This window comes from Canis lupus, chromosome X (genome assembly GCF_003254725.2).
Source record: "Canis lupus dingo isolate Sandy chromosome X, ASM325472v2, whole genome shotgun sequence".
Lineage (NCBI taxonomy): Eukaryota > Metazoa > Chordata > Mammalia > Carnivora > Canidae > Canis > Canis lupus.
The window spans coordinates 110,166,049-110,454,406 of NC_064281.1; the positions used below are offsets into that span (position 1 = coordinate 110,166,049).

Below are 288,358 nucleotides of genomic sequence, written 5' to 3' on the forward strand. Positions count from 1 at the left end.
ATCAAAAGAATAATATCCTTGGGGTGCCTGGCTGGCTTAGTCAGTAGAACATGCAACTCTTGATCTGGGGGTGGTGAGTTCCAGCCCCACACTGGGGATAGAGATTACTTTTAAAAAATAAAGAAGAGGGGCCCCTGGGTGGCTCAGTGGTTGAGCACCTGCCTTCAGCTCAGGCCGTGATCCCAGGGTCCTAGAATAGAGTCCCACAACCTGCTTGTCCCCCTGCCTATGTCTGCCTCTCTCTGTGTGTCTGTCATGAAAAATAAAATATCTTAGAAAGAAAGAAGACTATCCTCCAAGGGATCCGGAATAGCCAAAGCAATCTTGAAAAAAAAAAAAAAAAAACAAAGTTGGAGGACTCACACTTCCTGATTTCAAAACTTGCTACAAAGTTGCAATAATCAAAACAGTGTGAGACCAAAGTAAGAATATACTTTATAGATTAGTGTAATATAATTGAGAGTCCAGAAACAAACTTTTTCATCTAGAGTTAATTTTTTTTTTTTTTTTTTTTTACCAGAGTGCCAAGACAATTCAATGGAGAAAGAATTTTCTTTCCAACAAACAGTACTGGGACAACTGGATATCCAATATTCAAGAGAATGAAGTTGGACCCACAGCTTACATCATATACAAAAAGTATTCAAAGTAGGGGTGCCTGGGGTGGCTCAGCTGTTGAGCGGCTGCCTTCAGCTTGGGGCATGATCCCGGAGTCCCGGGATCGAGTCCCACAATGGGCTTCTGCCCACAAGGAGCCTGCCTCTTCTTCTGTCTATGTTTCTGCCTCCCCCTGTATGTCTCTCATGAATAAATAAATAAAATCTTTAAAAAAAAGTATTCAAAGTAGATCAATGACCTAAATGTAAGAATTAAAATGACAAAACTATTCATGACCTTGAATAAAGTATAAATCTTCATAACCTCGAATTAGGCAAATGGTATCTTAGCGATCACACCAAAAGCACAGGCAACAAAAGAAAAACTAGATAAACTGGATATCATAAAAAAATTTACATTGTGCTTTAAAGGACATTATTAAGAAAATGAAAACAAAACAAAAAAAAAAGAAAATGAAAACACAGCTCACAGAATGGGAGAGAATCTTTATTTTTTTTAGAGATTTAATTTATTTATTCACGAGAGAGAGAGAGAGAGGCAGAGACCGAGGCAGAGGGAGAAGCAAGGTCCATGGAGGGAGCCTGACGTGGGACTTGATCACGGAACCACGGGATCACGCCCCGGGCTGAAGGCAGGTGCTGAACTGCAGAGCCACCCAGGGATCCCCATGGGAGAAAATCTTTAGAGATCATATATCTGACAAGAGTCTAGTGTCCAGAATATATAAAGAACTCTTAGAACTCTAAGATAAAAAGACAAACCAATTTAAAAATGCGCAAAGGATTTCTTCAAAGATGTATAAATGGTCAAGAAATATATGGAAAGAGAGGCACCTGGGTGGTTCAGTTGGTTAAGTGTCAGACTCTTGATGTCAGCTCAGGTCTTGATCTCAGGGTCCTGAGTTTGAGCCTCATGTTGGACTCCATGCCCTGTGGAGCCTACTTGAAAAAAAAAAAAGTATATGGAAGATGCTCTATATCCTTAGCCATCAGGTAAATGCAAGTCAAAACTACAATGCAATACCAGGGGTGCCTGACTGGTTCAGTCGGTACAGCATGCAGCTTTTTTTTTTTTTTGTAAGATTTTTTTTTTTTTAGGCAATCTCCACATCCACCATGAAGCGGCAAACCTACAACCCCAAGATCAAGAGTTGCATGCCAGGTACCCTGAGCATGTGGCAATCAATCTCGGGATTGTGTGTTCAAGCCCTACATTGAGTGTAGAGATTACTTAAAAATAAAATCTTAAAAAAACTACAATGCAATACCACCTCACACCCACTAGAATGGTTATAATAAAAAAGACAGACAGTGGGACACCTGGGTGGCTCAGCAGTTGGGTGTCTGCCTTCATGTCAGGGCATGATCCTGGATCCCAGTATCAAGTACTGCATCAGGCTCTCCCTGAGGAGCCTGCTTCTCCCTCTTCCTATGTCTCTGCCTCTCTCTGTGTGTCTCTCATGAATAAATAAATAAATCTTTTAAAAAAAAGACAGTAACAAGCATTGGTAAGAATATAGAGAAAATGGAACCCTCGTTCATTGACAAGAATAAGATATTTCAGTCACTGTGGGAAACAGTCTGGCAGTTCCTCAAAAAGTTAAATATAGAGTTACCACATAACCCTGGCAATTCCACTCTCAGGTAGCTCCCCAAGAGGAATGAAAACCTGTCTACACCAAGACTTGTACACAAATGTTCACAGCAGCATTATTCATAAAAACCAAAAGGCTGAAACAACCTAAATGCCCATCAAGAGATGAATGGTTGAACAAAATGTAGCATATCCATACAATGGAATATTCTTTGGCTTTAAAAAAAGGATGAAATTCTGATGCATGCTACAATATGGATGAGCGTTGAAAACAATATGCTAAAGTGAAAGAAGTCAGTCACAAAAGACCACATATTTTATCATTCCCTTTATATGAAGTGTCCAGGATAAGCAAATATATAGAGACAAAAAGTAGAATAGTGGTTGCCAGGGAATGGAGAGGATGGAGGGAATGAGAGTAACAGCTAAGGGTATTAAGAGTTCCTTTTGGGCAGCCCCGGGTGGCTCAGTGGTTTAGCGCCGCCTTCAGCCCAGGGTGTGATCCTGTGGACCCAGGATCGAGTCCCACGTCGGGCTCCCTGCAGGGAACCTGCTTCTCCCTCTGCCTGTGTCTCTGCCTCTCTCTCTCGATCTGTGTCTCTCGTGAATAAACAAAATCTTAAAAAAAAAAGAGTTCATTTTTAGGGTAAAGAAATGTTTTAAAATTGATTGTGCTGATGAATGCTCAACTCTGTAAATATACTAAAAGTCATAAATTGTAGTTTAAATGGATAAAATGTATGGTATTTCAATTTTATCTTAAAAATGTCAAATAATATCCTTAACATGTAAAGAGTATTTATAAATTAATAAGAAAATGCAATGGAAATGGTAAAAGAAAAAATAGGAGCAGATAACTCTCAGGAGAAAGACGTTAAAGATCAAATATGTACATACATATGTATATATGTAAATGTTTGCCTTCAATGATAATAAAAATTAGAAATCCCAAGATATCAAAAAAAATCCCAAGATACCATTTTCCACTCATCAAATTGGCAAAGGCTTTTAATATTCAACACTGGTTAATGTGGCCAAGAACTTTGATGCATCACAGGAGTTGGTACGACTTCTGGAAAGCAATTTGGCAATCAGTATTGAGAACCTTAAAATGTATTGAGAACCTTAAAATGTACGTATCCTTTGACTCAGCAAATCTCCTTTGAGGAATTTCCCCTACAGAAATAATCAGCTCTCGCGGGCACCTGGGTGGCTCAGTGGTTGAGCATCTGCCTTTGGCTCCGGTCGTGATCCCAGGGTCCTGGGATCAAGTCCCACAACAGGACATCCCCTGCATGGAGCCTGCTTCTCCCTCTGCCTGTGTCTCTGCCTCTCTCTCTCTCTCTGTGTCTCTCATGAATAAATAAACAAAATCTTTTTTAAAAAAGAAAGGAAGATTCAGCTATTTTGGAAAAGATTTATATACAGGGATGTTTTCTACAACATTATTTATTATAGTCCCAAATTGGAAGCAACCTACATGTCAAAGAATAGCAGGATTAGTAAATGATACATTTATAAATTGAATTATTAAGCAGTTAATAAAAATGACATGCCCCTGTGGTGATGGAATTGTTCTATATCCTGACTGTCTCAATATCAATATACTGGTTGTAATATATAGGTTTGCAAGGCGGTGTCATTGGGGGAAACGGGGTAAAGAGTATATGATATCTCTCTGTATTCTTCCCTACAACTGCTTCTAAATCTGCTATTATCATTTTTTTAAGATTTTATTTATTTATTTGAGAGAGAGAAAGAGAATGAGCCGGGGGAGGAGCACAGGGAGAGAAAGAAGCAGACTTCCTGCTGAGCCGGAAGCCCAATGCAAGGCTTAATCCCAGGACCCAGAGATCATGACCTGAGCCTAAGGCAGACGCTTAACCATCTGAACCACCCAAGTGCCCTGGAATTATCTTAAAATAAAAAATCTAGGGGAATCTAGCTGGCTTAGTCAGGTGAGCATTCGACTCTTGGTTTCAGCTCATGGCATGATTTCAGGATCATGAGATCCAGCCCTGTGGCAGGCTCTGTGCTCAGCACAGTCTGCTTGGAATTCTCTCCCTCTCCCTCTGCCCCTCTCCTCCCCCCCTCACTCATCTGCTCTTTCAATAGATAATATATTTTTTAAGATTTTATTTATTCATGAGAGAGAGAGAGAGGTAGAGACACAGGCAGAGGGAGAAGCAGGCTCCATGCAGGGAGTTGGACGGGGACTTGATCCCCGGGTCTCCAGGATCAGGCCCTGGGCTGAAGGCAGCACTAAACCGCTGAGCCACCCGGGCTGTCCGATAATCTATTTTTAAATGACATTTTAAAAAAATATTTTATTTATTTATTTGTTTATTTATTTATTTATTTATTTATTTATTTATTTATTTATTTATGAGAGACTGAGAGAGAGAGAGAGCATGAATGGGGGAGCAGCAAAGGGAGAGGGAGCCCAATGCTGAGATCCTGACCCAGGACCCTGAGATCATGACCTGAGCCAAAGGCAGACCCTCAACCAACTGAGCTACCCAGGCACTCCTTAAATGACATTCTTGAAGAATTTTTAAGAACATGAGAAAGTGTTCATGAGATATCATTGATTGGATTCTCTGTATGCAGCATGAATAGGAAGTATAATCTCAACTACATGCCACTCTAAGCACTGAAAAAAATTTTGGAAGAAACATTGAGTGGATAGATAGACAGACAGGTGGTATATAGATAAATACATAGGCAAATTGATAAGAGTGAGAAGATTGGGCTAGCTCCTTCTGTGTCATGGATGGTTAATTATGCCATCATTAAAAATTATTATCCCAAGTCAATTGGAGAAGGACAAACATTATATGGTCTCATTCATTTGGGGAATATAAATAATAGTGAAAGGGAATAAAGGGGAAAGGAGAAAAAATAAGTGGGAAATATCAGAAAGGGAAACAGAACATGGAAGACTCCTAACTCTGGGAAGCGAACTAGGGGTGGTGGAAGGGGAAGAGGGCGGGGGGTGGGGGTGACTGGGTGGCGGGCACTGAGGGGGGCACTTGACGGGATGAGCACTGGGTGTTATTCTGTATGTTGGCAAATTGAACACCAATAAAAAAATAAATTTATTATTAAAAAAATTATTATCCCCTCTGTGAAGCTTTGTCACATTCTCTGAGCCGGATGCCTTCTCTCATGTCTCTTTGTCCTGTCTCCTTCACACTGATTCTCATCATGTGTTGTAAGTGCTTGCAGGTCAGTCATCTGGATAGGTTCTGGGGTTCCGAGGACAGAAGAAATGTTTTATTAAGCCCCGTCTTCCTGGGCCTGCCACAGAGTAGGCTCTCAAATGTGGGTTAATCAAGTGGGTAGCTAAAGCAGTAATGATGAACAGTCTTTTAATTTTACTGTGGACCCTTATTCGAAAGACCACTAACCTCAGGGCTCTCAGGGCCTAGAAGAAAATGCAGCGATGACTGACTCAGTATTGCCCAGTCTGCAGAGTATATCGCTTCTCCACACCGAGTTGTTCTACAGAGCAGTGCTGCGGCCCTTGCTACAGGCCTTACAGTAGAACTAACGTCTTTGGAAATAAGGTCCTTTGGGATTTCATTAATGTCCTTGGATAAAAGCTAAGCCTGAACTAGACTTATAACAAATTCCTTTCTCTAGTAACAGCGATTTGAAAAAATGTCATCCCATTTATCTGAATTCAGAAATCTCATCCCTCCTACGTAGAACAGAGGGAATTTGAGTAACAGGAAATATTCTTTTTTTTAATAATAAATTTATTTTTTATTGGGGTTCAATTTGTCAACATACAGAATAACACCCGGTGCTCATCCCATCAAGTGCCCCCCTCAGTGCCCGTCACCCATTCACCCCCACCCCCCGCCCTCCTCCCCTTCCACCACCCCTAGCTCGTTTCCCAGAGTTAGGAGTCTCTCATGTTCTGTCTCCCTCTCTGATATTTCCTACCCATTTCTTCTCCCTTCCCTTATATTCCCTTTCACTAATTTTTATATTCCCCAAATGAATGAGACCATATAATGTTTGTCCTTCTCCGACTGACTTACTTCATTCAGCATAATACCCTCCAGTTCCATCCACATCGAAGCAAATGGTGGGTATTCGTCGTTTCTAATGGCTGAGGAATATTCCATTGTAGACATAGACCACATCTTCTTTTATCCATTCATCTTTCGATGGACACCGAGGAAATATTCTTTTACTATAGCAAATTACACACAGGCTTTGAGAAACTCAGACTATGAGGATAAATTGGAAATGTAGATGTTAACTACTTGGGACAAAATTTGAGCCAGAAGTTAAAATTTGAAATCACTACTTCCCAATTCTTTACTTTCTAACTAGGACTGCCTCCTTATACGCCAGCCATGATGAGTTTCAGCCTGAAATTGAAATAGAAATAGATGTTTTCTGCTGAATTTCTATACCACACATTTATTAGTTTTCTGCTGAATTTCTATACTGCACATTTATTAATATTTATTTATTGAGGTGAATTGGAACTCAAAACTGGCATCTGAAAAGATGATCAAGTTGAATAGCCTGATTTTAAGAAAACCACTTTTTTTATTTAAAGATTTTATTTATTTATTCATGAGAGACACACAGAGAGAGGCAGAGACGCAGGCAGAGGGAGAAGCAGGCTCCATGCAGGGAGCCCGACATGGGATTCGATCCCGGGTTTCCAGGATCATGCCCTGGGCTGAAGGCAGGCGCTAAACTGCTGAGCCACCCGGGCTGCCCAGAAAACCACTTTCACCAGGGTGATTATATAGTTCAGATGAGGATAAGAGTAGTACAAGTAATAAACCCCAATTCAGGTCCATAATTATACATACTACCTTTTTTCTCAAAAATATATATTATTTAATAAACAATGACCAGTGAAAAATACAAGAATGTTATTTATTTCATATAATGCCAAATTTAAAGATCCAAATCTACAAGATTAGCAGGACATCATTTTTTTTTAAGATTTTATTTCTGGGGTGTGGCTCAGGTTGGGAATCTCAGGGTCATGAGATTGGGTCCTGCCTCAGGCTCACACTCAGCATAGAGTCTGCTTAAGAGTTTCTCTCCCTCTCTCTCTGCTCCTCCTCCCCCAAAATAAATGAATAAATCTTAACAAAAATTTTTTTAAGATTTTATTTCTTTTTTTTTAAGATTTTACTTATCCACTTGACAGAGAGAGAGACAGAGAGAGCACAAGCAGGGGGAGTAGGAAAAGCAGACTCCCCACCAACCAGGGAGCCCGACATAGGGTTTGATCCCAGGACCCTGGGATCAAGAGCTGAGCCGAAGGCAAAAGCTTAATGACTAAGCCACCCAGGTACCCCAAAGATTTTATTTCTAGATTCAACAACAGGGCAGCCCTGGTGGCTCAGCGGTTTAGCGCCACCTTCAGCCCAGGGCGTGATCTGGAGACCTGGGATCGAATCCCATGTTGGGCTCCCTGTGTGGAGCCTGCTTCTCCCTCTGCCTGTGTCTCTGCCTCTCGTTAATGAATAAATAAAATCTTTAAAAAAAAAAAAAAACGAATCCAACAACAGGGGCGCCTGGGTGGCTCAGTGGTTGAACATCTGCTTTTGGCTGGGGTCATGATCCTGGGGTCCTGGGATCAAGTCTCCTATCAGACTCCCCTCAGGGAACCTGCTTCTCCCTCTGCTTATGTGTCTGCATCTCTCTCTCTCTCTCTCTCTCTCTCTCTCTCTCTCTCATGAGTGAATAAATAAAATCTTAAAAATAAATAAATAAACCCAACAACACCCAACGTGGAGCTTGAACTCACAACCCCAAGATCAAGAATCACACCTCCTCTGACTGAGCCAGCCAGGCACCCCAGCAGGTCACCATTTTAATCTGAAATAAGTGGAGTTGCTGTTATTAATAATAATAAAATTTATAAATGTACCATCTTCATTTTCATACTTCATTCTTTTTTTTTTTGTAGGTTCCACACCCAATGGGGGGTTTGACCTCATGACCCTGAGGTTATGAGTCCCACGCTCTCCCAACTGAGCCAGCCAGGTGACCCCTCACACCTCACCCTTATTGGCACTTCCAAATACATCTTCATTTGTCATCTCACTTGGTCCTTCCAACAAACCTGTAAGGAAGATCCAATTTATTTACTCCCACTTTCTAGGTGAGGAAACAGGTTTTGAGAAACTGAGAATTGCCGAGGTTCATACAGTTAGTCTGTAGCATAATTAGAACTAGACTATACATCTGTCAACTAAGTTTTAGCATTTTTTAAAAAGACTTTTTATTTTATTTTTTAAAAGATTTTTTTTTTAATTTTAGAGAGTGAGCAAGTGAGTAGGGGGAGGAGCAGAGGGGGAGGAAGAGAGAGGAGGAAAGAATCTCAGGCTGCCTCCACACCCAATGTGGGGCTTGATCCCAACACCCTGAGATCCCAACACCCTGAGATCAAGATCTGAGCCGAAACCAAGAGTCAGACACTTAACTGACAGAGCCACCCAGGCACCCCTAGATTTTATGTTTTTTAACTAATCTCCACACCCAAGGTGGGACTTGAACTCTTGACCCCAAGATAAGAATCACATGTTCTAGGACTAAGCCAGCCAGGTACTACAAATATTAGCATTTCTTTTCTTTTCTTTTCTTTTTTAGATTTTACTTATTTATTCATGAGAGACATAGAGAGGCAGAGACATAGGCAGAGGGAGAAGCAGGATCCCTGCCGGGGGCCCCATGCAAGACTCGATCCCAGAACGGGGATCATGACCTGAGCTGAAGGCAGGCGCTCAACCACTGAGCCACCCAGGCATCCCAAATGTTAGCATTTCTTAAGTGAAAACCATCATGCAAATGAATTGTGGTTTTCAAATCTGGAGCTTGAAAATATTATTCCAGACCAAAATTCTATATTTCTCAGGCTTCCTCTCTCATAAAGGAATGTTAGTGTACTTACAAAGTCTCAAAAAAAAACCCAAAACAAAAAAACCAAAGTCTCATCTCCCAGAGCACCTGGCTGGCTCAGTTGGAGGAGGGCATGGTTCTTGATCTTGGGGTTGTGAGTTTGAGTCCCACTTGGGTATTGAGATTACTTAAAAATAAAATCTTAAAGAAAAGTCTTGTCTCCCAATCCATGAAGAAATTTACCTATTAGTGATTGCAATGACAGCATCAAATATTCTAGTATTCTAGTATACAATGCTTTTTTTTTTTTGGTAACCGCTTTATTGAGATACAATTAACTTACCATCCAAGCCTCCCACTTAAAGTATACCATGTTTTATTTTTGTTTTTTGCTGGCACATTTTATTTATTAAAAAAGCTCATGGGAGGGGCCTGACTGGCTCAGTCAGTAGAGCATGCAACTCTTGATCTCAGGGTTTTAAGTTCAAGCCCCATACTGGGTGTATACATCACTTAAAAAAAAATAAAATCTTTTATAAAGAAAAGAAGGGGACATCTGAGTGGCTCAGTCGGTTGGGCATCTCTCTGCCTTCAGCTCGGTCATGGTCCAGCAGCCTGCTCCTCCCCCTCCCTCTGCCTGCAGCTCCCCCTGCTTATGTTCTCTCTCTCTGTCAAATAAAATCCTTTAAGAAAATTTTTAATTAAACAATAAAAAATAAAAGCAAAAGAAGCCTCATGGAGTAGGATCAATGGTTTTAAGCATACTCACAGAGATGTTCAACTAGCAAAATATTTTCTTAATTTTTTATTTTATTTTTTATTTTTTTTAGTGAACTCTACTCCCAATATGGGGCTCCAACTCACGACCCAGAGATCAAGAGTCCCATAGCTCTATCCACTGAGCCAGCCAGGCACCCATAATAATTTGATTTTAGAACATTCATCACTCCAGGGGAGCCTGGGTGGCTCGTCGGTTAGGCATCTGACTCTTGGTTTCGGCTCAGGTTGTGGTCTTATGGGTTGTAGGATCAAGCCCCATGTCGGGCTCCTTGGTCAGTGGGGAGTATGCTTGAAAGATTCTCTCCCTCTGCTCCTTCCCACTCTCTCTTCTCTCAAAATAAATAAATCTCAAAGAACCCGAATATTTAATCACTCCAAAGAGACCCCCATAGCTATCACTTCCCAAGTCTCCCATCACCAGCAGCCCCAAGCAACTGCTCATCTACTTTCTCTCTTTATGGATTTCCTATTCTGGATATTTCCATGTAAGTGGAGTCATACAATATGTGGCCTTTATTTCACTTAGCATAATGTTTTCAAGGTTCATCAACATTATAGAATATGTCAGTACTTCATTCATTTTTCAAAACTATTTTTAAGTATTAATTTATTTAAATAATCTCTACAGCCAACATGGGGCTTGAACTCAGGACCCTGAAACCAAGAGTCTCATGCTCTACCAAATGGCCAGCCAGGCGCCCCAGGATTTCATTCCTTTTAGGATGAATAATATTCCATTGTATGGGTAGACCACATTTTGGTTATGCATTCATCAGTTGATGGATATTATACTTTTTTAATTTAATTTTGAAACCTTGATATTTTTGTCCTAACAAAATATTTTTCTGTTTAGAACACTCCCATTTAGGGATCCCTGGGTGGCGCAGCGGTTTGGCGCCTGCCTTTGGCCCAGGGCGCGATCCTGGAGACCCGGGATCGAATCCCACGTCGGGCTCCTGGTGCATGGAGCCTGCTTCTCCCTCTGCCTGTGTCTCTGCCTCTCTCTCTCTCTCTCTCTGACTATCATAAATAAATAAATAAATAATTTTAAAAAAAGAACACTCCCATTTAAAAAATCTAATCTTGAGATGTTCGCAGAGAAATATATCGTGCCTTAAAACTTCAAACCAGAGATACATTAATTTTCAAAGCATTTTGATAACCTCTCTCCTCTGTGTAAATCCTTCCAATGTCTCTCATCGTTAAAATGACGGAGTCTGGGTTACCTGTGAAGTTGAGCATCTTTTTCTGGTTCCTGATTATGTGTCTGCCCTCTCAGGATCTATTTGTACTCTTGTCCCTCTGTTTTCCTCCATGCTTTTCACCCAAATCAGTTCTCTTTTCTTAGTGTCCTATCCTTCCTCCTCTATGAGGATTCATCCTACTCAGGGGGCACCCGGGTGGCTCAGTTGGTTGAGCATATGACTCTTGGTTTCAGCTCTGGTCCTGATCTCAGGGTTGTGAGATCGAGCCCCAAGTCAGGCTCCATGCTCAGTGTCAGGTCTGCTCAAGATTCTCTCTCTCCCTCTGCCCCTCCTCACACGCGCGCATGCTCTCTCTCTCTCTTTCAAAATAAATAAATAAAATCTTTTAAAAACTATTCTACTCAGAACCTTCTTTCTCAGCCATCCTAGCTGGAGGCAGTCAACCCAGAAGGTCAGAACGGCCTCATCTGAGCCTCCCCCAGGAGGAACACAGGTTTTCATTCAGTGAAGAAGACAACCACATATCTCACTTTTTAATAAAATAGTGATATTTAAGGGAATCCCTGGGTGGCTCAGAGGTTTAGTGCCTGTCTTCACCCCAGGGTGTGATCCTAGAGTCCCGGGATCGAGTCCCACATCGGGCTCCCTGCATGGGGCCTGCTTCTCCCTCTGCCTGTGTCTCTGCCTTTCTGTCTCTGTGTCTTTCATGAATAAATAAATGAAATCTTTAAAAAAAATAGTGATATTTAGGTGTGACTTGCAATATCCTTGCAGCTGGAAGAGAATTTCACCGTTTCTAACAAGCCATGGAGCCAGAGTCCTGGGATGTCAATGAAAGCCTGGACAGTCCGTAGCATTGCTCTGGGTCTCAGCCACCTGGCCCATCTCTGTTTCTGGCTATTTCTATTGTAGATCCCTCCTAGGCCTCTTGTGGTTCTTAGGATGCTGGGGACAGTCCTTCCCTTACCTCCTTCCTAACGTGAGGCCAGGGCTATTTCATGCAAAAAGTAGCCTGGGTGGTGAAGCTGCAGATGAAACGTGCTATTTATTTCTCTTCTGTTCTGAGAGGCCACACTATTCTTGTTTAAGACTTTTTTAAAAATCCACAAAGGGCAGCCCGGGTGGCTCAGTGGTTTGGCACCTGCCTTCGGCCCAGGGCATGATCCTGGAGACCCGAGATCGAGTCCCACGTTGGGCTCCCTGCATGGAGCCTGCTTCTCCCTCTGCCTGTGTCTCTGGCTCTCTCTCTCTGTGTGTCTCTCATGAACAAATAAAATCTTAAAAAAATTAAAAAATTAAAAATCCACAAAGATGAAGACAATGGGCAAGGCTCTTTGAAAGGAGAAGAGATCTTAATGCAATTTGAAAAAGTCAAAAGTTGGTAAAGGCATGATTAAAAGCGAGAGAGCCACGGAAACAGGTGGAGATGGAAGGGAGCCAGCAAGCCCGGCAAGCCGTGGGGCTTGGCCATAGCAGGCCCGTCTAGGGTCAGAGTGAAAATCAGGCCGAAAATTCGGGAGCTCTGTTAAAAGACTCGGTGTGGGAAACACCTCTACTGTCTGCCCCCCTCCCCGCTGCACACCGCACCCCCGCATTCACACAGCGCTCCTCCCTATCCCCAGGCAGCACAGATCTTCTGTGGGCCAATCAATTGAAAGGACCTCAAAAAAAATTCCAAATTCTGCTTTGTAGTGGTCTAGAAGGATATGATTCTTTTTTCTTTTTTATTTTTTTAGATTTTATTTATTTGTCCATGAGAGACAGAGAGAGAGAGAGAGGCACAAACACAGGCAGAGAGAAGCAGGCTCCATGCAGGGAGCCCCACCCGGGACTCGATCCTGGGACCCCAGGATCAGGCCCTGGGCTGAAGGCCGCGCTAAACCGCTGAGCCACCCGGGCTGCCCCTGATTCTTTTTTATTTTTAAAGATTTTATTCATTATTTATGTATGTATGTATTCATTTATTTATTTATTTGAGTGAGAGCACGGCAAACACTAGCGGTGGGGAGGGGTAGAGGCACAGGAAGAAGGAGAGCCCTGCTGGGCAAGGAGCCGATGCAGGGCGACCAGCAGGGGGACATGCAGGGGGACATGCAGGGGAAGAAGGAGACCGCCCCCCCCCCCAACGGCTGAGCAGAGAGCCCAACGCGGGACTCGATCCCAGGACCCCGGGATCAGGACCTGGGCCAAAGTCGGACACTCAACCGAATGAGCCCCCCGGGCGCCCCCATATGACTCCACTCCTTTCTCCTCCTAAAGCAGAGGCTTCCCGTCTTCTGGCCCGTCCAGTAAGGCCCACGATCAGTTCGCAGCCCCTCCTGGGAACGCCCCTAAACCTGCGCCTCTGTTTTAAGTGTTGGGCAGGCTGGCAAGAACCCCTAACTGTGGAGGCGAATTACCGTGACGGGGGCTTTTCTATGTCGCTGTGGCTCAGGAGATTGTTCTCGATCAAACACGAATCTGGGCGTTGCCGCGGGGTGTTTCGCAGAAGGGGCTAACATCTGGGCAGCCCGGGTGGCCCAGCGGTGTAGCGCAGCCTGCAGCCCAGGGTGTGATCCTGGGGTCCTGGGTTTGAGTCCCACGTCGGGCTCCCTGCATGGAGCCTGCTTCTCCCTCTGCCTGTGTCTCTGCTTCTCTCTCTCTCTCTCTCATGAATAAATAAATAAAATATTTTTTAAAAAAAGAATAAAATCTTTAAAAAAAAAAAGAGAGAACTCTTGGAGCTGAAAATGACTGGCAAAACTTTAAAGATTCCATGAAAGGGCCAATTTTAAGCTGCCAACTCGATGTTACTGCTCGCTAGTTGGGAGGACAGGCCCAGGATGGGCTCTCCCAGGTGGTCTGGGCTGCTTCCAGGACACCACGGACAGGCGCAGGTAGGCTGACGTTCTGGAAGCTGTGATGTGCCAATCAGATCTCCCTTCAGGAACGAAGCATTTCTTCTCCCATCTGTTGAAAGTGCAGCAAGATAAAAGTGCTCAGCTGTCAGCCCCCTGTAGGGGTTGCCTCAGCTGAAAAGAGCCACCAAGAGCCACCAAGGTCCTGCCCAGGGCAACCCATATTCAATGTCCAAACAACACAGGGTACTAAGGTCTAGGGACCACACTGACAAATGATCTAGACTTCTGGTGGGGTTGGATGAGGAGACTTTACACTTTGACTTCCCCCTCTGGTCAATCATCTTCTCTTTTTTTAAGATTTTATGTATTTATTCATGAGACACACACACAGAGGCAGAGACCCAGGCAGAGGGAGAAGCAGGCTCCATGCAGGGAGCCCCATGTGGGACTCGATCCCAGGACCCCAGGATCATGACCTGAGCCAAAGGCAGGTGCTCAACTGCTGAGCCACCCAGGCACCCCCATCTTCCTCCTTTTAGCATACCTCCTGTATCGATTTAACGTCTGATGCTGTGAATTGTAGTCATCAAATGACAACAAAGAGGAGAATGAGGAGCAGGTGTAGGAATTCTGAGGCGAGAAGGGAAAGGTACGAAATGCTGATTTGAAGGTGGAAGACAGGGTTTCTAAGAGAGTAGTGGGATTGTGTGTCTTGAGAGAAAAGGGACTCAGAGAATCAATTCCGGAGTCCTGATATCACACAGGAGCCCAAGAAAGAAAAGACAGAAAATGAGGAGGAACGTCTCCAAAAAACAGAAGGAATAAAAATTTTCTAGAACTGAAGAACATGAATATTTGTATTAAAAGGGCTCATCAGGGGTGGATGCATGGGTGGCTCAGTGGTTGAGCGTCTGCCTTCAGCCCAGGGCCTGATCCTGGAGACCAGGGATCGAGTCCTGCATCGGGCTCCCTGCATGGGGCCTGCTTCTTCCTCTGCCTGTGTCTCTGCGCCTCTCTCTGTATCTCTCATGAATAAATAAATAAAATGTTTGAAAGAAAAAAGAAAAGAATATCTCTATTTGGACAGCTACCCTGTTATATTTTTCATGAACTTTAATTTTTTAGGTTTATAGAATAGTATAGAAAATACTGCTAGGAATGAATGGTGTGGTTCTGGTTTTAATATTCCAATAAATGAAAACAATGGTGTCATAAAAATGTGACAAATGCTCATCATATCCTCTTGGAAGACTGTCCTCAAACCTATTTTTCTTTGCTCTCCGGGGCTGTGCTTCCCAGCCACCTTTTAGGGACCAAAGTGGTGTCCAGGCATGTTGGTTCTGAACAAATGTGTTGAGAATGAACTGGACACAGTGAAAAGGTCTTTTCCCCACTGAAAACAAATAATTTGGTGTCCTAATTTACAAGCCAATCTTGTGTAGGTTCAAGCAGCATGAAGCCGTTTCTCACGTTCTACTCACTATAAGGCTCGGATCCAAGACCCTAGGACCCCACAGGGACCCCACCATGTGCAGCCGTCCCACAAAGCCCAACAGCAAAGAGCCAGCTGACCTGATCTGTTGCACCAGTAACCCCAGTGTTACTACTGGTGAAGCCCAAATCCAGAATTGGGAAATCCCTTCCTTCCTTTCCTTGAGGTCCCTAACTATTGTAGAAGACACCTGAAAGGCAGACAAAAAATCAGCAAAGAAAGTTGAAGCGGGTCCCACGGTCTGGATGTGTGGGGACACTTCACAACAGGTGTACTGAGTCCAACAAACCAGTGGCCCTAGAACTGTGGGATTCTGGGGAACAGGAGATGACTGTAAGACATGGAAGGGACCAGAATTATTTTTTTAAAGATTTTATTTATTTATTCATGAGAGACCCAGAGAGAGAGAGGCAGAGACACAGGCAGAGGGAGAGGCAGGCTCCACGCAGGGAGCCCGAAGTGGGACTCGATCCCGGGACCCCAGGATCAGGCCCTGGGCCGAAGGCAGGTGCTAAACCTCTGAGCCACCTGGGGATCCCCAGGGACCAGAATTCTATCCATGGTGGGTAGACTATTCCAGGACTGACCCACTCTTGCCTAAATCCATTTCTTATCCGAGTCGAAGGCAAAGAAACCCTTCCCACAAATGTTTGTCCTTAAGACAGTCGCTGCTCATTTTCTGTCTCCTCAGCCGAGAGGCACCAAGGTCCATGGCAACCTGCCTCTCCGCCTCCTCTGAGAGCAGACCTATGCTTGCTCTTACCTTCAGATGAAACACGAAGATAGATTTGGGGAAATGTTTCCAAAACCGACCTGCTGTCAGCAACTAAAGACTTGGAGAAGCCTTGACTTGAAGCAGAATCCAAAATAATTTTATGAACTATACACTGCATCGCAGTAAAGGAAGGGGCCTACGATTGTTTTATTTACAAGGACAACATTGGGGAAATGGAGCTTCCATTCAAAAGACTTAGCCTGCCAGGTTCAAAGTTAAATATTTTTGCTCAAAATGAATAAGGGGCTGGAACAGGAGATTTTTACTGTAGCTCCTAAACTTACTGTACATATATGGACACATACACACGGATATATACCCATATATATACACCCCTAAAGGCTTTTTTTAAAAAAAGATTTTATTTATTCATGAGAGAGAGAGAGAGAGGCAGAGACAGAGGCAGAGGGAGAAGCAGGCTCCGTGCAGGGAGCCCGAGGCAGGACTCGATCCCAGACCCCGGGGTCACGACCTGAGCGGAAGGCAGATGCTCAACCGCTGAGTCACCCAGGCGCCCTTATGACTGTCTTAACATTTGCTTTTGCCTCATTTTATTGTAAGAATACAGTACAAAATACATATAACACATAAAATATATGCTAATTGACTGCTTATGGTATCAGTAAGGCTTCCAGTCAACAGCAGGCGATTTGCAATTAAATTTTTGAGGAGAAGTCAAAAGTTACATGTGTATTTTCAACCGTGCAGGGCAGTGGGTGCCTCTAGCCTTTGCATTGTTTGATTCAACTGTATGTGAAATCAATAAAATACCACACAACGATTTCAAAGAGATGATATATATCTGAATTAATTGACATAGGAAAGTCTTCATGGCTTTTCTTGGTTAGAAAAATATATATAAAAAAAAAAGAAAAAAATATATATATACACACATAAAATTGCATATAAAACATGATTCAATTTATATAAAATTATACATATGTATGTAGATGTGTGTATCTAAGTTATGTGTACATATGCATGAGAGATATTTGTGAAGAATATAGTTAGCTGGGGAGGTGGGACATTAAGTGAGTCTCTTATACTATTAGGTATTGCGAGATTTTTTTGGAAGATTTTATTTATTCATGAGAGACACACAGAGAGAGGCAGAGACGGAGGCAGAGGGAGAAGCAGGCTCCCTGCGGGAAGTCCGATGGGGGACTCGATCCCAGGACCCTGGGATCACGCCCTGAGCCAAAGCCAGACATTCCACCACTGAGCCACCCGGGTGCCCTTGTATTTACATTTTTTTGATTATGAGACTAATATGTGCTCATTGTAAAAGATTTGCAAACTACGGAAGAGCATAAAAAAAAGGAAAGCAAAACCCAGCTTCAATCATGTTGTTCAGTGACCACCATGGTTAATATTACAGTGTTTTTTTCCCACTCATTTTGAAATCATACTGTTTATAATTTTGAATATTTTTTTTTTTACCAAGCATTAAAGCAGTCTCATTTCCCAGTGGCAATAGCATCTTAATAAGTGTGAAGAAAAACATGTCTGGGCTTTCGATATCAAACTAGTGATGAAATTAGGTTAACAGATTACATGTGTACAATCTGTTCTTTCCTATCTCTGTCATTAAAAATTTCACATGGACAAAATTATATTTTGCATCCCACGGGGATAATCAAGGTAAAAAAATGAGATTGAAATCCCAACATTGGATTATGCAGACCTTCTTTTATTTTTAGAGGGGGAAGGGGCAGAGGGAGAGAGAGAATCTTAAGCAGGCTCCACGCCCAGCACGGAGCCCAACACAGGGCTCAATCTCATGACCCTGAGATCATGACTTGAGCTGAAATCCCGAGTTGGACACTTAACGGACTGAGCCACCCAGGTGCCCCAGGCAGTACTTTCAATCAAATAGGAGATTTCATATAATCAAAAGGAAGGTCTTTGGGAGGGGAGTATAAAATATGCCATCAGTGAACAAAATGTTACACCTTTTGATGACATTTCAGTGATTGACAAGAAAGTTAAAATTACTATTTAAATTTTATATATAAGCCAGTTTTAAGGCATGAAAAGAAAACAAGATAAAAATCTGTCATCCCTTTCTAGTTGCAAAATCATTCAATAGAACAGATAATTTAAATGTCAGAAAAAGGTTTTTCAAAAGCTTCCAGAGATATTGACAAATTGTATAAATAACCTTTGCTTCACTAATATTTTTGCCATTTAAGACATATTCTTACTTTATTAAAAAAAAAAAACCTGAAGTCTTTACATCAGTTTTACCTGTTAAACAATAGTACTATTCAATTAAAATTCAAAGCAAATTTATATTTAGATTTTAATAGTACATGTTCATCCTTAAAGGTTATAATTTGTTTTAAATAGCACAGCCATCTGTCCTGTGATGGCTCACATGAGTTTAATTATTGGAGAATTCTAAGTGAAATTTCTCCCACAAATATGTACCCTGCTGAACTGTATTGAAAACACGAGCTTTGACTCTGATACTTCTTACAAGGAAATTACACTCTTTTTTAAAAGATTTTATTTATTTATTTATTTGTTTGTTTGTTTATTTATTTATAAGAGAGAGAGAGAAAAAGAGAGAGAGCACAAGCAGGGGGAGGGGCAGAGGGAGAAGCAGACTCTTCACTGAGCAGGGAGCCGGAGGTGGGGCTCGATCCTGGGACCCTGGGATCATGACCTGGGCTGAAGGCAGACACTTAACCCCCTGAGCCACCCAAGCGCCCCTGGAAATTACACTCTTGAGTTCACCATTTGTTAGTATTATAAATTATTAGTGCCTGTCACCTTATATACTCATACATTCTATCATATATTCATAAAGCAGTTAATACTTCTAGAATTTTCCCATTCATGATTGTTGACCTGTTATTGTAATGAATATATATCTGTACACAATTCTCAAAATGTAGAGTTGCTTAATGAATTGCAGCTAAGCCAAGTTACTTACTGTTTTTTTTTTTTTTTTACTTGCCGTTTTTTTAGTCATCTGTACACACAATGTGGGCCTCGAAGTCACGACGCCCCGAGATCAAGCGCTGCGGGCTTTACTGACTGAGCCAGCCCAGGGCCCCGCAAAGTTAGTTATTTTGAATCAGTAACTAGAGTCACATCTTAAAATGCGCCTATCAAATGTACAGACATCACAGAGCTTGGGGGTAATGTTACTACTAGAGATTCTAGAATTCAGCTTTGAGCGATCTCAGCCAGTTTATTTTTTTTAATAAATTTATTTTTTATTGGTGTTCAATTTGTCAACATACAGAATAACACCCAGTGCTCATCCCATCAAGTGCCCCCTCAGTGCCCGTCACCCAGTAACCCCCACCCCTGCCCCCCTCCCCTCCCACCACCCCTAGTTCGTTTCCCAGAGTTAGGAGTCTTTATGTTCTGTCTCCCTTTCTGATATTTCCCACTCATTTTTTATCCTTTCCCCTTTGTTCCCTTTCACTATTTTTTTATATTCCCCAAATGAATGAGACCATATAATGTTTGTCCTTCTCCGATCGACTTACTTCACTCAGCATAATACCCTCCAGTTCCATCCACGTTGAAGCAAATGGTGGGTATTTGTCATTTCTAATGGCTGAGGAATATTCCATTGTATACATAGACCACATCTTCTTTATCCATTCATCCTTCTATGGACACCGAGGCTCCCTCCACAGTTGGGCTACTGTGGACATTGCTGCTATAAACATCAGCCAGTTTAGATTAAAAACCAGTATAATTAATGTGGTAATTAATTAATTTTTAATGTTTTCTTAAAGTGTATTTATTTATTTTTAGGGCTTATTATTTTTTTTTAGTCAACTCTATACCCAACCAGGGGTTTGAACTCATGACCGCAAGCTCAGGAGACACATGGTCTTCGGACTGAACCAGCCAGGCTCCCCAGTGGTGTCAAATGTACAGTCATCACACTGTGATATGATTTTTATTTATTTATTTTAAAAGATTTATTTATTTGACAGAGAGAGAGAGGGAGAGCACAAGTAGGCAGAGGGGCAGGCAGAGGGAGTGGGAGAAGCAGACTCCCTGCAGGGAGCCCGGTGTGGGGCTCGATCCCAGGACCCCGGGATCATGACCTGAGCAGACAAGTCAACCACTGAGCCACCAGGTGCCTGCCCCCCTGTGATACAATTTTTAAATGAGCTGGTGTGACCCGGGAAAACCAACAAGACATAAAACCTGGGTAAATTAAAATGCCCTGAATTTATGCTCCAATAGCATTTGTACAATTATGGGATGGAGGGTGTGGTGGGTTGAATGGTGGCCTCCAAAATATACGTCCATGTCCTCATCCCTGGAATGGGTGAATGCGACCTTATTTGGTAAAAGAGGTTTTGCAGATGAAATCAAGGATCTCAAGATCATCCAGGGTTCTCCCTGTGGGCTCTAGATTCAATGACAAATCTTATAAGAGAGATAACAAAGAAACACAGGGAGAAGAGACCATGTGAAAGTGGAGGCAGAGATTGGAGGGCTGCAACCACAAACTTCTGGAACCACCGGAAACTGGGAGAGGTAAGATTTCTTTATTTCAGAGAGAGAGAGAGAGAGCACAGGCCCGCGAACGGGGGGACGGGCAGGGGGAGAGGCAGACGCGCCACTGAGCACAGAGCCAAACGTGGGGCTCGATCCCACCACCCTGAGATCATGACCTGAGCCGAAACCAAGAATCAGGTATCCAACTGACTGTGCCACCGGACGCCCCACTGCAAGGAAGAATTCTTATAGAGCCTTCCGAGCGAGTGTTGTTCGTCAACACCCTGGTTTCAGACCTGTAGCCTCCAGAACCATGAAAGAATACGTTTCTACTCTTGTGGTTTTGGGATTTTTTGAGTGGGCTCGATGCTCACCATGGAGCCCAATGCAGGGCTTGAACTCGTGACCCTGAGCTCCAGACCCGAGCTGAGATCAAGTGTGGTTGCTTGACCAACTGAGCCATCCAGGCACCCCACGTTTCTACTGTTTTGTTTTTTTTAAGATTTTATTTATTTGAGAGAGAGAGAGAGAGAGGAAGAGACACAGGCAGAGGGAAAAGCAGGCCCCATGCAGGGAGCCCGATGTGGGACTTGATCCTGGGTCTACAGGGTTACACCCTGGGCCGAAGGCAGGCACTAAACCGCTGAGCCACCTGGGCTGCCCCCCTTTTTTTTCTTTTTAAAGATTTTATTTATTTGAAAGAGAGAGAACACAAGCAGGGGCTGGAGGCAGAGGGAGAAGCAGATTCCAAGCTAAGCAGGGGGCCCAATGCAGGGCTCGATCCCAGGACCCTGGGATCATGACCCGAGCCGAAGGCAGATGCTTAACTGACTGAGCCACCCGAGTGCACCTGGACTTTGGTTTTCTTCTATGTGAAATTAAGGGGTTGAATTGGATGCTTCCCCAAAGTTTATTTTTGGTTACTTTCCATTCGAAGGTTGCATAAAAATATTGATGTTTTACAAGTTCTTAGTATGTGCTAAGGCTAGGAGCTGTGCTAGGTGTTTGAACATGCGGGGTCTCATACGATCCTCTCCACACTCGGCGTAGGTATGTTGACCCCATTTTACGGATTAGATCCCCGGGAGACCGTGACTTGCCCAAGGTCCTACGATCTGTACTTGGCCGAGCTGAAGCTTGAACTCAGATCGCCCTGCGTCCGGTACTCTTGCCACTATGTCACGCTGTGTCCGCTATATCGTACTGACCCTCGGCCACACCTGGACGTAGCAAATCATAAAATTCAGTGTCACATCACTGGTTGGAAATCACTTACCCGGGCAGCCCGGGTGGCCCAGCGGTTTAGCGCCACCTTCAGCCCAGGGCGTGATCCTGGAGACCCGGGATCGAGTCCACGTCGGGCTCCCTGCATGGAACCTGCTTCTCCCTCTGCCTGTGTCTCTGCCTCTCTCTCTCTCTCTCTGTGTGTGTGTGTGTGCCTCTCATTAATAAATAAATAAAAATCTTAAAAAAAAAAAGAATAAAATCTTAAAAAAAAAAAGGGAAATCACTTACTGGGCAACATGAACTGTCTCAAACGCACCGAGGAGCAGAACGTTTCCGAGCCATCCAAATGGTTGTGTCAAAGCCTATGTATTAAAGTCCATAAACTTCATTCAGAAAAATCCTCAGGAAGGAAAAAAAAAAGAGCCAAGATCCCTCAGGGCTTTCTCCCCGACAGCCTGTCCCTCATCACAGTCTATGCAGTGTCTAATCTCATCTCTGAAGAGGGGGGTAAGCCGGGGGCTGCTCAGCAGCGCCCGGGGAGCCTGGGACAGCCCGGCTTGTTGGGCGGTGGGGCTTGCAGCAGAGAAGCCAGAAAGAAGAGGGGCGCCCTGTGGAGCTGCCCCAGGAGGCCAAGGCAAGTGGCGACACCTTAGAATTCATGCAAGAGAGGCTGGGCACGGGCAGGGGTGGGAGAGGCCTGGAGACGGGCTTCCTGGGGCGTCGGGGTGGGAAGGGAGCTCAGCGCAGCCCGTTCTGATGCGCTCGCTCACTTGCAGGTTTGCTCAGTCACGTGCTCTGATTCAAAGAGCAAGCGGGGGCGGGGGAGGGGGGTTCAGGGAGGAAAGTGGGCGCAACCTCCACACGCAGCAGAAAGTAGTAAGAGGCGACAGCCGACAATGAGAGCAGGCGAGGTGTCAGGCGGATGATGGAAAGAAGGCCAGGATCCTCTTAAAGCCAAGCACTGTGGAGACGCACAAATGTGGGTACCATTGTGCCTTAAAAACTATTGGTTTTTTAAAAGATTTTATTTATCTGAGAGAGAGAGAGAGAGCGAGCATGATCGGGGGAGAGGCAGAGGGAGAGGGAGGAGCAGGCTCCCTGCTGAGGCTTGATCCCAGGACCCCGAGATCATGACCTGAGCCAAAGGCAGATGCTTAAGCGACTGAGCCACGCCGGCGCCCCCAGAAAGATGACTTAAAAAAAAAATTACACGAAAGGCAGCCTGTTAAGGAAATGCAGCAAATGCAGAGGGGAGGTGCTCAATAAATACACTTAAAAATAAATTTCTGGGGGATCCCTGGGTGGCTCAGCGGCTTAGCGCCTGCCTTTGGCCCGGGGCGCGATCCTGGAGTCCCGGGATCGAGTCCCGCGTCGGGCTCCCGGCGTGGAGCCTGCTTCTCTCTCTGCCTCTCTCTGTTTCTCTATCATAAATAAATTTTAAAAATCTTAAAAAAAAAAATTCTGATGGTGCCCAGCACCCATCCTCCTGGGCTGCCTGAATAAATGAGTGGCTGAATGAATGAATGAAAAGTGTCCCTCCTGGGGTCCCCCTGTGCTTAGGGGTACCCTACAGCTCCCGGAGCTAGGGCGGTGTCAAGGAGCTGCAGAGGGGAAAGGGCACCTCCCTGGTCCTCAATCATGGGCCCGGCTGCATGGCGTCCCCTACAGCCAGGGGGTCTCTGGGTCCTGCCAGGGTGAGGCTCAAGGTCTTCTCCAAGGCTCAGGAGTCCTCTCTGCCTGGACGCACCCCGCTGTCGTCCTCTGCTTCTGGCGTCTCCCCGAAAGCGCACAGGCGCCGCCTGCACCCTGCCCTCCAAGAGCCGGGCCCATTTCTCCTCCCGGCAGGGTGCGGACAGGCCTGGCACCAGGTCCCCTTCCAGGGCACCGTGCGCCCGCGATCCCCTTTCTCTCTCCCCTGCGACCCTTCCACCTTCTTAACCATCTGCCTTTGGGACACAAAAGCCAGACGTACGCGCAGGTCACTGTTTTTCTGGCGCTATACATTTTTAAGGTGATGAGCTGGGGCTGTCCTTTGCATAGGGGGGAAGGCGAAGAACATTCTCCCCAGGTATTAGCTTTCTCTCCCCTCTGAGGTCAGAGCCAGTTGGGAAACAGGCTCGGGCATCACTCAGAGATAAAATGTGTGCATTCAGCACAAATTCGTTAAATACCACTGACCAGGCCAGCACTGCTGTAGGGCACTAAGAATACAGCCGCACTGGGGCGCCTGGGTGGCTCAGTCCCAGGGTCCGGAGATCGAGGCCTGTGTCGGGCTCCCTGCTTCCCCCTCTGCCTCTGCCTGATGCTCCTCCTGCTTGTGTGCTCACTCTCTCTCCCTGTCAAATAGATAAATAAAATAAGATTTTATTTATTTATTCATGAGAGACACAGAAAGAGACACAGGCAAAGGGAGAAGCAGGCTCCATGCAGGGAGCCCGACACGGGACTCGATCCCCGGTCTCCAGGATCACACCCTGGGCCCAAGGCGGGCACCAAACCACTGAGCCACCCGGGCTGTCCGATAAACAAAATCTTAAAAAAAAAAAAATACAGCAGTGCCCAAAGTGGACAAAATAACCATTTACTATTTGCAGTTACATTTTATTTTCATTTATTATTATTTTTTATGAAGTTGTATTTTAAAACTTGGCCTAGACCGAAATCCAAATGACCTTCCCCCAGTTGAATTTATCCATTTAGTCAGAGACCTAGTGGCTGAGAGACTGAAGCCACCTCTTCCACCTGCCAGTCTGGTTCCCTACCCGCAATGGGCTTCCTGCGTGGAAGATCCAGGAATGGAGAAAAAAACACCTAGTAGCCTGCAAGCTGGAAGCTCTGAAAGAGAAAGGGCCATGGTGGGCTGAACACACACACACACACACACACACACACACACACACAGAGAGAGAGAGAGAGAGAGAGAATAAATATCCCCTCTCCGGGCTCACCAGTTGGCTAGAGTGGGTGGAAAGAGCAGCAGAAACTCTATTCCAGGGCAGCCCGGGTGGCTCAGCAGTTTAGTGCCACCTTCGGCCCGGGGCGTGATCCTGGAGTCCCGGGATCGAGTCCCACGTTGGGCTCCCTGTATGGAGCCTGCTTCTCCCTCTGCCTTTGTCTCTCATAAATAAATAAAAATCTTAAAAAAAAAAAAACCCTATTCCATGTACTTCATAGACAGTGAGTTCCTATTTTATGGCTGGAGGTCAGGAAACTTATTCCCTTTGCAATTAATAGTGCAGCTTTTTATGCAGACCCTTGTGAATTGTTTTGAGTTCTGAATAAGATGTGGGTGAATTTATCTAGATACACTTACTCTTTCATTTAGCTCTAGTTTATAAGCTCGTGGGTTTTAAGATTTTATTTATTTGAGAGAGAGAGAGATAGTGAGAGAGAGTATGAGTGGGGAGAGGAAGAAGCAGAGTCCCCACGGAGCAGGGAGCCCGACATGGGGCCTGATTCCAGGACCCTGGGATCGTGACCTGAGACGAAGGCAGACGCTTAACTCACTGAGCCACCCTGCGGCCCTAAGCTTGTTTTTTCAATGCCCATGAGTCTCTATGGTTACTAAATGGGAAGGCTGTACAAGGGCCTTCTACTTCCATTAATCTTGCGTCCCTAAAACAGTACCTGTATCACACTAAATATATTGTAGGAGTTCAGGTTAGTTTCTTCACATTCATTTTCTTCATAGGAGAGACATAAAAGGGGACATTTATCAAGTGGCTAAAATCTAGCTCCTTAAAGTTTTATCTTTTATGTTTATAGACAAGTATATGAAATTTGTTTTATTCTTTTTTTTTAGTGTATGAAATTTGAATGTGGCTCCTTAAATCCTTGATGTGCTAGTTCTTTTTTTTTTAAGGTTTTATTTATTTATTTGACAGAGAGAGCATAAGAGGCGAGGAAGGGCAGAGGGAGAGGGAGAAGCAGACTCCCTGCTAAGCAGGGAGCCCGGATGAGGGGCTTGATCCCAGGACTCTGAGATCATGACCTGAGCGGAACGAAGGCGGATACTCAATGGAGCCACCCGGGCACCCCGAGGTGCTAGTTCTGAGCCTATTTTCTCTCAGAAGCATTCCTCACCCTTCCCTGCTCTGCTCTGTACAGTTAGGGATAGGGATGACCCCCTCAAACTGTTTCCCAGGCTTCTATGTTAGCTGGCTTCCAGCTGGGTCCAGCCAACGGAAGGCCCTAGCTGGAGGCTTGGGGGCAGGTGGCCGGGGCCCGGGTGTCTCTACCTCAGGCTGCGTCTGAACCTGTGCTGTGGTTCCAGCTGCTGCAGACAGGCCCACCATGACTCCCATTTCTTTTTTTGTTTTAAGATTTTATTTATTTATTCATGAGGGGGGTGGGCAGAGGGAGAAGCAGGCTCCATGCAGGGAGCCTGATGTGGGACTCGATCCCGGGTCTCCAGGACCACACCCTGCGCTGCAGGCAGGTGCTAAACCGGCGAGCCACCGGGAATCCCCATGACTCTCTTTTCTGTCAAATGACCAGGCCATTGGCTCCAGGATCTTCACCTCCTCTGTGTCCCCTCAACCCTGAGTGGTTCTGGCCTTCTACTCTAATCTCTGGATTGCTTTGCATAGAGACCCAGTTGGCTTTTTAGCTCAGCGAAGATGTAATTCTCTGTATTAAGTTCCATTTATTTTTTTACTTTTAAAGATTTTTATTTATTTGAGAGAGAGACAGAGGGCAAGAGAGAGGGTAGCAGGGTCGGGGAGGGCAGAGGAGAGGAAGAAGTGGACTCCCCGCTGAGCAGGGAGCCCGGATGCAGGGCTTGATCCCAAGCCCCCAGGATCATGACCTGAGCTGAAGGCAGACCCTTAACCGACTGAGCCACCCAGGTGCCCTATTTTACTTCTTAAAGATTTTATTTATTGGAGATAGAGTGGGGAAGGTCAGAGGGAGAAGCCGACTTCCCGCTGTGCTGGGAGCCTGATGCAGGAGGACTCGATCCCAGGACCTTGGGATCAGGACCTGAGAGGCCAAGGCAGACGCCTAACCCAGGCGCCCAAGTTCCATTTATTTTAAATGCATGTAATGGTAGGTTTTCCAGTTTGGAAAACCAGTTTGGACCTGGACTGATGCTTTTGGCTCGGTAACTATCTTCAGATCACGAAGATCTGCATCGAGCGGGGAGAGTGTGACTCAATTACCAGCGTGAAGAACCTAGCGACTGCTTGATTTCTTAAAGGTGCTCCATGAAAGCCGTGTTCGGCGACCTGCCGTCAGATGGTCTACGCAAAAAGTGATCCTTGGTGTGGAACATAGTGGGTTCAACCAATTCATACGGGTTTCTTTAATACTAGATCTTTTGTAGACTTTACTGTTCTAGTATGCCTCGTAACCTGTCCGATCGGGTACAGCCACATGTGGAGCTTCCAGGGCTATTTAGCCAGGGAACCCACTTTCTCAAGGAACACCTAATAACATTTCCCAGGGCTCTAAGGTTTCCAAACCCAGTTTGGAAAATGCTGAGTAACAATAATCTCAGGCAGGCTTTGGATAGGAGTGGGGTAGAGTCATTTCAGATGGAGACTGCTGGCCATATTCTCATGTTCTTGTGTTAAGTGATGTATGTACTTTTTTAAAAAAGATTTTATCTATTTGAAAGAGGGTACGCAAATGGGGAGAAGGGTGGGGGCAGACGGAGAAAGGCAGACTCCCCACTGAGCAAGGAGCCAGATGTGGGGCTTGATCTCGCAACCCGGAGATCAGGACCTGAGCTGAAATCAGGAGCCGGTTGCTTAACCCACTGAGCCACCCAGGCACCCCAGGGATGCACATCCTGTAGAGTGGGTACAGGTGGCTCACCTGATGCCTCATTATTAACATTGTAGGAGCTGGCTTGTATTCTCACTCAGATGGCAGGAAGCAGGGGTAGGATAAACCTTACCTGGGAAACCCCGAATGACTATACTGGAGGGAAACCCAGTTCAACACCATCAGATTTGATGAAAGGGAAAACCCAGGCCTGGGGCATTCTTTTCTTTTTTAAAGACTCTATTCTTGGGCAGCCCGGATGGCTCAGTGGTTTAGTGCCGCTTTCAGCCCGGGTGTGATCCTGGAGACCCGGGATCGAGTCCCACGTCGGGCTCCCTGCTTGGAGCCTGCTTCTCTCTCTCTCTCTCTCTCTCATGAATAAATAAATAAACTCTTTAAAAAAAATAAAGACTCTATTCTTAAGTAATCTCTCCATCCCACGACGGGGGTCTCAAATCCACAATCTCGAGATCAAGAGCCACATGTTCCACCTTACGGAGCCAGCCAGGAGGCCCCCAGGCCTGGTGCATTTTGAGGCTGCCCTTTTCCAGACTAAGAGCAATGGCATGGCCCCTGTTCATGGTTTCATTTGGGGTACAATGGCATCCGGCCCACAGGAAGATTTGCTTTTGGGTCATTCTAGACTCTGCAGGACATGCTTTTGGGGTCCTGGACAAACCAGGACAATGCCAGAACTGCATTGGGTCAGACCTGGGTTCAGTCCTGATGGACCAGGGAAGATAATGAGCTCATCTGAGCCTCAGCTGTTTTTTAAAAAAGATTATTAGAGAGCGAGCGAGCATGTTGGGGGGGGGGGGGAGGGCAGAGGGCGAAGCAGGCTCCCCCCTGCGTAGGGAGCCCGATGTAGGGCTCTGATCCCAGGACCCTGGGATCATGACCTGAGCTGAAGGCAGGTGCTTAACCCACTGAACCACCCAGGTGCCCCTGAGCCTGTTTATGGGTAAGAATCTGGAGTTTAATGATCTCCACATAGGGCTGTGGAGATGAAGTGAGGTATGTAAAAGCATTCCACCAAGTGTCATACAGATAATAGCTAACAGTTTTAGTACTCTACAGTCAGCTCAATTTAATGTCCTGTCTCATTAATATTTTTATGTTTTATTGCATTCTTTCCTTTTTAATTAAGCTCTACACCCAACGTGGGGCTTGAACTCATGACCCCAAGATCAAGTTGCATGCTCTACCAACTGAGCCAGCCAAGGGCCCCCCCACCCCAATCCTTAGAATTTTAATTACTGGTTACTGTGTAAAATTACCCCAGTTCTGGCCATGCGTTCTTATGGTTAATATTAGTAATTAGCACTAATATTGTGATGGCTTGCTTATTCATGCCACCAGGGGTGGTATAATGATGGAGATAGCGTCCTGGTTAAGTGCACGGACTCCAGCAGAACGCCTAGGTTCAAAATCTGCCTCTATTGGGAATGCCTGGCTGGCTCGGCTGACGGAGCACGCAGTGACCTCGAGCCCACGTTGGGTGTAGAGATTACTTAAAACCACCGCCACCACCTGGAACACCTGGGTGGCTCGGTTGGTTAAGCATCTGGCTCTTGATTTCGGCTCGGGTCATGCTCTCAGGGCTGTGAGAGCCCCAGGTTGGAGCTTGAGACTCTTCCCCTCTCCCTCTCCCCCCACTCGTGTGCATTTGTGCATACTCTAAAATAAATCTTTAAAAAAATAAACTGGTTCTCAGCCCTGGTGGGACCGCTTAAAGGTTGCTTTTCTCCTAAATGCTGTTATTGGAAAAACAGTTTTGACAGTTCTCTTATTTGTATCCATCTTTTCTCTCCACTTCCCCAAGAGTCCATAGAAATGTCTTTCTGGAACAAGGGCCCCTTGCTAAGATCAACCAACCTTCCAGGCTTGCCCAGAACTTTCCTAGTGTCATGACCTGGAAGACCTTCCAGTCCCCGGCTGAGATGGTGTGGTATGCTGAATACCTGCCCTGCAAAGATGTGCATGTCCTTCCTAATTCCTATAAATGTCACCTTTCCATGGGAAAAGGGACACTGCAGATGTGACTTCACGATCACAAGATGGAGAGATTATCCTGGATTATCCACACAGATCCCATGTAATCACAGGGGGAATGCAGGAGGGTCAGATTCAGAAATGTGACCATGGAAGCAGAGAGCAGAGATTTGAAGATGGATCAGGAAGGGATCATGAGACAAGGAATCACATTACCTTGTTTTTTTATTTTATTTGAGAGTGTGTCAGTGTGTGTGTTTGGGGGGGGGGTCGCGGGAAGGGGGAAAGGGGGCAGAGAGGGAGAAACAGACTTCCCACCGAGCAGGGAGCCCAATGTGGGGCTCAATCCCAGGACCTTGAGATCATGACCTGAGCCGAAGGCAGATGCTCAACTTAGTCAGTCACCTGGGTGCCCCAGCACATTACCTTCTGAAAGCTGGAAGACAAGGGAGCAGAGCAGATCTCCTCTAGACCTTCCAGGAAAAACATACCTTGATCTTACGACTTCCAGAATTGTAAAAGAATACATTTGTGTTGCAAAAAAAAAAAAAAAAGAAAACTGGCTCTACCACTGTGACCTTGGTTTGTGACTCAGTTGTCTTACCTGTCAAATGGTGAAATGTTAGTACCTACTTCATAGGACTGCCTGAATTATTTTTTTCTAAAGATTTTATTTATTTATTCACGAGAGACACACAGAGAGAGGCAGAGACACAGGTAGAGGGAGAAGCAGGCTCCCTGTGGGGAGCCCAATGCGGGACCCGATCCCAGGACCCTGGGATCACAACCTGAGCCAAAGGCAGACAGAGCCACTGAGCCACCGAGGCACCCCAGGACTGTGTGAATTATTAAAGGCATACTTATATTCATAGGTAAGTCAGTGCCTGGCACACAGTAAGTGCTGTTTAAGTGTTAATATGAGTAGTTGTAACTTTAGCGGCTTTATTGGCAGGAAATACATCCTGGCAAATTGACGAAGAGACCACAGAAGCAGCAGGCAGTTTAACCATGAACATCCTTTGCTTCTTTCCACACGAAGAGCCAGGGCCAAAGACCTTGTGGTCCACCAAAAGCTGTACTATTCCTTTTAGCTCCTGGCACTTGCTCCTAACGCCCCTGAGACGAGGACCTGCTTGATTGATGAGCAACATTTCTGCAGCATGATAGATCCACATACTAGGAACCGAGCCCATGTTCCCTTGCCCCTAAATTGCTGGGGAAAATGTGTCAAATTAATTTTACAAAGTTGTGAAATGATTAGTCCCTGTTTTTTTCTGACTGTCCTCAGCACTGGGTCCTTCAAGCTTCATTAGTATGCAGCTAGCACTTGAGCGGGGACACAGGCACTGAATAACCATAGTGATAACCTCGGCCCCTAACCTTTCCATGTGCTGCTTGTTTGAAGGGGCCAAGCCACCCAGCTCCTCACAATGCTTACTTTATTGGCCAATCCTGGGTAGACTCAGCAGTGAGGCAGCTCCCACAAAGCTGGATGGGGGAAGGAGAGGAAGCTTGCACAGACTAATTAAATCCAAGACAGTGGAAAGAATCTACCATAGTGACATCTATAAAAATTTGGTAAATGACAATTATTCATTAAAAAGATCAAAGCCGGGGATCCCTGGGTGGCGTAGCGGTTTGGCGCCTGCCTTTGGCCCAGGGCGCGATCCTGGAGACCCAGGATCGAATCCCACGTCAGGCTCCCGGTGCATGGAGCCTGCTTCTCCCTCTGCCTGTGTCTCTGCCTCTCTCTCTCTCTCTCTCTCTGTGACTATCATAAATAAATAAAAATTAAAAAAAAAAAAGATCAAAGCCCTTAATATAAAAATAGCAATGATTTCTTCCGAATAATGATATTTTACAAGGCATTTTTTTACAAGGCATTTTGGATCTCTTTACCTCATTTGATCAGCCCTCACCCCCACGACACCATTTCAGGAGTGAGGAAGATGGCTCGAAGTGACAAAGCTGAAACTTTAACTCAGATCTCACCTCCAAATACTGCACATTTCCCACTTACCAAAAAATAACAAGGAGACACCTGAAACTAATATAACGTTGTACGTTAACTATGCTGGAATTAACATAAAAACCAAACCAAAAAATAAAAATACAAAGGAAATTCGCTAAATGTAGGTCAAAGGCTTAGTAAGATCAAAGGCTACAAAAACACAGAGACTAAAGTGTAAAAATGTAATGCAACCAGCTACTGTGGGGAAACTTTAACAGTCAAGGACAGCAGTGTTTTCACAAGGTCTTAGGCGCAGACTGAGCAACGTTGGGAGGTGGCGGGGAGGGGGGCAGGGAGAGGCAGGTGTACACACACACCTTTGGACCAAATTTCAAGCCACTGTAAAACTGCTGCATGTTTGGATTCTTTTTTTTTAATTTTTTATTTATTTATGATAGTCACACAGAGAGAGAGAGGCAGAGACATAGGCAGAGGGAGAAGCAGGCTCCATGCACCTGGAGCCCGATGTGGAATTCGATCCCGGGTCTCCAGGATCGCTTCCTGGGCCAAAGGCAGGTGCCAAACCGCTGCGCCACCCAGGGATCCCGTGTTTGGATTCTTAAGACTCAAATGATTTCAATGAGATGGAGACACTGACCACGTATCACACTACCTCCAATGTGTGGGCAGCCGAAAGCACACCACCAAGTACACACTAGGAGACTTTCAGTATGTATTTACTGTTTTGGCTGAACTTTAATCTATGCAGACAGGCTCATTCCAAACCTCCAGAAGAACTACAACCTCTCCAAATTAGGTTCTGCCCTAGAATGCCAGTTGAACACATATAGAAACAGGCAAACAGGAAATTAAAGACTATTTCCTGTCACCATACTGCTTCCGTATTTTTATGTCAAACTGAGACCTTTCCAAAAAAGAGGCTAAAATATCAATCATATCATACCAAAGTTTATTGATACATCAAACAAAAATTTCTGTAATGAAAAAGGCAAGTTGCATTCATAAAAGATGGCATTCACAGTCATTATAGAAAGCAACGACGTAGATGTAAAAAATTGCTTAAGTGAAAAATGTAATACTGCAGTCCCGTTTTGCAAGCTGAAAAATGATTTTGTTAACACTTGCATAAAATCTGCACATTTATATACTGCATGTTATTAAAAAATTCCATCACTAAATTATGAATTTTGCAAATTTAGGCCTACATTTATACTGTTGCTGGTGTAGATGTTGTAGATATGGAATTTATGTTTTACGTTTAGTAAGTTACACCTTCAAACAATGGACAACAGTTGTGAAAATCACAAGGACACCTTGATAGTTCAAAGTTGTTCAAATGATGGGTCTATATGATCCTGTTATTACATTTTTCCACTTTCTCGGTCACAAAATAAGGTGGTTAGATTGTAGTGCTAGGAATACTGTAGGACGGCTTACTTCGAGTTATTACATCTGCTAACCCATGCTAGCCATTTTTTAGCTCATTGATAAAATCTCCTTCATAAAGGAAGTCAGGTCCCTTTCAAGATCTAGGCCATGCTCATCACCATCATGAATCTGAGCTGCAGCATAATGTGTAGCTGAGACAGGACTCTAAATCCCCCTTAGTCACCTTTCTTCCTGGCTGTAAGGAATTTTATATGCCACTGGTTACATTTCCACTACCCTGGATATTCTGATTATGGCAGTCTCCAATGGTTTGCATTACATGAGCCTTTCTCTATATTGAGCATCTCTCATTTGTATTCACAGTCCTTAGAGTACTTACGTAAAACAGCAGTAACCACAGCAACAACTGTAACAAGAACAACTAAAGACACCAAAAGCTTTTCTGGGTCTGATTTTTTAGCTCTTTGGAGTAGGCAAAGAATATAGACGTTGCATTCAGTGGATCACCTCTAATACGGGCTACCGGAACACAGCACACTTGGGTAAGCTGTGAATGACACCTAACAAAATACTCGAAAAGTAACACTGATAGAGGAGAACAAATGAAATAATGAAAAAGGGTCAGAACGCTGGAATGGTTTCTGATGACTGAAATTATGTCCTTCCTTGAACTTAAGAAAAATTACGCCTAAACATTTACACAAAATAGATACAGAGGAATCAAATGTGCCACACGGACCATATAAATACACCGGTAGAGACTGAATTCAAGACTTTTCTAAATCAAGGTACAATATAAACACTAATAGTAGTATGGGCACGTCAGAAAGACAACCAAAAGTGGAAACCGCTAGGAAAACACTGAAAAAAAAAAAAAGTAATCTCTATGACCAGCATGGGACTTGAACTCACGACCCCAAGATCCAAGAGACGCATGCTCCACCGACTGAGCCAGCCAGGCGCCCCCTGAAAACATTCTTTAAGAGCCCATCTCAATCTAGTAGTCAAATGTAGCCATTTATATCCAAAAAAAAGTGTGTTTGATTTTAACATTTAATAAAGACATTTCACATTTATTTTTGTTTTAGGTGAACTCATCAGGAGGCTAAAGCCTCCTTCTAGTCCAGTAAGTTGAGGACTTTACTAAGGTGAATGTCATGGTTTAAAGTCAGATCACCACCTAACCATGTTTGATAAGAGAGAAAACATTCATGTTCAGTCATGGCTCTGCAGGCTGAATCACTGTCTTGGGATGGATCCCTCCTTCGCAAATTGGCAAGTTAAAAAAAAAAAAAAAGTGCTGCATATATATACCAATGCAGCCTCTTTCAAAAAATAACCATTAACAGTTTGAAATAAGCTATTTTTTACCCTCTCTACGAAAATTATAGAAGACTGATGTTCGGATGGCTTTATTTTTATTGTAACTATGGCTTTGCCTATCTCACCTCAGATCCCAGTAAAACTAATATTGGAAAAATCTGTTATATCTTAACTCTTTTGAGGGGCTACTTACACTTACTAAGTGATTGGAAATGTTTTATTTTCAAATCTAGTAGCCACATACCCATTAAGTGAGACTAAATTCAGAAGAACAAAACTAAAATAAGTAATTGTTTTGATTCTCACAAAAATATCTAGGATGAACATTCTTTCCACATAAGGGTTCAAGGTATTTTTTTGGCAAGGCAATTCTATGAAGACAAAATTAGCATGTGGGTGAACAGAAAGGATTAACTATTCTGATGCACTGATACCATTTAGTCTTCTTGTATTTTCAAGTATTCCTTTCACATGTTTGAAAAAAAATAATTTAAGATTATCATTCAGCAGGAACAAGAAATGTGATCCAAACAGCCTATTTCTTCTGCCAGGCAAAAAAAGTAATATTAGCAAAGTCTATTCATTCCCATTGTATGACTTCTACTTTATACTATTATATTTAGATCCATTCAGAGTTCATGGGTTAAAGGAGCACCCATTTGGTAGTTATATTATTCTATCTAAAGCCAGAAATTCTAATTATTCGTGCTTTCAACTTTCATATGATTCATAACTTAGAGCTTTGGCCATAACGGCTACTTAACAATAACTGTAAATGCTTAAGAGAGTCATTTGGTATTTTAATGGACATTGATCCTGAACCCCCAGACATCAGAGAGTGGTTTAACTTGTTGCATATTGAGTATCCTGAGATGATAACTTTTTGTAGTTGTTTCTTCCTGCTTTCTTTTTTAGCTGTAATCACTGTCAATATGCTTGTAGGACAATAACATAGGCAGTTCAAGATTCGGATTCTGAAAAATTTAAAATATACAGAGTTAAAAGGTTTATTTTAACAATGATGTGAAGCCATCTGTTTAGCATTTTCAAAAATAAATCAAGTAGTAAATTTTGGTATGAGAGTAAAGGAACTATCTTAGAGTGCCAAGTTTTATTCACATGCAGGGGAAAAAAAAAAGGGACACAATAACCAGATTTTAATCCCTTCTTCATTTGTTAACTGAATAGATTCAGACTTGCTTTGTGCTTTTGGATTGCTCCAGGGCTCTCCTGTCATTGTCCCCACAAGGACCCTCTAGTCTGTGTGCTCCTTGAAAATAGGGCCATCTTCGTTTCATCTCCAGCATCTAGTGTAGCATCTGGCGCATAGCAGGTACTTGGGACATGGTGCATGAATTAACTATTGTTTTTGAGGATGCGTAAATTTTGACAAGAGAAAAATCTCAAGATATCCTCAACTTTGAAAGACTGGTGTAAAAGTATTTTTCCTTTGTTGGAAGAAACATATTTCTTCCTCATAATGCTGGAATTCATTTTCTTTTTGGTAGATCATGTATCTATGAGTCAACTGACACTTCTGTTTTTCTTATTCATCATTTTTTTTTTTTTAAGAAAAGTGACCACAGAAACTTTCCTAAATCTGTAGATTCTTTGCTGTCCTCTGAACATTTTCAAATGCTATTAACAGGGACAGTGTGTGGTAGGCCAACTGATCACAGAATCTCAATCAGGGATGTTGAGAAGTGGACGCCTTCTGTCCTGGGAGGGAGCCTAACTTTAATTCTCTACTCTCAAATCCAACCTTTTAAGACACGAGTAGTGGAGGGTCCTGAAGGGGTATGCTATTTTCTTCCCCTATTGGTGCACTTTCCTTGCCATGATCGGACTAGAAGTCCTCTAGACTACATTCCATTTCTTTCATATTCCCTTATTTTCCTAAGAGTTCAGGTAGCAGGGTCACGGTGACTGACCCTAACCAAAATATAGTTGCCATTCACACTGAGAGCTTAGAAAAGGAGTCACACAGTGCTTCTATCAAGGGACAAACTCAGTGGCCGAACTACTCGCCAAATGTTTTCCCTGGGAGGAAAAACTAATGCTATGTGCAAAGATATTTCTGGAAGAAATATACATTAAAAATAAAACAACAAAGATAAAACTTTCTCAATTCTACGTTCCTAGTCCTATGTTATTGTAGGATTTAAGGCCCTGGAGAGGCCAAAAGCAGAAGCAGTGTCTGCTACCCAGCCTAGTCTCCCAAACCACAGCCCAAGCTAAAGAAAGCAATCCAGGGGGATACAGAATTAGCTGGAAACAGTATAGTTAAAATGCACCATACAACCTAGGACAGGGCCATCTGGGATAAAAGGGTCAAAGACTTTGAAGGCTACCAGGAAGCAGATCATTACAGAGGGAAGATAGAAACACGTGAGTCGCTCAAACACAAGATGCTGACTGGGGCAAACGGAGTCTGCTTCCAAAACAACAGCGCAAGTGCAGACTGTGATGAACTGTAGGAGATAGAAGAACCAAAGTATCCATTCTATTAGCTTAATTTTCATTCTTTGCTGAGAGGTTGGGGAGTGGACAGCTGATGAAAACGTGGGCCTATGAGGAGGACTCACACTTGTTAGCTCCAAAGAGAACTGAACTGCAATTTCATTCCTGATGATCATTAATTTTTATGTGTGCATGAAAGACGGCCCTGCCCTAAGCTGTACTGAGTTTTTTCCAAGCTGGTAAGCTCATCAACTTCATTCACGAATTACTCTAAATTTCTACAGGTGGATAAGAGACCTCTCAAGGTCTGAGATGACAGAGGCCCCTGTGGTGGGAAACAAAATACACACAGAGGAGTCATTCTGAGTTCAAGGATTCCTCCCAACTATTTTTTGGGGGTAAATGAAACAATATAAAACGAATTTGCTCATTTATGGGAAAATCAATTCTGAGGCATTCTACATAATTAGGCCAGTATCCCCCTGAATAGCTGGGAAAGATTTTACCTTTACCTCTGAAAGTTGAAACATTTAGCTTGAATAAAACTTGACATTAAAAAAGGTGATTAGATTTGTTCATGAATTTGGGGGATCAGACATTTACAAGTACATTAAGTGTATACCTGCAAACACACAGACACAGCACATGAAGGTACAAAGACACTGGATTATTCTCACATAATTCCCAAAAGAACATGCAACGCTAAATCAACTTGATGTTATACAGATGCAATTTTGGAATATTTATTTTCAATTTTCTCAATGATCTTTTTAAAATCAAAATTGTATTTCCTAATCAGTATTAACGAGCACTTTCACATGATGGCACTGCCATAGCAACTTGCCCCTTACAAATTCAATGTAATTTTGTTACCCTCTGAGCTCTGCAAAATGCCTGGAATTTTATTTGAGGGCTTACCAAATTTGAAATAGAGATTTTCCCATATTCCAAGGAATGCATCTTTATATTTTTGTAAAGAATCGTTATAAAGTTCACCACACCAACAGCAGAGAAAATTTAGAGAGTGGTATTTTCATTTTTTTCTTTATAATGCTGTTAATCTGTTTCTTTAAAAGCCAGCCCGCTCGTGTAACACTAGGTACCTGTTACAATATATTAGATTCGTCTGAGAATGTTCGTAAAAGAAGAGGTCTGACTGAAGGTCTGGCGGATAATGAGTCAGATGCCCTTTTACAGCTCAGATTTCTCTGTAATAGTGAGGTAAAGATACTTAAAGCATTTGAAGATTGCTTAACCTACCTGGTGATAAAAATGTAGAAGAAACAAATCATTTCCTATAAACTACTCTTGGCCCAAAGTACAAATGGTTACACTATAGCAAACGCATAACATTTCAATGAATACATTTAAAGACCTAAGAAAGTCTCCAACTCGAATTGAATCATTTTCATGGGAGAAGTATGCAGATATTAGTAGTATATGGCAAACAGGGGTTTTTGAGATGACACCGGTAGGTTATGCGGTAGATGAGTCAATGTGGTTTGATTAGTGAACCTTACCATCCTTTTGGTGAACACCTCTGAGAGTTGTGCTGGTGCTGTAAGTGTATTGAACAAAGAGAAATTTGTGCAAGACATTCCCATCTTGGTGAACAGACTAGCTCTGACACACTGTGGCTTCTACTGCGTGCCAGGGATCAAGGGGACTAGAGACTTATGGTCCGAGTGTTTGAAAATCACTTCCTCTCCAGTGTGACATTTGAGAAGGTGAACAAATGATCAAAGGAAAATGACAAAATACTCTTCAATATTAATAGAAGATATAAAAATGAATAATGAGAAGTAATTTTGCATAAGGAGTCAGAAAATGGTGTCAAGCAAATGAGAATGCAAGCAAGTTGGTACATTAAGAAAGGAAATCACCTTATTCACTCCAAGAGAAACTGTGATTGCTGGAAGTTTGAGAAAGCATGAAGATAGTAGATGTTCCTGAGGAAGGGAGGCGTTTCGTTACCTTGTTCACAATTGCACATAGGGTGGAAAATTGCAGTAGGAAAAAGAGAAATGCAGAAACCAAAAAAAAAAAAAAAGTAAATATTCTCTGAAATGTAAGACATTTAAAAAGAAACCTGGAGAATTCGAAGTCGAAATGACATGTTAGTTTTGAAGGCATTACTTTCTGAAGTAACAGTCGAGTTAAGAGTTAGGAATAGTCTATATTATATGTGCAAACTACTATTTCTCTGTTTAACAGTTTAAAATTATTTTGTTTATGGGAAGATTAACTATTTTGAATAAAATAATTTTAAAATAGGCTTCTCATTAAAATAAGGCTTATTTCTCATCATTAATTCACTAACCTACATTGTTCAAAATCCATCGGTCAGAGACCTGTGTCCAGGGTCCATCACCAATCTAATCTCGAAGGAACTCTCTCTTCTATCCAATCGCACAGGTACAGTATGAAGGGACTGATTATTCTTGGGCAGTTATAGGTTAAAAGCCTAACAAAACTAACACAGTGGGAAGACATCTGGCTAAGCCACAGTTCAGTCCCATGTACCACTTGGACCAATGCTTAACTTCCTTTATTCTAACATAATTTGGTTGGTTTCCCCCCTTTTTCTTACAGAGACCACTTTAAAAGGGTAGGCTAAAGAGCTATGCATTTCTCCTGTAACATGCCTAGAAAAAATAAAAATTGATAACTTAACAGCTTAATCAGAAAACCCAACAGGTTATTGTTTTTCCTTCTTACCCAGGCCTCATTTTGGTATTGCCCACATAAAACAGAAGATGAGTGGTCAACTATGGGGATGAGTTTAACAATTCTGCTAATTAAGATTACCCATATTATCTACTTAGTGACTAATGAAAATAGGTCTAAAAAAAGAAACCAGTTGAAGTATCATACGTATCTAGCAGAATCTAATAAACAATAAAACTTTTAAAGGCAAATACTTTATGACTTATTCATACAGGTTTAAACATAACAGTATTTTTTCCTATTCATATTTTATCTTAAATAAAGTTGGCGACATGCAAATAAATTACTGATTGAATAAAGCTAGAGAGACCTATAGTTTCTAAGGAAAAAATAATTTTAGATTGTTCTGTCTTTTATTTTGTGGGCAAAAATCTCACGACAAGATTAACATGGTACCGATTTCCCCAACCCCATGTTTAATATACGAGCCTAATTACTTAAGACTGTAACTATAAGCACATTTTTGGTGCACTCAAAACCTTATATCCAACCGTCAGAGATAAAAGCACCTCTACGAAGCAGAAATTTTAGGGGTTAATAGATTAATTTATAAAGGGAAAAGAAAGGGAATTGAAAGTACAGAAGGCAGTAGAGAGCATGGGAAGAGTATCTAAAGCAATCAAAAACGGATATAGCCAGCAATTGGTGGGTGGGGGGGAGGAAAGAAGGGAAATAATGAGCTAAAGAGTATGAAATTTCCACATTCCTTTGCAGTCATCTAGAGAACTTTGACACCAGCTCAGGCTCAATGAGCAGTATGTCAAAGAGGCCAATGCATAAAGGTCCATCTCAACAGCCACAAATGTTAGGATTCAACTTTTTGTCTAATCCAGTTAATGGGGCTATTACCCTTAGAACCCATGGTTGTGACACTGTCAGAATCGCAAGAGTAATAGTCATCCTTGGCAATACTGTAGCTACGAGGGTAAGTTGTATTCTCCAAAAATTCCAAAGTGCTCTCTCTGGGAATTTTGCTCAGATAGCTGACATTCTTCCTTTTCCTGTCAGTCACTCTGAAAGGGCTCCCTCCATATTGGCATGTTTCTTCTTGTCTGTGCAGACATCCCATGCTAGGCAAGGCCATGTTGCTAGGTCCACTCCCCTTAGATCATAGTGGTCCAGGGTCTAATCGGCAAAGTCAAGCCTCCCTCTTGTTAGTGAGAAAACCTACATAAATGTATGTGGACAAGTCCTCCATTGGAAATGGGAAGTGGTATTTACTACTTGGCCAGAAAGTTCAGGTGTTCCTTCACTGATTATGGGAGAGCCCAACAATGGTGCTTAGAGGAGATACAACTTTTTGAAAGATCAGAAATCCTAAATTTTAAATTTCTTTTGAAGTGGTATCGTGCTGTTCCATTGTTCATCGCTCAATGGCAGTTTCACCGTATCACATCAGCAGCGTGGTCATGTAGCTTTTGTCAATGTCTAAGCTAACGAAAAGCCATCTGATCCTTAATGATGGGATTTTAGGTAAAAACATTAACCACACTGCCCGAAAAGATAGCTGGGGAATAGGTAGCTTAGACTAACCTTTGAGTGAAATGACCAGGGAACCCAGTTTCGAAGAAAGCAGAATTCTTCACAACGCTAACATCAGGACAGAACTCAGCTGGGGTGGAGGCTGCCCTACCAGCCTTTCTACTGGTGGCTTCAGGAGGTAGTGGTGACTTGAAATAGCTCAGATGTGTTACAACACACCAGATCACTGAGTCTGCTATGCTGCTTTATACCTGCTTACAGAAGTGCTCCGTATAAATCCCCTTTATAACTTAACTGGAGTGAGAGCTTCCCGTGAGCTGGGTCACATCTGAGTCATCCCTGAACTACCGACACCTCGTATAGTAGATAACTTATAGTGGACCCTCAGGCCATGTGTGCAGCACTGAATGGAAACTAACAGAAGGCTGCTTCTATAATTGTTAAATGTAAATGGCTTAGCTTTTTTTTCAAATGCCAGAGACATTTTCACTACCCACTGCTGAGTTCCCTTCTGAAAGCAGCTGCCAAGACCTATATGAGGACAGCACAGGCAGGTATTTCTGGCTATGTGCACAAAGGATCCAAGATGCTTATTGGCTGAAGTCCAGGGGATTTTCTACCTTAAGGTAGGGACACACCCTGTACCCCATTAGGGAGCCTCTCAGGTATGAGGCTGACCCAGTGCAAAAGAATCTTTAGCCTCTCTTTAAAAGCGAGGCCAATGCCTTAGTGAAGGGTATTAAAACCAAGTAGGAAGTCACCCAGGATGTCAGATTGTTTGCTGGTGATGAAGATATTCTTTCTCCTTCATCTTAAAAGTGGCCTCTGCCTCTTTGATCCGGCCAACTAGGGCCTTATATAAACAGATGTGACATCAGAATAGCCATGGCTGCCTTGTTTCGGTTGGCCTTTATGCATTCATATGCACGACTTTGCTCTTGCATTTTCTCACAAGGGGAAAAAGGAGGAGGAGGTAGTGCCGCTGAGTGCCCACAACTCTTGTCTCATCTGCAACTCTCAAAAATCCCATAGAGTCTGAAAAACCATTTAGCTTTTCAGACATTGGATGTAAAGAGAGATGTTCATCAGTAGGCGGTTCAACACATGTTCTGGTTCAATGAGGGTAGGAATGATGAATGAATGATTGAATGAATGAAGATGATTATGGAAATTTTCCTGGTTGTTGTAGCACACCAGCATGCCAAGCTATAGCACAGACACTAGAATTCCTCCTATCATGGACATACCCAAGGCAAACAAATTTCATGCTGAACCTCATGCTTTCAACAGAAGTTCGGAATCTACTGTTTGCATGGAAAGAGAATGTTTTATGTCTTTATCTGTGAAAGCCTCCCTCCACTTAAGTAATGTAAAGGTCACCTCCAGCCCGTGTCTAATTCTTTTTTTTTTTTTTTTTTAAAGAAAGGGCCTAAGGAAGAGCTGGTATGTTTGAAGGTTTTGATTTCGGAGATTTTTGTATCATCTTTAGAGCATGAAGCTGGGTGTGAGCCATTACTTAGCTCCATTAACCCAAATAAGAAAAACATTTAGGAGCATCCCCAAAGTGTACTCCCAAATAAGGGGAATAGAAGAGCACCTCAGAGATCCTTCCCAAACAAATTCTCTATTATAACATGGCACCAAACCATTTCTTCCAGTGACATTTTTTTTACTTGGCTTGATACAAATTGCCACTTAAGGCATTCTGGGGAAAACCTGTTATATCAACTTGTTTTACCCTTGTTCAACTGATATTAAGACAAGTAAATGCCACTTTCCAAAGCATCCCAAGGCTAAACATCAGGCTGGAGGGAGTTAGTCAGGGATCTACTGGAAGGATTCAAGAATAGACAAAGGCAGTCTTAGCTAGGTTGTTATTGGGTCCAGTGCCACCCACAAGGCATGCAGAAGCAGTGAGTTAAGGCCAGTTCTGACCACCTTAACTGTACAGTGATTGGCTTTGGATACCAAGAAGCAATGTAGCTTATGCCATTGGTAATCTATTGCTTTTGACTGGGGCTGATAATGACTTATTGATCATGAAGGTCTTCCTTAATATATGTAGTCACTGAAGATTTTCTCATTATAATCATTTTAGTTTCCTACATCTACATGATACCAACCACTGGATCCTATCAAATCAATAGGCCAAAACCCCAAGTCAGACAAACCAGCTTTGTGGTAAAAGTGGTTGGCAAATTTGATCGAATAGGTCAGGTAGATTGTTTCCTGAAGATAATGCTTTGGGGTGGCCATAAGATCGAGCTGGTGTCAACAGGATAGAAATAGGGTTTTGTTAGGCAAAGCAAGGTTAAGTGTTGGCAGGAATATGACATATTTCATTAACCTGTTGGTCAAAATTTGTCAGAATTTTTCTTTTCCGAGCTAATCTACCCCTTTAACTTTAAAGGCTTTTTAGAAATGTTTACAAGATATTAGACAATGCAGGGCCAAGCAATTAGGCTGGCAGAGGGTAATAACTTCTCATTCCCACAGGAGATTTACAATTTAAGCAGCAAAAATAAGAACACACTCATAAAACAATCTTCGTCTTTACAAGTGTGTTCAGGAGGGTAAGGATGCAGAAATCACATCCAGGGAATTCTCTTTGGTTCAAATATACTGCTGGAAAGACAGGGCTAGAAGCAACACAGAGATTAAGCAGCACTATAATTAAAGGAAGGGGAAGGTTTGAAAGAAGCAAATTGGGATTATCAACTGAAAAAAAAATCTGCAAATAACCCACAGGGAAATTTCTAAGGTTAAAGCTGGAATGTTGGTGTGGAAATTCCTGGTGTGAAAATTCTAGGCTAAAAAAAAAAAAAACACCCCATTTTTTCCATTTAAAATTCCATATGGAGCATATGAGATACTCCATATGGATTGCTAAAGGTCACATAGAACACTATTAAGGAATCTACTTACCACCTGCATTGGATAACGAAGTTTTTACTATACTTTTTATGCAGAAGAAGAAATTAAGTGATGAACCTGTAAGGAGGGGTTTAACATGCTGTAACTAATGCAATTCTCTAAATAAGGTTCTTAGTTCATGGCAGATACTGAAGCCCCTTCCAAAAATCAACTTAAAATATAAACTTGGTTCTTACCCTGGCACTTCTTCTTCTTACATTCTTTAATACTATCAGGAGAATCTCAGGGAAAAGGCTGATAAATATTAGAAGAACTATGGCCAACCATGTAGATACAGAAGAGAGCATTTGAGCAAATACGAAATACATTCTCTGTTGTTTGAGAAAAGGCCTAGAGTGGAAAGAAAACACAGAATGGAAAAAAAAAATCAGTTGCTGTCATAGGAAACAGATGTGTAATTCAAACTATCTTTTGTATTGAAAAGGACTCTTCTAATTATACACATTAATAGAAATAATTTTAAGAATATCCCAAAAATACTGAGCAGATTTCATTTCCTAAATGTTTAGGGGAAAAAGGAATGATAATTAAAGGGGGAAAATGACAATAAAATGCATCTGACTTGAAAACAACCAAGCAATCAACTTTAAAACTGCCAACTGGAGAATATTTATTTGCGTTAGAAAATACTGGAGCTTCAAAGATATTCAAGAGATATGGTTAATTTTTCTGCTAATAAGCATTTTACTTTCTCAGCTGCTCTGTTAATATGAGAATGGACTGTGCTCCACATTCAGAAATTTATTCATTTTATTTTTTAAAAAAGATTTTATTTATTTATTTGACAGAGAGGGAGAGAGAGAGAGAGCATGAGCCGGGGGAGTGGGAGAAGCAGACTCCCCACTGGGCAAGGAGCCCGACGTGGGGCTCCATCTGGGATCAAGCCCTGAGCCAAAGGCAGATGCCCAACCACTGAGCTACTCAGGCGCCCCCACATTCAGAAATTTAAAAGACATTTTTAAAAAAAATTTTATTTATTTATGATAGAGAGAGAGAGAGAGAGAGAGGCAGAGACACAGGCAGAGGGAGAAGCAGGCTCCATGCACCAGGAGCCCGACGTGGGACTCGATCCCGGGTCTCCAGGATCGTGCCCTGGGCCAAAGGCAGGCGCCAAACCGCTGCGCCACCCAGGGATCCCTAAAAGACATTTTTATAGCCACCTCCTCCAATCTACGTAGGTAAAGCTAGAAAGGACTGTCGAGTGTCTCTATCATTCTTATTCACAAATATATACCAAGTATCCAGTGTGTGCCAGGTAAGTTGACAGAAGAACACTGCTAATAAGACATTAAGTCTTGGAGTCCAGGAATCTAGAACCCCTTGTTCTGATGCTGGGTTTCATTTCTAAGTCATCCACTGAACTGGTTTGGTGGCCATAGAAAAGCACATCCAGTTTCTCCGAGCTGAACCACAGAGAAGCTCACTAGGTTGGGATGCACAACAGACTTTCCTTGGATTAGGAGCTCTAGGCAGATAGCTGTTTTTCTCATTTATTAGATTACACACAGGGCTCACTGAAGATAAACTGGTTTCTCATTAAAAAAATTGATGTTTGTGCACTCTTATGTAACATAATAAAATCAAGCTTTTGGCTCTAGGTATATGGGGACTAGAGAGAGTGTGGATAGGAAGTAAGCAGAACAGTGAGGTGGAGAAATGGATGAGGTCTGGGCCACAAAAGGTTTTCTAGAGTCCCTACCATCCAAAAAGGAATTCTCCAGAACTCTATCTACCCTCACTCTAATTTTGAAGGGGACCCTGACTCATCTTCTGGGCAGTTAACTGACCATAATAAGGGTCCAGCAGACAACTAGTCATAGGGTATTCCACACAGTACCTACAATACTCTGTGATTAACAGCTCTAGATTTTTCTTCTCTTTTCTATTTTTTGTTTCCCCTGCCCTGCAGCTCTAGATTTTTCTTTATTTTGACACTTATGGAGCTTTACAGGGGAATGGTAAAAAACAAAAGATATTATTCTTGGATTGGGTTTGGAGCTCAGAAATCCTCATTCTCACTGCTAATCCCCAAAGAGGGGTATGTCACAATGCCTCAGGGTTGAATGTATCCAGAGATATTAGCTGAAACCAGCATTCAGCTGAAATATTCCAGTTTGTCATATTTTACTGATTGCTTTAAAATATAAATTGTATATTCATGTAGTAGCTCAACTCATCTCTACTTAAGGATAATAGCACTACAGGCAACAAAACAAAAAGATAGACTTCATTTTTAGTTAAGTAGCACTAATGAACAAAAACAGGTATGACAATGTCTCAATCATTGAAAGGATTTATTTTATCAATAAGGAATAGTCTGTGGCAAGAGAAACTAGTTTGCTAGAAACATTTTATTCTTGTGGAAATTTTGCATCAGTTCAGATGCTGATTACACGGATTCATAAACAGAACTATGGTCCTCGGGGCACCATATTTCAATGGTATATTACATTTGGTTAATCAACTTGATTAATTTGTATATTATTAAAGAAAACTGAGACTTCTGTCAGCTTCACTGCTTCAATGTAGGTGCCCAATAGATGCCGTGATGACACTTTTTGGAACTGCTACTTCCTTAAGTGAATAAGTGTTTCATATTCCTATTTCTTAAAGCTTTTATTATTTATTTGTTTGTTTGTTTATTTTTAAAGGTTTATTTATTCATTTGTTCACGACAGACATAGAGAGAGAGAGGCAGAGACACAGGCAGAGGGAGAAGCAGGCTCCATGCTGGGAGCCCGACACGGGACTCAATTCCGAGACTCCAGGACCGCACCCTGGGCCAAAGGCAGGCACTAAACTGCTGAGCCACCCAGGGATCCCCAAGCTTTTATTTTAAAAGCTTTTCAGAACAGTAAGGAATTTTTTTCTAATTAAATCTCAAGGGACAATAAACACAGCCTCACAGCTCTGTGATAACATGCAATGTTCTGTATGTATGATTTTGCTCAAACCAGCCAAAAAATGTACTCCTAGAATTTCATCCTATGGCTTCCCCTAGCCATGCCCTCTGCTGCTGGCATCCTTGTCAAGAGAAACTACTGATTGATGAATACAAGTACAGTATCTAAAAACAAAATATAGGGACACCTGGGTTGCTCAGCAGTTGAGCATCTCCCTTCGGCATGATCTTGGGGTCCTGGGATTGAGTCCTGCATCGGGCTCCCCGCAGGGAGCCTGCTTCTCCCTCTGCCTATGTCTCTGCCTCTCTCTCTCTGTGTCTCTCATGAATAGATAAATAAAATCTCAAAAAACAAAAAACAACAAAATATAGGCCTTTGGAAGTAAGGAACAGAGAAGACATTTTAGCTTATTCTCATGCCTTAGAACTCTCCCAATCACAGCTTATGTGTCCCTCTCACTAGAGTCTAATCTCCTTGAGGGAGGAGCAGTATTCATCTGTTTCCCAGAGTGTCTCAAGAAGAACAGATTCTGAATAAACATCTATCGAACCAAGGTGCAATCAATGACCTTTAAGGCCACTCTGTAGAGTCTGCCTTTACCTCACCCAAAACAACAAGATGGCGATTTTAAGATCTAACCTTCTGAATATGAAGTGGTATCTATTCTCTCCCTTGAGCACATGTATAGTGACAAGATTGGCAGTAATGCACCATAAGAAGAGATCAGACTCCAAATGAATAATAACCTAGCTCTTGGCCACTATATCATATAGAGTTCACAGGATGAGTATTTCCACTGGAAATCACATGGAAGGCCATGCTGGAACTTGCAGTTTCACTTCACAGACAGATGTTTATATACCTTCAAGTTGAAAGATATGGACAGGGGCTACTAGAAAGGAGGACTTTTGAATAACTCGTGTTAAGTTGATACACTTGCATTTGAAATCTTACCTGAAATTAGTAGCGTAATTACTAGCCTGGCAGTAACTTCCAGTCCATTAATATTGAAGACCTACCATCTTATAGAATCACACTTTAAAAATATAATTAATGCTTGCACAGACAGTGTACATATACATATATCTACTGTTATTTACATGTTACTCACACATGTGCAGCTGCTTACCAAATAATTCCTCCCCAGAAGAATGAGAAAAATACATAAAAGGCTAAAGAACCCCAAATCACAAAGTGATTTATCCATGTCCAGAAACGAGTATCCAAGGCGAGCTGAAAAGATACAACACAAAAGATTTAAGGATGGGTGCAAACTACACAAGCAGTTAAGTATACTATGCTCTCTGAGAACCTGCATACCATCTGATACCGATGGGAGGATCTAGCTTGGGTCAGGCAACAGAAGAACAGAATCCAGACTTTTCAAAGAGTTAAGTTCTGACCGAAGAGGACAGGCTTAGAGGGATGGTCAAGCAAGTAACTGCTGGGTATGGGGCTGCAGATGCCTCACTACGGAAGGAAGGGCAGGCATCGAGGGGATGGGTTAGCTAGGAAGAGTGGACAAACTATACAAAGGAGTCTTGATAGCTCAATTTCAACAAATGGGGATGATGAAATGCAAAGGCAACTACCTCTACATACCGCCACCACGTAGCAATGAATCATGGGCCTGACTATGTAGTGCGCCTTTCAATTACAAAACCTTTATCTAATCCATTAAATTAACAACATTTTCAATTGCCTTAGATTTTAATCCCTCCGTGTTTCTGCCAGGGCTGGTTGTTTCTTTCTTTAGATTATGGCACTTGGGATATTCAAATACAATCTAAAAATAAAAAGTATGGTCTGTTCTGCTTGTTTACAATTTGTGGGCCACATGGACTAATATCCACGGCATTTCATATTTGAAGAGGAGGTAGTGTCTCTGTGTTTTTGTTTTTTTTGTTTTTATTTCCTGCTGTGACACTCTGGTCCTTGATTCTCTGTTATAAGTTTCTCATTCATAAACAGGATGTTGAGAACATTGTTAAGGTAGACCAGTCTTGAATTCCCACCTCTGGGCTGCTAGGGTTTTCTCTAGCAATAATACCCATCCAAAGATGAGAGAGTGAATGTCTTTTGAGGGCCACATGAAAGAAGCTGCAGTAAGGCCAACTTTAACTATGGAGGCCATTGGAAGCCCTGGGGCCATATGCAAGACCAGGGAGAAAAAAGGTGGGGAGGCTTCACTTTCAAATCACAATCCTGTGAAACATAATAATAAATAGCAACAAGCAGTATCTATCATTCTGACCACATTCTATGTGCCAGACACCACTCTAAATGCTTGCTGTGTATCCACTAATTGACTTCCCACCAAAAATCCTAACAGAGGAAGGTACTACTTTTATCTCCATTTTATAGAAGAAATGAGGGCACTGAGAAAGGAACTCACTTGCCCAAAAATATCAACTAGTAAGTGACTAAATGGAGATGAATTGTAACATTCTCTTTTGCAGTCCTAAAATATTACTTAAATAGTAGATGAAAAATGCAAACATATGTTAGTTCTATTTGGCATGAGAAATGAATCAGGAAAAAAAACCTTAAAGGGGAAATGATCACAGGTTCCTTGTCAATCATACTTCTGGAATTCTAATTTTTTTTTTTTTTTTGTGGAATTCTAATTTTGACCACTGGGCATACTGGAATTCATTTACTCATTCTTGGATCCCATGTGAGATATTTATTACTGGAACAATCATCAAAAGAATTTGATTATGCTTTCAAATATAAGAGAGTCCCAAGTCATAAGTCTCAAGGGTGGAATTCGGCAAGGCTTCAGAGTATATCATTAATGCCAACGATTCTTGTATGTTACCTGCTGTATACTGTTACGTGTTTCATCACTAATATGGATAAATTTCAGTGATAAATGCATTAAATAAACCTTCATCACTACTAAGCTCTTTTGCACAAGTTATCTTGCTTATGGATACCTATTCAACTGTCTTTAGTACCCACATTCTTTGAAGCTTGGTGTTTGTAAACAGATACATAATCTTAAAAACTATTCAAGTATTTAACATGGAAACACATATACACACTCAGCCTATTTATATACTACTTACACTATCTTGAAAGAAGAAACAGATTTTCAACGTAACTATGGTGGAAGAATTTTTTTAAAAAGGAAACAAATTAAAAAGGAGACAATATTCTGGAAAAAACAGATCACAAATAGCATACAAATGTCTAAATATCTAATATCATACATATTTTAGTAACTATTCAGACTTGAATGACAACCCTCAATGAAAGACCAAAAAAAAAAAAAAAACCAACAAAAAAGAATAGTGTGAAACCAGAAAGTACTACAAAAATGGTGTTAAATATATTTGAATAAATAAAAATCTAACCTTCAGAGTTACAGTGAATACTAAGACTGTGAAAACAATGGTTCCAAAAGTCCAGTTTCCATACACCTGAAAAACATTGAACAATTACATGCACCATGAATACACAAGCCTGCTTAAGAAAATAAAAAGGCAAATTTAATCTTGGGTGTAACCTCTAAAGATTTTTGTATAAAATACTTAGGGAAGTATCTATCTGATCAAAGGATCAGGCCCCAATACTGGATTTTATTGTGACCCTAAATTTTCCTGGACAGCTACAACACACTTGTGGTTGGTAGGGTTTATTTCCATTACTCCATGTAGTACCAAACAGGGAGCACACTGGTGTAATAAACGCAAAACAAACCCCCCTATTCCGCTACCAGTAATGTTCATCAAAAAAAGTCCTTTGAATGATTCCTGTCTCTAAAGAGTCTGATATGGGCTTTCTCTGTAATAAAGAACTAAAGCTCTCAAATGAGGACTAATTTCTCGACAAATCAACTCACATTTTAAAAACAGAGTCTAATTTCTGGCTGTAAATATTAGAGCTGTCAGTATGTGCACATCAAAGAAAAGCAGATAGCATGTATAAATCCCTAAGTATGGCAATGAATGGCACATATGCTTACCAAATGCTGTCAAGATCTGAATGCATAACATTAAAACAGAAAATGAAATGTAAAACGTTTTAAAAAAATAATAAAAAAATTAAGATTCACAAAAGCAACAAAAGGATTTGGTCAAATTATACATGGTATTCTGTTTAATTGCTGATAGCAGTTTTTACACTTGCTATAATTTTAGCAAACATTTAGAAGGATGGTGACATATACAGTAAAGTCTAATTTGGTTTTCGTGAACTCAAAATGGGTGATGAATGAGACACAGGCTGGGCTGGAGCTCCCTACACACCCAGAGTTTGCTGAGCAAATGAATCACGTCAACAGGAATGCAGGAGAGTACCCACCTGCTCTGCAGCAAACTCTTTATTTTATTATTTGTTAAAAAGATTTTATTTATTTATTCATGGGAGACACACAAAGAGGCAGAGACATAGGCAGAGAGAGAAGCAGGCTCGTCACAGGGAGCCCGATGCCAGACTTGATCACTGGACCTCGGGATCACACCCTGAGCCAAAGGCAGACACTCAACCACTGAGCCACCCAGGTGTCCCATGCAGCAAACTCTTTTTAAGAAACAAACCATCAGCGTTTTATCATTTATGTGCTCAATAAAAATAAAATAAAAAGTGAAAGTCACAGAATCAAACCCCTTCTTACTGATGGGCAAAGTGGACTTGGAAAGTTTAAGTGACTGGCCTGCAGAGATGCAGTGGGTACTGTCCTTGACCAGTGCTACATGTGCCCACTCGAAGTACTACATCTGTATTTCCTCAACAGTTACTCAGTGATTAATAATTTTTTATAGGTAACCTCTATGCCCAAAGTGGGGCTCGAACTCATGACCCTGAGGTTGAGTCACAAGCTCTACCGACTGAGTCAACCAGATACCCCCAGTGTTTAATAATTTTAAGGGATTCATACTAAGCTGACTTTTGTTTTTTTGTGGTTTTTTTGGTATATTTTTTAATTGGAGTTTGATTTGCCTACATATAGTATAATACCCAGTGCTCATCCCATCAAGTGCCCCCCTCAGTGTAAGCTGACTTTTGTTAGTCCAAATTAGTATATGCGCTGCCAAAGCGAACACATTGTTAGTCCAAATTAGAAAGGTTTTGGACTGTAATACCTAATTTCAAAGTGTCATTCAAATTCACTGGGCCTATTCCTTCTGTAGCAGATATTGACTGTGTAGGTTCTGGACACAGTGTACTCAGTAAATTAATTTTTAACCTTAGGTTTGCCTCACGTTATAATTATAAAGAACGAGTAACCATTAAACAGGAAGCCCAGAAATAGCAAAGAATGAACGTAGTGAAGGCATAAGTGAAGTGGCGGGCTTAATTTTCACTGTATGGCTATGGGAAGACCTCACCCATCAGCAGTTCTCTCCTAGAACACAGCCAGGGGGAAATCATCCCAATGCACATGCTGACCTACATAGTCGCTTGCTAGGAAGGCACTGGTAGGATTCATGCAGTCTTTCTGGAAAACACTAGGCTCCCATGTGGAAGGAAAGGAGGAAGAGAAGGGAATTCCGTCGCTTTATCTATTGGGCAAATACTGCAAAGATGGTGGCGACCCCCTTCAACTCCAAGTATGAAAGGCCACTATACATAGGAACTGAGTGGGGCCGGATTTTACTTTTAAAACAAGAGAAGTCTTGGGGTGCCTGGCTGGCTCAGTCAGTAGACCATGCGACTCTTGATCTTGGGGTCCTGAGTATGAGCCCCACATTGGAGGGTAGAGTTTACTTAAAAAAAAAACAAAAAAAGAAAAGTATAGGGGTCTAAAATCTGAAGTCCTAAGAACTCTGTTCATCTATTCATCTATTAAAAATTACAGCTAAGTTAAGCCTCTAGAAGGCTTAACATAACTATGTACATAAGCTTTCTAGTTAGCCATGCACACACAAAGGAAGTGGTTTCTTACTTCAGTAATTCCATCATTCTAAAAAAGTTCTAAGAACTAAATACTGTACCTTAAGAAAAAGTTTACAAAATGATTACAGCTGGATGATGTGTATGATAAATCCAGTGCCTATAAAAAAAAGAGTAAGCCATGCTTATTCTTATTCTAAGAGATAATGAAATATTTTTTACCTTTGCATTTTCTTCTAGGGATGAAGTCTGAAAAAGAAAGTAAGTCCCAAAGAAGAACACTGTCCCTTCAAACGCTGCTAGAAACGTCCAATATAAGAAGGGTCCCAACTGTAACATGGCATTGCCAGAAATTTTCCTATTGAGAAGTGGGGGAAAAAACACCGGTTAATGAATCTCTGTAGGCTGTCTAGTTAAAGAGACGGTGAAATGTCAGAGGGCACACAGATATGACCAGGTTATAATGAGGAGAGGTAGCCCTGGGGCGTGGAGGGCTATACTGAGCCACAGTTTTATCTCCATGCAACCGCCTCAAGATGGATGCATTGGAGAAATAGTCAAAGCACTAAGTTTAAAATTCTGGCCACTGACGACGATAGCATCATCAATAATAATTAGCTCCCATTACTGAGTACTTCTTATATGTCAGTAAACTGGGTTAAGAGTTTTATATATATTGTCCGTATCTTAAAAAAATATTCTATTTATTTATTTGACAGACAGCACAAGCAGGAGGAGCAGCAGGCAGAGGGAGAGGGAGAAGCGCAGGGAGCCTGATGCAGGGCTTGATTCCAGGACCTCGGGATCATGACCTGAGGAGCTGAAGGCAGATGCTTAATTGAGTCACCTAGATGCCTCTATGTATTGTCCATTTTTATCCACATAAAATCCACGTGAGTTAAGTATTTTTGTCAGTCCCGTTTACAAATAATGGGCCTTGAAAAGATCTGTCATGATGGTTCCCAAGCTATGACGCACATTGGAATCACTTGGGGATCTTTAAAACCACTCATGCCTGACTCCCACCTTCCTCATGCTGATTTAACTGGCTTGAGATGTCACCTGGGCATGAGGATATTTTTGAAGCTCCCCAGGGGACTCTAATGTGCAGTAGATTTTAGAAACCACTAGTGTAGTAGCCTGCCAGAGTTCATTCAGTTAGTAAGGGGAACTGCTGGTATACAATCACAGATTGACTTGACTTCAAATCACAGCATATGCTCTCAACCTAGCTGCCATGGCTTTTCCGACTACAATTGTTAATATATTTCTTTTCATCAAGATTTCTTCTTAGAAATGAAACCTTTTTTAGGTGTTGGGTACCCTTTATATTTTTTCAATTGAGTCAAATAGTGTTTCAAGCTATATAGTCATGTTTTCATAAACGGTAGGTAGATCAAAACTTTAAAATCTGTTAAAATAACACAATCTTCTTGCTACAAGTTAGTGTGTTAAATATGGCTACTAATTCTAATGGAGCAGAGCCACAGAAAGATGGGTTTATGCATGGAAATCTTTTGGTCTATTTCAAATTGCCTTAAAAAAAAAAAAGAATCCGGGCAGCCCGGGTGGCTCAGCGGTTTAGCACCACCTTCAGCCCAGGGCGTGATCCTGGAGACCCTGGATAGAGTCCCACATCAGGCTCCCTGCATGGAGCCTGCTTCTCCCTCTGCCTGTGTCTCTGCCTCTCTCTCTCTCTCTCTCTCTCTCTATGAATAAATAAGTAAAATCTTAAAAAATATTAAAAAATGAAAGAGAATCTTAAGCAGACTCCATGCTTAGTGCAGAGCCTGACGAGGGGCTTGATCTCATAACCCTGAGATCATGACCTGAGCCAAAATCAAGAGTTGATCCCTTAACCGATTGAGCCACCCAGGTCCTTCTCAAGTTGCTCTTAACATTTATCGAAAGGTATCTAATCATTCATATAGCATGCTGTTGCCCATACTATACAGAATGTCACTTGGCTTTATCGAGTAACAAACACCTTTATAGGAATGCCTGGGTGGCTCAGCGGTTGAGTGTCTGCCTTCGGCTTGGGACGTGATCCCAGAGTTGCGGGATCAAGTCCCACATTGGGCTCCTGCATGGAGCCTGCTTCTCCTCCCTCTGCCTGTGTCTCTGCCTCTCTCTGTTTCTCATGAATAAATAAATAGAATCTTTAGGGGAAAAAAAACACCTTTATAATGTAAATGCAACTAATCTCTGTTCACCTGGTATTGAGTACTGTGGGGGTTTTCTGAAAACATGGCAATCATGCAACTTTTACCTGATTTCCAGTTGCATGAAAGAATTTGAAATTCGGGGGATGCATAATGCAATGTGTTGCTGTCTGCCCTAGAAAAACTGCAGGAGCAAAGAGGTGGCTGCTTCTCAGAAACAAGCTCTCCCCACAGACAGTAAGTCACATTCTCAAGGCAACTGGGAGCCACAGGGAAGGCACCTTCCTACAGATTCTTGCAATGAGTGCCCAGAAACCGCCCAGCCAATGAGGCTTTTGCAAGCCACTGAATTTGGGCTGAGGCAGGAGTGGATCCTGTCTTTCTAGACTGTCTCATAGCCAACATGAAGGAGAATGTGAGAGAAAATGAAGATTCAGGGAGCAGCTGCCTTGCAGCACAGGCCTGAGCACCTCCCTATGATGGGAAGCGGAAGGTGTACTGGAACCTTTCTTTTGCATTTTTTAAAAAAGATTTTATTTTTTATTTACTCATGAGAGATGCAAAGAGGCAGAGACATAGACAGGAAAAGCAGGCTCCCTGCAGGGAGCCTCATGCCGGATTCGATCCCAGGACTCCAGGATCACTACCTGAGTCAAAGGCAGACAGTCAGTCAACCACTGAGCCACCCAGGTGCCCCCTTTCTTTTGCCTTTAAAAGCTGAAGAAGAAACAAATGATGGCTCTTCCCTCTGTAGAAGAACTACAGTTTACTATTTAAATTTCTCTTAAAAGCAGGAAAATATCCAAATACATCGTTTCATGTCATAGTATTTGCAAAGTGCCCAGGTCACCACATCCCTGAAGGTGAAATCTGTAAATAGGCACAGGCTGTCATCAGTAATACTAGGTGGTATAGCTGCAGAGAGGGCCCCATAGATGACTAGGGCTTCATGCTTCCAAAGGAATAATTGGAGTAGCAGAGTGATCACCAATATAGGGACAGGCTGAGATCAGCGTCTCATCAGAGCAGGGAAGAAGAAAAGCTGCATTTCGAGCTGGTCAATAGGGGAATGCCATGGCTTTTTCACTTATGCAGGTGTAGCAAGTATACCTTTAGGGAAAATCATTCAATAATTTGTGACCTATACCTGTAGTTCCCTAACTAAAACATGGACACCCGTAAAATAATTTGTCCTCAACAGCTTTCTTGAGATTTTCAACATTCTTGATGTATGAAAGCGCTCAGCATAGCCCTGAAGTCATGCGCAGGAGGGTGTTAGAATAAGGTTAACAGATGCCATCTCATTGAAAACTATGTGCCAGGGACTGGTTTAAGTTGTTTTACATGTAGTCACTCATTTAATCCTCACAAAACCCCATTATTAGCTGCTACCATTACCCAGATTTTACTGATGGGCAGGCAGTTAGCCTGGACTTTTGGTGGGACTGAACGTGAGGGATCTGCTCCCTGCCCCCAAACCCTGCATCGACCAGAGCAGCTGCACTACTGGATTTCACTTTAGTTGTCTGGAGACAGAACACTGCTGCTCAGTGTTTGAAAACCACCAGCCAGCTGGAAAGAGCATGGGGCTAGTCATCAGGGGGCCTACATTCCGATCTTGGTGTGGCCTTTAGTTTCACCATGTGTCTTTAGGTAAGTCATTTCTGGGCCCTGGTTCCTCATTTTAAGAAAGAGAGCATGGGGGATCCCTGGGTGGCGCAGCGGTTTAGCGCCTGTCTTTGGCCCAGGGCGCGATCCTGGAGACCCGGGATCGAATCCCACTTCAGGCTCCCGGTGCATGGAGCCTGCTTCTCCCTCTGCCTGTGTCTCTGCCTCTCTCTCTCTCTCTCTCTGTGACTATCATAAATAAATAAAAATTAAAAAAAAAATTAAGAAAGAGAGCATGGGAGCGGATGCTCTGTAAGATTTCTCCCAGGGTTTCTAGGATTCCCCTCTAGATCTAACTATCCCCTTGCTACGAATACAGGGAAAAGCAGAACATGTTAATGCCACAAGAATGCAATCAGCAAACTCCAGATTGGGGTAAACTCTACAAGATGAATGACCCAGTTTTGTCAACAAATAAATTTCTGGGTTAACCTACAAGTTAAAACAGACTCAAGAAGCATATTAGCTAACTACAGTATATGGACCTCATCTGGATTCAAACAAGCATGCTATAAAAAGAAATGAGTCAACTAGAGAAATCTAAACCTTGATTGGATATATGAGAATATATATTATGGACTTGTTAAAGTTTTAGGTATGATAGGGTACTATTTGTTTAAGTCCTTATCTTTAAGAGATACTTAATAGTATCTCTTAATAACTTAATAGTAACTCTATAGTTACTGAAATAACTATTTTATATAATGTTTGGTATTTATTGCAAAGTAAGTCTGTAATAGAACAAACAGGGTTATTAATGAAATAGGATAGACCCAGAATTGATAATTACTGAAGCTGAGTGATGAGCATAGGGAAGTTCACTATATTAATAGTATTTTTGTTACTACTGTGTATGTTTGAAATTTTCCATTTTTCCATCTTTAAAATAATGACAAATTTTGTAAAGCTGGTTAAGTCTAACAATTGCTTAATGTAAGTTTTATGAGTCATACTGGTTAAAGAAATCCCTTAAATTTGTGCACCTTCACTTCATACAAATAAGCCACCTAAGTCGCTGTACTGCAGTTGCTACCCACTGTTTAGCAATGCTTGTCATCTGCTATAAATTAACATTTTCATCCTTAGGTGTATGCATAACTTAAAAAACACCAATTAAATCATACGTTAAACAACTGGCAAAGTTCCCCACCCATAGACAAAAGCATCCATTTCCAACTGACACAAAATGCATATAATGGCTCTGATGAGTTCATTATTTTCTTCAGCAATATAGTTTTAGAATGGAGCTAATAAAGTAGAGGCCATGCTTCTAGGGCAGTTTAAGAGAAAGTCTAGGAGCACCTGGGTGGCTCAGTCGGACAGGCAACCAACTTTTGGTTTCAGCTTAGGTTGTGATCTTGGGGTCGTGAGGTCGAGGACCGCATTGGGATTCAGGCTCACTGCGGAGTCTACTTCAGGTTCTCTCCCTTCCCCTTTGCCCCTGCTCTCACTCAAGTGTGTGTACACACTCTTTCTCTAAGATAAATAAAATCTTAAAAAAATAAGAAAGTTTACCATAATATCAGTCCAACCCATTATAGGTAGGAATCAATATTCTATAAACTACCAAAAAATCTTTGTGTATTGCCTTTTTCTTTCTTTCTTTCTTTTTTTTTTTTTTTTTTTTTTTTTTTTGGTAGTTAAAATAGTGTGTCTTCCTGTGAGGCTCCAGAATTCTATGACAATGGAGGTTCAAGTTTTAGGAATTAGTGATTTTGAACTAGATGATTCATACACATTCATGGACAGGACCTACATCTAAGACATCTATCATTTTCCTATTGAATAGTCTGGTTTAAGTACCTAAAATTCAGAACAGAACCATGTAATCGAATCAGGTTGGCAGTTGTGTCCTTCCTACCTGTGGATGAAAGAAACCCACAGTTTTGAAGGTCTGAAGTGGCTTTTAACTGTATGTTCTACTTACATATACAATCGGGGATCTGAGGTCAGAGTGTCAATATTGATATGCTGTTCCAGGAGACTGTAGGCCAGGATTGGCAAGGATGTGAAGCAGATGTTGTACATTGTCAGGTAAGCGGCATCATACAGTGGCTGAAATGACAGACAAAAGAAAAAGTGCACGTGTTTGGAAAAAAACACAAGCTAAAACAAGACCAAGACAGTTTCCTTTCATGTTCGTTGTGATAGCAAAAGAAGTTTATAAACAAGGTCACTCTGATAGCTGTAGAAAAGAAACTAACATATTGTGGTGCATATTAATAGAGCCTCCCTTTTTGTAGGATCTTATTCAGAATGTATACAAGCGGTAAGGTCTATTTCTAACAGGTATTTGCTAACAGATTTTGAAAAGATTTTTCAGTGAACAAAGAACAATTAAGTGTAAGCCTGGAACTGCATAGGCAGTGGTCAGCCTCTGTCATAGTGGGCTCTTTTGTTAATATTTTACATAGTTTTAAATATCACTATCACCTTCTCCAGGCTGTATTTATGATATTGAATGTGGCCACTTACTAAGGATTTAAAGGGATGTATTTGCAAGACCAAAGCTAAATATATGTACACAGGCATGACTTCCCTAGGTTCCAGACCATAATTTCCACCTTTCTGCTGGTTGTCCCACAGGCATCTGTTAACTCAAAATGTCTAAAGCCCAACTCATTAACGTTCCCCTTAAATCTTTCTCCCATGGTCCCTACCTCAGTGAACAGTGCCCACAATGTTGCAACCCTACTATCGTTCTTGGTGCCTGGTACCACCTAGGTGCTCGAGAAATATTTTGAAATTAGCAATTCTCCTATGTCACTAGCCATTTCTTCTTGGGTCTCCTATTCTGCCCAAGCCCTTAGTTGGGAGTGTTCCAGCACCCACTGTTTGGGATGTCATACTCACTCTCTAGGTGATCTCACCAGTCCTGTGTTTTAATACCATACATTCACTGAACATTCCCGAATATTTATCTTTGGCCCAGACCTGTCGCCATGGACCTAGTTGCCCACTTATTACCTCTTGGAAATAGATTTCAAACCTACATCTGGAACTGAACTCCTCCTCTGACCTGCCCTTAGCTCCAACCTGCTCCTCCTGAAGGGTTCCCCATCTCAGGAAAGGGCAACTAAATCTTGGTGATTAGCTAGAATCAAAATCTTGGATTCATCCTTGATTCTTCTCTTTTTCACACTTGCATCCAGTCAATTAAGAAGTGTTTACTGGCCCTGCCTTCAGATATATTCAGAATCAGATCACTTCTCGGCTCCTCCAGTTACCACCCTACAAGCTTCCTCAGTGGCTCCCTACTTCTCCCCTTCATCTACAGTCCATGCAATGGCCTGAGTAGTTCTGTGAGAAAATAAGTCAACTCAAGTCACTGTTTTGTTCAAACTGTGCAGTGGATTCCTTTTATCTCTGAAAGTTAAAAGGCTCCCACAGAGGAGTGGCTATATAGTCCCACTGGATCTGGCTTCTTCTACCTGTCTGGCCTTATCTCTTAGATCTGTACCTTCAACATGTCAGGCACACTCTTGACTTAGGACTTCCTTGGAACTGGCTGTTGCCCCTGCCCGGAACACTTTCCCTTTACTCCCTCACTCATAAATATCAGCTCAAATGTCACCTTTTCAGAGAGACCAACCTTGATCCCAACTGCCGCTCCCTTTCTCATGGGCACATTTCCCCTGTTATCTTGTTTCTTTATTTTTTTATTTTTTTAATTTAATTTTCTTACAGTACTAGTCATCTTTTTATTTTCTGTTTTACATTTATTACTTTTGCTAGTTCATTTCACATTAGAATTCAAGTTCTGGGTGGGTAGAGATTTTTCTTTATTGTATTGACAGGTATAGCCTGAGAAACGCAAGGCAGCCCCTGATATCCAGAAGCTGTCCTGGCACTTACAATTAGGCACTGGTATTCGCCTGTCGAGTAAAACTTCAATGAGTAACAACATCAAGCAAGGCTATTCTTTTTAAGATTTTATTTATTCATGAGATACACACACACACACAGAGCGAGCGAGCGAGCGAGAGAGAGGTGCAGAGACATAGGCAGAGGGAGAAGCAGGCTACCTGCGAGGAGCCTGCTGTGGGACTCAATCCCCAGGATCATGGCCTGAGCCAAAGGCAGATAGATGCTCAACCACTGAGCCACCCAGGTGCTCCTCAAGCAAGGCTATTCTATGACCATGACAGATCAAGATAAGAACAGGACTATTACACAGAACACGGAATATGAATATTGTTCAAATCACAAAACTAACAAATATCCCTGTCCTGGCGAATATGGGTGACTGTTGTTTCTTGACTAATGACAGTGGTAGCCTCCTAGTCTTCAATCCTCCTGGTGAGATATACTGAAATGCTTAGTCATAAAATTACTCCCACTTAATTGAGAGCACCCAATCTAGATAAAGCACCCTCATCCTAAACCTTTCCCCCAAATGATTCCATTTAAGCCAAAATCGTATTTTTTTAAAGGATTTTATTTTTAAGTAATCTCTACAGTCAACTTGGGGCTCGAATTCACAACCTCAAGATCAAGAGCTGTACTCAAGTCTACTGACTGAGGCAGTAAGGTGTCCCAAGCCTAAATCTACGATTTTTCTAATACTCTCTTCCTGAGAGGCTCCGCTGTTCCTTATGTTAGTTTTGTTAATCTGTTCTGTTTTTTTTTTCTATACCATTTATTTCTGCTGTAATCTTTATTATTTCCTTTCTCTTGCTGGCTCTAGGCTTTATTTGCAGTTCCTTCTCTAGTTCCTTTAGGTGTAAGGTTAGATTATGTATTTGAGACTTTTCTTGCTTCTCGACGTGGGCCTGTATGGCAATACACTTGCCTCTGAGGACAGCCTTTGTTCCATCCTAAAGGTTTTGGACTGTCATGTTTTAATTTTCATTTGCTTCCATGTATTTTTTTATTTTCTTCTCTAATTTCCTGGTTAACCCATTCATTCTTTAATAGGATGTTCTTTAACCTCCATGTATTTGTGGTCCTACCAAATATTTTCTTGTGGTTAACTTCAAGTTTCATAGCATTGTGGTCTGAAAATATGCCTGGTGTGATCTCAGTCTTTCTGTACTTTCTGAGGCCTGTTTTGTTACCCAGTATGTGATCTATTCTGGAGAATGTCCCATGTGCACTCTAAAACAATGTGTATTTTGCTGTTTTAGGATGAAATACTCTGAATATATCTGTGAGGTCTGTCTGGTCCAGTGTGTTATTCAAAGCCCTTGTTTCTTTAGGGATTCTTAGAGGATCTGTCCATGCTGTGAGTAGGGTGCTAAAGTCCCCTACTATTATTGTATTATTATCACTGAGTTTCTTTCTATTTATTATTGATTTATATATATGAGTGCTCCCAAGTTGGGAGCATATTTACAATTGTTAGATCTTCTTGATAAACCCCTTATTATGATATAATGCTCTTTTTTTTTTTTTTTGATATAATGCTCTTTCCCATCTTTTGCTACAGTTTTAAAATCTAGTTTGTGGGCAGCCCGGGTGGCTCAGCGGTTTAGCGCCGCCTTCAGTCCAAGGCATGATCCTGGAGACCCAGGATCTAGTCCCACGTCAGGCTCCCTGCATGGAGCCTGCTTCTCCTTCTGGCGGTGTCTCTGCCCCTCTCTCTCTGTCTCTATGAATAAATAAATAAATAAATCTAGTTTGTCTGGGTGGTACAGTCAGTTAAGTGTCCAACTCTGGTTTTGGCTTGGGTTGTGATCTCAGGGTCTTGAGATTGAGCCCTGTGTTGGGCTTGGTCATCAGTGCAGAATCTACTTGGGAGTCTCTCTCATTCTCTAAAATAAATAAATATTTTTAAAAACCTAGTTTATCTGATAGAAATATGGCTATTCTGGCCTTCTTCTTTTGATGTCCATTAACATGACAGATGGTTCTCCATCCCGTTTTTGTATTTTTAGAGAGAGAGAGAGAGAGAGAGAGAGAGAGAATGTGCACAAATAGGAGGAGAGAAGAAGAGGAGGAAAGAATCTTAAGCAGGCTCCATGCCCAGTCCAGAGCCCCAGTAGGGCTCAATCTCACAACACTGAGATCATGACCTGGATCTAAATGAAGAGTTAGTTGCTTAACGGACTGAGCCATCCAGATGTCCCATCCCCTCACTTTCAGTTTGCAGGTATCTTTAGGTCTAAAATGAGTCTCTTGGGGGATCCCTGGGTGGCTCAGCGGTTTAGTGCCTGCCTTTGGCCCAGGGCAGGATCCTGGAGTCTTGAGATCAAGTCCCACATCAGGCTCCCTGCATGGAGCCTGCTTCTCCCTCTGCCTCTGCCTCTCTCTCTCTCTTTCTCTGTGTGTCTCTCTCGTGAATAAATCTTTTAAAAAAATAAAAAATAAAAAAAGTAAAACGAGTCTCTTATAGGCAGCATATAAATAGATCTTGTTTTCTTTCTTTCTTTTTAAATCCATTCTGTTACCCTATGTCTTTTGATCGGAGCATTTAGTCCATTTACATTCAGAGTGATTATTCAAAAAGATGAATTTAGCGCCACTGTGTTGCCTGTAGAGTTGGTGTTTAAGGTGATGTTCTCTGGTCCTTTCTAGACTTTGTTGCTTTTGGTCTCTTTCTTTTTCTCCAATGAGTCCCTTTAACATTTCTCACAGGGCTGATTTAGTGGTCACCAACTCCTTTAGTTTCTTTTTGGGAAACTTTCTCCTTCTATTCTAAATGACAGCCTTGCTGGATAACAAATTCTTGGCTACGTATTTTTCCCATTCGGCACATTGACTATTTCCTGCCACTCCTTTCTGGCCTTCCAAGTTTCTGTGGACAGATCTGTTGTAAACCTGATCTGTCTTCCCTTGCAAGTGAAGGACTTTTATCCCTCTCTCATTTTCAGGATTCTTTCCTTGTCTGTATTTTGTGAATTTGACTATGATATGCCCTGGTGATGGTCAGCTTTTGCTGAATTTAATGGGAGTTCTCTGTGCTTTTTGGATTTTGAGGTCTGTGTCCTTCCCTAGATTAGGGAAGTTTTCAGCTATAATTTATGTGACTAAACCTTTTGTTCCTTTTCCCCTTGCTTTACCTTCTGGGACTCCTATGATACGAATGTTACTACGTTTTAATAAGTCATTGAGTTCCCTAAGTCTACCTTTGTGGTCTATTATCTCCCTTTCCCTCTTCTTTTCAGCTTCATTATTTTCAATAATTTTATATTCTATATCGCCGATTTGTTCCTCTGCTTCGTCCATTCTTCTTTTGATGGCCTCCACTTGGGATGCATCTCAGTTATAGCATTTTTAATTTCAGCCTGACTAGACTTAAGTTCTTTTATCTCTACAGTAAGGATTCTCTGGTGTTTTCTATGCTTCTTTCAAGCCCAACTTGTATCTGTATAATTGCTGTTTTAAATTCTAGTTCAGACTTCTTACTTTTATCTGTACTGATTAAATCCCTAGCTGTGAGTTCTACTTCCATTCTTTCTTTTGGAGTGAATTTCTCTGTTTCATCATTTTGTCCAGAAAAGAATGAAAACAAATGCCCACAAAAAACAAAACAAAACAAAACGAAAACAAAGGAAAACCACCAAAATAAAAAATCTCCCCCCAAAACCTAGATCCTGGGTGTGTTTTGGTGTGCTTATTAAAAGAATCTAGATCCCAAAACAAAAAACTAAATAAATAAAAACCAAAAGAATACAAAAAGATAAAGTATATATAATTTTTAAATTAATAAAAAAATTGAAAAAGGGAATTAAAAAAATAAGACAATATATGAAAAAATAATAATAAAAAAAGAATAAAAGTAAAAAGGAAGCTAGATTCTATTTTCCCCAAGAAGCGATGCTTTGCAGCCCTCTATGATCAGTAAACTTGGTGCAAGCAAATTGTTTGTGCTGGTCTTCTGGGGGAGCAGCCTGTTGGGATGATTCTCAGGTGGACTTGTCCTAGTGGAAATGAGCCTCCAGGGATCAAGGGGGTGGGGCTTGGTGTAGGCAGCTCCAGACTTACTATGTGGTGCTATTTTGCTCCCTGAAGACTTTCAGCGCTGATGGGAGGCATGAACATGGTGGTGCCCCAATGTCTAGCCCCAGAGCTCAAAGTCCCCACCCCCAACTCCTCAGTGAGCCCTCACAGAAGCAATCACTCGTGTCCCTGATCCCTGTTAGAACCCTAAATTCAACTGGTCTGTGGTCAAGCTTTTTTATTTTTTAAATCTTAGGCGCACGACTGGGTTTTAAAACTCCAAATTTTAGGGACTCCTGCAGCACATATCTGCACTGTTCCTCTGGGGGAGGGTCTTGCCACATTTTTGCTGCTTGCCAGCCCCTGCCAGGAAAGTGGTAACAAAACCGTGTAGGGGTTCAAAATTTGTAGCAAAACAGAGCAGAAAGCTGGCACCAAGACTCACTGTTTTCACCTGGCTTCCATGCTCCTATGTCTAGGAACACTGCCACTTGGTCTTGAGACCCAGGGGATCCTCAGACCAGTGTCACTCCTGGGATTCAACCCCACTTTGTCACCTGTGCACTGTTAAGCTGGGCACATCCACCACTGTAGCAGGCTTATAAAAGTTCAGATTTTTGCTTGCCGCTTATAATACTTTGTGGTTGCCTCTGTAAGCAGGCTCCCTCCCTGCCACCTTACCCACAGCTATTATTGTCCCCCAAATCAACTATATGTACCTCCAACCTTCCAAAAGGTGATCATTTTTCTACTTGTCGACTTGCAGTTTTTGTTCTCTCAGACCTCTGATTGATTTCTTGGGTGTTCAGAATATGACAACTATCTAGCTGTGTTCAAGAGACAAGACATGCTTAGGGTCCTAAATGCTCCACCATCTTAACTCCTCTTCCACAAAGATTTAAACTCCTCAAAAATCGTCTACTGAATTGAAAAGTATCCCCAAATACCCAAATTGGTGCTTTGTTCCTTTTAATTCTCAAGGGAGAGGATTAGTTTGTTGGTGCACAATACTATATTTTCATTGGAAACGATCTCATTTTCACTAATGAGAAAATTGAAAACAGCAAACAAACAAACAAACAAAAAGACTGCCTGGTGTGTAATTAAGTCTTGAATTTCATTCAAACAGAAGAAACATCAATCTACTTTTGTTCCACTATGGTACTATGATGTTACATGAGAGATAATTATAATTCTTAGATGCGTAATTAGGAGACAGTGTCCTCAAAACAAACAACAGGTTTAGTTGATAATAGTGTCCTATTAAACCTGCTACAAATATTTTCCTTTCACATAGGAAAAAGACCAGTATTATCCTAGCTTCGCTAAAGAAAGAGTTGCTGTCTGCTTAAAGAATCGGAATCCTGGGCAGCCCGGGTGGCTCAGCGGTTTAGCACCGCCTTCAGCCCAGGTCGTGATCCTGGAGACCCAGGTTTGAGTTCCACATCAGGCTCCCTGTATGGAGCCTGTTTTTCCCTCTGCCTGTGTCTCTGCCTCTCCCTTTCTCTCTCATGAATGGAAAAAAAAAAAAAAAGAATCTGAATCCTGGTCCTATTTCTCCATTCTCCGTAGCTGGCTCTCCAACATCCAGGGTTGCAGAGAACATGTGACGTGGACCTGAATTGAAAAGGGCTGACCAACTGTGTGTGCTCTAAACATATTTGTGATATGGGCGCTATATCCAGCAGTAGCACAAGGCCGAAGTTAAAAATAAAGCTACTGCACGGCACGCCACCACCTCAGACAGACCTTCTTTTTACCCGACACACTTTTCCTCTAAGATATCTGATAGCTCCCTCCCTCCTCTCCTTCAGCTCTCTGCCCAAATGTCACCTTGAAGAGAACTTTCCAGATCATCTTCTATAAAACAGCAGACTTCTGCATTCACACTCTACCAGTTTTTAATGCTTTGCTTTTTCCTTCAGAGCCTTTATCAGTACCTGACATATGTGTATGATTGCAGGCTCTCCCCCTAACACTACACTGTACTGTGAGCTCCATGGGGTAAGACTTTGTTTTGATCACTGTTCTATGCCCAGCACTCAGCCTGGCATACAGTAGGCACTCAAGAGACATTCAATAAATGAATGAACCTACCAACTGAGCAACAGAGGCAGCCAAACATCAACTCCTATGGAGACCTCAACAGCTAATGTAACCTAACCAGACCCCAGACAGACTGGGGCCTGAGTCTCAGCTGGCTTTATAAGGAATAAGTTCCTTCTTCATACAACTTGCGAATACAGTGGTTTCAAATTAAAAACAATGCTTTAACCAGATTAAGACAATTTCCATTTAGCACTTTGCTGCAAAACCGGAAATGTCTTTTTAAATACTTGCACTCATTCATGGAAGTGAGAACTTTGATCAGTAGTAATCTGAATGCTCAAAGCAGATTTATCAGAATTTATAAAACTCTCTGTAACTAATACTGTTAGTTTTACATACAAGAAGGCTGATGGCACTCAGTAGATGATGAATTCTTAAAGCAACCTGTGGAAGTGGCATCACGGGTGTGATGACACAGTACTGACATAAAGGAGAACGCACCAAACGAAAAGGGGGCAAGTTCTAGGGAAAGAGAGCAGTCACTTCCCATTCAGAACACGTCATCTTAGAAATACTACCAAGAAAATGAGAAAAAAGATCGCTTCCTAGCAGGAGGAGTGAAGCAGGCCTTGAAATTTAGAAACTTGGTCTCTAATATCTGTGATAATGCTACCATGAGCTCAGCTTGGCAAAATCACTGAATTGCTCATAAATTAACTACAAAATTTCTCAGTAATTGAGCATCACAGCTCCTGTATTTGGCTACACTTCCACGAGAAGCAACAAAGAGCCATTTCAGTTGTTAAAGCTATAAATGTGTATGCCTACCCACCACTTCTGTATCAAAAGAACACATATCTTCGTTACGGAGTAAGAGATGTTCAGGAGACAAAAAAGGGCAAAAACTGTAATTGCTCAAGCAATCCAAGGCTTTATCCAGGGATCACAGCTTCTTAGCCAGTTGAAAGATCAACATTTTTCTAGAAAATCAACCCGAGAAACTGCAAAGGTGTGAGATTTTCTTTGATGAAACATTAAGCTACACCATTTTAGGATTATTGGGAAACATGGTTTGCATTGATTAAAAGAAATACTCTTAAGGTTATCTCAATTCCAACAAGATGTATCAAATAACTTTTAAGAAGAAAGTAACAATACGTACATTACTAAAGCAAAGACATAAACATTTGCTATTGTCAAAAACCAGGGCAAGAAGATTAACTATTGAACTAAAAAATAAATAAATAAATAAATAAATAAATAAATAAATAAATAAATAATTCTTTTACTTTGAACATGCCTCTCTCATCACTACAATCTAATACAAAAAAGGTAATTTATTAATAGCCAACGTAAAGTACATAATAATAAATAACTAGGGAAACAAACCTGTTGTGAGAATCCACAGAAGAATTGGTACAAAAATTGTGGCAAGATGAAACAAAGGTTCTGGAAAAAAATGTAAAAAAGGGTTAATGTTTTCACTTTAACTTTCTAAACTAACACAGGATACTGGACTCCAAATAGTCTATAGTCAATCCTAAGTCCTTCTAATATCATAAATAAATCTCCATTAGAGTTGTAAGCAGACAACTCAAAAGACAAATGATTAATTCATATTAATACCCACTTTTGCCTTACCAAGCAGAAGGAGGATCTCACTTTATGAGAACCTTTTGCTCTTCTTGAGAGAAGAAATAATCTCATACAAATACAAACATCTAGGTATTACCCCTTAAATGCCAATTTGATTCGCAAAATCAATGTAAGGTAGACTGACATAAAGCTCAAAGTGTACATTTAAAGTCAATTAATGCCAATAAACAGCCAGGATATTCTTATAGTATATGTCAACACTAACAGTATCAACTAATGCTTTACCACCTTTGTTTCTGCCTCATTAAACAATCAACATATTATTATTGACCACCTATTCTATGCAAAGATGGTATTGTGGGTGATACAAAAACAGGACAAAACTTCTTATTTCTACAGAACTTATTTAATTGGGAGAATACTAAAAACAAACAGGAAAAAATACAAGCCGAGAATTCATAAGGCAGGAAAAGCCACCAGGTAGGACTATCAATACTGAAATTAATGTCTTCGGGCAAAATTATCAGAACTAGTATTTTCAAATGAGTGCTATCCGTCAAGGGTAGGATGCAACCTTAGTTCAGTGCTGCTGTCACTTGTTCATAACGTCTCTGGGTAGCCCTTCTAGAGCCCATTTTTGGGCTATGTCAGAACATCAGTCTCTTTCCTTCTGTCTCACATTCTCACTTCGCTCATTTACCAGGCTAGGAGGCTCAAAACTTGTTTTTAAAAATCCAATGCATCCTCGAAGGATGAACATCTGCCATAGCTGAGGATACTTAGGCGAATATGCTACAGGTTCTGGAGGATGTTCAAGAAAAGTGCTATATATATGTTGAGTAAGCCCTATAGCATCAGAGTGCCAGAGCTCCCAAGGTCATCATCTTGATGATGGGTACACTCATGGGTACACATCAGTTTTGGTAGGATGCAAAAATATACTTAAAAATTGAGTGCGCTCTGAGGTTGGAAGAGGCAGTACTCAGTGAGGATCATGAAGATGCTTTGTGGGAAGGGGAAGTCTGACTCTCACAAGAATGTAAGTCCCATGACAACTGAGACTTTGCCTATTCTATTCCATTATGAATCCTCTGGTTTTAAAATGGTTCTTGGCACATGCTAATACATTCAAACACATCTGTTGACTGAGTGAATAAAAGAATTAGAATTTGAACAAGGGGGATCCCTGGGTGGCGCAGCGGTTTGGCGCCTGCCTTTGGCCCAGGGCGCGATCCTGGAGACCCGGGATCGAATCCCATAACAGGCTCCCGATGCATGGAGCCTGCTTCTCCCTCTGCCTGTGTCTCTGCCTCTCTCTCTCTCTCTCTCTCTGTGACTATCATAAGTAAATAAATAAATAAATTAAAAAAAAAAAGAATTTGAACAAGGTGTTAAGGATGGCTAAGATTGGTTAACAGTAGGAACCAAGGCAACCTTATATTTTAAACATATAAGGTAAGACAGGGTCAGACAGGGGGGTGCCTTAAAAGACAAACTAATCCTTAGACAATGGAGAGTGATGTTTCTGGAGGACCAGTTAAAAAGTGGCATTTTCTAAACATTAACTTGGCTGAATTACGCAAGGTAGATTGAATGGAGAAAGAGAAGGCAGGAACACCCGTCACTGAAGCACTCCAGGAGTGAAGCAATTGTTATTTGAAGATGCACTGACAAGGTAAGAGGAAGGTAGGTTTTTCAGCTCAGCCAAAGAGGGTTGAAAGTATTAGAAGTCATCTTGGGATAAAAGGCCGTAGTAGAAAAGGAACACTGCTAAGTCAGTAGCTAAGATGACCACGGGCACAGAGAGCCTAATGAATATGGAGGGTATTATCTACACAAATAATCCCCTAAATTTGGGACAGGGATAGGTTAATTACTGACCACTGGTAAACAGCCATTTTAATTCTTGTTTTGTTTGTCTTAACAGAGCATTCCTTCCATCTGGTGGTAGGTGCTTGAATTGCAGGCCAAAATCTTAAGGAAGGCAAACCAGGCCTCAGGAGTAAGATCAGAGTGTTAGGCAGATATGCACAGCAAATCTTCACGGGCTCCCTTACTAGGGGAAATTAAGAGAGAGTAACGACCTGTCCCCAAGGGGGGCTGTGAAATAGAGTGAGTCCAAGGCCTGACAGACTAAGTGTGATGTACAAAGAGTCCTGGACTGAGAATAAGTAAACCTGTTGTGGGAATCTAGCTCTGCCATTTTTGAGCTGAGGAGGAAAAGGCAAGTTATGCAAACTCTCTGAGCTCTGCTTTCCACATATTTTCTTTTAAAGATTTTTTTATTTATTTAGTCATGACAGACACAGAGAAAGAAAGGCAGAGACACAGAGACACAGGCAGAGGAAGAAGCAGGCTCCATGCAAGGAGCCTGACGTGGGACTCGATCCCAGGTCTCCAGGATCACACCTTGGGCTGAAGGCGGCGCTAAACCACTGAGCCACCTGGGCTGCCCATGTATGGCTTTAAGAATATTAAAAGCTAGTTAATTAAGATCTGGGATTGATCACAGAAAACCAGCACACAAAAAGTTGCTGTGCTTCGCCTTTCTGAAATATAGGGCATGAAATCCAAATACCGTAACAGTTTCAATCATTTAATTTGCACATGAACTTGGTAAGATATCTACAAACTAGAATCTTATTAAGAACTTTGGTAAATTCTTTTTTTTTTTTTTTAAGAACTTTGGTAAATTCTATCCCCTGGTAGACACAAATGGGTAAGCGCTCAGTCTAATGTGAACTCTAATGCTCGGTGATAAAAGAAAACCTCTCGATTCGATGCACTGAGCAGGTTACAACACTGCTTCTATGTTATTGGTCCAAAAAGCATAACCTCAATCTAATGATAAGTGAACTTTAGACAAACCCAAACTGAGTGACATTCTACAAACTGGCCAGTACTTTTCAAAAATGTTAAGATCATGAAGACAAAGAAGATAGGAGTACGCCAGTGTAAAGAAAACGAAGACACCTAATCCTGGGAAACGAACAAGGAGTAGTGGAAGGGGAGGTGGGCGGGGGGTTGGGGTGACTGGGTGATGGGGCACTGAGGGGGGCACTTGGCGGGATGAGCACTGGATGTTATGCTATATGTTGGCAAATTGAACTCCAATAAAAAAATTAAAAAAAAAAAAGAAAGAAAAGAAAATGAAGGAGGTATGACAGCTAAATGCACTCACAAGCCTGAGATGGACCACAAGGATTATCAGTGGGACCTTTGGCAAAATTGCAATACTACATATGGACTAGTTAACAATGTGCCAATTAATTTCAATTTATGGATCTTGACAGCTATGTCGTGTGTTACCTAAGGTGCTAACAGTAGACAAGAATATATGAAAATCATTTTACTAATTTTGTGACTTTATTTAAAGACTGAATTTATTTCAACATGAAAAGTGAAAAAAACTTTAAAAACTATAGTGAACAGAACATAGGACAAGAGATCAAGTTCTGGTCCATGTCAGCTTCAAATGATTTTCATGCTTTATTTTTTTTTAAAGATTTTACTTATTTGAGAGAGAGAGAGAGAGAGAGAGCAAGAGAGAAAGAGAGAGAGAGAGCGCGCGCGCGAGAGAGCAAGCATGCGTGCACAAGCAGGGGGAGCAGCAGAGGCATAGGGAGAAGCAGGCTCCCTGGGGAGCAGAGCACCTGATGTGCTGCTCAGTCTCAGGACCCTGGGATCATGACTTGAGCTGAGAGTAGATGCTTAATCCACATACTTTAGACCTTACATCACCTTCCCGTATGCCAGGGACATTAGGCATAAAATGAGTTAGGCTTGTATTATTATTTTCATGGCCTCCAAATTGTGCTCTGAGGAATCTCTGGGCAAGACAAGGAGGTTGAGCAAGGACACAACCCTGAAACCATAATCCTTCAATGAATGCAATTCTGCTATCTGCTTTATCTGTAGAATTTCAATTGAAAAGAGGACTCTGCTACTAAAAAGACTAGTTCAGAATACTGTTTAGGATAAAAAGGGAACGAACTATTGATATATGTTACAACATGGATGAAACTCAAAAACATTATGCTAACTGAACCAGGCCAGACACAACAGAGCACATATGATTTTATTTATATGAAGTTCTAAAACAGGCAAATCGAATGTGCGTACTGCATAAATTATGCCTAAATTTATATATTATATGTTGTAAGTATCACTATATATTGTGCGGCAATATAACTCAGATTAGTCATTGCTGCAAGGCAGAGGAGACTGACCGGGAAGGCTCACATGGGAATGTGCTGGGATGATGGTTACACGAATGTAAACATTCGTCAAAATGGAACTATACACTTTTAGTGGGTACATTTTATTGTATTTAAACTCCAAGAAAGTTGACTTAAAAAAAATTTCATCCCAAATTGCTGCATTAAAAGGAATTTCTAGTTTCTTTTTAAAAAATATTTATTGGGATCCCTGGGTGGCACAGCAGTTTAGCACCTGCCTTTGGCCCAGGGCGTGATCCTGGAGTCCCGGGAAGGAGTCCCACATCAGGCTCCCTGCATGGAGCCTGCTTCTCCTTCTGCCTCTCTCTCTCCCTGTGTTTCTCATGAATAAATACATAAAATCTGGGATCCCTGGGTGGCGCAGTGGTTTGGCGCCTGCCTTTGGCCCAGGGCGCGATCCTGGAGACCCGGGATCGAATCCCATGTCGGGCTCCCAGTGCATGGAGCCTGCTTCTCCCTCTGCCTGTGTCTCTGCCTCTCTCTCTCTGTGTGAGACTATCATAAATAAATAAAAATTTATAAAAAAAAATACATAAAATCTTTCAAAAAAATTTATTTGAGAGAGAGTGCATGTGAGCAGAGGGAGGGGCCAAGGGGCAGAGGGAGAGAGAAAAGCTCAAGCAGACTCTGTGCTCAGTGCACAGCCCGACACAGGGCTCAATCTCACAACCCTGAGATCAGGACCTGAGGCAAAATCAAGAGTCAGACACTTAACTGACTGAGCCACCCAGGTGCCCCAGGAATTTCTAGTTTCTGATTCATTAGATAAATCACCTATGTTTTGTAGGCCACAAATCTTGTACTAAGATAGCAAAAGAACTGTGAAAAATAGGAAGAAAATCTTATGACCAAGCTGAGTCAATGCTGGGTTAGATGGTGATAAGTCAAATTACAAATATTTTGTTACATACCTTATAGAAGAAATACTGTACAAGGTGTGCTATTCTCACATAATATAGATGTCCATGAGCCAAGAGCAGTTTCTTTAAATGTTTAAACTTTGGAACAGCATAATCGCTATTCCTGGCTGCTTGGCGGCCTTCTTTGCCTTTAATACCTGAAAAAGAAAAGCAACCCTCTTGATTTATTATTTTCACACTTTTAATTTCCTTACGTGGCACAGTTCATGCATGTAGATTTGTTTTTTAACCAAAATATGCTGTAACAGTGACAATGAGTCTTAACGAACAAAAAGTAAAACTAGGTTTAGATGGTAATTACTTGTTTATAACACAATATAAAATGATTAACTAGAATCATTGTTTTCATCATTACAAGGCAAAAATTATCTTAAGGAAAAAACTCAATCTGAAAATTATTTTAAAGGCACTTAGTAAGTGCTGCTAGACAACGGACCTGGGGTTTGTGGTCTAGGAGCTCAGAACAGAAGCATTACAATGAGATGAGGAAGTCTTCTCACTGAATGGAACTCTAAGTAGTAGCCCAAGTATTCCATGAGGTCAAGCAGCTTTGGCCATTTCCATATGAATAACCAATGTGGAACACTGAATGGGGTTACTTCCCAATGGAAAGAATCTGGGAATCCAAACTGTAGTAATAATAATTCCCAAGATACGAATACTATTATTTTCTCCCCTCAACAAAACAAAACAACCCAAAACATCTGTTGGGGCGTTAGGATTGCTGCCTATCAGCAGCCTGACGTAGGAAAAAAAAATGGTGCAGGCAGTAGAAAAAGCTGTTGTTGCATGCCAACATATACATTTGACACTACAGCCCAAAGCACCCATAAATATTGCCATGTGGAAAACCAGCCAACCAATTATTTCTTAGACCCAAACAGTTAAGAATCTCAGAAGATATAGTGCAGCAACATAAGCAGGCGATGTGGCCAGGGGCAGAAAATCAATAAAATTTCATGCATGCTGTCAAAGTGAGAGCTAAATGATCAATTGCACTGCCAGTAGGTTTGGGAAATTCACTTCACTTGGCTAATATAAAAATATCCTCTAACTTTGTATTGCTACATTCCCACCAAGGGTAGGATTTTGGGATGGACATGTCAGAGGATGATCTTTATTCATTTAATAATTATCATTCCTAAATTAAAATTCAAGATGAGTAACCAAAACATTCTCTCTAGAATATAAGATCACTCTACCTACAAACAATACTGATACCTTATAGCCGCCATCTCATTAGGTGGTTCTTACCTATTCCCACATGGGATTCCAAGATCATGCTAACATCATTGGCACCATCACCTATCGAGAGTGTTATTGGGCTGCCTTTTAAATTCTTCACCATTCTGACAATCTAAACATTAAATACAAAAGAGGTGCAGAGAAGGTCAAAGCAGAATGTGAGACTACTACATTGCAGGTATATGCCTCATTCACACTTGCCAATGGAGGCTTTGCACACAAGCAGAAAGGTAGTTTGTGCATATATGTACGATAGCTTTGAATTCTCAGAGGTAAAAGAACACAGCTTTTCAAATATAACACCAGTGCCCATTTTTTTTCTTGGTTCCAGGCATATACGAAGTGTCAGAAAACCTTGTCTCCTACCTATACCAGAGGCTAAAGTGTTTCCCCCTCTTTTGTCATCACTCCACGCATCCTTTCAGATGACATGTTGAGTGTGACAGTGAAGACCAGAAAGCTCATTTGAGGTAACATGCATAGGGCTACTGGAGTAAGAGTGGGAAGTAAGAGAACAATGCTTCTAGAACCTCTCCAGCTCTCTTCCCTGCAGACCCAACCATTCCCTTTGGTGCATTCTCATATTCCCAGGGTCTTCCCTAATGGCAAATTCTTACACACATCCAGCTGCCAAATAAACTTTATGAAATCTCCCAAACCCAATATGATTTAAACTCTTGGGCAGGTTATCTGTGTTTTTAAATGGGGGCATTTTAATGGTGGTGGGATCTGCGGAAACTTCCCTGAGCTATGTGTATAATGCCAGTCACTATTCTGAACGTCTCTTCAAGATGTGTCAAGGGCACAATGCAGCTCACAGCTGTGCTCATGGCAGGTACCGAATAAAAGAAATCTTCTGCTGGAATCACTTGTGGAAGTCTACTGGGGGAGCAGCTGCCCTCCCACCACCCTATGTTTTAGACAATGACTGCTTTACGTGTCCCCCCTCAAACCCTTCTAGAATCTGGCAGTTTTAAAAAAAAGTGTATATAATGCAGAAGCTAAACTAATGCCTTGCAGAAATTCTGTCCTCAGAATTGCTTTCAGCAGTTAACATAAATAAGATCCATTTTCAACAATAAGTGATTAAAAATAATTGACACGAGGCTAAGCCACCCCATAGTTTTTTCTTTAAACAAAATTTAGCAGGTTTTAGTTGTACTAAGTAACATATAAAAACCAACATCCAATTCCATTGAACACAAAAACGCTGTTATTGTGAAATGCCAGCTTTCCCCTATTCCATTCCCTCCCTCAACTTGGTTCTTTTCAGAAATTTTTAGAGACTCTTAGAAATAATCTGTAAATAAGTGAAAGACAAAATTAAAGACCTTGAACTAAATGTGTTTTTGATGGGCTACATAATCCTGGTTAACCTCACTGCACCTGTAATACTAGTAAAGTCATAATTTGCACCTAAAGAAAGAAAAATTGCAGCCAGGAAAGGTCTAGGGAAGGCAATAAAATTATCGAGGGTGACAGCTTGTGCATAAAAATATAGGTTAAGAATATTAAAGGTCATCCTTGTGGAAAGATAAAAAGACATATAGTCATGGACTATAACATCATGAAAGATTTAGATAGATAAACATGTTTTTTTTTAAAACTGTGCCCTGGGTCACCTGGATTAAGAACTTCTCAACCTCTAAGACAGCTTCATGAGAAAGAAATCAATTTGCCAAAAACGATTTATCGATCAACTACAACTGCACACAACACAATGTGCAAACATCCAAGAAAAGACAGAAGGCTGGTCACACACCTTAAGAAACATGTCATGGAAAAGTAGAGATAGGGAATAAGTAGGGGAATATTAGGTAATCAGATTAACAAGAAATGCCAACAGTGTGAAGTATCTGTGCAAGGGAATACAACACTGTCATCTAAGTTGTCCACCCAAGAAAGCCCTGGATGCCAGAGAAGGGAGAGGAGACTACATGCCAGAGTAATCAGGAATGATTTTACAGAAGGAAGGGTAACTTTATCTAACTGATGAAAGATGGTTAAAGATTTGCACGGATGGGGAAAAGGGGCTTGGAGGAATATTCCAGAGAGAGGGAGAATGGCATGATCCAAGGCACACGCCCAGGTTAAGTACAATATATGCTCAGAAGACAGACTGACTTGACCAGATCAATGAGTTTTCATAGAGGGGGCATGGACAGGTGTACCTGGGCCCAGATCAACAGGCAGTGATATTATCAAAGTGGGAGCGAGGTGTAGGAAGAACAGGAAGAAAAAGCAAGGCTGCAGGCAAAGAGCCAAGTTAGGTGGCTAGCTACAGGCCTGTGCCTGTGGGATGCCTGGATGGCTCAGTGGTTGAACGTCTGCCTTTGGCCCAGGGTGTGATCCCGGGGTCCTGGGATTGAGTCCTGCATCAGGCTCCCCATAGGGAGCCTGCTTCTCCCTCTGCCTATGTCTCTGCCTCTTTCTCTGTGTCTCTCATGAATAAATAAATAAAATCTTAAAAAAAAAAAAAAGGCCTGTGCCTGTAAGGAAAGAAAAGATGAAAAAGACAACATACTCGAAAATGGACAGAATTTGGTGACTGATACCACATGGGAGGGGTAAAGCATGGGGGAAGTCAACACAGATTTCAAAGTTCTGAGTCTAGAACGCTAGAAGGACAGTGAACTCAGTAATTGCTGCAGAAGACAAGGAAGATGATGAGCTGTAAAGAAAGCTGAGTTGAGCTGATAATGACACAGCCAAGGACATGTATCCAGTAAGCAGCTGGAGAAGTGAAGCAGAATCCCAAGTATCTGGATTAGCATTGGTGGTTCAGTGGTAGAATTCTCGCCTGCCAACTATCTGGATTGGAGAAGTAACTAGAAAAACACATACATGGACATGACAGAGGAGTAGGCGATATCCTGGAAGATGGGACTAGAGCAAAGGAAATAAAATAGGTCCAGGATTGAACTACAGGGAGGCTCCATATTCTGGGTGGGAAATGCAGTACAAGGTCAGGAATTCAAATAACTAACTGCCTGGGTAGCAGAGTAGCTGGAATCCTAGTGAGCAATTTGAGCAACAGACAATCAACGTAGGAAAAATGAAGAGAGAGACTGTCTCTGACTAAAGGGACAATTTCTATGGATGTGGTTCTGGTAGGATCTACTTCCTCAGCTGGAGCTAACCAAAGCTCTGAAGGTTGAAGAAAAAAAAGAAGAGCATGATTGTGGTGGTGATCAAGAGTGAAAAGAAAGTAGACTGAGACAATGCCCTAAATTAGGGTGGGCTGTGTGTGCACGTGCGTGTCCATGTGTGTGTGACGTAGGGAGTAGGGTTTGGATAAAGGACGAACCAAAGACACAGCCATTCCTTGAGTCTAGAGCAGGCAGCTGAAGAAAATGGAGAAGCAAGAGTGACACATGTGAAAGAATACAGTGCACAGAGCAGTGAAAAATCTGTAAGAGACTCTAAGGGTCTTGGTACCAAGTGCAGAAAAGCAAGGTGAAGCAGATCCACATGGGCTGGGGGAGCTGGAGACAACAGCATTTGGGAGGTGGCCATGGAATTGGGTTTAATTATGAGTAAAACTTCTGTTAGGCCAAAAGGAATTCAGAGAGAGTTCCAGATGAGGAAGGCTTCGGAGGTTGTGTGAGCCTGGCAAGTGGAAGGGACACACAGGGAGGAACCACCACCAGGAGTGGAGAGGATTCAGGCTGGCCATGGGAAGGACAATGGACACAGAGCATGTGGAGACATGGTAAGTGCCAGCAGGGGCGAGCCCATGTGCCAGAGTCACCTGCCCCTCGTCCTCATAGACTAGGAAACCATGACAGCATCCGAGTGAGAACATATAATGGGAGAAGTGGTGTTTTAACGAGATTAACTGGGGAGCGTGGCAAGAGACTGGAGGGGGAAGGGCAAAAGCCAGGAGGCTAACGAGGAGCCTGAATCACAGAGTCGGTGTGAGAAGTCACTGGGCTCAGGCTGGCACGGAAGTGAGACTTACAAAGATGCCCCAAATGAGATCTGTGACAAAAGGTATAGGGTCAATGGGGCGCACCGACTATATACAGAGTGGGGGAGAAGAGACGGGTCAGAGATAGTCTGGTGACGTAGGGAGCAAAAGAAACGTGGCACTGGTGACAAGATTAATGAAGACAAGTGAGAGAAATGGCCCGAGGGAGAAAATGAGAAGATCTGTCTTGGACACTGGAATTTAATATGACGGGGGGGGGGGGGGGGCGGGGGGAGTCCACGTGGAGCTGTCTAGCAGGCAGCTCAAGGTAGATTTCACGGAGAGGCAAAGTCAGTAGCAGAGACTATCAATGAGAGCCCCAGAAATTCCTGTTTAGAGACAGGCTCTAAGTGAAAAGCAGAAGGAAGACTTAGCCCCAGAGAAAAATGATAATTAGTGAGAAGTGAGAAGATGAAACAAAATAAAAAGGCACTAGGTTGCCAAGTAGGACAAAAAAAAAGTCAAGATGTGGACCAGAGACAGAAAGTAAGGGAGGAAAGTTCTAAGGAGGATATTACTGATGGCCTTAAATGCAGCAGAGAAACGAGGGGCAAAACACAAGAAGGCGCAGCAGATCTGGCAAGGAGGCTGCTGCTCTCCTCTAGGAGCCCCAGGGGGATGGGAGGAGAAGAAGGAACACACAGGGCTGATGTAACAGGGGAGCGACGAGCGGTGCTACGGGGGCAGCCCGCGCCAACCACTCAGGAGAGAAGCGTGGAAGGCAAGGAACAGGACACCCAGCTCGAGGGGACAAGAGGCACGGGTTAATTCAAAGTGCTGGGCAGACCTCTGAATCTGACCGCAAAGAAGCAGCAGCCTGCTTATCCCAAAAAGATGGAATAAGGTAAAAAGGGCTGCGTGAAGAAAGAAATTAAAAGTGAACATTTGCACACACATGTATAGAAATGCCCGGAACGGAACATGAACCAATAGCCACTTACCTGGGCTTTCTGTAATGGTGCCATCCGACAGCAGAGCACTGCAGTGCACTTCATGCATATCTGTAAGAAAATGCTTTTGTAGTTGTTAGAGCTGGAGTCTTGACTAGAATTTAATATGAGTGACAATGTGGAGCCATCGATGATCAATCCATATTCCTGATGTTCTGTCCATGCTCTGGAAAAGAAAAACAATGCTGTCATTGAATCTCCTATACATTCCTATTTAGAAACCTGATGTGTGTGTGTGTGTGTGTGTGTGTGTGTGTTTAAGATTTTATTTATTTATTCATGAGAGACACAGAAAGAGGCAGGGACATAGGAAGAGGGAGAAGCAGGTTCCTGGCAGGGAGATTGATGTGGGACTTGATTCCTGGACCCCAGGATCACGCCCTGAGCCAAAGGCAGAGGCCACCCAGGTGCCCCAGAAACTTGATGTTTTTTAAAACCACAAAGAGGAGGGTCTCACATAAGAGTCATCATCAATCTGGTTCCTGAACCTATAAGCTGTAAAGAAGCAACTGTCTGATAATGGCACAACAGAGATTTTTTTCCATGACATCTTTGAGACCCAAGTTGCCCATATAGATTCAAAGTTCTAAAAGGTATAAAAATAATGGACATTTAGCAGCCAGTCTCTGTAGGAAACTCAAGGTGAATTATAGAAATTACAGATCAGTCAGTCAGACTCTGGGATGAAGACAGACCATCAGTCTGAAAACTGCTTAATGATACAGGAAAAAGACAAAATGGCTTTGTCTACAAATCACAGAAGACCTTTTCCTGAACGACAAAGCCTGTCAATAGACCTGGCTTCTCAAAAATGATGGGGCACCTAAAAGACATGGTGTTCATTAAAAAATACCATATGATAATGATATATGTTCCTTAAAGAAGTATCATTTTATACTGGATTAGTGCTTCTCAACCATAGCCTTCCCACTAGACTTATCTGGGCAGCTTTAAAAAATGGCCCATGCCTGAGGTCTATTCCCAGACAAATTAAATCAGAGTATCTTGGGCAGTGCTTGGTTATTTATAGGTCTATGTTTCAGAAAGCCCTGTAGGTGATTCTCATGCATAGCCAGGACGACTAAGAGATATTGGGTGCCAGGAAAGACAAATATAACAGGTGCCAAGTGCTTAAGAAAAACATATGGGAGGGGTGCCTGGGTGGCACAGTTAGGTCAAGCGGCCGACTCTTGGTTTTGCCTCAGGTCATGATCTCAGGGTCATGAGATCGAACCCCACATTGGGCTCCATGCTCAGTCTGCTAAGGTTCCTCTCTCCCTCTACACACGCACCCCGACCCCCGACATGCATGCCCCCTCTTTGTCTCTAAAATAAATAAATCTTTAAAAAAAAACATAGAAAACATAGGAGGGAGAACTTACAACCGAGAAAATTCTACCAATTAATATTTCATTTTTTTTGTAATTAAGAAGAAAACAGTGATTAAGCCATTTTTACGCAGGGAATCTTGGATGCCATTTCAGCTCCACTGCTGCGTAAGTATTAGACACAGCACGATGTCATCATTATTGATTCATTTGTCTAATTTTAGGCTTCCTGAAACTTAATGTTTAAGGGAATCTTGTGAAAATTCCTGAGACTTTTGTTCAAGTGTTGATTCTGACTCACTAGGTTTGTGGGGGGACAGGAGATTCTCCCTTTCTGACAAGCTCCTAGAACTAATGGAGCTGCTGTTTTATGGACCAAACGTTTCAGGCCTGAGAGTCCAACATGCCTCCTCTTTCCTTTATTCCATATTCCCCTGGTGTATTCTAACACTATAGTATTTTCTACTTGTCCATATTCTGCTTCATCATTTTATTTTATTTTAAAGATTTTATTTATTTATTCATGAGAGACAGAGGAGGGGGGAGAGGGAGAAGCAGGCTCCACGCAGGGAGCCCGACGTGGGACTCGATCCCGGGACTCCAGCATCTCGCCTTCGGCCAAAAGCAGGCACTAAACCACTGAGCCACCCGGGGATCCCCTGCTTCATCATTTCAGAAGCATGTTTTGTTCACTAATCAAAGAGAGATCAATCACATGTTCTCCTTTGCTTGTCTACCCACAGAGCTAACTTAATGTGCAGAGAATGGTGGCTCAGTATCAATTAAGCGATATTTATAAACATCAACTCTAAGTAGGACACATGAAAAGAGTGGGAAGGATCATGAACTAATCCTTCCCTGGAGAACAGGAAAAGCTCCTTGAGGTGACCGAAGTATACACGAGAGAACACACGCAAACAAGATATGAGATGGCTCACGTCCAGACAGAGCTTGGGACAATAAATACACACAGGAAAGAACAGTGGAGCTGAAAGCCAGGGCAGAATGAGGTGACGGGAGAGAACGTGCACCATGGTGCACGAGGACAGCAGTGGAAAAGGTCACTGGAGGCCTTTTATGTGGCCTCATTCTGTGTATAATGGAGAACCACTCGTCCGGCAGAGGGACTTACGGGATTCAGGGCATGAATTGCTGGGAATTTGGAGTGGAGCACTCATGGTGAGAAAGGAAACCTGAATAAGGCTTGATGGCTGATCTGAAGTGTGAGGGACAAAGAAGCAGAAGCTGACAAAAGTGATTCTGGGTCTGATGCTTATATAACCCGAGGGAAGTCTGTGCCCAACTCCAAATAGATGAACCGCAAGAGGGAATATTTTGAGATGGGGAGGTAAGTTTTTCATAAGCCTCAGCTTTTACAAAAGTGCCCGGGAGCTGCTGAATGGTGCTATGGGCTGAACTGTGTCCCATGCACCCCCTGCTCCTACTCCCCTGCAAAGTCCTATGTTTAAGTTCTCACCACCAGTTGTGATGGAGCCTTTTGGGAGGTGACATGGTTTAAGTGAACTCATGGGGGTGGAGCCTTTATGATGAGATTAGTGCCCTTAGAAGAAGAGATACCAGAATGTCATCTCTGTGCCATGCAAAGATGAGATGGTAGCTTTCCAGAAAGAGGGGCCTCAACAGAACTCGACTCTACTGGCACCCTGACCTTGGACTTCTAGACTCCAGATATATGAGAAATAAGTTTCTACTGTTTGAGCCACCCAGTCTATGGTATTTTGTTATGTTAGCCACAGCAGAGTAAGACAAATGGACAAGTAAAATATAATTTGAACTGCCTTTATACATACCATTTGGCTAAAGGAAGGAAACATTTATGACAGGCAACTAGTAAAACCATGTTTAATGCTCACTGATGCCCAAGTGCCAGAAGAACAACAGCTGGTTTAAAATTGGCCATAGCCTCATGAATGCAGGGAAATCACTTGTAGAGCTTGTTTAAGCACCAGAGACGAGGATCCAGACAGAGCACAGCTGTTAAATGCATGGGCTCTGGAATTGGATAGACTTGCTCTACCTGTTATTAGCTGTGTGATCTTGACTAAGTTACTGCATCTGTCTGAGCCATACTCTATCCGTAAAAATGAAAAAAATAAGATAGCCTTGCCAGGTTGTGATGAAGATGAAATGAGAATAATTCTATAAAATGCTAAATGTGGATCCTGACACAGAGAGTATACTCAAGAAATGCAGAGTATCATCATCTAGGGGTCTTTGGATTTAGTGTAGGCACATCCTATAGCATTCCAGAAGAAGCAACTGATTTGCTTATGGCCATAGTAAAGTCCAGCAACTGGTTTAGAGCCTTGGTCAATGATCTCTGGGCACTGAATTATTCTGCATCAGTGGCTTTCCTTGAGACCTTTAAGTTCTACAAGTTCTTCCTAAGCAGCTAGTTGAAAGCAGAGTTGAAGTGGCCATGTTATTAACAGGCATTTGGTTCTCTTTGGAGTTCTGGTGCGTGAAAATCTACAGAGGAAATGGCTCCAGGACTTCAAATTACATGGAAAATGCTACAGAGACTGGTTTCATTACATTCAATTTAAGAGACCACAAAAAGGAGCATTTTTTTCTTGACATGGATCAGGTCAGAGGATCAGGGTTAAATACTCAAACCCTAAACATGAAGAAACTGAACTACTTTTCTAAACCTTGAGAAATATAGGATTTTCTTTTAAATTAAAAGGGTGGTGGAAAGTACTAAATAATATTAAATGACCTCATTGGCTAAGTCCTTATGAGTTTTAATAACTCATAAGGATAAAACATCTGCAAACAAAGAATGATAAATCATAGAAAATGGAGCCTTCTGCATAAACAGCTGTGATTTACATTTGTACTCATGCCTAAATATAAGAAACTGATGCACTTTCTTACTTTTTAAGGCTTCTAGTACTTTTAGGAAAATCATGCAGCAACTTCTTACGATATTCTATCAACAATTCATGTAATCGATCTTCTTTCCTTTCACTTTCTTCGATCGTTTTTGTAGTCAGTTCCAAGAGCTCAGTGCTGGTTTGGAAAAGGCGGCACGCATAGCAGGTGGATTTGGCCGTCTCCATCTTGTCCCCAGTAAGCACCCAGACTTTCAGACCTGCTGCATGCAGAGCTTCAATGGTCTCAGCTGCTTGATCCTGTAGCCTGAGAACACAAAGGAAACCTTGTTATCCTTAAAAATTCTGGATAGAGATTCTGCAAGAAGGCTTACAAAAGAGAATATTTTTACAATTCACACAATTACAGAGTCCTGACATGTTATCAGCTGGTTTTCTCATATATCCTCTACTCTTTCTGAGCATGTTCTCTCTGACATAGTTTTACTTACTAAAATGAATTTCGAACAACGTGGTCTGGAAAAATTAATGACATCTCTTTAAATAACTGGTATCCAATGCTAGAATGGAGAGTCATACTCTTAGCTAAAATGTTCATGAACTCACCAAACATTCTTATTCACTGTCACTTTAATGTAATTCATTATATTTTATATCTCACCATACAAATACTTAACATGGTTCAAATTGGAAAGAGCCAAACACATTCTAGTGAGATACCAAGGGAAGTTAGTGAATCTCCATTGCTGAGGAGCTTTAAGACCAGGAAAGCCAACCATCCCAAGAGAGAATTTAAGCATAAATCTGAAATGTAAGGAAAGTAGAATACTTTCTTTGAGTTCCTATCCACCAGAGAATAACAAAGAAATTAGACTAAATGAATCCTATTAAAATTTCAAAAGCTTCCAATGTGGATGTGGATATGTGTGTGTGTGTGTGTGTATATATATCTATAAAAGCTTCCAATGTGTATGTGTACGTATGTATGTGTATATATACATACATACACATATGTATATATGTGTATATACATATACATACGTATATATATGTATATGTGTGTGTATGTGTTTATAACTTTTTGTTAGGTCTCATAATTTGCATTTATAATTTCTTTAAACTCCTAAAATACTAAGAGTCTAAAATGTCTTCTTTCAGGTAGATCAATGCTGGAACCTTACAATCATGTTTTTTGGTTTTTAAATTCATGAAAGAGAGAGAGAGAGAGAGAGGCAGAGACACAGGCAGAGGGAGAAGCAGGCTCCATGCAGGGAGCTCGACATGGGACTCGATCCCGGGACTCCAGGATCACGCCCCGGGAGGAAGGCAGGCGTTAAACCGCTGAGCCACCCAAGGATCGATCCCCCCTTACAATCATGTCTAGTGGAGCTCAGCCTGAAGAATTAAAGCAAATTATTTGAAAGTATGCGAAAACATGGTCTAACCTGTTGAACGAGGTTAGACTGAGTTCATGTTGTTTGCTCTGACTTGAATTTCCTTTCTGCTCATTTCTGTCTGTCAAAATCTTACCAATTCTATCAGGTACCAGCTCAAATGATGCCTCTAGCACAAAGCTCTCAATATGTCTATTTCATAAATATCTGCATAAATAAATGGATGGCTTTGTAAACATTCAAAAGATCTTAGAGATGACAGATTCATTCTTCTAAGCTACAAATATTTGACTTAAAAAAATCATTCCCACCTAATGAAAATGTTAAACTTTAAAAAAAAATCATTCCCACAAATAATTCAAAGTCTAATCTATCAACAGATGTGAACAAAAAGATTTCAAAATTTGAGAATCAATTACCAATCTGGACAAATACCACCCTAAATGACAGGTCATTAAAATAATAAGAATATCATTTGTAATTACTTGTCTTCCACTGCAGTGGCTCCAATCAAATTCATGTTTGTCTCAATATCATCAAAAACCTTTTCCATTTTTTCTTCTCTGTCTTGTAAGGCCATTTTTGCCTCTATGAGCTGTCTGTTAATTCTTTCATAATCATCTGGAGCAATTTCTTTGAAGGCTACGCAAAGTGTCCGGTACCCATCCTAGAAGCAAAGTAGGAGATCTCTAGTTATCCAAATAATTGAAAAAAAAATCCCACACTCTCTTTAAATACTCTTGCTTCACTGTACAAAAGAATCTGATACATGTTTAGTTAAAAAAACACTAACAGATTGCAACTAAAAAAGTAACATTCAATTAGGTTCGGAATAACAAAATAATAGCTCTTAGAGAAAAAAAAAAAGCAGAACATAAACCAAAGATTCTTGAAAAGTCTTCAAGTCTGCAAATTATGAACAGAAACTTGCTCCAGGATTATGTTTTACATTAAACAAGGAAGACAGTATTACTAAATCCCTCAATATAAAAATAGACCATAAAGTAAGCTAAAATTTATTTAAACATTTAAATAGCAATCCCATAAAATAGCCATCTTCAGCATTTCTAGAGGGATATATAGACTCACCATTGCATTACGTTCCACATGGGCTTTAGTTAACTCAATTTCATGATTTTGCACCCTAGGGAAAACCGCTGAATCTGCTCCTTTACAAAAGAGAAGTATGTCTCCTAAAATAAATAAAAAAACAATTACTCAACTTAGAATTTTAAGACTGGTATTGGGATTTTAACAACAGACAACTTTTTTTTTTTTTTTTTTTTTTACAACAGACAACTATTAAAGTGGCCTCTCTCACCCAGCTGCTTAATATCCTGAAGTCTGCCTGCAATGCTCACCCAAATGGAATGGGACATCTTGACCTTTACTACTATAGGACAATGATCACTACCCTTTAAGACCAATATGGATACAAGTAATAACTCAGAGTATACAAGTACCTCTGTTAAAACATACTTCCTTTCAGTGAATCATGGAAGACTGTACTTATGTCAAGTAGTTGCTTCTGAGTTCTCTTTGAAAATATTGTCAAGCATGGCTGAAAGGGCAAACATGGCATCTACAGATGTCAAGGACCAAACTCAAGTACAAATGAGATAAAATCATCTCGAATGAACTACAGAGGTTGCTTTCAAAACAGCAGCTGGGCAGTTTTTCCTGGAAACTTGAAAAAAAGCACTGTAGAATGCTAGTACAAGTATGGCTTTTTATTAGTCTATGCATTCAGCAAAGTAGTCATGATTGAGCATTAAGAAAGACACTTCACATTATAAGGCAAAATGCTGAGTTCAAGAAGTTAAAAAGAAGCACAGCTCTGAGGTCAAGGCCCTTGGCAGACCACTTGCCCAGACATCACACCATTTGCAATAGAATGCATATGTGCATATGTAACTTAAGAACACCAAATATTTCAAATATTAAGTGGTTTTCTTTTCTAATTTTCTCTCACACATCCATAATGTGTTTAAAAGTCACAAAACAAAACAAAAAGTCACAAAACGAATCTGGCATTCACATAATGAAATCAATGTAATGACCTAGCAATCACACCAAAAGTATGAATCAAATGGGGGATGTTCCCTCAACGGGCTGTCTATATCTTCTCATTCTCACACTAAGGAGTTTGGGATCGATTTGACACTAAAAAGTAAATTATCAGGATATAAAATCAAGGAAATTTTGAATAACCACCTGGAGACAACCAGTCTCTATTTGACACACACACACACACACACACACACACACACACACACACACAGAGGCATCTGGGAGCCCACGAATAAGGCAGGAGTGCTCCCCCATGGCTCTTACTCAATCTGACCAGAAGAGAGCCACCATGGCTCCTCCAAAGGACATGGGGGAACCCTAGGATGGTGGTACTGGTTCCAATGCAAAGGGCATGCTTCTTCACTCTATCAAAGAGCCTAGCATGCTGGAATAAAGCCAAAATACCCTTTCCCAGCAGTCTGGCCCTCAGTCATCCCTAGCTTGCCCGTTCCCCGGAAGTGTTAAGCAGTGGGGAATGGGGTAGGTAGGCAGGAAGATCCAGCAACTCTCTACACTCATGAATCTCACTGCTAGTTCAGTTAATCTCAAACCATCCAAATGTCCTGGGCTGCTGCATGTAGACATTATTGGTGATTGGTCAGGACCATAACTATAAAAAAGTCCCATTTTCAATTTCTGTTTGACACTCAGGACTGAAGAGCACAGCTCAGTTTCCAAGAAAAAGCATAGACTGTCACATGAGGGGTTCTGCCCCTGACAATTGGGCAAACTGAACATATGTGCTTATATAAATACATCAAGGCATACACAGAAGTTACTGCCCTGCAGGACTTTGGGCAGTCATCTATTACTACACGAAAAGTTTTCCTTACTTAAAATAACTCATCAACATACAAATCTACAAGTGGAAAGAGAAAAAAACGTCAAGTTTTTAAAACGTATGTATACCTGCTTGAGTCTTCACAATTACACTCATACGACGACGGACAGAATCGAAGTTTAAGGTGTGAAGAAGTTCATACCTTTATGAGGAGAAAAATGAGAAAAAGAAAATACCTAGACCACGCTGGGAAAAACAAACCATAGAAACATCTTGAATAGAGTTCTCTCCTTTTGGTAACGGCTGCTGGCCGTGTGCACAACTGGAACATTCCATTGTGTCTCTTTGGTTAAGGGAGATCTACATCCTCCCATTAGATTACTGAAAATGGTTAAGGAGAGAGTGAGTACATAGGAATGGCAGACAAAGAGCTGCCCAGCCAGGCCATTTTGGAGGAGTCTAGAAATAGTGCCCTTCTGCCAATTATTTTAAACATTAATGGGGTGCTTATTAGGTGTCAACCACAACACTACGTACTGGAAAACAGACATGAATCTGCCCTAGTACCTTCCCTCCAAAGGCTCATCGTGTGATAAGGGAAGCAGAGGGTAATGAGATGACTGTCTCTCAATCTGCCATACACTATCATAAGGGAACTCACAGGGAAGATGTGAAAGCACAGAAGGAAGATATCTGAAGGAAGGCTTCCTGGAAGAGGCAGTGCCTGGGCTGTATTCGGCAGGAGTGACATGATGAAGAAGGGGTGTCATGGCATTCTGAGTAGAGAAAAGGGCATGTGCAAAGTAGTTCACTAAAGCTTGAAACTTAGTTGATAGGGGCACAGCCAGAGGGGTAAGCACAGGCTGGGAGCTGAGAACATTGTGAGCCATTGCAGAGATTTGGAATTTTATCCTAAGAGCAACGGAACTCCATTGACAGTGGAATGGTATGATCAGATTTGTGCTGAGCTAGTAAATCAGATGAAAGAATGCAGAAGGATAAAAATTAGAGTTGATTATTACAAAAGTGTGGGGAAATACATTTTGACAATAAACAACTTGGATGCAAGTATTTGACCTAAAAATATTTACCATGAAACCTATTTTTGATGGGAGTGAGGTCACTGGTTCTGGGATGTGTATATGAGTAAATAAGAGATCTACATGTAGCCTATCATTTGGTGTTGACCAGATGGGGGCATTATTGTGAACTGGCTAGAATCTGGACTCTAATAATGATTCTGGGCTTCTGGGAGTCAGGCCAAAGGGCCTTCCGCCTGGCTTCTAAGCATCACTTCCCAAAGGGGCACATTCCCCAAACACATCTATACCTACCACAGGTTTCTGAGGTGGGTCTCATGAGATGCTAGGGGTCAGAATGGAAGTCAAATATGGTAATTACATTTCAAGTTCAGATGAAGGAATTCAATTAATCACAGAGCCTAATTAAAACCTGCTATTAAGCCCAACGTGGTTTTGTTCGTTGGGATCTCTGTAGGAAAAACACCAAAAACACTGGTGCATCAGGGGACATGCCCTGGGGCTCACACTTGAGCACCAAGAACAAGACGAAGTTTCTGCCCCAAAGCCACCATGATTGGCCGAGCTTGCAATCCCAGAGTGACTGGCTGCGTTCTAGGCGGCAGAAGGTCTCATGCGTGTTTATGGATTTTTCTAGCAGCATTGTGTTGGGAGACCTAAAATTGGCATCTAAGTTTCAGAAAGAAAGTCCAGGCAGACCCTCATTCAGGCTACTGGCCCCGTATGTGAACCAAATAGGAATAACTTCCACCTCAAGTCCCAGTTTGTATTATTCTATGAAAAATATCTTCTACTCCAACTATATTTACGTAAAACTCCAACTGGGAAACAGCAGAGTCTTAGGCATTTATAGATGTAATAAGTTTCCTTTGCTGCCCTTCCTAAATCCATCCAAGGTTGATGGTAGGGTTAAGACGTGATAAACATCAAACACACAGTGCTACTTACTCTTCTATTTCCTTTCTTTGGTTCTCTATTCTCATGTGGCCATTCCGAATTCCTACAAATGTGAACCCATACCTGTCAAAAACAACAAAAAGACCTTTGTGTATCTCTTAAGAACAATTAATTTTCCCTTGCCCTGGGGTTCTGCATACTTGGTTTACTGTTTTTTCTCTCTTATGTGGAATAAAATCTCAGTCTATAACTAGACTTGCCTTTAATGGCTAAGAGGGTAGCAAAGAGGAAGTGGAAGCCTAGTCACGACTTGTGATCAAGAGGCAATTTGTAATTCCAATTCTGTAGCAAACATATTGGGTGACCTTTTAACCACTTAATCATCTCAGGCCTCAAGGGTAGAACAGGACTGTCAGTAACAAAATGACGTCAAAATTGCTGAGAGCACTTCAGAAATAACATGTGTTGTGCAAAAAGTGGCCACGGTTATATAATTTGCAAAATCCGATATGAACATTTGGACTTCTGGTTGGCATGCATAAATAGTCATGCAAGTTACATCTATGCATTGCCGTTTCCTTTTTGGTCTTAATTGGTTAGGTTTGGGGAATTTTTCACAAACTTTCAGATAAAGCAGTTCGGCCTTTTATTAAAGAATATTTATAAGATAAGGTTATTGAAGCAAACAGAGAAAAAGCAACCCTGGTTCTCCAGTGTTTTCACTTTCTCAGAAGTAAAAGTGCATATTTTTTTTAACTCTTCAAAAATGCTAATGTATTTCTCTATAATGTATCTCGGGGTTGATAAAACAGCCTTATTGAGGTATGACTGACATGCCAAGAACTAAACATATTTCATGTGTGCAATTTGAGAAGCCTGGACACATGCAAACAGCCATGAGGTCACTGCCACAAGCAAGGGAAGAGACATATCCCACACCTCTCAAAGCTTCTCTGTGTCCCACTGGTGTTCTGTTTGCGGTACAGAACTTGCTTACCATAAGATCTACCCTCTTAACAAATTTCGAAGGGCAAAAAAGTGTGTTGTTAACTACCGCTACAACGCTGTACAGATCTCTTCAATTTATTCACATAGCATAACAGAAATGCTTACTTTTTAGCTCCTTTCACCAAAGCAATTTCATCTGGTGAAGAGGACATGTAAGTTAATTTGGCTGATTCTGTAGGTCCATCAACAGCATCATTTGTTTTAATTTCTACAGTATGACATAAACACAAGGCACGCAGAAAGAGCTCTTCTCGGTTCTGTTGAACAGTAACAGAAAAATGACTCAATTATTTTCCCTTTGATCACTTGGTAGTCAGCGAACAGAGAAAAGGTATTAATGTGAGAAAATGTTATAACCTCCAGCAAGCTGAGTAGCAGAAAGTTCTAAATCCCTAGTACTCAAATGAGCTATATATCCTCCCTTGTACCTACCGGCAACCCTGGTTCTCAGCTAACATACCCTAGGGGCTGTGTTAACTCATTCAGGCTACTGTAGTGCCACCTAATACTAAATCAGTGAATTCTTTATGGTCTAAAAGAGTTCATTCAGGATCTAATTCAGAATCTGGCAATGGCTCAGGTGCAGGGAGACTTGGGTTCATTTAACATTCAGACACTCCTGGGATTCGAGTGATCTGAAAAGACTTCGTTCTTGGAGCAGCACATTATTTTCAAAGACAAAGCATAAAGAATTATGATCATACGGACAGGCCAGTGAAATTTTTACCCAAAAGCCATTTCTCCCAATCTTCCCTATCTATACATTCTACTTATTTGCAATTTCCAGAGGTGTTAGTGAAACCAGAAAGTAGAAGTCAAAAGAATGAGTAGTCATTCTCAAGTCTATGTCATGCATCTGGATTCTTCATTTCTACTACATGAAGTTAACACATGCACACATAGATTGATTTTTCAAAGTAAAATGGTAATTCAGAAAATGCCACCTTATCTGCTTTGTCAAAATATGTTAAGGGTCCATCAGTTTCAGAGAGTCCATCAGCCTCCTGAGCTACTCCTTTATACTTGTGCCCATCTATGCAGCACTCAATGAATTCCATGCTATTTTCCGTGAGTGTTCCGGTCTTGTCCGTAAATATATAATCCACCTAAAAACAAGGACACAAACATAGGCAGATTTATCTCCTTCAGTGAGATTCATTTTTCATTCAGCTGTAAGGCAGGGCTCTTTTCTTACCCACAGCAAAGCACTCTTTCTCAGACTTCTCATCACATGTCAGGTAATTACAAGAGCAATCTTATGAAAGGAGTGGGAAATGAACAAGTATTTTATTTTTATTTTTTATTTTTTAATTTTTATTTATTTATTTATGATAGTCACAGAGAGAGAGAGAGAGAGAGAGAGAGAGAGAGAGAGAGGCAGAGACACAGGCAGAGGGAGAAGCAGGCTCCATGCAGGGAACCCGACGTGGGACCCGATCCCGGGTCTCCAGGATGGCGCCCTGGGCCAAAGGCAGGCGCCAAACTGCTGCACCACCCAGGGATCCCTTTTTTTAATTTTTAAAAAAGATTTTAATTTTAGGTAAACTCCACACCACATGTAGGGTTCAGACTTGGCCCCAAACTCGAGAGTTGCATGCTCTGCCGACTGAGCCAGCCAGGTTCCCCTAGTTTTTTAAAAAGGCACTGAAATAGTAATAACACACGTCCAAGGTAGACACATTCAAATACAGAAGATTAAGAGAAAAGAAAAATGTGGCTATTTTATCAAACTAAGAAACTTTCAATTTATTACTTACCTGTTTTGACGTAGAGGTTCTAAAATAAACCTTAATTTTCCAAGTGGGAAATAAGAATATACCGACTACTTATTACATATATACACACAATATTTTGGTTTTTTTTGCAGGGAAGAACATTTGATTTTCCATAATTGATTTTATTCTAAATTTTTATTTATTTATTCATAAGAGACACAGAAAGAGAGAGAGAGGGAGGCAGAGACACAGGCAGAGGGAGAAGCAGGCTCCATGCAGGGAGCCCAACGTGGGACTCGATCCCAGGTCCCCAGGATCACGCCCTGGGCTGAAGGCGGCGCTAAACCGCTGAGCCACCCGGGCTGCCCACACACACAATATTTGACAGGAATTTAAATTAAATGGGATATAACAAAACTTTTCCTTGAAAAGTAAAATTTCCTATGAATACACTGGATTGAAGTAAAATGTACTGTTATATAATGCAGACAGAACCCCAGAATACAAAAATAATAATCAGGGAAAATAATGTTATCAGTTACTTAATTAGGAGGCAGATTAAGTCTATAATGTTCAAAAACATAATTGAAGTTTCTTTCCATATACTATGTATATTCTTAGATACTCCTGAAAAAAGTTCCCAAGTTAAAAAACACCCAGAGTTTATAACAACAGGTTAAAGTATAATATAAGCAAAAGAGTATAATATGAGCATACTTTCATAAATAATGGAAAAAATAAGCTATGAAATAAATTCTCCATGCAAAATAAACCATTTTGAGCATTTCCATTTTATCTCAGTTTTTATCTCTTCTATTTATAACATCTGGCTTTTGGAAACCCACAATTTTATCTTCCTTTTTGGCAATTTATGCTTAAATAGTTAAAATTATGGGCTGACAGGAACAAGCATAAGCACAAGATTAAGGTTTTCATTATGTAAGGGAGAAAGAGATGAACTCCAGCAGTACTTGCTTTCTAATTATTTTTCAAAGCTTTTCACGGTAGCAGCACTGGCACAAATATAGCATTTCAATCTTCCTTTTTTTGCTCTGTTAGCCAGCCAAGTTTGAATTCTCTCTTTAAATTAATCCAAGTGGTATTATTCCTGTATCATCTAGATTTTTCCAGTTAAAATAAAACTCTGTGGGGCTGTTTTCCTGATCAAAATTATTTACCTTCATTCTCCCCTGAAGGTGGTCCTGGATTACTACACCTCCTACACTTGGAGGAGCATTTCCCTATCTAGAAATCTTTTATAAATGTCAAAGGTGGTGGTTTAAAAATATACACAGTGCAACTGTTTCCCTATATATAACATTTTGTGCAGTATGGATCTGCATACAATAAATTTTACAGGTACAGGCCACCAAACTATACCCTAGCACAGTAATTATCAAATCATAGCGTGCATCACACTCACTTGGAGCACTTGCTAAAAACTCCAATCTCTGGCCTCTATTCCCCAGTTTCTGATTCAGCAGCTCTGGGGCGGGGCTAGGTAATGTGCATTTCTAATAAGTGCCCTATATTTGACAGAAGGAGGAAGGAGAAGGTCAGCTGTTACTAAAGAGTATTCTTATATTTGAAGGAGGAGGGCTAAAGAGTGAGAGGCTGCTGCTTGCCTAACTCTCAACAGGCTAGTGGGTTTTGAGCCTACTGGAAAGACTCTTTCTCTATTAGCAAACTCAAACCCATCATTTCATGGATGCAAAGCCTAAAGTGAGACAGCTATTCTAGGGTAAAAAGAGCCCTGAACTAAAGGTTCATGAATGCATGGAAATGCCTATTTTGTAGGTCAAAATTTTTCATATCGTTCAACCTAATAGAACATGTGGGTTGGTGTCTTGGCTTCACCACCTACTAACTCTGTTACCTTGAAAAATTCTCATCTCTGTAAACTTTAAATATTAACCTTAATTGACCAGGCCTGCTGCACAAGGCTGTAAAGTCTGGAAAATAAAGCACAATAATAAATGTTTATAAACAATAAGGTATCATATAGACGCGGACTGTCATTGCTGTTGATATGACCAAAATCACACAGTAGTGGACTCTTTCCATCATTTCACATGCCCTACTTTTCTGATCAATTATGATCACATTGCCATAGTTAGGCACAACATGTGCGTTCCTTAACTGAATGGTGATCAACTTGAGGGTTTCTTATTTATTCTCATTTACTCTGTAGTAATAATCTCATTCTTAATAACATATTCTTCATATACAGGTTAAGTTCAATACATAACAGCTGGACTGAATTCCTAGAATCAGAGTGTATACCCAGACACACCATTAGGCATAGCTGAAAGACTTGAAGGGGATACAAGCAGGAGGCTACACCAAAATAGCCTCAAGATGAGCTGAAACCATTTAGTTGCCTAAAAGACTGATGCTTGATCATCAAGGACTCCATTCTTTTCCAACTGAACTGAGCAGTCTACTTCTTTTTTTTTAAGATAGACTGATTGATTGAGAGAGAGACAGACAGACAGACAGAACGAATGGGAGGGGCAGAGGGAGAGGGAGAATCTCAAGCAGACTTCATGCTAGGCACAGAGCCCAACATGGGTCTCGATCTCACAACCTGAGCCAAAACCAAGAGTCAGTTGCTCAACTGACTGCTCAGGCACTCCCACTTCTTTTTTGTTTCTCAAGTCAAACACTGTCCTTACAAAGCTTTATGTTTTTTAAATATCAGCATGGGTCATTTTTTTTGTAAGTACGTTCCACGCCCAGCACGGAGCCCACATGGGGCCCAAACCCATGACCTTGAGATGAAGACCTGAGCCAAGACCAAGGGTCGGATGCTCAAAACTGACTGAGACATCCAGGCACCACTCAGTGTGGGTCATTTTACAAGACATTAAGCAAGTATCTGCAATGGTATTGATGGGAACTAACTGACACTACTTTTTGTAACATAAAAAGTCCTACGGATCTGAAATTATGACTCATCAAGGAGGAAAACTGGTTACACTTAATTTTGTGTGTACTGGTCCATTGAATGCTAAACGGCCTAGGAAACTATTTGAAGACTTCTTTGCATTTTCATTCAGGTAGTTTCCTCACATATAAGCTGATAATGAAGGCAAGTTGTTTTTATACCATATAAACTAAAGTGGTGGTCTGGCTATTAAGTAAGCGATTTGACTAAATGACAATCACACCCAGCAAGGCAGGTTTTGGTAAGGGAAAGAAGTGGCGGCTGAAATGAAAACTGTAGTTTCTTTTCACTGATCAAATTTACCAGATCATTACCCAAGACACTACTTTACTTTGTGCAGTGTGAATACAGCCTGGATGATAGAAACAAGATTACATTCCTATAGGTGACATGGAATTTGCCGAGGTGGGGACCTGAAAGACAAAAGCATCTCATTTAGTGGCACCTGGCCCGGATATCCCGCCTATCTCTACTGAGCATTAGGAGCCACATGCAGAATGACGGCCATTCTATCTGCAGTGTCCTGGGGCTATTGCCACGTTCATCCCTTGGTAGGTGAATCCAAGAGCCAAGCATTGGATCTAAGAATAGGCAAGATTTCCTCAACTAAATCACCTGGGAAAGTTCACCAGAGGGGGCTTGTAACTCAGTTTTTGTTTTCATGCAACAATGTCGCAGATGGCTATTTTTATTGGGACTCAAGTCCTTCTATTCAGACAGTTCTGTTCCTGGATAAAAACCTCTGGTTTCAAAAGGGTAAGTAAGGTGAGCTGCGGCAGCTGAAGTCACCTTCAAAAGAATCTTCTGGGAACAATATCTAAGGGAAAAAGCATTTGTTCATTCATGTCTTATTCTATCCTCAGTGACTCAGTATCTCTGTGGGATGCAGATTCCACAGTCTGGGATGCTGGAGTCCTGCAGTCAGGTCTCCACAAAATGATATCTGGAGTGTCCTTTCACCCTTGTAACTGTACTTGTTAAGATGGTGCCTGGGTCCAGGCAAGACTGGGTAAAGAACAGAAGGAGTGAGGGCAGTGGGGCAGGGGGCTACATTCAGGAAGACAGTTGTGAGGCGTAGATGCAACTCGGCACCATTTCAGACAAGTGTGAGGCCCTGGTCCAGCCGCACAGTTCCATTCACTGCATTTGCATCTCCCAGTCATAGAAATGACATTTCCACAGCCTTGACATTCTAAATACCATGAGAATTAAAGGAGAGCCAAGAAATTCCCTCAGCTTGTGAAGATCATTACACGACACACAGTAAATTCAGACAAAGGGAGAAACTTTCTCAATACCGGTAAGTCATCATGTGAAGAATTACAGCAAGACTGCACTGCACTGCAAAACAAACGCACCTGGGTTAGAAATGAGGCCACAGCCGGGCTGCACTGGTATTATGAAGCAAAAAAGCATTTTCAGGAGTACATGCCCTCACACTGTGCCTTCGTTTAGATTCCTGCCCTCGAATAAACAACCCTGCTTTTACTAGGAACGTCTCCTGTCTGATCAGAAATGTACCAAGAAAATGTCAATAGGACAACTCTGGTCAAATTTGTTTATGGAACAAAATGCACTTATAAAATAGTTTTATTTATTACCCCATCATCTAGCACCAAATGGTAACAGATGGTGATGGAGACTAATAACTATATGTATGTGTTCCAAAGCAATAACCTATAATCTGGGCAGCCTGGGTGGCTCAGTGGTTTAGCGCCACCTTCGTTCGGCCCAGGGCCTGATCCTGGAGGCCTGGGATCGAGTCCCATGGCGGGCTCCCTGCATGGAGTCTGCTTCTCCCTCTGCCTGTGTCTCTGCCTCTCTCTCTCTCTCTCTCTCTCTCTCTCTCTTTCTGTGTTTCATGAATAAGTGAATAAAAGCTTTAAAAAAAAAAACAACTATAATCTAACTACATCGCCAGGTGAGTTTTAAAGAAAATTTCTGTAACATTTAATTGAATATATATCGGGATACTCCTCAAAAATGTCAGCAAAATAATTAATGTTTCAGCTATGAGAACATTGCTTGTCTTCATTACACGCCTGCATAAAGGAATATTTGAATCACATTTTTTTTTTAGATTTTTTCCATTTCTTTGACAGAGTGAGCAAGAGCATAAGCTGGGGGAGAGGCAGAGGCAGAGGGAGAAGCAAGCTTCACGCTGAGCAGGGAGCCCGACGTGTGGCTCAATCCCAGGACCCAAGCCAAAGGCTAGCACTTAACTGACTGACCCACCCAGGCACCCCTGAATCCCATTTCCAAATGTGAAATTTTCACATAAATTGGTAATCCAGAGTACAAGAAGAGATACTTTCATTATATTAACTTAAGTAAAAATGCATTCTAACCTGACCAAGTTCTTCATTAAGGTCTGATGTGTTAACCAGGGCTCCTTCACGAATTTCTTCATCATAAAAGTCCTTATCCCATGAAATGAAGAAGGAGCCCAAGAATTTCTGCATTTCTACTGTGACATACATGGATACAGGAATAATAAAGTTGAACAGAACCATAAACGACAGGAAGTCAGTGAACATTTTCAAAACCTGAAACAAAAGAAATAGTTCATGCTGATTAGATGCACAGTTCTATCAAACAAGAACAAAATAAAGAATTAACTTTTTTAATTTCAATGCCAAAAGCACTGCTGTTGCTACAAAGAAAACTTCCTAATGATATTATACCGTTGGCCAAAATTCTTATCACAGTACATGAAAAGAACATTTAAAAATACCCTCAATTTTATCATTATTCTTCAGTAAAGTACCTTCTGACTTAACACGTTTTCACTTCCTTAAATTCTCTGCCCTCTCCCAATATGAATGTAGGATCAAAGTTTCTATGTAGGCACCTGAACATATTTTTTATGTTCCTATCATGATGTATCACAAGCTCATATACAGTCATGTGTCAGTGATTCTTGCTCAGTTGTTTAAAACTCTTAACTAAAGAGCTAAAAATAAGCACAGGTGCCTAAAGTAAAAGAAAAAAAATACTATAAAACTTCTTATGTATCTAATAGCTTAGGGCTACCATACAACCAAGAGAAAACCAGGAAGTTAGCAAAAGGTATCATTATCAGAGCAACATTTCAATTAAGGGTGGCCTTGGTCACAAAATGCTAGTTAAAATTTTTAACAAGAGTTAAAAGTTTCGGCATAAAACGGATTACCTTCAAAGTTTCCCGCTCTTTTTGAGTCTTTTGATTATACCACGGTTCATCATTATAGGGAGTACTTTGCCAAACATACTTTAGAGTAGTGCATACTGCAGCTTTGGTCAGTAAGATAAATAAATACACGATCAGGAAGGCATTAATGGATCTGAAAAATAGGATATTGTGGATTTAAAAGCTATACAATTATTTAAAATATCAACCACGTATAAATTAAACTGTTCAGTTTCCTCAAGCTTCTCCTGTGTACAATGTGTAACCACAGCACAAGCCTGTATGTATGAACCTCAGTTATCACTGCAGAAGCATTATTCTCAGGTGGTGAAATAGAAAAGCTAGCCCTGACTTGTTTGTTGGTCACCAATGCTCCCCAAAGTGCAGGGGCTGACTAGCTTCACACACTTTCTTTTAAAATAATAAGGCTCCCAAAAAGCGACTGGAAACACACATGCATACACAGTACCTACACCTCAACCCTTACAGAAAGAGTAGGTTGTTTCCATTTCCCGAAATCCTAAGGGTTTGCAGTAGAGGGTGGGGGAGCAAATGTGAAATCCTCAAATCTAGTATGGATTCTTTGAATCTGAAAGGCTGTCACTGACACATGGATATCCATGGTAACAACACAGTGAGGTCCATGCCATAGCAATTGGCTAGATCTAGCAGGAGACTATTATCTATGTTGTTGAACTTCCTTACACACAGCCACCAGAGGAACCCAAACCATTATCCAGCAGCAAAAGGGAATAAATTTATATTTCAACTAAACTTTGCCCCTGAATAGCGACACAAGCTTAGGTAAGTCACTTATCTCGGAGACCATTTCTTCATCTGTGAAGCAGACAGGCTAACACGAATTACTCTGCGGAGCTGCTCAGAGGATTAAACCAAACCAGACATACAAATCACTGAGCACAATTCTGGAACATAAAAAGTGCTCAGTGTGGTAGCTGCTATTATAATTGATGTTGTTTTTTGTGCTGGCTGTTATTCGGAATTACTAAAAAGTAACTATTTCACAGTTCAATCCCTACTAAAAAAATTGTGGTGCATGCTAACTTTTCAACAGCAGAACGTTTCTGAGATTTCCCTTGGTAGTTCAGAGCCATTTTGGTTTCCATCCCAGTGTAAACAGCAACTCCTAAGGAATAAAAGAATACAATGAAAACTAGGTTACAAGTCTGACTGCCAACCACCTCCCCAGCAAGTTGGATCTATTCATTTTTTCCATCTATAGAAGTAGGTATTCTAAACCTTAGTGTGACTAGACTTATCATTTATAAGATCATTTTAATTCTACATACTATATTTGTCATACTTAAAGTAAGCTTGTTTACCATCTTATAAATGCCTACCACCTAAAAATAGGCTTAGACTGAGTGGCAGTTATCTGCAATGTCCAATTTTTAACATGCACTATTTATGCACAGGCTTTACAAAGCATATTTCTGATAAATAAATCTTAAAAATGGTTCACCATATATCTTCTTTGTATTTTTTAGTGTAGCTCCTTTCAACAAGAGATTTTCAGGTCCCAAAGACCTAAATAAAAAAATGAACACAGCTTATCCAAACAGCCCAATAAATACAGCATCATCAACTCTGGGGACCTATTTTGCCCTAACACATCTATCTCCCAGGGGTTCAGAATGTATCTTTCCACTTCTATCCTATGCTTCCTCCACAGGATGAGCTGAAAGAGCTTTCCCTCTGAATCGACTTGAGGGTACAGCACAGATGGAAAGCAGAGCACGGGAGCAGCCAGCAACACACAGAGGTAACGAGGTGCACACAGAGAGAAAAGGATTCTGAGTCCCAGAGAGTGAGAAACAGGAAGAAAAGGTGACAAATAAAAGACTGGGAAAGCAACCGTCAAGGTGGGAAAGCCACACTGACATATTTAGAGAGAGTAAACCCATCTTTTGGGCAGTCATTGGGCATCTGGCATTTAAATTCCTTTTGAGCATGGCTATAAAGGGCAAGTGGGAAAATCGAGGTAATTAACTGGATGATAGAAGAGGGAAGAAAACATCCCTTTTTATATAAATTGCTTTATTATAAATGATTAGCTTTTCATTTTACTTCAGTCTAGGTAATTCTCTCAGCTTTCACTCTACCACCTTAGCCCTCAATTACTCTCCATTAGCCACCGTTCTCCAGGTATGCTTCCAGTAGAGTCTGTCACTGTACAACCAGGACCAAAGAGCACAGAGCCCAGAACAGATCTGGGAGCATGAGCCCAAGTGCCTGGAGCGCTGTGATTCTGGAAACCCTCAGCATCACTTCCATCCACACTCAGAGGCCCTATCAATCCCAAGGTTAGTTACTTAAGACTCACTACTGGGATACCGGCTAGTTACCTGATAGTTAATCCAGGTTTATTAACCTTTACATCCCTTTCTATAAAGAACAGTACTGGGGTATTTAATGGGCTTTAAAGGGACATATACCCGCCTCCTCCAGGAAAGGGCAGATTGAAGGAACAACAAACTAACCTGGCATCGGCCTCCAGACTATTACTATAGATACTGATTCGCCCAACAAACCTGCAAAACAGAACATAATGGCAAATGTGTCTTCCTTATCAAGGTAAAATCTATATGCCACAAAAATGGGAATGAATCAAAATACAAATCATATCAAAGATTTAAGACCGAATGAACTACAAAAAGCCATTATGTTTCTGAAGGGGGGAGGAGAGTTATGCTGAAGAGGCATGACATTTTCATATGATTTTTAAAATAATATTATGGATTATAAGAAATAAAAATTTTCAATCGATTTTTAAACTCTAGTGGGCATTGTGCATGCACACAACATCACTGTTCATGTATATGTTATATAAATAATTAACCTCTATTTTAGATTCATATGAAGAAAGGTTTCTGGTGCTAAAACACTACTTTCAAAACCCTTAGGTTCAGTGGTTCTTTCACTTGTATATGCATCAGACTTGCTGGAGTGCTTATTAAACTGGGGGTTTCTGAGCCCCATCCCCAAGCTTATGGTTCAAGTGAGAATTTGCATTTCCAACAAGTTCCCAGTGGATGCTGCTGTTGACCCAAAATCACCCTTTGAGAACCACCGCATTAGTCTTAGAAAGCAAACATTTGATTGCCATTTTGGAAATTTCCAGCCTGTGTCTTTCAGCTGGTCTCAATACTGAGCTTGATCTGATCACTTAATATGGCTGGGCACATGATAATCTGTGTTTCTCAAAAATGCGGCAAAAAGGCCTAACTTTCCTTAACAAGAGAGTTGTGAGTATTTTATAATTTGCATTATCATTGTTTTTCAGAAAAGCTGAACCATTATTATTAGATACATTAAGTATGATGATCTGCTCATTTAATCACCACATAATCTCCATTGTGCCAGTACTGTGGTAGGTGCTGGAGACACATTAGTAAGCCAGAAAGATATATTCCTTCCACTAAAGGCAAACAGGTTAACAGGCAAGTACAGTGTCACCATGAGGGTGGTAGAAGTACAGGTATTCTGAAGACACGAAGCAAGGGCACTCAATCTAGTCCAGAGAAATCAGGAATAACCTTCCTTGCCCTAAAACTCCCCTTTGAAAAATGTAGGAGTTGCCATATAAACATGCAAAAATGTATATTAGGCTCTAACATGGGCAGAATTAGTCACTCCTTTTTCTGTGATTCCATGGGCCTTTTATTCTATTAGCCTAGCTCTAATAAATATTTTAACTGCCTTGCAAACTCTGAGCTCCTTGAAGGCAGGGAACAGCTGTTTTATGGTCCCACTTCCTACTATCAAGGTGGATACAGAAGTAAGAAAAGAGGAATGATGGGAAGCAGGGAAGGCATTGTTCTCATAGTAGGAACAAACACTTTGTTTTTCCACTACTGTGCGTTGGTGTTAAGCCACATCCAACCATTTGGTCTCCCGTTATGACCAACAGTATTCATTAACAAGATGCCTGGCATGGGTAATTGATGCCATCTGTAACAGGGCATAGAATGAGATTAATTGGCCCACGCGGGGATAAAACTTGTTACTCTACCCTCATTAACAGCATGCTCTAATCAACCAAACTAACCAGTCTTAAAAATCAAATGCCAAATTTTTGACAACCCACAATGACTGTTAATCAGCAAATCTACTCCAGAAAGCCTAAGTATAGTAAAATAGAGGAAATTACATAATTTCATGGCTCCCTCACTTAACTGTTTACTGTAGACAAAAAACCAGCCTATTTGCAATACTCAGTTCATCATGATCATCATAAAAAAGGATAGTGCATGGCCCCCATATCCCCTTCCTCTCTCTCATATCCTCATCCTCATGTGGGATGATACAGTGGTTTATTTTTGTCTTAATGAACTCTGATTAATGCATGAATCTGATAGATCAGCCTTATGGGATAACAACCTTAAAATTTGATAGATGGTTATGTTTACAAATAACAAAAATAAAAGAAAAATCATAAGTAAGGTGTCTGGACCTACAATGATTTATCTTAGGCTGGTAGTGAACAAGGCTGATTTGATTCATTTCCCCGCCAGAAGGGAAGAACAGCTCATAAAAACACGAATGAAGGAGGGCTGCTAAGTGGTGGGTGTTTCTTTGCAATACTGGTGGCAAGGAGAAGCAGAGTCAACAGACTATTAGACAGCTGTAAAACGAAACCAGGTGATTCTTACTTGTAGAGGTCAGGTTGAGGCTGCTCACATTCAATTGCTGCTCGGAGGGTATCAATGGATTCGGCTGTATGTAGTGCAATGGTATCACGTACTGCATAATGTGTCTAGATGAAAGCAGAAGAAAAAGCAAAAACAAGAAAAAGTGATTCTTTTCATAATTGTACACCCACCTTATTCCAGGAACACAGTATGTTTTGGTAAGAGGCTCTGGCAGCATAATACAAATATTGATGCACATTTCCCACTAACTAAATTTTACGGTATTATTATTCCTCAAATATATTACAAATAATTAGAAAGATAACCCTGCTGCAAAGGGATTCAAAGATAATGAAAAAACTAAAAGCTTTTCCTGATAGTGACAGCAGAGAGAATTCCATTTGTAGCATGCATATCCTTAACTGAAAACCCAATGAAAAATTTAATCCATTTACTTTTTCTTCTATTTATAGAACTGAGACCTATTATTTTGTTCACCATAGACTATGGTGATATCAATGTAAACATATGAATTGAGCATTAGTAACCCTCTGTGTCATAAGAAGCCTAACATTTTGCCAATAGGAAGAAAAAATTCATTAGTTTCATTACACAAATAGCATAATTAGTGATCTTAAAAATGATCAAAAAATGATCTAAAAAAATCCTCAAAGACGTTACATTTCATATGAAGAACAGTGATAGGATGTGTCTTGCTTTAGTCAGAAAGAATACTAGAGTATACCATGCACTTGATTTACTCAGAACTCAAGGCAGGTTCCAATAAACCCATTTATAAATTATCAAAAGAGGGCTAACACAGACTCCAAGACTGTACCACTTACGCAGAAGGGAAAGATGTTGCATGCTCTTTTGGGAATATTACGGAACTGCCTGAGCTATATTTAAAACTATCCCCTGATTCTGAAGACCTATGTACTTTTAGTGGATTTGATCAGATCAACTTAACTGAAAAAAGAAATCACTTAAAGGCTTTCTTCCTTTAAACAACTTTTCTTCCTTATTAGGGAATCTTTAGGTAGATTTCTTGATTTTTATCTTGACATTTCCTCAAATTTAACTTTGTTTTTGAACAGTTTAAGTGCACTAGTTCATCACCATGCCCTTGAAGTACAGAATTAGTCATCCAACAGGCATTTCAGTTCCTGTTTCACATACTGATTCCTGGTTCTCGACTCCAGATGGAATTAACAAGCAGAGAAAAGCCCTCAAGGATACACATAGAGGTGAGCACATTAGTGCCCTTCCTTAAAGACTGCATATAGAGGATGCATCTCCATGCCCTGTGGAGCTCTGGACAAGGGCCAAGAACTAACTGCTAGAAAGTACCACGGAAGTAAGTTATCCTCCAATATGAGCAAACTCACTTTAGCTCATTTATAATTCTTCCCAGTTGCAATGAAACAAACATTTGCCAAATAAAACCCTAAGGTTTTTTTTTTTAAAAAAAGCAATCAAACTACTCCAAGGTAGAGTTTCTATATGCCATGAATAGACATTTTTAAAGAAAATATTCATCACTTTCAAAATAAAAATAGATCAACAGAGTACATGTAAGTTATTTTTATAGTTCCATAGTTTAAGCCTCTAATGACATTCATTTTAAAAAGCCAAAATAAAACATCAAATGGGGTATGTCAATAATAAATGAAGCAGTGCTACAAAAAATGTAGTGGCTTTTATCTGGGGCATGGATTTTCCTCACCGAACACCAACCTCTTCCCTAGAGTTGAGTAATTGCTTGGATCGGAAGTTCAAACACAATTACATAAAAGCTGCCTTCAAATACAAAACTTGCACAAATAGGAAAAAAAAAAAAAGACTGGGGGCAGTGGGAAGCAGTACTGTATGATTAACTATCCTGAGCTCAAAATGTTTAGGCAAGGTTTACTTTCCATTACCTTGCAATTGGATTCCCCATCAAGACTGGCTGTAGTAACATAACAGGTTCCATCACTAGTGCAGGATGATAGAAGAATAAGATCACAGGGGAAGGTTTCGTCTGCCTGTACTTCTACTACATCACCAACCTAGTATAGAGAGAAAAACATAAATATTTTAATTCCAAACAAAGCATTCATTACATCTCATACTAAAGCCAAAAGAGTAGCAAAAGACCTCTCCTGCTATTAGGTTCTCAGCGTCCTATGCCACGTGAAAGATGATGAAAGAGTATTATTCAGCATTCAGAATCCTCCTTAAGGTCACAAGGACTTATTGATGCAATCAGATTACCTTACTATTGAACTTTAATTTCAAATAACTGACTTCAGTACCCAGGGACTCGTTTGCTCTCTGAGGTTTTCATGCTACTGTGTTCAATAAGATAATGACCATTATCACTTCATGAACGAATCAAGAAAGTCTGCATGTCTCAACCTGAGCACTTCCTTAACACTGGGCAGCCACTGTCCTGCTCTGCATCACACATATTTCAATATGCTTTGCCTTCCATGTGCTAACAGCTATTATTGCTGGGTGCCAGTTCCCTCTTCAGTGCCGGGAAAAGGTTAGGTAACTGGAGAGGCATCTATTTTTCCCATAACATTTGACAAAAAAAAAAAAAAAAAACAATTTTTAAATAGGTTACTTTCCAATAATCTGCTATCAGAAGAACCCATTAATATAGTCATGAGAAACTATTTCCTATCAGAAAATACCCAAAGCTCGAGTATAGGAAAATCATGAGAAGAAATCATGAACCATTTCTGGTGCAGATAATTTAATAATGTAGGGAATAAATCATAAAGATTAAGAGGCAGGACTTTTTAAAAAGATTTTATTTATTTATTGGAGAGAGAGAGACAGAGAGGGAGAGAGCACAAGTGGAGGGGGGCGGGGAAGAGGAGAGGGAGAAAGACAAGCAGACTCCATGCTCAGTGGAAGCCCAACTCTGGGCTGGGCTTCATCTCATGACCCTAAGATCATGACTTGTGCCAACATCAAGGGTCAGACCCTTAACTAACAGAACCACCCAGGTGCCCCAGAAAGTAGGACTTTTTAATCTGACTTTATGTTCCAGCTCTGCCACTTCACTGTATGAGCTTGGGTAAGCATCTCAGATGATTCCAACTCCCTCACAGGATTGGTTTGAGCATGAAATGAGGACACAGGTAATAAAGTGGTTAGCAAAGTACCTGGCACATATTCATCATTTGATAATTATTACAAATATACTGCAACTACATTAGTCTGAACCTATGAATAGTCATAATAGTTCAGGGGAAGGATATAAGAAATCATCCAGAGTTCAGTGCTTCCCAAACTTTTCTATACTGTGGCACATATAGAAAATGACAAGTATCAGTTTTGTACAGCATCTCCGATAAAGGGAGGGAGCTGCTCGTGGCAGAGGACAACCCACTTTGGGAGAGTCAATACCTAGCAGCACACCAACCTGGACACACTTGGTTGTGAAATGCTGAATAAATGACACACCTGTCTCCTATTTGCTATAGGATTTGGCAGATAAAAATGAGGATTTCAAGACCTATTAGGGAACAATTTGATTTTCTTGCCAATCTTAATCAGCAGCCAAGAGCAACAGCATCAATAACTGAACTAATTTGTAAATAATATCTTGTTGGATCTTTCCTTCCTCACTTACATAAACACTTATGCTGCTTACACAAAACTACAATCTATGATTAAATACACAGAAGAGAAATAACAAAATCCTAAATCATCTTAGACAGAGGAAACACTCATTAAAGGCTGGAAGATGATTCTTAGGCACCAATAAACAAAAACCACAAATAGACCATTTATTCTACGACATTTCTGATTTGCTCAGATGTGAACTATAAAGGTCCCTGTACCTGCAGTGCAAGGTAAGGCTGGTGAGATGGACAGAGGGCGGGTCTCAGAGAGCTGGCAGGCTAGGCTCAGGGGGTTAAAGCCTTCCCCTGAAGGCAAGGGGGAAGTAGACGGGGCTTTTAAAGGAAGGGGACAACAGGGTCCACTTAGACCTTCAACTTAGGCTCTGTTTCAATTTAGCATGTTAAAAGTAGTAAGAGAACATCATCACGCTTCATGATGAGTATTAGAAAAAGCCCGATAATCTACAAAAATTATGATTTTTTTTTCTTTTAGTTCATTAGAGAGCTGAGGTTGCGAGGCAACCAAGTGAACTGAATTTCAAAGGCTGAAAAGTCCTTCTGAGGAGAGAGGAGGAGAAATGAGATGGTTGACAGTTCACAAAGCACAGGAGCAAGAGATGACTGCCAGCAAAGGGCAGGAGAAGAAAACAATGTGATTGTGAACCAATTCTTAAAGGTTTGGTAGGAGCTAATGTGATAGTTTTGGATCTGCAAACCTGAGAGAAGAGATAATAACCACTCATCATTTCTTCCTTACAGGCATCCACTGGGTGCTCAAGAGAAAACACAAGGGCAGGAGACCTGCAAAAGCCTTCCCTCACAGGGTCAGGAATGTAGGTTGTGACCATACAGAGAGGCAGAATATGCCGGAATTATGCATGGACCCTTCTCTCATTTGAGGCAAAAGCTGTCTATGTCTAGGAGAAAGGCAAGAAACCCTCCCTGGTCCTGTCTTAGGAAAACCTCAGCACTGCTAAAGAGACGTACAAACACCATCCGCTGCTGGGCATGGGACAGAGAATCCAGGGACATGGGGGCCCTACCACTAATAAAGGCAAAGTTCAACTGCCAATGGAGGTGGGGCGGGAGTATCGAGACAAAGTACTCACTCCTGAGGCAAAGGTGCGTAAGCCCTGCTTAATACGGACACTGGAGCAGCAGAACCAAGAAATCACTCTGTTCCTACCAGGAGCCCGGCAATGAGTAACAGTAAGAAACAGCAATTTACTATTGTTATAGTGGAAGAGAAAAGGCAGAGAGACACATCCACAGGCTCAGGGACACAGGACTTGCTGGAAGCAGACAGTGGAATGGGAATACTGAGAAAGGCCCTCTGGCAAACCAGGCCCTACACAAAGCCCGAGACAATGGCAATTGAGCACTCCTGGAATTGGAATTTCCAGCTGGGTATCAAAAGTAGCAATGGCTACAACAAAAAAACAAAGCCAGCTCATCTCTCGACTAGACTGACTTCACGTTCACATTAATGGGCTGATAAAAGAGGTGTGCCCATTTCAGATCATCAATACTATTTACTTTGGTCTCTAGCATTTACATACAATGACCAAAATTCAATTTAAAAAAATACAATACACGTAAAACACAAGACAAAAATGACCTAACATCAAGATATAAAGGAGTCAGCAGGATAAGTCCCAGAAATGTTGAGATTGTGGATTATGAAACAGGCATGTAAAGATAAACATAGCTATGGTTAAGATATTAAAGTATTTAGTGCAAAAGGCAGACAACATACATGTGTAGATGAGGAATTTGGGCAGAGATGGAAACTACCAAAAGAGGCACAAGAAAAAGTTAGAAAAGAAAAACATAATATCAGAAATAAAGATGTCCTTCAATGCGTTTATCAGCAGACTGGATATAAAAAAGGAAACAATCAAAAAAAAAAAAAGGAAACAATCAGAAAACCTGAAGAAACTCTTCCAATATTTCCAATACCAAACCCATACTCTCTTCCTTACAAAGAACTGTGCATTTACCTTGGAATTCCTCAAGTCCTGTTTGTAGGCTTTCTTCTCTATATGCTAGGATTCAATCCAGTCCCATAGGCTTCATGGGCCATCTATGTGTTGACAAAATCCAAATTTTGACTGCTCACTCAAACATCTCTAAGTTCCAGACCTGACAATTCCATCTGGATGTCTAACAGATATCTCAAAATTAACATGGCTAAAATGGAATTTTTTTATATTCCTTTTACTCCTACATCTGTCACTAAACCTATTCTTCTCCCAGTCTTCTCCATCTTAATAGCCAGCATTTTGTTTCATAGTTCTATGTAATTCACCCAGTTGCTCAGGTGAAAACCAAGACTATCTTTATTCTCTTTTGCTCTTTTTCTCCCTCCCTGCATCCAATACATCACTAAGTCCTGATGATTCTACCTCCAAAAAATATCCTGCATATATCCATGTATCTCAATCATGAGACAGGTTGTGAGCACGAACTCTACACCCAAACTTGTTTTTTTTTTTTTTAAGATTTTATTTATTCATGAGAGAGAAAGAGAGAGGGGCAGAGACACACAGGCAGAGGGAAGCAGGCTCCACATAGGGACTCCAGGATCACACCCTGGGCTGAAGGCGGCGCTAAACCACTGAGCCACCCGGAATGCCCCCCAAAACTTGTTTCAAACCTAGGTTTTCCACTTCCTGGTCATGGACAACTTTCTTTATCTCCCTGTGCCTCAGTTTTATCATTTGTAAAGAAGGAATAATGAGAGTACATACTTCATAAGACTCTTATAAAGTAAGGATTAAATCAGTTAATAGAGGGACTCCTGGTGGCTCAGCAGTTGAGCCTCTGCCTTTGGCTCAGGGTGTGATCCCAAAGTTCCAAGATCAAGTTCCATATCAGGCTCCCTGTGAGGAGCCTGCTTCTCCCTCTCCCTATGTCTCTGCCTTCTCTCTGTGTCTCTCATGAATAAATAAATAAATAAAATATTTTTAAAAATAAATAAATAAATAAATCGGTTAATAGAATGTGAAAGGGAACGCCTGACATATTAATATTATATATAAATGTTAACTACTTTTATTATTGTTATCTACTACTGTCATCCTAATATAGGCTCTTGGCCTCTTCTGCAAGTCACTCCCTGGCTTTGAATCTCTTCAAAAAATTTCCACTGCAGAGGATACACACCAAGTTACTCTCTTACTCAACAATAGTCTGCCCACTTCCCCAGGCAAGCAAAATCAAACATTTGGATACTTTTGGTTTATAGACATTTCCTGCCACACACAAATATTCCAGAAAGGGCCGAATCAAACAGCATTTCACACAATAGCATCAACTGATTTAATTAAGATTATACCTGGCTGAGATCAGCCTCAAGGCAAAGAAGCCTAATGAACAAAGATAGAAGATGGGGGGGGGGGGGGCGGTGGTCTTATCTTCCTGAAGGGATAGGGGGTAACAGCAAAATCAGAAAGAGGAAACGAGAGAAAGGGAAAGATGTGGGAACATTTACTTGCGTCGCAATTTTACTTAGTGCCCTGGGAACAATAGATTTAATGTAATGAATCGTTTAGGCTGCATTTGGTTCTTTAGGCTACATTTGGTTCTTATGAGTAATTTCTAAGACCGGTTTGGCAACTTCAGATCCTAACCACTCTAGTTGAGGGTCTTCCCCTATGGAATGCAGGAAATGCAGAAAAGCAAGAAGGGTGATAGACATTCTATGTCAATCTCAGGTAACTCTCCCACCCTGTAGCCTTTTTCTCATTACTATAAGAAGATGCAAGACAATTACCTATCACTGTGGTTATGGAGAACTTATATCCAATTCCTAGTGTTTAATAAATAATTCGGCGCTGATAATACTTGATAAAGTACTAGGAGGACAGTATCATTTTTTAATGACTTCATATCACAACCCTGAAACCACTCAGGAATGGTATCTTCACCTACCCTCTTCTCTTTCTGTTCCAACCTATCTTCTTCCCTTGTTCTGGACAATTTGATTTCTATTACCTTTCATATTTTAATATGTATTCATATAGAAATATTCCTTTAAAAATAGTATCTTGGAAGATCAATAAGATCAACACATCCTTAGATAGACTATGAAAAAAGACTCAAACAGCTAAAAAAGACATTAACATCTGATGCCACAGAAAAAAAAGGATTTTAACAGACTACTACAAATAAATGCCAACAAATAGGATAACCTAGACTAAATGGGTAAGTACTTAGAAACATACAACCTGCCAAAACTAAATCACAAAGATATAAAAAATCTCAACAGACCCAAAACTAGTGAGACTGAAGCAGGAATCAAACCCCACCCCCCCCAGCAAAAGAACCTCTAGGGCTAGATGACCTCATAGGAGAATTATGCCAAATATTTAAAGAAGTAGTAACACCAATTCTTCTCAAACTTTTTTGAAGAATTGAAGAGGAGGGAACACAAACTAGTTCTGTAAGGCCAGAATTACTGACACCATTTTACCAAGAAAAGACAGTATAAAAGACTACAGAACAATATCTTCAATGAATATTGATGAAAACTCCTGAACAAACACTACCCAACCAAATCCAACAGCACATTAAAATGATCATACACTGTGACCATATGGGATTTACCCATGGGAATGAAAAGATACATACAAAAATCAATCAATGTAATGCAACACATAACAACACACAAAAGCTATATGATCACCTTAGTCAATGCAAAAAAAGCAAAGCATTTGGCATAAATTCAACACCCTTTCATGATAAAAATACTCAATGAACTAGAAAGAGAAAAACATGACCTCAAAAGAAAAAAAGCCATATGTGAAAAGCCACAGGTAACATACTCAGTGAGGAAAGAGTGAAAGCTTTTCTTCTAGTATCAGGAACAAAGCAAGGATATCCACTCCCAGCATGACTATTCAACATTATACTGGAAGTTCTAGCCAGAGCAATTAGACAAAAAAAAAAAAAAAGCGCATACGAATTGGAAAAGCAGTAAAATTATTCTGATTTGCAGATGACATATTATTATACATTAAAAAAAAAAAACCTAGATTCGGGACTCCTGAGTAGCTCAGCAGTTGAGTGTCTGCCTTTAGCTCAGGGCATGATCCCAGGGTCTCCCATCAGGCTCCCTGCGAGGAGCCTGCTTCTCCCTCTGCCTCTGCCTCTGCCTCTGCCTCTTTCTGTGTGTCTCTCATGAATAAATAAATTAATCTTTTAAAAAAACCAAACCCCTAGGTCTTACACACAAAAACCTGTTAGAATTAATAAATGAATTCAGCAAAGTTGCAGGATATAAAATCAACACTCAAAATCAGTTACATTTTTATACACCAACAACGACCATCCCAAAAGAAAATTTAAAGACCATCCCAAAAGAAAATTTAAAAAGTAATCTCTAGGGATCCCTGGGTGGCGCAGCGGGCCTGCCTTTGGCCCAGGGCGCGATCCTGGAGACCCGGGATCGAATCCCACATCGGGCTCCCGGTGCGTGGAGCCTGCTTCTCCCTCTGCCTGTGTCTCTGCCTCTCTCTCTCTCTCACTGTGTGCCTATCATAAATAAAATAAAAAATAAAAAATAAATAAAAAATAAAAATAAAAAGTAATCTCTATTTACAAAAGCATCAAAAAAGATAAAATACTTAGGCATAAACAACCAAAGAAGTTAAAGACTTGCACACAGAAAGCTACAAAGCATTGCTACAAGAAATCAAAGATAATAAAAATAAATGGAAAGCCATTTCATGTTCATGAATCGAAGACTTAAGACTGTTTAAGTGCCTATACCATTCAAGCGATCTGCAGACTCAATAGAATTCCTATCAACACGCCAATGACATATTTGCAGACATAGAAAAAATCCTAAAATTCGTATGGAATCTCAAGGAACCCCAAATAGCCAAAACAATCTTGAAAAGCAAAAATAAACTTAAGGAGTCTTCATACTTTCAGATTGCAAAAGTATTACAAAGCAACAGTAATTAAGACAGGATGGTACTGGCATAAAGACAAATCTATAGATCAATGGGGAGCCTATAAATAAACTCTTGCACATACATATGGCAAAATTATTTTAACAAGGGTACCAAGACTATGCAATCAGGAAAGGACTGTCTCTTCAACAAATAGTGTTGGGAAAGCCGGACACTCACATGCAAACAATGAGGTTCGGTTCTTACCTTACACCACATACAAAAATTACTCAAAATGAATTAAAGACCTAAATGTAACAGGCATCTGGGTGGCTCAGGTCATGATCTCGGGGTCCTTGGATCAAGCCCCATGTGGGCTCCCTGCTCAGTCGACTTCTCCCTCTGCTCCTCCCCCACTCATGCTTGTTCTCTCTTTCAAATAAATAAAGAAAATTGTAGGAAAAAAGACCTAAATGTAAGGTCTAAACTTTTTAGGCTCCTAGACGAACATAAAGGAAAAGCTTCAGGATATTGGATTTAGTAATGATTTCTTCGATATAGACCAAAAGTACCAGAAAAAAAATCAACATTAGAAATGGGAATATATCAGTGTGCTTGGGTAGCTCAGTTGGTTAAATGTCCAACTCTTGGTGTTAGCTCAGGTATTGATTTCAGAGTCATGAGTTTAGACCATGTGTTAGGCTCCATGCTGGGTGTGGAGCCTACAAAAAAAAAAAAAAGGAGGAGGAGGAGGAGGAGAAGGAGAAGGAGGAGAAGGAGAAGGAGAAGGAGAAGGAGAAGGAGAAGGAGAAGGAGAAGGAGAAGAAGGAGGAGAAGGAGGAGAAGGAGGAGAAGGAGGAGAAGGAGAAGAAGAAAGAAGAAAGAAGAAAGAAGAAAGAAGAAAGAAGAAAGAAGAAAGAAGAAGAAGAAGAAGAAGAAGAAGACGACGACGACGAAGAAGAAGAAATGGGAATATATCAAACTTAGAAACTCTGCCAAAGGAAACAATCAACAGAATGAAAAGGTAACCTATGGAATGGGAGAAAATAGGATCAGAAATCATATCTGATAAAGAGTTAATATCCAGAATATATAAGGAACTTCTACAACTCAACAACAAATACTTCAGTTAAAAAGTGGGCAAAGGATCTCAATAGACATTTCTCCAAATAAGATACAAATGGCCAAAAAAGCACAGGAAAAGATGTTCCACGCTTCTTCTAATCATTTGGGAAATGCAAGTCAAAACCACAATGAGGTATTTCACAGCCATTAAGATAGCCACCATCAAAAGAATAGAAACTAAAAAGTGCTGAAGAGGATGAGAAGTTGAAATCCTCGTACACTCTAAGTGCTTTAAGTGCAAAGGTAAAATGATACACCCATTATGGAAAACAGTATGCAGGTTCCTCAAAAAATTAAAAACAGAATTACCATATGATTAAGAAATTTTATTTCAAGGTATTTATTTAACATAATTCAAAGCAAGATCTCAAAGAGTTATTTGTACACCTGTGTTTGTCACAGCATTATTTACAATACTAAGAGGTGGAAGCGACCCGAATGTCCATCAACAGATGAGATGATAAAGAAAATGTAGTATATACATAAAATGGGATATATTACATAGTCTTAAAAGAGGAGAATTCCTGTCATATGCTACAACATGGATGAACCTTGAAAACATTATGCTAAGTGAAATAAGCCAGTCACAAAAGGATAATACTGTATGGTCCCATTCATAGGAAGTATTTCTCGAAAGCAGTCAGTCATAGAAACAGAAAGTAGAACTGTTTGTTTACCAAGGGCTGCAGGCAGGTGCAGTTCATGTTTAATGGGTATGAAGTTCTAGTATTACGAGATGTAAAGATACTAAAGATCTGTTGTACAACAACGTGAATATATAGTTAACACTACTGAATTGTACACTTAAAAATGGCCTGGTTGGCTTAGTCAGTGGAGCACGTGACTCTTGATGTGGGTTTTGTTGTTGTTGTTGTTGTTGTTGTTTAAAGATTTTATTTATTCATGAGAGACATAGAGAGAGAGAGACACAGGCAGAGGGAGAAGCAGGCCCCATGCAGGGAGCCCAACGTGGGACTTGATCCCGGGCCTCCAGGATCAGGCCCTGGGCTGAAGGCGGCACTAAACTGCTGAGCCACCCAGGTCGCCCTGATGTGGGGGGTTTTGAGTTCGAGCCCCACGCTGGGTGTAGAGATTTTAATAATAAAATCTTAGGGGTACCTGGATGGCTCAGTTAAGCCTCTGACTCTTGGTTTGAGCTCAGGTTATGATCTCATTGGGTCCTGAGATCAAGCCCCACTGTTGGACTCTGTCCTTAGTAGGGAGTCTCCTTGAAGTTTCTTTCCTTCCGCTCCTCCCCAACCCACTCCCCCCAAAAAATAAATAAAGCTTTACAAAAAATAAAGAAAATCTTTTTTAAAAAATGGTTAAGATGGGCTCTCTTGGGGCCCCACTTTCAAAGTGGCCAAGAAGGAATAACAAGGGCTGTGGCCATGTGCAGTCTATTCATGGCACCAACTGTGCAGCTACCTGCCCAAGGACAAGGCCATTAAGAAGTTCATTATTCGGACCTAGAGACTGCCCCCATCAGAGGCATTTCTGAAGCGAAGGTCTTCCAGGCCTGTGTGCATCCCAAGCTATCTGTGGGCTACATTACTGCACGGGCTGCACCACTGGCAGCAAGGACGTTGGGCATTGCTCTCCTGAAGCACAGAAGGACCCAACACCACAACCCTCACCCCGATGTAGACCCGTGGGTGCTACCCCACCACCTCCATCAAAGGCCCTATAAGGAGCTAGGTCCCTAAGGACTAAAGAAAAACTGTTCTCTGGAAAAAAAAAAAACTAAATGAAATGGAGATTATACTTTAAAAACAATGGTTAAGATGGTCCACTTAATAATATGCTTTTTGATCACAATAGCAAAATGAAATTTAAAAAACCAAATCGTATTTTAAGACTGGGATAAAATATTTGTAGAAGACATATCTGATAAGACTGTTATCTGAAATGTTAAAAAAAAAAAAACCTTTAAAACAAGAAAACGAGCACTCTCGATTATATAATGGGTAAAGACCTGGATAGACAACCTCATGAAAGAAGATATTCTGATGTCAAGGACACATATGAAGAGATGTTGAATACCATTTGTCATCAGGGAAATGCAAATTAAAACAAAATGAGATACCACCACGCACCTATTACAATTGCCAAAATCCAAAACACTAACAACAAATGTTGGCCAGGATGTGGAGAAACAGGAACTCTCATTCACTGCTGATGCAAATGCAAAACAGCCAGCCTCTTTGGAGATAGCTTGGCAGTTTGTTAGAAAACTAAACATGCTTTTATGCTACAATCCAATAAGCACCCTCCTTGATGTTTACACAATTAAGATCTTATGTCCATGCAAAAACCTGCACATAAATGTTTATAGCATCCTTATTCATAATTGCCACAATTTGGAAGCAACTAAGATGTTCTTCAGAAGGTGAACGGATACATAAACTGGTACACCTAGACAATGGAACATTATTCAGTGCTCACAAGAAATGAATCAAAACATGAAAGGATATAGCGTAAACTTAAATGCATACTGTTAACCTAAAGAAGCCAATCTGAAAAGGCTATATACTGTATATGATTCTAACAGTATAATATTATGGAAAAAGCAAAACTATGGAGAGAGTAAAAAGTGGTGACCTGGAGTTGGAGGGATGAAGGGATGAAGAGGCAAAGTACAAAGGATGTTTAGGGCAGCGAGACAATCCTATATGATACTAATAATGGTGGGTACTTGTCATTAGACATTTGTCTAAGGCCACTTAATTTAAAATAAGAGTGAACCTTAATGAAAACTATGGACTTTGGATGGGATGAGCACTGGGTATTATACTCTGTGGGCAAATTGAATTTAAATTAAAAAAAAAAAAAAAGAAAACTATAGACTTTGGGTGACAATGATGTGCCAGTGTAGGTGGATTCAACAAAAATACCACTGCTGATAGTGAGGGAAGTGTACATTCATGGGGAAAGGGAGTATGTGTGTATATATATATATATATATACACAAAAAAGCTGTACTTTCCTCAATTTTGCTGTGAACCCAAAACTGTTCTAAAAAGTAGTCTATTAGTAATTAAAAATCTATTGGGAACAAAAAAGGTTATTTGATGTGGATAAGTCTAAACTCTTGACTAGTATCTTAAGTAATCAACAATGATTAATTTGGATAAAAAATAACTTGGCTGCTAGTAAAAATAATATCATGGAACTCTCCTACATTGCTGGTGGAATGTAAAATGGCACAGCTGCTGTGGAAAACAACTTGGTGGTTCGTGAAAAAGTTGAACAAAGAACTACCATATTATGGGGGCACCTGGGTAGCTCAGTGGTTGAGCGTGTGCCTTTGGCTCAGGTCAGTGATCCCGATCAAGTCCTGCATCAGGCTCCCTGCAGGGAGCCTGCTTCTCCCTCTGCCTGTGTCTCTGCCCCTCTCTGTGTCTCTCTCATGAATAAATAAATAAAATCTTAAAAAAAAAAAAGAACTACCGTATCATGTAGCAATTCTACTCCTAGGTATGTATCCCAAAGAATTGAAAACAGGTGTTCAACAAAAACCTGTCCATGAATGTTCATACTAGCAATGTTCATACTAGCCAACACATGGAAAAACCCCCAAATGTCCATCAACTGATGAATGGATAAGGAAAAGATGGTATAGCCATATGATGGAATATTTAACCATAAAAGGCAAGAATTACTAATATTGCCACAATAAGAAGAGATCTTGAAAACATTACATTAAGTGAGAGAAAGCAGACACAAAAGGCCACATAGTATCTGATTCCATTTATATGAAATAATCTAGAATAGGTAAATCCATAGAGACAGAAAGAAGATTAGTGGTTGCCAGGGCCTGGGAGAGGGAGGAATGTGGCCTGACTACTTAATGCCTATGGGGGTTACCTTTTGGGGTGATGAAAATGTTCTGGAACTAGATAGTGTTGATGTTTGCATTACAATGTGAATGTACTAAATGTCACTAAATTGTAATTTTAAAATGCCATGTTTTTAACGCAATAAAAAAAAGAATGAACTACAAAAATACCTTGATTTTTTCACTCTCTTTTCTCACTCTCTTTGCATTTTCAATAATGTAAACAGTACTCTTGTTGACTTCGTTGTCAGCTCTGTGTCTTAGCCAATCCTCATATCCCTAGAACAAAAATAACTACAGTCAAGCTCACATAATGCAATGAAGTTGTTAATAAATTTCAATAGCCCCCTCCATGAGTCACCAGTAGATATTTATACTTATAGTATTAATCTCAACTCAGAGTGCTAAAGAGACAACATTGTACATTTTTACAGCCAAAACTAAGACATGCTTTTAAAATACCCCTTAGGTAAACAAAAATCTTTTACTGTGTTAAAAGATTTCTCTATTCTACAGATAAGTATCAATGAAAACACAAGCATCAGAAGAACCTTAATATTCTTCAACTGTAAAAGGCTATGATTTATTCTTCTAATTCTACTCTTATTCAAGTTAATGTTAATTTCTCTACTTTTTAATTTGACAATTTTTTTCTGGGTTTTATTTTCTTACAGCTCTATCACTTAAAAATATTCTTCTGTAGCAGATTGTTGAGAGTGATCATCGCTGAGGAAATATAATTTCTCCCCAGGGATAGAGAACAGAAAAGGCAAGTTAGGATTACTTTGGCAGAGAATCCATGATAAGTTTTGGAGGTCAACAGTTAAACTTCTCCACTGACTTGGTAGTTAAGGAAACTGTAAATTGGTATTCATTTTTTAGAGTTGAAAGTAATCAGGGAAAAGTCTAATGGCTCATTTTAGTTTGGGTTTTTGTATGAAGTAAATTTAAGCCAAAAGAACTAAGGAACTAAGGAAGGAGGATGTTCATTTGTTTGAGCATGACCTCTTCTCCTTTTTTTACAACACTTTGCTTTTTTTCCTTATAATAATGTACCTTTTCAAATATAACTGTTTGAAAATCTCTTGATCGCCTTCCGCTTTTTTTTTTAACCAGTGCTATATTCATTCCTGTTCTGTCCCTCTTTATGACAATGCTAGGCTATCACTTCCTGTGGCACTTTCTGTGATGTCAGTGAGCAAAGAAAAGCCCTAACATGAACTAGTATAGGGAGTAAAATGAATCAGTAAGAGCTTTTGTAAACCATACAGGCTATTCTTGGAGCCAGCAATTCTATGATGTTAAAGAAAAATAATCCTAACAGCCTAAGGGAAAGAACATTCCAAAAGTCTTTATTTAGCAACCAAACACTTGATAAAATATTCTTGCAGTTCCTGGTAGGCAAGATAGAAGACCAGATAACCCCGGAGAGGAAAGGTAACCTTGTTCAAAATACCATTAAGCAGACCTTCTTTTTCGAAGTTCTTTAGGATACTTCTAAAGCTCTTTGGTGAATAGCGTCTAAAAGTATGTTTGCAATTAGTCAGGTCCTATGGACAGTCCCAGTACACAACAAACACTGCTAACTCACCTTTTACCTCGTTTCCCATTTCCACTTTCAATTCCATGTGGAATTTTTCAAGTGTACTATCATATAAAATGGTCAAAATACTTCAAAGACATCGGCATAGAAACCATGGTAATTGTCACCTTTGATGAAAAACAAGAACAAAAGTCTCCTCTGCCTACCACCCACTTCGGCGGTCTCAGGGAAGACAACAAAGTATTTATGCTTTTGAGTTCTCTGCTTTAGGCAATCATAACAAAAATTCATGAGAATGGGAGTTTTCAAGAAAGATCCACCACCCCGAAAAAAGACTTATGCACAGTAAAAATTCACCTCTCATTTCCTGACTGAGCTGTACCTTCTTCTTTCTTTTAGGGTTATAACCCCACAAAACAAATACTGGGGGGAAAAGGGGCAAAAGAAAATAAAGATGCACCTTACAGTCATTTTCATGTTTTCCATAGGAATCAAATATAAACTAAATCCATCAAAGGTGCTGCCCACTCTATATAAATATGAAAAAGGACCTTTGACCTTGAAATTCAAACCGGAAGGGACTGACACACAGGCATAATTGTAAATAAGAAATTTACCTGTTTGATGGCTGTAACAGTTATCACAAAGAAAAGTGGAAGTCCACTGGTAACTGGGCTAGTTGGTGTGTCTACTGTGACCTAGGTAAAGAAATTAAATTGAATGTAAATTGAAAACAAGCCATTCGCTTGCATGCAGGACTCATATGTTGCAACCATTTCAGGCAAAAATACAGATAAAACATACTCTGGTAGCAGGGTCAATGTCAACTTTCATTAAAACAAAAGCAATCCACAGATCATTTAGTTTAAGGAAACAGTTCTAATTCAGGCTTAGTTTTCATTCCAATTTGGATTAACTTCTTCAATGAAATATAACCAATCATTTACCATCTCTTTGTTGAGTACCATTCTTTCAGGCCCTGTGCTAGAATCGGCTAGGCTCTAGAGATGTTGCTTTAAATAAGATAGAGAATAGGCCCTGCCCTTGTAAAGCTGGCAGCTTACAGGAAAACGTAGACATTAAAACAAGTGACAATGCTGAAATCTAAAGAGTAAAACAGAAGTGAACTAGATGAAGAACGGTCTTTCAGGCAGTAGACAGCATATACCATGTCTCTATGGTAGGAGGGAGGGGGGCACAAGTGAAGAAATAAAGGAAGCCAGAAGCCAGAGAGTGTGGTATAAGCTGGGGCTAGAGAGGGACACAGAGGCAAGACCAAGGAGGGCCCTCTGGCCAGAGTTCATTGTTTGTCCCACAGCAGGAAATAACAGAAGCTTTTAGGCAAGGAGGGGTCACATGAACAGAACTACATTTTGAAAAGCTCATTCTCCCTGGTTTGTGCAAAACAGAACAGAAGCGTGAAGGTGGGGGTGTTCATGTAGGAGGCTACTGCCATAATCCAGGTAAAAGATGATGGCTTGGGCAAGGGGAGGCAGCAGTAGACATGGAAAGAACTTCCAGAGATATTCAGGGGTGAAATGGTAAGAATGGCAAGGGACTTCTTGTCAGAGTCATTAAAGATGACTTTTAAGTGTCTGGTCAACATGACTGGGTAGATGTTGTCATTTGGTGAAACAACAAATACTGAGAGAGAACTAGACCTGAGGGGCAAAAGACCAAGAGTTCAACCTGCCCCCACAACTCTCTCTCATCTCTAATCCCCATCCAGGCGGGTCTCTGCCTCATACCCTGAGTTAGAGACACAGGCTTTGACATGGCTCTGTGCCTTCATGCACGACCTGATATACCAATTTGGCATTCTTCATCAGTACGCTTGCTCTAATCTTTAAGGCTTAGTTCAGATGTCATCTACTCTTTAAAGTCTTCATACGCTTTTCCTGGTTGGAAAGACATAATAACTTCCACCGTGTCCCCATAGCATGTTGCTTGTGCTACTTTCAGGACTTTGTACCACATTAAATTAAATGATTACATGACTGTAACATAAATCCCTTAAGGAGAGAAAAGCCGTATCTTGATCTTCATGGTATCTGCTAGAATCTTTATTATTTGGAATACTGCAAGGCACATAGTAGGTGCTTGGTATACATTCACTGAACCGAAATGAACTGTGCTGCATGCAACAAATAGTGACTCTTCTGAGCCTGTGTATGCAGTTTATTTTATCCTGTTCTGTAAGATATTTTACCATGGATCTAGAGTAGCTCCTTTTCAAATGCCCCATCATTTAAGACTGAAATTAGCTCTTTCCCATATCACAACCCAGATTAGTTTTAAGTAGCAGGACTAAATTAAATTACAGTACCATTTACTCAAAGACTCAAAGTGGATAAACAGAAGCACTTAACATTAACAAGGCATTTGAGCAATTTCATTGGGATGTTTCTGCTTCGTTTAAAAAATGAAATGACAAAAAAACAATACCCTTCCTGTAAAACATTTTCTGGGGGCAATTTCAGCGCTGGAAAACTTGTAATAGCTCATAGACTTAAAGATGGAAGACGCAATTTAAGATGTCTAAAATTTAAAATACAAAACATTAAAATCTTTAAAAAAAAAAACAAAACATTAGCAGGAACACAGAGAAGATCAAGTCTACCACGCTTTCGCACTTAAAAATAAATGAATGAGGAAGAACAAAACTGGCATCAGGAACAAAAGCGATAAATTTTCAATTAAGCTGAATCTGGTGTTTAACAAAGTAAAACTATTAATTTGAACTATTTTCAATTTTAAAGATGCCATTGCATTTAATGGTACACAGTATATGTCCTTCTAGGATGAACAAAGATATGAAATCCATGAAAGTTTTTAAAGAAAGTTAACATATTCTCAACAGGTTTTCTACTAAAAATTCTACTTAAGAAATAAATAAAATCATACAAATCTTAAAATGTAATATTAGTACTTTAAAAAGTTTTATTAAAACAAACCCCAAAACATCTTTTTAGACACAGGGCATTTTAAAGTTAGAAACGGACTGAAAATTTATTTGGAGTAATTAAGTTTCTCAGAGGGCAGTGGCTGTTTATGGAGCTCTTACCTGCACGAGGAAAATGATGAGAAAATAAAAATTTGCAATTCTTCTAAACTGTTCAAATAGATTCTTTGGGAGGAAATTCCAAAGTGTATACTGTATAGGAGGAAGAAAAAAAAGAGTATTATTAGGAAGGAAACTTGAAAAATCCTAGTAACAACTCACATGGGCCAGATTATCACAACACTTCGAAAACAGGTTAAAACCCAGATCACACACACACAAATAAGCATATACTTAGAGGTATATACCTTATAAGAAACAAAGTTTTCACTTGGAGTTACTACAATTGGGCCATCTAGACCCCAACCTTTGCTTTCCCTGACCTAAATTAGGTTCCTTGTTAGGTGTTCTCATGCCATCCTATACTTCCTTGATAATACTCGTGATAGTTTATATAGTAGACACTCAATAAATTAGTCGGATGAATGAATGAACAAATTAATCCCTCTGGCTCAGCTAACGATTGGAGTCTGGATCATCATCAATAGAAGTCTGTCCCTATCAGGACCCACCCCCACCACCCCCTCCATCATAGTTGAGGTGTACACACACCTCTCGGTCATAGAGGGCTTTCACTTTAATCAACAAAATACCACCCTGGGCTTTGGTAACTGGTAATAGGTTAAAGGTTCAATGCTAAGTAAGTACATGGGCAGGAGAAGAAAACTCTTGGGCCCACCATCAAATCACATAGACTTTCTCACTACTATCTTTTTTTTTTTTTAATTTATGATAGTCACACAGAGAGAGAGAGAGAGGCAGAGACATAGGCAGAGGGAGAAGCAGGCTCCATGCACCGGGAGCCCGACGTGGGATTCGATCCCGGGACTCCAGGATCGCGCCCTGGGCCAAAGGCAAGCGCCAAACCGCTGCGCCACCCAGGGATCCCTCTCACTACTATCTTAAGCTCAAGGAGAGTCATTTAAAAATCAGTATAAGAAGTTACACTTTCCAGCTATCTTAATAAAGACCAGAAACCAGAAAGAAAGAAAAGTTTCCTAACCTAAAAGATCTAAATTTATATTTAATGATCTCTACCACAAATATGGTGAGAAAATACACATTTAAATTAGGTGACTGAAAATTAATTAATTAATTAATTAGGTGATTGAAGGGCAGCCCTGGTGGCGCAGCGGTTTAGTGCCACCTTCAGCCCAGGGCATGATCCTGGAGACCTGGGATCGAGTCCCACATCGGGCTCCCTGCATGGAGCCTGTTTCTCCCTCTGCCTCTCTCTGCGTGTGTCTCTCATGAATAAATAAATAAAATCTTAAAAAAAAAATTAGGTGAATGAAATGCCAAAGTTGCAGATCATGACACATGTACGTGAATTTATTACTAACCTTTCTTTAAAAGGCTTATGGGTTCAAGATTCAGGGAATCCTAAGAAAATGAAGATAGAGGCAAACATATCCAGTAAAGGAGATGCATTGCAACCAAAAGCTAACCTAGAAGCTTCCCCCCAGGATTCATGGGAGTGCCCCAAGGAAGCCCATGTAAAATGAAGTACAAAATTAAAACGAGATACCACCTCACACCTGTCACAATGGCTAAAACAGAAAACATAAACAATAGGTGTTGTCAAAGATGAGGAGAAAAACAAACCGTTCCCCTTGCACTGTTGGTAGGAATGAAAACCGGTGCAGTAACCGAAGAAAACAGTATGGAGGGTCCTCAAAAAGTTAAAAATAGAACTGCCCTATGATCCAGTCCTCATACTATTGGGCATTTACCCTCAAAATACAAAACACACTAATATAAGGGGATACATGTAGCCCTATGTTTATGGCAGTATTATTTATAATAGCCAAATTATGGAAGCAGGCCAGGTGTCCATTGATAAACAGATAAAGAAGAGGTGGCATATATACACAATGGAATATTATTCAGCCACAAAAAGGACAAAATCTTGCCATTAGGAATACCATAGATGGAGCTAGAGTATAATGCTAAATGAAATAAGTCAGAGAAAGACAAATAGCATGACAAATAGCATTTTACTCATTTGTGTAGTTTATGAAACAAAACACAGGTAAAAAAGAGAGAGAGTCAAACCAAGAAATACTCTTAACTGTAGAGAACAAACTGCTGGTTCCCTGAGGAGAGAGGGTTGGGGGGATGGGAGAGCTAGGTGATGGGGATGAAGGAAGGCACCTGTCATGATGAGCACAGGGTGATGTATGGAAGTGCTGGATGGCTACACCACACACCCGAAACTAATATAACACCGTATGCTAACTATGCTGGAGTTTAAAAACTTAATAAACAATGAAAAATGAAGTACAGAATTGTGTGGATATGCATCAGTTGGGGGAATAGAATCCACTTTTTATTAGGTTCCCAAGACAGCTTATAACCAAAACCAAAAGGGATCAAAACCACTGGTCCAGTCACTTCGAAGCTAATGTAGTCCAGGATCAGCACTTAACTGTCCCCAATGACTTAAGATCAATTTTCTAAAACAATAAGCTAAACTCCCACAACAAGCTAACAGCTGAGCTTCTGGCTTGTTGACCTTCTGTTCCCTAACTAAGGGGTTTTCAATTAAACAAACAAACATCAGGGACTGTTAGAGTCCTCTGTGGGGTGTTAACACATCAAAAGGGAACATTTCTGTTGTTTCTAGGCCCCCACTGTTTGTTTACCACTGTTTTAACTTATTAAATGAACTGCTTCCTTGGGGAACTCTGATTATTACCACATAATAGTTACCTATTCCTATATGCCCTCTTCTTTCTTTTATCAGCTCATGAGCTGTTAAGAAGTCAGGGAACATATCACAAGCCCCCTTAGCACAGCTGCCTAGAACAAGAAATCCTAATCTTAAGTCCTGGCTATTTACTCCACTGCTCATTACCAATGTGAAGCAGAATTTTCTCTTTTTGAAAGTGCCACTCTTTCTCCCAGAAATTCAAGAGTAAAGGGAGTAACCAGAACATCACCACACTAGGATCTAGTAACTTAAGCTAAAAAGGCACCATCCAGGGAGTTTGAAAAGATTCAAAGATATCTCCAATAAATTCTACTGATGATCTGAGTTTTAAAATAAGGGAGAATGCTAGCGTAATTTTAGTCTTGAAACTTCAATTCAAGACAGTCTTTCACACAGGAGTTCTAAATTTAACCTGGGCATACCTTCAAAGAGTTAGGTGGAGCTCACTGATTCTTAACCCACTGAAGCACCTTCAAGATTGAGGCTCAGAATTTTTAAAGAAAAAACTGTGTAATGGGGAAATAAATGATGAAAACAAAACATCCTATAGATCCTAGCAGTACGTAATCAGTGCTCTTTTTGCTACAGAAGGGGATTTCCAAATTTCGTATCAGCTACAAAATTCTGGTGATTCCCAAAGGTTCCTGCTGACTGTATTTGAGTAGGAAGGCTGCAGAGAACAAGTTTTTCTATAGAAAGTATTGTGTTTCCCAAAGAGGAAAAGAACACTAATTTTATCAGTCAGTAGAATTTAAAGCAGGTCAAAGTGTTTATCTTCAGTGTTCCCTGCATTAATAAGACCTATTCCCAATGTTACACTGGCATTACTGATGGCACTTGTAAACAAAAAGCACCCATTAAGAGAAAAGTGACTTCTATTACGAAAGAGTTAAATAAGGAAATCAGCACTTGCTACAGAGTTGGAAGGCAGTTAACATATGCTATAAATTGTACATTTCTTCAATTAAAAGATTCTGGTAAAAATAACAGACAGCCAAAAGACAAAGTGGAGAAGGAAACATTCAAATTATGGAAATACTGTTCTCTCCAGAATGGACCCAAAGGCCTCTTTTAAAGAGAGATGACTCCACATAATCAAAACACACGAGACGGAGGGAATCACTAGTACTGCTCAGGATTGTATAATAATTCTAATCACAGAAATATAAATTAACAGTACCAGCTACCACTTCCTGAGTCATTTCTATAGGCCAAACACAGTGTTTAAATGCTTTTTGTGGATTCCTTTATTTGATCCTCACCACAATCCTCTGATGTAAGTACTGTTAATATCCCCATTTGACAGATAAGAAAATTGAGACACAAAGTTTCAATGACTTAAATTCAAACCCAGGTGTTCTGTCTACAAGGATGAAACTCTTTTTTTTTTTTGAAACTCTTTACTATTACACTGTACATACACTATCCTCTTCTAATTATTGATTGTATTAAGATTTCATGCTTTTTCTGCAGCTAGTATAATATCAATTCCTCTTTTTCTGCTCTAGAGCTTTTATGAAAAAGCAGACCACTGGTAAACTAGATGACTAGTAAACTGGAAAAACTGTAAACATGTAATATTTACAGAGAAAAGAGAGATATTAGTCTATCAATGTAGAAATGTTCACTTCTTTATTCTTTTTTTTTTCACTTCTTTATTCTTATTTTGAAAACATATATACAGATACAGAGGGATATATATATGCAAATCTGTTCAGAAACCATCTTTGTCCCATGAGCTCTTGACTATTAAAAAAAAAAAGATCCTAATGCATTGTTTGGCCTACTGGAAAACTGAAGCTTGATAAAATAGGAGAAATATTATATTAAATATGAAAAGATTTGACAAATAAATAGAGTCTTCTAGGTCTTTTGGAATGTGAAATCAGGAAGTTATTTTACAACAAAATGGTTATCATTAGTTCAACAAAAGTCACTTTACCATCAGTGTGTTACATTATCATCTTCCACATAAAACACTATGGAAAACAGTAATTCCCTAGAAAGTGTTTTATATCTTACTTGAGGCAAAATAAGAGAGAAAACTGAAAAAGGAGCCCCAATACCACAATGCTGTGAAAGGGCTCTTTATTCTGAGCCACCAGATCTTATAAAACAGATCTGTTCCTGGCTTTATCACTAACTCTTGCTTGGTGATCATGGCACTAACTTAATTTTTCCGGGTTTGCTATCTCCTTCTGTAGAGTCAGCAAATTGAACAGATAATCTCTCAGGATCTTTCAGTTCTCCAAGTCTATGATTCTGAGTCAAAGGACAATTCACTATCCCAGGCATAAGTATAAAAACTTCTGGCTGAGGACAGATTTTCTACCATAAGGTTAAAGATGAACAGGAAATAGACATTTTATCCAAATACATTCAGAGTGTTCTATAAGCCAATAGATACATGCTCATTAAGCAACAGTTTTCACTCATTCTGTCCATATTTTACATGTTAATCTCCTAAAACAAGACAAAGTGATACTTTTTTTTTTTAAAGATTTATTTAATTTATTTATTTATGATAGTCACACACACAGAGAGAGAGAGAGAGAGGCAGAGACATATGCAGAGGGAGAAGCAGGCCCCATGCACCAGAAGCCCGATGTGGGATTTGATCCCGGGTCTCCAGGATCGCGCCCTGGGCCAAAGGCAGGCGCTAAACCGCTGCGCCACCCAGGGATCCCCCAAAGTGATACTTTTTAAGAAAAATAGCCTTTTGGTGGAATAATTACCACAGTTGGTAGATGGTACAGGTGTACATTCATATATGCATATATAAATACACCAGCTTCCTTGGAAGCATAAATAAGTGCATTATCTGGCTCACTATATGAATCACTACATGTATCTATTGAATTAAAAAAAACAACTTACCTTAGATGAGACTATTCTATTATCACAAAATCTTTGTGCAATGTAAGCTTCTGTTTCTGAAACTGGATGATTGCCAACAAACACTGTGCGTGTACCAACTCTTTTCTCTTCTCCAGCACACTGACCAAGAGAAAGGGGGGAAAAGTCAGTTTCTTACCACATTTGTCCATGCTTCTACTGAGTTCCAAATTCTTGCCTAAGTACCAGGGAGGGGAGAAAACCTTGTTAGGCCATTCAAACTCCACTAGGCTCTTAGTTGCTGACTTACTAAAGATTAGCTTGAGACAACTCTTCTGAGGCCAACCCTGCTATTTTAAAATGTTTAAATTAAAAGAAATCCTAGAAAAAGTTTTACTGCCATTTTTATTTCTTACACAAAATCTCAACCATCACCATCATAGCAACACACTCCCTTAAAAAAGTCAGATTGGGAATATTTATTTATCATACAACAATTGGAGACAATCTTGCCTTTTTTGAAGACAATTCCTTACCAGAGGACACAAAACAGAATGCAGATTACTTCTAAACAGAAAATAATTACTTGTAAGTACAGAGAAACGGCTGTCTCTAATGATGATCAACTATTTCTTCAAAGAAAAGTTGTAGTTCTTTGGTTTTAAAGGAAAGACATCCTTTGTGATTTCTCAGAGCCTACTGTCAAAAAGTCCCATTTCACACAATATATCTCTAATGCCCCTTTTACATTTTAATTTTTTATTTATTTTTTTTAGAGAGGGAGACAGGGATGGAGAGAAGAGAGAGAATCCCAAACTGGCTCCACGTCCAGCACAGAACCCAGTGTGGGGCTTGATCTCAAAACCCTGGGATCATGACCCCAGCCAAAATCAAGTTGGTTGCCTAGCCAAATGAGCCACCCAGGTGCCCCTCACCTTTATATTTTTTAAAAGTAGTTTCGCTGAATCTAAAAGTTCCAAGGCTGAGTTCCATTTTACTGCACATCCTTTTATTTCACTGAGACTTTACTCCATTTTTTCTTTTTAAAGATTCTCCAATAAATTTATTTTGCAAACTTTTGTATTTTGTTTTATTGGCTTACAATGTTACAAAGAGAAAAATGTATATAATTTTGAAAGCTGAACTACTTATCATTTTAACATGAATTCAGATACCCTTTAGTTTATTTCTAGTTGACCTTCAAATGCAGCAGCTCATGAGTTTAGTGTTAAGTATTCTTACCACCCCATCGTACCCTGTCACTGAGTCAGAGGTTCAAGATGGAGATATATATACAAAACGCATAAACACGCATAAATAAGTCTTTTATGAAGTAAACAAATCTTCTCTAATGTAAATAACGGTTCCCTTTTAGAACTTTCTATATCCAGTTCAGGCCTTTTCTGAAATTGGGATATTCACACTTATTAGTGTTTATCTCTTTGCAAACTCTAATTCTTGAGAGCAGCATTTTTCTTATTGATCTGAAAAGAATGGAGTATGGAAGGTCAAACAGGAAAAATCACCTCAAATGATCAAAACAGAAGAGGTCTGAAAAATATTTAATAGTGCTGGAAGAAAAATTTTAAGTACAGATTCTATTGAAAACATTGATAGGCAAAGGAATAGCTTGGGATCATTACCAGAAACTCAGATTTTTTTTCAGTTAATTAAAACCAAGCATTAATTTTATTTAGGAAGATACATTGTCTTTGAATTAAGAATGAAAGGATTGTACGATTTAATTTCTATATAAATGACTGTTTGAATAAACAAAACATCAATATAAACAGTAGTATAGCAAGAAAATAAATTTGGCAGAAATAATTACTCAACCAGTAGCAATAATTAAGACAACCATTTGAAAGTTCTATATACCAAGAATGAAAAAAATGTTACAAGATTTTACAGCATACAACTGAATTCTAATTCATTACTATTATACTTCTTTCTTCTTCAGTATTAATGAACTGACATATCTCCTACCAATTCACTGTGTTTATTATGTGAACCATCACATGCAGGAAAGTCTTAGAATGCCAACACCTACAATAAGTAGCTTTAACAAGACAAAAATCTTCAATGTTTATTTCTTTAATGTTTATTAATCCCAAAACCACTTTGTGATTTTCCTTTTGAATTTTAAGTTTAATCAAGCTTGGGGCAACTGGGTGGCACTGCCATTAAGCGCCAGACTCTTGGGTTTCGGCTCAGGTCATGATGTTAGGGTCCAGAGATAGAGCCCTGCCACAGGCTCCCCGCTCAGCCTCAAGTCCACTTCTGTTCCTCCCTCTCCCTCTGCCCCTCCCATCCTGTGCTCCCTCACTCTCTCAAATAAATCTTAAAAAAAAAAAAGATTAATCAAGCTATTCTGTTTTTTTTCTTTGAGAGGAATGGACAAATTGCAAGGTAACTAAGTAGTGCAAGTACACTAAAGGCAGGCAATAACTGAAGCCATTCTGAAACTGTGAGCTGAGTAGAGCCGTAATGATCTTGGGACTGGGTGCTGCTTTAGATCTGGGAAGCTGCACCATCCTTGCCAGCAGCGACCACTCCTCTCTGAGACCCACTGCTCTCCAGCTGAGCTGCCACGCCTCTACTTTGTTTTCTTAAATCAGGGTAATACACTTTTAAAAAAAAGATTTTATTTGACAGAGTGAAATAGAGCACAAGCAGAGGGAGGAGCAGAGGGAGAGGGAGAAGCAGGCTCCCAACTGAGCAGGGCACCTGAGGTGGGGCTCCATCCCAGGATCCCGGGATCATGACCTGAGCCCAAGGCAGACTCTTAGCCAACTGCGACTGTGCCACCCAAGCTCCTCGGGATAATAAACTTTCTTATAACCCACTGAGCTACCTAGGTGCCTCTGGGATTGTTTCCTTTGATGGTAGTGTATTATCATGTTTGAGACAACCATATATTTAACTCAAAAAAAAAAAAGATAGGAACTAATATCCACATATTTCTATTATTTTTTTAAAAAGAGAATTCCCTAACCCAGAAAGTTTTGAAGTATGTAGGCTCAAAGATTTTCCTTCCATTTGATGATATATTTAAAAGTCAAAGATGTAATAATCCTGACCCCGAAGTAATAATTTTAAACAAGACTACTTAGAGACTGCAAAGTTCTCCAAATGTCTGTTTGGATGTATTTCAATCTGAATTCCTGTACCTTATATTGATATTAGAAGGTAAATGATTTTTTAGTTTAAAAAAGTAAAAATCAACCAAAAGTATACATAAGACCTCTTGACTCATGATTTTCATTAAAGCTTATTAAATAGTTATTTACTGGGGTACTGCTTTCAAACTCTGTATGGAATCAATCAAAAAGTAATTGGGGGGATCCCTGGGTGGCTCGGCGGTTTAGTGCTGCCTTCAGCCCAGGGCGTGATCCTGGAGTTCCAGGATCGTGTCCCAAGTCGGGCTCCCTGCATGGAGCCTGCTTCTCCCTCTGCCTGTCTCTGCCTCTCTCTCTCTCTCTCTCTCTCTCTCTCTGTCTATCGTGAATAAATAAATAAAATCTTTAAAAGAAAAAAGTAATTGGGATAAATTCAAGTAGGAGATATTTAGGAGATTTTATATATGTATTTATACATATAAATAAATAAAAGGGTTATGTGTGTCTGTATAGATACATAAAAAATATATACATCTATATAAGTGTATAGATAGATATAAAGGGGTAAAAGGGTAACTTCTAGATTTCTACCCTGGCATGGATGAACAGATCTCTATCCATGGCAATGTGGAAAAAGTATTTGTGCTAGACAGCTTAGCTGATTACCCACTTGCCAAAAGACAGGGCATTAGAACTGACTGTATAAGGTCCTTCTCATGCTAAGACTGCATGGTAAATTTTCAAGCAGTTCCTGGTTATTGTTCCAATAAACAATACTTTTATCAGAATGGCAGCTATAGGAGCGCCTAGGTGGCTTAGTCAGTTAACCATCTGTCTGCCTTCCATTCAAGTCACGATCTCATGGGTTGTGAAATCTAGCCCTGCACTGGGCACCCTGCTCAGCAGGGAGTGTACTTCTCTCTCTCCCTCTGCCCCTCCCCCATGCTCATGCATCCTCTTTCTAATAAATGAATAAATAAAATCTTAAAAAAAAAGAATGGTAGCTATATACATTTTGATTCAGGGATTGACTTCTTTGTTTGCAACTGTTAATACAAAATCTGACATACCTTACTGATAAGAGCACTAAACTTTCCATAATATCCATTTTGCAAAATGTAAACAGAAAGTTGAGTACACCTTGCTAAATAAAGTATAGCTTGTTCTGCTTCTGCTTCACCCTTACCCCCACCTGTTCCAAGTTATGGTGTTCACTGTAGTCTCTACAACAGACCTGAACCTTATAATGTATAGATTTGAATCACAGAAATTGTCAAATTACTTGACAATTCTGTATATACATATGTATGTACATATACATACTGCAATTTACAACCCTCAACATTTGTATGATTGTTTTGTTTTTCACACAACCAAGAAGAGGCTATAGAGTAAATAAGGAAGAGTTACCTTTTATGTCAGTTCTCAGATCATTCTACAAATGGAAAGGAGGAAGGAGAAAAGGAAAAGAGGTAGAGGGTCAGTGAAAGAGGATGTTTTCTGCACTGCTAATATAGATTGTTCCCCTCGATTAACAGTGGCCACTGATTAACTTCAAAACAAAAATGAACTAGTAGTTCCCCAATTCTGAATGGTCTTCAACTTTCTTCTCTGGCAGGTAATAGCATTCCAGACAACAAAAGGAAAGAACAAGCATAACACAATTTTCCAGGCACATAATATTTTTATCAATTCCCTACATCTGAATGGCATTTTACAGTTTTACTAAGAGCTTTCCCCATACATTATTTCTCTGATCACTTTCAAATAAGGCCTGTGTGACTTCTATCCCTATTTAAGTTGGAGAAAATGGATTGAAATTGCTGTGTAGGCTTGGGAGGGTGGGGGAGGAGATCCTGGCAGTGATCACTGTTAGATGATGAAAGAGGGGTCTGAGAGGAGTTGTATAATGTCCACTCCTGAGGATTTTTTTTTTTTTTTAAAGAACAAAGTCTCTTCAGCCCAGGCAAGTTTGGATTTGCAGCTACCTGTGACTGGGGCTGGAGTGTGGTGAAATAGAGGACTTTTCCATGCCTGCTTCACCCTAAAATCTGAAGAACCAGCAATTTCTGGTGGAATTTGCTCTAACTTATAACATTGTTTAGTTTGCATAGAAATGGCAGCGCTGAACTCATGCATAAATTTCACTGTACTTTTCCACTTGCTGCCAATGTGGAGTGTTAAAACAGTGGTTTTGGGTTCCTGTGATTGTGAATAATGTGGGTACCTTAGCCAGGGCAGAGAAACTCCAAATAGGAATCATAAAAACATTTCTCTTTTGGATGGCACATGATGTAGTCTGGAGTGGGAGTGTATGATTCCTGCCACCTCAAAATGAATTTTAATTCATTAAGAGTCCATCCTGTGTTGAACTGCTTCCCATCCAAATGTCCTCAGAAATGGCATTTTAAAAAAGCTGACATATGCTGGCACAGATTCTATTTTAACAGCACATCATACACTAGAATAAAAAGTATGGAAAAATATTAAAAAGGATATTTATAATATATGAGTTAACAGAGAAAGCAATTCAATTTTTTCCCTCAAGATAAAAGCCACCCCTTTGTACTCTTGATTTATACTTCCATAGTATAAACTGAATACTGTAGGGGGAAAAAAGGTTAAGTAATTTATACCAAAATATAATGTCTCCATAAAAATCAGCAAAATGGCACTGTTATTCAACTACTACCATCTTAAAATCACATGCCTTTGCTGGTCATAACACATAAAAAGCTGTTGAAAGTATAATTTGTTTGATTACCTCTAGACCAGTTACTCAATAAGAACTGAGAGAAAATAGAGACCTCAATATAAGGCTATCACTATAAAAGCTGGCATAGAATCTAAAACAGAGCTCATGTCCCCATCCTTTCCAGGTGCTTGCAGACTTAAAATTTATTACTTAGTTATAGATCAGTTGTTACTAATTCTGGCCACACATTGGCTTTAAACACAACACCAATGACTGGGTCTTTTATTTAATACGTAATTTTTTCTGGAGGCTCCCCAGGTGACAATACTACTTTGCAGCCCATGCCTGTGAAAACTGCTATACAATCTTTTGCTTTGAGTAAGTGACTGCTGTTAACTAAGATCCTACAAGCTTTTAGAATACCAGCCATAATCCCACATTTTAAGAGTCAGTAAAATTTAAACAATTTGCTTTTCAAAGCATACAAATACAAATAGCCCTCAAATAATGCCCTCTCCAATCACTTTAAGCTACTCACAAAATGAGATTCTCCTTCAACACTTATTTTGCATGTGGTTAACCTACTATCAACTATTTATATCATAGATAATAAGAATTACAAGCCCTGATGTAATGCAAAGCCACTCAGGTTATCAGCAAATCACTACTGATGTCATCCCTGGCAATTACAGCATAGTTTTTACTTATTTTTATATTTAAACATTTTTGAAAGTAGGTTCCATGCTCAATGTGGAGTCCAACATGGGGCCTGAACCCACAACCCTGAGACTGACACCCAAGCCAAGATCAAGAGTCGGATGCTCAACCCACTGAGCCACCCAGGAGCCCCACGGCATTATTGTTACTGGTCATCAGACTGCTCTTTGTGAGTTACTAAAGCAAATATTAAATATTTCCTCAGAAATGAACAAAAACTAGTTATTAAAATTCTGAAAACCTGGTAATGATTTATTTTTAAAAAGATTTTATATATTCACTTGAGAGCGAGAAACAGTGCACAGAGGGAGAAGCAGACTCCCTGCCAAGCAGAGAGCCCAATGCAAGGCTCCATCCCAGGACTCTGAGATCACGACCAGAGCAGAAGGCAGATACTCAACAACTGAGCCACCCAGGTGCCCCCTCCACCCTGGCAATGATTTAAAACTGTTCTCTGCACCCCAGCCTCAAAGCTATTTTCTTTTCTGAAGCACTAGAGTTTTTGAACAGCATAATCAGTCTTTAAAAGGCCAAATGAACTGAAAACTGAATGAACTAGCATTTCATCAAAATTTCAAGCATCTATTAAAATGCTCCTAAAACTCAGTATTTGTGTTCTAGGGTTGGAGGGGTGAGCTGCAGGGAAGAGGGCACCACAGTGCCAAGGAACATTTCCAGTGTATTAAGCCTCTTGGTTAAAATTGCTACAATGTATTCAGTGGTCGCATTGCAGAGATTTCCAAGCCCACTCCATTATAACAAGCCAAGAATAATCTTGATGTTTAATTATCAATTATAGTCAATTATCAATTATAGTCATAACTCTAAAAGGAGCCCTAAAATCGCACTTTTCAGATTTTGCTTTTATGGCATCTTCTTAAGTGATTAAGCTGTCTCTCTCCTTTGCCAGGCGTAGTGAAGCAAGACCAGGACAAGACATTTTTGTGTCGTCTTGCCTTTAAAGCTTAATTATGGTCATATTAACCGAAACTCTCAAACACCTGATCAAAAGACAATTGAATATTCAAAGTACATCCCTAGACACAAAGATTGTCTCTAATTAGGCACTACCTGATGGCAGCACATTTAATTGAATAGAATCTGCTATAGGAAATGGATATTAAACCCCACAAAACCAAAAACCTAAATCAGAGGTGCCTGGGTGGCTCAGTGTGTTTAAGTGTCTGCCTTTGGCTTGGTCATGACCTCAGGGTCCTGAGATCAAGCCCCAAGTCGGGCTCCCTTCTCAGCAGGAAGCCTGGTTCTCCTTCTCCTTCTGCCCCCCCCCCCCCCCAGTGCTGGCTCTCTCTTGATCTCTCTCTCAAGTAAATAAATAATCTTTTTAAAAACACCAAAATCAGCAATACAATGCTTAGAACTTAGGTAAGAAAAATTCCTTGCTTGGAAGCTCAAGAGTTAGACTTTGATTATCTAAATGTGATCCACTGAGCAGTTTAATTTCACCAGGGACAATCAATTCTAAGTGTTCTCATTCTGTTCCCCATCCCCAACATGCCTTTACTCCAAATACCTCAGGGCTATGGAAATGTGGCTCTAAAGATGAAATACAGCTGTCTTTAGGGCAGGTGATAATTATAGATCAAAAATGCTGTTAAGCATTTAGCGATTTAAGACTCTAACAAGAATTTTCTTAATGATTCAGAGATTCTTCCATTTTTAGAAAGTAACCTGAGATTCTTAAAGTTTTGGAGGAGGCTCAGCGACTCCACTTCCTTGTGGACAGTATTTCTCTTACCCTAGAGCCTGACAATATGCACACAAACTTAACTAGAGATGAACTGAGCATACAGGTCTATAAGGTTTGAGATGTTACTTTTCACTTTCACTATCCATAGCTACACACCACTTTGCATTCCAAACACTTAACAAACTTAAAAAATCTATATAGAGAGGCACATAACTTGTAGAGGATAAAAACAACAGCGAGGCAACTGATAATCCGTTTACCATAGCCCTCAGGAAATGGATAAAAATGCATATGCAAATAGGAAGCAACAAGGCCCCAAGACCTCAAAGCCCAACCTGGTAGAGAAGATCAGAATAAAAGAATAGATCACAAACCTCAGAGGCTGGAGGGAAAGATGGGACCAGCTGCATACCGACAGGTGAAAATTTGCTAACACAATGGCAGCTAAATCGCAGAGAAAATGCTGCAGATTATCAAGCAACTTGTACCAACCCCTGTGATCCTTGTAAAGTTTCTCAGAATTTGGGAAGTCAGCCAACTGTGGCTTGCAAGTTTCTGTATCTCCAAGGGAGGCGGCAAAAGAAGCACTAGAAGACTGGTTTGTTACTTAAGATTTTGAAGCAGCACTCTGGTGTCCTGGCCTCTGTTAAGACACCATATGACATCTTTTTTGTTACTCTTCTCCAAACACCTGATTTGCCTTTGTGACTTCTGATTTTAAAGTAGCATTTTAGAATATTAGTTTCTTGCACCACATGGTATTTTTCTTATCTTGTAAAGTTCTTTTCTAACCCATGCCTGCAATGGATACACCATGACAAGAAATGTAACTAAGAAAATCACACATTTGAGAAAGTTCATTTGAACTTTGGGTTCTAGTCAAGTAAATAAAGAGAAAGATATACAATCTAGGCATTCGCTATGATACACTGAGTCACCCCACCATAAGAGCGACTACTACTGTACATTGAAGCTTCAAAAATGTGTAGAAAAAAATATATATAGCCTAAACAGATGGGTTTTGTGGGGAAGTCCCTTAGGGATAGAGGATTTTTTTTTTATCACCTTTTAGAGATCTCACAGGTAAGGAAGTTTTATCTTAGCAGCAGTTATACCTAACAATGGCAAGGAAAAGAACCACTGAATATTAGGGTGAAAGATGCCTTTACCAATATCTACCTAAAAGAGCAAATTCTCATCCAAATATCACTTTCTAGGTCACCAGAAAATAATTTTCATTACAATGTATGAAGAGATCAACTCCAGCCAGAGCAAAAAAATATATTGCAAAAGAAGTGTCTGAAGTCCCAAACGGGGTTTTATCTCCCATTTCGATAACATCATTAGAAAGGTGATAATAAGTTTCTAGAAAGGTCTAACAGTTCAAATGTATGCTGGAGTATGTTCAGTGAGTGAAACCAAGGAATGGATCCCCTCCCCCAGTATCGTTAAATATCATACAGAAAGCAAACTAGCTAGAAAAAAATTGTTCAGGATGTATGTAATTGGTTTAAATAGCACACCCAGGCTATACCTGTTGTTTTAAAATCCCTAACAAAAGAGGTAGGTAAAAAAACAAGATTCCATTGTGGAGGAAGGCTGAGTTGAGTAACCAAGAAAATAAGGAGGAGGGGCGCTGAGTTGTGAGTCAAGTCTCACAAAAGGTAGCCACCTCTTCAGTGAATTATTTCTAGCCTTCCATTCAACCATGTTCTTGTGGCAACTTCTGGCTCAAATAACAATGACTTAAAAGAAGTCTGTTCTTGAAAACAGCACCTTCCCTTTCAGAGAAGGCTTTTAGGGCAAGGTTTGGAGGGAACAGGAGAAGCAATAAAGACATGACCCTTGGAAGTACTGTTGATACCTATGTTCATATTATACACCTTATAATGTATCTATGGCTTAGGTGAGCCTCCACTTTCTTAACAGTAAAAGAAGGTCACAGAACTTAAAAGACTGCTTACTGTAGGATTAACAAAACACCCAGAGATCACTTTAAAGGACTGTAAAGGCTATTTACTTGAGAAGAGGATGAAGCTTGCAGATACTAACCAACTATGCGAATATTAAAATTCCAGGAACTGGGTCAGCAGCCCGGAACTAGGTAATGGCCTCAACATAATTCAGGTATAAATGTATTATTTAGAGCAAGAAAGCTTCTCGCCCCACAGAAGAGGCATAGGCCATTCTGAGGTCACCCCTACACAAAGGGGCAGGGTGAATTATGGGCCACTGACAGAGAGTGCTTGGCTGAAAACACTGTTCCTTGGTATGCATGAAAAGGACTACAGTTGGCAAGGGAAGTTGACAGGTGGCCTGTCTGACCACAAGTGAGGAGTCCCCTGGAGTCTGTTGTGTATAACATAAGCCACCAGTCCTTTGGAACTGCTGATCTGACATCATGGATATAAAATTAGCAAACCATTTCTCCTTTGTGGCAGAGCACATGGTCACTTGGGGACTGTACTACAACTACTGATGCGTCTCTGTATCTCCCTTCTCTCCCCCCAGAAGCTTTGGATTCGAAGCTGCTGTGCATTATAAAGATTGGGTGCTCCTATAAATTTAACAGGTGACCTGTAATTACTCCTAAGACATGCTTAAAAGATTCATCAGAAATTAGCTGTATGTTTGAAGCATAATGTAGAAACTCTCAGTATATTGAAGACCACATCAAATATTTATTTATGGCTTCATTATTTATGGGTATTATTATTTCTGTATAATAAAAATTGATTTGTGAAAAAAAGAATTTTAGGAGGAGGAGGGGTGGGGGGGGAGAGAGAGAGCGAGAAAGAATGAATGAATCTTAAAGTTGGGCGTGGAGCCTGACAGAGGGCTCCATCTCACAACCTTGAGATCACGACCTGGGCAAAAATCAAGAATCAGACACTTAACTGACTGCACAACCCAGGCACCCTGATTTGTGAAACTGTAATACGCCTTCAGGTAGTAGCAACTAGGAATGCCACACTGTAAGACAGACTGGGAAGATCAGAATATATCACACCAAGTTTCTCCAAACTGCATTACAGGGGAAAATAATGAGGTTCCTCAGAGAAGGGGAAAGGCTGCTCCTGTAATCCTCCCTCTTGTGCAATGCTATTGCCATTTTTTTAAAGATTTATTTATTTATGACAGAGTAAGAGTGAGCTCACACGAGGAGGAGCAGAAGGAGAGAATCTCAAGCAGACCCCGAGCAGACCATGGAGCCCGACATAGGGCTTGATCCCAGGACCCTGAGATCATGACTTGAGCTGAAACTAAGAGTCAGATGCTTAACCAATCGCACTATCCAGGTTCCCCTGGGCAAAGCTATTCTAATATAGTTCTTCCTTCTTCACCATCAGTAATATCGGGAAGGCACTCAAGAGTATGAGGTGAGATAATTGTTAAATTTGTGACAATTCTCTCCACGTATGCCAGAAATAGATAAAGAAAATTAAGTGTTTGGCCATGATCCCAAGTGGGTGCTTCTGCTTCTAAGGCTTAATTATGAGAGGCAAGAAACCAGGAGATCTTGGTTCTAATTGCCTTCTACTGATTAGTCTGTGTGCGTCTTGGGGAACTCTGAGAATTGATGTCTTCCTGGGTAACTCAAGGAGAGCTGGACTAAGTAACCTAAAAGGATACAGGGGAATTGGGGCCAGATTTCCAGCAATAAAACATGAAATGTGGTTTTGGATGTTGTATCATTTGCCACCTGTTTCAGCCCGGACCAAAACAAACAAACAAAAAAACTGTTCAAGGATAGGAAAGAAGGACACCTGGGTGGCTCAGCAGTTGAGCGTCTGCCTTTGGCTCAGGGTGTGATCCTGGTCCCGGGATCGAGTCCCACATTGGGCTCCCTGAGAGGAGCCTACTTCTCTGCCTCTCTCTCTGTGCCTCTCATGAATAAAGAAATAAAATCTTAAAAAAAAAAAAAAACACTGGGAAAGAGATTACCTGTTTGAAGAGAAAGTAATTTTCAAACGGATACATATGAGAAGATAATGTACTCAGGATTAAATTTATTCATAGGCTTCAAAGTAGAAAAGGAGGAAAAAATAAAAGAAACAAAAAGTCACAAAGACCAAGGGAAGGCTCATGTGCCCCAAGGGTGCTAATTTTGGTCCACTAAAAGGTACATTAGCTTTTTGGGGCTTTATGGATGCCCATTTAAACCCCCACAGTGTCAAATTACTTAACAGTAATCTTTACATGCGAAAAAAAATAAATGCGTTCTCAAATGTGCCTGTTACCCAAGGGAAACCGTTTATTCTGATAAAATAGAATGAACTTTTTGTCCTGGCAGTCAGGGTACAAACAACCTCAAGTTAAAACAGGTTAGGATTAACCACCATAAGAACAATTTTAAAAATTAATGAACCACTTAGAATTACAAATTTTACTTGTACAAAGGTTTTTTTTCACTATAAAATGAAACACATGCAGAGATATAAAACCACTCAAAAGAATTTTTATGAGAGCAGACACATTCAGAATGTATGACTTCTAAAAAACAAGCACTTCTTACACCAAAGGTCATACCACCCCCAGACCAACATTTTTTTTTGTTTTTAACCAAATAGGACAAACAGTAGTTTGAGATTCTGTTCAAGTACATGATTGAAAATAGCAATGAGCAATTTCCAAAGCACACACAGGGGGTATTTGGAACAATTATAAGAATTTTACAGCCAACATTAAAAATACCTGGCAAGCTCTGAACAGGAAAAATGCTTTCAGCTAAATCATGAAACAGCACAGTGGTTGTAGCATTAAGTGATTGTTGCTCAGTGGAACACAGCAGATTAGTCATGACGAGTACTTGATAATTAAATGTGCACAAAGACTCAATTCTCCTGATTGCAATGCATTTCACTCTACTTCACATTGTTATAAAAGCCATATGTGTATGCAAATGTGTTAATACATTTTTTAAAAAGATTTTATTTATTTATTCATAAGAGACACAGAGAGAGGCAGAGACATAAACAGAGAGAGAAGCAGGCAACACGCAGGAAGCCCAATGTGGGACTTGATCCCGGGACTCCAGGATCACGCCCTGGACCAAAGGCAGATAGATGCTCAACCACTGAGCCACCCAGGTGTCCCTGTGTTAATACATTTCTAAGTCTATTCTTATTCTACTTTGGAAACTCAGATATGATGTAAAACCTAAACACAAAGAGAAAACAATCACAGCATTAGTTAAATGGCAGAACCCGGGATCCCTGGGTGGCGCAGCGGTTTGGCGCCTGCCTTTGGCCCGGGGCACGATCCTGGAGACCCAGGATCGAATCCCACGTTGGGCTCCCTGCGTGGAGCCTGCTTCTCCCTCTACCTGTGTCTCTGCCTCTCTGTCTCTCTCTGTGTAACTATCATGAATAAATAAATAAAATCTTAAAAAAAAAAAATAAATAAATGGCAGAACCCAATAGAATAAAGATGATTCTCGAAGGTTAGAAATTAAAGTGCATCTGCATATTTTAGCATTATTACTGAGAACCAATTAATTATGGTGGACTGATGACTGTGGATGGGCAGGAAAAATCTTACAGTGTACTCGAGTATTCTAAGATGTCCTGCTTCTGTACCTGTTTGGTTCCCAGTCATTTGCCCTAGACCAAAGGCAAGCAGGTACATTTCTTCTCTGGATGCTGGGCATAGTTAGCTTTAAAAAAAGACAGTGAGAGAGAAATAAAAGGAAACAGCAAGGAAATGGGTAGAAATATAAATGTGTCAAACCAAAAGAAAATTACCTGTGATGAGAACATTCTGCTCTAAGATTGCATGGGGCTTCCTCATCATTCTCCATGCAATTCTCAAAAGACATCTTCAATAGAAGAGGTTTTAAGCAACACATAGTTACAGAAGAAAAAGATTTCTTTAGATGTCAAGATTAGTCTTTCAGACCTCATATTCGATCCTAAAAATGGTAAGAAGAAAAGGTGGGGTTCTCCTAAAACTGGCAAGCTTTTCTTAGAAGGCAATGTACCAGAATGATGTTGGACATTGATTTTATGGATTTATTTTTTAATCTTTTAAGATTTTATTTATTTATGCATGAGAGACAGAGAGGCAGAGACAGGCAGAGGGAGAAGCAGGCTCCATTCAGGGAGCCTGATGCAGGACTCGATCCCGGACTCTGGGATCACACCCTGAGCCTAAGGCAGACGCTCAACCGCGGAGCCACCCAAGTGTCCTGATTTTACGATTTAGAACCCATTTCAGTCCAGTGTGCATGCACCTTTGAGCTTCACTGAAACTTTTCATAATACTGAGCAACAATGTGATGAGGTATCAAAGAATGAAATATTCAATGTGAATAAGGGGAGGTTCATTCATGCATTTAATTAAGATTTTATTTATTTATTTGAGAGAAAGCATGAGGAGGGGGGCAGAGGGAGAGAGTAGACTCCCGCTGAGTACGGGGGTAGGGGGTGATCCCAAGATCCGGAGTTCAGGACCCAAGCCAAAGGCAGATGCTTAACGACTGAGCCACCCAGGTGCCCCTCATTCATGTATTTTACAGGTAACATTCTTTTGGAATGGCTAGAATTTTAAAAAGACACAGAAAATAAAAAGTACTGGTGAGGATGTGAAGATATTGCAACTCGCATATACATTGCTGATGGAAAGAAATATAAAATAGTTCAGCCTCTGTGGAAAACAATTTGGCGGCTCCTGAAAAAGCTAAACAAGGAATTATCAGGAGCCAGCAATTTTACTCTTATATACATGCCCCAAAAGAACTGAAAACAGGTGTTCAAATAAAAACTTGTGCATTGATGTTCATAACAGCACTATTTACAATATAGTCAAAAGGTGGAAACCACTCAAATACCCATCGTCAAATGAATGGATAAACAAAGTATGGTATAGCCATACAATGGAATATTACTCAGGCATAAAAAGGAATGAATTACTGATATATGCTACACAACATTATGCTACTTGAGAGAAGCCAGACACAAAAGGCCACATACTGTATGATTCCACTTATATAAAATATTCAGAATAGGTAAATCCATAAAAACAGAAAGCAAGTTGATGGTTGTCATAATGATGAAAATGCTACAGAACACGATAGATTTGGTGGTTTCACATGTGAATGTACTAAATGCCACTGAATCGTTTTTAAAATTATTAATTGTATGTTATGTGAATTTCACCACAATCAAAAGTAACACCTGTGCTTCACAGCAGGTCCCAAGGCAAAACTGTTAATACAGTTGATGCCTTCATTCAACCAGCATCTACTAAGTCCCTATTATGCAAGATACTGTAGATAAAGTGGTAAATAAAAAACTGACACCATTTCTGCCTTTGGGGAGCTTGCAGTGTAGTGGGGGAGACCAGATATTAATCAAATACTCAGACAAATTAGCTAAGTATCAGGAATGATGGCTGCGCAGTGGTCTGACAGCTGCCCCAGCCAGCACCACATGATCACCACACACAACAAGCCTGCTCAGATCGCTTCTCTAAGTCCTGCTTTAATAGTTTCCCACTGATTTTAAAATCAAAAACTAAAATCCTTACTCTGACCTGCAAGGTCTTGCAGAGCCAGGTCTCTTCCTCTGCTTCTCCAACCTTTTCCTGCCCCAAGCTTCTCCGCTTATTTTCTCTGTTACAGCCCACTGGCTTTCCTTCCATTCCAGATGAGCCCCAGGCCCCTCCCAGCTCCAGGGTTCCTACTCCACATCCAACATTCTTCCATCTCCCCTTTACCTTCTTAACTTGTAATCACCTTTCCGATCTCTCAGCTGTCACTTACACCTTTTCTCCAAAATCTATGTCTGCTACAGAGAATTTACAATGAACAAAGCAAAAAGAAAATCTCAATTCAGCTTTTCAAAAATCCATAATTCCAAGTCTCCCCAAAAGTCTCCTCCAACATTCTGCCAAAGAAATCCTTTGTGAATTCCTTGATTTTGCAGAAAGTGTGTTTTTTTGGTAAACCTTTTGATTAGTTTCAATAAAAACAAGGCAATGATTGTGACAACAAGAACTGACACGAGCTCATTAAACATAATTTAATGCGACTGGTTATGGTGATACTTTGTTAACTGATTTATATACACTTCAGAAAATTTTATGCAGAGCAGTATTCAGATTCATCATTTCCAGTTGATTAAACAGTTGATTAGAAATGGTGGTTATGGTCATTTCTGCTAAAAAACAAAAAAAAAGTCAGGCATCAGGCCACGAATATAATCCTCAATGTAATATTGTTTCTGCGAAGAAAATCAGATTATATTTATATTACTTTGACTTCCATGAATATAACCTGCCATAATGTACAAGGACAAGTTGTAAAAGGTTTTCGGGGGGGCCCATCATCTAGCTAGTATGCACTATGGAAGAGCGGGTAGGTCCAGGGCAAACACAATTGAAATCAGCCAGTCATGCACAGTTCTCCTTTCAAGTCCACCTCATTTAATAATCATAAACTGGGGCAGGGTATTTTTTTGCAGCATTGATTTCTCTGCAGGAAGAGCAGAGAGAAATATCACTGACATATAGAAAGTCCCACACAAAAATGACTCTGCTAAAGGCGTCAAAGGACATTTATACAATATTAAGATTATCCCTGTGCTTCTGGGAAATGAAAATAAACTGCATCTTAAAAAACAACACCTCAAGGATTAACTGATATCATTTGTATAGTATTTAAAACAACAATTTGTAATGAAGCTTGCATAAAGGGTTTACTAATAAATACGAAAACAACAGCATGTAACCAGCACCACTATTTCTTGGATAACTTCCAGTCTTAAAGAACACTACCGAGAAGGAAACACAAAATCCAGATATCCTACTCCAAGGAAAAAAACAGAACTCGTTTTCGTTTTTTCAGTAGTTTTCAGGTCGATATGGCTGTTGGTACAATGGGCTGGGAAAGAAACCTATTTGTTCAAATGAAACTTCAAATAAGAAGATTAAAGCCCAACATTCAAGAGTAGCACAGCCATAAGGAAACTCCTTTTATCAATATTCAAAAAACAACCTAGCAAATTTTCTCCCTTCAGTTTTTGCTATTTCTATGCCGAGACTACAGTGGATCTTTTGTAGAAAAACAACTCAAACACAAAAGTGGCATATTTCAAAGTTTTCAACCATTCTGTTAGCAGAAAAGGCAAAAGGCAAAAAGCAAAAAAATAAAAATAAAAAATAAATAAAAGGTTAAATGCTTTGGAACGGACAAATAATGGAACCCACGTAAGATTTTTTTTTTTCTTAAGTGGTAATTTTCCCGGGGGTGCCTGCATGGCTCAGTTAAACATCTGCCTTTGGCTCAGGTCATGATTCTCAGGGTCCTGAGATTAAGCCCCTTGTGGGGCTCCATGCACTCAGCAGGGAGTCTGCTTTTCTTTCTCCTTCCACCCCTTCCCCCCCACCCCGTCATGCTCACAGATAGATTAGACAGAGAGACAGATAGATAAATAAAGTGGTAATTTCCCTAAGGAAAATCCTTTTTTCTTATTACCCCTAGCTAACTATGTTTCTGAGACTGGGAAATCTCAGGTTATAACTCAAAAAAGATGAGCCCTGGCTCCCAGGGGCCCCACACAACTTTCACTCTTTCACCACTTGCCACCATGGGAGGTCATTTGTCAGCAAGCAGAGGCAGGCTGGAGTACACTTCAATCACTTAGCTCCTTTGTCCTCCATGTTACCTCTTAGCTGGAGTTGTCCTGACATATAATCTCATGAAGTTAAAACAAATAATAATAATCTCATGAGGTTGACCAAAGAACATGAGTGGGACATAAGCGAAGGGGGCATATAAATCCATCTGTGGCACAATGCTAAGTAAACACCGAAGTAGGAAGGAAGAATAAGGGTTGCTGAAATGCAGAGGCTGACTAGGGCCAGGGAGAGTTAGTCTAGGAAGATTTCAAGATTAATGCATGTCAGAGTCTTGGGGAACTTTGGCTTCTTTTAATCCAGACTGTGATTAAATTCATTTTCAAATCTATTGTGTATTTCACATGTGGAGCATGCTCCAAAACTAGAATTTGGCTACAATGACAAGAGGATTTTATCTTTAGTCACATACTGTGCTTGGTTTCAGGGTTTCTCTAACACAACCTGACCTCTGTTAACCATTCCAACCAGATGTTCTACTAGTAATCCTGTGCAAGAAGGCTCTGCTCCTACCAAACTGGTCTCCTTCCTCATTTTCTAAGTATCTCAGTTTATTCCCAACTGCTGCTCCCCTGGACTGAAATTACTTGCATGAGTCTCCTTGAAAGTAAACTGAAGGCTCAACTATGCCAAAGTCAGCAGTCTAATCAAGAGACCCCTGTGACATGCACGGCTGTAGGTACATAAAATGGGCAAACCTTCATATATTGGCTTCCCCCTCAAGGTGATTAGCCACTGGTTCTTGGACCTCTTTATCTTATTCTCTTAGTATACATTTGTGATTTGCTTCCTCGATAAGGATAAGCAACACCTAAGGGTGTTACAGAGATGAATTCTGTAGATGGATAGAAAAATAGATGGAGTGACAGAAGAATTACAGACAGATATGGCTCATTTGACTAAACAGCCTGGCCCCCAAATCAGCATATTATTTAGAGCCAGTTGAGATCATCAAGGATCATCAAGCAATGAACTGAGACAATATAATTTGATCAAGGCTAGAGTCTCAAAGTCTAACCATCTCCTATTTTCTAATAGGTGTACTTTTGCTGTTCAAAAATCAGAGGCACTCTGACACTCTTAACTCTAATGACCTTCCTTCAGAGAGGCTGGCAATTAACGAGTGGTTTCAAAGTGATGAGGAAGGAAGACAAGCATAATGGATAGGTGGGTGGGTTCTGGCGCCAGATATCTGGGTTCAAATTCTAGTTCTGCCCCTTACTAGCTAAGTAACCCTGGGCAAATTCCTTAACCACATCATGTCTCAGTTTCCCTATCTGTATAAAAGATGATGCTGTTGATGATTATTTATGAGACAATTAAGAGAGTACCTTCAAACACTAAATACTCAAATATTAATTGTTGTTATATAGTAAATAGCAGATTCCTTTGCTGCCATTAACCAGTTGCTTCCAACACAGATAAAACATGTCTACATAAAAAAAGATGTAATCCTAATACAAATAACTGAAATATATCTGGAGGGTTATTATACTTGCAATACAGTGGCGCAAATGAAATCAACGTGAACATTTTCATAACCAGAATAAAAAGAGAGATACAATCTTTGTAAAATGGAAGAAAGCACGCTTAAAATATCAAAATGATCATGAATATTTAAGTGACCTATGCTACACTGACCAGATAATACTTAATTACCATATAAGCATAAGACAGAACAGTACATCGTGTCTTTACTCAGGATTTCAATGGACCTGGGAAACCTACAGGTCATTCACAATGCTTGCAAAAAGAACTAAAGCCAATTTCAAAAGGTTCCTCAAAGGTTATGGTAAATGACTCCGCTTAGGGTTGGAATTCAGGGAGTATGAGAGAGCAAACGGCTCTGGCTTAAGCACTAGGTTGAAAGCAGAAATAAACAGCAAGTGTAATTAAATGTACACAACGGTGAAATAGCACATGGCTCTCCAACACCTGCAGTGCAAGGAAGGCTGGGTGCCGAGAAGGAAAGCACATACACAAGCAGACAATGTGAATAAACCTCCCATCTTGCCCTTTACTTAGTAGCATCCTAACTAAAGGGGGAGAAGGAGGTGGTCAGAGCAGTGAGCTGCTTGGACAAAGAGAGGGCTACAGGCTTAGACCTGGAAACAGCTGGCCTCACACATTCACCTTCTCCCACTGTTCCTTTACACAAATAATATGTGCAGAGGGGGAGATCCCCTAAACCAAAGGCCTATTCTTTCCTAAACTTGAAACAAATATTTAAAAAGCATCAAAAGAGCCAGGCACAGTGATAACTATCATTCCTATGTTATACTTCTGCTTTTAAGAGATGTAGAGAAACCAGGGCGCCTGGGTGGCTCAGTAGGTTAAGCGTCAGACTGTTGGTTTTCAGCTCAGGTCATTATCTCAGGGTTGGGAGATGGAGGCCTGTCTAGGGCTCTGTGCTGGATGTGGAATCTGCTTAAAATTCTTTCTCTCCCTCTCTATAAAAAACAAAAAAGGAAGAGATTCAGATAAATCACCATAAATATTTCTTTTTCATTAGTGTGTTTAAGTTAATCTTTACAAATCTTCGAAATCATTTTTAAAACATGCTTATGCTTGCCAAATAAGCTGTCCCATTCATTTTTGATGTCTGAATGGATTTGCTTTGGGAATAATTAAGAAAGAAACTCCTACAGCAAGAGAAGTTGTAGGCTACTGTAGATTGCTCAGTCTGTTGTGTGATAACCTTTATCATATAAATTTCATTTGGGGGCACCTGGGTGGCTCAGTCAGTTAAGCATCTGCCTTGGGCTCAGGTCATGATCCTGGGGTCCTGGAATCCAGCCCCATGTCAGGAGCCCTGCTCAGCAGGGAGCCTGCTTTCTCCCTCTCCGTCTTCCCTCCCCCCACCCTGCGTCCTCCCTGTCAAACAAATCAATAAAATCTTAAAAAAATTTTTTTAAACATATGAATCTTTGAATTTTAATGTGACCTTCCAAAAGTTAAGCCTGTCTTCTATGCATTTATATTTAAAGGTTTATAGTAAAGGAGTATATAAATCGCTTGACCTCAGCCTCTAGCTATTACCTGGTATATGACAAGCCAGAGAAAGATTAGCTTTCTTAGGTAATACCCCTCCACCTGAATTCCTCAACAGCTAAATTGTAAGATTTTGTGGTATCAGTGGCTATAAATCTCAGTAATAATCACCACTGGACTTAGTTTAGTAGACTAAACTCTATCTGATAATCAGGATTAAAGAGCTAATCAAAACTGGCTTTGTAAATGTTTAAGTATGGCTGAGTTCAGCAATTGCCCATGGCATAATGCAATCCACCAAGTAATACCTAAGGTTTACTTTTGCCATCACTCTTTCTTTTTTACTTATATGAATAAACACCCAACCATTCAGTTGCTATAGTGAAAACAGGATTTGGGCTCTGATGGTGACCATAAAATACTATAAAGTAAATTCCTTCACTTACTCCCAGGAATAAACATTTAAAATTTGTTTAAAAATATAATAATAAGTAATATATACAAATAATTTTATATAAATTATGTATAAATATATATTTACATACAAATATATATATAACTATGCAAGATGAACATTAAGCCTTAAATTTACACAATGTTAAAAATACTTTACAATTTTATTTTTATTTATTTGGAGAGAAGAAAACACGAGCAGGGAGAGAGGGAGAGAAAGAATCTCCAGCTGACTCCTTGTGGACCACAGAGCCAAGACAGGGCCCGATCTCATGACCCTGAGATCATGACCTGAGCCGAAAAAGAGTTGGGATTCTTAACTGACTGAGCCACCCAGGCGCCCCAAATTTACACAGTGTTGAATGTCAATTGAATTTCAATACATTTGGAAAAAAATAAAATTTCAAAGGAACACAAAGTATACTGTAAGATTTGGGCTGCGCTGCTAAAACAGCGGGTTTATTGTTATAATTGGAACAAAGCAGACTCACATTAGTTAAAATAAATGTCAGGGTTTGGGGCAAGAAACACATAAACTAGAACTCTAGTCTGGCTCAGATCCAAACAGCATTTGCAGAGGGAAAAGACTGATAGGAACAATTGCCAGGTACTCCTGTGGCACTCTGGACTATTCACGTGGCATTTCTTGCAGATGTCTACCAAAAAATTTGGGAACCCTCAAACCAATTACTTCAACTCAGGACTCTCATCCAGCTGCCCATCCTCATCCTCCTACTGCTCTGTCCTCCTCTTCTCCACCTCCTATTCCTAACTCGACTGTTCTCCTTCCCTCCCTCTCTCCTAAATCACTGATTAAACCGTGGGCCGTAGAATCTGCCACCCTTGTTCAAACTTTCTAAATCCCGGGGTCCTGGGATGGAGTCCTTGCAGGGAGCCTGCTTCTCCTTCTGTCTGCATCTGTGTGACCCCAGGATCAGGCTCTGAGCCGAAGGCCGACGTCCAACCGCTGAGACATACAGGTGTCCCCAAACTCTCTATGTCCTTAACATCAGAAAACCTTCCCTACAAATACTTGGCTTCCCTAAGACTGGCTTTCTTCTTCTTCTTCTTAAAATAGAATCATCACTTGTATTGACAAGTTAGGGTCACAATGGACAGCTTCCAGAACAGAAATAAGACAGTCCCAAGACAAAAGAATGTAAAACTGCAGCAGACAGGTTAATACTCTTTAGTCTCCCACACCATTATCCATCCCAACCTCTTCATAATCTTTCTCAAGGGCAGCCATGTCCTCATGGGCCTCAGAAAACTCTCCTTTCTCCATGCCCTCACTCACATTACCAGTGAACAAAGGCACACTTGGTATATATCAGGTCAAACTTATAGTCCAGGTGAGCCCAGGCCTCAGCAATGGCTGTGGTGTTGCTCAGCATGTCAACAGCTCACTGTATTTTGGGAGACTGGGCTCTCTTCTGAAGACTTTCCCAGAGGGGTAGGAGTCAACCTCCTCTTGCCTCACCATTGCTTATACATGGCCCAGTAATCCAACCTCATGAAAAGTCCTTCCACCCCTGGGGTTCTGGAGATACAAGATTTTACCCCTCTTTGTCATGGATATCATGTCTCCTGAACATTTCCATTCATTCTTTAGGGTCACTGGCAGCCTTTCCATCCCATCTCCCGCCATCATCCTACGAAATTTTAATGTTGATGTGAACAACCCACTCCATACTCCTTTCACAGTTCTTGGGCTTTTCTATCTCTAGTGACCTTTTACTATGCTTTATTATCTCTATCAACCAGCTCTCTAGTCACAAAGTGACAATGACTGGACACTTTGAAATTTGGCGTTTAGTCTTACTCTCTAGGCCAACTCTTGCACACCGTTGGAAATTCCATCATTCGGGATCCCTGGTGGCTCAGCGGTTTGGTGTCTGCCTTTGGCCCAGGGCATGATCCTGGAGACCCGGGATTGAGTCCCACATCAGTCTCCCTGAATGGAGCCTGCTTCTCCCTCTGCCTGTGTCTCTGCCTTTCTCTGTGTGTGTTTCTCATGAATAAATAAATAAAATCTTAAAAAATATATTTTTAAAAAAAGGAAATTCCATCATTCATATGGACAAGTCACCCAGAAACCTAGATTTTCAAGTCCCAGGCTTCTTTTACTCTAAGATCTTCACCTTTGCTCTACTTTAGCCAACTACTCTTTAGACAGACCTAGGATTTGTTATCACCTACTGTTTGACTTCGGACACCTCAAAAAACAATAGCTCTCTCAGCCTTTCAGCTCTTTCACTTCCACTACAAAAGCTCTTTAAAACCTCTAGTCTCTTGATCCCATCCTATTTGTCCAATTCCTTACCTTCACTTCCCCTATGAAGTCTAAACACCATGCTCACTCATGGAACCTATTCTCTCAATAGCCTCCTCATTCCTCCCCAAACTGGGTTTCTGCCATGATTGACCTACAGAGCCCTAAATCCAGGACCAATCTCAGAAACTGCTTTCTTTATTCCTGCATGAAGGAGTGGAGAACCGTTCTGGTAAAAGCACACTAATGTGAAGAATGATGCCATTACAAATTCCTCAGCGTCACTCCACAAACCTACTCATCCTTGTTCACCTCACTCTCCACTTACACTAAATGTCCGAAGTTTCATGATTTCTTAAGTACCCTACCACACTCCTCTCTATACAGGAGACCTTGCTCCTACCTCCTTTAAAAATTCAGGATCATTTTGTGGGCCTTTCTTCACCTTTCCTTGTATGTACACATCACCTTTCCCCCCTCATTCCAGAAAAAGGAATCTCTTCTGCTGGAGTGCTTCTCCCTATGTTCTTGATCACCATGTTGCCATCTTTTTTATCAATAATGATCCCATATCCCCTATATTGTCAATCACTTCATGTCTACTCTCTCTCTTCCTATAGTTCCTTAGATTAAGTATGTTAGGGTCCTTATTTTCTTAAACACACAGACACACATACTTCACACACTTTCCTTGACAGAGAACCCTCTTCCAGCTTTCTCCCTCTCCTTCCCTACAAAGGCTCAGTATTAAAAGTAAAGCTCCTTTAGGGGAGGGATTTTTTTGTTTTGTTCACTAGCATACCACTAACCTAGAGCAGGGCCAGGCACAGAGTAGGAGTTCGATAGCTGTTGAATGAATGAGTAGTGCCCTCAAAAGAATACTAGCACTGCATCTACTTTCTCACCTTCTCTTCATTCTTTCAGCTCTCTGTCAGTAAACTGGTTTCTTCCTCCAAACTCCCACAGCTCTTACATTCCCACAGCTCTAACTTGTACTCCCGCAGCTCTAACTTACATTCCCATAGCTGTAACTTGTGAAATTGAAGGGACAATTCCTTATTTGACCTCATACTGACACTTTTAAACAATTATCTCCTTTTTAAGATTTTATTTATTCATAAGAGATGCACAGAGAGAGAGAGGCAGAGACATAGGCGGAAGGGAGAAGCAGGCTTCCTGTGGGGAGCCCAATGCAGGACTCCATCCAAGGACCCCAGGATCACAACCTGAGCCATGGCAGATGCTCAACCACTGAGCCACCCAGACGTCCCTATTATCTCCTTGGAAGACTTTCCTCCTCTGCTTCCATGACATCACACCTCCTCTTATCTCTCTGGACATTCCTTTTAAGTCTCCTTTGCTAATCTATTTGTCCAACCCCCCATACTAGGTTACTAAATGCTATTTCTCTAGATTCAGCCCTCAGCTCTCTGTCCACCATTCTGCATGCTCTCTATGTAAACTAATCTACACACATGGCTTTAATTATCGTCTATATGCTGATGACACCAAAAAGAGGTGTAGATCTTTAGCCCAGACTTCTCTTCTGAGCTCTACACACATAGGAAAACAATGACAACCACTGGCAATTTCGAAGGCTTACATTCCAAAGTACAATTCTAAGCTCTTTACATGTATATTTACTCATTTAGTACTCACAACCAACCTATTAGGAAGGTACTATTATTCTCACCATGTAAAGGTGAGGAAGTCAAGGCACAGAAAGGAAAGCCACTTGCTCAAGGCCACACAGCCAGCTAGTGTGGTAGAGCTCATAAACAGTGCTATGAGTCCTTTTTAAAACAACAGCTTTATTGCTATATAATTTACATATCACAGAATTTGTTTAATGATGCAACAATTTTCAGTATGCTCAGAGTGTTGTGCAACCATCCCCACAATCTAATTTTAGAACATTTCCTCTCTCTTTCTTTTTTAAAGATTTTATTTATTTGGGGTGCCTGGGTGGTTCAGATGGTTAAGTGTATGCCTTCAGCTCACATCATGATCTCCCAATCCTGGGATCGAGCTCTGTGACAGGCTCCCAGCTCAGTGAGGAATCCACTTCTCCTCCCTCTGCCTCTCTCTCAGAGAGAGAGAGAGAGAGAGAGAGAACACAAGCAGGAGGAGCAGAGAGATAGAGAGAATACCAAGTAGACCCCATGCTGAGTGTGGAGCCCAATGTGGGGCTTGATTGATCCCAGGACCCTGAGATCATGACCTGAGTCAAAACCAAGAGTCAGATGCTTAACCAACTGTGCCACCCAGGTGTCCCATAATTCTAAAACATTTTCACCACCCCAAAAAGAAACCTGGTACCCATTCACTAGCAGTCACTGATATGAATACTTTTTTCTTTAGTAATATTTTTAAAATATTTGTTTATTTATTTGATTGAGAGAGTGAAGGGAAGGGCAGAGGGAGAGACTCTTCAAGCATACTCCCGACTGGGTGCAGAGTCTGACAAGGGGCTCAATTTTATGACCCATGAGACCTGAGCTGAAACCAAGAGTCAGATGCTCAACTGACTGAGCCAACCAGGCACCCCATTCTCATTAATCTTTACACCCAATGAGGGGCTTGAACTCACAACTCTGAAATCAAGAGTCACACCCTCTTCCAACTGAGCCAGCCAGGTGCCCCCGATATGAGTACACTTAAGCTTTTATTTTAGAAACTGAAACTTTGGGACATCTGGGTGACTCAGTGGTTGAGTATCTGCCTTTGGCTCAGGGCATGATCCTGGGATCAAATCCCACATTAGGCTCCCAGTGGGGAGCCTGCATCTCCCTCTGCCTGTGTCTCTGCCTCTCTGTCTCTCATGAATAAATAAATAAAATCTTTAAAAAAAAAGAAAAGCTGAAACTTTAATTACATTCAAGAAACTAACACCATGTTAAGCCAGTTAAGACAAAAATGGTTTCTTTTTAAAAAATGTACATATATTAGCTTTCACGATACAAAAGATTATTTTTTGTATATTTAAAAAGGGAGTTTTCTACCAGGATCAGACTTATGCATATGCTACAACAAATTCAAACACAGAAGAGCTAAATATTCGTATAACTAGAAAATATTACAGCCTTAATGTGTTACCAGAAGAGAGACACACTCAATCCTCACATGAGTAACAGTGAAAAGGAGAATATCTTTAGTAGACTGAAAAATGACCTCTCCTTACATACACAATTTTACACGATGCATGTGTCTAGTTACATGAAAAATGAAACCAATTGTTTAAAGGCAGAAGAGTGTGTAAATGGCAATTATCAACTGCAAATATGATACAAAGGAAAAGAAACTGCTTAAGAGAATAAAATGCAAAGGCTTTTTTTTAAAAAAAACAGAAGAGTTCATTAGCCTTTTAATGACTATAATTAGCGAAGGTAGTTCTATGCTGCTTCAGGTGTAGAGATGTAGCAAGAGTGTAACTGTACTGTGGACCCCAGCCTTGTTTACCCAGTGACTACAAAGCACTAATGAGTGATTTTGGTAAATCTAATTTACCATTTGAAGACTTGGGAAAGACCAAGAAAGAAAAAGCAATAAAATAGGTATATAGTTTATAAGTGACAGGAGAAAAGAATCACCACTAAAGAAAAGCATCAGTATCTAGTTTTATGAAACAATTCTTTCACATGTCTTATTTCTGGCTCTTCCCTTTCATATAAAATGTGTTACTTCAAAGTAAATCAGATTCAGATCGCAGAACTCCTAGTATCATTGAAACCATCATTGGTATGAAAGGGCTGCTCTTTATTCCCATCTGGGATGAAGTATGATGGGGATGAACTCATCTACTTGGAGACCTACAGACACTTTGCTCAAGTCAACAATCATTAATTGTTGACCTACTAGATTCTACACTAGGTGCTGGAGACTAGAGAGAAGACGACGTAACCCCTTACCTCACAGCTACGTAGGGGAGGATATATATATATCTAATAAGGCACAGTATCAGGCTAGAAGTAGCACAACATGGATTTAACAAGATTTTCTGTCTTGGGACCAAGTTCAGACCCCAATTTTTGTTCTAGGAAACATGGTGAGTGGAGCTGCAAAAGTTATGTGAGTCATGGGAGAAAGAGATCCATTCCAAAGGAAGTGGAGAGGAGGGAAAGGGTGAATCTGAGGAAGCATGACAGTAAGCCTTCACTCACTAATTCAGCTATTCCAAATATCTTGAAATTAAGTACCTATTATCTGCCAGGTCCAGAGAATATGAAGAATAAGATTCTGTGTAATCTTTCAAGGAGTTTTCAATTTAGTGAGTATAGAAAACAAATACTGATATTGCATGCTGACAAGTGGAGATAGCAGTAACAATAATGGTTGACATCTATTAAAGATTTATTACTGTGTGCCAACTACTGTCCAGTGCTTTTCATACATATTAACTCCTTTACTCCTTTTTATGAAGATTTATTTGTTTATTTATTTATTTATTTATGAGAGAGAGAGAATAGAGGGACAGTGAGTAGCAGACGCCCGCTGGAGCAGGGAGCCCGACATGGGGCTCAATCCCAGGACCCTGAGACCATGACTGGAGCCAAAGGCAGATGCTTAACTGACTGAGCCACCCAGGTGCCCCTAACTCTTTGATTCCTTATGACAAACCTATGAAGTAGGTGGCTCTTCATTTCCCCATTTTATAGATGAGGTAACTGAAGCACCAAGAGCTATTTATAGGACTTCTGCATCAAGCGGCTAGAAAGGAACAGAGCCAAGATTCGCATCCTGACAAATTGACTCAAGCCTACAATCTTAACCCCGATACCACACTGTCTTAAACAAATGCATAAATCAAGAGCACGTAATCCTGGATAACAATCATCACAGCAAAGCTATGAAGTAGGTTTTATCATTCCCAGTTTAGGGAGGAGGAAATGGAGGTGCAGAGGGGAGAACTAAATCACTCAAAGTCTTCCAGCTAAGTAGCAGAGCCAGAATACAAATTGGAATCGGCCATAAATCTCTTTCTCTATTAGAAATGTCAGCTGTAACCACACTGGAAAAGTAAACCACTGTGTGTATAGTTTTTCCAGAGTAGCAGCATCACACTGAAAACACATTAGAGTTTTAAAAATGCCTTAGGCACACGGAACCTCAGGGAGTAAAGGCAGCAGCATCTGTGTCTGCATTAAACGGTTAGCACAGAAACTAGTAATTCTTTTTTTTTTTTTCAGAAACTAGTAATTCTTAAGGACCAGCAATACACACTGTGCCTTGATTTGTTTTGATAAGAACAGACACCCCCGGAGAAGACCAACAGGACAAAGGATTATCACCACGGTTTTGTTGGTGGTATAGATGGATCTGTTGTAATTACACTGTGTGCTGCACAGCCACTTGTTTGGGAACAAGAATTGTTATGTATGGACTTTTAATTTCAAAGTGATTTTACCTATGAATTCTACTACTTGGGAAAACATATTTGTTTTCATCATTCCTGAGAAGCATATTAAAATAGCACTCATCAGGGCCACACAGCAGCCTGAGTGGTACATAATTACTAAGATACTTTATTCAGATGTAAACAACTGATGATACAGATAAATACCGCTTCAGAGCAAGAGAAGAAACTAGGAAGATTGTATTAATGGAGAAAATACAACAGTTCCACAAATTGGTGCAGCCCCAAGAAAAAACTTCCCTCAAAATATTTTGAAAGGAGAAGTATCAGCAAAATAGTATTTTAGAGTAACTAAAACATATGTAACCATGTTGAAGATTCTTTGCATATCTAAAATAATTATGCAGTTTATATTACATAAAATGAATCACAATGTATGTGTGATATAAACATTATAGTTTTGGAGCTATTAATTTTTAATTTATACATGGAATATCCTTTCCAGTATATTTTTAGGATTTAACTTCTTACAAATACTGCTACAAGTTTTTGGACTTTAAGAAATGCAAGTTTGTTTTTACTTTGTGCCAAGTTTTGAAAAATAGCAGAAACTTGCCGATCAGGACAAATTATCAACATCTGAGATGAACGACTATAGTACACTTTCTTACTCAAGTACGTGTATCACAGATACAAGACACTGGGAATCAAAAACACGTTGGGTCAAAGCCCTGGCCCTGTCTCTTATTAACAAGGTATGTCGTATTTGGCAAGTTACTAACAGCTCTCTACCTCAGTTTTCCTATATGTAAATTGGAGCTATACTTACATTCCTAAAAGGATTAAACAAAATAACACACGGATAGTGCCTGACCCATACACAGTTGGCACTCAGTAAGTGTTAATTTCTATCACCACCACCCACGTCTCCATTTTCTGGGGAGAAAAAATTAAATACTACTTTGCCAGATGGAGCTTAGTACACACACAGTTCCACTTTCCAAAATACCAAGATGAATAGTTTCCTGCCTTTTCAGCATCAGGTTTCGAGTAAAAGAGTATTTGTCTATTCTGACTAGATGCCTGTCTTTACGAGCCTGGAACAACTTCTTTCCTACCTGCAAAAGATGGACGGCTTTGAAGCTGGTGAAAATGAATCGAGTTAAAAAGGACCTCAAGAGAGACAGATCCACTAGCCCAAGCCCAGCCTGGAGTTCTATTATAGCATCAATATTCCTCAAAAACTGAAGGGGCTTTTAAGCTCAGACTCTGAGTGGGCTTACTACTCTAATAAAAGCCAAAGTTCAAACGTTCCCATTTTTGCCTAAAAGGTTTATGGTTTTCCTTGAGGTACTCCTATATCTAAACACAAACTGCTACAGTAATGATTAAGAATCCCAAACATTAATATAAGGAAAACAAAATAGTTTCAATAAGTGTGTTTTAATACCATTCAAACATTTATTTCACAAAGAATTATTTGATACTTTCAAGTGTACAATACCAGACCAGGCTCTGGAAATGCAAAGATAACATGTTGCTATAGTGAGTATCTCTCTAAGGCCAACACCCTAAGAGAGGAGTAACAGTAATACTTACCGAACACTGACTATATACCAGGTACTCTTGTAATATGTTATAAAGACCTATTTAATCTTCATGACAACTTTGCAGTAAATGTGACTATTAGCTCCATTTTACAGACTAGGAGACTGAGGCATAGAATAATTATGTAACCTGTCCATGGTGACAGATAAAAGGTCATGAGCAGGAATATGAAGTCATCTGTCATCAGCCAGTCATTCTGGCTCCAGGTAGTTCTCTTTTTTCTTTTCTGAGAAAGAGTGTGTGTGCATGCACGCAGAGATGGGGGACGAGGAGAAAGAATCTTAAGCAGGTTCCATACCCAGTGCGGAGCCCGTGTGGGGCTCAGTCTCACCACCCTGAGATCATGACCTGAGCTGAAATCAAGAGTTGGACACTTAACCGACTGAGCCACCCAGGTGCGCCCAGCCAGTACACTCTTAACATACATTCTCCAAGACAGCTGAAGTAAACATTCTTTAAATCATTCAACAAATCTTCACTGAGTACTTACCATGTACCTGGTACTGGTTTAGGCTGCAAGAATAGGACAGTTAACAAACAAACAAACAAAGATCACTTCCCTTGTGGAGCTTGTATTCTAGTAGGAGAAGACAGGCAGTAAACAAGTATACAGTATGGTAGATAGTAATAAGTGCTAAAAGGAGCAGAAAATCAAAGACGGGAAGTGTTGGGGGTGGTCACAATTTCAAAGGAAGGCCTTGGGGGGACCTCATGACTGAAGGAGGGGCTCCCCACCTTGCTCACACACAGACACAGAGAAACTAAGTGAGTATTTCCCCCATGGCTGTAGTCTAAAAACTCAAAAGGTAGTAGTGAAGACAGGCACTCAAACAGATCATGATGATCCAGTGTGGTGAATGTAACTTCAGAAGAGCTCCAGGGAAGAGGGGGCGAAATGGATGCCTAACTCAAAACCAATTAGGGGGTGGCAACAAATTACTGAATGTGATGCCTGAAACTAAGTCTTACAAAGATGAGTAGGGGCTAGACAGACAAAGAAGCGAGAGGGAAGATCTAGCAGAGGATCCAGTATGTGAAAAGGCCCAAGGACAGGTGATGGCGTGGAGTGAGTGAGTGATCTACAGGAGAAGCAGGGCGAATGGTAAGGCAGGCCAGGGGCCAATAACCGCACTGACCTCAGCACAGACTGCCCAGGGCCTGGACCAGAAGCTGCTGCTGTGAGTATGGTAAAAAGGAGATGGAGCTGTTAAAGCAAAGAACCTATCGCACTTGTAGGTCTATTGCTTGGATGATGAATGAGGGCATGATCTACTCACACAGGGAAAGGAGAAGGACCAGACTTGTGAACAGAAGTAGCAATGAGCTGTTCTGGACACAGTGCTGCTTCTCAGGGGCCTAGAGAAAAGCCAAATCGACCTCTGCAGTAAGCAGCCCCAAAAAGGGGTCCATAGCTCAGGAGAGGACTGGGCTGGTGAAGAGAGATTTATTCCTCACCTGCTCACATTTGGCAACTGAGGGCATGACTTTGCAGGAGATCACCCCACAAAAAGAGACAAGGACAGACCTTTTAGAACAATGTTTTAAGGGCTTTCTATGGTTTTATAAACCTAGACAACATATATAACCCACACATTGAAGGTGTATATAATTCAATGGTCTATATATAGTATGTTCAAAATTGGGCAATCATCACCACAGTTCAGTTTCATAACATTTTCATGCCCCAAAATCAAGCTCTGTTAACTTAGCAGTCACTCCCCACCACCCCCCAGCCTCAGGTCATCCATAATTTACTTTCTGCCTTTTCTATAAATGGAATCATACACTCTGTGATCTTCTGTGTTTGGCATCTTTCACTTAGCATAACGTTTCCAAGGCTCATCCCATGCTGTAGCAGGGATCAGTACTTTGTTCCTTACAATATCCGTTGTATGAATATACCACATTTTATGTGTGCATTCATGAGTTGGTAGACATTTTGGGTTGTTTTCACCTTTTGGCTATTATGAATAATGCTCTTATGAACATTTATGTAAAAGTTTTCGTGTGGACATATGTTTTCACTTCTCTTAGGCATATATCTAGGAATGGAACTGCTGGGTCATTATAGTAATTTCATGATTACCTTTTTAAGGAACCAGCAAACTGTTCTCCACAATGATGCACCATTTTGCAATCCAAATAACAATGTATGTGGGTTCTGATTTCTCCACATCCTCACCAACACTAGTCATTTCCCCTCTTTCTTCCAAATGGGTGGGTGGGTGTGAAACAGTATCTCATAGTTTTGATTTGCACTTCCAGAACAACTAATGATGTTGAGTACCTTTTCATGTATTTTTTTGGCTAGTTGTATATTTTCCTTGGAGAAATGTCTATTAAAATTCTTTGCCCATTTTTCAATTGGATTATTGTCTTTTTATTGTTGAACACTGTTTTAGAGTCTTCACTCTGATTCTTACTACCCTGTGGGACCTTGAACAAGTCATTTAATCTTTTTCTAATCAGCTACCTCCCTATTTTTCTTAAAGATTTTATTTATTTATTCATGAGACACAGAGAGAGAGGCAGAGACATAGGAAGAGGGCGGAGAAGCAGGCTCCATGCAGATAGCCCAATGTGGGACTCGATCCTGGGACTCCAGGATCACACCCCGAGCCAAAGGCAGAAGCTCAACGGTGAGCCACCCAGACATCCCAATTACCTCCCCCCCTATTAATTGGTAATAATAACAGCACCTAACCCAGAGTGTTGTGAGGATTATATAATGTTGGTGACCATTAAATGACAGCTATTACAGTTCAAAATAATATTTAAACACAGTTTTAGATATATATGTTCAAGTATGTGATGATGGTTTTTATTTTTATTGTTCCAAAAGTTCTTTTTACACTGGTTTTATTTTCAAATTATGAATGATCAAATAGAACTATCAAAATAGAAACTTTTAATAATATCACTGGTCCAATAAATAAAATATAAATAAAAATGTAGAAGAATGTTTAACAGCATTGTTTGTAAAAAAATGAAATAAATAAATCCAAATGTCCACCAGGTAAGTACTATTTAAACTAATTATGGAATAGCCAAATAATGGACTACTGTGCACCTATTAAAATATATGAGCAGGTTAATATGTACCAATGAGATCATCTCTGACAAATATATATTAGGTGAAAAAGAAAATTGAAAAATATGATATACAGTATGATACCAACTGTACAGAAAAAAATACATGCACATGTGTGTATTTATACTCAAACATAAATACAATCTGAACACCTAGACAAAAAATGTAACGGCATTACGTATCTCTGGGAAATAGGGCTGCAAATGAACCAGTAATGGCAATCTTTTTATACATTCTAGATTTTTAAAAAGATTTATCTATTTGAGAGACAGAGAGAGAGAGAGATAATGAGCACACTCTGTCTCACAGTGGGAGGGGCAGAGGGAGAGGGAGAGAATCTCCAGCCAACTCCCCACTGAGTGCAGAGCCTGAGGCAGGCTGATCTCACCACCTGAGCAGAAATCAAGAGTCAGAGGCTTAGCCACCCAGGAGCCCCTATACCTTCAAGTTAAAAAAAAAATGTTTAACCACATATAATACTTCTCCATTTAAAAAAAAATCCTGATTATTAACTGCCAAAGAAATTTTTCTCAAACATATCTATCCTAGTCACATAAAATGTAAATTAAAGAGACAAGCCCTGAACTGAAAGAAATCACTGTTATTGGTTTCAGGATTAGATAAAAATTGATCTAAATTTTATGTTACTAATAAAGTACACTTTAATCTGTGCTTGGCTGACACAACTGGAGTATTTTTAAGACAACCCAAGGAATTAAAATACAAGAGTGATATCTTTAAACAACTAAAAATGGATTTTGACCACAATAACTTTCAAAACAACAGCAGCATCTGAAATGATCAACAGTAAACTTGATGTAGACTATGACTCCCCAAATCCCAGGTAAAAATCCATCTGTGTAATAGTTCCTATGATCTATCAAATACTCTTTTCTTCTCCTCTGTAGGTTTCCTGTGGTTCTAATTATACTGTCATCTAATCTGTTCTACAACAATTTTAAAGGAAATTTCTACTTTCAGAATTTTCCAAGAAAGACAAGAAAAATGGGGTGGAGTAGAGGAACTTGATCTTCAATTGCTTGAAAAGTATTATACTCCTATAACCATACAATATAATCTTCTAAGTATTAGTTACTTCGGGACAATTAACTTAAAAACTTGATGGGAGGAAAGAGTGAAGGGGGGCTTCAGTGAAAAAGTGGGGCTTTAGCTTTCATAATCAGCACTTTTAGCATACACTGCTTTGCCTTGTCCAAAGCATTCCCAAATAGACAATCTAATTATTTAAAGTTACTGAGCATAATGGATTTTTTAGTCTGATGCAGCAATTTGCATGAATTCATGTGACCAGAAATGTGTTTATTTTCCAAAGAAAATGACCTCCCAAGAGTAAAGGAACCACCCAGCTATAGGGCTTGATTTTCTTTTCAGTGCAGCTTTCTTATCTGCAGGTTGCCAAATAGGAATCTCTGTAGTTGTTTTATACAGCAGGGCGGACCTCAAGTGCTTTAAGAGATACAATCTCACATTGTTTAAGGCATGCTAAATTCTATTTAAAATGTTTATGGCTTTTTGTTTCAACAGTGAGTACATGTTTGTAAATCTGAATTTGATTTGTAATATTTTTTTAAAAGATTTTATATATTTATTTGAGAGAGAAAGAGAAAAAGAGCATGAGTAGGAGAGGGGGGGCCAAGGGAGAGGGAGAGGGAGAAACGGACTCCCCACTAGGCAGGGAGCCTGAAGCATGGCTTGATCCCAGGACCCAGAATCATGACCCACGCCCAATCGACAGAAGCCACCCGGGCATCCCTTGATTTGTAACATTTTTTATCTAAAAAATCAATAGCATGACAATGGAGATGAATGGCGTACTCTCTCTCTCTTTTTTTTTTTAAGATTTTATTTGGGAGAGAGGGAGAGAACAGAGGGAGAGTCAGAGGGAGAAGCAGGGGATCCCTGGGTGGCGCAGCGGTTTGGCGCCTGCCTTTGGCCCAGGGCGCGATCCTGGAGACCCGGGATCGAATCCCACGTCGGGCTCCCGGTGCATGGGGCCTGCTTCTCCCTCTGCCTGTGTCTCTGCCTCTCTCTCTCTCTCTCTCTGTGACTATCATACATAAATAAATAAAAAATTAAAAAAAAAAAAGAGGGAGAAGCAGACTCCCTGCTGAGCAGGGAGCCTGATGCAGGGCTTGATTTCAGGACTCCAGGATCAAGACCTGAGTGGAAGACAGATGCTTAACCAACTGAGCCACCCAGGCACCCCAATGGCATGCCTAAACATAAAAGCTGACTGGCTCCATCATAAAGACAGAAAGTAGAGTGGTGATTAACAGAACTTAGAGGGAGGGGAGAATGGGGAATTATCTAATGGTACAGTTTTACAAAATAAAAAGAATTCTGAAAATGGATGGTAGTAACCGTTGCAAAACAGTATGAATGCACATAATGCCACAGAACCATACATTTAAAAGTAGTTAAGACAGTAATTTGTTATGTGTACTTTACCACAATTAAAATAGTTTTATAAAACTAAATTGGTTTGTTTCTGAAGCATTACCAAAAAAACAAAAAACACTGATTGGCTCCAAGGACACTGGGGTTTAAAGTACCCCCAAAGAATCCTGAACCAAGGATTACTATGATTCCAATTCCTTGAGCCTGAAGACCATTAACAACAGAAATAGAGTGCAGTTGGGCAAAGCTTGTCTGGATAAATTTCCAGCTCTGCTCCTAATTGTGACTTGGACAACTTATTTAAACTTTGAGCTTCAGTTTCCTTCTCTGTAAAATGTGGAAAATAATAGTACTTAAACCTCACCAGGGTTTTCTTTTTTCAAAAGATTATTTATTTTTTTGAGAGAGAGCATGTGCACACACACATGTGAGTGGGGGGAAGACCAGAGGGGGAAGAAGAGGGAAAGAATCTCAAGCTGACCCCCTGCTAATTATGGAGCTGGATGTGGGGATATGCAGGGCTCAATCTCACAACCCTGAAATCACAACTTGGGCCAAAAGCAAGAGTCAGATGCTTAACCGACTGAGCCACCCAGGCATCCCCCCTCATCACCAGGTTTTACTGAAAGAATACCTGTCGAGTACATATGACACTCAGTCAACTTTAGCTATTATTAGCAACCATGTGAATACACAAAGTTGATTTTCCCACACTGGAGAGAGAGAGGCATTTGTGCTCATTTTGGCAAAGGTGTTAAGAGGACAAGTGGGTGTGTATGGCTGTATATCAACACTCGGTGCTGATTCCAAGCGTTCTCCCCAATGGCTGACCGCTTATGGGGATATGTGGGCTCTAAGTTGAATCCAGGTTTTCTCAAAGGATGCTTCTGAGGAGGTCAGCAAGAGAAACCCCAGGGAACTTGGTCAAAATGCAGAGTCCTCTGTTCCAAGCGAAACCTAGTGAATCCCAGTCTCTGGAGGTAAGTCTTGGGAATCACATCCATAACTGGCTCTCATCAGACAAAATGAGGGGAAAGGGAAACCAAAGGGGATCTGGCTCCACAGTAAGGCTTCCTAATTTCTCTTGCTTTGATTAACTTTACTAGCAGATGGTACATGGATCTTGACATCTATTTCCATGACCAGCCAAATGTCTTGTCTAATTTAATTTTTCTTCCCTCTCTTACCACCTCCTCCTCCTCCTCCTAATCTCATTCTTTGATGGAAAAGCATACCAGCCAAATTTAGGACTCAATCCTCTTACCATCATACCACTTTCATTACCAGTTTGTTTACTTCCATTGTGGGAAAAGAAGATGAAACCAAATGTCATGTACTCAGAATAAAATTGCACAAACTTAGGTATTATAATATCCATTTCTAGGATCTACCTGGTTTCTCAGTTGGCCACTAAAGTCTTGGTATTGCTCTCTCCTTGACAAAGAAAAGTACCTTTGAAGAACTTTCCTCAGGGTAAATAAGACACCAACCTGGGGATTCTTTTGAGAACAATGATAATAATCCCAGAGCATTATTAACCTAAAGAGCATCCTGGTTTTTGGGGAAGTGTGGAATTTTCTTTAGAACACAAGAGGACAAGTTTAAAAAATTAAACAGGAAAAGTCACAAGTTGTCTCTGAAATGTTTTTCTCTGAGAAGTGCTTCTAGTTCATTCTTCCTGTCAAGCAGCCTTATACATTTTACCTGACAAGAAAACACAGTATTTCATCTGCAGTATCAGGAGCTGACAAAAGAGCCAAACTGTCTGCCATCAGCCACTAAAACCTTCCCTAGTGTTTAGACTATAACAGGAAGTAGGGTAGTCTGGGAAATGAAACAAGAATAACAATACATAACCTTGAAACCCTGCCCCCAACCTACTAGGAAAAGTTACTAATAAAGTATCAACTGGAAGAAAACACCACAATCACTTTTCTGACAAGAGGAACATCAACAAAAATGGTGTTTTTTTCTTGAAATTATTACATATAAGTGATCCTAGAGAAAATCATTATCTCCAGACGCACCCTACCAGCCACACCAAGTTTTTTCAAGTTCTCTTTCTAAACAAAGCAGAACCTGAGGCAGAAAGTGCAGCTCAAATTCCTAATACAATGAAGTTCATAAAAAGAAATCTAAGCTACAAGTGATAACATATTTGCATCCAGAGCTTTACTGCAGGAATAATAATATTACCTACTTCAAAGAATTTGTGAGAGGATTCTGGGAGATAACTGTGTGTGAAGTACTTTATTTTTTTTTAAGATTATTTTTAAATTTATTTATTCACGAGAGACACAGAGAGAGAGAGGCAGAGACACAGGCAGAGGGAGAAGCAGGCTCCATGCAGAGAGCCTGATGCAGGACTCAATCCTGGGACCCCAGGATCACACCCTGGGCTGAAGGCAGGCGCTAAACCACTGAGCCACCCAAGGATCCCCTGTGAAGTACTTTAAACAGCACCTCGCATTTGCTAGAACTAAAAATGTTAGTTGCTGTCATTGTGGTTAGTTTTAAGAAACAATTACATGCAATAAACTTTAACACAACCAAACATTCTAGATTAATCTTGGTGATTTACTGAAATGGAAAGTTGACTTTCAAAACCAAGCCTGGGTGGCTCAACTGGTTAATGTCTGCCTTCAGCTTAGGTCATGATCCTGAGGTCCTGGGATGGAGCACCGTGTTGGGTTCCCCACTCAGTAGAGAGTCTGCTTTTCCCTCTCCCTCTGCCCCTCCTCCCATTGGGGCTTTCTCACTCTCTCAAATGAATAAATAAAATTCTTAAAAAAAATTTTTTTAAAGCTTTAAAAAACCCCATTCCTGTACTGGCATTCTTCCACATTGTTGTTTCTTTAATTGCTTATACTTGGATTTCCTTTTAGTGCCTCAAAGGGAAATTAAGCAAGAGCAATTAACATCAATGACTGACCATTTTAAAAGACACAGTTTACCACCTTGCCAAGCACAGGTTGCATCATTTGTGGTGATAACAACCTTTAGGGTGGCAGCTTTAGGCTAAACAATACATGTGGCTGAGAAGATCCACAGGTCAACACAAGAGCAATCTCTTTGTATGTGGCTCAGTGAGAATCACTGACCAGGCTGTGGCCCATTAACCACAAGCTATGCACACCTAATGACAGTACAGCTGACAGGGTCCTGAACAGAAGCAATTTTGGAAAAGAGGTATAAAGAAATTAAAGAATTGACTAGAATCCAGGGAGATGATAGGTAAGGCACTTCCACACATGCCTCACAAAAACCCACTGTGCTACAACTGGGAACACATTATCTTATTAAGAGGGAACACGGAAGGGTAAAAAGAACAAAGAGTTCTACATTTCTAGTCAGGCTGCTTGGGTTTGAACCCTGGCTCTACCCCTTGAAGGCTTTATGACTTTACCTTCCTTAACTTCGCTAAGCTTCAGGTTCCACTGAAAATATGGAGAGGAGTCAGTACATAATGCCCACATGGGTCTTCACACAGTGCCTGGCACACAGCTGGCACTCAATAATTCCTAGTTGTTACCATGAAAACAATAAAAATGGTGTGTAGGTAGCCAGAAAAGCGCACAAAGGCCTATTTTTACCAATAATGTGGTCAAAATAGCAAAATGGTGACAAAGAAAAACACCAATAAAATCAAACACTAGAAATATTACTAACAAAATAAAATCTTTTCTTAAATGTGTGTTTACGGGAATATCTAAGGAAAAGCAAGCTTGATCATACGATAAAGTATATATATGATTTCTGTGTCAATTCTGAAGACAATCTGACACCCTGAAAGAGCTTTAAAGGTCAACTTCATGGGGCACCTGAGTGGCTCAGTGGTTGAGTGCCTGCCTTCTTTGGCTTGGGTTGTGATCCCGGGGTCCTGGGATTGAGTACCGCATCGGGCTCCCTACAGGGAGCCTGCTTCTCCCTCTGCCTATGTCTCTGCCTCTCTGTCTCTCATGAATAAATAAATAAAATCTTAAAAGAAAAAAAGGTCACCTTCATGGATTCATTCATTCACCTAACATTTATTGAGCATTTGCTATATACTAAGCAACGTTAGTTATCAGAGACTATGATAAATGGTAAAAACAGAAGCATCTGTAAAATGCTGCAATGGGCACAGAGCCACAGCGGTGAAGAAGATTCATTCTGGCCCAGGTATGTCCAAGAAGGGAGAGCCAAGACAGCTTCAAAGAAGAAAGACATTAAGAAAGACATTTGAGTTGGGCCTAGGACTTCATCAGGGAATAGGAAAAAGATAACTCCAGAAAGGGAACAATAGGCGCAAATACCTGGAGATATCTAGAGGCATCTGAGAATAATGGGAGCCTGTGAATAATACAGTATGGCCAGAGACTAGGGTATTGGGGAAGGAAGGAGTCATGGAAAGGAGGCTCCATGGTAGGCCCAAGAAAACCGGAGAGGAATTTCAGCACCCTTAGGCTTTAGCATAGAGATAATCGAATAGGGTGAGACCAATGTTTTTAAAAAGCACCTTTCTGATAAAGAACTGCAAGAAAATACTTCAAAGGTCAGGATAGGGCACCTGGGTGGGTTAAGCGGCTGCCTCTTGGTTTTGGCTCAGGTCACAATCTCAGGGTTATGAGATCAAGCCCTGCTCTGGCTCTGAGCTGGGCATGGAGTCTACTTGAGATTCTCTCCCTTTGCTCCTTCCTTCACTTGTGAACATGAGGTTTCTCTCTCAAAATAAATCAAGTCTTAAAAAAATTTCAGGTTAATAGTCATTTTGAATGGAGGGCAGGTTTATGATTGTGATAGGGCACCTGGAGGAACTTTTGGGGTGACTTCAAGGTTCTATTTTTTTATCTGGATGGAGATTTAAAGTATGCTTGCCTTGTAATTTTTAAGCTACCAACCAAATATGGTTGTTTGGTTTGTTGAGTCCTTGCATAGCTTTAGAATTTAAAAAGCTGGAAAAGACGACACCCTCTTACACACTAGAGTCAGACTGAGGAAAAGAGGGAACTAGAATGAAGATAAGGAGAGAAGGTATTTATTGCCTCTAAATAAAAGATGATGAGGGCCAGGGCAAGGACAGTGGGAATGAGAAGGAGGTAAAGCCATTTGAGACATTTCATAAGACTTGACTGCCAGAGGATTAGAGAAGAGAAAAGTAAGTTCAGATTTGGACACATTGATATCTTTGGGACTTCAAATACAATACTTTCCTCCCTTTTAAATATATGGCTTTCCTTTGCCTTGGTACACATCTATTGATAGTAATATTCTATTCCCTATCACTCATAATTCATTCCAATTCATATTTTTGGCTTTCAAGTAGAAAAGCCAGGAGTTCCTGATCTAACAGCAAGACTTGGAAGAAAGGAGGAAGATGGTTGAGAGAGGTGTGTATAAACACACATAAAGGGGAAGCTCTTTGGTGAAATTAACAAGTGTTAATAGTGAAAGACAGAAGTAAATGAATAACATCCCAAGTGAACTATTCTACTAAAATGGAAAAGATACGTAAGGCAAAGGCTAGTAGGTCAAAACTTCCCAACCTGATCAACAAATGTCAGGGAAGGGAATGCATCATGCAACCATCTTTTTTTTTCCCCCCCACATGCCTGGGACATGTTAGTTATAAGTTACCTCAAGAAGAATAATAGAAATCCGAAAGTGAGAAGAGAGACAGATCACTGAGAAAAAGAGGTATTCCACACCAGGTCAGAGTACAGTGGAGGAGCAAGTGCTTTTGCTCATGCGTAAGCCAAAATGAACTGTCCTCATTTGAGAGAAGAGATGGCTATCAGCAAGTGTGTGTGTTAGACCAATTACAGAGTGGGCATGCCTGGTTGCTTTATCACAGAACAGGCACTCACCAAATGCACGGAGAACCAACTTCGCTAATACAGAGAAATATTAAGATTTTACCCTCCGACCCCCGCTTCTATGGCATAATAACAATAAAACCTAGCTACCACTTATTGGATAAAATACTCTATGTCAAGCACCGCCTGAGCCCTTAGCATGAATTACCTTGTGGAATCCTAACAGCAAGCCTGTGATGGGGTTGCCATTACTCACCCCCACATTGCAAATAAGAAACTTGCATCCCTTCAAGTGGAAACTCTGGAGAAATAAGATGTGAAAGAGGCTGCACAGGACGGACATGGACCAGGACAAAAAGGAGCGCCTGCTTCATACGTGGTCCAACCCAGGTCACCAGGGTAGAACACTACATTAGGGATAAGGGGCAAAGTCTCTAGTTGCTGATACAGTGATTTTGTAGGACCTTATCTCCAGCATGGCTCTGTCCTCTGGCGACATGTGCTGGTGGCAGGCAGTTAGTGGTACGGAGGTTTGGGATTCTGGCCAGTTCTGTTTCTTTCCATCAGCAATATGACCAACATCTGGCAGTCAGCAAACATCAAGATGAATGAGTCTCCACTAATTCGTACGTTACAAACTAGAGTGTCAAAATTGGTCAAATTCCATTACAGAATTACAGTTCAGCTGCAATGAATACTAAATCCATATGAGCCATTAGGTGGGACTTTGAAATCTCTTCGCTCTATGGAAATTTCTATTCTGGTAGTAGTTGTATGAGATTTGATCTTTATCACACTTTTCCTGGCAGCAGTAAAATTCCATTTCCATCAACTCTGTTTCCTCTCAGGAAAGAAGTCTCTCAGGAAATATTCAAAACATTGTTCTCAACAAACTTCTCAAATATGAATCATTTTCAAGTGCCAGGAAGATATTCCTTCCCCCACTGTTTTTGCATCATAATATACTTTCCCTAAAATGACGGTTTTTGGACACATTTGCAAAGAAGAAAAAGAATTCTTCATTCTTCCCCCAATATGGCTTTGCTCAAAGCAATTCACTTTCCCTCAACTTACCTTCTCCAGATCCAAAGGAGGATCTGCTTTATTCAAGTTCTACCAATTCATTCATTCAACAAATATTTCCTGAGCACCTACTAGGTTTTTTGGTCCTGTAATAGGTGGTAGGGGTTCAAATAAGGGTATTAGGAATTAACCGGCAGATATTAGGGGATGGTCATTGTAGGCAGTGGGACCATCATGTGACATGCTGACAACTTCCTTCAAGGAGATGCTTCCAAGAAGAGGAAACATTTAAGGCCTAGAGAGAGGAATTAAATGGAAGAAGAAAGGTGTTTACGGAGGCCAGGAGGAAGGCCTCCAATTACAGGGAGCACAAATGAGCTGCTGCCTCAGAAATTCATCCCCAACGTCTGTGCTGAAGCCATACTTCTAACAGGCTGCACCTAACCAGTGAGTGAGTACAGCAGGGATAGGACTCCCCTGCCTTGAATTACCCAAAGGCTTTTCCTAACCTTCCTTCAAGGAACCTTCCTTCAACCGCACAGCAGCCTACAAAGTTTCTGCCTAGGCTACTCTCTCTTCTCTTCACTAGGGGTCAGACTTGCATCATGGACTAATGGCACTGCCATCCTTTTCATCTCCCTCTTTGTGGTCTTTTCACACAGGTGGTGGTTTCCCTCAATAAAAATCCCTTCCAGTTTAATCCTAAAATTCTGCTTCTCAGAGGACCCACACTAACACAGCATTCTCCAGAGCAGCCAGCATGAATAAACATTCAGAGGCATGAAAACTCATGAGTTGCTCTGAGTATCCTAAGGAGTGGTATGTGCCTGGAGCTTGCTGTGGAAGTATGGGGATAGAGGGAGAATAATCTGGGTCAAATCAGAGAAGGCCTTGTATGTCGAATAAGAAACCTGGACATGGTCCTCTGAGAGGGAACCACCAGAAAGTATTACGAAGGGAAAGGGTATGTGTTTTCAAAAGATTGTTTTACTGGCAGAATGGAGGATGGACTGGAGGAAGCATAATATGGAAGCATCTCTGGGTAAGCTTCCATCTTGTCTGCTAGCTTGTGAAGTCCTAATAAGTAGAATCATATTTTTAATATTTTTTTAATCTCTTTGCTCCTGTAACGATTAGAATAGTGTTTAACACAAAGCAGCTACTCAAAGAAGCCCCAGGAAATCTATCAGGTTGGGTCTCTCCTTACTGTCCAACATTTTAAATTAAACCACCTTTTAAAAGTTTAACAACCAGCCTTTGAACATTTCTCCTTGAACACTGGAACTCTGCCTAGCCAATCTAGAAAAAGAAAGTTACATGTATGAAGGGTAGAAGTTACTCCCCAAACTCTATCCTCCACTAATTAGTTATCTCATGAACTCTCTTTGAAGCCCGGCATCTAATCACATTTGTTGATCCTAATTGTAAGGACAAAGGTCATTAGATATTTAGTTTTTGACTGTTTACCAGGTCAACGAAGTTTAGAGTCACATCAGGATCAAGGCCCAGAGGTCTTATGCAAAGAACACTGAGCAAAAATCAGAATTAGGTTTGGGATACTGGCGCAATATCTAATGGTATTCTTTGAGAAAACATACTGCTAAGGTCTATTTTTTTTCATCATAAAGTAGAAATAAGACCTATTTTATTTTATAAAGTGAAAATTAAATCAGAAGACGTGCTCAATGTGCTTTGAAAATAGTGTATGTTAAATATTGTACTGTCACTAATTTATTAGCATGGTAGATCTCAAGGTAGGAGTTCTTACTCCCCACCCCCCAAACAAACAAAAGGGCAGCAGGAGGAGCCTTTTGGAGATGATGAATATGTACATTATCCTGATTGTGGTGATGATTTTAAGGGTGTATGCATATATTCAGAACCCATCAAACTGTGTACATTAAATATATATGGTATTTTGTATAATGATCACACTTCGATAAACCTGTTTAAAAAAGACTAATGGGTGGGATCCCTGGGTGGCTCAGCGGTTTGGTCCCTGCATTCAGCCCAGGGCATGATCCTGGAGTCCCAGAATTGAGTCCCATGTCGGACTCCCTGTGTGGAGCCTGCTTCTCCCTCTGTCTATGTCTCTGCCTCTCTCTCTGTGTCTCTCATGAATAAATAAATAAAATCTTTTTAAAAAAGACTAATGGTTACCTATTCTGATTACAATAACACCAAGCAATGGTGTGAATTATACAAAAATTCCCAAAATATGATAGATTTTCCTTTACTTTCATCTGTCAAACAGCACTTTTAGTTGGAAGGGTACTGCTAGGAAATCCAATAAGAATGAGAATCACTTCCCAGAAGCTATGGATTGCTGGAGCTGGAGCCAAGAGCCGTCCTGAGGTCCTGGACACTGAAAGGTCATTTGATGATGGCCTGATGCCCTTCCTTAGACTCAGCCATTTTTCTTATTGTAATCTCCCTGACTTGACTGATGAAAGCACAGCTCTTGGGCCCTACTTGTGATAACCAAAACAACCTTACTGGAAAAAGGAATCATTACCTTCAGTCTGAGTGGTTTGTGTAAGTTAGAAAAGGGAGTTTCAATGATTCAGAAACGGTCAGATCTGCAGGAGCTAAGACTAGAGCTAGCTATACATGGTTGGTTGCCCATGTAAAATGAAAATGGCATCTCCAGTCCTCTTGGCTGAGACAATCACTTCTAGACCACACAAAGACACACAGACACAAAAGTGTGCCCACACTCATTTCCAGAGCCCAAAGCATTCCGCTGTACCTTTTAAGCCTTTCAAATTTGCAAAATGATTTAGTAAATTGGTGTTGTTTTTTGACTTAGGGAGGAGGGAGGTAAAAAGTACAGGAAATTAAGTCCATTTTTATTAAAAGGAACTTGCTTTAGGCTATTTTGGTAAAAGAACTAAATAAACTACAGAAATCATTCTAAGTCCCATTTGGCCTTTTCCAAACCCAAAGTAATTATTTCCAGTTATAAAGTGCATTTCATGGTAAGAAATCAATAATAAAATAATAATGATAGTAACAGACTCCACTATACTGAGCACATTCTATGTGCAAGGCACTCTACGAATATCATCTGTATTCCTCATAACAACCTTTGTTAACAGTTTATACTTCAGATTTTTTTTAAAGATTTGAGAGAGAGAGAGAGAGATGGCATGCACATGTGTGAGCAGGAAGAGGAGGAGAGGGAGAGAATCTCCAGCAGACTCCCTGCCAATTGCAGAGCCCGACGCAGGGCTTGATCCCACAACCCAAGAGCACGACCTGAGCCAAAATCAATAGTCAGATGCTTAACCGATTGAGCCACTCAGGCGCCTCTACATTTCAGATCAAAAAAAAAAAAAAAAAGTCTCAGACAAATGTGACACAAATCAAGTAAATGGCAGAGCTGAGCTATAAATCAAGATATCTAAAAGCCCAGATTTTCAAATACCAATAGAAGGTGGTAGAACATTTCTCCCTCTCCTAATCTCCCTCTCCCACCCTCCCTTGTCTGTCTCCCCCCAGCCCCCCATATGCATTCATTAACAGAGGCAATATAATCCAGAGGGCTAATAAGGGTTTTACCAAACAAACCTCCATTTAAGTTCTGACCATAACAATTTACTGCAAGATTTCAATGCTACAAATTATTTGCTGGGCCTCAGTTTCCCATTAAATAAGATTAAACTGGGATGCCTGGGTGGCTCAGTGGTTGAAGGGTCTGCCTTTAGCTCGGGTCATGAACCCAGGGTCCTGGGATCGAGTCCTGTACCAGGATCCCATGGGGAACCTCCTTCCTCTGCCTATGTCTCTGCCTGCCTCTGTGTCTCTCATGAATAAATAAATACAATCTTAAAAAATACATTAAATTGAATTAAATAAATGTACTCATTGCCTAGTACAAAGACACTTGCTGTATTTGTTGCCTGTCCATTTGCTGTTTTGATAGCTTAAAGATCAAATGAAGATGAAGAAAAGCACTCTACCTGTATTGTATTATAGGTAAGGTTAGAACTTCTCTTAATAAAGATGGAAGTGGGGGCAGCCCAGGTGGCTCAGCGGTTTAGCGCTGCCTTCAGCCCAGGGTGTGGTCCTGGAAACCCGGGATCAAGTCCCGCATCAGGCTCCCTGCATGGAATGGAGCCTGCTTCTCCCTCTGCCTGTGTCTGTCTATCTGTCTGTCTCTCTCTGTGTGTGTGTCTCTCATGAATAAATAAATTAAATCCTTAAAAAAAAAAGATGGAAGTGATTCTAGTGACCTATAAAACACACATAGGATTAAGGAATTGTCAACCACTTTGTGGCACCTAACTATGATTTTTATCTATAAAATGTAAGAGAATAATATATAATGGTCACACGGGATATAGTCTAGGAATGCAAGTTTGGTTCAACATTCCTAACTCAAGTAATGTCATCGACAATATCAATGAAGGAAGAATATCCATACATTTATACAGATGCAGAAAAAGTATGACATTCATTCAACAGCCATTCGTGATTTTTAAAAATACTCAGGTAATTAGAAATAAAAGGTAACTTCACCATCCTGATAAAGAACATCAATGAAAAAACCTACAGCTAACCCATACTTACTGGTGTTAAGATTGAATGATTCCCTCCTAACATCAGAACTATACAGGGACCACACTTACCACTTGTATTCAACATCATACTGGATAGAAGTCCTAGCTAATGCAGTAAGGGACAGAAAAAAAATACAGATAAAATTGGGGAGGAGAAATAAACCTGTCTTTACTCACAGAAAACATAACAAAGTAGAAAATCTAAAAGAATCTACTAAAAATTAATCGATCTAATGACATTAGCAAGGTTAGAAAATATAAGATCATTCTACAAAACTGAATTTTGTTTTTTTTTAAGGACTTTATTTATTCATGAGAGACACAGAGAGAGGCAGAGACATAGGCAGAGGGAGAAGCAGGCTCCATGCAGAGAGCCCAATGTGGGACTTGCTCCCGGGACTCCGGGAGCACTCCCTGAGCCAAAGGCAGATGCTCAACTGCTGAGCCACCTAGGCGTCCCTGAATTTTGCTTTTATACATAGCAGTGAATGACTGGAGACTGAAATTTTTATAAGCACCATTTGCTATATGGCACCAATAAAATATGCAATACTCCAGGATCAATTTAACAAAGTACTATAAGATTTATATATTGAAAACTATGAAAAATGCTGATGAGAGAAATGAAAGATGCAAGTAGAGTTACATATTCATTGGATCAGAGGACTCAATATTATCAATATTGTAATTCTCTCCCAAATTAATCTATAGATTCGATTCAACTCCAATTCAGTATTCAATTCAACACTCAAAATTCAAGAAAGCTTCTTTTTAAGAAATTTAGGTGATTCTAAAAGTTATATAGAAAAACAAATAATCTAGGACAACCAAAGCAATTTTGAAGAAAAAAAAAAAGTTGGGGCAGCCCCTGTGGCGCAGCGGTTTAGTGCCGCCTGCAGCCTGGGGTGTGATCCTGGAGACCCGGGATCGAGTCCCATGTCGGGCTCCCTGCGTGGAACCTGCTTCTCCCTCTGCCTGTGTCTCTGCCTCTCTCTCTCTCTCTGTCTCTATGAATAAATAAATACAAATCTTTAAAAAAAAAAAAAAAGAAAAAGAAAAAGTTGGAGGCTTCGAACTCACTCATTTCAAGACTTACTATTAAACTACAACTATTCAAAACACTAGGATATTGGCAAAAGAATAAACCCTTAGATCAGTGGAACAGAGCGGACAGTCCAGAAATTGACCCACACATATACAGCCAATTGATTTTTGACAAAAATGTCAACTTAATTCAATAAAGGATAGTCTTTTAGTCTTTCAATAAATAATGATGGAATGATGGGGTATACTTATATTTCAGTGAACCTCAACCCAAACCTCACTCTATACATACAATTTGAAATTGATCATAGATGGAAATGTAAACCCTAAAGCTAAAAAACTTCTAGAAAAAAAAATAGAAGCAAATCTTCATGACTTTGTATCTGATAATCATGTATAGGACAGAAGAACATGAACCATAAAAGAAAAAAAATGATCATTTGAAATTCATCATAATTTAAAACATTTGCTCTTTGAAAGACAGTTACAAAATAAAAAAGCAGACAAGCCAGACTGAGAAAAATATTTACAAAACAAATGAGATAAAGGGCTGATAACAAAAATATATATAGAACCCTTAAAACTGCATTAAAAAAAACCTAAAAGTTAATAGACACTTGCTCAAAATCATTAGTCATGAGGAAAAATGCAGAATGAAATTACACTAGCTATGTACTAGAATGTCTAAAATTAAAAAAGACAATAACAAGGGTGTCAAGGATATGGAGCAACTGGAACCTTCTATTGCTGGTAGGAATCAAAAACAGCATAGTTTGACAATTCCTTACAATGTTAAATAAACACTAATTCTAAAACCCACGCATCTCATTCCTTGGTTTTTACCTAAGAGAACTATCCACACCAAAACCCAAATATAAATGTTTATAGCAGGGCACCTGGGTGGCTCAGCAAATGAGCATCTGCCTTCAGCTCAGGTCGTGATCCCAGGGCCCTGGGATCGAGTCCAGCATCAGGCTCCCCACAGGGATCCTGCTTCTCCCTATGCCTATGTCTCTGCCTCTCTCTGTGTCTCTCATGAATAAATAAATAAAATCTTTTTTAAAATGTTCATAACAAACAAGTTTTTTCATAATAAAAAAAACTTAAATTACCCAAATGTCCATCATGGTGAATGGATAAACAAATTTTGATAAGTTCATATAATGGAATTCTACTCAGCAATAAAAGGCAGCAAACTATGGATAAATGCAACAACATAGATGACTCAAAAGCATTATGTTAGGGGCACCTGGGTGGCTCAGTTGGTTAAGTTTCCAACTCTTGTTTTCAGCTCAGGTTGTGATCTCAAGGTCTTGGGACTGAGCCCCATGTCAGGCTCCATGCTCAGTGGGGAGTCCCCTTGGTATTTTCTCTTTCCCTCTCCCTCTGTTCTTCCCACCTCCCCTCCATCTGCTCACACTCACTGGCTCTCTCTTAAAATAAATAAAAATGGGATCCCTGGGTGGCTCAGCGGTTTAGCGCCTGCCTTCGGCCCAGGGCGCGATCCTGGAGTCCCGGGATCGAGGCCCACATCAGGCTCCCTGCATGGAGCCTGCTTCTCCCTCTGCCTGTGTCTCCGCCTCTCTCTCTCTCTCTCTCTGTACTCTCATGAATAAATAAATAAAATCTTAAAAATAAAATAAAATAAAATAAATAAAATATTTTAGGAAAAAAAGCATTATGTTAAAGTGAAATAAGCAAACTCAAAGGCTACACATTTTGATCCCTTTTATGAAACTCTAGAAATGATAAAACTATTTATTATAGAGACAGAAATAAGAGCAGTAGTAAGGAGGGGGTTAACTACAAAGGAGCATGAGGGAATATTCTGGGTGACAAAAAACTCTATTAACTTGATTTCAGTGGTGGTACAACCTATAGAATTTTGTCAAAATTCATAGATTTGTAAATACCTAAAAAGGGTGAATTTTATTGTATGTAAATTACGCTTCAATAAACCAGAAAAAACAAAACCAAAACTGCGTACCACGCCATCAGGTATGGCCATGTATTTTAGGCAGAGATCTACAACTGATCAAAATGAAAAGTGCTGAGTTTTGATCGTCAGTTTAAGAATCAGGATTAAAGGACAGAAAGACAGGGAAGACCGACAAGTTTCATGACAGTTTTGTCTGTGTGTCTAACTGCTCATTGACATAGTTGTGTAAAAAAGGGCTTGGGTAGGAAGGTGATAAATGTGTAATTTAGGACCAATGTACCCCATTTGCTACTTATTTGAAACAAATCAACTTAAAATGATAAATGGCCACTAACTGTCCCTACCGACTGCTTGAATTTGTAGATGACTCACTTAAAATGACTGCTTGAGGAGACAAGAACGTTAAAGTACTAATTTTCTTCATTTTACAACTGTTCTGATTTACAAGAGCAGAGAAGAAGCACTTCTATTTTATGCAATTTCTTTGTCTTGATTAGAATTTGTTAGATTCACTCACAGTAGAAGCTTATCTTGGCAGCAGAGGCTGCAGGGTGTGAGAAGGTGAAGAGTTGTCCAAAAGCCCCAAAGGGCCTTTTTCCCTGTTTGGTAGGCTGTTCAAGTGATAGTTGTAGGCAGGTTGTCTAGTGGTGGATAAACCTGTGTGCAAGGTCCCAGGTTTGTAGGGAGCTACTGTCAAAACAGTGGTAGGAGTCTTAAGTAGCATTCTCAGAGCCCAAGGCAGACATAACTGAAAAATAAACTACAGAACACTTGTCTTCATTTCTTCACTCATTTCTTCACCCAACAAATATTTACTGGCTGCCCATTCTGGCACAGGCTTTGTTAAGGCTGAAGACAGAGATGAATTCCTGGCCTACAGTAGCTTGCAATCTGCTGGTGGGCAGTGGTAGGGGTATATCAGGTGCAATAGCAGTCAACAGGCCAAAGTGCACCTGAATTGAAGAGGAAATCTAGAGTTTTGATTTATTCCTCCCATTCTCTATCAGCTCTCAGAGCCCAAGAGTTCACCAAGAAGATAAAACTGGCAGCCATTCCAAGGAGCAAGAACAGCATATACGACAGAAATCTAAGTAAGCATGACAGAGCCAGGAAACTGCACAAAGTTCTGGGGCACTGAGAATCTGGTGAAAATGGTGTATGAGACCAGAGAGGTAGGCACGAACCAGGAAGGGTGAGGGCTTTTTGTAAGCTGTGCCAAAGGGTCAGATGTTAGTTTGAGGAAGAAGCAACATGAAGCCGATTAACAGGGGAGTAACAAACCAAGATTTGCATTCAGAAAGATGATTCCAAGAGCAAGCCAAGAATAGACAGAGGCAAAAGGTAGATGCAGAGGAGATCCACCTTTCTTTTTTTGGGGAGTTGAAAAACTGGTGGTGGATCAGGAAGATGGTGTTGATTGAGGCAGCAGAGAGAGGTTCTTCACAAACCCAACCTTCAGGCATCAAAAAGAAATGCCCCATTCTCCCACCCATGGTCATCTCTAGCTAGCAATCATGATTGTTTCTCTCTTTATACCCCACTAAAGTAGCATTTCCCTAAGGACAAGAATGGTGATACATACAGACACACATACTTCCAGGGCCTAACAACAGATGTTTAGTAACTGTGTTGACTGACTGACTGAATGAGTAAATAAATGAATGAACTGATAGTCTGGGCCCCAGAAACCATTAGGGGGCTGTTGTCAAATGCCATTGATGGGTTATGTTGGAAATTGATAAGCTACCCATTACATGGAAAGTTGAACTGGGTATCTTTGGAAGTCTCTTCCAATGTGAAGATGTTATGATTCAAGGCCCCTGCCCTGTGAAAGTAACAAGTGACTGAAAAGGGGCCAGGTGAGATGTTTTAAAGAAAGCTAAAAAAATTGGTCCAATGAAAAATGTCAAGGGGTGAGTTTGTAGTATCAGGAAATAAATAAGCTAAAAAGCAGACAAATTTTTTTATAGAGACCATACAAAAAGGAAACTGTCAAAATTAAGCTTCTGAAGTCAGTCAGCATAGTACACGTCAGGCCCCTCCATATCAGAGGGAGGGAATATCAGGTGCTTGGAGCGTAAACTCAGAAGCAAGGTCTAGAAAGAAACGGAAGTAGGCAAGGGGGCATAATTAGAAAAGGAAGAGTAGGCAGCAATAGGCAGAGGTCCACATAAGTGAGCAGTGAGCACCAAGATACTGAGCAATGAGAAAGCAGACAGAAGATGACAATAGGGAAAATCTGGTAAAAAGCAATTACTAAGCATCAATATCACCAATGGTCAGCAAAGTCCCAATGACAGGCATGGGTCTAGGCAAAGCTCAAGTTCCCAAGAGGCTTGGCTAAAAGAAAGCATACTCCTATGCTGGGGTACTGCCCACTGTACCCAGAAAAGGACTTCACAGGGGTGAAAGAGAATAGGGCCCAGTTTCTGGCATGGAAATACAAATCCAGTCTTAATCATAAGGAACTAGGCAAGAGAAGCCTTACAAAAACCTAAGCACACAAAGTCAGAATGAGACTGGCAGACACACTGACCTGCTGAGCTAAGCAGCTTAAGGTTCCTGAAATTCTCCCCAACTCAGGACAGGCTGGGGCCCAACTGGTTCAGGGCTGACCCGTCCCAACTCTGTCCACTGGAAAACTGTGAAGACATGGAAGTCAGCAGGCCTCAGAGCCCTCCTAACATCGGACAGCATGGGGCAAGGCCATAAGCAGAGAATACCAATGAGACAGAGAGACAGTGTGTCACATGGGAAAGAGCAGCGAAAAGTAATTACAGAATTCCAATTACAGAGATCTCTTCTCTACTTTCTCCACCCGCCACCACACTGCCCTAATCCAGAATACATTTCTTAAAAAGCTCTATGGCCCATAGGTATTACACAGAAATCTATTCATTTTTATATTTACGGCCATACCTAGAAAAAAATAATTATTAGGCATCAGTTCCTTGGTCAAGACCCATGCCCCCAACTACATATACAACGTTTTGTGGGAAGATCAGATTCCCACTACATTTTTTCCTAATGTACCATACCATGATCACGGATGATCATGAACATATAATTGAGGGGACAGCCCATACTGCTACTCTTATTTCCCATTCTGAACCACAGACTTACACATATCCTTAAGGGTTTTAAGCAACACTCTGGCCTATCTACTCTCACTGTACAGATAAAAGTCTGAGGACCACTGAGGAAAGTTATATGAAAAACTGCCTCAAAAATTACACAAAAAAACTAGTGGTGGAGCCAGCAATAAAACTTCGATGTCTTTACTCCTTCCATGTTTGCAGTGTCAACAAATGTGGTAGAGATGCCAGTCATTAGGAAGCAAACTTGAGTCAAATGCAATCCCATTCTTATTTTTAACCCTTCCCACTGAGCTCACACATAGCCCAACAGAAAACCTCTTTTCATCTGCACAGACGTTCTTTGATACATGACAGAGTAGAAATCCACTAGAGGTTACACAGTTTAGATTATCCAACTCGAAAGCAAGAGAAAGCCTCAAGCAACACCATCTGATTATGAGATTTTGCTGCTTTGGAGAATTAATCAAATTCATCCTAGAGGCTCATCTGCTGCATGATACACTCATTCTTTGATATCGACACTCCCTAACAAATTTCAACACAAGATGTGCTGGTGACTTCGCTTCCTAGTACTTTCTGATCTTCATCTGTTACTATGACTAGCATTTGAAGCAATGTAAATAAGCAGGAGGTTGCTTGATTCCTAATATCTATATAATCCTTTGTACTTATATGAAAGCTGGGAAGATAGAAAGGGTCTCATTTACAAAATACTTTTCACTGTTACTTCTGAATATAATATAAATGAAAAGAGAAGGTGAGAAAGTCTAATAACTGGCAAATCATGAATAACTGAGTTGCTGTAACATTTGAAGAATGTGATTTAAATTATTTAACAATATTCATCTGTAATCAAATAGAATTTTGTTGACAACTTGGTATATTTAGAAAAGCTAAACAAATATATATTGTACACCAAAAACTTAACCTTGACCCACTTTTGTTACCTAAAAGTATATGCTGTTCCTTAAGTACAGTTTATTCTTCCAATTAGTGGGCCCTGAATAAAAAAACCTAAAATTGGGACACCTGGTGGCTCAGCAGTTGAGCCTCTGCCTTTGCCTCTGGAATTCTGGGAGTGAGTCCTGCTTTGGGCTCCCTGCATGGAAGCGGGCTTCTCTTCTCCTCCCTCTGCCTATGTCTCTGCCTCTCTCTGTCTCTCATGAATAAATAAATAAAATCTAAAAAAAAAAAACCACCTAAAATTTACCTAAAACCACATTTTCTTTAACTCACAATAAATTATGTTGAACAAATAAGTGAAACGAGCTATATTCATCTCCAGAATCACAGAGGTAAGAAAAAAAAATCAATGAAAAATTTCTATTTTAAAAAAAGAGTAACTCTGTGAAGAAACTTAACAAATACTACCCCAGCCAGGTGATCAAGTTGATACCATCAGCGACAAGTCATGCTGATACTACACATGGTGGATATGATGCAATGAGAACAGCCCTTTACTTCTCTAGCCTTCTTCTAAAAAGCCATGACCCACATCTTACCTTGAGGAAAACAATAGACAAATCTTAGTTGAGGGATATTCTACAAAGTCCCTCATCAGTATTCTTCAAAAATCTCAACATCATCAAAACCAAGGAAAATCTGAAAAACTGTCACAGCCAAGAGGAGCCTAAGGAGATGTGAGGACTAAATATAATATGGTATCCTAGATGCAATCCTGGAACAGAAAAAGGACATTAGGGACAAACTAAAGAGATGAGAAGAAAGTATGGACTTTAGATAATATCAACATTGGTTCATTAATTATGACAAATATATCATACTAACTAAGATAAGATACAGGGAAACTGCGTGTGGGTATATATGCAAACACAAAGTTCCTGTAGGGGCACTGAGGTGGCTCAGTGTTTGAGTATCTGCCTTCAGCTCAGGTCATAATCCCAGGGTCCTGGGATCAAGTCCCAGTCAAGCTCCTCGCAAGGAGCCTGCTTCTCCCTCTGCCTGTATCTCTGCCTCTCTGTGTCAAATTTTGAAAATGAGTACTGGATTCTTACATGTAGCGAACAGATGCAGTATATAAAAGATATTAGACGGTGACGTTGAGAAATTAAGTGTAAACCCAAACACTAAAGCTAACACTCTCCCTTTTTGGCATCTCTCTCAAACTCAAGGAGTCCTCTTAGACCATATTAGCCTGAACTTACATTAATAAATATACGCAGAAAAAAAAAGTCCCCAATTTTTCTATCTGCCTTATGGCAAATGTGTTGTTTTCGGTCACATGAAATGTACTGAATCAAAATGAGGCATGCTGCTGGTTATCTTCTCTACTGAGGAGTCAAACCAGAACCTCAAAACTATTAATAATGTACTAAAGGTTAACTTCAGCAAAAAGCTAACTGTTCACTTCCTGTGTGCCTTTCCTTCTGGAACCATCTTTCTGAGAAGTGCTTTAAGTGTCTGTCAGAAGCCAAGCACATGAATTAGGGATGGAAGGGGAGCTGACCCTGGTCATCTGTCTTGGAACAAGTACTATCACTTGCTTTAATTCCTCTTCCATCATCCTTTGCTCCCTCTGAATCTGGTGATATCTAGGAGCGAACTTTGTTTATGACACACGCTGTATATCATTTGAAGAAGCTTTGTGTTTATGTGAAGTAAAGCAGTGTTCTTTTTCAAAGCTCTCAGTTCTTAAAATATCGGAACTTGCAAAAAACCACATGCAGGGTAGTCATTATCCCTTCAGATCAATAGCTCAGTCACTGCTATGAGATATTAAAAAAGGAGTTAGGGAGACAAGCAAATCTTTAGAGTTGCCATCTATTCTGGCAAAAAGCAGCATAGTTGAGAGGCACAAACATATTAAAACCCATTTTAGCAAGTGAGTTCTTGCCAAGAAAAAATCCTGGACCACTCTGTCTACCTAAGTGTTTTCACAGTGGTTTGAGCTAGCCGGCAATTAAATTCTAGGCACAGTTACAGGCAAACAGAGGCTTGGAGGTTGAGGAATGAGAGTGGATGTGGGCAACAGCTGGACACGGAGCATTTGCAAAACACATTAACTAACCGCCTCCAGCACAAATATTCACAAAAATATTCATTAATGTTACTACATCCCTTCACCAACTGAATACACTTCACAATTTGAATAAGAATTTGAAATGTGTCAGTTGCCTATACCTGTCTCTGATTAAAGTAAAACTTAAAGGGAGATACCACAAAATAATGGAGAAGATTCCGCTCAGTAAGAAGTATGCTATCTGGAAACTCACATTTAAAAAACAATCTCTTGGGGACGCCTGACTGTCTCAGTCAGGAGAGCATGTGGCTATTGACCTTAGGGTCATGAGTTCTCACCCCATGTTGGGGGCAGAGTTTACTTTTTAAAAAAAATCTCTTAGGGGCGCCTGGATGACGCAGTCAGTTAAGTGTCCAACTCTTAGTTTCAGCTCAGGTCATGATCTCAGGGTTGTGAGATTGAGCCCCACGTGCCCTGCATCCCCTGAGGTGGGCTCCTCAGCATGGAGTCAGCCTGAGATTCTCTCTGCCCCCACTGCCTCATGCTCTCTCTCAAATAAATAAATAAATCTTTTTAAAAATATCTCTCAAAAAAAAAATATCTCTCAGAATACACTTAGTGACTTATTTCCAAAGAGTTTAGTATGGAAAGGAGAAAAAATTAGTAGATTTACAGTAACAGAATTTGGTAAACACTCTTTAGACAAGTGATTAGGGTCAACACCAAGAGTGATTAAGTCATGTTGAGGATATGTACCCTTGATATGGTGTGATGAAAATGGTACTTCATCTCTTCAGTCTTTCTCCCAAAATGCAACAGCCCCAGTCTAATCATAAGAAAAACAGACAAATCTCAATTGACAAACATAGTATAAAATACCTGACCAGTACTGCTTAAAATTCAACATCATTTAAACCAAGGGAAATCTGAGAAACTGTGGCAGCCACGAGGAATCTAAGGAAATATGGTACCTAAACGTGATGCAGTATCCTGGGTAGTATCCTAGAACAGAAAAATGATATTAATGGAAAACTGAAGAAATATAAATAAAGTATGGACTTTAGTTAATAATGTACACATACTGGATCACCTGGGTGGCTCAGTGGTTCAGCGTCTGCCTTTAGCTGAGGGCGTGATCCCGGTGTCCCGGGATCAAGTCCCGCATCAGGCTCTTCACAGGGAGCCTGCATCTCCCTCTGCCTATGTCTCTGGCCTCTCTCTGTGTGTCTCTCATGAATAAACAGTCTTTAAAAAATAATAATAATATATTCATATTGGTTCATTAATTGTGACAAATTGTAGATTACTAGTGTAAGATGTTTATAATATAGGAAACTACACATGGGATATATGAAAACTGTACTATCTAAGCAACTTCTGTAAATCTATAAATATTCTAAAATTTAACGATCTTAAAAATATTTTAAAAATCTTTTCTTGATTTTCTCCCATCCCCATTCAAATCTTGTTCTTCTGGGCAGCCCGGGTGGCTCAGTGGTTTAGCACCGCCTTCAGCCCAGGGCGTGATCCTGGAGACCTGGGATCGAGTCCCCCATCGGGCTTCCTGCATGGAGCCTGCTTCTCCCTCTGCCTGTGTCTCTGCCTCTCTCTCTGCCTCTCACGAATAAACAAATAAAATATTTTTTAAAAAAATATTGTGCTTCTAACCAATTATCAGAAAGACAATCAATGAGCCTTGGGCATCTACTGTGAGAAAAAAAAACCTGCCATTAATTTTCTGTGGGTCACCTAATAGTCATCGGGTGGGAATGGTTTGTCAAAATTGTGTCCTGGAGTCAAACAAGGAGCAAATTTAAAGACAAAGGCAAGGGGCACCAGTTGATTAAGTGTCTGCCTTCGGCTCAGGTCATGATCTCAGGGTCCTAGGACTGAACCCTGCATTGGGCTCCCTACTCAACGGGGAGTTTCCCTATGCCTCTCACTCCTGCTCATTCTTGCTCTCTTTCAAATAAATAAATAAATAAAATCTTAAAAAAAAATAAAGGCAAAATCAAGGACGAGTGACCTTTAACAATGCAGTCAATCTATCAGCAGTTTGATGGTGTAAGCACAGCCCCAGAATCTAAACAAAGCCAAGAATATTGCACATCCAAACCTTGCTAATACTTCGAAATGCTTTAAATAGAGGTCTAGAAACTACAACCTAAGCTTTAGCAAAAAATTCTTTTAACCCTGTGTAATAAACATTTTAAAAAACAATTTTAAAAATAGAGCTCCAACACTGGAATCATGGGCAGCATCAGTTTTACAATCATTTCCTGGATTTGGATGGCACTAGATAAAAGTTGGATTCAGAGAGGTGAAGGTTGGAAAATACTATGTAATTTTTAAAGTCCAGGTTTGGGTTGATTGATCAAGTCGGCCTTGTTTACATTTCAGTGGACCTCTGAAGACATGAACTGATAAAATGGCAGGGGGGTGGGGGACAGCTGGAAAGTAGTTTCTTACTGGTTGGTCAGAAATAACGTAACTTAATTTCAAAATTGGTTTAAAACAGCACTTCATATTTTAGCCAGTCTTCAGTTAATATATTTATAGATCACTGCTTCTTAAACATTCTTATGCATCACCATCACCTGGAAAGTTTGATGAAAACACAGGTATAGCCAGTCCCCACCCGAGATTGTGATGCACTGAGTCAGAGGCCTCACAATTGCATTTCTGACAGCTTCCCTGTGATGCACATACTGGTCTTTTCTCAATATTCCAGCATTAGAGGGCCTATGATCCTAAATAAAATTCAAAACCAAATCTAAATGATTTGGGAATTTTCTGCTCTTTTTCTTTAGCAACAAGTATTTTTTGAACATTTAATCCAGCGCTCAGCATTATCCTAGACACTGACTCTACACATAGAGCAGCGAATAAGTAAAGGCACACGTGCCCTCTTAGATCTAGTTCTACAGAGGGAGGCAGCTAATAACCAGTTCCAAGTCTCATTATTTTTTTTAAGATTTTATTTATTTATTCATGAAAGACACAGAAAGAGGCAGAAACATAGGCAGAGGGAGAAGCAGGCTCCCTGTGGGGAGTCTGATGTGGGACTTGATCCCCAGGACCCTGGGATCACGACCTGAGCCCAAGGCAGATGCTCAATCACTGAGCCACCCAGGCGTTTCCTAAGACTCATTATTAATTACAGCTGCAGTTCTCCCTCTCCCTCTGCTGCTCCCCCTGCTTGTGCTTTCTCTCTCTCTCTCTAATAAATAAATAAAATCTTTAAAAACAACAACTGCAGAAAGACCTACTTAAGTACAAGGGGCTATGGCACCCTGGGAGACTGGGTGACCTGACCTCAGAGGGGATAATGGAAGGCTTTTCCTTAAGGAAGTGATGGCTGAGCTTAGTTCTGAAGGAGGAATAACAATGGGGTGTTTGGGGAGAGGGTTCTACACAGTGGGAGCAGTGTGCAGTAGGAGGACAGAACCCTGAGGGAAGGCCAGTGGGACTGCAATGTACAAGGGATGGGTCAGAGGTCAGAGATGTTGCACAGGCAGGCAGAGCCTGGCAGACATGATAAGAAGGAGTTTAAATCTAACCCTCAGTGTGAGGGGAGCCACAAGGGAGTCTTAGCATGAAAATGACTTTAATGTAAGTTAAAAAAAAAAAATCAGTCTAGCTGCTTTGCAGAATGGATTCAGAGTGCCCAGGGTGGATCCAAAATATATCCAGGAGGCATACTGTTAGAATTTGGTGATGGCCTGCAGAAGATGGAATGAGGGAGAGAATGAAAGACTCAAGGTAACTTCTAAGACTGTATAACACACTATGGAATGATTAGCAGTGTTTTCCAATGTGACTTGTGCTTTTCTCCGTGCCTAGGAAAAGACGACTCACAAAAATAAACAGGAGGATAACAGATCAGATGCTTCCCTTTTCCAAGAAGGGAAAATGCCTTTTGAGAGTATTATCTATTAGGCTCAAAGTGAACCTTATTGTCTCCTTTCACTCTTCTAGAAGCAAAGACTGACAGGGCTAGTCCTCTCATTTAGAAGAGCATTTAATTTTTACCTTTTTGCATGGCATTTATCGCTTTTTGCCTCGTATTTTTGTTACATATTCTATGTATCTTATTTCCTTTTTCCAAACTGTAAGTTCCCTAATGAAAGATAATAATCACTACAGCAACAAGAAATTCCAGAGATAATCGATGTCCTGAAATCTAGGGGTGCTGGAGGTGGGAAGGGGATTAGAGAAAAAAACAGGCAGAAAAGCCTTTCCTTTTGTCCCATTAACCTAATGGGGTGTCCTTTAAAAATGGTGCACAGGAGTACAAGGTGCTCATGAAGTATTTTACATTGAAATATACTTAAATCACCACTGGAATATAATGAAATAAAATAGAAAAGGCTTGCAAAGCACTGCTTTCTGTATCTGGAAGAACAACTAAGTAACATTTGGATGACCAAGGGGGAACGTGGAAAATACTTCCATTCCTTTTAATGTCACCACATCCTTTAAACTGCACTGACAACAGCTGACTAAAACGAATGAAAGTTCTAGAGCGGACTCAGATCATGAATAATTTGGACTCTTAGAAAACAAAAATTCACCACCCACCCCCACAAAACCCCCATAAAACAAGTATGTGCAACATTCCGAACTGAGTGTTGCAAAGGGATCTTAGTTCCTTCCTTCTTAGGGAGCTCAGCTTACCTGAAGAGCCAAGACAAAACCCCCTAATCCAAAATCTGTGACAAATGCCTCAGTCCAGGTCCTAGCATTATAATCCATCAATCCGGCATTCACTGGATAAGACCTTCTTGTACTGCTTGCTCTAAGTGAGATTGGCATAATAGTGCTCTTCCCTAACTACTTTCAGATAAGGCCTCTGGATTCGAGCATGTTGAAACCAGCCCCGAGTTACGGGAGGCCTTATAACAACAACTCGGAATGGTTTTTCTCACTCACGCCTTTATCCGAATGGCAACTTCTCAGGGAGGCTTTTCTTTGTCATCCTGTGAAAAACTGCAACCTCCACCACCTGACACTTCCTATCTTCCCTTCCCTGCTTTCAGTTTCCCTTTATTTTTTTTAATTTTTATTTATTTATGATAGTCACAGAGAGAGAGAGAGAGGCAGAGACATAGGCAGAGGGAGAAGCAGGCTCCATGCACCGGGAGCCCGACATGGGATTCGATCCCGAGTCTCCAGGATCGCGCCCTGGGCCAAAGGCAGGTGCCAAACTGCTGCGCCACCCAGGGATCCCTCAGTTTCCCTTTATCACTCATCACTAGCATACAAGATATTACATTATTCATCTGGTTTATTGTCTGTTTCCCTGTCTCCCAACTGTCCTCTCCGTCCAAATCTCTTCTTCCATTCTTCCTGAACACTTGGGTTTTCAGCTAGAAACTCCATTTTGTGTCTCCCTTGCAGCAAGGGTGGGCTGTATGAAAAAGATTTCGCCAAAGGTTATGCGTGTAAGAGTGATTTGTAAACTTCACTGGTCATTTTCATAAAGAGGTTTGCACAGAACCCCCTCTTTCCTTCTAGCTGGCTGGAACTCGAAAATTAACTGCTGACAAATGCAAAACTGCCCCATTAGCCTGGGACCCCAAATGACCCAACGCAACAGAGGCTGTCTCTTTCCTCTGGGCTAAGTACACGCCAGAGAAGCAAACGCTTACCTTTTCTGGTTTTGGAGCTCTCTGCTACATTAGTTTACCCTTTGCCCTAACAACACTCTCCCACATAAAAATATACGGTCAGGGGCGCCTGGCTGACTCAGTTGGTAGAGCATGCAATTCTTGATCTGGGAGTCATGAGTTCGAGCCCCACATTGGGGGTACAGATGACACACACAAAAATAAAATCTTGACAAAAAAACAAAATGTAAGGTCCATGGGGGGCAGACGTTTTTGTCTGTCTTGCTCACCAGTCACGAGCTAGTAGAATAGTGCCTGACACCTGGTAGGGTACTCAATAAATATTTATGAATCGATTATTAAACAGACTTTATTATCATTAATTACCCTTCCACATCTCCCAGTCACTTTCATAGCTTCAGCAGATCCAGATTACAAGATTCAAAGTGCTCCTGAGACCATGACCCTGAAGTTGCTATCCTCTATTCGCTGACATGTCCCCACTCCTCCACTGAGTGTGCCCTTTAGCCCCACAAGTCTTTCAGTTTCCCAATGTGCCGGGCTCTTGCCTAACTCCGGGCCTCCGAACAAGCTGGTTCTAATACCTACTCCCAAGCCCCTCTGCAGAGAGAGTCCTTCATTGCTTCAGTTCTCTGTTCAATTCTTACCTCCTCAGACAGAACTTGTCAGCTACTCTCTATCAAAAACAAACCTTCTTTTATTCATTTTACTCACAACTTATGAAAATGAGTATAGTATTTGTTGGCTTTTTTTTTAAAGTTGTATTTATTCATGAGAGACACACACAGAGAGACAGAGACACAGGCAGAGAGGGAGAATCAGGCTCCTTGTGGTGAACCCTATATGGGAATCGGGATTCTGATCCCAGGACCCTAGGATCACACCCTGAGCCAAAGGCAGATGCTCGACCACTGAGCCACCCAGGTGCTCCTGTTGGCTTATTTTTAAGTTGTCGATTAGATTATAAGCTCCATAAGGACCCAAACTAGTTCCATTTTTACTCACCACTTGGTTCCCAGGGCTTAGCACAGTGGTGGGCTGGTCAGAAGTCAACAAAGGGAATGAATGCACTAAAGATACTGAGTGTTTGTTTTTAAGTATTTTGAGGTAGACATGGGTTAAAGCATATGTAGCTCTCCATAAATGCAGTCTTCAAATGTCCTGAACTACCAGCCTGACAATAACGTAAGTCTCTATGGAGATATAAACCAATCACATTCTGGTAGGCTTATAAGTGTTAGAAGGATTATCATTCCTCCCTTCTACTACGAGTTTTTAGTTGCCAACAACCAGGTAGAATTTGAAGTGACTCCTATTGATTGGTATGATGGGCCAAGAGCAGCTTTTACCAGGATATCCAATTCACCCACACACACACCCACACCCACACCCACACACACACACACGAATACAAGTATAGCTGGACAAATCTGAGTAAGATTGGTGGCTGTTATCAATATCAATACTCTGATTTTGACATTATACTGGTTTCGAAAGATGTTATCATTGGGAGAAAGTGGGTAAAGGGTACACAAGGGATCTCTATTATTTCTTACAACTGCGTGCATAGCTACAATTATCTCAATACAAATTTCAATTTTAAAATGCCACTTCGACACAGAAATTCTAGGATGCTGCAGAATTCAACTAGGTATGTTTCTGAAGAAAACAGGAAGGAAAGGGGTGGAGAAATGAGTGAAAGAGAAGTCAAGTAGGAGCGGACATGAAACTTCACAGTGGGAAAGATTACTACATTACACTGCAATGTCTGAAAATATAAGCACATATGCTCATAGTCTCCTTCAAGTCACAATGACAAAGAATAAAAGGTTGTTCTGGAAAACCTAGTTCAAGCCCTTGCATTTTAAAGATCTGAAAAATGAGGCTCAAAAAATGATTTGTAAAACTTTAAAACATTCAGGAAAAAAAAAAGAGACTAGCTTTTCAGTTTTTGCAGAGCTAAGGATCGCTTAAACAAGATACATAAAGCACTAACCGTAAGGAGACTGAAATTTTAACTAGGTTAAAATTAAGAACTTATCAAAAGTCACCAAACAAAATAGTAAAAGGACAAGTAACCAACTGAGACAATATCTGCAATAAATAAAAATAAAGGATTAATAGCCTGAATATGAAAAGGACTCAGTTGTAGGTCAGTCTGAAAAAGATAAACAACCCAATAGAAAAGTCAAAAGACAGAAGTATTTCAAAAGGGAAACATAAATGGCCCATAAACATATGCAAAGATGCTTAACTTCATCAGAGAGAACACTGGCAAAAAAATAAGAAGTCAGACAATACCAAGTGTTGAAAAATATGAAGCAAGAGGAATTCATGCATTGCTAATGGGAGTACACATTGGTAAAACCACTTTGGAAAAAAATTTTACCTCTTCTTGTACAGCTGCACATTTCAAGACCTGTCATTCAGTGTGCATGTCTTCTTATATTTATGCCCAAGTGTGTGTTTGCATGTGTTATGTGCAGCCTATACACACACATACATGAACTCACAGAGGAAAAACCCATTATAAATATACACCAAAAGACACATTTTCAGGGATCCCTGGGTGGCTCAGTGGTTTGGTGCCTGCCTTCAGCCCAGGGCATGATCCCGGGGTCCCGAGGTCGAGTCCCATGTCGGGCTCCCCGCATGGAGCCTGCTTCTCCCTCTGCCTGTGTCTCTGCCTCTCTCTCTCTCTGTGACTATCATAAATAAATAAAAATTTAAAAAAAAATTTTCTGATCTTAAAAGAAAAAAAAAAAAAAAAACCCTGCAAACAACCTAAAGGTCCAGTCCCCTGACAAAAGAATGAATAAATTCCAGTATATTTCCAAATGACTAGCAGTGAAAATGGATGAACCATACATAGCTTTGTAAAACCTTATAAGGAATCACAGAAATACAATACCGAATAAGAAAAAAACACAGTCTATCATTTCTATAAAGTTCAAATTAAAAAAAACAAAACAGGGACGCCTGGGTGGCTCAGTGGTTGAGTGCTTGCCTTCGGCTCAGGGCGTGATCCCAGAGTCCCACATTGGGCTCCCTGCATGGAGCCTGCTTCTTCTGTCTCTGCCTCTCTCTCTCTGCATCTCTCATGAATAAATAAATAAAATCTTTTAAAAAAAGCAAACAAAACAATATACTATCTAGGTTTGTGTACATATGTGTTAAAACTTTTTTAAAGCAATGGAATGACCCCTATTAATAGTTAATTGTTATAGAGGGGAGGAAGGGGAATGTGGAAGAGACGGAGATGAGACAAGAAAGTGACACATAGATAGAATTATATTGGCAATGGTCTAATACTCAAGTGGTAGATATATAGGTATTCATTTTATTATTATGCATATATTTCATATATATTCTGTATGTACCAAATATTACATTTTACAAAGATAATTTCTTTAATATGGAAGTGATTTTCCTAAGACAGTACTGCTGGTGAATGGAGGTACCATAACAGAAGAGTTTCCAGTGCCATACCGAGAAAAATTCCACAATGCTAGGTGTATACTGGGAACTAAGGAGATAACTGTTACAGCAATGTGAATTTCATGACTACTTTATTAATTCCAAACATGTATCCTCTAAATCCATTAATACCTTTCGACTGATTTCATTTGATTTTGATTACATTGCTTTCGTTAGTATCTTTGATATATGTCATATGTAATATGCCTAAATTTGCACAAGAATATTTTAATTGCACTGCCTTATATTTCAAAACAGGGATATATATCCTACTGATACTTTCCATTAAGGTCCAGGGCCTAACCTAAATAAACAAATGATTAGGACTTTTAAAATAGATTTACAGAATTCCATTTCATGAAACTGCTCCCTTGCCATGGCTATTATCCTCTGGTTGAACCACTGGCTGTAAGACACAGCAAGTGCTGAATTCTACTCCACTATACTGTTGGTTCTAAAATTCATACATACGAATTGTTTACTTACTTACTACACCCTACTTTTTTTTTATTTTAAGATTTTATTTATTTATTCATGAGAGACACAGGGAGAGGCAGAGACACAGGCAGAGGGAGAAGCAGGCTCCAAGCAGGGAGCCCGATGTGGGACTGTTCTTGGGACTCCAGGATCACGCCCTGGGCCAAAGGGAAGCCCTCTCAACCGCTGAGCCACCCAGGTGTCCTACCCTACAGTCTCCTAGCAGCTGTCACTCAGCCAATCCAAGAGCTGCCTCTCTACTATTGTTTAGCTAATTGTGTTCCTGAGTACAGATGAGTTAAGAATGTCCTTGGGAAATGTCAGGTGGCCAGTCGCAAAAAAGACAAGGCTGGTGCTCCTCAGCAAGTCTGCTCATATTTTAGCATCACCAAAAATGCTCTTCTCCATTAGAGCTGTTAAAGGTTAATATAATCAGACTTGAACTTAATTCTAGAACATAGTACTAACAAAGACACAGGTCTACATTTGATCCCCAATCATTCAGGTCAGTGTAAAGCCAAAAAGTACAACCACTTTCAAAAGCCAATGAACAAACAGCATGAACATTGTTCATTGTTCCCATTGTTCCCATTCAAAGTATAGACAATTTAGTCTACACTCAATTAAGAAACTGAAGTTTGGGGTGGAGTACGGTCAAGTGCGCGATCAAAAGATGGAGCCCTGAGGAATAACACTGATAAACCCAAAAGAAAACATTTAAAAAAAATTCTACTAAAAAAAAAAAAAATTCTACTGAAGGACTGTGAAACTTAAAACATATACTGCAAAATTATATAGCTAGGAGAGAACTTATAGATGACCCAACAGCCCTCACAGTTCACAGAGGAGGAAACTGAGGACATAGATGACAGAGCTGGGCCCGGAATTCTGTATTTCTGAACTCCCATTCACTGAATAATCTTGGACAAGCCACCTGCCCTCTCTCTGTCACTTTCCTCTGCTATAAAATGAAGAGGCTAGACAACTGGATGGTTTCTAAGACTACCAGTTCTAGTACTTGCTGAGCCTTTACAGACCATGTAGCAGTCTAAGCCTCTCATTTTATAGATGGAAAGTGTAGCAAATTGGTTATTTATGGTAAAGCCTTTCATTCCTGATATATATACACTTTAGATCGTTCATTCATCTTCACATGATCACATAAGTGTGATGGTTAAGGGGTGCCTGGATGGCTCACTCAGTTAAGTGTCTCCCTTTGGCTCAGGTCACAATCCCGGGGACCTGGGATGTAGCCCCAAATCAATCTCAAGGCCCTGGGGTCCTGGGATAGAGCCCCAAATTGGCCACGCTGCTCAGCAGGGGGCTGCTTCTCCCTCTGCCCCTCCCTCTGCTCATGTGGTCTCAAATAAATAGATCTTTAAAAAAAAGGCATGATAGTTAATTTTATGCATTATTTTACTGGGTCATGTAGTGCCCAGATATTTGGTCAAACATTATTCTGGGTGTGTCTGTAAGAGTATTTCTGGATGAGATTAATGTCTGAATTGGCAGACAGAGTAAAGCAGATTGTCCTCCATAATGCTAGTGGACCTCATCCAATCAGTTGAAAGCCTGAAGAGAACAAAAAGACTGACTATTCCACTCCCACGACTCCCCCCCCACCCTACCCCCCTCAGTAAGGGGGAACTTCTCCTGCCTAATAGCCTTTTGAACTGGGAAATTTGGTTTAACCTGCCTTTGAACTGAAACACTGGCTCTTGGATTGGAATGGACACTGTCAGCTCTCCTGGTGCTCAGGCCTTCCCACTCTGACATAACTACACCATTGGCTCTCTTGGGTCTTTAGGTTGCTGATTGCAGGTCTTAGGACTTTTCAACTTCCATAATCATGAGTCATTTCCTTAAAATAAGTTTATACACACACACACACACACATATATGAAGTCTTAATATAATATGAAATTTATTTGCATATATACATATAAATAACGCTAAACTTTTTTTTAAAAGATTTATTTATTTATGAGAAACACAGAAAGAGAGAGAAAGAGAGAGAGAGAGAGAGAGAGAGAGAGAGAGAGATAGGCAGAGACACAGGCAGAGAGAGAAGCAGGCTCCATGCTGGGATCCCGGCAAAGGACTCCATCCTGGTCCCCAGGATCAGGCCCCGGGCTGAAGGCGGCGCTAAACCGCCGAGCCACCCAGACTGCCCAACATTAAACATATTTACATATACGTAAACACACATGCACACAGAGCCTGCTGATTCCGTTTCTAATGCTTGTAAGGCACTCAAAACAATGCCAGGAACTTACCACTCTGGTTTTAGCTGTTATTATAATGATAAAACAAGATAACTTACAACTAAATTCTACAAACCTGCAACCTATCAATGAAGCCAAGGACCAGTAATTCAAGGCACTGACTGGAATAATTATTTCTGCACACAGACAGCATCTAACAGAACACAAATGCCTATGCTGAAGGTAGAACAAAAAATAAAAAAAAATAAAGAAAACCCATTTCAGAGGTGCCTGGGTGGCTCAGTCAGTTAAGTCTGCTCAGGTCCTGATTTTGGGGTCCTGGGATAGAGCCCTGAGCGTCAGGCTCCCTGCTCAGTGGGGAGTGTGCTTCTCTCTCTGTCCCTCTCCTTGCTTGTGCTCTGTCAAATAAATAAATAACATCTTTAAAAAAAAAGAAAATCCATTTCAAATTTTGATCCATATAAAATAATAAGATTATTTCCATCCTCATGTATTAAGGGCTTAAATCAGGCGCTGAGGCATTAGTGACACAGCAATAAGCAAAAATGGTCACAGTTCTTACCTTCATGAAACACTATGTAGAGGGCAAGTTGACACTAAATATATTAGCAAAAGAATTTAATATACAAATGTAAAGTCAATTGTGATAGGAGTATAAAGGAAAGTTTCATGACGCTATGAGAACCTGGAAACCTGGCATTGTCTGAGGGAAGGACAGGGACAGCTTCCTTGGGGAAGCGATGAATAAGCTGAGGTCTGAGAAATGATTAAGAATTGAGGCAATGACTCCCACAGAGAAGTTTACCAGACAAGAGGAATAATATATACGAAAGTCCTATGGGACACAGACACAAAAAATGAGGAATATTTTTTGCAGAAATAGAAAAATCCATCCTGGGGGCATCTGGGTGGCTCAGTGGTTGAGCACTTGCCTTTGGCCAGGGTCTGGGATCATTGGGCTCCTTGCAGGGAGCCTGCTTCTCCCTCTGCCTATGTCTCTCTCTCTCTCTCATGAATGAATAAACAAATATATATTATATATATATTATATATAATATACATAATAATATATATAAATATATATATTTTAAGAAAAACCCATCCTAAAATCCATATAGAACCTCAAGAGACCCTAGATAGCCAAAACAATCTTGAAAAAGAACAAGGGCACCTGGGTGGCTCAGTTAAGCTTCCAACTCTTGACTTTGGCTCAGGCCATGATCTCAGTGGTAGGACCAAGCCCCACGTCAGGCTCCGTGCTCAGCATGGAGTCTGCTTGTCCCTTTCCCTGTGCTCTTCCCCTCTGTTCTCTAAGTAAATAAAATCTTAAAAAAGAAAAAGAAAAAAGTTGGAGGCCTCATAGCCCAAAACTACAGTATCGAAACAGTGTAGTACAGGCATAAAGACAGGCAAAAGGACCAATGGAATAAAATAGAGCCCAAGAAATAAACCCTCATGTATATGGTCAAAAAGATCAAGGCCTCTCAATGAGTAAAAAAGAGTCTTTTCAACAACTGGCACTGCAAGAACTGGATATCCACATGCAAGAGACTGAAGTTGGATCCTGATCCTTACCTTAAACCATATACAAAAGTCAATCCAAAATGGAGTAAAAACCTAAATGTAAAACCTAAAATGATAAAAATTGTAGAAGGGGCAGCCCAGGTGGCCCAGCGGTTTAGCGCCGCCTTTAGCCCAGGGTGTGATCCTGGAAACCTGGGATGGAGTCCCACACTGGGTTCCCTGCATGGAGCCTGCTTCTCCCTCTGCCTCTGCCTCTCTCTCTCTCTCTCTCACAAATAAATAAATAAAATCTTTAAAAACAAAAAATTGTAGAAGAAAACATGGAGGAAAAGCTTCATGACACACTGGATTTGGTAATTATTTCTTGGATATAGCACTAAGAAGCCCAAGAAACGAAAGCAAGAAGACATACAGGACATCAAATTTAAAAACTTCTATGCACCAAAGGAAACGATCAACAAAGTGAAAGGCAACCTGGGGAGTGAAAGAACATATTTGGAAATCACATACATGATTAAAGGGTTAATATCTAGAGTATACAAAGAATGGCTACAACTGAACAACAAAAACCCAAATAACTTGGTAAAAAACTGGCAAACCACTTTGAGTATATATTTCTCTAATAAGATAGAAATGGCCAAAAGCACATGAAAAGATGCTTAACATCATAAGTCATCTGAGAAATGCAAATCTAAACCACAGTGAAAAAGCTCTACACACCAATTAAAATGGCTCCTATTTAAAAATGTTGGTTATGGGCAGCCCGGGTGGCTCAGCGGTTTAGCGCCGCCTTCAGCCCAGGGTGTGATCCTGGAGACCCGGGATCAAGTCCCACGTTGGGCTCCCTGCGTGGAGCCTGCTTCTCCCTCTGCCTGTGTCTCTGCCTCTCTTTCTCTCTCTCTCTCTCTCTGTCTCTGATGAATAAATAAATAACATCTTTAAAAAAAATTTTTTTTTAAATGTTGGTTAGGAAGTGGAAAAAAAAAAGGAAGTGGAGAAGTTGGAATCCTTCTGCAATAGTGATGGTAATGTAAAATGGTTCAGGCTGCTAAGGAAAACTTCAGAGGTGCCTCAAAAAATTAAATATAAAACTACCATATGATCTAGCAATTCTATTTCTGGGTATATAACCAAAAGAATTAATAAAATCATTATCTCGAAGAGATATTTGCACACCTTTGTTAATAGCATTATTCATAATAGTCAAGAGGTGGAAACAACTCAAATATCCATCAAATGGATGATTGGATAAACAAATGTGGTATATACAAACAGCCTTAAAAAGGAAGTCCTGTCACATGCTACTGCATGGGTGAACCCTGAAGACATTATGCTAAGTGAAATAAGCCAGTCACAAAATATAGTAAGACTCCATTTATACGATGTATCTAAAGTAGTTAAATTCATAAAACAGAAATTAGAATGGTAGTTGCTAGGGGCTTGGGGGGAGGAGAAGGAGGAGGGAGAAATGAAGAGTTGTCAGTTTATTTTTTTTTAAAGATTTTATTTATTTATTCATGAGAGACACACAAAGAGAGAGAGAGGCAGAGACACAGGCAGAGGGAGAAGCAGGCTCCATGCAGGGAGCCCGATGTGGGACTCGATCCCGGGTGTCTCCAGGATCAGGCCCTGGGCTGAAGACAGCGCTAAACCGCTGAGCCACCTGGGCTGCCCAAGAGTTGCCGTTTAATGGGTATAAAGTTTCAATTTTGAAGATAAAGTTCTGTGTTATCTGTTGCACAAGAATGTGATTATACGTAACACCACTGAACTAAACACTTAAAATTTAGGATGGTATATTTTGTTAGGTGCTTTTTACCACAATTAAAATCTTTCTTTTTAAAAAAAAATTTTTTTGGGACGCCTGGGTGGCTCAGCGATTAAGCGCCGGCCTCCAGCCCAGGGCATGATCCTAGAGTCCCAGGATCAAGTCCCACATCGGGCTCCCTGCATGGAGTGTGCTTCTCTCTCTGCCTGTGTCTCTGCCTCTCTCTCTCTCTGTGTCTCTCATGAATAAATAAATAAAATCTTTAAAAAAAATTTTTAGGGGGGTGGGAAATCCCTGGGTGGCTCAGTGGTTTGGCGCCTGCCTTCAGTCCAGGGAGTGATCGTGGAGTTCTAGGATCGAGTCCCACGGGCTCCCTGCGTGGAGCCTGCTTCTCCCTATGCCTGTGTCTGCCTCTGCCTCTCTCTCATGAATAAATAAAATCTTTGAAAAAAAATAAAAATTGTTGAAGATTATTTTAGTGGGGGGGAAGGGAGAGAAAGTCAGAAAAGCATCTTAAGCAGACTCTGAGCTCAGTGTAGAGCCCCATGCAGGACTCAATTTCATGATCTTGAGATCATGACCTGAGCCAAAACCAAGAGTCGGATGCTTAACCAATTGTGCCACACAAGCGTCTCCAATTTTTTTCTTTTAAAAAAAGAAGTGAGGAAGAGCTGTGGGGAAGTTCGGCAGTTCCTCAAAAAGTTAAAACACAGAATTATCATATAACCTACCAATTCTATTCCTAGGTACATATACCCAAGAGAACTGAAAACATTATGCCCACAGAAAAACATGTAGAAGAATGTTCAAAGCAGTAGCATTGTTCATAAAACCAAAACTTGTAAATATTCCAAATGCCCATCACCTGATCAATGGATGAACAAAGTGTGGTGTATTCGGTGGATAACAGAGCCACAGAAAGGAACAAAGTACTGATCCATGCTATAATATGTATTAGAAAACACAACGCTAAATGAAAGAAGTCAATCATAAAAGAGCAAATATTGTATGTGTTCATTTACATGAAACGTCCAGAATTGGCCAATCCACAGCGATAGCTGTCAGGGTCTGGGGGGAGAGATTGGGACTAAAACCTTATAGATACATGCTTTCTTCCTGGGTCATGAAAATGTTCTGAAATCGGACTGTCATAATGGTTGCACAAAATAGTTAATATACTAAAAACCACTTAATGATGTATCACTAAATCCTATACCTGAAACTAATAATATACTGTATGTTAATTAGCTGGAATTTAAATAAAAATTTGGAGAAAAAACCCTTAAAAAACCCCACTTAATGGACGCCTGGGTGGCTCAGTGGTTGAGCATCTGCCTTTGGCTGAGGGCGTGATTCCAGGTCCTGGGATGTGCTCCTGCATCAGGTTCCCCACAGGGAGCCTGCTTCTCCCTCTGCCTATGTCTCTGCCTCTCTATGTCTCTCATGAATAAATAAATAAAATCTTTTTTAAAAAAACACTTAGTGTACACTTTAAAATGGTGAATTACTGGGGTGCCTGGGTGGCTCAGTTAAACGTCTGCCTTCAGCTCAGATATTGATCCTGGGGTCTCAGCTCAGATCATGATCCTGGGGTGGTGGGATCCCATGTCAGGCTCCTTGCTCAGCAGGGAGTCTGCTTCTCCCTCTGCCCCTCACCCCACTTGTGCTCTCTCACTCAAACAAATAACATCTTTATAAAAAAATAAAATGGTGAATTTGCTATGTGAATTATGTCTCAATTTTTAAAAGTGAACAAAAATAAACAGTGAAGAAGAGTACAAGCTGATACTGGTCAGGTTTTCATCCAGAGCAAAGTCACTGAAAGCTTTGAGATGTGCATTTGTAAAAGATCCCTCTAAAAAAAAAAAAAAAAAAAAAAAAGATCCCTCTGGTGCCATGTGGAGGATACACTGGAGAGGGCGAGAGTGGATGAGATCATCTATTCCAACGGTCCAGGTAGGTGACAGTGGCAGCTTGGACTTGGATGGCAGTAGAGGTGGACAGATTTGAGAGCTCTTTCAGAAACAGAACCAACTGGGGTTTTGGTTTTTTCTTTTTCTTTCTTTCTTTTTTCTTTTTTTTTTTTCTTTTTTTTTTTTTTTGCTGTGAGATTAGATGGAGAAGAAGGGAAAGGCAGTATTAAGGATGACTCCTAGGTTTCTAGCTTGGACAGCAGGTAGAGGATTGTGTCATTTATTACAAGAGGAAGACAGGAGGAGAAACAAATATGAAAGAGGAGAGATGCTGATGACTTGGACTAGAGTAGCAGTCGTGATGATAAAAAGAAAAGTGGCATCAACAACGTGTGGTGATATGCTGGTTAGGAGGGAATACGATTAATTCATGTCCTGGTAAGGCACCATGATGTCATCAAGTGTGAATGTCTATTAAGAACCATGTTGTCAAACAGAAGTGTTACTGTAAGGAGTATGTTTCTGGACCAAGGCCTGATTCCTCAGCTTTTTAAATCCAGTCATTCCTTGGAGATATTGCAGGGTCATTTCCAGAGCACAAATGACCATCAGTACTCAAGATAATAATCTACCACAATGTCCTCACGTAGTGAAAGTCTCTGAAAGTATGCACTCATGATGTAAGTAGGACACAAATAAGCATATACTAGAGGAAGCAGCGTCTTGAAATATTACTCTAGATGCTTCCACCCCAGTTCCTACCCAATTGTTCCTTCACCCCATCAGAAGATTGACGACCACCATCTTTGGGTGATGGATTTCAGAAGAGAGTCCTACAGGAAGATTCCTGTAGCTGTTGTTTTGAAAATCACAAGCTGCCTCACGTCCATTTTTACTTTTCCCTCTCTTAAAGTCTAAATTTCACCACAACAAACATAAGGCATCGAAGACCACGGTTTTGGTCTTTGTTCAGCATTTGGAGTTGGAACCTGTGCCCTCTACATTGACTGATTCCACAGCTCAAAGGACCATAAGCAGTAACTTGGCCCAATTGCTCCAGTAATTGCTTCTTCATGAGGTCACATGTCCCTAAAATTCCATGAACTTCAACACTCTGGGTCTCTTACCACCCGGTTCCTATGCTACCTCTTCTATGAACCCCTCCTCTAGCCACAGCTGAGTGAGATTCAGCACTCTCTTCTCAAGTTGGTCGCACTTACTGTGTGTGCCTCTTAAAAGGACAGCACTGGGACAGCCTGGGTGGCTCAGCGGTTTTGCGCCGCCTTCAGCCCAGAGTGTGATCCTGGAGTCCCGGGATCGAGTCCCACATCGGACTCCCTACATGGAGCCTGCTTCTCCCTCTCTCTCTCGTGAATAAATAAAATCTTAAGGGAAAAAAAAAAGGATAGCAAAAAAACAAAAAAACAAAAAATAAATAAATAAAAATAAAATAAAATAAAAATAAAAATAAAAAAAAAAGGATAGCACTGACTGAAGACCAAATGCCTTGCAAGGAGGCTCATCTTGTATGTTATCTTCTAACAGACTGCAAGCTACTGGAGAGCAGGGCTGTGCCTTACATACGTCTATCGCACAAGTTAGGCATGAGAGTTCAAAGGAAGCCTGTGATTCATATGAATGTTTTCAGAAAAGAAGCCAAAGCAAATTTTGCACTATACTAAGGATCCCTTAATCCATATTATTGCAAACTACATTAATTGTGAAGCTTAAAGAACAACCCCGCTGCTTACACAACAGGTGTATCTTACATAATCTGCTCTACCCAGCTGTTACTTATTTGTGACAGTTCCCTCCTGGCTTCTGCTCCCTGTTGATCTGTAGGATTACTACATCTTTCAGTATGAGTTCCTGATTTATTCCTTGCTCAAATCATAAAACAATTATTAATTTTCCTTTCTGATAACACCAGAAAAAAAAAAAAGGCTAAAACTTAAGAATAACCAGAGATATCCCTGGGGATTTTCATGACTGTAAATCTCAAAAAAAAAAAAAAGCACTCCTGGACTAAGGACACCTGGGTGGCTCAGTGGTGTGAGTGACTGCCTTTTGCTCAGGTCTGCCTTTGGCTAAGATCATGATCCCTGGGTCCTGGGTCAAGTCTTGCCCCCCCCCCCCCTTCGGGCTCCCAGTAGGGAGCCTGCTTCTTCCTCTGCCTATGTCTCTGCCTCTCTCGGTCTCTCATGAATAAATAAATCCAATCTTTTTTAAAAAAATTCCTGGATTAAAACAGTATTTATAAATATTGCCATAAAATTCAATTATTAACCCAAGAATTTTCCTTTTTTTCTTTTGGCAGTTTTTCCTATATAGTCATCCTTGACTAAATGCTCTTCAGTATGCCTGCATTTGGAACTATATCACCTCCCACCCCAAAATTTTTAAATCAGCTGCCTATGAGCTAACAGCCATGTATAGAATGTGATGGAAGTAATGATGCAAATGAGTGTTGAGACTATGGGTAAATGAATGGAACAAGGAGGGGAGGGGGTAGTAACAAAAATCCAAAAGTCAGGAAAGAATGAAAATCCACGAACTTGGTGATGCTCCAGAGAGGAAACCAGCAAGTGTTGACGCTAAACTGGCAGAAACATCAATACTTCCTGGCTCCCCCACTGAGCGCATCAATTTACCAGCGGCAGGCTGCTCTTCTGCTGCAAGTGACAAAAAGTGAATGCATTCAACAGTATGAAAAAGAATGACCCATAATCCAGAAGCATGGCTGTGTGCAGCAAAGAAAAGGTTGGCAGTGACTGCTGGGAGCCTCAGTCTCAACTCTGCTGCTGATTAGCTTAATGACCACGGGCAAGTCATTTCCCTTTGTTGAAAAATACCCAGATTTTGTATAATGCATAGGAAAGAGTTAACATAGCAGGCCTGAGACTGCTATTCTTAAAAAGGCCTGCTTACAAAGCTGGTACCCAGCTGGGGATTTGGATTTTGGGAAGGTTCCCACCACCTTAAATGGTAAGAGTAGCTAGCTGTGCCTAAACTCTTGGTACAAACAATATGGTTTACGCTAAATCCTGTTTTCCTACTGGGATTCTGGAATTTTAGCACGTACCAGGCAGAGGGGGTCTACATGACCAGGTCCCTCTAAAAACCCTGGGCATGGAGTCTCTAATAAGCTTCCTTGGTAGACAACATTTTACACAAGTTATCACAACTCGTTGCCGGAGGAATGAAGTCAACCTGTGGGACTCTAGTGGGCGAGGACCGCTGGAAGCTGCACCTGGTTTCCTCTAGGCTCAGCCCCATGCACCTTTTCCCTCTGCTGACTTTGCTTTGTATACTTTTGCTCTAATAAATCATAGTTGTGAGCACAACTATATGCTAAGTCCTGTGAGTTCTGCCAATAAGCCATCAAACCTGGGAGTTGTCTGGGGGACCTCTGACACTACGGGCATAGTGTGGAACAGCCTACCAAATACTTTCCCAACAACCTTGTGAAGTAGGTATTATTACATTCATTCTATAGGTGAGGAAAAAGTAAAGTTCAGAGAATGTACACAGAAAATAAATATTTGTGTTTATGACATGGGTTTTCTTAAATTTTAGTGAATTTCAGAACCATCTGGAGTGTTTGCTAAAAATGCAGTTTTTCTGGGACCTATCACCTGAGACTTGGATTCAGTAGGCTGGAGTCCTAGGAATCTGTTTACAATAAGCAACCCAGATGATTCTTATGCAAGCAGTCCAAAGACTACATTTTGATAAACACACTGATGTATACGAACCACAGTGCCCAATTTCCCAAGCTGGGCAGCAAATGGCAGAACTACAACTTGCACCAACCCTTTTAACAAGGCAGAGTCTCCTTTCACAACAAAACTGCTTCTATCCCTTAAATGCTACAGTTCCTCTGGTCTGCTGTCTTCTTGCTACAGGTATTCACCCAACTAATGGCAATGAGGTGCAACCAGGAAAGTATTTTACATTCTGGTCACCAAATACTAAATGATGTCCTGAATTAAAGTAATGCACACTTACCAGGGAACGTCAAGATACACAGCTCTTGAAGAATTAACACCGCAGCTTTGTTTTTCAGAAAAGATTTGATGTGCTGGTGGCAACAGATAATATAAGCTTATGAATGGTATTTAACAAAAAAATATAAATTTGCTTATAATTTCAGAAGTTGAGGACAGTATATTAATTGTAGCTTTTTATGTATGGCCAAGGAAGGGGAAGGTGCTAAAGATAATCTTTTAAATTAAGAAAATAGCTTCATGTGAACGCTAAAGATTTTGATTACTTTTTAAGCAGGCATGAAAGCCTTACTTTTTTTCTGACCATTTTCACTTGTTATTACAGATTCAAACTCAACAATTCAGTTCAAAACCATACAGGAAGTATTTATTGAGCACCTACTGTTTACTTGATGCTACACCAGCTGCAAGATCATTCTCAAGATTGTTTTGATTTTTCTAGGAAATACCAAGGCAAAGACTAGAAACATACAGCCACCGTAATACTTTAACATTTAATGAAGGAGCCTAAAAAAAAAAAATCTGCTTGAGCAGTGTAGGCCTCACTAATCCTCCTATACTCTATTAAATATATATGGGGCAAAAAAAATTGATGACAATCTGTATTTTACAAATACAGATTAACTTCCCAAATCTGGATATCCACAGTCCAACATCTATAAACCAGATAATCAAGAAGTCATCCAAACCAGCAATCCATCTATATACACTGCAGTTATCTAGGGGCTGTCTGCCAATGTGCTGGCATAGGGGAACCCACACCCATATCTGCAGTGCTGAGTGCTCATTCATCATTAAACTGCAGTAGTGTTAACATATGCTGCAGTCATGCTAATGTTTGTTTTACAATCACCACTGATCCACCCTTATACCAAGCCAAGAAGGTTAAGAGTTAAGTGAACAGAAATAAACTTGAAAACAGCACCTAATTCACTTATGGAAGCCCAGAAACTCCCTCCACCCAATCAGAAAATTCCTCTCAATCTCAGAGTCCAGATGCAAAAGATTAATCCATATAAAGCACTACAGATGTACAGGAAACTCCACCTCCTTGATGGAAAAAAACTAGTATTTTTATTTTGCACCCCATGCTTTCACCCTCTTTCGGGAGAACTGATCAACCATGTTAGACAAGCAATCAGCCTTGATGATTTTTCCCACAAAACAGTATATGAATTCATTCATGGGCTAGTCCTTTGCATATCATCCAGACAGAGGGAAGTTAGTCAGTCATGGCTTTCCCAGGGGCCACATGGGCCATCCTTTACCTCCCAGAACCCACTGCCCATTTGGTGGTTAACTGGTAGACTAGATAAGGAAACAGGCTCGTCTGGACAGCTGCATCAATATGAAAATGGCCAGCTCTACCTGCCCAAATTTCACCTCTGCTAAAAGTTCATTAGCACTGGAAACTACCTGATTTGTAGGCACTCAATATTGCCCACTAATAAAGGGCTGAATATGAAGAGTAGCCATAAACAGGAGCAAATGATAAACCTTTATAGAAGGTATTTAGAAGACCTTTAGAATTATATGCTTAATTTAAAAAAATCAGGAAAAAAGGACAGAATTTGTTATATAATTTAATAGTAAGTAAGTAGTATTTATTTCAAGTAATAGTGACTCATCCCTAAAAGGTTTCCCACCTTACACAGAATGAGACTAGCATCTATTTGCAAAAGAGCAGTTTGCCATGTATAGGTTATATTGAAGGGTCAAACGCAACAGATTCCTTTTTATTTAAAATCCAAAAACCAGGGCAGCCCAGGTGGCTCAGCAGTTTGGCGCCGCCCTCAGCCCAGGGTGTGATCCTGGAGACCAGGGATCAAGTCCCACGTCAGGCTCCCCGCGTGGAGCCTGCTTCTCCCTCTGCCTCTCTCTCGGTCTCTGTGTCTCTCATGAATAAATAAATAAAAAGCTTTAAAAAAAAAAACCCAAAACATAAAAAATAAAATAAAATCCAAAAACCATAAAATAACTAAGATTTTGCACTCTATTTTTGGTAGAAAGAAAAACGATAAGCATAGAACAGTAACTTAATTGTGAAAATCAAGTTTCATGGTATGTTATAAATGTGTTAGAGACAGTGTAATCACCATGTCCTCCTCTTTATCTATAGCTGTGTATGTAATAATAATTAAGGCCTCTCAAGACAGGGACTTGTCTTGCTCACCCATTTGTCCACAGGGCCTATCATAGTACCCTACACATAGTAGGTGTTCCGCGAATATTTGTTGAATGAAATAAAGCTCTGCAAGATCATGAAATGACATAACCATCTAAGAAAGATTATACTATGGTCAGTATAGTTTAGGTACTAAGTGTATTTATTCTAACACTTAGAAAATTGGTAATCAGTATATGATATACACCAATGTTTAGGTTCTGATCTCTCAATTCGAATGTGTGTGGGGGAGGGGAGGGGAGGTCCACCACACCAACAAGCAATTCTCAGACCAAACACCAGCTGTGGTGTCTTAAAATTCAACTCAATTCTTTTTTTTTTTAAGATTTTATTTATTCATATGAGAGAGAAAGAGAGAGAGAGAGAGGCAGAGACGCAGGCAGAGGGAGAAGCAGGCTCCATGCAGGGAGCCTGATGCGGGACTTGATCCCGGGACTCTAGGATCACGCCTTGGGCCCAAGGTAGACACTCAACCCCTGAGCCACCCAGGGACCCTGCAATTCAACTCAGTTCTGAAAGTATCTACCCAGAGGTAGCATCAGATCTCCCCAGCTAAGGGTTCAGTCCTACGAGACTGTCCACACTTCTCCTCACTTCATATGCCAGTCACCAAGGCGACATTACTGTCCCTGCTTCTGACCAACCAACTGCCAATGGGAGGTTCCAAAGACCCCCATCTTGGGTTTCAGCCACCAGACCCAAGTTTACAACCTCCTCCTCAGGTTCTACTCATTTGCTAGAGCCACTCACAGGACTCAGAGAAACATTTTAGTAGATTCCTAGTGTATTATAAAAGTGTATAACACAGGAAGAGCCAGATGGAAGAGAAGCATAGAGCTAGGTCTGGGGAAAGGGTGCAGGGCTTTCATGTCCTCTGCAGGTGCACCACTATCCCAAATTTCCACATGTTCCCCAACCTGGAAGGTCTCCAAATCCTGTCCTTTTGGGTTTTTATGGAGCTTTCGTTACTGAGGCAAGACTGATTAACTCATTGGCCACTGGCGATAAAACTCAATCTTCAGGCCCTCTCCCCTCCCCAGAGGTCAGGGGGTGGGGCTGAGAGTTCTAACCCTCTAATCACAAGGCTGGATCCCCTGGCAACCAGCCCCCAACCAGAGGCGCTTTCCAAAAGTCACCTCATTAACATAACAAAGGACACCTTTATTGCCTTCACCACAGGAAATTCCAAGGATTTTAGGAGCTCTGGGAAAGAAACCAAATGTATAGATACATATATCTTCTGATAAATCACAGTATCACACCCAATTAACTAGAACTCATTCTTTAATCATTCTTCATAAGGAATTTGCTATAAATATCATCGCCTATAAGTGATAGTTATTATTTATGTGAAACACATAAAGTTGTTCATTCAAAAACTATTTATCAAACTCCTACTACGCACTTGGCACACTGCTAAGTGTTTCTGCCCCCAGCAGCTTTCAGACTAGGGCAGCCTTTCTCAAATGGAATTCCTCATCTGCGGATGCAAGTATAGGGGACAAATTATTATACACAATGAATGCCCTAGGGCGTGAGAGCTTAATTCTTAAAAAAAACTGGGATGCCTGGGTGGCTCAGCAGTTGGGCAGCTGCCTTCGGCTCAGGTCGTGATCCAGGGGATCTGGAATCGAGTCCTGCATCGGGCTCCTGCAAAGAGCCTGCTTCTCCCTCTGCCTATGTCTCTGCCTCTTTCTCTGTGTCTCTTGTAATAAATAAATCTTTTTTTTTTAAGATTTTATTTAGGAGAGACACAGAGAGAGAGAGAGGCAGAGACACAGGCAGAGGGAGAAGCAGGCTCCATGCAGGGAGCCCGACGTGGGACTCCACCCCGGGTCTCCAGGATCAGGCCCTGGGCTGAAGGCAGGTGCTCAACCACTGAGCCAGCCACCAGAGATCCCTAAATAAATCTTAAAAAAAAAAAAAAAAAAAAACTGATCTAGGGTGCCACACAAGTTAAAAGGAAATTACAGAAAGATTTAAAAAAAAAAAAAAAAAAAGGTTCCTTTTAGGGGCACCTGGGTGGCTCAATGGTTGAGCTTCTTCTGCCTTTGGCTCAGGTCCTAATCCCGGGGTCCTGGGATCTGGCTTCACTGTCTGCCTATGCCTCTCCCTGTGTCTCTCATGAATAAATAAAATCTTAAAAAAAAAAAAAGGTTGCTTTTAGTAAGGTCAAATTCAACTGTTAAACCTAGCCATGTATGGGTGGGTGAAAGGATGGGTGAAATAGATGAAGGGGGGGGGATGAAGAGTATACTAATCTTGATGAGCACTAAGTAATATATATGGTACACCTGAAACTAATATAACACCGTCTGTTAACTACACTGGAATTAAAAAAAAAATAGCCCAGCCATGTATGAACTACCTGGTAGGAGCCAAGATGCACAGACTACTTGTAAGGCTTGTGTGAATGCAAAAATACACACATTTGAAAAAATTTCTAAAAATAATAAAATGAACTCATCAATATTTTCCAAGCTCAGCAACGTCAGGCCAAGGTTTTTAGTAAAGTGAAACGGGGCAACAAAAGCTTAATTACCCTGATAATTAAAGGAGGAAATGGAGACTCTTCTTGCTTCAAAAAAAAAAAAAAAAAACCAGCAATTACTTGAATTATTTTATTAATTACCTCCGATACTGCTTCACTAGACTTGCCTTGGACTCAAAGCAATAAATTAGCTACCGATTTAATTAATTATTTTTAATATTTTGGGTCTTATTTTGAATTTTCATTCTACCTTATGCAGTCTAATTGCCTTCCAGTCCTGGGCCTCTTTGATTCGACGTTTTCTGTGCGATAGTACTACATGCTGCATGCTTCGTGGAACCAAAGCAGTTTGAGAGCTTCTAGAATCAGAGACAAATTTCTTCCAGGAATTCACATACTCACAATTTAAGCTTTCATTTATCAATGACCCAGAAATTCATGCCTGTTTAATATCTGACAAATGACACTGACGGCATCTACTTGGCCAACTCCCCCGCATCTACTTAAAGAATATCTTATTTTGAATCTTTAGCATGAAGTAATGTCAAAAAGGTCGAAGGTGGGGAGGGCACCTGTCTGGCTCAGTTGGTGGAGCATGTGTTGCTTAATCTTGGAGTTGTGATTTTGAACTCCACGTTGGGTGTGGAGATTAAAAATAAAACCTTTGGGGATGCCTGGGTGGCTCAGGTCGTTATCCCAGGGTCCTGGGATGGAGTCCCACATGGGCTCCCTGCATGGAGCCTGCTTCTCCCTCTGCCTGTGTCTCTGCCTCTGTCTTTCTGGGTCTCTCATAAATAGGTAAATAAAATCTTTAAAAAATAAATAATAAATAAAACCTTTGGGAGGAGGAATTCTTGTCGTTTAGACTCTCATTACGCCTTTAAACCCATGTGAAAATCCTACTGTAATCATCAGGAACTTTATGAAGAGTGAAAGGTTAACATAAAAATCCCTGACCCCTAAATCTCAACTGGTCCAGACTTCCAAGTAAACATGCCTTTAAAGGAAATAAATTGTATAGACAAAGCTACTCTTTTTTATTTATTATATTTATGGAAAATGGAGATGTTGATTGGGAACAGGTGGTGCTTTTATTATACTCAGACACCCAACTCTTAAGTCTTTTAAGACACCCCCTACATGCCTAAACCCTAAAATCCTACACCAAATCCACCAATTTCTTTCTACCTCAAAACTGTCAAAAGGAAAAGTCTTAATTCATTAGGAAAAAAAAAAAAAGAAGTCAAGTCAAGGCCACATCTTTAAGAAAAACAGTGAAGCACTATTTCTTTTAGCTTGAAATTGGAGAACCTAGGGAAATAAATGGCATTTTTTAAGACGATTCAGTAAACCCTACTGAGCCATAGAAGATGATGCTACTCCCAAGAGAAATTTACTTCCCATGTCAGGATTAAAATGTAAAGCCCTATCCCAACATGTACCTAGTTTTCAGTGATCAACAGATAAAATCAACACCACTGTAATTCATATCATATTCAAAGTCAACTTTAGACATATATAGGCACACAAAAAAAGACAATTTGAAAGGAATTCACAGACCCACTTCTGAAATATGAAAGCCATCATAAGACAGCACACAACTTGAACTGTATCTACATTGCCGTGTAAGTCTCAAAGTCCAACCTAGATCTTAAATTGTAGCCTTCTAGTGATTTAAATGGGAGTGCTCTTCAAATAATCTCCACCAGGCAAAAGATGAGGACAGCAGACTTACTGATCTAGGGGGGAGACAATTTGCCTCCCTCCCCAATTTGGAAGTCATTCTTTAGCAATGAGTATTCAATATTTCACATTCAGTCCAGGGGTTTGCAGATTAATCCCTTGCCCTATGCCTACAGCTCAGATACAACTCCTGAGAACCTTCCAGCTTACTGCACTGGTACAAATTCCCAAGACTTACCATAGTCATGGTTGCGCAGGAAAATGCAAGCAGTCGGGTATTTCAGACGAACAATGAGGTCAAAGCTCATTTCAGTGTGAGCGTAAGTGATTCTCTGCAGAGATCTTGGTCGAGGATGCAAAGTACTAGCCTCAAACCTGCAGGCTGGCACCTCAACAACTGCTGCAAATTCTACTGCATGCCCTAGCTTCCTGGGCCAGCACTGCTTAATTACCAGACTGATACAATGCAGATCACTCTTAGCAAAAAAAAAGCAAAGGGGGCTTTTTTGGCCAATTCTTGGGTGGTACGGTTTCAAATGTTCGAATCCTCGGGAAAAAAAATTGGGGATGTCAGCATCTCAATTTTAAAACAATGAATTATTAACCAGAGTCCAGTTGCTTTTGACTATTTAAGTGCCAAGTGAAAAGATTATTCTTCTCCAAATATTACGATTAGCTCTGTCACTTTTTCCTTTTTTTTTTTTTTGTCAGCCCCAAACAACACTCCAAGATCACAAGAATCTATGTGAAATAGAACTATGAAGTACAATGGTTTTGTACCTTCTCAGGCTAAATGTGAGAAACCAATTTTAGTCACTTGCTCTAGCAAGGCATTCAGTACAAGCCAATTCCTATAGATTTCAAGATTCTTGCTATGTACAACCTCTTTCGCTCTGTGCCACAGGTAACCTGCTCCAATTTCATTAAAACAGGTTTCTGGGGGAGGTAAACATTTAGAAAAACATGAATATAGCACTACTGTGATGATATCTTCAAAAGGGATGTGCAATTATTTCTTTTAGTCGGGGTTCATTTGTGAAAGTTTCAAAGGCAGAAAAAAACGAGAGCAAATTCACCCGACGCCTGAAAAATGTTAGCAATGCTTCGATTGGGAATAGTCACACGAAAAGGGCCAAATCGACAAGTTCTCAGACATGTATTTCAATGGAGCGCACGGCACTGAACCATTTTTCTGAACGACTGAAAAAAAAATCAAAATTTACAGATGAGCCCTTTCTTTCACATCATTGGCAGAAATAAAATCCTATTCCCGCCACCTCATCTTGCAATTAAGGAAGTTGCTACAAATAGCAGCACACAAGTAAATGGTCCCTGCCTTGCTCCATTCTTAATGTACGCTCTAGGAGTAAACAGGTTACTCAAAAAAGTCAGTAGCCAGAAATTCGCTTTTTCCCTAACGCCAGACTCCCACGGAAATGCAGCTCCGCTTTTCGGGGGATCTGGAAGGGGTGATCGTGGACGGAGGAGTGCAGCCAGAGCCTGCCTTTTCTCACGGGCTCAAGGTCCGGGGGTTCCGTGGCCGCTGAGGTTTCAGAAGCGGCGGTGCAGCCTCCTCGCGTCGGCACATCCACCCAACCCACCCTGACGATCGCCCTCGCTTTCATTAGACCCCAAAGGTGAGCTGCTTAGGCGGGGGCTCCAAAGTTTGCTGGGCCTCTGGTCAGCCGACCCCCGCCCGGCCGATCCCGGGCAAGGCTGAGCCCTGCCCAAGCCTGCAGCTCCCTCACTCCCCAGGTCTTTTTTTGGGACACAGTGACAGGTCTAGGTTTACCTCCATGTGCTCGTGGCAGAGGAAACAAAAGAAAGCAGCCTCCCTGATAATAAAACGCCATGTTCGACTAATTGGCAACCCGAGGGGCCCCCGGACCGGTGCCTCCGGGAACCCCACCACCATCGGGGCCGAGGGCGGCCCCCGTCGGAGACGGAGTTTGTAACGCCCCGGGAAGCTCGGGCGAAATCGTCCGGGGGGAGGGGGACGCCGGGAGCCCTACCTGCCTCCCCGCCCCGGCCGCCCGGGCAACGTGGTTCAGTTAAACCCTAAAAGGGGGGGGGGGGGTGCTGTGGTGGCTCCCAGGGCTACAATGATCCTTTCACGAAATTGCTCCGAGGGAGCCGGCGAAGGGCCGGCGAGCAAGCCGACCGCACGCGTGGAGCCGCAGCGAGTGTACTTACAAAACGATTAAAGCTCCGGCGGAACATCGCGACGAAGGCTGCCGGGCGCCGAGCTGGGCTCTACTGAGCGGTCCGGGAGGGCGCCGTCCACGACTCACACTGCGGCGCGGGCCGGCGGCGTGGGGCGGGCGGCGAGGCGGGCGGCCCCGCCACCGCCTGCCCTCCTGGCTCTGCGCGCTCCCCCGCCCCCCAGCCGCCCGCGCCCTCGCGCCCGGCGCCCGCCCCGCCTCACTCGCAGCCCGCCCCCGGCCCGCCCGTCCCGGGGGCGGCCGCCCCGCCGCTCCCCCTGCTCGGGCCCCCGGCCCGCCGCCCCGCCGCTCCCGCAGCAGCCCGCCGAGAAGGCGAGCCTGGCGCGCGGGGGAGGGATGGCGGAGGAGCGCTAGGCTCCTCCCGCGGGGAGGGGGGCGCCCCAAGCTCTCCGCCTGCGCCGGGCTCGGCACCCCGCCGTCTGCGCTCTTTCCCGGCGCAGCGCCACCGCCCTCCCTCCCCGCCGGCCTCGGCGGCCAGCCCGCGTGCTTCCGCCCCACTCCCGGCACGGGGGACCCTCCCGGGGCACCCCGCGCCTCGCCTCAGCCCCGCGCTACTCCCCCGGCCCGGCCCTAACTCCACCGCGGCAGCGCTGGGCTCGCAGCCCCTTCTCGGTGCGCGGCGGCCGCTCCGCCCCGCGCTCTCGTCCCGGAACCGGGCTGGGGAACCACTGTGCAGTCCGCCGGCCCGCCCCGAGCACGCGAGGCAGCCGGGCTCCCCGCTACGCGGCGGGGAGGAGCCAGGCTCGCAGGGAGGAGTGGGGACGGGCAGGCACCGTGGGGACCCCAGCGCGGGCAGGGCGGAGCGGGGGGACTAGTTATGAAAGCCGCCCCCTCCTCATCTGCAAAGGTGCGGGTGTCCCCACGACCCTGGCTCCGCTCCCACCTACGCGGCTTTCCCTCCTCCACTTCTTTCTCCCGTCCTGCCTCCCCGCCTAAGCCGTCTTACTTCCACTTTCTCTATGAGGTTGTAAAGTCGGGCTTTGTGTCGCTGCTGCTGCGCAGCGGGGCGGGATTTCCCTGCCACCCCCCCGCCCCAAGCCCCTCCCCCTGGCTCCCTCCTCCGCGCATCTCCCAGAGCATCCTGGGAGTCGTAGTCCGACCTGCCCCCGTTCCGCCTCGTACTGCGGGCTGGGAGCTCCCCCACTCGCCCGGACCGGGTTTGCCCGGAGGGTTGAGGGAGGAAGCGGCAGAGACCGCCGGGCCGAACCGCGGATCTCGCGCCGGCTGGCTGTGGCGGCCAGGAGCCGCCTGGGAGATCCCCGCGGTGAGACCTGTGAGGAGGACAAACGAGGCGAAGCCGCGAGTGCTGAGAGCCTTCCCTAGGACGCAAAATTTATGCTCCAGGAAACCCTCTACCCTCTCGGCTCCGAGGTTAGAGCCGCAATTTGTGAGACTTTAAACATGAAATATAAAGTTTGAATCCAGAGTTGCCACGAGACCGGGCGTCCCAACCCCCGCCTCTCCCGGTTTGCGCCGCCCTTTTGGCTCGTCCCGAGGCTTCTGGAGAAGAACTTCCAGATTCCTCTATAAAAGTAAAGATGAAATAAGTGGAGAGTTGAGAAACGTGTACTCGAGCCTCCTGCCGCGCCACATTCCCCCAGTTTAGAGCTGGGGACAGGGTGCAGCGACACCACGGGCCTCCCCCTCGTGAAGGTCGTGAAGGGCCTTTGCTGCTGGGCACAGGCGCTTCTTCTCCTCTCTGGGGTCTAGACTCATTTCAACAAATCTTTCCTGGGCATTTTCTTGGCACCAGACACTGTGCGAGGGGCCGGACACGCGACTTCTTAAAAGACCTCCCCAACGGGGTGGTTGCAATCTAATCCGGGGGACAGCGACGTGCAAAAACCACGTTTGAAAGCAATGGCTGCTAGAATAGACTCCAAGTGCTGGGGTGTAAATAGAGCAGAGCGACACTGCGTCTGCAAAGGGGCTGGGGGACGCTTTCCTGAAGGCCCTAGAGTTTGAGCTGGACCCTGAAACCTGGGAAGGCGGAGACTGCACTGGACCTTGAAACGTGGGAAGGTTTTAGAGGGTGTGACCAAAGGAGCCCAGTGGGCAAAGTCCAGGCCGAGGGCGAGGGCAGTGAGAAGGCTCAGGGTAAGCGAAGAAAAAGAACACGGGTCGCGGCAGACGCCCGGGATGTGTGGGCGGGGCGGCCCCACTGAACATTTAAACCCCAAAGGATCTTCAGAAACACCCTATGAAGTTTGAACTTGAGTCTGTGTGAGCAGTGAGTAGCCCATCCCCAGTGAAGTGCCAATGCAAGAGACTTGAGGTATGTTCCTGAACTGTCTCAATTGCCAAGAAGAAATACTTACGATTGGAAACATGTCCGGTTCTTTCCCTTCTATGGTTCCTTCCGGTTTGTTCACACTCGAGGCTAGATCGAATGATTTTGTAAGATTTATGTTAAATGTATACTAATCAGATATTAGGATATTTGATTTTATTGGCAAAATGGATCTAAGGTTTTGCTCTCTACTGTTTCAAAGATCTATTTTCAAATAGAGTTTATTTTCTGGCTTTACTTTATTGAACACAACAACTAATATAATTTGATTCACTAATTATTTGTTGAACACCTACTATGTGTTCAACACCCGCCAGCCAGGTGTCTCCCAAACAGATCAACTTTTTAAAAAGCTAGAAAAGGAGGGGCACCTGGCTGGCTCAGCTGGTAGAGCATGTGACTCTTGATCTAGTAGAGTTTGAACCTCCTCCCACCCACATTGATGTTGAGGTTACTTAAAAAAAAAAAACGCAGGCAGTACCCGTGGCCCAGCGGTTTAGCACCGCCTTCCGCCTGGGGTGTGATCCTGGAGCCTCGGGATCGAGTCCCACGTCAGGCTCCCTGCATGGAGCCTGCTTCTCCTTCTGCCTGTGTCTCTGCCTCTGTGTGTCTCTCGCGAGTAAATAAGATATTTTAAAAATTAAAAAAAAACACACACAATGGGGCAGCCCAGGTGGCTCCACGCTTTTGGGCCACCTTCAGCCCAGGGCCTGATCCTGGAGACCTGGGATCCAGTCCAATATAAGGCTCCCTGCATGGAGCCTGCCTCTGCCTCTCTCTCTCTTTCTCTCCCTCTCTCATGAATGAATGAATGAATAAATAAATAAAATCTAAAAAAAAAAAAAGAAAAAAATTTACAAATAAATTAAAAATTAGGGAACTAGAATTTTATTTTGCAGTATTCTCTCACACACCATCATGTATTATCTCATATGCCATTGTTGTTGTCCTGCTTAATAGTATAGCAGTATTGTTGGTCAGATTTTCATTTGTTATTGTAATTCTGCTATCTCTACGTCCTAATTATTTCATCACAACACCTACACTCATGGGTCCGGACTAACTTGCCTGACTATAAAAATGCAACCCACACAAATCAAAATATGCTCAGCAAAACATGAAATTTATGCAAGGCAATTTCTTCCCATATCCAAACCCAACTTGAAATTACAGTTCCTCGCATAAGCACCCTCTAGAATTACTTTTCCTTTGTGAGCTTCTTTAAGACAAGAAGAAATTATTTTTCTTCTCTTCAGTACCTCTTCACAGTTTCCAAAGAAAACCTAGGTGTTGTGGAAAGCTGTTGTCAATGACTATGAAAAGAAAACCCATCAGCCAGCATTTTTCATTTGGCCAACTGCATAAACAGAACTGCAAAAACTAACTTCCTCTTGCCTAAACTGTCAGAACCCGTGGTATATAACACCAACTCTTGTGGTGTATCAGCTGACTGCAGCAGAAGCCCCAGTCTCCTGCAGGCTGGAATCCCGAGGAAGCAATCTCCCGTCCTTATTACCGTCTTGACTACACAAAATACTGACTATCTGAAAAAGGGAAAGTGTTCTTCCCCCACCATTTCAATTCTGCTGCCCCATTTCTATGCAAGCCCCTCAGAAGCCCTCCTCTGTTGCTTCCTTTACTCTTTGCCACCTTTACCTCAACCCCTCAGAAATCTCACCATGGCAAATAGGCAGAACGACTGGTAGGGCACAGGACGAGCTCCACACTTGGGAAGGAGGGGAGCAAACTGCTCCCAGGATCAGTCAGTTAGTTGGTCAGCGATTCATGGATCCAGCAGGAAGGGAATGGTGAGAAGGAGACGGTTTTTCCATCTAATACTAAAAAATGAAAAAAAAGAGAGAGGAAAAAATTGAGGCTGTTATATCAGCATCTAAATCACTGCCATCAGCAAGTTGAAGAAATTTAACTGTTTCTGCTGAGCTTTCAAACATACTTCATAAGACTACCTTTTGCCCATTTGAAATTTCTTTCTCCCTTCCAAGTCTGCCCTAACATTTATTTTTTTCCTGACACTTATATAAAACTGATTTTAATCCATATCTTCGTTTTAAAAATTTTATTTGTTTATTCATGAGAGACAGAGAGAGAGAGGCAGAGACAAAGGCAGAGGGAGAAGCAGGCTCCCCGTAGGGAGTCCTGATGAGAGACTCGATCCCTGGATCCCGGGATCACGACCTGAGCCAAAGGCAGATGCTCAACCACTGAGCCACCCAGGTGCCCATATCCATATCTTCCTAATTATTGGCTCTCTCCAATTCATTCTGCACACTGCAACCCCAGAAATCTTTGGAAGACAGATCAAGTCACTCCCCTACTTAATGACTTTTCAGTAGCTTCTTACACCTTAGGATAAGTCCCAAATCTTGCATTAACATCACCCACAAGGCCCTGAATTCTCTGACCCCTGACTTCCTTTCTAGCATAAGGTAGGCCTACTTTCCCTCTCAGTTACCAAGCTCCACCTCACTGGCCACTTTTCATCCCTTGAGTTCCCAAAGTGCCTTTTCCCCTGACAGCTTTTGCACATGCAACCATCTCCACTGGAATGCATTCATGGACTTTGCTATTCATCCTTCAGATCTCAGCTTAAATGTCACTTTGTCAGATAAGATCAGGGCTCCCTGTTGTAGTGCTCCAAATAGCCTGTATTAATTACATCGAGGGCACTGACAAATTCGGTTAGTAATCATGGAGAACAGCAGAAGTCCAAAGGGATTGTGGATGATCTAATGTTGTTTTGCTTTTCAAAATGGAGAAGTAGGTTCATTCTAGTAATCATGAAACCAAAGGCATGCAAGCTAGAACTGACTATTAAAAGGATGGGGTATTTTAGTACAGTGGAAGAGAAGAGGCAATTTCTAGGAACCACAATGAATTCACCGAGATACAGTCTGGCCTTTAAGATTCTGAGAAAATTATTTCTAATTCAGAATTCTACATCCTCCCAAACTATATTGGGAGGATAGACAGAGAAAAGGTTAGAGACAGAAGATGATATGGCATAAGAAGAGTGAAATTTAATCTTCCATAATAAATCTTTAAGTCAAAATATATCAGTATAGTTATATTATTTAGAAATAAGGAGGTAAACACCAGAAGAAGCAGCTAAAATAATGAAAAGTATTTGCCACTAGGAGCATAGACTGAGAATGGAAAATAATAGGATAAGAGACTTACTTGTTTTCTCTTTATGAGTCTTATAACTAACCTTTAAACTATGAGCATGCATTATTTTCATAAAAAATAAAAAGTCTGAAAATACAAACAGCGTTTGGACGTGTAGACAGGAAATAGGAGAACATTCTAACCAAGATAGAAGGCACTGATGTAGAGGTGAAAATATTCTAGTAAATGGTAAGTAGACTTGCCTACAGGAGCAATGGGTCCATGTTGAGGAGTGGTAAATGATATAAAATTTAAACCTCACTTCTCAGGAAGTGACCAGAATATACATTCCATCCTATAAGAGAGTAAATCAAGAAAGAGGAAGTCATGAGATCCAGAAAATTGGATAAACATAAAAGAGAGGTGAAGGGAATTCCCCAAATGATAATGAAAGAAAGTTTAGGTAGACAGCTGTGTGGCACATCTAGAGAGCAAGCAGGCTAGTGTAGAGTGGTAAGATGGAGGGATACAGGAGGGATGTCTCTAAAGAAAAAATTTTTGAAAATTAACTGATAGATTACCTGATATGTTTGACCATGTGGAGAATAGTATTCAGAAAGGTTTTACAGTTTTATGGGAAATTAGTGAAGAATTAGTGATTAATATATAGAAAATAAAGCCAACTAAGAAAAACCAAGGCAGTTTGTAACTAGGAAAAACTGAAAGTTGCACAAAAAAGTAAATGGGTCTGGGACACCTGGGTGGCTCAGCAGTTGAGTGTCTGCCTTTGGCTCAGGGTGTGATCCCAGAGTTCCGGGATCAAGTCCCACATCAAGCTCCCTGCATGGAGCCTGCTTCTCCCTCTGCCTATGTCTCTGCCTCTCTTTCTCTGTATCTCTCATGAATAAATAGATAAAATCTTTAAAAAAAAAAAAAAGTAAATGAGTCGTGGTGATAAAATGCTACTTGGCTCCAAAGTGAAAGACATTTACATAGCCATCACAATGAAAACACTGTCTTACTGATTACCAAATTGCAACTCTTTTGTAGTATGAAGGGAACACAAGTTGGAAAGAATGGTGTTATAAGAGTCTAAATCTGTATCTTTCATAATAAGAAGGCAATAAGTACTACCTAAAAATTGAAAGATCAAGAAACATCAATATATTACGTAGATATGCAGAAGCAAACACTAGAAGAAATAGCAAAAATTATTAAAAGTGGTTGCTTTAGTAGTACAGATCAGAAGTTGAGAGAGATGGAATAAGGATCTGCTTTTTTTTCTTTTTTTTCTTTTTTAAAGATTTTATTTATTTATTCATGAGAGACATAGAGAGAGAGGGGCAGAGACATAGGCAGAGAGAGAAGCAGGCTACATGTAGGGAGCCCGATGTGGGACTTGATCCTGGGACTGCGGGATCATGCCCTGGGTCAAAGGCAGGCGCTCAACCGCTGAGCCACGCAGGCATCCCTGCTTTTTTTCTTTACAAGTCTTATTAATTTTTTTAACTTTATGAATATGCATCACTTTCAAAAAGTAAAAATTAATAAAAAGAGTAAATAGCATTTTGAATGGGTAGAAAGGAAGGAGAGCATTCTAGCCAAGAGAAACAGTAGTCAGTAGACATCCCCAGCAGAGTATGGGTTCACAATGGGGAGTAGTGAAAGATAATTTTAATAGCTATCATTTGTTGAGTACTTGCTATGTGTCAGGTACTGTGCTAAGCACTTTATATACATTATCTCATTTATTCTCACTGACCCCCTATTGGTGGCACTATTACTGTCATTTTATAAATGAAGAAATGGAGAGGTTAAGGAACATGCCCAAAGTCACAGCTAGAAAATAGCAGAGCAGAGAGTCAAAAAGATCCTTTAGACTGCAAACCCATACCCTTAACCACCATATTTTGAGGATATAATCAACAACATTTGATCACTGATTTAATTTATAGGATGAAGGAGAGAGGTGAAATCAAAATGCCTCTAAGGAATTAAGTCTCTGTGAGTGGGAGAATGGTGTTAGAATGGTGTTTATTCATTTTAACAATTGACTACATCCAGGTAGCATGATGAAGCTCTAGCAATGAATGCGAGTGATGTGATCCACATCTCATAGAGCTTGCCATCGGTCATATATGGGAGAATCATTTGTGGGAACATCAGTGGAGAAAATTGTGAGTTCAGTTTTAACTATGTTGAAGTAGCAATAGAATGCTCGAAAATGTCCAGTATGCATAGAAAATGTGGTATTAGAGCTTGCTATAAGATGCTCTAAACGTCAGAAATCTATCTCTGGTCAAGGGAAATCAGACCTAAGAGAATCTATTTCATTTAATGCTTCAGAAACCCTGTGAGTTTTAGGAGTGCATTTTCAATGGTAGTTGGGCCTGAAGCCAGATTGTAGCTTATAGGTATAAACCATTCATTCTCAAAGCTTGATGGTTTAAGAAGGAAAAGAGATTGTATGGTAACTAGGAGGGCCATCAGGATAAGCAACTTTTTTTTCTTTTCCAAATGCAAGGAGACCTATATACGTGTGAAAGCAGAGAGGGAAGGATTCTGTAGAAAGAAGCTAAGGATTTCAGAACTAGAAGATAATTCAGGAAGCAGGGTGTGAAATGAGGTAAGGGCATGAGGCTCAGGTTTCAGGGGTGAGGAGAGACCCTTTTTCCTCTAAGGAAAGAAGGCCGAGAGGGGAGAGAGCAAATCAAACGGTCTTAGATGAAGAGGATGCCCGGGAGTGAGCATCTGTTTCTGAGTAGAGCTTAGGTTTTGTGAGAAAGGTCAATTGTAGAAGGAGGTGGAACCTCCTAAGGAATCAAAGAATAAAATTTGAAGTTCAGATCTGAAAGTTAGCAAGGCTTTTGGGTACTCAACAGTCCTATTTCACTACTTTCTACTATTTAAAACAGTTGCAGATTGAACCATCCATCAGTCTTCCTGATCGCTTAATTCAAATTTTATCTCACTCAGGCTAACATTTAGGTACTAAGACTCAGGCAGGATGCCATCAAAATCCATTAAAAATGGCTCTCTTCTTAGCAGTGATAGTGATGCAAACTCCCCTTAACAATCAAATCCAACCTTGAATTAATTAATATCTCTGTTGGTGTCTGTTTTAAGTCATATAGTTCTTATTGGCTCACTTTCTAACATTTTTAATTTCATTTGGCACTCCAGCAAGTATTTAGTCTGTCCTACTTGAAAAAGTATTTGCCATTTTGCTTTCATTTATTTCTTGTCACAGGATATAACTATAATACACCAACATGCACAAAACGTAACAAACACAAGAGCTTCTTGAGGGCAGGGCCATGCCTTATTTAATCTGTATCCGTTTCAAGGGAAGAGTGCGATACATTATTGAAGCTCAAGAAATGCTGACAAAGGAATGAATGATAATCTGTGTGCTGTTATGGGGAGAGCCCTAAACTGAGATCCAGGAGATGTCAATTCTGGCTGTTATCTAGAACTTCCCTTGGACCAATCACATACATTCTCTGGACCTTATTTTTTCCATGGGAAAATGAGGGAATTGGATGATTTATTAAATTACTTCTAACTGGGACGCCTGGGTGGCTCAGTGGTTGAACGTCTGCCTTCGGCTCAGGGAGTGATCTCGGGGGTCCTGGGATCTAGTCCCACGTTGGGCTCCCAGTAGGGAGTCTGCTTCTCCTTCTGCCTATGTCCCTGCTTCTCTCTGTGTGTCTCTCACAAATAAATAAATAAAATCTTAAAAAAAATACTTCTAACTTACGAATTTTACATGCCATTTTTAGCAGATAAAATTTCAGATTTCCAAGTGGCAATATTTAGATTGCTGTTTGAAACTTGTTCTAAGTCCCAACTAACCCACCAGTCACTGCCTGTGAGTCAGAGTAGATCTGCACCTCAGGTCATTTCTGCTAGACATAATAGACAACCCGATCTGCTACTCAAAGCTCTGTCTACTGGGAAGATTTCTCTTCCCTAGTATCTTTCTGGGGTACCTCATGGTGGGGTTGTAGTGCTTCAGTCATCTACTTTCAGATGGTGCCAGGTTAGCTATGCAAAGTTATATGTAAACCAGGCTCATGTATTTTTCTTTCTTTTTTTTTTTAAAGACTTTTAAGATTTTTTTTTTAAAAGATTTTTTTTTTAAGATCACATCCCGATGTGGAACTTGATCCCAGGACTCCGGGATCACACCCTGAGCCAAAGGCAGACGCTCAACCACTGAGCCCCCCAGGCATCCCTCATGTATTTCTTTTTTATCTTAAGTCATTTGGTCATAGGTAACTTACCACGAGGCCACAGATTTGGGTTGAGTAAGGGGCAGCAGTATGGCAGGGGGATGTGCTGTGGGAGTCTGGGCCACCTGTGCATGAAACTGATATATGCCTTCAGTGCCTACTTAGGCTGTGTCACCAGCAAGACTCCAAGATCTGATCTCTACTGCTCACCTGCTTGTACCCACCAACCTTTGTCCCATATTTTTCCTTAAGTTCTTCTTTCTAGCTAATCTCTTAACAAAAGACCCAAAGGGCATATAGCATCCTGTGGTGGAAACCAAAACTACCCCTCAAGCAATAGCAACTGCCCAAAGAGTTCCAGTCAGCCCAGAACACTCAGACCACTTTGAACTTAACTCCCAACTCCACCTGCGCAGATGGGCCGTGGAATGATCCATGGAATGACCAACAGTTATCTTTACCTCAGTATAATACTAAAATCTCCACCCAAGGAGGAGCACAAGCCTCATTTACATAACATACAATGTATGTATAGGCATGTTTCTTTAAGCCTCACGTGCCACCTCATGCCCGCCTCTACATACAACAACAAGGCTCCCCTATCTAAATTTTCATCCTAAACCTAAATAAAAGGAACCCCTTCTAAATAAAAGTCATTCCTTGTGATCTCCTTATTAGCTGCAAATCAAGTTTCCCTTATTCTACCACCACTTTACCTGATATGGCTCCTGTGACTCACTAAGGAACAAATTTGTATTAGTTCATTACAGCTCCATCTCACATATACACCTACCACAAGATGATGGAATAGTTCTCAGCACACCAGACTTAATGGCCAGGCAGATTTTTTTTTTGTAATAATAAATTTATTTTTTATTGGTGTTCAATTTGCCAACATACAGAATAACACCCAGTGCTCATCCCATCAAGTGCCCCCCTCAGTGCCCGCCACCCAGTCACCCCCACCCCCCGCCCTCCTCCCCTTCCACCACCCCTAGTTCCTTTCCCAGAGTTAGGAGTCTTCCATGTTCTGTCTCCCTTTCTGATATTTCCTTTTTTTTTTTCCTTTCTGATATTTCCTACCCATTTCTTCTCCCTTCCCCTCTATTCCCTTTCACTATTATTTATATAATGGCCAGGCAGATTAGATGACACTGTGATGGGCAGCCTTTGTCTTTATCCTCACTTAGTCAGGCATTCAGTCTCCCCCAGAAAACCATCAGCAAACTAGGAGATTCTTCTCCAAAGGAGAGCTCCCAGCAAAATAGGAAATCAATTGAGGTGAGCCAGATAAACATCCCAACAGGTATGTACTAGACTTTCTCAAATTCCCATGCCTCTCATTTTCACACTGTCTTTTCCTAGCTCATACCTAAGGAGCCCAGGGCTCTTCTGTAATCTTCCCTTATGAATAGAAGAATAAGATCTGATAAACCTCTTCAATCTAAGAATTTGGAGACTTTTATTTTTTTTAATTTTTTTTTAAAGATTGAATTCTTATTTATTTATTTATTTATGATAGTCACACAGAGAGAGAGAGAGAGAGAAAGAGACATAGGCAGAGGGAGAAGCAGGCTCCATGCACCGGGAGCCTGACGTGGGATTCGATCCTGGGTCTCCAGGATCACACCCTGGGCCAAAGGCAGGCGCTAAACCACTGTGCCACCCAGGGATCCCTGGAGACTTTTAAAAGTGTTTAGATGTTTATAAAGAAGCACATGGAATGAGCAATGCTGAACCAAAGTAATGAGTCTATGGTGATGGGATTTAAGTATCAATAGGTAAACTATTTGGGTGTGTAGTGAAGTTTCACTCGCTCCCTGCCTTTCAGATCACACCTTGTGACTGCCAACTACTCTGGCCAATACCTTCTTTAGAATTGTGGAGAGAGCCAAGTGTCCCCTCTGCCCCAGTTGGCCTACCTTTTGATATTCAGTACCTCCTTCTTACTCCACCCTCCTTATACCATACTACCAGACCTATGTTTTATGAAAATCTTCCTAACCAACCCTGGGTTGAACAGAGAACACTCACCAAAAAGAAAGAAAAAGATTAAACCCAGCCAAAAATTACTTACACTGTTCATTTCATTAATATTCAGAGTAAAGCAGCTTTCTTCTCTATGTATGTACATAGATATAGATTGTCCAGAATCACCCAGGCAACCAGATAGAGTATGGACTTCAAAGGAACAATGGTCTTGTCATTCTTCACAAGAAGTTAATTAGCTCCTCTCCTCCAGAACACTTCTAAGACTATGATTGGTAATGTCTCAACTCCTGCTCAGCTATAAAGTCATAGTTAATAATTAGTCTGTTTCTCTGGTAACTGTCATTTCATGACTGCTGGGCAATTGCCTATCATTAATTGTTGTTTTACTGTTACCATGGGTCAGGCATACTTTCACTGACCCTCAGGCTTCTCTGTAGCATGTTTTAGCCAGGTCTAATCACTATGAGGTTCCAACAGACACATTCCCCTCCCCAACCCAACATGGTTATCCAAATGAAATTCAGTTAGAGGAATAGAAAAATTACAAAAGGGTTGATAGATCAATGGACCAAATGTGTATATTTGTCAGGCAACAGTTTTCCTTTTTAAGTGCTCACTAGATCATTATCTCCTTTGGGCTGCCTCCATCAATTATTTCTCAGTCTACCTGCAAGTTCCCTATAGGGCAGGACTCTTGATGATTGCTGTGATTCACTCTAATTTAGGGATAGTGCTTCCTGGATGGTGTATTTGTAATATGTACAGAGTCCCTGATATCAGCAATTTTGTGTTTAATAGAGAGATGTGAGAGTATTTCATTTTTTGGCAGTCCACAAAGTGCCATATTTGTCAACAGTGAGTCCTTTTCTGCCTCCATGCTGACCTTGGTTCTTGAGTTTGGCCAAGAAAGAATTCAGAGCCAAACTCTCAAGTAAGCAAGAGTTTAATAGCAGGAAATGAGAATACACTCTCAAGATGGGAGTGTGGGTAGGCACAGAGATGCCAACTGCACTGGGGGTCAGGATTGTCTTTTTTGTGTGTGTTTGCATAGCTTATGGATCATAGCTAGTGTCATCTGACTGAGGTTGTTTCCAATCATCTAAGGGACTCCTCCTACCGGTTGGGAGGGGAAGGTTTTGGCCCTATATGGTCCATGTCTGAACTGTCATAGCACCCATGAGGGTGGGGGGGTTGAAGGGTCAAAACTGCAATATAAATGTTTTTTTTTATTATTTTTTTTATATAAATGTATTATAATGAAACCATAGGTTGCTGTAGGGCAGTGGTTATAGGGAACAACACATGCATAACCCCTCCCCACCATATTTCCCTGCTGTTTGGAACTTGGTTTCCTTTTAATCAGTTGGAAAGCATTTGTTTCCTGCTCATATCTAACTAACTACCCACTCTATCATATTAATATTTGTTGTTGTTATTAATTATTGTTATTTAGTGGGGAAATCAACATTCTTTGGTTTAAACTAAAGCTGTCTCAGGAATATATGGCAATTTCTCTAATCAGCTTTTGTTCTTGGCCCAGATCATAAACAATATTCATGATCTTGAATGTACAGAGAATTTATTTATAGCCTTGACATACTTTTCCATGAACTGTTTAAATATCAACATAGTCCAAACGAAGCCTGCCAGAAAAATAAATGATTTTATTCATTTCTGTCCGTGACCTTCCATAGAAAGAAATTAAGTATTACATAACTATAAAGAACTGATAGAAACAGGCAAAAGTTCAACAAACTGTTGTGATTGATGAAATTACATATATTTTGGGTTTTTCTGTGTACCTTATATTTCCTTAATGTACTTACACAATGACCTTTCGCATATTTTAGAGGAACATGTATGCTTATTTCAATTTCTTCCTCAATTGCAGGGATGGCAAATATATGGCACATATGTTGCTACTCCCCGCTCTCAAGTTCATAGCAGACAATGCTAGTCAATCTTGGTACTTTTTGTCACTGAATTTTGAAGTAATCCCATGATCTTTTGCAATCCAGCCCTCTACACAGCTATGTGAATAGATCAGAGTGATCACCTGAGATGGAAGCCATTTGTCATTCTTGTTCACACCATGTCTTAGTTGAGGATCAGTGGTGACAAGGAGTACAAACTCGTTCAAACCAGTTTAGGAAAGGGACATTTACTATAAGAATACAACAAATATTACAAATGTCTGGACTATGAAGGACAGCCAGGTTATAGAGTGATTGGAACTAGAATTGGCAAGCAGAAACAGGTTGCTTACTCTTTCTCTCAGCGACTGCATAGTGTTTCTCTCTTCTATGCTTCTCTGTGTCCTTTTTCTTTTGACTATCATCTACCTTCTACCTAACATGCCTTCCCAGCCGTACTCTACATGTTATTTATTTTTTAAAATTTTTTTCTACATGTTATTTAATTCAAGCATCCACATAGTTCTCTCACTAGAGTCTGTCTCTCTTACTGAAAATTCTCAAGAAACCACATCTGATGGCCGACCAAGTTATGGGCTCCTAGGAGGTCAGTTGTCTACTTTTGGTTCTCCAGAGTTTAGAGGAATGGAATCACATTGTTGGAAGGACTGTCCCTCTCAGAAGCTATAAGCTTCTCCAGCATAAACCTGAAGAAGTTGGCAAATTGACTAATCTGCTTACATGTATTCTCCTATTTGTCCTTCCTGAGCAGTTGCCAGATAAAACAAGATGCCCAATTAAATTTGAATTTCAGGTAAATTGTGAATATTCTTTGACATATGCATGCCAAAAAATTATTCATTGTGTATATGAAATTCACACTTAACTGGGCATCCTATATTTCGTAATTAATTAATTAATTAATTTTATTTATTTATTTATTTATTTTTATTATTATTATTTTTTAATTAATTAATTTTAAAGAGAGAAAGAGAGCATGAGTGGGGGGCAGGGTAGAGGAAGAGGGGGAGAGAGAAGCAGACTCCCCACTGAGTGAGGAGCCTAATGTGGTGCCATGTAGGCCTCCATCTCATGACTCTAAGATGATGACCTGAGCTCAAATCAAGAGTTGGCTGCTTAACCGACTGAGCCACCCAGGCGCCCCAGCGTCCTGTATTTTTATTTGCTACATCTCTCAACCTTATCCCTGAGTCCTCCTCCTTTAGACTCACTCCTTGAACTGGTACAGTGATATTTTTCCCGTAAGTCAATAGCTGTTACCTTGGAGTGTGGATAAAAATCCTAAAACTTAAAAATATCTCTATTAGAGATTCAGTGTGGCCACAGCAATAGTACAAGTTTAGAATAGTGCATGTTTTACTATTATTGGCTCTATTTTTGAAGACTTGCTATTTTCTTTCAGGCTAATTTTAGTAGAGCTTTTTTTTGGAGGGGAATGGACTATCTCTTCCACAGAATAGAAGCTGGGGGCGTCTGGGTGGCTCAGACAGTTAAGAGTCCAACTCCTGGTTTTGGCTCAGGTCATGATTTCAGAGTCAGGGGATCCAGCCCCACCTCAGGCTCCTTGCTCTGTGCTCAGTGCAGAGTCTGCTTGAGGTTCTTTCTCCCTCTGCCCCTCCCCCACCTTAATCAATCAATCAAGCAAGCAAATCTTTCCTTTTTTTAAAAAAAAGATTTTATTTATTTATTCATGAGAGAGAGAGAGAGAGAGAGAGAGAGAGAGAGGCAGAAACACAGGCAGAGGGAGAAGCAGGCTCGATGCAGGGAGCCCGATGTGGGACTCGATCCTGGGACTCCAGGAACACGTCCTGGGCTAAAGGCAGGTGCTGAGCCACCCTGGCATCCCTCAATCAAATCTTTCAAAAAAAAAAAAGAAGAATAGAAGCTGTTCAGAGGCAGAGTCTAACTGATATTATTTCTATGTATATCACTCAATAGTGTTTGGAGCAACATGAATATATAACAAATGTCACAATTTCAAAAAATAACTTTACTGTAAGAGTTTCTTAAAAGAAGTTGAAGTAGTGTTGACCAGGGCTTGTGACTCTTGGGTAGGATTTGTTTAGGATATTTAGGACTGCTCATTCCTTTTCAATAACCAAATAAAAAACAATGCACTGGTAACAGAGGACTGATTTATTCATTAGTGGCTGGCTGAAGCCCAATAACCTAACACAGTGTGCCATTATGAGGTTGATTGTAGATGCCACTTACACTTTCCAAGTAGGAAGGGGGCCTCCAACTTTACACTAGAATTGTAATCTTGGGGCCAGCCTGTATATTCACATATGGAGAGAGCGAGTGTCTACTTGTCCAACTAGAACAATGAATGAGGACCCCAGAGCTTTCTCACATACCTATTCACAGATTGTGCAGAGAGCATGGCAAACACGAATCACTGTTCAAGGCAGTGACCTTGTCTATGAGTGCTGAACTCTGACCAATCAGATTAGTCACTCCTTTTCCTAGGGGGAGGAGTCAGTGCAATTGATGGGGTGTAAAGGATACCTTCCTCCTTAGCACTCCCCTCATATTTTGTTTGATTTTAACTATTTTTTAGGCAATAGCAATCTCTTTTTTAAATATTTTTTTTTCAATTTTTATTTATTTATGATAGTCACAGAGAGAGAGAGAGAGAGGCAGAGACACAGGCCGAGGGAGAAGCAGGCTCCATGCACCGGGAGCCCGATGTGGGATTCGATCCCGGGTCTCCAGGATCGCGCCCTGGGCCAAAGGCAGGCGCCAAACCGCTGCGCCACCCAGGGATCCCGCAATCTCTTTTTTAAGATTTTATTTATTTACTTGAGTGAGAGTACATGAGCGGGGGTGGGGGAGAGCAGAGGGAAAGGGAGAAGCAGACTCCCCGGCTCAGCAAGGAGCCCGATATGGGGCTTGATCCCAGGACCCTGAGATCACGACCTGAGCCGAAGGCACTTAACCAACTGAGTCACCCAGGCACCCCCAGGCAATAGTAATCTTCGCCATGTAGGTTAGTTTCCTAGGACTACCATAGCAATGTACCCATAAACTGGGTGGCTGAAACAACCAAAATTTATTCCGTCACAGTTCTAGAGGCTAGAAGTCTGAGATCAAGGTGTCAATAGGGTCATGTCCCCCTCTGAAGATGCTAGGGAAAGATCTTTTCCAGGTCTCTCTCTCAGCTTTTGGTCATTTCTTGACTTGTAGCAGCATAACTCCAAACTTCACATGGCACTCTCCCTGTTTGCTTGTCTAGGTCCAACTTTCCCCTTTTTATAATAACACAGTAATATTGGATTAGGAGCCCACTCTACTATGACCTCATCTTAACTAATTATACCTGCAATGAACTTATTTCCAAATAAAGCCACATTCTAGGGTACTGAGGGTTAGGACTTCAACGTATGAATTTGGTGGAGAGGCACAATTCAGCCTATAAAGGTATTCCATCATTCATAAACCATGTATCTCTTGTGGCATCTCCTGGATTTCTTTCTCCTCTTATTTCAATACTTCTTACAAAGTGTTTTGATGTAGACTGTTTGTGTGGCAGACCACTGAGGCCTTATATACTTGAATAAAACTTGATCCATATTACCGCAGATATGACAGAAGCATACACCAAAATGTAAGCTTTAGAAAAAGAAACTAACAAACTCTGGCATACATACAGGACCCATGGGATGTCATAGTCACACATAAAATATTTTTTCTATCCCATCCAGCATTGAGTACCCACGTAGTGAATAGGGGAGGTGTTCTTTGGGAGACTGGCTACAGCATAAAAGAGGTTTAAAGCTCTAGTATACCATAAATCTCGATTTTAGACATGTATTGTTTGGTGCATGGTAACAGCAAATGAAACAAGAAAAGTGGCTTGATTTAGATTATGGTATTTCAGACTGGTTTGCTGACAGTCTCCTAGGCTAGCAATTGTGATATAGATCCTGAAATAACTTACTCATCCATCACTTCAATTTTTAAGTGGGTATATAATATGCTGTTATTATTTTCTATAGTAACCACAAGAGATCAGCATAGAAAGCTTTATTTTCAACAATTCCACTCTTTGTCACTGCTGTTCTTTGAACAAAACTAAGGTTTATAAAAGAGACTTGTTTACACAACAGAGATATATTCCTTTTGCCAACAACTATCACTTTCAGAAGCTGACTGCCTTTATTGTTAATAATCTATAATATCTACCATTAGTTCTGTAGTACATGAGAATTTTATTTAACTTTGTAGTGAATACCTTTTTATTTATTTAGATGAACACATGGAAAGTAAAGGTAGGAAGCTCAGCCACATTCTTGTATTCCAGTTTGTAGCCAAGCAATTTAATATTGATTTTCATATTGATTGATTGATTGATTGATTTTTAAAGATTAAAAACAATTTTTAAGTTATCTCCACACCCAATTTGGAGCTTGAACTCACAACCCTAAGATCAAGAGTCACACACTCTACTGACTGAGCCAGCCAGGCACCCCTTGATTTTCTTATTTTGCAAAATAGCAGAGAGATATAGTCCACTCTTAATATTTGTAGGACTACTTATTCTAGCCATTCCACATCATAGGCCTTTCTCTCTTCTTTTACTCTTTGCAGTTACCTGCCTTTGATCATTTCAAAAAGTTATTAAAAAATAGTCCATTTTGCTAGGAAAATAGGTGACTAAGGGAAGAGATTGATGATAGAAGATATATATGAATTTTTATTAGTAGAAATTTCTACTATTCAGAGAAAAATGGCTATATTGTTTCTATATTTTATTTTTTAAAGTAAAATACATGTGACATTTATCACAATTTATTTTTTCTCCTTCTGCAGTCTTTTCAATGTGTTATTTTGATTCAGGCATATAAGGGGATAATTCTAAACAAGTAGAGCTATCTGAAAGTTCTTAGATGTAAGCTATAATTAGCCCCTGCTTATTTCAAAAGTGGCCCTTTCTATGCATTATATAAATAATTGCAAAACTAATTAATCATGCTTAACTCTTGTTTTCTAAGGTCACAGCAGCACAGGAATAATTGAGGGTTGTATATTGAGTTACAATTAAGGAGATACTTGGCTGAAGCTCCAACAGAGCTTTTTTCTGACTTCTTTTTTTTTTTCCTTTGCTGCTTTTAATTTTATAGGGAATGCATGCAGTATGGTGGGGACTATAGGATTTGGGGAACTGATAAAGCTGAAGATTTTTCCTAAGTCTCTGTTTGACAGTACCATAATCATCCCACCTGTGGTATATCACTTCTTTCTGGCCATTTAAAGATCTGTGATCCCTGGCACCATGCCATGCTCTTCTGGCCTCCCCACCACTGGTAAAAAGTGGTCTTCTTGCCAAATGAACATTCCTTCAGCTCTTCACAGCTCCCCCTTCCCACAGGAGGGTAGAAGAGAGGATATTGAAGCATCATTTCAGCTCCATGATTTTATAGTTTCAGGTAGAAAATATATGTGAGCAATGTTTGAAATCTAACCGTTTAGTACCTTTTTTTTTTTTTTTTAAGTGATGGGCTTCTAGAAAGAGCTGTACTAAATAAAAGGAGCCAAATATAATTCATGTCAGTCCCATAGCCAGGAGCAAGGTATGAGTTTTGGAGATGAGTGTGAGAAAGGCAGATTCAACAGAGAGTGGGGATAGCCAGAGAGGGAAGTCCCATATTTGAAACTGACTTCACAGGGTCTTCTGGAGGGAGAATGGAAATGTATGGAAGCCCTGGGCCCATTGAGCATATGACCCTGGCCTGCTGAACAGCAGAAAAGAAATAAGAGTGAGAGAGAAGGGAAGTGTAAATAAAGTACCATGAGAGATAAGACAGTGCTGCAAGAAAGCCAGGAAATAGAAATATGGACTTTCTTACTTAAATCAGGACATTTCCAAGAAGTACTAAGGACTATCTATTGCAATGATAGAACTTACTTGAATTTTTAGCTTGGGCAAGTTTCCACTGGTAAATTTTTTTTTTTTTTGGTTCAAGTTCTTTTCTGACTCACAGTACATATTTTTATTACTTATTCTATGCTGGCTTTATGTGTGAAGCCCCCATTAATGTATTAGAATTTTACATATTGAATGAGCTTCAAATATTCTGCAGACTACTACTCTATAATTATTTTTAATTTTTAAAAAATATTTTATTTATTTATTCATGAGAGACACAGGGAGAGAGAGGCGGAGACAGGCAGAAGGAGAAGCAGGCTCTATGCAGGGAGCTGGATGCGGGACTCGATCCTGAGATCCTGGGACCCCAGGATCACACCCTGAGCTGAAGGCAGGAGCTTAACCGCTGAGCCACCCAGGCATTCCTCCTGCTCTATAATTATTTTTTTAAGATTTTATTTATTCATGAGAGACACAGAGAGAGAGAGAGACAGAGGCAGAGACACAGGCGGAGGGAGAAGCAGGCTCCATGCAGGGAGCCTGATGTGGGAATCAATCCTGGGCCTCCAGGATCACGCCCTGGGCTGAAGGCAGCGCTAAACCGCTGAGCCACCGGGGCTGCCCCCTACTCTATAATTAAATGTGGTTTAGAAAGGAGCTACATACTCATGCACTGTGTCCTTAAGATATCATTATCATTGGTTGTCACTGCCAGTTGGTTATTTTAATTATATATTAATATTCACAGATATTAAAGTATTACAAATCTCTAGGCTTCAAAATGGGAAAGCTTAGATTATTTAGTTTTGCCTACTAAGACGTTGGTTGAATTTAAACTGAGAACCATACAATTTCAACTTCTACTATTTCCAGGCTACTAACAGCTCAGATTAACTCTAAAATCATTGCATAATATGAAGCCAGATTATCCAGTGACATAATTTTGAAAATTTAACCTTAGATGCTGTCAAACGCTGATCAGATCATCTGAACAGAGCAGCCGTTAAAAAAAAAAAAATAGAGAGGGAGACAAACCGTGAGAGACTCCTAACTCTGGGAAATGAACAAAGGGTTGCAGAAGGGGAAGTGGGCGGGGGGTTGGGGTAACTGGATGATGGGCACTGAGGAGGGCACTTGATGGGATGAGCACTAGGTGTTATATGTTGACAAACTGAACTTCAATAAAAACAAATTTAAAAAAAACTAGGAGGCATGCCTCAGTGGCTCAGTGGTTGAGCATATGAATTTGGCTCGGGTCTTGATCCCAGGGTCTTGGGATTGAGTCCTGCATCAGGTTCCCTGCTGGGAGCATCCTTCTCCCTCTATGTCTCTGCCTCTCTCTCTGTATCTCTCATGAATAAATAAATAAAATCTTTAAAAAAAATTAGGAGATGGATGGGGAAATTTGAATACTGACTGGATAATTGTTATTGAGGAATTATTGTTAATTTTTAGGTGAGATACGGTAGTGTGTGCATGTACTTTTTAAAAAAAGTCATCTCTACACCCAGCGTGGGGCTCAAACTCACAACCCCATGATCAAGAGTCACATGCTCCACCAACAGAGCCAGCCAAGTGTCCCTGTGTATGTATTTTTAAAAGTCATCATCTTTTAGAGCTATAAATGGGAAGGGCAATGAATAAAAGTATAAATAAAATAAGATTAGCCACGTAATGATTACTATTGAACCTGAGCAATGCTTATATGGGTGTTCATTATACTACTTGCTCTATCTACTTTTGTATATGTTTGAACTTTTTAAAAATAGTAAACAATTTAAAATTTTAATCAGAAATTTCACTTGTATTTGTGAATTTTAAAAAGACCAGGGTTTTCTTTTTTTAAATTTTTTTTTATTGGAGTTCAATTTGCCAACATATAGCATAACACCCAGTGCTCATCCCGCCAAGTGCCCCAATCAGTGCCCATCACCCAGTCACCCCAACCCCCTGCCCACATCCCTTTCCACTACCCCTTGTTTCCCTGAGTTAGGTGTCTCTCATGTTTTGTCACCCTCACTGATATTTTCACTCATTTTCTCTCCTTCCCCTTTATTCCCTTTTACTAGTTTTTATATTCCCTGAATGAATGAGACCATACAATGTTTAAGACCAGAGTTTTCTGGGATCCCTGGGTGCCGCAGTGGTTTGGCGCCTGCCTTTGGCTCAGGGCGCGATCCTGGAGACTCCGGATCGAATGTCGGGCTCCCGGTGCATGGAGCCTGCTTCTCCCTCTGCCTGTGTCTCTGCCTCTCTCTCTCTCTGTGTGACTATCATAAATAAAAGTTTAAAAAAAAATTATAAAAAAAAAGACCAGAGTTTTCTAACCCAGGAAAATTTTAACCCTTTATAGTTTGTCTTTTAAAAAATGGCAGTAGGAAATCAAGTTATAGCTCCCACAATGCTTTTTATTTATTTTGATTTATTTTAGTTTTGTTAACATGACCTAATTTTATTGAATTCAGTATTTCTTTTTTTTTAGTTGAAGAATAGTTGACATATGATATTGTATTAGTTTTAGGTGTAAAACATAGTGATTGCACATTTACATACCTTATTAAATGGTCACAACAATAAGTAGCAGTCAAGGAGACTGATGTTAGAAATGGCTATCAGGAGTTTCCCTAACTCCACCAGAGCTAAGCACATAACAGCCATTTCTGCTAAGCACTGGGCACTACAGGAAGCCAGTCTTAAATTGTGAGGACTGTGTATAAACATTAAAATATAAACTTGAGAAAAAAAAAACGTAATTGGGTTGAGACTTCATTTAAGGGCTAATCCAAGGGAAAGAGGAGTCCAGGATACCCATGGTTTGCATGTGCACATGTGCTTGTGGTTTCCTTCCAAGTGACCAGATCTAAGTAAGATACATCAAAAGAGCCTTTTGCCTCTAAAATTCAATAATAACAGTAAAATCATTTGTTATGTCATACATTTAATTAGTATTTTTTAAATAAATTGCTTCCAAGATGGATAGGGCTAATCTTAACAATTGCAAATAGATGTTCAGCTATCGGTGTTTTAAAGGATGATGAGCATAAAATAGTTGGTATAAGTATGCTTCTTAACAGGTGGTTTTTATTTTTATTGAGTCTTTAATTTTCTTGGGCATCTTTAAGGATGGCCTCATTGCATTTTATGTTGCAAATAATGGTTACCTCCCTATCACTGTCATCACTGTCATATGTCATCAAATCACTGCTACTCATATTGCCACAGAGTGCATTGTCTCTGTTATCTGCCTTATGAAAGAACTTGGAAAAGGATGTTGCTTCACTTGGAAAAGGTGAGTTTTGAGCATTTCCATTCATTGCCTCAGAAACATTGACCAAAGGCTCAGAAGAAGCTCTGCAAACAAGGCATTTTTCCTTACAGCATCGGCAAGGCTTGATTAATTGAGGCCTAGATAATATGCATGCCCTATCGGTACTAACTGACCTTTTTAGATTACGATATCTGGGAGATTTGGTTAATTTCTGAAAACTGGATCGCCTGGGTGGCAATTTTCGCTTTCGTGGACAAGATGGCTTTGTTGGCCTGTCTGGATATTGTAGATGGTCTGGCCAAGGTGGCTTCACTGCCTTATTTGAATAGGATGAACAGGCCTGACCACCTAGCTTATGGGCATGAGCTAGCTTATATTGCTTTTCTAGACTGTGTATTCTATATGACTTTTCTGGGTAGGATGACTTCAATTTTTTTGGTTGCCTTGATGGCCTACATGACTTTTCTTGACTTGATGACTTGTTTAACTTTTCTGTACTAGATGATAAACATTGCTTTCCTGGATATAAGGGCCTGATTGACTTCTCTGCGGTGGATGGCATGGATGACTTTTCTGGACTTGAGGGCCCAGAAAACTTATCTGTACTGGGTAACATGGCTTGTTTTTCTACACTGCATGGAGTGGCTATCTTGGATTGACTGAGTGATATTTTGGATGATCTGAACGGCTTGGCTGTCACATCTTCTTTCTTGAACCTGAAAATAATAGGAAATTTGGAATAAAACAGTTTAAAATAAAAGAGTAATATTGCTATCACCAGAAAACACAGGCTACCATGTCAGTTTATATTTTTTCATCTTTTTTTGGCTCTAGTGGGAAAATTGAACACAGAATTGGAGTGTGGTGAAAGCCATAATTTCAGTTACAGATATGAATGCATGCTGAATACTTATTTTTCTTGAGAATACTTTTATGATTTTAGACACATTAGATAACCAAATAGCCTGCATATGGAATGACACAAAGTTGTTTCAAGTCTACTGTTGAGAAGAAGAGGGAGTATTTCACTTATTCTAGAAATTAAACTTTAAGAAAAGTTGCAGGTTGATATGCAACTCATACACAGCTGTCACAACTTGTCATAAGGAAAGAATAAACTCTGAGACTAGAGTCACTATGACCATCAAGTTATCTATCCATGCATATTTATATCCACAATATTACTCTAGAAATAAAGGGACAGAGCACTGGTGTATTTTAGTCAGCAGTCCTTATACTGTGAAATTTTTAGAGAACTGCTATATGAGGGCCAGCCTGATCCTCCTATAGGAAAGGCAGGGAGTTGAGACAATGAGAACAACAACAGTGAATAATTTTTCATGCTGTTATGCTTTAAAATGGTAGAATATCCAAAATGTTTTATTATTTTTGGAATGCAGAGACCCAGCTCTCTCTCTGCTTCTTCTTTTTTTTTTTCTCTTTTCAAATTATTTCTTTAAATTCTAGTTGGGTAACATACAGTGTAATATTGGTTTCAGTCTCTCCCCTTCTTTATTCTCCCTGTCTTATTCAGATAGTCAAGCCCATTCTTTTCCTAGACTCAATTTATGATGAAATTAATAGCTTGGGGCTCAGCTGAACCCTCAGCAGGAGAGAGCTTTAGAATATGCTAGAATTGATCATGTACTTGAGAATATTTAAGAGCTGATACTGTTGAAGTGAAGGAATCCACCCAGAAGATGAGCTCTTTAGCAATCTGGGGTTAACATTAAGTCACCACAACAACAATGAAACCACCACTACATGTATACACACACCTTGCATTCTTAATTTAAGAATGTAAAACTTACGTTCCGGCTTTGGGTGCATCGTCACTCATACAGTTGTAATGAAGAAAACAAAAACAGGTAAAGACAAAAGATGTGATCATAATGCCAATTACGATAATGAGTAGACGTCTCCTGACATCGTCCATTTTATTCTCCACTGGTTCACCGTGCTTAGCTCCTGTCAAAGAGATTGTTTCACCAGAAAATGTGTTAGGTAATCCAGTTTCCTTCCATTTAATAATGGTTTATCAGTAAAGATCAAAATCAAATCTTTTCATCAATGATTTTTTAAAGGAAGATCAGTGTTCCACTGTCATTTTCCTCCCTGTATCACATTCCGAGCCACAGTATAAAAAGCAATATAAGCTAGCTCATGCCCATAAGCCAAATCTGGGAAGCATCTCCAGCTAATCAGTGCAATTACCTTGGTTACCTCTGCATTATGACTTGCTCACCCCATTACCTAGGATTTTAAGTGTATGTATGTCTTGCACATGTGAATGCACTTGAGTGTTAATTTTTTTTTTAAAGATTTTATTTATTCATGAGAGACCTAGAGAGAGAGAGGCAGAGACATAGGCAGAAGGAGAAGCAGGCTCCCTGTGGGGAGCCTGATGAGGGACTCAATCCCTGGAATCCAGGATCACTCCCTGAGCTGAGGCAGACATTCAACTAATGAGCCACCCAGGCATCCCTTGAGTGTTAATGTTTGTGTGTGAATGTGTACGGTGGGAAAGGGGACAGGACAAGAAAAACTCTTGTTGAAGCCCACTATATGTTAGGTACCATGCCAAATTAGTTGAGGGCAGGGGTTGGTGGATTGGGTGGGGAAGGGGAGTAAAGGCAGACAAAATGTCTATTTATGCTTCTATGTTACTTGTATTTTTCACACAGAGGTAAACTCTTAGATGTTTTCCTAGAAATTCTTAAAGACCTATTAGTGGCAACATTCAAGAAACAGCAGATCTCTTAAACATAGCTTGTCTAATTAAGTGCTCAAGTATATAACATAATAGATCCTAATTTCTGAATTTTAAGGTTAGACACATACCTGTAGTAGAAGATTCATCACTTTGGTTTGTATTTAAACAACTGTTTGTCCAAATGAATAAAAGTAGGACACAAATGAAAAGATTCATGTCCAGGGATTTGTTCAAATGTCTCTTCTGCCAAGGAGACTCCTGTATTTGATATGGTTCAAGCTTGTTCTAGTTTATGACATCATAATCATTTTGTGTCATAGTCTGACAACATAATCTCACCATGGAGATGCCTGAACTTCTGTGTATAAGCAACATCAAATGAGGGATGCCTGGGTAGCTCAGCAGTTGAGTGTCTGCCTTTGGTTCAGGGCCTGACACCGGATTCCTGAGATTGAGTCCCACACTGGGTTCCTTGCATGGAGCCTGCTTTGCCTCCCTCTGCCTGTGTCTCTGCCTCTCTGTGTCTCTCATGAAAAAATAAGTAAAATCTTAAAAAAAAATCAAATTATTTTTAAGTTTATTTCTCCATATCAAATATTCTATCAAATTCAAATAAAGAAGTTTGTGGCATTATTAAAAGCACAGAGGGAGCTATTTAGAGAAGATAGGGAAAATGGGATTGCATTAGGTATTGAAGAACTGTTTCTCCTTATTAAATGGTAAGGAGGTACTTTTCAGCCTTGTAGTAATTCTTTTTTTTTTTTAATTTTTATTTATTTATGATAGTCACACAGCGAGAGAGAGAGAGGCAGAGAGAGAAGCAGGCTCCATGCACCGGGAGCCCAACGTGGGATTCGATCCCGGGTCTCCAGGATCGCACCCTGGGCCAAAGGCAGGCACTAAACGGCTGCGCCACCCAGGGATCCCAGCCTTGTAGTAATTCTTAAGTGTTATAGGGGTTAAACCATCCTGGATATAAGTCTATAGGATTTTTTTCTTAACAAAATTAAGGTATTTTAAAGCAGTAGTAGTTAAAACAGTATGGTACTGGCATAAAAATAGACACATAGATTCAATGGAATAGAACAGAAAAACCCGGAAATAAACCCACAATTATGTGATCATCTAATCTTTGACAAAGGAAGAATGAATATACAATGGGAAAGCTGGACAGCCACATGCAAAAGAATTAAACTGTACCACTAACTTTCACCATACACAAAAAGAAACTCAAAATGGATTAAAGACCATTTAGAGACCTGACACCATAAAAATCCTTGAGGAGAGCACAGGTTATAATCTCTCTGAGGCTGGCCATAGCAACACTTTTCTAGATATGTCTCCTTAGGCAAAGGAAATAAAAGCAAAAATGAACTACTGCGACTACATCAAAATAAAAAACTAATGCACAGTGAAGGAAACAATAACCCCCCCCCCAAAAAAAAAGTTTCAGAGTGTCCCCAAACTATTCTTTTATGGTACAGTAACTCTTTGTTTTTACTTAAAAATAAATTGTAATGGTGTGCCTGGGTGGTTCAGTTGGTTAAGCATCCGACTTTTTTTTTTTTAAAGGTTTTATTTATTTATTCATGAGAGACACAGAAAGAGAGAGAGAGGCAGAGAGAGACACAGGCAGAGGGAGAAGCAGGCTCCACGCAGGGAACCTGATGTGGGACTCGATCCTAGGTCTCCAGGATCATACCCTGGGCTGAAGGCGGCGCTAAACTGCTGAGCCACCTGGGCTGCCCAAGCATCCAGGTCTTGATGTCAGCTCAGGTCAGGAGCTTGGGGTTGTGAGATCCAGCCCCGTGTCAGGCTCTGCACTGGGCTGGGCGTGGGCCTGCTTAAGATTCCCTTTCTCCAAAAAAAAAAAAAAAAAAAAAAAAAAAAAGATTCCCTTTCTCCCTCTTCCTCTGCATCCCCCCATTGTAATGGTTAGTGAAGGCCAGTGAAAATAATGATGTCTGTAGTTAATATAAGGCTCTGAAGATTAGAACTCGGTGTTCTTTTTTTAAAAAAAGATTTTATTTTTAAGTAATCTCTACCTACACCCAATGTGGGTCTCAAATTCACAATGTACAAGTCCCCAATACACTATTTGAAAGTCAATTTAATATTTTAGCAAAAAATGGATATTACTGAGGGAATGGGTCTCATCAATTTTCCTAAGCCACAGTATGCACTTACAAAATTTAAGTTTTCAAATAAAATAATTAAAATTAATTTTTCCCACCTCTTATACTTCAGTAACAATATTTTTTTCAGTAGCCTTATTTATCTGTCAGAAAAAAAAAATTAAGATTTGGATATCCTTTAACTTTTTTATTGAGCTGCTGCTAATCGTCAGGCTAAAGCTCAATCCAATCATTCATTTATTCAACAAACATTTATGGAGTGCTCCTATAATGCCAGATACCATGCTTAATGCTGCAGATCCCAAAATAGTCAAGATAAATATTTCTGTACCCATGGAACTTATATTCAAGTAGAGGATACAAGTAATTACAAGATAGTGTGTAGAGAGCTATATTAAGACTAGGCACAGTGCTTGGGGAGAGAAAAATCATTCTAACAATAATTTGAAAGAATGGAAATATATGGACTTGAAGTTCAGAAGATGGATTCAGGGTGGGGATCATCAGCATCTAGAACAGGGCTCCTTAATACTTTTTGTGTCATTGGCAGTCTGGGGAAGCCTGTGAACCTTCTCTCAAAATGATGTTTTTAAATGTACCAAACAAAATGCATAGGATTATAAATGAATTATACTGAAATAGTTGTCAAATACAAAAATTGTGATGTGAAATATGTAATTATTGACTCATTAAATAAAGAGATCTAGCAGTGTATCTAATAACTACTATATACTGAAGTAATAAGCATAAATAATATTTTGAGATATTTGTAACAAGTGTAATATATTAAACTATATATGATTTTCTAAAGATTTTATTTATTTGAGGGGATCCCTGGGTGGCGCAGCGGTTTGGCGCCTGCCTTTGGCCCAGGGCGCAATCCTGGAGACCCGGGATCGAATCCCACATCAGGCCCCCGGTGCATGGAGCCTGTTTCTCCCTCTGCCTATGTCTCTGCCCCTCTCTCTCTCTGTGACTATCATAAATAGAAATAAATAAAACTTTAAAAAAAAAAGATTTTATTTATTTGAGAGAGAGAGCGAGAGAGAGAACACGAGCAGACAGGGGAAGCAGAGGGAGAAATACACTCCCTGCTGAGCAGGGAACCTAATGTGGGGTTTGATCCCAGGACCCTGGGACCATGACCTGAGCTGAAGGCAGATGCTTAACCAACTGAGCCACCACCCAAGTGCCCCTAAACGGCATATGATTTTTAAAAATTTATCTTAAGTATATGATTTCTAATAATGGCAATGTCACAGACACTGGTTTATACTACTGTGGTTTGTTGCCTACATTCATAATTGGGAGAAATACTAAATTTTCATTTAGTGAAATGATTGGTGAAATTAAAAATTTCAATTTCAATTTCATTTAGATTGGTGAAAATAAAAATATGTTTTTACTTGTTCAAGTTTACAAATTGTCTGAATTTATGTACCCAAGTCAGAAACCCATTCTAGAAGCTAACTGAAGCCCATAGGAATGGATACGATCAACCCAAGGAGAGAAGGTAGAGAGGGAAAAGTGCTCAGGATTAAACCCCAAGGAACGTCAACATTTAGAAATTGAGTAAAGGAGGATGATCTAGCAAAGAATATCAAGAAATACCATATGATTTCACTCATATGTGAAATTTAAGAAATAAAGGAGCAAAGGAAAAAACGAGAGAGGCGAATGAAGAAACAGACCCTTAAGGTTAGAGTACAAACTGGTGGTTGCCAGAGGGGGGAGGAAGGGCGATGGGTAAATAGGTGATGAGGATTAAGAGTGTAAGTTGTGATGAGCACCAGGTGATGTATGGAAGAGGTGAATCACTATACTGTACACCTGAAACTAATATAACACTACATGTTAACTAACTGGAATTTAAATAAAAATTTAAAAAATAGAAGAATTGGCAAAGAGGTAGGGAGGAATACCAAGAAAGTATAAGGTCCTAGAAACCATGAGAAGAGAGTTTTTTAAGATATATGGGGTAGTCAACAATGAAAAATACTATTAAATGTCTGAAAAGAAAAAAAATGTCTGAAAGGAAGTTAAAATGGATTTAATAATGAAAAGGTTATTAGTGACCTTGGCAAGAGCAGTCTTTCAGTGGAAAGTTAGAGCCAAAGGCCAGATTTCAGTGGGCTGAAGAGTAATTGAAGCTGAGGAAGTGAAGTTTGCTAGTGTAGACAATTCTTTCAACTTTGACTGCAAAGGGGGAAGATAGGACGGTTGCTAGAGTATGGTAGACCTAGGGAGGGCATTTTATAAAATGGAGAGGCCCAGCTCAATTAAAAGCAATGTCCACAATAGCCAAACTGTGGAAGGAGCCTCAGTGTCCATAAAAAGATGAATGGATAAAGAAGATGTGGTCTATGTATACAATGGAATATTCCTCAGCCATTAGAAATGACAAATACCCACCATTTGCTTCGACGTGGATGGAACTGGAGGGTATTATGCTCAGTGAAGTAAGTCAATCGGAGAAGGACAATCATCATATGGTTTCACTCATATGGGGAATATAAAAAATAGTGAAAGGGATTATAGGGGAAAGGAGAGAAAATGAGTGGGAAAAACCAGAGTGGGTGACAACACATGAGAGACTCCTAACTCTGGGAAACAAACAAGGGGAAGTGGAAGGGGAGGTGGGCGGGGGGGGGGGATGAGATGACTGGGTGATGGGCACTAAGGGGGGCACTTGACGGGATGAGCACTGAGTGATATGCTATATGTTGGCAAATTGAACTCCAATAATAATAATTTAAAAAGCTGATGAGAAAGAGCTAGTATGGGGGAAGATGTTGAAGCCACGGAACAGAGAGGAGATAGAGCCAAGCTCCTTAGGAGGGCAGTATAGAATGTAATAGGGAAGCCTGGGTTGGCTCAGTGGTTGAGTGTCAAGTCCTGCAAGGAGCCTGACACAGGACTTGATCCTGAGACCCCAGGATCATGCCTTGAGCCGAAGGCAGATGCTCAACCACTGAGCCACCCAGGCGTCTCCAGATTAAAAATTTGTGATCTGATACAGAGCCATTGAAGATGGGAGTAGGGGTGGGAATAAGGGGCTGGGGGGAGGAATTTGAAGAATTTCTCTCTGATAGCTTCTGTTTTCCTAGTGAATGACAAGGGAACTCATCCTTGAGTTCCTCAAGGGGAAGGGGCAGAGTTTTGAGGACCTGGGAAAGTTTTGAATAGTTGCTGTGGAGAACAGAAAGCCTGAAGAAACTCTTCGAGGTGGTATGCTTGAGAGTTTTGCCCTTTCTTTGGCTTAATGAGAAAAATATGTTTCTCTTTAATGATAAAGTTATTTCTATGGCAGTTGATATGTTTATTAAGCTAAAAAATTAATGAGCATAATGAATACTACTTGGGAAGTAACTAGGGCTGCTACATAATGTAGCATTCAACTTTCTGAAAAGTTTTCCCTGACAACCATATCCTGTGGCTGTATAACTAATGGACTAGGACATACTATTTGAGGAATGGACTCATCTTGGAACTCTGCAGTCTAGGCCCTTACAGCAGGATAACCACAACACTTTTGCTTGGTAGATGCTCCAGTCTCTCTTTGTTAGCCTGTCTTCTGCCTGCCCTAATTTCAGCTTCATGTGTGAATGAGGACAGTCTACTTGTAGGAGATTTTCCCTGAGAGGTGTGTGTGGTTGGAAGATCCTGTGGCAGTGGGGAAAGCACAGTGCATTTTCCCCAAGGGACTGGCTCTTTCAATTTTGTATGGCATGACAGTAAGTTCTTCTCAAACATTTACTGAGGGCTTCTATTTTTTTTAAGATTTTATTTATTTATTTGACAGAGAGCACAAGCAGGGGGAAGGGCAGAAGGAGAGGGAGAAGCAGGCTTCCTGCTGAGCAGGGAGCCCCATGCGGGCTTGATCCCAGGACCCTAGGATCATGAACTGAGCCCAAGGCAGATGCTTAGCTGACTGAACTACCCAGACACTCCTATTGAGGGCTTCTTATGTGCCATTGGAGTTTCGGTGGTAGAGACAATTGAAAGGAGTGGGAAACAGACATTAAACAAAAACAAGCAGTGATAGATACTATAAAGGTTCTGAGAAAGTCAATGGCAAGTTTGATTTCATCAAGAGGGTCAGGGGAAGCTTTCCTAAGGAATAAACACTGGGGCAGAGTTCTGAAATATGAGTGGGAGCAAGTTAAGAGAAGATGAAAAAGAAGAATGTCCTAGGTGAAGGAGATCCATATGCAAAGGCCCTGTGATGGGATAGCAGCAAGTTGGAAACCCCAAAAGAAGCTAAGAGACTGGAGGCTAGAGAAGTTTGGGCCTTGTAGGTCAACTTAAGTGCATTGCACTTTATTCTAAGAACAGTGGGATTTCATTGAAGAGTTTCTGACTTAGAGAGTGACATAATAAGATTTGTATTTAAAAAAAAATCACAATGGCTGTTGTATGGCGAATAGATTGGAGGGACACAAGTGGAGAAAGTAGTATGATAATTAGGAGGCTGTGACAGTGGTCCAGGTGATAGGAGATGGTGGCTTGAAGCATAGTAGTGGTGATGAAGATGAAGAAAAATCAATGAATTTGAGAAATATTTTGATGGTGGGTGGGACTTGATGGGTTCTCTATGAGGCATGATATAGAGAGAAGTATCAAGGTCAGTTATTCATTCAGCAAAAAACTTGTCTATTACGTGACAGGAAGCTTTGTGTTAGGCACAGAGCATTCAAAAAGACATAGTCCCTACCTTCAAGGAGCTTGAAATCTAATGGGAGAGACAGATAGGTAAATAGCCAATCACTAGGTAGCACAGGTGTGTAATGTCATACATGTGTGATGTCACAGGTTACAGTGTAACAGGAATACACAAAAAGAATATTCAGAGTGGGGACCCCTGGAGGAGATGACTATCGAGCTGAGATGTGTTTTTTTTTTAAGATTTTATTTATTATTTGAGAGAGAGCAGGTACACACACAAGCAGGGGGAGGGCGGAGGAGGAAGGAGAGGGAGAAGCAGGCTCCCCTCTGAGCAGGGAGTCCAACAGAAGCTGGATCCCAGGACCCCAGGATCATGACCTGAGCCAAAGGCAGCCGCTTAACCGACTGAACCACCCAGGTGCCCCTCATTGTGGTTATGGTTTGCATTTCCTGTTGATTAGTGATATTCAGCATCTTTTCATAGGACTGTTGGTCATCTGTATGTCTTCTTTGGAAAAATGCCTATTTAGGTCCTCTGCCCATTTTTTGATTTTAGTTTTTTTAGTTTTTTTGGTGTTGGGTTACATAAGTTCTTTATGTATTTTTTTATTTTTATTTTTTAATTTCATTTAAAAAAAGATTTTATTTATTTATTCATGAGAGACAGAGAGAGAGAGAGAGAGAGAGAGAGAGAGAGACACAGGCAGAGGGAGAAGCAGGCTCCATGTAGGGAGCCTGACCTGGGACTTGATCCCAGGTCTCCAGATCACGTCCTGGGCCCAAGGTGGCGCTAAACCGCTGAGCCACCTGGGCTGCCCTATATATGTATATATATTTTTTTTTTTAAAAAGATTTTATTTATTTATTCATGAGAGACACAGAGAGAGAGAGAGAGAGAGAGAGAGAGAGTCAGAGATATAGGCGGAGGGAGAAGCAGGCTCCATGGAGGGAGCCTGATGTAGGACTCAATCCTGGAACCTCCGGATCACAACCTAAGTGGAACACAGATGCTTAGCTACTGAACCACCAGGTGTCCTCTTTATATATTTTGCATATTAACCCTTTATCAGATAAATCATTTGCAAATATCTTCTCCCATTCAGTAGAGTGCCTTTTATTGTTGTTGTTGATAGTTTCCTTAGCTGTGCAAAGGCTTTTTACTTTGATGTAGTCCCAGTAGTTTATTTTCGCTTTGGTTTTCTTTGCCCAAGGGGACATATCCATAAATATATTGCTAAAGCTAATGTCCATGAGATTACTGCCTATGTGATCTTTTAGGAGTTTTATGGTTTCAAGTTTCACATTTAGGTCTTTAATCCATTTTGAGTTTATTTTTGTGTACGGTATTAGAAAGTAGTCCAGTTTCATTCCTTTGCTTGTAGCTATCCAGTTTTCCCAGCACCATTTATTGAAAAGATTGTCTTTTCTCCATCATATATTCTTGCCTCCTTTGTCATAGATTAAATGGGGTTTCTTTCTGGGCTCTTTATCCTGTTATATTGATCTATGTGTCTATTTTTGTGCCAGTGCCATACTGTTTTGATTGCTATAGCTTTGTAATATATACTGAAATTTGGGCTTGTAATACCTACACCTTTGTTCTTCTTAAGATTGCTTTGGCTATTAGGGTGTTTTGTGGTTCTTAGAAATTTTAGGATTATTTATTCTAGCTCTGTGAAAAATGCTATTTGGTATTTTCATAGGGATTGCATTGAATCTGTAGATTGCTTTGGAAAGTATGGACATTTTAATGATAGTCTTCCAATCCATGAGCATGGCGTATCTTTCCAATTGTTTCTGTTGTTTTCAATTTCATTCATCAGTGTCTTATAGTTTTCAGAGTATAGGTCTTTCACCTCCTTGGTTAAATTTATTCTTAGGTATTTTATTCTTTTTGGTGCAGTTATAATTTGGATTGTTTCTTTAATTTCTCCTTCTGTTACTTAGTGTACAGAAATAGAACAGATTTCTATATATTAACTTTATATCCTGCTTTATGGAATTCATTTGTTCTAATTTTTTTGGTGGAGTCTTTAGGGTTTTCTATATACAGTATCACATCATCTGCAAATGGTGACAATTTTACTTCTTCCTTACTAATTTGGATACCTTTTATTTCTTTTTCTCGTCTGATTGCTGTAGCTAGGATTTGCAGTATTATGTTGAAAGAAAGTGGTGAGAGTGGACATCCTTGTCTTATTCCTGATCTTAGAGAAAAAAAATTCGGTTTTTCACCATTGCCTGTGATGTTAGCTATAGGTTTTTCTATATATGGCCTTTATTATGTGAAAGTATGTTCCCTCTAAACTATGTTAAGAGGTTTTTTAAAATCATGAACAGGAACACCTGGGTGGCTCAGCAGTTGAGCGTCTGCCTTGGGCTCAGGTCATGATCCTGGGGTCCTGGGATCGAGTCCCACATTGGGCTTCCTGCATGAAACCTGCTTGCCCCTCTGCCGATGTCTCTGCCTCTCTCTCTCTCTGTCTTATGAATAAATAAATAAAATCTTTTAAAAAATAAATCTTTAAAAAAAATCATGAACAGATTTTATATTTTGTCATATGCCTTTTCTGCATCTACTGAGGTGGCCATATGGTTTCCATTCTTCCTCTTGTTAATATGAGGTATGAGATTAATCAGTTTGTGAATATTGTACCATCCTTGCATACCTGGAATAAATCCCACTTGGTCGTGGTCAATGATCCTTTTAATGTATTGCTGATTTTGGTTTGCTTTTATTTTATTGGGGATTTTTGCATCTATGTTCATCAGGGATGCCAGCCTATAGTTTTCTTTCTTTCTTTCTTTCTTTCTTTCTTTCTTTCTTTCTTTCTTTCTTTCTTTCTTTCTTGTAGTGTCTTTGTCTGGTATTAGTATCAAGGTAATGCTGGCTTCGTAGAATTAATTTGTAAGTTTTCCTTACTCTTCTATTTTTTTGGAATTGTTTGAGAAGAATAGATATTAACTTTTATTCAATGTTCCATATAATTCACCTGTGAAGCCATTTGGTCCTGGACTTCTGTTTGCTGGGAGGTTTTTGATGACTGATTCAATTTCATTATTTATATTTGGTCTGTTCAAATTTTCTGTTTTTCTTTTTTTTTTTTTTTTTAATTTTTTTTTTAAAATTTTTATTTATTTATGATAGTCACAGAGAGAGAGAGAGAGAGGCAGAGACACAGGCAGAGGGAGAAGCAGGCTCCATGCACCGGGAGCCTGATGTGGGATTCGATCCTGGGTCTCCAGGATCGCGCCCTGGGCCAAAGGCAGGCGCCAAACCGCTGCGCCACCCAGGGATCCCAAATTTTCTGTTTTTCTCATTCGATTTTGAAAGATTGTTTCTAGAAGTTTATCCAATTTGTTGACATACTATTTTTCATAGTATTTGCTTATAATTCTTTGTGTTCCTGTGGTGTTGGTTGTTATTTTTCCTCTTTTATTTCTGATTTTTTAAAAAGATTTTATTTACTTATTCATGAGAGACAGAGAGAGAGAGAGAGAAAGAAAGAGAGAGAAGCAGAGACACAGGCAAAGGGAGAAGCAGGCTCCATGCAGGGAGCCTGATGTGGGACTCGATCCTGGGACTCCAGGATCATGCCCTGGGCTGAAGGCAGGTGCTAAACTGCTGAGCCACCCAGGGATCCCCTATTTCTGATTTTATTTATTTGAGTCCTCTCTCTTTTTTTTCTTGAAGAGTCTGAAGATCTGTCAACCTTTTTAATCTTTTCAAAGAACCAGCTCTTGGTTTCGTTGACTTTTTTTTTTTTAAGATTTTATTTATTTATTTGTGAGAGACACAGAGAGGGAGGCAGAGACATAGGCAAAGGGAGAAACAGGCTCCCCATGGGGAGCCTGATGCAGGACTCCATCCCAGGACCCCATGATCACCACCTGAGCCAAAGGCAGATGCTCAACCAGAGCCACCCAGGTGCCCCATTATTGACCTTTTCTATTGTGTTTTTAGTTTCTAATTTATTTCCATTTTAGTCTTGATTTCCTTTTTTTCTACTAACTTTGAGTTTTTTCTTCTTCTTCTTTTTTTTAGTACTTCTAGCATAAGGTTAGAGTATTTGAGGTTCCTCTTGTTTCTTGAGGTAGGCCTGTATTGCTGTAAACTTCTCTCTTAAAACTGCTTTTGTTATGTTCTAAAGATTTTGGACCATTGTGTTTTTATTTTCACTTGTCTCCACATAATTTTTTTCCCACATAATTTTTATATTTATTCATCCACCCATTCATTCATTCATTTATAAGTAGGCTCCACACCCAACATGGAACCCAACCTGGGGCTTGAACTCACAACTCTGAGATTGAAACCTGAGCTGAGAGATCAAGAGTCAGATATTTAACTGACAAAGCAACACAGATGCCCCTTTTCCATGTATTTTTTTATTTCCTTTTTGATTTCTTCATTGACCCATTGGTTGTTTAGTAACATGTTGTTTAGTTTCCTTGTGTTTGTGTTCTTTCCAGTTTTTTTTCTTGTAATTAATTTCCAGTTTTATGCCATTGTGGTAAGAAAAGATGCTTGATATATTTTTTTAGATGCTTGATATTATTTCAATTTTCAATAGGCAATATCTTAAAGCCAATATTTCAGAAATAGCTTCCAAATTAATTTGAATATTAACATAATATTCACAATAGCTACAGAAACACTTATCTTTTTTTTAAAACATAGGTACATATTATTTTGTTTGTAGGTTTACATGACTGGCATGTTAGAGAAATTCATTTCACTTAAAAATCCTGGGGTATGGGGCTGCCCAGGTGGCTCTGGGGTTTAGCGCTGCCTTCAGCCCAGGGCGTGATCCTGGAGACCCAGGATCCAGTCCCACGTTGGGTTCCCTGCATGGAGCCTGCTTCTCGCTCTGCCTGTGTCTCTGCCTCTCTCTCTGTGTCTCTCATGAATAAATAAATAAAATCTTTAAAAAAAATTCTGGGGTAGAATTTTGATTAAAATTGTGCATAATAGATGTACTTGAAAATCCCATTTGTTGCTTCAGATTTGTTATAATTGTTGCCAGACTGTTGGGGATTTACCCCAAAGATACAGATGTAATGAAACGCCGGGACACCTGCACCCTGATGTTTCTAGCAGCAATGTCCACAATAGCCAAACTGTGGAAGGAGCCTCGGTGTCCATCAAAAGATGAATGGATAAAGAAGATGTGGTTTATGTATACAATGGAATATTACTCAGCCATTAGAAATGACAAATACCCACCATTTGCTTCGACGTGGATGGAACTGGAGGGTATTATGCTGAGTGAAATAAGTCAATCAGAGAAGGACAAACAGTATATGATCTCATTCATTTGGGGAATATAAATAATAGTGAAAGGGAATGGAAGGGAAGGGAGAAGAAATGGGTAGGAAATATCAGAAAGGGAGACAACATAAAGACTCATAACTCTGGGAAATGAACTAGGGGTGGTGGAAGGGGAGAAGGGTGGGGGGTGAGGGTGAATGGGTGACGGGCACTGAGGGGGGCACTCGACGGGATGAGCACTGGGTGTTATTCTGTATGTTGGCAAATTGAACACCAATAAAAAATAAATTTATTATTAAAAAAAAATTGTTGGGATCCCTGGGTGGCGCAGCGGTTTGGCGCCTGCCTTTGGCCCAGGGCGCGATCCTGGAGATCCGGGATCGAATCCCACGTCGGGCTCCCGGTGCATGGAGCCTGCTTCTCCCTCTGCCTGTGTCTCTGCCTCTCTCTCTCTCACTGTGTGCCTATCATAAATAAAAAATTAAAAAAAAAATTGTTGCCAGAACTAGGCTGATGCCCAGTGAAGCACTTGCCTCTGGCACAAAATTTAAGGGGTGCTCAAACACTCAATAATACAGATAAATAATATTTTAAAATAAAAATTAATCCAGGGCAGCTCCGGTGGCACAGCGGTTTAGTGCCGCCTGCAGCCCGGGGCGTGATCCTGGAGACCCTGGATCGAGTCCCACATAGGGCTCCCTGCATGGGGCCTGCTTCTCCCTCTGCCTGTGTCTCTGCCTCTCTCTCTCTCTCTCTGTGTGTCTCTATGAATAAATAAATAAAATCTTTAAAAAAATAAAAATCCAAAAAATCCATTACATACAAAATATCAAACATTTGAAGTAAAGACAAGATCTGATCCTGCACTTGTTGCCTAGTTCTTTCCTTGCAACTTCATCCTGCAGGGTTATCCTTATCTTTGTCCACTTTAGCAACATTTTTTTTTAAAGATTTATTTATTTGAGAGAGAGGGTGTGGGAGCCTCAGGGGGTGAGGGGAGAGGTGGGGAGAGCGGTAGAGGGAGGGGCAGAGGGAAAGAATCTCAAGCAGACTCCCTGCTGAATGAGGAGCAGGACTTAGGACTCCATCTCACAACCCTGAGATCCTGACCTGAGCTGAAATCAAGAGTTGGATGCTTAACCAACTGAGCCACCCAGGTGTCCCAACACTTTTTTTAAAATATCCTTGGCCACTTTAAAAAGCAGAGGGGCAGGGTCAAGGACTCAGCCTGTGCTTCCAAACAGGGCTTTGTCCTCAAGACCCCTAGAAATCTCTCTAGGTTGTCTGCCCCAGGGCTGTGCTCTTGGGCTCCTGTTTGATGATTATCTGTCAAGAATGCCTCTTCTGCTTTCTTTTTCCTTGGCTGTCCATTGCCGAACCCTTGCCACTTTCCTGATTTCTCCCCTTTTATCTGATTGTCTTGCTCCCAAAGTCTGGCCAGCATTGTTCCCATTGGAATTAGTAGTACCCAAGCTTGTCCCAGCTCCCACCAGGCAAGTTTGAATCCTCTACTTTTTTCCTGGTGACAGGAGGGAACAACCGTCTGTGGTTTCCACCTTGTGGCTTTCTACTGCCCTCCTCTGGGCCTTCATCGCCAGTGCAATCCCACCTCGGGCTTTGCATTCTTTTCCCATTTGATTTCCTTAATTAAAGAAATAATATATGCACCTCATAAAAATTTCAAGCCACACAGAGGTATTTCAGCATCCTTTATCCCTTCGGTTCTTCTGACCCCTTGAAAATTGTTCTAAATGTTCCCTATACTCGTGGCCTGCCAAGATACCTGAAATCTTCGTCTTTATTTTAATTGCATTTTAAAATTGCATGAGGAATATATTAGTCTACTCTTGTCATGAAAAATAAAAAATACAGAAATATGTAGAATAAAGAATTATAGAGTCCTTTCCTTTACTCTCTCACTCTTTTGCCATTCTAGAGGTAATGACTCAAAGTTTCATGTGTACCTCTGAGATCTTTTTCTACACATTTATGTACATATCATGTACATACTGTACTACACACACATACTAAACATAAATGGGATCACTCTGTAAGTATTGTTTTTCGGGGTTTTAAAGTTTACACAACTGTTTGTACACCCACATTCCCAGTAGCATTATTCACAATAACCCAAAGGTGGGAACAACCCAAATGTTCATCAGCAGTTGAATAGATAAACAAAACATGGCATATGCATATGATGGGATATTATTCACCCTTAAAAAGGAATTAAATTCTGAGACATGCTACAATATGAAAGAATCTTGAATATATTATGCTATGAAATAAGCTAGTCACAAAAGGCCAAGTACTGTACTCTCTAATTGTATGAGGTACCTAGAATAGTCAAATTCATAGAAACTGAAAGTAGAATGGTGGTTACCAGGGGCTGGCCAGAGGGGAGAATGTAAAGCTATTGTTTAATGGGTACAGAGTTTCAGTGTGGGATGATAGAAAAGTTCTGTAGATAGTTGCACAGCAGTTTGAATGTATTTAATACCACTGAATTGTGCATGCAAAAGGGTTAATGGTAACTATTACATTATGTGTATTTTATCTCAACAAAAAATAGAAAAGATTGCATAGGATGCTTGGGTGGCTCAGGGCATGATCCTGAGGTCCCAGGATTGGGTCCCACATCGGGCTCCCTGCGTGTGTTTCTCCCTCTGCCTATGTCTCTGCCTCTCTCTCTGTGCCTCTCATGAATAAATAAACAAAATCTTTAAAAAAATAAAATAAATAAGATCTTTTTAAAAATTGCATAACTAGTACCTAAATGATTTTCTTGTAAAAGACTCATGTAAACATCTACAGTGTAAAGCACAAGTGACCCTATTGGCCACTTTCACTCCTCCATCTTATTCTGCTTTCCTGAGGTAATGGCTTTCAAACAGTCTAGTGTGTGTCCTTTCAGTTCCCTTTTTTGTGCATTTACATACATTACAGAGCTCAGGTCTGGGGCCAGCCTGGGTTAATAGGGACTTCTGAAAGGGGGCTACACTGAGTATTAAGTTAAATAACACATGTATAGCAGATAATACCCGTGACATTAAAAGCGGAAAGCAGAGACTGAAGGGAATTTGAGGATGGGAGCCAGAAAGGGCAGCAGAGGAGCACAAGAAAGACAAGTGAGTGGCTGCCAATCAAATCTGGCATTCATAGTTATGGAAAAAAAATAGAGGAGATATACAAGGAAACACAGATTGAAGTATGGTAATAAAGGAGAATGTAATGCACTACTCTCATTACAAGACAAATCAAGTAGACACAAAATTATTAAGAGATAGAAGACAAACAGAGTCGATCTTATATATGGAACTTTATGCCCCCTGTTTTTTCTCACACCATGATGACTTTTTTTTTTAAATCTGCTTCCAACAGAGAATCCATTATATTGGAAAAGTACTTTTCCATACCTCAATGTGGTCCTGATAAGGTCCAGCAATCATAAAATTCTTCCCTCTAAGCCATAAAGGTAGGCAGGTGGCTCAGGTTAGACCAGTAATAGTTATCTATCTCTGGCTGTAGTGATTGGTTTGTGCTTGGCCATATGACCCAGGAAAGGCCAATCACAGGTCTTCACCCAGGTTTTTCAAACAACTTCAACTGCATAGGATGTGAATTCAAAGTTGCCTGTGCCGTGGCCCCCATTGGCAGGAGTAAGCTAATTTCAAAGAATAAAACTGTCATAAAGAGAAACATAAATATGAATTATGGAGAGAGTTTTCCAAGGAGAGTCACAATTCCCATTGTTCCTGAGGTCACTGCATCCCTGCCTTTCTGGTGGTTTGATTATATGTATCCATATATTCCCTCTTTTGTTTTGCTGATTGGAATTGGGTTTATGTCATTTGCAACCACAAAATTTTGAACTAATATAAATTAGGGTAAACAGTATGATAATACTGTTCCTGAGCTATACATTTCTGAGGGGTTCCTGAGCTATAAATTCAGATCAGTAGGCCAAAGGCAAGCCCAACATATGCTTGGTCTCAGGACAGTAGTCCTCTGCCCCACCTCCATAGCATAGGACAAGCTAGTGAGTTAGAAGAAGACTGAGGCTAGTGTTCGCTGGACTTTCAAATTCCTCTTACCAGTGGTTACCAGCACACTTCCTCTTGACTCGAGCTTTTCAGAAAAGAAGGCTGTTATCAGCTTTCCCTCCTCATGCTCCTATGCTTTAATGGTAAGACTTTCCTGCCAGTACAAATACATGTGTGTTCTCTCCTACACACACTCACAACATGTGTCCAAATGTATACCCTCAAGCGTCTTCGCACATACATAAACACATGACACCTCAGGTGAGAACTTGTAGGAAGTATCTGTAAGGCTGGAATTTATTTTTTGTTTTTTTGTTTTTTTGTTTTTTGAATTTATTTTTTGTTTATTTTTTGATATTATATGCCTGTTAACGTGCTCTAGTTATTATCATATTAAAGAGTGAAGAGCAATTTTGATCTCAACTGCTTGTCCAATCTCAATTTATTCAGTCACAGACATTAATGAAATTGCAAAGATTGTTTTCTAGAAGGTCTTGAACATCCTCAAAAGGAGATCTTGACAGTCCAGTGTGCATTTAACGGTTCTTTGCCTGTTCTGCCATCGTGTGGACAAGGAACACAAATGCTACATGAGATGATGACTGACGTTCATTTGAAAACAGTTCTAATGACTAGAGATATTTTTCCCTTTAGGAGTGGAGAAGGGGAAGGACACTTGGAGAACATATGAGTCCCAAATCAAGGAAGATTGACTGCCTTTACTGTATCTTTACAACCAATTCAGGCTAGAGGATTTGCTCATCTGAACACAGTGTCCCTCTGAGGAGCTACCATTCAGTGCTACTGGGAAGAATACTCAGTGCCACTTCGCCACTCAGTGCCAGGCGAAGAATTCCTAAGTAGTCTTCTCAGGGGTCAGCTGGGTAGGCATTATCGTTGCATTATTTTCATTTTCAGATGAACTTAGTGAGGCTTGGAATGGCTGAGTAGCATGCCCCAGTTCCCAAAGCTAGTAAGTAGCAGAGCCAGGATGTTTTGAAAATAAACTGGGAGTATAGGGGAGGGAAATATAAAAATAAAAAAAAAATTAGTAGGCCCTTACATGCAAAGGAATATAGGTGATTTATATATAAACTGTGAAGTTAAATAATAAAATGAATGCTCATGAATGCACTAACTTCAGAGAAGAATACCATCAATGCCATTGAGGTTCCCTGGGTGTCCTTATGCTCCTACCTTCCTGCCCCTAGATCCTGACGTATTTTCATTCCCTTGAATTTTGTTAACATTTTGTTTCCAGAAGTATGTGTCCCTAGTTTTGCTTAATTCTGAAATATTTTGAAACAGAAAGATATTTTACATTTCCTCTGTGACTTCCTTTATTCACTCACAGTTGCTTCTGACTCCATCTATGTTGCTGTGTGTATTTGTAGTTCTTTTTTCACTGATGTTTAGGTCTCTATTAAATGAATGTAGCAGAATGTAAGCACCCATTCTCTTTTCTCTTGTTAATGGACACTTAGCTTGTTTCCGGCTCTCTACTGTTCCATCCAATGTTGCTATAAATGTCCATGTACCTGACTTTTGGTGCATGAGTAGAAGAGGTCCTCTAGGGATTATAGCTGGAGGAGAATGGCTGCATGATAGGAAATATAAATACTCAACTTGTTTTTAAATACTCAACTTTTACATGATAATCTAAATTATTTTCTAAAGTGGTTGTATTAATTTATATTCCCACCAGAATGTATGAAAGTTTCCATTGGTGCAGATCTTTGCTATCATTTGAAGTTGCCAGAACTTTAAATTTTGGCTAAATTAGTGGGTGGAAAATGTATGCCAGAGTGATTTCTAGGAGTTTGTAAAATTTGTGTGTTTTCAAGTTTATTGGCATGAAGCTGGATCACTGGATAAGGCAAAGAGACAGAATTCTAGACAGAGGGAACCGCTTGGGAAAGTATCTTTGTCTATTCAAGTTGCTGTAACAAAATACCAGACTAGGTGGCTTAAAAAAAAGAAATTAAAAAAAAAAAAAAAGAAATTTATTTCTCTCAATTATGTGAACTGGAGTCCAAGATCAAAGTGCCACCATGGTTGTGTGAGGGCCCTCTCCCTGGTCACAGTCTTCTCATTGTATCCTCACATGGAAAAAGGGACTAGGGCTCTCTGGAGCCTCTTAAAGAAGATCTCTAATCTCATTTATGAGGGCTCCACCCTCATGACCTAATCACCTCCTAACACCATCATATTGGGCATTAGGATTCCAGCATATGAATTTTGGGGAAACATAAATATTTAGACCATAGCAGAAAGGGTTCTCAGTCAGGAAAGAGGTTAGTGCATTTATAGAACAGAAAAAAAGTCCCTAAAATGGAGAATAATGAGTTTGACCCTGCCTTGTTAGCTAATTTCTTGGTACCTCACATCTTGCCTGACTTGATCCATGGAATCTGCCAGAACCCACCTGCCAGTCCTGACCAGCTCTCAATTATTGCATCATCTAATATGGTGAAATTGTGTTTTAATTTTAACCAAGCTAATTCAAACTGGGTCTTAGCTTCTTATCTTTTATCAGATAGCTTTAACATTTGGATGAACTTCTAGAAGTTTATTTCAAAATATCTTTCTTACCATTCCATCAATAGTTCATTGCCAATTCTTTGATCATCAAGCAACTTTTTATTTATTTAAAAATTTATATTTTTAAGTAATCCCTACACCCAACATGGGGCTTGAACTCACAACCCAGAGATCAAGGCTTGTAAGCTCTACCGACTGAGTCAGTTAGGCGCCCCTGATTATCAAGCAACTTTAAAATGGATTTTTAAAAAAGATTTTATTTATTTGTTCATGGGAGACAGAGAGAGATTGAGAGAGAAATTGAAAGAGAGAGAGAGAGAGAGAGAGAGAGGCAGAGACACAGGCAGAGGGAGAAGCAGGCTCCATGCGGGGGAGCCCGACATGGGACTGGATCCCGGGTCTCCAGGATCACGCCCTGGGCTGAAGGCGGTGCTAAACTGCTGAGCCACCCAGGCTGCCCTAAAATTGATTTTTGAAATGCATGTAGACTCTCACATGAGGTTCTGAAAGATGTGTGAGAATGAATTTTCAGTAATTTATTTTAGGACTAAAAATTATCTTTCATTTCTTGGGCCCAGAACTGAGAGAGACCCTGTAAACTCAGCAGCTATGAATTATGGTTATTTTTGTTCTTTGGGAGATTTAGGTGCTGGTTGAGTGAGCCTGATGGTCTAGCTCAGATTTTCCCCATTGGATTGCAACAATTTAAACATAAAAAACAGAACCCAAGATAAAGACTTTAATGATTGTGAACTAAGTGATGTTTGCCTTTGGCTCTCTATGGTAGCCAGATTTTCATGATGGCCCTCAACAAACCACACTATCTGGTATTCGTGTTCTTGTGCAATCCCTGACACATTGGCCTGAGGCTGGTGCTAACCAGTACAATGCTATGGAAAGGATACTGTGTTGGTTCCAAACACAGTCTTTTTTTTTCATTCAACATTTTTTCCAGCTTTATTGAGATATAATTTGACATATAACACTGTATAAGTTTAAGGTATACGATGTGTTAAATTTGATACATGTATATATTATGAAATGATTACTGCGAAATAAGATTATTTAACATAGCCATCACTTCACATAGTTACCTTTTGTGTGTTTGTGGTCAGAACTTTTAAGATTTACTCTCTTAGCAACTTTCTTTCTTTCTTTCTTTCTTTCTTTCTTTCTTTTTTTTAGCAACTTTCTAGTATACAGTACTGTTAACTATAGTCACCATGTTGTACCCTAGAACTCCAGAATTCATTCATGTTATAACTGGAAATTTGTGCTCTTTGACCACTTTCATCCATTTCTCCCATCCCTATTCCTGCTCCTGGCAACCATCAATCTACTCTGTTTCTATGAGGTTTTTTTTTATTCCTCATGTAAGTGAGAGCATATAGTATTTTTCTTTTTCTGTCTGGATAATCTCATTTATCATAATCCCCTCAGGCTCTATCCATGATGTCATAAAAGCTAGGCTTTCCTTCTTTATGGCTGGGTAATGTTCAATTCTCTCTCTCTCTCTCTCTCTCTCTCCACTTCATCCATTCATCTGTCAGTGGACACTTAGATTGTTTTCATGTGTTGACTATTGTAAATAACACTGCAATGAATATTTGTTTGAGATAGTAATTTCATTTCCTATGGATATATTCCCAGAAGTGGGATTACTAGATCACATGGTAGTTCTATTTATAATTAAAAAAATTTTTTTTTAATTTTTATTTATTTATGATAGTCACACACAGAGAGAGAGAGGCAGAGACATAGGCAGAGGGAGAAGCAGGCTCCATGCACCGGGAGCCCGATGTGGGATTCGATCCCAGGTCTCCAGGATCGCGCCCTGGGCCAAAGGCAGGCGCCAAACCGCTGTGCCACCCAGGGATCCCTATTTATAATTTTTTTGAAGAACCTCCATATTGTTTACCACAGTTGTATCAGTTTACATTCCCACCAACAGTGCATGAAGGCTCTCTTTTCTCCACAGCCTCTTCAGGATTCTCTTCTCTTTTCTTATCTTTTCTTTTTCTTATCTCTTATCTTTTTGATACTGGCCATTCTTACAGGTGTGAGATGCTATCACATTTTGGTTCTAATTTTCATTTCCCCAATGTTTAGTGATATTTCTCACATTTTTTAAAAAGATTTTATTTATTTATTCATAGAGATGCAGAGAGAGAGAGAGAGAGAGAGGCAGAGACACATGTAGAGAGCCCAACACGGGACTCGATCCAGGGTCTCCAGGATCACTCCCTGGGCTGCAGGTGGCGCTAACCTGCTAAGCCACCGGGGCTGCCCTATTTTTCACATTTTCATGTACCTGTTGGCCATTTGTGTATCTTCTTTGGAAAAATGTCTATTCAGTTTCTTTGTCCATTGTTAAATGTGATTTTTTTTTACTACTTAGTTGTATGAATTCCTTTGTATTTTGGAAATTAACCCCTCGTCAGATAGCTAGTTTGCAAATATTTTCTTCCATTCCTTAGGTGATCTTTTCATTTCGTTGATTGTTTCTTTTGCTGTGCAGGAAATTTTTATTTGATATTGTCTCACTTGGTGATTCTTGCTTTTGTTGTTTGTGCTTTTTGGTGGTATATCCAGAAAATCATTACCAAGAACCAATGTCAAAGAGTTTTGTCCCCATGTTTTCTTCAAGGAATTTTGTTTTCAGGTCTTTTTCTTTTTAAGATTTTATTTATTTATCCATGAGAGACACACAGAGAGAGGCAGAGACATAGGCAGAGGGAGAAGCAGGCTCCTCTCGGGGAGCCTGATGTGGGACTCAATCCTGCATTCCGGGATCACTCTCTGAGCCAAAGGCAGATGCTCAACCACTGAGCCACCCAGGCATCCCACTGTTTTCAGGTCTTACATGTTAAGTCTTTAATTCATTTCCAGTTAATTTTTGTGAGTGGTGCAAGATAGGGGACAGACCCAGTTTTTAAGAGGACTGGCCTTTTCTGCTTCCTGTTTCTTCTGATTCTCAGTTTGGGGAACCCCGAGCTAACATGTAAAATATCTAGCTACCTTTCTGTAGAGACCATGTGGAAAGGTCATGTGGCGGGGAGAGGCCCTGAGATCAAATGGAAAGTCCAGTTTTATCAGGTCCCAGATAACTCCAACCCTGTCATCACATGACTGCAGCTGCATGAGAACTCCAAAGTGAGACCAGCAGAACTTCACAGCTAAGCTTTATAAACCCATGGAACCATGATAGATCATAGGATGGTGATTATTTAGAGCTACCAATTTTTTGTGGTTTGTTATGCTAACCAAAATAGCAATCAGTATGTAAGAGTCTAGACCCAGTTCTACTTTGTGTTTGTGTTGGTTGGGGGAAGAGAGGGGTCCCACACCACCAACCAATTCTTGGGTCCCACACCACCCACCCAGCTGGGTGTCCTATAGTTCAACACAATTCTGAGATGATCTACTCAGAGAGAGTGTCATATTCCCCAGGTTAAGGGTTCAGTCCTGCAAGTGCCTCTCACCACCAATGTAACTACACTGATGTGAGTTCGCTTATTGGTGAGTCACATGTGGACACTACAGTAGGTGGAGTGGTTACACAAGGGAAACGTGATTTGCAGCAAATAAGGAGATCACAGAGAATGACTTCCATAGCTATGACTCCCTGAGCAAGGGTGAATGGGTTCCTTTTATTTAGGGTTAGGATGAAGATTTATTTTTTTAAAAAGGTTTTATTTATTTATTCATGAGAGACACACACACACAGAGGGGCAGAGACACAGGCAGAGGGAGAAGCAGGCTCCATGCAGGAAGCCCGATGTGGGACTCGATCCCGGGACTCCAGAATCACGCCCTGGGCAGAAGGCAGGCGCTAAACTGCTGAGCCACCCAGGCATCCCAGGATGAAAATTTAGATAGGGTAGCCTTGTCGTCTTATGTGGGGGTGGGCATAAGGTGGTGCATGAGCCTTAAGGAAATATGCCTATACATACATTGTGTGTTATGTAAATGAGGGTTGTGTTCCTCCTTGGGCAGAGATTTTAGTATTATAATGAGGTAAAGGTAACTGTTGGGTCACTCCATGGGTCATTCCACGTCCATCTGTGCAGGTGTGAGTTGGGAGGTAAGTTCAAATGGTATGGGGTTCTGGGCTGACTGAGATTCTTCATCAGGGAAGTCATTATAGCTTGAGGGGTAATTTCATTTTCCATCACAGGATGCTATACCCATTGAGTCTTTCATCTAAGTGAAGAGATAAGCTGGAAAGAAGAGCTTAAGGAAAAATGTGGGACAAAGGTTGGTGGGTGGAAACAGGTGAGCAATAAAAGTAAGGTATTGGGGTCTAGCTGGGACACAATCACAAGTACAGATTATTACCTGGACTTCTGACTGACTGTCATAAACCAGAGGTTCCCACAAATTCTTCCTTGGGTTTGATTAAATTGTTAGAGGGGCTTCCAGAATTCAGACATTTTACTTACTAGATCACTAGTTTATTTTAGGTTTTTTTTGTTTTGTTTTGTTTTTTAATGTAGACTCCATGCCCAACATGGGGCTTGGACTCACAACCTTGAGACCAAGAGTCAGTGTTCTACTGACTGAGCCAACCAGATACCCCAAAATCACCAGTTAATGTTAAAAGGATACAGGGCAGCCCTGGTGGCTCAGCAGGTTTGGCGCCACCTTCGGTCCAGGGCGTGATCCTGGAGACCCGGGATCGAGTACCACATCAGGCTCCCTGCATGGAGCCTGCTTCTCCCTCTGCCTGTGTCTCTGCATCTCTCTCTCTCTGTGTCTCTATGAATAAATAAATAAAATGTTTAAAAAAATAAAAGGATACAGGTACAGCCAGATGGAAGAGATGCATAAGACAAGGTATAGGGAAAGGGCATAGAGCTTCCAAGTATGCCACTTTTCCCAAATCTCTACATATTTATCAACCCAGAAGCTCTCTGAACTCCATTCTTTTGGGCTGGGAACTTCAATACGCAGTGATGACTGATTAAATCATTGGCCATTGGTGATTGTACTCAATCTCAATCCTCCCTCCCTTCCCGGAGGTTGGGAAGTAGACTAAGTTCTGACTCTCTAATCACTTGGTTAGTTCCCCTGGGCAAACAGCCCCATCCTTAAGTGCTTTCAAAAAGTCAACTCACTAATATAAATACAGTTGTAGTGGAAAGGGAGTTATGAATAATAAGACACCGATTTCACCTTTATGGCTCTGAAACTATTTCAGGAACTGAGGATAAGAGACCAAATATTATGACAAAAGATGGTCTCATTGCTCTTATCGCTTAGGAAATTCCAAGGGTTTGCGGAACTGTGAGTCAGGAACTGTGGATGAAGACTAAATTTATATGAGAAATATATTTTGGCCATCTGAACGAACAAATATATATTTCTTAAAACCACAATATTATGACATGTGAAAGTGGAGTGCTGACATAACAAAAATTGAAGACATGTGGCAGCCATCAAAAGCTGCAATGGCCTTGTAGAAGCTGTTAGTGAAGGCTAAAGGAAACATTTCTTTTTTTTAAATTAAAATTTTATTTATTTATTCATGAGAGACACAGAGTAAGGCAGAGATGTAGGCAGAGAGAGAAGCAGGCTTCATGCAGGGAGCCTGATGTGGGACTCAATCCCAGGACAGTGGGATCACACCCTGAGCTAAAGCCAGATGCTTAACCGCTGAGCTGCCCAGGCGTCCCTGAAGGAAACATTTCTTTTTGGGATTTCTTAGCCAAGAAACATGAAGTCTACCCTGCTGGAAAGGCCACCTGGAGTGAAGAGGCCTTGAAGATATGAGAAGGAAAAAGGCCCAACTTTTCCAACCAGGACTTCAAATGACTGCAGCCCAGTTATCTTGCTATCTAACCACAGCCAAGTCAGAAACCCAAATGAGTCCAACAAAAGAAACGCTCAGCTGATCCAAGTTCACTCATAGAACATGTGAGATAATAAAATAGTTGCTGTTCTAAGCCACTAAGTTTTAGGGTTGTTTGTCATGCAGAATAGGTAGGTGAAATACCTCTTCTGGCTTCTGGCTTCTGGCTTTCATTGTGCATCTGTTCCTCTAAACAAAATGACCTCATGCTGCCGTATATCTATTCATGACCCATAGCCCTAAAGTATCTCTGTATAAAATAAAAAATGTGAAAACAAATAAAAAAATAAAAATACAATAAATGAAAAATAAAATAGAAAAATTTGATAATTTAAAATATTAAAATATAAAGGCTTTGGCAGTGCCACAGATAATCATTATCAGTCAGATGGCCTTTACATCAAATTCCTGCTTAAAACTCGGGTAGGTTATTTAAGCATTTGGTAACTTTAATTTGTCCATCTGTCAAATGAAGTGTCAAATGGCAAAAATACCACAATTTAGTAATGAGTTTGATGTTCTTTATTTAAGGGAAAACAATCCATGAATTAGGGGAATACAGTGCTTCATAAGTAGTGGAGCACTCTTCCCCAGGGATTTTGGGCAAGAGTGACTTTTATGTTAGAATGTTAGAAGAGGCAATATAGAAATAGCATGACTGGCTTAGGATTTCCTCGTAAGCCTAAAGGTCCTGTTTTCTAGGGTAAGGTGAACTAGCTAAAGCTGAGTTGGAAGATTGTGATAAGTTTATGTTAGGATTCCTGGAGAGTGAGGCATTCCCCATAAATGTAGGCTGACTTAGGTTTAGATTTATGATGTGGACCAGTCCACTGGGGTAGCCTCCATTTTGTGGGTTTTGATATACAAATTTACTTTACTAGGGCAAAATGGTGCCTATCTCTTCCCAGGTTTCTTATGTGGATAAAATAAACATAAACATCCTAATCACTTTAAAGCTATGAAATAGGAGCTCCTGGGTAGCTCAGTTGGTTAAGCATCTGATGCTTGATTTCAGCTCAGGTCATGATCTCAGGGTCATGAGATAGAGCCTCATGTCAGGCCCTGTGCTGGGCATGGAACCTGCTTGGGATTCTCTCTCCCTCTGTCCCTCCCCACTTGTGTGCACTCTCTCTCTCTCTCTCTCTAAAAACAAACAAACAAACAAACAAAAAACTAAACTAAAAATAATAAATAAAATAAAGCTGTAGGAATGAATAAATGTCATTTTAAAAACCTATAAAAGGGGATCCCTGGGTGGCTTGGTGGTTTAGCACCTGCCTTCAGCCCAGGGTGTGATCCTGGAGTCCCGGGATGGAGTCCCACATCAGACTCCCTGCATGAAGCCTGCTTCTCCCTCTGCCTGTGTCTGTGCCCCCCCATCTCTCATGAATAAATAAATAAAATCTTAAAAAAATAAACCTAATAATATCAATGTAAATGGTCTAAATGCTTGAAATAAAAGCAGAGATGGTCATATTGGGTGTAAAAAAAGCAGGATCTAGCTAACATTCTGTTTATAAGACACCTACCTTATTTATTTTTTATTTATTATTATTTTTTTTGATGCTCTGAAGCTTATTTACTTTTTAAATTACAAAGTTTTTGTTTTGTTTTGTTTTGTTTTGTTTTTCTAGAAAGAGAGGGTGGTGGAGAGGGGCAGAGAGAAAGGGAGAGAAAGATTTTTTTTAAAGGGATCCCTGGGTGCCGCAGCGGTTTGGCACCTGCCTTTGGCCCGGGGCGCAATCCTGGAGACCTGGGATCGAATCCCACGTCGGGCTCCCTGCGTGGAGCCTGCTTCTCCCTCTGCCTGTGTCTCTGTCTCTGTGTGACTATCATGAATAAATAAATAAAATCTTTAAAAAAAAATAAAGATTTTTTAAAAAAATTTTTATTTCTTTATTCATGACAGACACAGAGAAAGAGAAGCAGAGACACAGGCAGAGGGAGAAGCAGGATCCATGCAGAGAGCCCGACACAGGACTCGATCCAGGGTCTCCAGGATCATACCCTGGGCTGAAGGTGGCGCCAAACCACTGAGCCACCCGGGCTCCCCGAGAGAAAGAATCTTAAGTAGGCTCCACACTCAATGTGGACCCCGATGCGAGGCTCAATCTCATGATCCTGAGATCATGACCTGAGCCAAACTCAAGAGTCAGATGCTTAGCTGACTGAACCACCCAGGTGCCCTAGAAAACCTACTTTAATTATAAGGAGAAAAATAGATTAAAAACAAAAGGATGGAATAAGATAAACCATGATAACACTAATCAAATGAAAGCTGGGATGGTTATATTAATATCAAAGTAAATTTAGGACCAAAGAATATTAACAAAGGTGGATAAAGTTGCTTTGTAATCATGGAAAGGTCAATTCTTCAAGAGGAAAAAATAATCCACTTATGTGCCTAAAAGCAGAGCTCCAAATTTATGAAGCACTACCAAAGGAATAGCAAGGAGAAATAAAATTATAGTGGGGAATTTTAATTCTTCTTCAATTATTGATGGAACAATGAGATGGAAAATCTGGAAGCATGTAGAGGAATTAAACAAGCCATAGCCAACTTGTCCTAATTGACATTTATAGAAGATTCTACCCAACCACAACAGAATACACAATCTTTTCAAGTGTCCATGGAATGTTTACTTACATAGAACATATATCATGTCACAAAATAAGTCTTAATAAATTTAAAAGGATTTAAACCATGCTCTTTGACGATAGTGGAGTTGAACTAGAGATCAATAACAAACATGTTCCTTGAAAATCCTCCATATATAAATAACATATTTCTAAATAATACACGGGTCAAAAAGATATCAAAAGAGAAATGGGAAAGTATTTTGAAATGAGTGAAAATGAAAACATAGCATACCAGAATTTATAGGATGTTACTAAAAAGTGGTGCTGGGGGAAATTTATAGCACTAAATGCCTATGTTAGGAAAGGAGAATGGTTTCAAGTCAATGAACTCAGTTTCTATCAGAAGAAACTAGAAAAAGGAGAGCAAATTAAACTCAATATAAGCAGAGGAAAGGAAACAATAAAGATCAGAGCAGATGTAAATGAAATGTGAAATAACAATAACAATCAAAACAATAGAGGAAAAGTCAATGAAACCAAATGCTGTTGATTCTTGAAGAAAATCATTAAAATTGATAAACTACTAACCAGACTTATCAGAAAGAAGAGAGAAGACACAAATGACCAATAACAGGAATGAGATAAGTCATATCACTACAAATTCCTCAGGTACTAAAAGGATAATAAAGAAATATTACAAAGAAATGTATGGCTGTAAATTCAACAACGTAGAATGACACAAATAACCAAAGCTCTACCAATTATTAGATTGGAGAATTCAAGGCTAAGCACTGGTTTCTTTGTAGAATGGTAGGGTTGTTGTGAGGAGTAAATCAAGTTCTTAGCTGTTATCATCATCATCATAATAATAATAATCATTTGGAATTCAGACTTGTACAGCAAATGAAGATCTGGATGCAACTAAGAAGAAACCATGTGATCTATGATCAGCTACTTTAGGAGCTGTTTGATTTTTTTTTAAAGATTTATTTATTGGGCAGCCCGGGTGGCTCAGCGGTTTGGCGCCCCGTTTAGCCCAGGGTGTGATCCTGGAGACCCAGGATCGAGTCCCGCATTGGGTTCCCTGCATGGAGCCTGCTTCTCCCTCTGCCTGTGTCTCTGCCTCTCTGTGTTTCTCATGAATAAATAAAATCTTTAAAACACATACACACACACATACACATAGTTCTTAAATACTTAAATTAAAAAAAAAGATTTATTTATGAGACACACATGAGAGACACACAGGTCTCTCTTATGAGAGACACACAGAGAGAGAGAGAGAGAGAGAGAGAGAAAGAGAGAGAGAGAATGGCAGAGGCATAGGCAGAGGGAGAAGCAGGCTCCTCACAGGGAGCCCGATGTGGGACTTGATCATGGATCCCGGGATTTCGACTTGAGCTGAAGGCAGGCGCCCAACCACTGAGCCACCCAGGCATCCATAGGAGCTGTTTGATTTGGTAAACCACTCCCTTTGGACTCTGATCTTGTTCAGTCTTCTCTTTCTATCTAAAAAATTTCCATGGCCACTTGAGAGTTCTTACTGGTATCTTGTGTATTAAAAGCCTGACTAATCATTATCAGTAAATTGTGCTGATAAAAAAGGTTTGTCATTTAAAAAACTGGAAATTTCAGGGATCCCTGGGTGGCTCAGCGGTTCAGTGCTTGCTTTTGGCCCAGGGCGTGATCCTGGAGACCCGGAATCGAGTCCCACGTCGGGCTCCCTGCATGGAGCCTGCTTCTTCCTCTGCCTGTGTCTCTGCCCCCCTCTCTCTCTTTCTGTGTCTCTCATGAATAAATAAAATCTTAAAAAAAAAATTGGAAAATTCAATAATTCAGAATACCCAGGGAAATATAATTTTTAAAGCATTCTGTGTACATTCCTGGAGCCTAGAGTGGTAATTAAAATTCATTCAAAATATTTTGCTAACCTCTGACCCAAGTATAATTTAAGACACTACAATAAATGATCAGGTGTGGGTTTGTTTGCCTGCTATATCTTTTTTTAAATTTTTTAAAAAAGATTTTATTTATTTATTCATGAGAGACACAGAGAGGGAGAGAGGAAGAGACACAGGCAGAGGGAGAAGCAGGCTCCATGCAGGGAGCCCGATGTGGAACTCGATTCCGGGTCTCCAGGATCATGCCCTGGGCTGAAGGCGGTGCCAAACCGCGGAGCCACCCAGGCTGCCCTGCCTGCTATATCTTTTTTCAACTGGGACTCCTCAGCTGAACATAGAATACAGACATCTTTGAGTGGTTATCTCCTTATTTTCTCCCAAGGAGAAATGACTAATACCACTATAGATGCATAGGAGAAAAGTTAATTCATTACATAGGTTGGATGTCTTAGGGATCAGGGCTTAATTTCCTTGCAGAACTCCAGTTGAAAAATGTTGATTTATAGACATGAGGCAGTATCCACCAACCTCACAGGGATGCTCTGAGGATTATCAAGATAATCAAGATTATCAAGTCTTAAACTTATGAGAAGCAAACTTAATGTTGTGCTCTAAGATAACGTCAAGTTTCTGATTCATTATGATTTGACTGAAAGTTTAAAAAATGTTAATTTTGGGGGAGCACCTAGGTGGCTCAGTTGGTTAAGCATCTGACTTTTTTTTTTAAGATTCTATTTATTTATTCATGAGAAACACAGAGAGGCAGAGACACAGGCAGAGGGAGAAGCAGGCTCCATGCAGGGAGCCTGATGTGGGACTTGATCCCGGGACTCCAGAATCACACCCTGAGCTGAAGGCAGATTCTCAACTGCTTAACCCCTCAACCACTGAGCCACCTATGCATCCCAAGCATCTGACTTCTGATTTCAGCTCAGATCGTGATCTCAGGGTCATGGGATTGAGTCCCATATCAGGTTCCGTGCTCAGTGCATGGAGATTCTTTTTCTCCCTTTCCCTCTGTCCCTCTCCAGCTCATGCATGCATGTTCTCCTTCCCTCCCTTCTTCTCTCTCTCTCTCTCTCTCTCTCTCTCAAAAACTTAATTTTTAAAATAAACTATGTTCACTATTTTATTTAGTTTTGAAATAATTTGCTTATTGTAATAATTTGTTCAATGGTTTTGCATTGTTCTTATCTCTCAAATTAAAAAACAAATCTTTTTCTCCTTGATAGAGATGGCACTGTTTTGTTTTTTTTAAATATTTAATTTATTTATTCATGAAAGACACACAGAGAGAGGCAGAGATGTAGGCAGAGGGAGAAGCAGGCTCCCCGCAGGGAGCTTGATGTGGGACTCGATCCCAGGACCCTGGGATCATGACCTGAGCCAAAGGCAGATGCTCAACCACTGAGTCACCCAGGTGCCCTGAGATGGCACTGTTTTTATTTTTTAATTTTATTTCTAGAATAATTTATTTACTTTTAATTGAAATATAGTTGACATACAATATTATATCAGTTTCAGGTGTACAACTTAGCGATTTGACGTTTATATACGTACAAAATACTTATAATGATAAATAAGTACAGTTACCGCCTGTCACCAAAGTTATTATTATTTTTTAAAGGTTTTATTTATTCATTCATGAGAGACACAGAGAGAGAGCGCAAGGCAGAGATATAGGCAGAGGAAGAAGCAGACTCCATGCAGGGAGCCCAATGTGGGACTCGATCCCCGGACTCCAGGATCATGCCCTGAGCCAAAGGCAGATGCTTAACTGCTGAGCCACCCAGGCATCCCTGTCACCAAAGTTATTACGATGTTATTGACTTTATTCCCTATACTGTACTTTACATCCCCATGATTTATTTATTTTATAACTGGAAGTTTGTACCTCTTAATCTCTTTCACCTATCTTGTCCATCCCCTCACTTCCTTCCCCTCTGGAAACCATAAATTTGTTTTCTATTTATGAGTCTATTTCTGTTTTGTTTTGCTTTTTAGATTCCACATATAAGTGAAATCACATGATATTTGTTTTTCTCTGACTTATTTCATTGAGCATAATACCCTTTAGGTCTGCTCATATTGTTGCAAATGGTAAAATCTCATTCTCTTTTATGGCTAGGTATCATTTCATTACTCCCAACTATTGGCTATTGTAAATAATACTGCAGTAAACATAGGAGCTATGTTTTTTTTTTTTTATTTTTTTTTTTATTTTTTATTTTTTATTGGTGTTCAATTTACTAACATACAGAATAACACCCAGTGCCCGTCACCCATTCACTCCCACCCCCCGCCCTCCTCCCCTTCTACCACCCCTAGTTCGTTTCCCAGAGTTAGCAGTCTTTATGTTCTGTCTCCCTTTCTGATATTTCCCACACATTTCTTCTCCCTTCCCTTATTTTCCCTTTCACTATTATTTATATTCCCCAAATGAATGAGAACATATAATGTTTGTCCTTCTCCGACTGACTTACTTCACTCAGCATAATACCCTCCAGTTCCATCCACGTTGAAGCAAATGGTGGGTATTTGTCATTTCTAATAGCTGAGTAATATTCCATTGTATACATAAACCACATCTTCTTTATCCATTCATCTTTCGTTGGACACCGAGGCTCCTTCCACAGTTTGGCTATCGTGGCCATTGCTGCTAGAAACATCGGGGTGCAGGTGTCCCAGCGTTTCATTGCATTTGTATCTTTGGGGTAAATCCCCAACAGTGCAATTGCTGGGTCGTAGGGCAGGTCTATTTTTAACTGTTTGAGGAACCTCCACACAGTTTTCCACAGTGGCTGCACCAGTTCACATTCCCACCAACAGTGTAAGAGGGTTCCCTTTTCTCCACATCCTCTCCAACATTTGTTGTTTCCTGCCTTGTTAATTTTTCCCATTCTCACTGGTGTGAGGTGGTATCTCATTGTGGTTTTGATTTGTATTTCCCTGATGGCAAGTGATGCAGAGCATTTTCTCATGTGCATGTTGGCCATGTCTATGTCTTCTTCTGTGAGATTTCTGTTCATGTCTTTTGCCCATTTCATGATTGGATTGTTTGTTTCTTTGGTGTTGAGTTTAATAAGTTCTTTATAGATCTTGGAAACTAGCCCTTTATCTGATATGTCATTTGCAAATATCTTCTCCCATTCTGTAGGTTGTCTTTGAGTTTTGTTGACTGTATCCTTTGCTGTGCAAAAGCTTCTTATCTTGATGAAGTCCCAATAGTTCATTTTTGCTTTTGTTTCTTTTGCCTTCGTGGATGTATCTTGCAAGAAGTTACTATGGCCGAGTTCAAAAAGGGTGTTGCCTGTGTTCTTCTCTAGGATTTTGATGGAATCTTGTCTCACATTTAGATCTTTCATCCATTTTGAGTTTATCTTTGTGTATGGTGAAAGAGAGTGGTCTAGTTTCATTCTTCTGCATGTGGATGTCCAATTTTCCCAGCACCATTTATTGAAGAGACTGTCTTTCTTCCAATGGATAGTCTTTCCTCCTTTATCGAATATTAGTTGCCCATAAAGTTCAGGGTCCACTTCTGGATTCTCTATTCTGTTCCACTGATCTATGCGTCTGTTTTTGTGCCAGTACCACACTGTCTTGATGACCACAGCTTTGTAGTACAACCTGAAATCTGGCATTGTGATGCCCCCAGATATGGTTTCCTTTTTTAAAATTCCCCTGGCTATTCGGGGTCTTTTCTGATTCCACACAAATCTTAAAATAATTTGTTCTAACTCTCTGAAGAAAGTCCATGGTATTTTGATAGGGATTGCATTAAACGTGTATATTGCCCTGGGTAACATTGACATTTTCACAATATTAATTCTGCCAATCCATGAGTATGGAATATTTTTCCATCTCTTTGTGTCTTCCTCAATTTCTTTCAGAAGTGTTCTATAGTTTTGAGGGTATAGATCCTTTACATCTTTGGTGAGGTTTATTCCTAGGTATCTTATGCTTTTGGGTGCAATTGTAAATGGGATTGACTCCTTAATTTCTCTTTCCTCAGTCTCATTGTTAGTGTATAGAAATGCCACTGACTTCTGGGCATTGATTTTGTATCCTGCCACGCTACCGAATTGCTGTATGAGTTCTAGCAATCTTGGGGTGGAGACTTTTGGGTTTTCTATGTAGAGTATCATGTCATCGGCGAAGAGGGAGAGTTTGACTTCTTCTTTGCCAATTTGAATGCCTTTAATGTCTTTTTGTTGTCTGATTGCTGAGGCTAGGACTTCCAGTACTATGTTGAACAGCAGTGGTGAGAGTGGACATCCCTGTCTTGTTCCTGATCTTAGGGGAAAGGCTCCCAGTGCTTCCCCATTGAGAATGATATTTGCTGTGGGCTTTTCATAGATGGCTTTTAAGATGTCGAGGAATGTTCCCTCTATCCCTACACTCTGAAGAGTTTTGATCAGGAATGGATGCTGTATTTTGTCAAATGCTTTCTCTGCATCCAATGAGAGGATCATATGGTTCTTGGTTTTTCTCTTGCTGATATGATGAATCACATTGATTGTTTTACGGGTGTTGAACCAGCCTTGTGTCCCAGGGATAAATCCTACTTGGTCATGGTGAATAATTTTCTTAATGTACTGTTGGATCCTATTGGCCAGTATCTTGTTGAGAATTTTTGCATCCATGTTCATCAGGGATATTGGTCTGTAATTCTCCTTTTTGGCGGGGTCTTTGTCTGGCTTTGGAATTAAGGTGATGCTGGCTTCATAGAACGAATTTGGAAGTACTCCATCTCTTTCTATCTTTCCAAACAGCTTTAGGAGAATAGGTATGATTTCTTCTTTAAACGTTTGATAAAATTCTCCTGGGAAGCCATCTGGCCCTGGACTCTTGTGTCTTGGGAGGTTTTTGATGACTGCTTCAATTTCCTCCCTGGTTATTGGCCTGTTCAGGTTTTCTATTTCTTCCTGTTCCAGTTTTGGTAGTTTGTGGCTTTCCAGGAATGCGTCCATTTCTTCTAGATTGCCTAATTTATTGGCGTATAGCTGTTCATAATATGTTTTTAAAATCGTTTGTATTTCCTTGGTGTTGGTAGTGATCTCTCCTTTCTCATTCATGATTTTATTAATTTGAGTCTTCTCTCTCTTCTTTTTAATAAGGCTGGCTAATGGTTTATCTATCTTATTAATTCTTTCAAAGAACCAACTCCTGGTTCTGTTGATCTGTTCCACAGTTCTTCTGGTCTCGATTTCGTTGAGTTCTGCTCGAATCTTTATTAGCTCCCTTCTTCTCTTGGGTGTAGGATCTATTTGCTGTTTTTTCTCTAGCTCCTTTATGTGTAAGGTTAGCTTTTGTATTTGAGTTCTTTCCAGTTTTTGAATGGATGCTTGTATTGCGATGTATTTCCCCCTTAGGACTGCTTTTGCTGCATCCCAAAGATTTTGAACGGTTGTATCTTCATTCTCATTAGTTTCCATGAATCTTTTTAATTCTTCCTTAATTTCCTGGTTGACCCTTTTATCTTTTAGCAGGATGGTCCTTAACCTCCATGTGTTTGAGGTCCTTCCAAACTTCTTGTTGTGATTTAGTTCTAATTTCAAGGCATTATGGTCCGAGAATATGCAGGGGACAATCCCAATCTTTTGGTATCGGTTCAGACCCGATTTGTGACCCAGTATGTGGTCTATTCTGGAGAAAGTTCCATGTGCGCTTGAGAAGAATGTGTATTCAGTTGAGTTTGGATGTAAAGTTCTGTAGATATCTGTGAAATCCATCTGGTCCAGTGTATCATTTAAAGCTCTCGTTTCTTTGGAGATGTTTTGCTTAGAAGACCTATCAAGTATAGAAAGAGCTAGATTGAAGTCACCAAGTATAAGTGTATTATTATCTAAGTATTTCTTCACTTTGGTTAATAATTGATTTATATATTTGGCAGCTCCCACATTCGGAGCATATATATTGAGGATTGTTAAGTCCTCTTGTTGAATAGATCCTTTAAGTATGATATAGTGTCCCTCTTCATCTCTCACTACAGTCTTTGGGGTAAATTTTAGTTTATCTGATATAAGGATGGCTACCCCTGCTTTCTTTTGAGGACCATTCGAATGGTAAATGGTTCTCCAAACTTTTATTTTCAGGCTGTAGGTGTCCTTCTGTCTAAAATGAGTCTCTTGTAGACAGCAAATAGATGGGTCCTGCTTTTTTATCCAGTCTGAAACCCTGCGCCTTTTGATGGGGTCATTAAGCCCGTTCACATTCAGAGTTACTATTGAGAGATATGAGTTTAGTGTCATCATGATATCTATTCAGTCTTTGTTTTTGTGGATTGTTCCACTGAACTTCTTCTTAAAGGGGAATTTTAAGAGTCCCCCTTAAAATTTCTTGCAGAGCTGGTTTGGAGGTCACATATTCTTTTAGTTGCTGCCTGTCTTAGAAGCTCTTTATCTCTCCTTCCATTTTGAATGAGAGCCTTGCTGGATAAAGTATTCTTGGTTGCATGTTCTTCTCATTTAGGACCCTGAATATATCCTGCCAGCCCTTTCTGGCCTGCCAGGTCTCTGTGGAGAGGTCTGCTGTTACCCTAATACTCCTCCCCATAAAAGTCAGGGATTTCTTGTCTCTTGCTGCTTTAAGGATCTTCTCTTTATCTTTGGAATTTGCAAGCTTCACAATTAAATGTCGAGGTGTTGAACGGTTTTTATTGATTTTAGGGGGGGATCTCTCTATTTCCTGGATCTGAATGCCTGTTTCCCTTCCCAGATTAGGAAAGTTTTCAGCTAGAATTTGTTCAAATACATATTCTGGCCCTCTGTCCCTTTCGGCGCCCTCGGGAACCCCAATTAAACGTAGGTTTTTCTTCCTCAGGCTGTCGTTTATTTCCCTTAATCTATCTTCATGGTCTTTTAATTGTTTGTCTCTTTTTTCCTCAGTTTCCCTCTTTGCTATCAACTTGTCTTCTAGGTCACTCACTCGTTCTTCCACCTCGTTAACCCTCGTCGTTAGGACTTCTAGTTTGGATTGCATCTCATTCAATTGATTTTTAATTTCTGCCTGATTAGCTCTAAATTCTGCAGTCATGAAGTCTCTTGAGTCCTTTATACTTTTTTCTAGAGCCACCAGTAGCTGTATAATAGTGCTTCTGAATTGGCTTTCTGACATTGAATTGTAATCCAGATTTTGTAACTCTGTGGGAGAGAGGACTGTTTCTGATTCTTTCTTTTGAGCTGAGGTTTTCCTTCTAGTCATTTTGCTCAGTGCAGAGTGGCCAAAAGCAAGTTGTATTGGGAAAAAGAGAAAAAGAGAGGAGAGAAAGAACGAAAGAAAAGAGAAAGAGAAAAAAAAGGGAAGAAAAAGAAAAAAAAACGAAAAAAAAAGAAGAAAAAGAGAAAGAAAAAGAAAGGAGAAAAAAAGGGGGTGGGCGAAGGAAACAAATCAAAAAGCAAAACAAAACAAAAACAAAAACAAAAACAAAAACAAACAAACAAAAAAAGAACCACCGGGGAGTATCTTCTGATTCTGTGTTCTTTAAGTCCCTTGGCTTCTCCTGGAAGTTGTCCGTCTAGCTGGTGTTCTGGGGGAGGGGCCTGTTGTGCTGATTCTCAGGTGTTAGCAGTTGGGGGAGCTGCTGTGCCCCTGCCTGGTGCAGGGCTCAGTGGGGGTTGTTTACCCCGTGAGGCCGCAGGAGGAACAGCCCCAGTGGCGGGGCAGCTCTGGAAACCTGGATTCAGCTCCGGCAGGAACTCCGTCTGCAGGGCCTGGAGGCTCCGGGGCGGGGCCGCTGATCTGCTCAGCTGGGGCAGGAGCGTCCTCGCTGTCCTGGGCCCTCCCGGCCTCTGCCTGTCCCGGAGGAGGCCGGATCCTGGGCTGTGTCCTGGCGCCCTGTGCTCCGGAGCCTGCGCTGTTGGATTCGCGCTCCCGGGCCGCGCAGCCCCTTCCGCGGAGCTGCCGCCCGAGCCCCTCCGAGCTGCTCCTGGAACCGCGCAGGCCCCTCTGCACGGAGCCTCTTCCTCTGCCCGAGCCCCTCCGAGCTGCTCCCGGGGCCGCGCAGCCCCCTCCGCGGAGCCGCCCCCGAGCCCCCCCGAGCTGCTCCGGGTCCCGCCGTGCGCGCTGCAGCCCTTAGGGAGCTCGGCGCACTCTCCTGGGCGCGCAGGTGTCTGTTAGTGTCCCCGGGAGCCCGAGGGCATCCTCGCCCTCCTGGGTCCTGCTCCAACTCCCTGGGAGCCCCTTTCCGCCCGGGAAGGCTGGTGCAGCTCCTGCGTCTCCGGGACGGGGCTCTCCTGTCCTGGGGACACTCGCCCCGGCCTCAGCCCGGCTCCTCGCGGGGCCCCTCCCCCTTGGAGGCCTTTGTTCCTTTATTTCTTTTTCCCCGTCTTCCTACCTTGATAGAAGCGCGAACTCTTCTCACTGTCGCATTCCAGCTGGTCTCTCTTTGAATCTCAGGCCGAATTCATAGATTTTCAGGATAATTTGAAGGTTTTCTAGGTAGTTTGGTGGAGACAGGTGATTTGGAGACCCTACTCCTCCGCCATCTTGCTCCTCCCCCGGAGCTATGTTTATGCCATGCTCACCACAAGTATGCATATATTCTTTCAAATTAGTTTTTTTGTTTTCTTTGGTAGATATTCAGAAGCAGAACTCCTGGATCATGTGGTATTTCTATTTTTACTTTTTCGGAGGAAACTTCATACTGTTTTTCACAGTGGCTGTACTGATTTGTATTCTTACCAGCAGTGCCTGAAGGTTCCCTTTTCTCCACATCTTTGGCAATACTTGTTATTTCTTGTCTTTTTGATGCTAGCCATTCTGACTGGTGTGCAGTGATATTTCATTGTGTGTTTTTTAAAGATTTTATTTATTTATTCATGAGAGACACAGAAAGAGAGAGGCAGAGCCATAGGCAGAGGGAGAAGCAGGCCTCCAGGGACTCAATCTGGGTACTCCAGGATCACGCCCTGAGCTGAAGGCAGACGCTCAACTGCTGAGCCACCCAGGCGTCCCTTCATTGTGGTTTTGATTTACATTTCCCTAATGATTAGTGGTGTTGAGCATCTTTTCATGTGTCTGTTGGCCATCTATATGCCTTTTTGGAAAAATGTATTCAGGTCCTCTGCCCATTTAATTTTTTTTTTTACTTGAGTATAGTTGACACAATGTTTCTTTAGTGCCAGGTGTACAACATAGAGATTCAACTTCTTTATATGTTATGCCATGCTTACCACAAGTATAGCGACCATCTGTCACCATACAACACTATTACAATATCACTGACTATATTCTCTATGCTGTGCCTTTTATTTCCATGACTTATTCATCAGATTGTTTTTTGGTGTTGAGTTGTATGAGTTCTTTGTGTATTTTGGTTTTTTAAAAGATTTTATTTATTTGAGAGAGAGAGCGAGAGCAAGTGCAAGCTAAAGGAAAGGCAAAGGGAGAGAATCTTTTTTAAAAAAATATTTTATTTATTTATTCATGAGAGACACAGAAAGAGAGGCAGAGGGAGAAGCAGGCTCCATGCAGGGAGCCTGATATGGGACTCAATCCCGGGACCTGGGATCACACCCTAAGCTGAAGCCAGATGCTCAACTGCTGAGCCACCCAGGCATCCCGAGAAAGAGAATCTTAAGCAGGCTCCACTCTCAGTGCAGAGCTGGACATTGGGCTCTATCTCACCACCCTGAGATTGTGACCTGAACCGAAATCAAGATTTGGCTGCTTAACTGACTGAACTACCCAGGCACCCTGTTTGTAGATTTTGTATATTAACCCCTTATTGAGTATGTCATTTATAAATATCTTTTTCCATATGGCAGGTTGCCTTTTCATTTCACTGATAGCTTCCTTTGCTGTGTGTGTTCACTATTTTAAAAACTGGAAACATCAATAAAAAATATTGCTCAGAAACACACCACCCAGAGATAGTCAAATTAGCATTTAAGGTGAATATCCATCCTGGTTTTGAGAAATCAAAAAATATATATTAAATATATTTAATTGTATTTATTTAAGAGAGAGGGAGAGAGCATAAGCATGAGCAGAGGGAGGGGCAGAGGGAGAAGCAGACTTCCCAGTGAGCAAGGAGCCCAATGTGCGGCTCGATCCCAGGATCATGACCTGAGCCGAAGGCAGACGCTTAACCACCTGAGACACCCAGATGCCTCTCTATATATTTTTAATACAACTGATACCCTAGAAGGTTGAAATTTAAGAATAGTTTTCCCTTAACATCATTCAGCACATAGACTTTTGAAGATGAAAGGAATTAGGAAGAGAAAACTGAGATCCAGGGATTGGAAATGATTTGCTCAAGGCAGGGCAGAGCCAGACTGTAGACTTCTGCTGCGGAGTCTAGACAGATTTTTTGCTCTCTCTTCATTGTGCTGTCCATCATTGGAGGTCAGTTAACTTTGGGATTTAATTGGATATCTTTTTCCTTAAAATATCTTTCTCTTTTCCTGTCAAGTATGCTTAAGAGAAATTTGCTGGAAATTAGGGGGAGAGGGAATTTGGTTAACACACTGTTTAAGCCCTAATATCATCTGTTCATTCAAAACAGCTTTTGAGAATCTGGTTAGTTAGATTTTTTTTTTCTGGCTCACTTTTTTTTTCCCCTCAGAAATGTGGATTGGAAGGTCAGACATAGTGCTAGTGAGTGAAATAGGCTTAATTGCTTTATAACATGCTTTTAATTTAATGTTCAACAAAGGCCAGTTACCCTACACGCAAATCAATAAACAAGCAACCAAGCTGATTCTCAGGCAACAAAAAACACTGCTACTGGCCTGGTTTCCTAAGCACAGTCTAATGCAATTTGAGATAACCTTGAAGCTTTACACAAGTCTTATTGAAATAGCTATTTTGAAATAGTTTGGAGCGGCCTGTAAGTGATTTCAGGTAGTTTATAAATTGTGTCAGACATCTCAAAGTGCCTTTCCAAATTCTGACCGTGTTTAGCAAGAGTTGAAGATCAAGCTCAGAAATACGTGGGTGGGTAATAACAAAGACGGTGGGAAGGACTAAAACTGTGTGGTTTAAGGGGCACCTGGAAGGCTTTCTTGTCCAAAAAGCTCTTCCTCATCATATGTCAAGTGCCTGAAATTCTTTCATTATCGGCTCGAGCCATGCGACTAAGCAACTGCTTTAGTGGGGATTAGTTATGGGAGCCTAGGTGAGGAGACCCAGAGGGGGCACAATGGCTGTGAAGGGCAGGTGGCTTCAGTAGGTGGTCCCCTCAGGTTCTTTCCAGCCTTGTGGAGACAAAGGTGTAGTGGCTTTTGTCTAAAGTTTATTTTCCTTCTAAATACAGTTTGCTTCTAAAACAGATGACATCTTTCTTTCCAGTGGAGGTTCACTTTGTTTAACACGCAGTTCTCACATACTATGTAAAAATGTGATGCTTGTAACTCACATTGTTCAAATGTACTGCTCCACAAGTCCAGTTTTGGATTTGAGTTTGCTTAAAGTGAGAACTATCTTAAAATTTAAAAAATGAATGCATTTTAGTTAAAGAGAATATTCTTATCCCCATCTGAATGACATATATTTCAAAACTTTTATTATTATTATTTTTAAAGATTTTATTTATTTATGCATGAGAGACACAGAGAGAGGGAGAGAGAGGCAGAGACACAGGCAGAGGGAGAAGCAGGCTCCATGCAAGAAGCCTGACGTGGGACTCAATCCTGGGACTCCAGGATTACACCCTGGGCCGAAGGCAGGTGCCAAACCACTGAGAAACCGAGGGATTCCCTATTTCAAAAGTTTTAAATTGTCCTCCTAAATCCTTAAAGCATCAGAACAAAATCTATCCTTACAGCAGTGATAACAGCTGTGTCCTAAGACTCACCTTCAATAGTGAGAAAGTAGTGTCACCATCCAAAGCATTAGGATGTGACCTGTACTCTGTTATAACTGCATTTTAATAATGTACATCCTTCCATATCTGTCTTCACTCAACTTTTTTTTAAAGATTTTATTTGTTTTCTCATGAGAGACAGAGAGAGAGGGGCAGAGACACAGGCAGAGGGAGAAGCAGGCTCCCCACAGAGAGCCTGATGAGGGACTTGATCCCAGGACCCCAGGTTCACAACCTGAGCTAAAGGCAGATGCTCAACTACTGACCCACCCAGGTGCCCCTCTTCACCCAACTTTGATGTTTCCTTACATTGTGAAGGCATGGATTTTAAATGATGCATTAAAAAATGGAATCCTATGGCAACTTTGCAATACATTTGCAATTTTTCTCCATTTACGAAAATAATATTTTATGTATTTCAGTAAACTTTCATGTTGACTATGCAGAAAAAGTCACATATACATATCCTTATATATGTTAGACTTTTTATTTTAAAATTATTTCATTGCTGTGTAAAAAATAATAAAGCAAGAACAAAATAAAAAAATAATGAGTTGGGGTGCCTGGGTGGCTCAGTTGGTTAAGCATCTGCCTTTGGCTCAGTCGTGGACCCGGGGTCCTGGGATGGAGCCCCTCATTAGGCTCTTTGCTCAGCGGGGAGCCTGCTTCTCTCTTTCCCTCTGCCTGCCACTCTCTGCTTGTGTTCTCTCTCTCTCTGTGTGTGTCAAATAGATGAATAAAATCTTTTTAAAAAAGAGAAAAAAAGGAATGCCTGGGTGGCTCAGTTCTTTGAGCATCTGCCTTTGGTTCAGGGTGTGATCCCGGGGTCCTGGGATTGAGTCCCACAGGAGCCTGCTTCTTCCTCTGCCTGTGTCTCTGCCTCTCTCTCTGTCTCTCATGAATAAAGAAATAAAATCTTTTTTTAAAAAATTTTTACCTATTTATTCATGAGAGACACAGAGAGAGACAGAGAAGCAGAGACACAGGCAGAGGGAGAAGCAGGCTCCATGCAGGGAGCCCAATGTGGGACTCGATCCCGGGACTCCAGGACCATGCCCTGGGCCAAAGGCAGGTGCTAAACCGCTGAGCCACCCAGGGATCCCCAATAAATAAAATCTTTTAAAAGAGAGAGAGAGATAAAAGGGGCACCAGGGTGGCTCAGTTGGTTGAGCGTCTGCTTTTGGCTCAAGTCGTGGTCCAGGGGTCCTGGGATGGAGCCTGACTTTGGGCTCTCTCCTCGACAGAAGGCCTGCTTTTCTCTCTCCCTTCTCCTGCCAGTCCCCCTGCTTGTGCTCATGCTCTCTCTCTCTCTCTCTCAAATAAGTAGGTAAAATCTTTAAAAAAGAGAGAGAAAATATGAGTTACAATCTAAATATGTTCATAATGTCTGATAGTGCAGATTTAAACTAATAATGAAGATAGGCAGAATGAACTACTTTAAGAAAATGAATATAAGAATAGTGAATGTGCCAGTAAGGTGCTTGTGGTAGTTGAAATTATGCCATTTGTAGACCATTAACCAAGATGCTGTGTTAGAACAGTGACATTGTGGGTTCTGTTTCCCCTCTGCTTTCTGAGTTTTCTTTTAATGCTGTTAGAACTTTTTTTTTAAGATTTTATTTATTCATGAGAAACAGAGAGAGAGAGAGAGAGGCAGAGACACAGACAGCGGGAGAAGCAGAGGGAGAAGCAGGCTCCATGCAGGGAGCCCGATGTAGGACTCGATCCCGAGTCTCCAGGATCAGGCCCTGGGCCGAAGGCAGCGCTAAACCGCTGAGCCACCCAGGCTGGCCCTGTTAAAACATTTTTGTCAGTAGCTATACTTGTATGTATGTATGTATATCCTACTTTGATTAATAAGGATACAATGATATTGTTTCTGCAAATTATAATTTTAAAAAATTGTCAGCAGGGAGACATTATGATGCAGTTGAATGAGGACTAGTTTGAGAAATCTGGGGACCTAGATTTTAATCCCAGCTCTGCTACCATGGTCAAGTGATATCCCCATTCTGTGCCTCAGTTTCTCCATGGATAAAATGAAGAGGATGGGCAAGATGGTCTTCAAGGTCTCTTTTTCAGCCCTCAGTTCTTTTTTCTGTACACGTATTTATTTTTATTTTTTTTGAAGATTTTATTTATTTATTCATAGAGACACACACAGAGAGAGAGAGAGAGGCAGAGACACAGGCAGAGGGAGTGTTGTGCCCAAGATTGCGAATCCGAGAAACCACCGAGGAGCCGACACCGATGCAAACACACGAGGGTTTATTTACAAGCTCGAGCTTGGGTCCAAGTGTACCTGACACAGCGGAGCAGGGACTTGGACCCCGAGAGGCGTAGCAGCTTTATAGGGGCCAGTGGCCCATGGGATACACAGAAAGTTGCACAGTCATGTTGGTCCACACGCAGGTGGCCGATTGAATTACATTTTACCCTATAGTATCCATTTGAGCTGGCCCATTATTTGGTCAGAATTGGCGGCAGTTTTGGCGGGCACAAAGCAGGGTTACATTGTTATGAGCCGATTTCCGATTAGGGGATTAGGGTGTGCCCAGCGGCTCGACTAGGGTGGGGCAGCGCCTTAAGCAATAAGCAGGTCATGTGGGGGTCATACAGGAGGTGGCAGGTGTAGCACAAAATGGAATCAGTTCTGCTCTGCTTGTCCAGGGGTAGGGGATTTTTGTTAAATTTCCTGGGTCCCACAGGAGAAGCAGGCTCCATGCAGGGAGCCCGACGTGGGACTCGATTCCGGGTCTCTAGGATCACACCCCGGGCTGCAAGCAGCGTTCAACCACTGAGCCACCGGGGCTGCCCTCTGTACATGTATTTAATGATCACTCAAAATACTTAAGATTTTAAAAGGTCAATATAAGTTTAAAGACTGTCTCTACCAGAATTTTTTTAAGATTTTTAATTTATTTATTCATGAGAGACACACAGAGACAGAGAGGCAGAGACATAGGCAGAAGGAGAAGCAGGTTCCCTGCGGGGAGCCTGATGCAAGACTCGATCCCAGGACCCCAGGATCATGCCCTGAGCAGACATTCGACTGCTGAGCCACCCAGGCGTCCCTACCAGACTTTTTGTTTGTTTGAGTTGGAGCAGGAAACTTAATGCCATCTTTCTTACAGCTAATGCAGCCATGCCAGAGCAGCTCTGACAATAGGCAAATACCATAGTGGAAAGAAACAATTGGTTAGGGCCTTCTGTTTATTGCACATACCCACTGAAGAAACAATTGGTTAGGGCCTTCTGTTTATTGCACATACCCACTGTTTATTCCCATAACACTGCAGAAACAGACCAGCAAAGAGGGCAAAGGGGACCCATGTGTAAACATCAGCAAGCATTTGCTCATAGAAGAAGAGGGACGTGGGACTGGGCGTGTGACTAGATAAATTCCACATAAAAGCTGCCTTCTTTGTCAGTAGTATGAAAGGTGTGGGCTTTCAGCCCCAGTGCTGACACTGAGAAACTTATCTGGGTTTAACTGCTGGGAGAAGGTAGATAGAAACCTTTCATTTACGGATAATAATATATTTTTTAAAGATTTATTTATTTATTTATTTATCTGAGGGAGAGAGAAAGAGCAAGCATAAGCAGGAGGAAGGACAGAGGGAGAGGGAGAAGCAGACTCCCCACTCAGCAGGGAGCCTGATGTGGGTCTTGATACTAGAACCCCGGGATCATGACCTGAGCTGAAGGCAGATGCTTCATTGACTGAGACACCCAGGTGCCCCTAAGGATAATAATATTAAAGTTGGTTCTCTGTAGTCAAATTCTAAAATTTAGGTGGATGGGCACCTGTGTGGCTCAGTTGGTTAAGCATCTGACTCTTGATTTTGGCTCAGGTCATGATCCCTGAGTTGTGGCATGGAGCCCCATGTTGGGCTTCACACCTAGTGTGGAGCCTGCTTAAGATTCTCTTTCTTTCTTTCCCTCTGCCCCTCACTCCCCTCACATGCATGCTCTCTCTCTAAAAGAAATTAAGTTAAAAAAAATAAATAAAATTCAGGTGGAAAAAAATGACAAAGTGTGCTATAAACTGAGTATGGTAATCACATTTGAACTCCTTTCATCGATGAAGAAAGGGTTTATATTTGACTTTTTAAAATTCTAAGTGCCTTTAAACAGATGGGGTCAATTGTTTTTAACTTTCTATTTTGATATAATTTCAAACTTAAAGAAGGGTTGTGATAATAGTAAAAGAACCCCTCTGTATCCTTTTCCAAGGTTTTCCAGTTATATACATCTTCCCCCTGTGTTAATCCAGATCCTCTGAAAAGCAGATGTTAATGAAGGATTAAATGTGCAAGAATTTTATTAAGGGAAATGCCTGTATGAAAGGAAATAAGGAAGGATCTTGGAAAGTCTGAGAGTGTCATCAGACTGCAATGCAATTCTGACTCTGGATGGAGACTAGGAGAAAAATTTGAGTCAAAATTATAGATTACTGTCTGAGCTGAGAAATTCCCTCCCTTTAGGGAGTCTTTGAGCCAAAGTCAGTTGACAAAGGAGTTCTGCTCACTTGGTCCCACTAAGTCATCATTGATAGTGGCCAGTGGGAGGTGTGGCCTTGGTACAACAACCTCCCATGGATTAAAAGTATAGCCGCTGAGGCCCTTAGTTAATTATGTTCCCTGTAGTAGGACGTCTGTGAGGTACACTCCTTTATTTTTTTGTTTTTTATTTTTATTTTTTGTATATTTTTTATTAGAGTTCGATTTGCCAACATATAGCATAACACCCAGTGCTCATCCCATCAAGTGCCCCCCTCAGTGCCTGTCACCCTGTCACCCTATCCCCCTGCCCAACTCCCCTTCCACTACCCCTTGTTTGTTTCCCAGGGTTAGGAGTCTCTCATGCTTTGTCACCCTCTCTGATTTTTCCCACTCATTTTCTCTCCTTTCCCCTATAATCCCTTTCACTATTTTTTATATTCCCCATATGAGTGAAACCATGTAATGATTGTCCTTCTCTGATTGACTTATTTCACTCAGCATAATACCCTCCGGTTCCATTCACATCGAAGCAAATGGTGGGTATTTGTCATTTCTGATGGCTGAGGAATATTCCATTGCATATATAGACCACATCTTCCTTATCCATTCATCTTTCGATGGACACCGAGGCTCCTTCCAAAGCTTGGCTTTTGTGGACATTGCTGCTATAAACATTGGGGTGCAGGTGTCCTGCCATTTCACTGCATCTGTATCTTTGGGGGTAAATCTCCAGCAGTGCAATTGCTGGGTCGTAGGGCAGGTCTATTTTTAACTCTTTGAGGAACCTCCACACAGTTTTCCAGAGTGGCTGCACCAGTTCACATTCCCACCAACAGTGTATGAGGGTTCCCTTTTCTCCACATCCTCTCCAACATTTGTTGTTTCCTGCCTTGTTAATTTTCCCCATTCTCACTGGTGTGAGGTGGTATCTCATGGTGCTGTTGATTTGTATTTCCCTGATGGCAAGTGATGCGGAGCATTCTCTCATGTGCTTGTTAACCATGTCTATGTCTTCTTTGGTGAAATTTCTTTTCATGTCTTTTGCCCATTTCATACTGTGTCCTTAAAATAAGCTAGAAAATACAAAATATTATTAAGAAAATCATGAGAAGGGAAAATACATTTATAGTACTGCACTATATTGACGTTGTATGTTTATGTTTTGTGTTTACAATATGAATCATATGTCAGTACCTACATCAGTATTGGCTATTTTTTTAAAGATTTATTTATTCAAAAGAGAGAGAGAGACTATGTGTGGGCAAGTGGGGGGAGGGGCAAAGAGAGGAGAGAAGCAGACTCCCCGCTGAGCACAGAGCCTGATGCAGGGCTCAATTCCAAGACCCTGAGACCATGACTTGAGCCGAAATCGAGTGGGATACCCAACTGACTGAGTCACTCAGGCACCCCAATATTGTCTTATATGATGCAAAACACTGTAGATATTATATATATTAGTAACACTGCACATTCAAAATGAAAAGATAATATGAAAAAGAAATTTGTATTTTTTTAAAGATTTTATTTATTTATTTATTCATGAGAGACACACACACAGAGAGGGAGAGAGAGGCAGAGACACAGGCAGAGGGAGAAGCAAGCTCCATGTAGGGAGTCTGATGTGGTACTCGATCCTGGGTCTCCAGGATCATGCCCTGGGCTGAAGGCGGCGCTAAACCGCTGAGCCACCTGGGCTGCCCAGAAATTTGTATTTTTTTTACTGGTATAATTATTCATTCATCAACAATGAAGCAGCAGCAGTATTATTGCTTTCTGGTAGCCTAATGTAATTGGTACAGTTGCTTCATGGCAGCCTAGCCTATACATTAATGAGTGAATCATTATAAAATTTTTATGACAAATAAAAATGACCATTATAGTCATAGTCATAATATAGTAGTGGAAACACTGTTACATTTTAAAATAAAGCCACTTTGGTAGTTTTTTCGATTATGAGACATATTGTACAGTAATATAATTCTTTGAAAGCAAAGTTACAAAACAATAAGCAAAATAACATTAATTTTCTGTTAAATATGACTCACCTTATGCCTATGTAAGGATACATACAGGTCTTGCACATGATATTCCACATGAAAACTGCCATGCAGTTATTAGATTTTTCATATGAAGACACACAAATACAACAGATAAGTTTATTAACTATACAGCCTGATGATTATTTACTATTCGTTCAGTGGAAATGAATCATTATAAAGGTCTTCATCCTTGTCATCTTCATGTTAAGAAGGCTGAAGAAAGTAGAAAGAGGAGGGGTTGGTCTTGCTAGCTCAGGAGTGGCAGAGGTGGAGGTAGAAGGGGAGGCAGGATAGGCAATCATTTGGTGTAACTTTATGGAAGTATATTGTGATTTCTTTTTTTTTAAGATTTCATTTATTTATTCATGAGAGACACACAGAAAGAGGCAGAGACACGGGCAGAGGGAGAAGCAGGCTTCTGCGGGGGAACCCAATGTGGGACTCAATCCCAGGATCCCGGGATCACACCCTGAGCCAAAGGCAGATGCTCAACCACTGAGCCACCCAGGTGTCCCTTTTTTCTGTTTTTTAAAAAAAAGCCTGATGCAGGGCTTGATCCCAGGACCCCGAGATCATGACCTGAGCTGAAGGTAGATGCTTAATCAACTGAGCCACCCAGACACCCCATCCTTCCAGACTTTCATGGTGTTCTCTCTATTGGGGTTCTCTTCCATACAATTGAAAATCCTTTTCACAGAGTACTATGTATAATGAGCCTTAAAGATCTGTACAAACCCCTGGTCTAGAGGCTGAATTAAAGACATTGTGTTTGGGGGCAAGTAGGCAACTTCGATGCCTTTGGTGTTGAAATCATGGGGTTTTCTGAGTGGTCAGAAGCATCGTCCAATATCAAAAGAACTTTAAAAGGAGTCCCTTACTGGCAGGGTACTTCCTAACTTGAGGGACAAAGCATCAGTGGAACCAATCCAGAAAAGGGGTTCTCATTGTCCAGCCCTTCTTGTTGTACAACAAAAAGATTGGCAGCTAGTGTGTATCTTTTCCCTTCAAGGCTTGGGGGTTAGCAGCTTTATAGATAAGGGCTGTCCTGATCATAAACCTGATTGTGTTTAAACAAAACAGTAGAGTTAGTCTGTCCCTTCCTGCTTTAAATCCCATTGCTTGATTCTCTTTCTTACTAATAAATGTCCTTTGTGTCATTTTTTTTTCCAAAACAGAACACTTTACTCTGCATTTAAAACCAGGTCAGGAAGCTATCGTTTCTCCTCAATGATGTTCTTAAAGGTGTCTGGGAACGTGTGCTGCCTCTTGGCTGGAGACACCGATTCTCCTGTTATCTTCACACTTTTTAAGCCAAACCTCTTTCTAAAATTATCAAACCATCCTTTGCTGGCATTAAATTCTCCAGCTTTAGATCCTCCACTTTCCTTTTGCTTTAAGTTGTCCTAATGACTGTTTTTTCTTGAATCCTATTAGAGTCTATAGGTATGCCTTTCTTGTAACAATCCTGCACCCACATAAAAGCTATATATTCTTTTTTTAAATAAAGATTTTATTTTTAAGCAACCTCTGCACTCAGTGTGGGGCTTCTTCCAACCCTGAGATCAAGAGTCACATGCTCTACCAACGGAGCCAGCCAGACGCCCCAAAAGCTGCAATTTTTTTTTAAAGTGGGCCATTT

The 288,358-nt window shown here is 40.7% G+C and overlaps 2 protein-coding genes across 9 annotated transcripts; both read right to left on the reverse strand.

Annotated features, from left to right (window-relative positions):
• Window positions 1–32,549: 32,549 nt before the first annotated feature.
• ATP11C (ATPase phospholipid transporting 11C) lies at window positions 32,550–225,748 on the reverse strand. Of its 8 annotated transcripts, XM_025460869.3 has the most exons (32): window positions 225,680–225,748; window positions 217,920–218,079; window positions 216,270–216,331; window positions 127,890–128,009; window positions 122,303–122,392; window positions 119,856–119,936; window positions 117,867–117,974; window positions 105,138–105,266; window positions 103,237–103,340; window positions 101,065–101,115; window positions 100,047–100,111; window positions 99,629–99,710; window positions 98,567–98,717; window positions 97,743–97,940; window positions 91,677–91,838; window positions 90,838–90,989; window positions 89,776–89,847; window positions 87,916–87,989; window positions 86,026–86,129; window positions 85,422–85,603; window positions 83,586–83,849; window positions 79,351–79,525; window positions 74,449–74,551; window positions 73,186–73,331; window positions 67,830–67,889; window positions 58,438–58,565; window positions 52,903–53,038; window positions 50,199–50,264; window positions 47,969–48,072; window positions 44,113–44,266; window positions 37,897–38,001; window positions 32,550–35,307 (listed from the first exon to the last, which is right to left on the reverse strand). In XM_025460869.3, the coding sequence occupies exons 3-31, from the start codon at window positions 216,279–216,281 to the stop codon at window positions 37,900–37,902; spliced, it is 3,375 nt and encodes a 1,124-aa protein (XP_025316654.1). In that variant the 5' UTR covers window positions 216,282–216,331; window positions 217,920–218,079; window positions 225,680–225,748; the 3' UTR covers window positions 32,550–35,307; window positions 37,897–37,899. The 8 variants fall into 8 exon arrangements, 6 of the variants coding, with proteins under 6 accessions (XP_025316654.1, XP_025316651.1, XP_025316656.1 ...); XR_007409492.1 differs by lacking the exons at window positions 37,897–38,001; window positions 216,270–216,331; window positions 217,920–218,079; window positions 225,680–225,748 and adding exons at window positions 38,314–38,351; window positions 43,928–43,993; window positions 136,461–136,568; XR_003141712.3 differs by lacking the exons at window positions 216,270–216,331; window positions 217,920–218,079; window positions 225,680–225,748 and adding exons at window positions 43,928–43,993; window positions 136,461–136,568 and having other exon boundaries at window positions 35,290–35,307.
• Window positions 225,749–236,318: 10,570 nt separating this feature from the next.
• CXHXorf66 (chromosome X CXorf66 homolog) lies at window positions 236,319–239,666 on the reverse strand. The gene is made up of 3 exons (XM_025460874.2): window positions 239,507–239,666; window positions 238,477–238,633; window positions 236,319–237,381 (listed from the first exon to the last, which is right to left on the reverse strand). Exons 1-3 carry the CDS (start codon window positions 239,592–239,594, stop codon window positions 236,496–236,498), a joined length of 1,131 nt encoding a protein of 376 aa, XP_025316659.1. The 5' UTR covers window positions 239,595–239,666; the 3' UTR covers window positions 236,319–236,495.
• Between the last annotated feature and the right edge of the window lie 48,692 nt (window positions 239,667–288,358).

Coding starts and splice junctions, on each gene's coding strand:
- ATP11C (XM_025460865.1), bottom strand. CDS start 136,496: ATGCAGCTGGTCCCATCTTTCCCTCCAGCCTCTGAG. Junction 128,010..136,460: donor CTTTCCCTCCAGCCTCTGAG/GTTTGTGATCTA, acceptor TCTCTTGGTCAG/TGTGCTGGAGAAGAGAAAAG. Junction 58,566..67,829: donor TCTGTGGATTCTCACAACAG/GTTTGTTTCCCT, acceptor CTGTCATTTCAG/CCACTGTATGATGCCGCTTA.
- CXHXorf66 (XM_025460874.2), bottom strand. CDS start 239,594: ATGAATCTTTTCATTTGTGTCCTACTTTTATTCATTTGGACAAACAGT. Junction 238,634..239,506: donor TGATGAATCTTCTACTACAG/GTATGTGTCTAA, acceptor TCTCTTTGACAG/GAGCTAAGCACGGTGAACCA. Junction 237,382..238,476: donor GATGCACCCAAAGCCGGAAC/GTAAGTTTTACA, acceptor TATTATTTTCAG/GTTCAAGAAAGAAGATGTGA.